At 39.2% G+C, this 257,148-nt stretch overlaps 1 protein-coding gene across 1 annotated transcript; it reads left to right on the plus strand.

Moving 5' to 3' along the window:
* The first annotated feature begins 60,330 nt into the window (after positions 1 to 60,330).
* MAN1A1 (mannosidase alpha class 1A member 1) lies at positions 60,331 to 202,493 on the plus strand. The gene is given in 14 exon segments (XM_039569082.1): positions 60,331 to 61,058; positions 61,060 to 61,135; positions 61,138 to 61,187; positions 96,938 to 97,034; positions 106,262 to 106,377; positions 116,765 to 116,845; positions 141,629 to 141,723; positions 173,340 to 173,463; positions 175,754 to 175,847; positions 179,388 to 179,503; positions 190,991 to 191,210; positions 192,046 to 192,218; positions 197,571 to 197,686; positions 198,328 to 202,493. Coding segments are annotated over 14 exon segments (1,947 nt in total). The 5' UTR covers positions 60,331 to 60,596; the 3' UTR covers positions 198,455 to 202,493.
* The last annotated feature ends 54,655 nt before the right edge of the window (positions 202,494 to 257,148 follow it).

Here is a 257,148-nt window from a genome sequence, read left to right on the forward strand (position 1 = left end):
GTTATAAAAGCAAACCTTTCTGCAGTGTTGGGTGAGACCTCACTTGGAAATCACAGAACAGAGAAATCTTACTTATTTGCCAAAGAAAGGGCAGAGAAAATACTTCAGTTGATCCCTACTTTTAGGAAATGTTTAGCCTTTGTGCTATGTACATGAGTTACAACTGCAATCATTCTTTACCTATGTTAACACACAGCCTCTGCCATTTTTCCTGTAGCCATATTCTCTAAAATCAAGGATAATCCTATAACCATGCAGATACCAAGGCCCAGGTGGCACAGCTCATATTTTTACATGGTATGCTATAGCCTTATCCTGGAGAAGAATCTGGTAATGTTACAGGTGTCCCTAATTTGCATACACAAAAAAAGGTTAAAACTTATTAACTGTTGGGCAATGCCAAGGCAGCTGAGCTGGCCATGTGGGTGTCTGTCTGCTCTGGGCATGGTGCTGTAGGCATGAGGGTCTGCTGTGAAACCCTGTCACAAAACTACAGACTGGAATGTCCTTCTGCTTCATGTTCACCAAGTCCTCTGATGATTGACATTTCCTGCAGCAGGCAGCATGGAAGGACTTGATACCATGTCTAAATCACAATCAGCTACTTATTTTTCTAAATTATATCGTCCCCTGTACTTTTACCGAAAAATATTATCTAAACAGAAATAAGGGTCTTGCATAATCAGTACTTGGTTATTTCCAAACAAGCATATAATGATCATGAAAATCATGACTATACATTGTTTCTTATAATTTCTTTCCTAGAGAATTTACCCATATCCACTACTATCACTTTCTAATTGCTATCAGAAACGGTGCTTCCACCCTCCACCTCCTCAGTTCTCCTCAATTTTTCTCACCATGTGAGAAAATGTTTCCTAGTCATAAAACCCACGAACTACTTCCTTATAAATCTTCCCTAATTTCAAAATGACAGCAATACAGTGTGACAGCATAGGAAAGGGAGATAGAAACAGAGCATGCAAAATGCCAAGCTAAAGTTTTCATTCAAAACTGAAAAAGAGCTTTGGGTTTCAGTTCCACTATTCAAAAAGCTCCTGCCTTCAGCTATCAATTTCCATTTGATTTCCAGTATTTTCTGGTGTTGGAAAAATACACAAGATCAGAGCCAAAATAAAGGAAAAGCTGGTCCTAATGGTATGCTCACCACTCTTGAAAACAGAAATTCACAAGAATTTGGATCAACTAAGGTGGCTGGAAAATATTCATATTCTTTAAGTGTTTTTCCAAAGTGAACTTTCAATGTTTTTGACATGTAAGTTTTACCAAAATAGATACCTGCATATTTGACTGGAACCCTACTCAACTCCTAAGCAGCTTTTTTCATTGTTGCACAGTGTTGTGGTATTCACACCACTTCTGACTTTAGAGATACACATTTCTCCTACATATCCATGACAGAGATTGATGCAAGTATAAAATTAAATGCCCAATTCTACTATTTTAATACACATCCCATGTAACAAACTGTTGGGCTTCAGTCCCACAAACTTTTTCACACCTAAGAAAACCATTTTCCTTGAATTATATGGAAGAAATTAGGAACTTAAAATCTTTCCCTGCTTGTTTTCAGAACCAGGTTGTTAACCACACACTAACATGTGCTCTTTATAGATTTTATAGGTAAAGAGATGGCCACTTATCACTGACTTTTGAAGTTACAGGATGTCATTCATAGTAGTTCTTTCACAGTAATATCTTTTTTCATGACCTGCCTTCCTTAGGGAGACTTGTTTGGAATCATTATTTTTAAACTAAAGCTCGTCTGTTTTAAACAACATATTCCACTGCATTTCTAGGTCCTCCTTGACATGTCCCACAGAAGGGCACGAAGGAGCCCAATGCCTTCCCTTCTGGCTGCAACTGAGCTTGACCAGTGTAAATTTGTCTCTCCTGGGATGCAAACAGTGACAGTCTGGTACTACCACATATCCATCCTGTCAGTTGGCTACTGCTGAGAGCAGGCCTTAGAGAGAGCCAGACCTCTAGTCAAACACAGAGCAACTGTTTTTACCTAGATTTGGTGGTCCTACGCCTCAGACGGGTGAGGAACAGTTCTCAGAGTGAAGGGCTTGGCTACAGTGATGTCTTAAACCAGTGTAATTAGGTCTGTCCCAGACAAACTGTCATGGCATTGAGCTCCCAGTTCGACATAATATTGCTGTTGAACAGTAAAATAAAAGAAAGCCATACAAACCAAACAATTAGAGCTAAAATTTTCATATCTGCATGAATCTTAAAGCAACATCTGTCAGGGATTATTAGTGCCACAGTGAAGAACTTAAAACCTTGCTCCTATGATTTCTGCTTCACTGTTGTCCTGCTTCCTTCTATCACCCTGTCCTAATACTCAGTTGTGCAATTACAAAGCCTTGCCTCGTTAACCCATCCCACCTATCAAACCATTTTACCTTCCTAGGGCAGTATTTCATCATCCAAATCTTACTGTCCTGTGTTATATTGCTTACCACCTTGTATCAGATTTGATGGTTTTAATCCTAGGTCCTTCCCTTTCATTTCTATTACATCACACTGTTTATGCATTGCACTTGTGTTTGCATTGTCCTCTGTAGACTGTCTTTTATACACAGAATATTTAAATGAGAAAAAATTCAAGGACAAATGGAGTTTACACATAGTTACTCTACGGATTCAATCATTTTTTTGCTGAGCTAACTGAACAGTTGTTAATAGATTGAAGCACCAATGCAATTCCCATACCAAACCCAAAGGAAGACTGGTTCCTTTCCCTGGAAAGTTTTCTTTTAAATTATTAATCAACAATGTAGTTAGGACATACTAAGGATAAGTTAAAATGACATATAGTAAAAACAATGCACTTAAATCAGGTAGTTTCTTAGGAGACTCTTACCCATTCTTGCTTTTCATATTTAATTCTTAAGTTTTTGGTTTATATTTTTTTGATTATTAGCAAGAGGATGATTCTTTCTGGACACGTCTAAGATATTTCCGTACCACAATTAAATTACCTGAGTTTAAATTATTTTCTAAACTAATTTGTTGATGTTGTGGTACAGACCACGTAATCATAAAGAATTAGTAGATGATTACTTCTGCAGGGTACTGGAAGAAATCTCACTCTCACAGGCCTTTGTCCTCATAGGGCACTTGAACCACCCCAACATCTGCTGCAAGGATGGTAGAGCAGGAAGAAAACCCAGGAGGTTTCTGGAGTTTATCAATGATAACTGCCTGGACTGTGTGCACCAGTACATGCTGGGCACCAACTGACTGGAAGGCAGCTTTGCAGAGAAGGACCTTAAGGTCCTGGTGAACAAACTGAACATGAGCTAGCAAAGTGCCCTTACAATAAAAAAGGCTAACAGCCTCACAAGGCTGCATGAGGAAGAGCACCACCAGCTGATTGAGGAAGGTGATCCTTTCCCTTTACTCAGCACTGCTGAGACACATCTGGAGTGCTGGGCCCCCTTCTGGGCTTCCCAGCACAAGAAAGACATGGACACACTGGAGTGCATCCAGTGAAGGGCAACAGAAGTGACTAAACCACTGGAGCATCTGTAATACAAGGAGAAACTGAGAGAACTGGGACTGTTCGGCCTGGAGAAGAGAAGGCTCAGAAGTATCTTATGGATTAAGTCTATAAGCACCTGATGGGGAGAAGTAAAGGAAACAATGCCAGACTCTTTTCAGTAGTGTCCCATAAAAAGACATGAGTCAGTGGGCACACAATGAAAAACAAGAAAGTCTATGTAAAAATTGAAAAGACTTCTTAATTGTAAGAGTGATTGAACCAGATTATCCATAGAGGTCGCAGAGTCACAATCCTGGAAATATTCAAAACCTGAGTGTACACAGCATGACCTGCTCTAGGTGACCCTGCCCTGAGCAGCAGTTTTGGACTGAACAGTCTTGAGATGCCTTCCCAAAGTCAGCCTTCCTCCATTTCTGAAAGCTATCTTTATTTGAATGCTGTGTGAGTAGGCTCCAATCTCCCAGCCTTAGGCACCCAGCTTGCCCTTCCTTCAGTGCTCTAGATGTGGAAGTCAAAGGTCTTACTCTAATCAATAGAGTGACAGTAATGTTTCCAGTGGCAAATTTTACCTGCCTAAGCATGAGGGACTTTTTAGTTAAAGCACAAGGCTGTTAGCAGAATTACAAAGACTGGATTTCATCCATTGATTTTTCTGCTGACTGAAAACTACAACTCCAAAAAACCTACTGAACAAGGGAATTTAACTAAGGTCCAAGTGTTGTGTTTATCAGAGAGTTATTATTCAAATAACTGGAGCTAGTACAAAAGTCTCATCCATGGCTGAGTTTATTGTACCTTACCACCATTCAGCTGGTGCGCTCTAATGTCTTACCCTTAGGTAAATTGTGCGTGTGCCTGAATCAGTTCTGAGTTTGGAATTATGTGATGCAGATAATATTTTCTGTTATCAGAAAGCAAGTTCAAGTCCCCATGCAAACACACATTCCTGCCTACATCATTTTTCCTGCCCCCACAATCCTACCTCTAGAGCACACCTTATACAAACAATAACCAACTCACTAACACAGCAGAAAAGAAATGCTTTTTCTCACTAGATTGATTTTCTACTAGTTGAGCAAGTTTGGCCTGGCTTGGAGCAAGATCATAGGAAGCACATAGTCTGCTCAACAGAGAGGTCAGGATTGCAAAGCAAAGAATTGTAGGTAAAAGGGAGGGAAATGAGACAGAGAGTGATGGGGTCAAACTGCCGTGGAGGCATCACTGAACCTCCAAACTGTCTCAAGCTGTATCATGTAGCTTTACCCTTAGCAACCAATCATAATTCATAACACCCCCAGGCATAAACAAGTGACAGAAACAAGACTCCCAGTCACAGACGAAGGAGAATGTGGAGTTGGAAAAATGAAACCACAATGTGGATTTTCTTCTTTAAGCACACAGTGCAACACAATGTACACAGGCGTCCTCATCCACGTGGATGCAGGAGAGTGGATGAGCAAGGCTAACATTACTAGCAGAACAATGCAGGCCCCCATGTCACACTGGAAGGAGAAAAAGCTGAACAGGGCCAAACCGAAGTGAACTTTTTTGATCTACAGGAGCAGGTTGGCTTGATATACCACAAGAGAAAGAACCAAAGCAGGGAAAGAAGTTATTGTAATAGCTAGTGCTTCATTTCAGGCTTGCACTCATTTCCATCAATACTGTTGGACTTCAAACAAAGTTCCACGTAATCGAAACAGCTGCTAAGAACAGAAAACTGCACCAGGTAATGTATAGTATTAGTTCATATCTTCCATGAACTCCTGCATTAAAAAAATTGCCCTTCCTAGTGGTGTCACGGCAAAAACATGCTTTTTTTCAAACTAAAGGAATGAAATCCTAAATAAGTGTGTAAAAAAATCCAGAAAAATACCATGTCTGTTCATGTAATTCTACACATAAACTTTTATGTCACAAATCTGAGACTAGGATCACTGAGGTTTAAGAGCTAAAAATGCAAAATCTAATATGTCATGTTTTGTTTCACTGCCCTGAATATGCAGAACCACATATTTTTTCGTATTTATTACTGCTGATTTAAAGCGTTTTCTGGGAAGAAGCTGACAGCTCTCCTCAGTTTTTTCTTGATATTCAGGTGTTGTTCTAAACATAAATGTACTTTGAACAGTTATTTTTTCAATGTGATGAAATAAACAGTTGTTACTGTTTAATTTTATTACAAAAATAGAGACTTGTCATTAAATTATTCACTCGTTTAGGAGAGTCATTGTCTTGCAATTATGTTAGGTAAAACTTTTGGAAAACTGGATCTTTGAAAGTTATTTAAAATTAAGTTTTCATATATAGCAATGATAGCAGCTTTTCCATTCAGCAAGGATGTCACTGAATAACTAACAGCATCTTGATGAGGTACCTTTTCTTGGATTTGTACATGTGAACGAACCAGTGAGTATAGAATTAGTTTCCCTGACCATATATCTGTTTTGTTAAACTATTTGAGTGCCTGTTGGGGAAGATGAAACAGGAAAGCCTTATAAATATGATTGCCTGACAAAAGATTTTGAGAATATGAAAACTATAAGCGACATCAAAATGAAAGCCACTTTTGAAATACCAAGTCTTAGTTACTGAACAACTGGAAAACAATGGTATGACCGACTGAAGGTAATCCCCTCTTGATGGAACAATACCCTCTGCTTGCAGGCAGGTCCAAGGGTCAGAGCAGACCCTACTAGCTCAGCAGAAGGGGTCCAAAGAGTAGTTTTTAGAAGTTAAGATGTAACACTCTATGGTAATATAAGAACTCTTATAGGCTGTATGTAAATGCTATAGGATTTGTATCTTGTATTAGATTGGTTAGTGACAATTAGAATATTCAGTACAGAAGATGATTTATTGTATTGTAACCAAGACTTCACCATTCCATTCTATTCTCATCACTTCTTCTTCACTCTCATTCCTCTCGCTCTCTCTCTCTCTTACCCGCTTACTCTCTTGCTCTCTTGGGCCTGCTCAGAGCTGCCAGCTGCAGCTCTAAGCAGTGCCCCTATACCCACGCCCTTTGCAATAAACCGCATGTTCCTAGATCTGACTATAGAGATCTCTCGTCTCCGTCCGTCCCGACCATCCGAACCACCCAAAGCTCCCTACAAGTGCCCTTGGCATCACTCTGTCTCATACCAGTCACTACTCTCCTAGGTAACACACAGATGTGATTTGGAGGATGGCACACACTTGGGACTTGTCCACATAGATACTTGGAGCAGAATGAACTCATTGTGGAGCAGAAGTAAGATTAATTATAAGAACCACACTGTGAGATACTGAGAACAGTCCTCTGTCTGATTAAATACATTAGAAGTAGCCATAGGGTCCCTGGGAAGTATTTTGAAAAACAGCCTGCTGATTGACCATTATTTTAAACATACATAAAACCATCAACTTCACTGTAGTGGCCCTTACAGATGAGAAAATGCCTGTACCCTGCGGCAGATAATGCAGACATACAACATAAATATAGTGCCCTGCTAAAAATCATGGGGGTATTGGCTTGATCTTCCCGTTGCTATAATTTGTTTGTTTCAAGCATTTAGTCTAGTACATGTTGGGAAGAGGGGGTTCTAGCCTTTCTCTGAATTTATGATTAGCAAACAAGAAAACAATTTCACTTGCCTGAATTTATGATTAGCAAACAAGAAAACAATCAAGGCAAAGACAGATAAGACAACTGCAAGTAAGAAAACACCAGATAGCTATAATTATATTTGCTTGATTAGATTGCAAATAGGTATCTTTCTCTCATCCAGTAATTCTGTGAAATGAGCAAATTGATAAAAATAAATAAATGATGGTATGGTAGAAAGGCATTATCTGCAGCATGAGCACAGGAGGGGTGAAATCAACTTATTCAGAGATGATATTAAACAAGTGCTGAACAAAACTTTTAATACTTCTCCTGGCTTTTTAACTATTAGTAATTATGTGTTACCTGACAAAAAAGTCTCATAATTTAAAAAAATATTATAAAAGACCAGGCTGGATGAAACTCTGAGCAACCTGGTCTAGTTGAAGGTGCCCCTGCTGATTGCGGGGGAGGTTGGACGATGAGCTTTAAAGGTCCCTTCCAACCCAAACAATTAAATGATTCTAAGTACAGCTTCCACATATATGCACAGGAAGAAAGAGCAGTAGATGTTACCTTGCATTTGAAATGCAAACTGGATGACAGCATATACAAAATGTAAGATAAGCAGAACTCTCCACCTAATTAAGGACAACAAACTTGAACAGGGAAAATGTTAAGAAATTCTGAAAACTGGTAGCTAATACCCAATAAATCTAGAATTCCTTAAAGAAAACTATCTTAATGCAGAAAAATAGAATAAACTGAAAAAGGATAGGTGGGTAAATGGTCAGTCCTTCAGTGGTCTAAAGATCAAAGCACATAGAAACTGTAAATTAGGCAGAACTGATACAACAGAGTTTGAAAGACCTTGCACAGACAAAGGGAAAAGAGTGTAAAGACCATGGCTGAAAATTAGATATCACAAACAAGAGAAAACATGCACATTGAAATGGAAACCCTGGGAAAGGTCTCCTGCTCTGTAGCATGTATGCACTTGTAGTCCCACGTTGCCAAGAAAGAAAGAAATGCCACTCCCATATCAGGTAGTTAGTATAACGAAAGGAATAAATGAAGCAGTTAATGAGAAGGGAATAAGAAGTCAGATGCAGCGGGGGAAGACCAGACTAGAAAATACTTTTATAAATTAGTTGTTTTCACATTGGTTTGTCCTAATGAGTTTCACTCTCATGTTTAAAAAGCAAGTACCTGGGCAACCTCAGAAGCATTGGCAGTTGTCACTGAGAGTTCATGAAGGATGGACAGATATTCCAGGAAACAAGGCAAATGTAATGCTGGCATTCTTCTTTCTTAGGAAAAAAACTGAAGAAAATAATCAGTGTGTAAGCCCCTAGAAAATGACAATTAAATAAGTAGCAGTCAAGAACAAATCAAGGCAAGGAAATCTCATCTCTACCTGTGATGGAGCAATGGATCTCACAGATGGGGGAGAAGCACTACCTTTGAAATACTTTGATTTCAGTACAGCTTTGGGCACTGCCTCGCATGACTTTCACAAGCAAGTGCAGATTAGAAGGTGCACTACCACACACAGCGGCGTGTCTGCTGGATTGCCTAGGAGTCTGCCCCAAGTCTTATCTTTGCACAGCTCATTGCGTCCACCAACGGTTTGGGTCAAACAATACATACTGGGCATGCTGCAGGAAGGGCTGTGAACACCAGGGGACAGGATTAGAATTGTAATCTAAAGCCTCTTACCAAATATGAAAAATGGTCATGAAGAAAAAAGATGCACTGTAGTCAGGACAAATAAATAAAAGTCTGTGCTTGAGTAGGAATAATCCACTACACAAATACAGAGTGTACAATAACCACTTCAGCAGTCAACATGGAGAAAAGGATTTGGCATTATGAATTACATTCTGAAATTGCATCAGCAATGTCACGAAGTCACAAATAAAGGCAAGCAACATGTAAAAACTCAAGGCAAATATGACCTGTAGGCATGACCACCCACTGTGTGCACAGATTAATGCTTCTTTTAAGACATGGTGTACAGTAAAACACAAGAACAGAATAAGGGAGGACCATATGATATATTCCCACTGGGGGCTATAAGCATTAGTTAGACAAGCTCCTGTACAGCCGTGGCTAATCCTGCCTTTGGGCATGTGATTGGACTCGGTGGCCTTTCAAGGTACTCAGCCTTACCACTTACAAGTTCTGTCATCAGTGAAACCTTCCAGCACAGCCTAAAATTGCAGTGGCAGGACTGCCCTCACCAATACCACTCTGGTATTCAGAGAGCAGCAGTGATGCTGGGAGCTGTCCTCTGAAAAACACACACAGTGAAATGATCCTTCTTCACCTCTCTCTATGCGTTCTGGCTTTAGAAGGGAGCTCCACTCAAGTACTGAACCTATGGTGTTGTGCTTTGACACCTTGAAACTGAGGGAGAGTCACACATATCCTGATTTCCTTAGACAAAAAAAACCAAACAAACAAACAAAAACAACAACAAAAAGAAGAAATCAAAGAAGCTCACAAATTTTCTTGCATTTTGTCTCAGGATTTAGGAGCAAGGAGAGAGTGAAGCAGAGCAACCTGGATCCATTCAAAGACACCAATGAAACACCTGCACAGATAAGGTGGTTAAACTAGCAGAGTAAAATCAGAACTTGAAGGCTGTATGTCCAAATTTGACTCCCATCCTCCAAAGAAAGTGATAGAAGTAATTAAAAGTTCAATTCAACAGTGTCAGAATGAGTTGGGCGAATTAGCTGGGTAGATAAGAGATTTTAAAGACTCTGAAAAAAACAGGTCATGATAATTGTGGGAAGTCTCGGGGACTGCAGGTGAAGACTGTTCTTTCTCTCTCTCTGCCTTTCCCACTTCCCAATTCACTTCAATAGACCTTCCTCTTCCTTCCTCAGGAGGGACTTGCCCAGCCACTGAAATCCAGTCATGTCTAAATGACTCTCCATCTTCCTTCTCCCACAAAATCTTCCCTCCTACTCTCGCTAATAGTTGCTCATCTACCTCCCCCTTTACGCTTTTGAATGGGTGCCCCCTTGCACCTTTCCATGGGGGTCTGGGCAGGAGTTGCCATGTCCCCTGTTGGAAGCAAGAGGCAGGGAAGGGAGTGATGCAGCAGGACAATCTGCAGGAACCTCTCCCTCCCACCATCCCAGCAGCACCAGAAACGACAGCAGCTGAAGTCTTGTAAGGCAAGGAAAGAAACGAGGACAGAATTTCTGCCTTCAGAACTCTGCTCCTGCAGGCAGCTGCCGAGGTTGGATTTTGGGAAAGCCCACCCTGGCTTGCCTGTGGGGGCAACATACAGCAGTGCCTGCTGCCTAAGTAATCCCCAGTCTTAGAAATTTGCACCCTTCCCTTTTCCTTGGGCAGCAGCTTATCCTTCTTCTCTTTAAACCTCCTGGTTTGGGTTTGTTAGATTTTTTTATCATAGCAGAGTTTCAGTCTGTAGCAAAAACTGTATAATGGATGTCCTGATGTCACAGACATCTTCATCATACGAAGTAAAACAAACCAAAAGAATATGAACAAAACCATCAAAAAGTATATGGTATGTCTTTGAAATTATTACTGGAGAAAATAACAAGGAAAATAAATTAAAACTTCCAAAATTTCTGTTCAAATAAATTGCATAAATAGTACCTGAATCAACAGATAGTGGAACAGAGCTGTTACAGCTAAAACAAACAGCATACATACATTTTACAGATATCTAGAAATTAGAATTCTTTCCGTCAGTGTGTTTTTGAGTCTTATGCACTAATTTAGCTACAATGCAGCAGAGCTCACACTGCAGTAATAGAATATTGATTGTACAAAGTTCAGAGACAAAGAAGTCATGTTGCTGAACTTTATACACACGCATGTTGTTGCGGTGAGAAATCCACATCAATATTCTTTGCCAAATGTATCCACTCACCACTGGGCCTGCTGATGATTTAATGACAAAATATAGAATTTTGGTGCGACAAAGTTCTCATTAAGCTAAAATTCCAGTAATGGAAATGACCTTGCATAAAGGAAAAGATTAAATGTTCAAACTCAGGAAAGTGTGGTGCTCATTTAGTTCTACTCCTTTGCTGTTTATTAATATATAGCAATATACTTCAGAGTTGCCAGGGACTTCTCTGAAGATGAATAATATACCTGTAGTGCAAATTTCACATCCTAATTAAAAGTAACCTGCATTTTTGTAGGTCTTCATGGGTTTGAAACCCAGTGTCAAACGAGTGATAATGAACCAGTGGTCACCATGCGAGCATTATTCCTCAGAACAGCTTTCCAAAACACTTCTTCAAAACAAATCAATCATAATACAGGAGTAATTTGAGAGTAATGCAGGCTGCTTGCCCCACATTCCTTGCTCCAACCTCTCCTACGTGCCACACATCCCACTCCACAGCTGGGAGGCACCTCCAGCATCCACTGCTGCTCTGTTCCTTGCTTCTGTTTCACCACTGAATCTAATCACCCTCCAAAAGATCATCTCTTAACTCCTCCACAGGATATCCTGACAGTGGCATGAATATAACACCAATATTATATGTATTTTGAGGCAATTTCTATGTAATGGCAGTTATACAAAAATGGATGCAGAGTCAAGTTTTTTCTTTGAGGTTTTGTTTCATTGGTGGTAGTGGAGGGAGGATTAGGCATTTAATCAACTACCACTGACAACTTCTAGACAAAATACTGTACTGATGGTCTGATCCCCTAAGGCAATTTCCATATTTCCGTTTTCTCATTTGGAAGGGAATAACATTACTCTATTTTGTTCACTGAGCAATATCCTATCAATGAAGTATTATGAACATGCATATCCATTGAGCATGCTCTGGGATTGCAAGTATCTTTTAAAAAATCACTGGAAATAACTTTGAGACACTCAGAATACTTGCAGTAATTTTTTACTATGCAACGCACAGAACTTTATAAGCAAACAAGTTTTGAATTCTCACATTTTTGACTCCAGATGTATTTCAGTAGCCCATGTAATAGCTTTTACTGTAAAAATAATAGCATAGAAATAGTGTGAGATCCTGCCCCCATCCATTTGCTTCTCCTCTCCCATTATGCTTTTACTGTCCTTTCACCCTGCAGGGACAAATGTTGATTACTCCCCACCAATTACCACTTCCCACTACAATATACAGCACAGGAATAAAAAAATATTACAACCTGTGTTTTTGTCATCTTCTCTGAGTTCCCATTAACTGTTAACTACAACATTTGACTTCAGAAGCAAATCTCCTTTAGAGGAGGAGAGATTGGTACCATTAGAAATTCAACCTTCCACCAGTAACAAATACTTCCTTTAAAATGCTTACAGTTATTTAGAAGCTAAACATGTCTTAATTTGACCTAAGAATAAAAACATAGTATCTGTCTTTTTGATTAGTATTCCTTATGCTCTTCTATGTAATTACCTTAAAAGTGTTTACAGAAGATACTGCTTGCAACCAGCTTTTGTATCCCTTTGTATTGTCCCTTCAAGGCATTAGTTTCATATACTATAAAGCACAAGAAAGATGCCTTTATTACCACAATTCATTAGAATGTGCTAAAGAGTGCCAAATGGAGAAGCATTTTTTACAATTATTGTTATTACCTAGTGTAATTTACATTTTGCTGACTAGAAAAAAAATGTTATCTTTTAAAATTAAGCTTTCTTGAAAAAGAGGTGTCATTATAAACCCTCATGCAGAAAAAGCCTGAAGGCTCTTTAAATTTGCTACTTTGTGTTTGAAATCCATTAACCTGCACCAGCACCAGCTTAACTAATTTTGAACATTTTTGCAGGAAAAGTGCTCTAATCCTATCAACCGTCTAAGACACCTGCATGGAAAAAAAAAAAAGGAATTCTGCTGGAGGAGCTAATTTCAGAAAAATAGTCTTCCCACAACTGGAAATATTTTTTTAGTGGATGGACACAGTACACTAAGAGTTTTAATTTTGCATTCCACATTTTAATAGTTGTCAGGATTCAAAACACAAATGGATGAAGCCCCTCTGAAATTGTTGTGGAGCAGCTTCTGAGGGAAGAAAAATCTATAGAAGAGCCTATCTGGAGTAGTTCCCGTCAGATTTTGGCTAGTGGAAGAGAAAGTCCTGCTGCAACACAGAGCTAAGGAAGCTTCGTGTTAGACAGTGTTCTTCAACCCACAGAGTCAGATCCCCCAGCAGCTGGTTAAATGGGAGGATACCTCCTTTCATGGGTCTGAAAACTTGTACCTAAGAAAAATTACATCTGCTAAACAGCAGGCTACCTCTTTTTGTGTCTTCAGGGGGAAGAAGTTGCAGGACGAGAGACTTGGTCCCAAATACCCAGCATGGCCAACGTTTTGAGCCATTTCCTCCACATGTTAAGAGTCTGCTGAGACTAGAATTTGTTGCTGGGTGTCTTCTCCAGCACAGAGAAGAGGTCTGTCTGAAAGACTCTGCATTTGCTTGGGCAGAATTTAGGGCTGAAAGATGAGTATCATAAGACTTCAATAAAAGGAACAGCATATTGCATGTAAAATCAATAAGCTTTGTCCCAGTAATGATGACAAAAGCTGAAGAAGGCTCTGAGGAGGCTCAGAGTGAAGAAGTTTTACAAAAAATATAAAATAAATTATGAAAATAGATTTCTGTGTCTCAGAAACAATGTCTGCAGTACAGAGGGTGGAAAAACCAGAGAGATCAAACTTCCTCAGGTTCAATGAACAGCAACAATTCACAAATGAAAATAGTACATGCCCAAGGAGTTGAGATGCTGTGATAAGATGCTTCTTGAGGACTTCCAAAGCAGAGAGACTTCATTCCCACTAGGAATCAGTCAGTTGTTTTTACCTGTAGTTTAAACTATATAAATTTAAATTATGAATCTGCAGTGCTAAATATCAGCAGTCAGCTATGATGTCATTATCAGAACTGGTGGATCAGTGAGTTGTAACACTGACAATATCCTTTGACATATAAAAGTTTTAAGGGTCTTTTATCGAAAGCCTGAGACCAAAACCATGGAAATTATCATGCTCAGAGAGCTCTGGCTTGTCCCTACAAGTGCTCTCCCTGCACTAAGGTATCTGAGAAGTTGCTAATATTTTCTGGTGTGGGTTCCCCCAGAGCCACATAGATCCTCTGTGTGACACCTATAGATGGACATCTATATCATCTCCAGAAGGTCAGAGAAAAGAGAAACTTGGACACTAGAGGAGACCAGCAATTATCATAGAATCATGAATTTGCTTGGGTTGGAAGAGGCCTTAAAGATCATCAGTTCCAACACCCCTGCCTTGTGCAGGAATACTTTCCTGTAGACCAGGTTGACCCATTCAGCCTGGCCTTGGCCACAACAGGGCAACCTGTTGCATTGTCCCACAGTGAAGAATTTTTTCCTAATATCCAATTAAACCTACTGTCTTTCAGTTTAAAGCCATTCCCCCTTGTCCTATCACTACATTTACTACATGAGGGAAGACAGAAAAAGAAGACCAAAGAAACACTCATTAAGGGATGCCCATGTTTGGTGAGGTATTACTTTTGTTTCAGTGACAAACAAAGCCTTTTGCAGTTAGTTCATGAATAGAACAAAGTAATTGAGGCAAACTTAAGAGAAGAGCAGACTGGCTTTAGACCCAAAAGATGATGTGCGAAACACATTCTTGTTCTAAAAATACAGAAAAGGCTGTCCAATAGCAAAAACCACATGCCACAAATGTCAAAGATTTTTAAAAGTATTTGGCAGCCTGTGCTGCAATTGACTCTGGACCATTTTAAAGTAAAATTGCTTGCCAATAAAAACTATTACCATCATCAGGGTTTTATGTTAAGGTACACATTGTGTGGTCAAAGAAAATGCAGACCTGATCATTTTTTTAAATGGTGTCAAGTGAGGGTGCAGTTCTCTTTAGCACTGGCACCAGCTGCACATTTAGAACAAGCACGTACACAGGGCAGACAGACACAACACTGGCACTGCCTGTCTTGACTGCACATCAGAAGAATTAGGTTTTAAATAAAGACATTGCTCTTCTCAGTAACAGAGTAGCCGATTTGGAAGCTATGGCCTAAAAAATAGGGTTAAAGCTATGACGAAATTTAACTTAAAAGGTCCACAAATATTCATGAGAATGTGTTTTCCCCTCTCCTCTTCCCTTGAGTGGACATTTTGACAGGGCCTTGATAGTTTAATCTGAATAAACCTCCTCTCTCCTCATGGCCCAGAACACAGTGGCTCCCTCACCCTCTGAAAAGATGCCCCAGTTGTCACCCAGCTCTTCTGCATCGACGTCTCTCTAGATTAAGTGCTCCTTTAAGGAAAACCCACGTAACAGAAATCAGATTACATACTTTGAAAGAGACAGGATTTTTTCCCAGAAGGGAAAAACATTACTAATTGGTAAGGCCAGACTACAGGCTCTCAATCCTGCTTCCAATTTAAAATACTGATGTGAAGCCTGGATATCTACCCGCGCACAAGAAGGCATCAAAATGCCTTCAAAAGAACATAAATCAGGAAAATACCAGGCAAGTAGGAAATTAATTTTTAATGAATGTTATAGCTGGCCACAGAGTTCAACAGCACTCTATTTCGAAAGGTACCTAGAAGGAAACCTGGGCCATGTTAAAAACAAACTTAGAGTCTGTCAATGTCAATATATCATTGGGCAAATAAAGGGATGTTGAGGAACTGGATGGGCAGTCATCTGTTAAACAGCATGTTGAGAGGAAACACAACTGTTTTAACAACAAATAACAGCAAAGGGATACAAGTGAACCAGCCCAGACAATGTAGGCAGAGCTCTGCCTGTGCTTAAAGAAGTGTTCGGCCATGCAGGAAAGATTCAGAGCTGCCTATTGGCTTTTAGAATAAATGAAGATTTAATTCATCACACTGCAGTAATTGATGCGATACGCTGACTTGTAGTCAATTCTAGGAAGCTTCTGGGTGTAGTTTGTAATGAAACCAATGAAAAATGGAATTCAGGTGCAGTCGAAGGGGGAATACTTGAGCAGACAGCCTACTCTTGCAGTCTAGTCTGAGGAGATTGGAGCAAATTCCAGCCTCTTGAGATGTAATAGAAGTTCCATTAATTTCAAAAGCATCCAATTGTCTTACAATTGCAAAAGGTTCCTTAAGGACAGATGCAGGAATACGGCTGAACAAAATACTCAAGATGATTTTTTCCTATTTTAAAAATTTTAATCACCAACTCCTTTAGTCATGCAAAAATACCACTTGCAATAACACAATTCTGAACTAAGGAAAGCAGTCCTTTCTCTTTAAATATTTACAAAATACAGCATTATAAAAATAATCACTATTAACTTTTGAAGCAGAATGCTAATGTGAATTATATTGCAATTCTTAATTATTTGAAAATTCTACCAAAGTTTTCAGTGTGATTCAACACCTGATACTTTTGTGTGCCTTTTCCATAGGTCTCATTAAACAAGGACTGTAAATAGGACATTGAACTGACATCTTTACTAAACAATTCTTTTCATGTGTTCTTAAGAATTCTGTATGTGTATATTTTTCTTATGGATTTCAGTAGGTTTTTATCTCTTTTCATTAGCAACTTATCTGAATGGCACATTCATTAAAAAAAGGACTTCTTCTGTTTTTGCAGATTGTGTAAATTTAAAGATAATGTATTCTGTACCAGCTCCCCAATAAGATAAAACATATAATGACATTATCCAGTAATTTGAGTATTTTATTGACTTTATATTCTGGCAGTATGTTTCATGCCTCATTTGGTAGAAAACTCATTAGACTAGTGCAAACCATGTTTTAATGCAATAGGTTGAGACTTCTTTCCCAACTAACTTGAGTTAGTTATTTTCTGTACTTTCATGCTCAAGTTAATAAATTGTAAACTTTCAGCTCTTCAGTTTGCTCTGATCTGCTTTACATACCATTTATTGGTAGCTCTATATTTTGAGAGAGAAGAAAGAGATGAAAGTCAAATTATCCCCTTGGGTTCATGGAATAAATGTTGCCATCATATAATCTGTATTCTTATGGGGCATTAGATTTTATTGAGCTCTCAACTTGTGACAAGAGCATTCACTGAAACACAGAAATGTCAATAGGAAAGAACATTGAAGAGCAAATAGCTGAGAAATTTCAAAGCCAGTTTCATGAGTTTTAGTCATGATTTTGGATTCAATAGCTGAAATCAATTGGAAGATCCACTTCTAGGATCTAGTGTATTCTACCAGCAGACATAAGTAGATTGCTAAAATGCTTATTAATTACAGCTGCTGCATATGCATGCATACAGGTATGCACATGCAGTAGGTTTGTTGGTTAACTGAGTGACTATCCAACTAATGGAAACTCAGGAGTGGATCCTTCAGCAATTCTGTGTTGCAAGCTTCAAGACACCTGAGATCAGAGTGTGTCATGGCCTTAGCTTCAATATTCAAGGAACTGACTGAGTCTAGACCTGAAAGTACACAGAGTAACTGGCAGAAAAGCACTGAATTCTTATTAAGGTCATCCAACAAGAGTGCAGTTGGCAACGTATTATTTCTGATTATAAAGCAAGAGCTGACAGGGTTGTGGTTTCATCATGCACATAATATTGGGGTGGAAAACACTAGTCCTAGTCTTACAGTGTAGTTACTCAGGAACAAATGTGGAAATTTTTGGAAGACAAATTTACAGTTTCAAGGACCTGGCTGTGTTACAGAATCTAGAACACAAAGAATAAATGCCTCTCTAATATTACACTTTTTTCCTAAAATTGCATCCCTAGATGGGATCATAGGATTGGAGAATCAGAGAATACTTGAGATTGGAAGGGTCATCTGGTTCAATCTTCTGCTAAAGCAGGGTTTCCCTGAGCAGTTGCCCAGATCCATGTCCAGATGCCTTTAGAATATCTCCAAGGATGGAGGCTCCACAACCTCTCTGAGCAACCTGTGCCAGTGCTTAGTCAGTTATCCTGAGATAACTCAGGCTGGATGGGGAGTCACCCTGCTGACCAGTGGGGAAAAGGCTTATATCCCATTTGAACCTCTCTTTCTTTTTCTTTGTTCCTTTTCTTGTTCCCTCTTCTCAATCATATTCCCATAGGTATTGGGGAACTGTTGTTCGACCCCCAAAGAATTTTCCCTGAAGCCAAATCAGACCATTTCCCTCAGCCTCTCCTCACGGGGCAATCAATTCCAGGTGTTAGTAACTATGCATTTGTCCCCACTGAACTTCCCTCTGTTTGTTTCCCTAGCTATGGGAATTTACGCAAATAGAGTTAAGGAGGCGTCCCTCTGCATAAATTCTGGAGCAGCCACTGGACCACCACAGCCACTGACATCTCTTTTATTGGAATTCTTTGGCAAAGGTGCATCAAGTAATCCACATTTTAATCCATTCCACTGCAGTACTGAGAAATCTTCATGAGAAAAAGTGTATGTAATTATCTCCACTGATTTTACCAGGGTTTGACTTCATCACTTCTGATGCAGGTCACACATTCACTTCAGGTCCACACTGTACACATTGCTGTCAGCTATTAGTGAGATTATTGTAGCCCAAAGGTGCTGTCACAACAGCACAACTAAAGGAACAAAATTAAAGGAGTAATTTATAGGCCAATAAATATCACAGCTGAGGGAAAACGAAAATGAACTTGTAGTTACTTAGGATTGCCTACAGAAATTAGGGTTTGAACAATAATGTAAGCATGCATAGAAATGACAGACAGAAGATAATTTCACTTTTCACCTTTGATAACACCTGCACTCTTCTTGTTAATCATTTCAGGGCAAAAGTCCTGAGTATGTTAAAACAGCTACATTTAAAAAAAATACAAATAAATAAATAAATAAATAAATAAAACTCCTGGCAATTAAATGCTTTATTATGCTTATGATTATGATTATTATTCCTCAAAGAGGTAATACATGTCTTCCAGACAGAATCACTCAGTTCTGGATCAGTCACAAATTTCTGAGATATATAGATATTCACTTAGCCAAAAATCAAGTGATTCTGCTAGGCATTGTCTTCCCACCTCACTCCTGGTGAACCCTCTTGTCTCCTTTGGCTTTGAATTCCAATGTTCTGGTTCTCCCACATCATGGCATGTGATTTATTTGGATCTACATCATTGTTTATGTGGATCTAGAGATAAACCTTATTACAAATAAAATATCAACATTTATATACAAGTAAAAGCAGAAAGTCACAATAATAAATATAAACAATTTTTGTGTATGACATAACAAGTGACAGTCTCCGCATAGGGTTTATTTGGTACTTGTTGGGATGACCTACATAATTTAGCTTTGGCTTTTGCTTCTCTTGAGTAATGCAGGATCTCATACTCCTGTTAATAAATTCTTTATATTACACCACCATGTCTCCTCTTTACATAATTCATCATGCATGGTTTGGGGTTTTTTTTCGTCCTGTGTTTCATATCCAGTCCAATGCACTTCTGTTTTCCTGAGGGAGATGGATTGGAGAAAAATACGCAAACAGAAAAGAGAGAGTGTTGGCACAGCACAGAGCTTACTTATGCAGGCACACACAGCACATGTTCTCTTTAACTGAAGCTGCACAATAGTTGACTAATTCTGACCCAGCACAGCTGGTTTAAAGCATTGGAACCACTTAAAAAGTTATACATAAAGCAGGAGAAAGAGAAAAGAAAACAATATTAACTCCAGGGTCTTCAAACGCTGCACCTTTTTTTTTTTTTTTTTTTGAGACATAAGTGTCCTGCCAACTTGATTCTCCTTTGCTTATTCAAATTCAAAAGTTACAGATGAAGGTCACATCTGAAACACCCTATTAGGATTTTTGAGTGAAAACTCGTTAAAAAGAAATTGTCTCCCCAGAATACAGCAATGTGAAAAGCCATGTTTATTTGCTTTTCACAGTGTCCCTCCTGTATACTCACTTTGCATCCCTATCACGCATAATATTTTTCAAGAGCCTTTAAGGTACTGTGAACAAACTGCAGTATTCTGAAACTAATTAATCTGTGGCACATTTGCAAGAAGCAACTGCATCTCATTATAGATATATATTGCCGTAGTGAAAGAACAGCTTAATCTTCCTAATATCTAGTCTTACAGGGTTTATTACATGGCTTCTGGCATGCTAATTCTTCGGTTTTTTGACTATTTCTCTAATGATTGATAAACATTCTCACACAGATGTTCAGGTGAGCTCATTACTCAGTTTTAAGGTATTTAAATTGTGATTATTAATGCCTGTGAAGTGTAACAAAAGCTAATGTGCCGGTGTGAGGCCCAGGTCAGAATCAGAGGATGTGGCATTATCCAGTGTCCTGCCTTAGTGCCTCACAGTTTTCTGGGCGCTCAGCAGCTACACTGAAACCTTGCAGGCAAGCACACCAAAAATAATAAGAAAGGGAGAGAGAGATAGGACTGTGGTAATAACGTTATGTGACTGCAATAAATATTAAAACAGTATCACAAATTACTCTGATTTAAGATAAAACAACCAGCCATTTGTGAGTGTTGCACAGATCAAGTATTAAAATCTGGGGTTACAGAACAATAAAATGGTGCTGAGTTGTACTCCATTAATCTCACTGAAGATAAATTCTTCTCCTTCCCATATCCTCTCTTCCATGCAGTACTATTTTTTTAGTGATACACAATAGTAGCTACAGAAGGTCTTTGCAGATGAAGTGGAAATATTAATTTTAAAAAGTGAGAGTCTACATCTCTGAAATCTCATTTTTAAAAAAAAAGTGTTCACCTTTCAGTATTGGTGTGAAAACAGAAAGCTGTAGTTCTTTAGTCCAAGCACCACCTGGATAATACAGATTTTATATTTTTCTTCATCTCTTCATCATTTAAACAGTTTTTATAGGTGACTCATGCTACCTATGGTATCATTTTCATTTAAAAAATCTAAAAATAATTCTCAGATGACTTGAATTTTTGCTAAGTGGCTGATTTACACACAAATACCTACAACATTCTGTACTCAAGACTATTAGTGTATGAACAATATTTGTTTTGCACTTCTTATAATTTTGTTGGGTTTTGGTTTTTTTCCCCCTCTGTTTACTTTGTTTCAGCTGCCCTATTAAAGGCCCGATCCAATCAATATCATATGATAGAAGCTTTTGCACATCATAAATATTCATTGCTAGAAACTGCAAACAACCATTGCACCTAACAGCTATCCAACTCAGTTGGTAACTATAACTAGCAAGTACTTGAACAGAAATGAATGCACAAATGAGGACCAGTTTTAGCCATAACATATTTGCAAGGAGTGCAATACCCAGCTCAAATCCTTACACAAATATTTGCCCCAGATAGAGTTCCCCCAAGATAGTTCTGCCTTTTTTTCCCTGAAGTTATTTTTGTTTTGCTCTCAGCAATAGCAGTGTTCACAGTGCATAGCAGGAAAAAAGCTAATTTAGAAGAATGAATCACCAAACTGTTTCACAGCCTGTCAATATACTATCAATACTTCTAATTGCTATTGTTTATGTCATTAACAACCCATTCATATAAAGCTATTTAACGAAGATATGTTATCAGGTGTGATATGTTGCCATGACAGATTCATTGTGGATTCCAGGAGAGATACAGGCTTCAGAGGGAAATCTCTTACTTATCAAGCAGAGCTGTTGAAACCTTGACACTTCCAATTTGCAAAGATCTATGCAAACCTTTCCCTTGGCATGGATTCAAGCCTCCTGAATTTCACTGTGAGCCTTAGGTTTGAATTAGTCCAAACCCCATAGTAATGCTCAGCCAAAATTGTTAATTTATGCCAAATTCACAGAGCTTTGAATGGTTTCCATTTCTTGTTAAATCAGTGCTGTACAGCTGGCTTAAAATTTGGTTCAGGTTTGGCAGTAAACTCGCAAATTAAATCTGACTCAGTTCTGTACCCACACTAAGTCATGCCTGGTAAGTGCAAACCCACGCGGAGAGGGGGCATCAGGGCTCCCACTGCAGGAACACCTGGAGGAGCAGCCCCGGGGCAGATATGGAGAGCACGCAGCCCCTTCCAGCCTGATCCATACTGAAATGACTTACTTACCAATGCACTCATTGGTATAAGCATACCCTACTATCTGCCATGGAGATTCCTCCTCTCCAGGCACTGTCACATTTTCCTTCCTTACATTTCATCTAGCTGTTCTGTCACCATTATGATAGCAATTAATATATCCCTATCACCTACCACTGACTAAATTTCAAGGACAAGGACCTCCAGATACCATTTTTCTTCTGGATTAGAGCTGCCTGAGGCAGATCGTAGCTGTGCCATCTCCCTGGGATTAGTGTATTGACCAACAAATGAGGACTGTCCACCTTGGGAAAATGGTGGCAGTTCCCCACTTTCAGCTTTCTGCTCCCCTTCTCTTCCCGTATGGGTAACAGAGACCCTCACGTGGAGGCACTGTGCCACATAACGAGGTGAGCTGGCACTCATTCCCCATTGCTTCAGTACAACAGGATAGGGAGCCAAGCAACAGCTGAGCCATTCAACAGGAGGGGCGAGAAGCTCTGAAAAAGAGTGGGCTGAGCAGACAGTCAGGAATGACTGTGGCTTCCCCCTGTTGTAAATCTGCATAATTTCTGAAGGCAGCAAGTCAAGTGTCAGAAACATTAAATCACCTCTGCTAGATCTAGATTTTTTTTCCGCAAAATTAAAGATGGGATTTGCTAAAACTCAGACACAATTTTGAAAAATGAAGACTTACCAATTTTTCAATAACATTCTCCAATATAAAACAAGCCATGAAGATAAAAGATGTTTTCAAATCTTTGCTTGTCAAGACTGGAATCCAAAAATCACTTCAAAAGCAACCTAGCTATAATTTTTATTTACATTTTATTACAAAAAGCACATTGAGATAAATGTCCCCTATTTTACCCAAACTATTTTGTAAAGTATTCACTTATTTTTCTGCGTTCACAACACCTAAAAGAAAAAGGATATTTAGCTCTATCATAAAGTTGTCTGTTTCAGAAAGTGCCGGCTGATGCCTAAATCCAGTGTCTGTGGCAGCCAGTGTGCACTCATATCAAAGCTGTAAAATCATTTGACTTAAATCAGCAGCAAAGTAATATAAAAGAAAAATAAACATAAACAAAAAACCTTCAAACTTTGAGTTTTCTTTTCATGATTGCCTGGGCAAAGCACACAGCTCCCGTTTGCAGATGTGCTTACAGTAAGCAGTGCAGCTGCTCTTTGTTTCAGAGCAATGCAATGCAGATGAACATCAGCAAGTGGTCTGAAAACAGAGGGTCATAATTTATTCTTTGTTATTTAAAAAAAAAAAGAAAGAAAAAAAAAGACAGAAAAACCACCACCACCACCAAATATTTTCCTCACAATGCATGCCTTTGCTAGAAGTCTTCATTAGCAAATCAGTGAGGAAATGGCCCTAGAAGGAGACATGCTTCCCACCCCAGGAGGGGTGAGCTCTGTCTCTCAGGGCAGATGCCCAGAGCAAGGCTGGCAGTGGCACCTGCTTCATGTGGTCTCCACATGGCAGTAGTGTCGTAGCAGCTGGCCAAGCACCCATGTCACTCACAGGACAATGCTCTGAAAGGCCCCTACTTGGAGAGCTGAGTTAGTCGGGCAAAAAATAAGACACCTGGTGTTTTCAGCTCTTCATACTACGATATTAATCTCTATGCTTTCCTCACCCTGTTCTGGTTCTCCCTCTCCTCCCATCCACCTCAGCTGCCTTTCTGCCTCAGGCAGGTATCAGATAACTTTTTTTGCAGGAGACCTCAACCAGTGTAGGGCTGCTTAGTGCCACCTTGGTCGATAGAGATATTGCTGATAATGCTAAGAGTCATGAGGAGAATGACAGATTTTATAACAGAAAATGTAGACTAAATTTAGCCCCAGCTTCTCAGATTTGCAGAAGTTAGGGCAAAACAGTGATTTGTGGCACTGTGATGAAAGTAAATGTAGATGCTGTGATGGACCCTGAAACCAGTCCACTTTCCTGGTTGTTAGAAATAATGTGTTCTCCTTTGCAGTGTCTCCAGGCACATTCCAGCAGGGATGGTACCAAAGGAGCTTCGCAGAGAGAGCCCAGCAGGGCAGCATGGAATACACAGGAATGTGCACCAAGAAGGAAAAGTGTGATGGTTTCTAAAGGGACTCTGTGTGCCTCAGTCTGCCCGCCCTTTGCTGCTTATAAGAAAATACTCCCTATTTAAATGCTTCTATCAAACAAATTCAAATAATCCTAATGGGAAAGTATTGTGTTTAATATGTTCTTGGTATGCTAGAATGATTTCTGTTAATCCTTCACATAGTGTTAAGATTTCAGCCAACAGTTATTCATTGTATTAACTCATTCTGGATTTTTTAGTCATTTCTTTATCTCCTACTGTTTAACACACCACCAAGAATTTTTCATTTCCTGCTTCATGCTAAACTTAAATCTTTTTCACATTCATTTTATAATGAATTTATTTCATCTACAGACTTATTATGTTAATTCTAAGTGAATTTATGATCATTTTAGGATGTAATTGTGATAGCATAATGAAGTATTACTGTTTTCACTGAGTTGTAGCATTTCCAAAATCACTGTTTTTATAAGAGATAAACACTTCCAAATTTATGAAGGCTATTACATGTTTAATGACAAAATTAAATGGTGGCAAGGAGAGGTAGAAATTGATACATTCAGACCAGGAGTAGAAAAAATCTGAAATAATTGGGATGGTCCTTTTGACAGAAAGAAACTCATTTTCTACAGTGTTGCATAAGCTCTACACAAGGATAAGCAATGCATGTCACCTGACAGAGACATTACTAAGTTTCCCTGTCATTAAACCAGAAACAAATTGCTGGAAATCCAGCCAAAGGATTCCTTCAAGATTTGAGTGTGTAGCTTTGGAAAAAGCACAATTATTCTGTAAATTATCCTCTGGAAGGCTGTTCATGCAAGAAGTTGTTGCAGAATGGCTTGATTTACTGTGCACTCACGTTGGTCAGTTTGTACATGTTGACAGTCCCTTGAAAACAGGGTGGGAAAAAAAGGGGGAAGAGGGACATGTATCTGAGAAACTGGAAGGTTTTGAAGTGAGGAGAGCAAATTTGACATTAAAAATGATGATCAAAATGATCTGATGCTGGAGAGATTATGACCATCTGTGCATATGTGCAAAGTGAGGTGCCATTCTATTTATGCTGCAATACGGAAAATCATGGAAAGGGGAAGGCTGTAATGTCCTCTAGCAACTTATGGAAGAAATGAGCTAACGCATTTCTCTTCGCACAGTCAATAATACCGGTATGTTCCCAGCAGGAAAAAGGAAAGGGACCAGTTGAGCAAGACTTGGGTTATAAGTAAAAATTAACTCAAAAACTCGAGGGGAGCAGCAAGACCCTGCCACTCACACAGATGATGCCTTTTTTGCAGAGGGACTGGGAGCAGTCCCTGAGCTCTGAGCATGGCCAAGGTGCGGAGCCCTAGGTGCACAGGTGCCAGGCCAAGAAGCGGGACACTGAAGGGCTTTTTGCCACAAGCCCTGAGGCTCCAGCGCTCAAAAAGAGCAGAGCAAGGAGGATGTTCTATCCCCAGGGAGCTCTTGGAGGCAGTCAAAGAGGAGTTTCCTTTCTTCCAAATGGGCAAGTGAGACCATCCTACAGAAAGCAAAGGATTTAGTGATTTTTCATTCTTCAGCAAGATAAAGTGTGGTTTGCTTTCCCTCCAGCATTAGGTGTTTGAGCTATCCCAACAGAAACACACTTTCTTCTCTTCCCTTTCTTCCTTCTGTTTTGCTTACTCTGCTCACTGAAAGGTAAATTAGTATGCAGGGTAGTAGGCAGAGGGGAATGAGACAGTCATTGCAGACTTATAAGAGCAGACTTTGGCATCTTGGATAACGTGATGCAAACAAGAATTCTGAAGCACTGGAAGAAACTAGAGACCTACCTTGCCCAAGATAAGTCAAAGGGGAAAATTATTTTCCTTAACATGAATGGGGATATGGACAAAAAGGCCTTTCTTTACATCTTCTTACAGATGGTACTATGAGTGTACAGTTGAGAATCATCATCATTAGACCGTAAGATATAAAGGTCACTTATCTAAATTTCCATCCAACCCTAAGCAATGTAGACGCTAATATACACTCATTACTTTGAAAACTGTGATGAATCATAAAATGGGAACTAAAATCTTCCATTTCCCGGCATTATTGTGGCATTTTATTAGGTAAGACTATAATACGGACCAAATTCTCCCCATCATAAAAATTTTTTTTCATACTGTTTAAGAAATGAGGAGTTTGCAACAAAAGCTCCATTTCAATATTGTTAATTTTTTTTTCTAACCTTCCATGTTTTTATGCTGCCCCATCATTAGACTTCTCAATTTCTATTAGTGTATTAACAAAGAACTCTACAACTACAGCTGCTTTCTAAAATATCACAACTGTTACTTCACACTTTTAATAACCCCAAGGATCAGGCTTTGATTACTTTGTGTCAGAGCTGAAGAGGCTGGACTAACTTGATCTTCTCCGACAAAGTGACTTACTCAGTGGGTGAGGGAAAGTCTGTGGGTGTGGTTACGCACTTCAGTAAAGCCTTTGACACTGTTTCCCACAGCATTCTCCTGAAGAAACTGGCTGCTCGTGGCTTGGCCGGGGCTTTACCCAGCTCACTGGGTAAAAAGCTGGCTGCATGGCCGGGCCCAGAGAGTGGTGGTGAATGGGGTGACACCCAGTGGGCAGCGGTCACAAGTGCTGTCCCCCAAGGCTCAGTACTGGGGCCAGTCCTGTTAATATTTTAATCAATACTCTGGATGAGGGGATCAAGTGTTCCCTCAGTCAGTTTGCAGGCAACACCAATCTGGGCAGGAGCGTTGATCTGCCTGAGGGCAGGAAGGCTCTGTGGAGGGACCTGGATGGGCTGGATTGATGGGCCAAGGCCAATGGGATGAGGTTCAACAAGGCAAAGTGTCAGGTCCTGCACTTGGGTTACAACAACCCCACGTAGTCTGGGGGAAGAGTGGCTGGAAAACTGTCCAGAGGAAAAGAACCTGGTCAACAGCCAGCTGAACATGAGCCAGCATGTGCCCATGTGGCCAAGAAGGCTGATGGCATCCTGGCCTGTATCAGCAATAGTGCGGCCAGCAGAACCAGGGCAATGATAGTTGCCTTGTCCTCGGCACTGGTGAGGCCGCACCTCAAATCCTGCACTCAGTTTTAGGCCCCTCACTACAAGAAAGACATTTTGGTACTGGAGCATGACCAGAGAAGGGCAACAAAGCTGGTGAAGGGTCTGGAGCACAAGTCTTGTAAGGGGTGGCTTGGAGGAGCCTGGAGAAACGGAGGGTCAGGGGTGACCTTATGATTCCCCACAATCACTTGAAAGGAGGCTGTAGTGAGGTGGGGGTCAGCCTCTTCTCCCAGGTAACAAGTGACAGAATTAGAAGAAATGGATTTAAGTTGTGCCAGGGTAGGTTTAGATGGGATATTGGGAACAACTTCTTTAGGGAAAGAGTTATCAAGCATTGGAACAGGTTGTCCAGAGAAGTGGTTCAGTCACCATTCCTAGAGGTATTTAAAAAATGCGTAGATGTGTCACTTAGGGATATGGTTTAGTGGTGGACATGGCAGTGCTGAGTTAATGGCTGGACTCAATGATCTTAAAGGTCTTTTGCAACCTATATTATTCCATAATTATATGACTTGTCTCCAGATTAAGACACCTACATGTAATACTTTATCCACCAAGTTCATGTGTTGACATATTCAGTTAGGTATCTTACTCTGGAGATGAATCCCACTCGAAACCCTTAGTAATGGGATTGCATGGGATTCTGTTAGTATTTCAGTGTATGGCAATTGCAGCATTTTTTTTTGTTTGTTTTAGAAGACAGCTGCACAGAAATTCATGTGACAGTTCACATGTTGTCTGTGCACAAGTACATATGCACTGTAGAAGGTAGCAGTTCTTTTCCCTGGGGTGATGGAACTTAAAGAGTTCATACAATTGTTTCTCTAATTTCCGCTCATGAGGGCAAATGTTAATAATAGATAATTTTTCCTATGGTGTTGCTGCTTTTTCCCTTCACCACAGTCTGTCTAGGCTGTTTTATACTTGTCACGGGTGTCTCTTGCAAAAAGCCACTGACACTGCTAGAACCAAGGTTGTAACAGGTTGATTTATCACTGTTAGAGTTATTTCATCTCATCTCGTCTAAAATGACTGTTATTATTAAAGCACTTTTCTAATCATGAGCTATTTACTTGTTCAATATTTGATAGTTTTGAAGATAAAATCTTGCAATCTGCTCCCACATCAAAGGCCATGGTTTTCATATAGATTTTTCATTTTCTGTGGACCCATTATCTCAGTGATTTGTAACTTCTGTGATTCTTTTAATGTGACCCAACAAAGCAGGTAACCTTTCCATTCAAGGTGCCTTTTGACTGAAAATCCACCAGCGCACCTCCATTTTCTGACACTGAACACTCAGTTTTCACACAGGACATGTCAGTCAAATCAGTCTGGCTTTCACTGAGATCTTACTCTCAGGCTTTTATATCCTCAGGGCATTCCTGTACTTCCATTTCCCTCTATATAACAAAACCTTACCTGCATGCAGATCTTTGTGGCTATTTCACTTCCTTAGTATCCCGCCTCATTGTGAAATATACTAAGTAGGGATATATGATGTATACCAGAGTTCTCCATGGAGATTGGATTAAACAAAAAGACAAAATAAATAATTCAGCCACATTATGAGATCATATTTTACCTCCTCATTCAATGAAACTGATGGCCAAATGATGCTTGTCTGGCTTTGAATGTGAAGTCCTTTAAATGAAGGGGGTCTTTGTGAATAAGTTAGACTTTGTCTTGGCAGCAAAGAGAGAAAGAAATTTATTCTGTACTACTGAGATTACAGCTGCATAAACCAAACATTCAGCCCTCTTGGAGAGCAAATTAACTAACAAAACCTAACCCCCAGGGCTTTCCACCAAACTGACTTGTTCCTGATGTGCTAGGGGAAAGCTTCCCTCAGCCCCCTCCCTGCCTAGGCACCCTGCACAAGATGAAAGTGATGGGAGCACCAACACAACCACAGCGAACACTGGGGTAGTCAGAGCTCAGCACTCCCTCCCATTTCCCCCCATGCCCCAGCAGAGTGCTACCAAGGTCCATAAATTTGAGTCTGGTCCTGACAGTTTTATTGGGCCAGAACTACGGTGCTGAATCCACACTGGATTCAGCTGCAAGCCTGGATGATCTTCCTGGCTTGGCTCTCACCTTGAGCAAGGATGCCTCCGGGAAGTTTCAGCTCCAGTTCACAGTCATGCCAAGGAAATGGGCTGCACATCTCAGCTGAATTATTTTGCCTCTATCAATCACCTTCTGACTACAATGCACTTTGGTGATGTTCTTCCTTTTCAGATTTGACCTCCCCCTCAAAAGTAGTCTTCTTCCAGTATATAACCTTGTGCCTGCTGACAAGACAACAGTTAAAGCTGGCTCAGTACTGTCATTAAACTGTCATCTAGTACAGCCATATTTGAGGATATACTCTTTGCATCTACAATGCTTTGGCTTATCTGTACCAACCAGAGGCTCCTAAAATACTTTATTCTTCATGTCATGCCTCAGGTGGCAACCCCCTTGCCCTCTCCTTCCAACCTGCAAACACACTCTACACAGCTTGTGTCAGAACAGGGGAACAGGGGTTCTGAATTTCTTGTTAAGCTTTTTTTTTTTTGTTAAGCAAAGCCTACACAGGCCTATCACAAGTAATTTGCAATCTAAGAAATTATAAGGCATATAAGCATTCTTGGACTAGACCTGCAAATAAAAGTATTCCCTTGAGTCATATCTGCCTACAGTGGCAGGTGACAGGAACATTGCACTTCACTTGGCACATGTAATTATAGTGACTAAATCAGTCTCTCAGTGCAGAGGTGGTCTCTCAAGTCCAGGAACTGTGGAGCAATATTTACACACAGATACACACATATACGAAAAAAAAAATCCCCAAATCAAAAGAAACATTAAAGTGATGAATAATGAAAAAAACCAACAAAACCTAAAAGGTAAACATCGTGATTGCCATTCCTTGATGTCTTCTGGGAGTTGAGCATTAATCAAAGATCTGGCTGTGACTAAAGACATGGAGAAACACCTTAACTACCATAAGACATGAAACTCAGTGAGTTACTGGTCTACGTCTGGCCTTAAAATCTCTTACCTGTCCATCTAAAGCCTTGTACAAGATCAAATAGATATTGAGGGCTTTTTGTATGTAAAGATAAAAAAAAAAAGCAAAAAAGTAAACTTTTTAACCTGCCCTTCTGTTCTGTAACTCAGTTGCTCAGTCTGCAAGTAAAAGTGGAAGCACAGAGCAGACGGGCTTCCTGCCTGCCAGCCTAGCACAATTTTGTCCTTTCCGTCACACACAGGGGTAGTAATGCAAAGGTTAGCAGGCCGAAGTGTGCACATACAGGAAAAAACAAGATCTGGTCCTTTTGCCAGGTGTCCTATCACAGCAGGGGGAACAGATGGGAAAATCAGCAAAATTTGGATGCTCAAAAAAGCTGCTCCATTGGGCAGCATGCTACCTCTGACAATATGACCTTCCAAAGAGAGCTTCCCCCTAAAATGACCAGCTTAACACTGCCTTACATCGAAAGTAAATGTCAATAAAAGAATTTGAGATAAGCAATAAGTCTGATTCTTCTGGTTTTGTTCTTGAAAAGGTAAATTTACAACTGAATTAGTCATTAGAAAGTCAATTTGCAGCTGTGACAAACAAGCGAAGATCTATTCAAGTCACAGTATCACCAATAGTATTAATGATCTTGGTAATGAAAAGCTGATGAGTCTCAACAAGTGTTATCTGACACACAAGATAAATACTATTAAATATGAAAAGTCTCTTTAATTATATACAGGGTTTAGAGGCTTATAAAAACCGAGCTCGTTGGTATGCCGCCGGCTCCTTCACCTGTCACTGGGCAGGATAATGCCGTCACTCAGTCACTGCCAGCACCACCTGAGCCCTGGCTTTCCACAGCATGCAGAGGCACAGGACTCCTGTTCTGGATCTTTCCATAAGACATAGGCTCAAGGCAGTTAAAAAACCAGTGCTGCTTTAGTTCTGTATGAGTGGGTGGCAGAGCTGCTGCGGGCTCCCAGCAAAAAAATTGTTACCACATTTAAATGGATTTAACTGTGTGTTTGTTTTTCACATGCAAGGACATTACAGAGCTGCCTATGTCATGTTTTTCTCTGACACTAGTAGTCACACAGGTGTATCATAGCTCTTGAAGGAGATTTAAAAAGGAACAGTCCAACAGTCAATTCCTGACCAGGTTTGTAATTTAGAATTCAGCAGGCTTTTGTTTCAGTGTCCGTGACAAACACTTTGCTCAAATGCATGTAGAGGCCTGTCCTGCTTTTCAGTAAGATGCCAAGTGTCTGTTTAAGAAAAAAAACATCTTTCCCAAACTTCACCCTTCTTTACACCTGTATTTTTATACCAAAATTTAAAACAGCAGATAAAAGAAGAGTCTTTTTCATTTTAATAGGCATCATGCTTTCTTAATACTTGCAGTGATTCAATTAAGTTATTTTGGTGAATGAAATTTAGCCTGCCCTCATGAATAACAGAACCACTTCCTACTACTTCTACTCTATGGCAGGAGCACAAGAGAGAAATACAGTTTTATAAAATTGCACCTCTGGCTATACTGTCCCATCCACAAACCTATTTAAATATCCTCATATTTAACCTAAAAAAGGCTGAGTCATGCTCACACTAGTTTGGAGGGTAGGCCTGGAGTCCTGGGCCTCTCTTGCAGGGAATGGAATAATGAACCATCCAGACATGGAGGGATTAAAATCTCAGATGAATGATTTTCTGTGCAGTATTTTCTTAAATAAATCAAGTTTTAGTTTTTATTAAATTGGACTATCGGTTCATTTATGTCTTAAAGACACATATCTCGATATAATTTGTCAAAAATATTATATATATAAATTAAATTTCAATAATAATTTTCCAGTTATAATTAACGTACTAAAAAATCACAGTTTCATTTAACACAGAACTAAAGTAAAAATACTCCTAAGGCAAGGTCTTCTTTTTTCTTTTCTGAGGAGGAAATCTCACTTTTTTTCTTTTCTAAGGAGGAAGAACAGCTCCTAACAGGTATGTATATAAGACACATATAAAAATATTTGGGGTGAGTTTCTATGTATGTCCTCCCAAATTTCCTGGATCTGCTCAGATAGGAAATGATATGTCCTATTTTTTTTTCATTTATTTAATATTTATTAAGAGTAGTTAATACTTCATTGAAAACAAGTTCTCGCCATGGTAGAAAACAAATTGGGAGCAAGCCCTAGAAGAAGGAAGAAAAGGGAGACCGTGGGGTAGAGAAGGAATTAATGAAGTAGCTTCACTTCACTTACCAGTTGTTTAAAAACAGAAGTAAAATCCACTTCTCCCTGGCTTGCTGAGGGACACTTTAGCTATAAGTCTTATCCTGCTCGTTTTCACTGTTTGCCACCAGCACTGGAATGCATTTGTGGGGATTAGTGGTGCTTTCAGTGCTTTCAGTCACACAGGTAAGCACCTATGCTGACAAGCACTAAGTGTGCAAACTCCAGTAGGAACCGAGACCCTGTTGTGCCTCACAGGATGGGTTTTTTACATTTGGTGCTGTCACTTGCTGTGGAGTCACTTCTGGCTGCTTTTAACAGGGTTATGCAACAGACTCCACTCCTAATTGGCAAAAGTTGCAAGACCTTACCCTGTAAAATGCAATGTTTTTCCTTTGATGTGTTCCACTCTATTGCTGCCAGAAGCCAAGGACCCTCAGCCCTCCCAGGAGTCGCTCAGATCACCTCAGGATCCAGTCTGCTCCAGCCTGTTAACATTCCCTGTGCATTATATTATTATCACCATAGAAACAGATATTAAGTGCATTTGACTTAAGGAATAAGCACAATTAATATTTTATAGCTCAAATTTAAAATGTTTTTAACCTTTTATAATCAGAAACAGATACTCTCAAATTTTGAAATGATACAGCATTTTTTTTAAAGTTTTAAAGCTGCCTCCATTTAAATCACTGGAGGTGTTAAAGACCTTCCTTTGACTTTTAATGTGAATGAGGTAAACTCTTAAGCATCTGATCTAACCACAGGAATTTTTTATGAATGATGGGATATGATACCCCCATGAGAACATGGTAAAAGTTTCACATCTTTACAATACCAAAGAGTCTTGATGTATTTATTACTTACTTTGTACTGCCCTAAGCATTCAAGAGGCCAAAAGAGAATCCTGAAAGGAGGGAGATCAGAAAAATAATGCAGCATGAAAAGGATGTGAGATTTTTCAGATTATCAAAAGTCGATGAAAAGTTTAACATATTTAATTATGGAATTTCTGTGGAATTATAGTTTAAACCATTGAACTGAATGCTGTAGGTCATTATACCTCTGGGACCAACCACACTGCAGAAACATGTTAAAAGCACAGCATGTAACCGTGTGTTAAAACTGGCCAACCATAGGGACAACCTTGTCTGGAGATACCCACCTAGGTCTACCTGAGAAAGCAACTCACTGCATTAACAAAACTCTCTTTGCACAATGTTTCTGGGTGGCAACATGCATTAAACTTTTCTTGTCACTCTGCAGCTCACGGGGCAGCTCAGTGGCACTGTGGGAAGGAGACAAGCCACCACACTGCACAATAAGCAGGTCAGCATCTCATTCTGAGCTCACTGTCTTCCTCGGGGAAAATCACAGGGTAAAAGCAATATGCTTTGTGGCATGTTACTGTGCACCAGATCTCTGGGTGCCTTCAGCTTAAATCACCAACACAAACATGCGTGCACACACGAGATACACAACATGTGATCTGTCCCATGCAGCGGATAAGCTGACATCCTTGATGCAGTAAAGCCCGGGAAAACGTGTGTGTCCCATCATCTCAGTTCCCTTCACCTGTTGTAAGGCTACACCCAGTGAGTTTAAGAGGCTCTTGCTTTGCCCAGGAGGCACAGTCAGAGGACCAGTGGAGCACAGTCTGTGTTTGCTGCCAGCTCCATGCCTCCTTTTCTCCAAAAGCAAAACTCCTGCTGGCGCCAATGTTGCAATATCAGCGGGAAGGTGTTCTTCACTGTCATCTGGGGATCTGGCCATCCTCATCAAGTGAAATACCACAGATGAGGCAAAGACTCCTGAGAATAAAACATTTTCTCTCTCAGGAAATGGAATTGTAGAAAGAAAGAATTAATGTTTCATCTGGTAAAAGTTTACAATGTGTTTGATCACACAGCAGTCAGAAACTGCCTTGACTTTCTTTCTGCTTTTAGTACAAAGTACAACACAAAGCCTCTAAAGGCAACAAAACCCAATGACCAGAGAAATACATCACATGTAGATACATTGTAATTCACACAGACTTTGTTATGGTCTACTCTTTTTTTCAACCCTGCCTTAAAAGTGATCCCTTAAAATCACATATAGATTTGTAAGTACAAGCAAATGACACAAATATCTGTAAGCTGTGTGGCAAACACAGTGAGAAAAATCAACCAAAACTTAGTACTTAGAGTTGTAAACTGCAGAAATACTAAGAACTTACGTTGTAACAGCTTCACAGCGTGCCACCTGAGATATAAACACAGATGACCGGGAGGGTTTATTTTTCCCATTCTAAAATAAACCCTCGTGCTTTTTTGTTTGGTTGGCTTGGTTTTAGGTTTTTTGTAAAAAAACCCAAACAAACAAACAAACAAAAAAACAACAAAAACAAACTGTTGAAAAAACACTGCAAGAAGACATAAAAAGTTTAACATATTCCCAAACACAAAAGTGTGCATCTATCTATCTATCTATCTGATAAATGTTGTAGTATTATCATCTTTATTCCACTATAGAAAGCAAAGTCACAAGAAGCAATAAATACCTACTTACTTAAAATGGAATTAAATTCAGCTAAGAACCTGTTGGCATGTTTATAGCTGTACCCTGCATTCTTCCATTTATTTACAACTTTACATCAAAACGCAGCTATTACAATAATTGTAAAGCATTTCAAGGAAAGTGGGGATATTTTACCCTTGTTTTATCAACAGTTGGGCAGCAGAGACAGAAATGTATCAAGAAACAGTCCAAAGGTACAAGGCGAACCAGTATCAGAGACAGAAACCAAACTCAGAGACCTGACTAGGGGAGAAAATAAAGCATAAAACTTGAGTAAAAATATGCATAATTGTTGTAGAAACTCATTGGGAAAGATCCCCCAGTGTCTCCCATGGGAGAAGTTTGGGAGTTTGTTGCCAAATTTAGAGACACAAGACAGCTCAGCTCTACTGCAGCTGAACAGTTCTGTACTTGTATCAGATGTGGGTAGGAAAAAGTCTTGTCCCTGGGCTAAAGTGGATTATGAGGATTTCCATTCAGTTTGAATGCTCCCAATACTCAGCTACTACTCGCTGCTAGGGCTTTCACTCCAAATAAATAAATAAACAAAATTAACACAAAAAGAACTCTTTTTATTTTTTTTTCCCCTCAGTATAAACCAGGAAAAGAGAAGAAATCTCAAAAAAATTTCATGGGAAGTAAAATATCCAGGGTGTTGTGTCTGGGAGGTGTAAACTCCCCAAAAGGTATTTCTTTCTCCAGACCATGTTACTTCTGTATGCTATTACTTCTACATCTTTCTGTCAGAGAAACATAGAATCAGTAGGACTGGGAGATGCAGCCAAGCACAGCCACCTGCAGATACTAGGAAAACCACAAAATATTTGCTGGAGCAACAGATGCCAATGTTTAGCTTGCTACAGCTATTGAGGAGAAACAGGAAAGGAAAAAAACATGAGGAAAGCTCCTGTGCTTAACTCACTGAAGGTTGGAGAGATTAAATTAAAAGATGGCTAAATAAAAATGCAAATCTGTGTTCATATGTCTTTTCTGGGAGGTATAAAATGTGCAGAATAAGCAGGAACATATAGATTGTTGTTTTCCCTTGACTCAAGCCACAGTAATATTTCTGGTCTCAGAAATCTTCACTCTCATTGAAAACGAGGTGTTCCTGACAGAAGTTTCACATTTTAGAAGTTTTCAGCCGGAGGGTCAGAGCTGGAGTGCGTCTGAGTCAATAATGTGAAGTGAAACAATGTAAATAATTAAATCAATGGGTAAACTCCCACAGAATCTAGCTCCTTGTGGACCATGCCATAAGACTGTGAGAATACATCCAACAGAACTGAAATCCTGGGAGGAAAATGTATTTAGGAAAATATGTTTCTACATTTCTTAATGTAAAAAGAGCTGTGGAAAGAATTCAACTATTTGCCACTGCAGTGCCCCTCGTGCAGATGCAATGATCCACCTCTCCAAGGGCCCAGGCTAGTAGCAAGGTGTGACATTTGTACAGGAGAGCAAATTGTTACTGGGGAGAAAAGCTATATTCCTTGATTGATTGGCATATTGACAATAAACCCATCTCTTCTGACAGTGTAGACTTTTTAATTCAGCTTTCAAGGTAAAAGGAAAAGAAAACATTGGGCATGAGAAATACACTAGCAAGAATGAACAGATGGTACTGTAAATAGGAATAGGTCAGAGCTTTCTTCTTCTTGCTAAATTCTTCTCAAAGGTTTCATTAGATCAATGCCTAAAAAAGCTGAGCAAATTGTAAAGGCTGAGTAAAAAGCAATATGGAGTCATTTGAGAAAAGTTAGATTATATTGTGACCACAGGAAATAAAACAAAATGTACTAGGAGTGTAAAAATATTTCTGCCTGTCATGTAAAGAAATGCATCTGCTTACCTTCTTTTTTGTCATTTGCCTTTTCCTGTGTTCCAGTTTAGTGGAATTAATTTGAGTTTAGGGGATCCCTTCAACTCCACTGTTTAGTCACAGCTTTTGGGGCATTCAAAATTGCTGGGTATTTTCTGGACAAGAACTATGAGCTGGGGGCTCCTTACCATTCAGCTTTATTAGGCAAAGAAATAAAGCACAGATTTTAGTGATTTCCACAAGGCAACAGTGGAAGTCTGGAGCAAAGCTGAGAAGGAAACTCATGTCTTCCCAGGCAGGATTCAGCACCACAACACATAGATCACTCTTTTGTCACTACCTCAGTGTTATCATAAAAACAGAGTAGGAATTAAATTTTGACAGATAATCAATTATGTAAGAAAGGCAATCTGTCCTGGGGAAGGTATGTTTTAATAACCATTTTCCCCTCAGTCTTCCTCCAAAGCCTGATGATTATGGTATTGCAAATCAGGAGTTCAGATCTGGCAGAATAAAGCAGAAAAGGATGCAAGTTCTTTAGTGTTATGACTTTAGTGCACTTCATTGAGGTTAAAAAAATGCAGTAATTGTCCTCTGCATAACTGAAAGGCTAAGGCTCATTGGAAATTCATGGGATGATTTCTGATTTCTAACTGCTTATGGCTTCTCAGTTCCTGGTATCCTGTTAAGGACAGGAGAAACACTGCTGCTAGTCACTCTTTTGAAATTATAATGAAAAAGTTAATTCTCTTGGAACTAATCAGATATTATACATCCTTCTACAATTATTCTATTAAACAAAAGTCTCTCTAAAGAAAAATTAATCTAACACCTCTAAATGATGCATTCACATCTGTTTTCAATTGTCACAAATAAGAGATCTATTCACCCTCTTAGCATCAGTTTTTGCTGCATGGTTTTGTGGAAATAGTTCTCTTCAAAATTCATAAGATTTCTGTGTTCATTTAATTTCAGCTGTTCTGAAAAAAGATATTAGTACCTTGCCAAAGATATGGACCTCTTTGTTTGTAATGAGGACTGCCCAACAGTTGGATGAATTCAAAGGATCCCTGCCTTTTTTAATTCAAGACTGAATAGCATTGTATCTTCTTTTGAATGCTGGAACTATAAAACCATCTGCCCGTACAGTTGTTCTAAATTTCCCATTATTTTAGGCTATACAGTATGTGTTTGCTATTTTAAATTACAGTGCTGCAATTCACATCCACGGGCATAAAAGATGGAAACTGAAAAATCTTAATGCCTACTAAAAGCTGCTGTGCTTGAGAGAGAGCAAGAAGCCTAACAAGTTGGCATTAATGCCCTTGTCAATGATTTTTTTTACAGCAGGTGGGCTGAAACTTGTGCTTGCTGATGATAGATATATTAAATCATATATCTAGAAGCCTTGACTCAACACCTCCCAGTTGGGCTCTGCTGGCCCATCTTGTGGTTCCAACACACTGAGCAGAGTACTTGCACTGCGCTGTAATGCCTCCAAAGACGAATGAGCTGCTCCAGGAATTCTCCTGGTGATGGACACCAGCGTAGGAATCGTGCAAATTGAGCCCCCAGAATTTTTCAGACTGACCAAAATAGTGCAACAACTGATATACATAGAAAAAGGCTGACATCCTGTGATGTTCCTGTTGACATATCCTTAAGGAAATCCCACTGCATTCATGAACTAGTGTAAAATGATCTAGGAAGGAAAGGAAATCCATATTTTAAGACAAACTCCTTGCTGGGAATCCTAGAAGTCTAGATCTGGTATAGTGATTCTCTCTGAGATTTCCAGCACAGGTGGTAGGCCACTGTGTTTTTCTTTCTCACCTCCATCCTACTCGAGATCCAAGGAAACAACTGCCTACAACCGTGCCACTTGTTGCTAAGAATTTTCCATAAATCAAGTGAATTAAAATTTCCTGCAGAAAAAGCCCGGTGGCCTACTTCAACTTTCGGTTATCCCTTCTCACAAATAGTGTTTTTTGTCCACACAGGGCATTTAGCTTATAATGTAATAGCTATTACATCTTTTAAGGTGGAGCCTATATTGTTCTATATGTATTTCCTAATTCTAACTGAAGAACGTTTATACGGCCTCTTTAAATAATTGTCACCTAACTAACTTAAAAATTCTACTTCTGACAAGCGACTAAGAAGCCACTGCGGTTAGCAGTATAAATTTTCTCAAAAAAAGATAAGAATGACTTACATCTATGCATCATGCCACCACAGTCAATCAACAGTATGTTCTGCTTTAAATGTAAGAACTATATGTCAGAACTCAACTGAAAATTGAGCATTGATGTTCTCTCCCACTGACCACAAAAGCATATTTGTCTCAGCACTTTGACAGCCAAACAAGCAGGAATGAATGAATGATGCTTAGGATGGCACTTGTGAATATAGTACTTCCCAAAACCTGTCCAAGGACACATCATCCTTGGAACATGAAATTCCTAATTCTGTCAAGTTTGGTGTCTCCACAGGTTGTCTCTCAAGTCACTGTCATTTGTTTAACCTACTAATGCCTTGGGACAACTTCACAGGTTAACTGGAACATGAAGATGTTTTGGCTTTCTACCTCTGTGCACATTCACTTTCCTTCAGCTGCAGGTTTTTCCCATGTCACACCCTGCTTTCACACTTCTGTGTCCACATCAAGCAGTGATCCAGACATACTGTGGAGCAGAATAGGACAGACCTGAGCTGGCTTACAGTAAGCACTGCTCAGTTAAGCTGACCCTGTAAAAAAAAATGTTTGAGAGCATTCCTGGCCTTCATCCCAGTCACCTCCACACTCCTGCAGCCGTGTCACACTTCTACTAGTGCTCTCACTTCTGGTTGCAAATTATCTGCCTGCACACACTCCTGCTCAGCCTCCCCCATCCTGCTTTGCTTGGAGGGTTCCTGGCTTCACCCATTGTTTCGCTCAGTGCAGGGGAGGGCAATGGCAAAAAATGGGGACCCAAGATTTCGCTGACAGCCATAACCTGACCCATTGTTGTGGTTTAGGAATGGTATTCTCCAGTTTAGTCCCCCGCCCATCCTGCAGCAGAACAGAGAGGAGAATTGGAGGCACAAAAGGTAAAGATTGCCAGTTGAGATAAGAACAATTTACTGGAAATGGCAGTGAGATTAGAAAACAAACAGTAACAGCAACAGTATTAATAACAAAAGTGTGCAAAAGAGAGAGTGATTCACATGCAAAATGCTCACCATGGACCCCAAAGCCCAACCATCCAACCGAAGCCACCCCCACCAGAAGAGAGCCCTTCTCCTGAGCCATGACACCTCCTGGCTACTGCAAAAACTAACCCTGTCCTGGCCAGAACCAGGACACCCGTGTACACATATCATCAGCAGGGTCAGGAGTGAATGTGCTCACCAGCAGTGAGCAAATGTGCTCCATCCACTTTTCAGTCCAGAAAGGGCTGACACTCATCTCAGAGGTATCCGCAGCCCTTCTCCTTGGACTGGCTGTCTCAGAGTACAGCAGGGTGAAGGTGATCTGCATGGAGGAATAAAGAGGCAGCTAAGCCTATCAGCACAGCAAGGAACAGAATGGTTTGGGTTGGAAGAGATGTTAAAGATCATCTAGTTCCAACTCTCTTGCCATATGCAGGGACATCTTCTACCAGACCAGGCTGCTCAAAGCCCCATCCTATCTGGACTAGGTTGGGCTATCCACAATTTCTCTGGGCAACCTGTTGCAGTGTCTCACCACCCTCACATTTCTTCCTAATATTTTGTCTAAATTTACCCTCTTTCAGCTTGACAGTATTCCCCCTTGTCCTATCACTACATGCCCTTGTGAAAAGTCCTTCTCCAGCTACCCTTTAGGTACTGGAAGGTTGATCTAAGGAATCCTAAGTCTTCTCCATGATAAACAACCCCAACTCTCTCAGCCTGTCCTCATAAGAGAAGTGCTCCAGCCTGCCGATCATCTTTGTGGCCCTCCTCTGGACCTGGTCCAGCAGGTTCACATCCCTCTTGTTCTGGGAACCCCAGAGCTGGACACAGCACTCCAGGTGAGGTGAGAATGGAGCAGGTGAAGCATTTGGGTGAGATTTTACACTCTAAATTCAGCCGTAACTTCTCAAGCGCTCACACAGTACATTGTCAGCTCACCTCTAGTTATCTGCTTCCCTCTCCTCAGCCCTGCATTGAAAACGCAGACAGAGGTAAAAATGCCTTGCCTTAACTGTAGCCTTAGAGTGTTCAAACAGACTGTCATTTTTCTTACGGCAGACAAGTGAAAATGACAAACCTTATGCTTGTTGTAAAAAATAGTATGCCATAAAATGTTATTAAATGCATCTCCACCCAAATACCATTTCATCTAAGTCTCCCTCTCCTCAAAAGAAACTGAGCTAGTTTACTGGAAAGTGATAAAATAGCATGTTTTTTGCTCAGTAAAAATTATAGGTAATCTCCGAAATTTTTTGTTAAGACTAGTCTCCATGTACTATGCTTGCAATCTGTCATTTTTACCCTGTAACTATCCCAGCTATCTGCTAAAGATGCAAAAAAATTCCCTTTACACAGACAGAAAAGATCTACTTTTCACAGTCCCGGTCCTGCTTCACTCTCAGCATGGGACAAGAAGGGGAATATCATCCTGATGATGGAATTCAGGCAATCTGCTGCCAACTTCTGCATCAGCCTTTCAACAAGGAGGCTGCAGGACCAAATGACACAAAGCTTTGCCTGCCTCTGGTCCTTTGGGCAAAGGGGACCTGCTCCTGCTGTACTTTCCCATTTGCTCCTGTGGCCTGCAAGGACACAGACTAACCCACAGCACTGCCTGCAAGCCATGTAGGGCAAACCATGGGGTGCTTTATACTGTCTATCCTGCAATCTGGTATGTGATAAGGTGGGAATGGAGAGAGGAAGGAGCCCACTGACACCAGGGTGCAGCTGTGCCAAAATGCACTGACCCGTGTGCTCACTAACACAGTGTTGCTGACCTGTGGGCGGTCAGGAATTAGGATGTGGCCTTCTGCCTCATTTTCTGATCTGTAGCTAACAGTCTAGTAAAGGAGATTCTGCTCTTCCTGCTGGTGCTGCTGGAAATAAAGCATTTACTGGAAAGTAGACTTACATCACATAGTTAAAAGCATGTGTTTTTCAGGGTTTTTTACAACACAAAGGCATAGCGGTTCTTCAACCTGCAAAAATAAAACAGAATTACTTTATGGTCTCTATTATTAAGACTTTCTTATAACAAAACCTTGTGAATCAGGAGGAAGGAACATGACTACACTTTGTACGGAAGCTACCCATACTGGATACAAGCATAGCATCTACAAAGCCCTCCAGATCGTGTCCCTTCATGCACTGGAGTCAGCCTAACATGCAGGAGATCTCAGAATGAAAATCTCTCCTAAATTGATCCAAATCTTGTGATAAAATGTGCATCAAAAATTCAGAGGAAATTACACAATCTCACTAAAATTTCTTAATAAATGCTATGTATTTCAATATCTATCTCCTTTCAAGAAACATATAAAGTCATTCTGCCATCTCCCATCATTCGCTAGGACTTTTACCTTTATATTTATGGCAGATTGAAATGGTTGAAAAATTAATCTGGCAACAAATTTTGCTTTCATAATAATAAAATTATATTCCAAACAAGTTAGGAGAACAGGAAATGTGCATGGGGGAGGAGGGGGGTGTCCGTACATCAGTGTTTTCTGACTTGAGGGGTGTTATATTACTATTGGGGGGTTTTGTCCAGTGCCAACACAGTAAACAAAATCCATGAAGCACAGGCGAAAAAATCTGTAGCTGGGACTAGAATTGTGGTGTCAGATAAAAGGTGCTGACTAACAAAAAGATGAATTGTCATGTGACATTCAGAGAAATACTTTTGCTTATTCCTTTTCTAGAAATATATGAATGCAGACCTCTATTTCACCTGTGTGAAAGGCAGAAAAAAATTCCACTCTATTTCTAGACCAGCAAGTGCCTTGTCCTTTCACTTTTGGTGCCATCTTCTTTCCATTGGGCTCTGCTAATTTGAAGTATGTCTTTTTTAACCACATGGACAAACATATTTTTCCTGGTTAAGGAGCTCATGTGAAAAATAAAAGAATGCCCGCTGGTTTTAAGCTCAGCAAATGAGGTATCCATGGTTTTATTTTCTGGGTGTTCTGTATATGCTGACACAAAGTCAACTCTTGTAGAATGTAAGTTATTCATGAGGACAGTCATTTGCCCTAAACAATGTTCTGCTTTTAATTACATTGCCACAGAACAGTTAAACAACTCTCAGGAGTCTGAAAATCTGAAAATAAAAATTACTTAGCTTAGACAGGACTTCTGTTTACTGCAAGGTTGTATTTAAACTATATATTTCTCTGTACAGATATGTATGTAGTTAAAAGATACAGATAATAGCTCTGGTAGGGCTGCAGCTTCTTGTTTGGTGTTGCATCAAAGATGCCTCTATGACTCCTTCTTGGAAAACAGAAGTACAGGAACACAGTACAGCTGAACAAAAAATCCTCAAAACGTAGACCTTGCTCCTTCCCATGAATTTCAATCCCAAATCCTATTCACTTGGGCCATATAAGCCCCACTGCTATAAAAAGTGCTCAAATCTTTTGCTTCACTTTGTGTCAGTTTATTTTCTCCCAGATCTCTACTTACATATGTAAATTTTGTACTTTCATGATCCTTCCTGGAGGTACCTGTATAACGTAGCACAGGTGTTTGCCCTGTGCTCCATAGTCCTGTTTCCCTGATAATGCACGTATGTTAGAGCTGTGATTGCCTAGGAAATTAAAACATAGAAAAGAGGGGTGAGGTGTGCTCACAAATATCATATACCCACAGCTCGTACCTGAATTAATGAGCTGGAAAGTGTTCCTGGATGGTACATGGGCTTGCTCTTTCCACAAGTTTCACAGATATTTAGGATAACAAGGAAAAATAAACAACAATTTAGTAGGCAAAGCTTTTTTAACCTCGATGGGACTGTGATGTTGTTTAGGCTACATTAAGCCTGTCAGTGAAAAATCTGGTCCCTGTAATTGTAAATATGTAAACTGTAAAAGATATAACTTAAATCCCCCAGCTAAGTGCTGTGACCTAAGTTTTACCCGAATATTTTAATGACAATAGTCTTCCTGTTCATTCAGAATAGTAATGTAACACATGGTAAATTAAAACAAATGCAAGTCTGAGCTGTTGGAGTCTTAAACACCCATCAAAAGCCTTTCTAAGAAAAGTTTATTTTCTTCCCACAAATTTATAATGCAAGACGAAAAACAGACTGACTTACTAGATACAAATTTAAAACCTGACATTGAAATTGCCTTTAGGTTTTGTTCCTGGTGCATCAGCTCTGCAGCAGAATCAACTCTGCAAAGCTGTTTTCTGGTTAGAACCTGCCAGGATGAAATTAAGTTACTTTTCATAAACGTGGTACCCAGAAACTTCACACAAGGCCTGACTTTTACTCCTAAAACTTTCTGAGTTTTAAAAAACTTATTTTTAAATCATGTTTTTAAATACATTGCTTCACAAGCAGTTCATTCATTATAATACAAAAGAATAAATAATACATTACAAAAAATACTTTGTTAAAGAGCACAACTGTGCTAAACTTTGCAAACGAAATGTTTACATGGGATTCTAATTCAGACCTTAGAGATTTAGCTGTCTGGTTCTTCCAGTCAGTGTTGAACAAGAAAAGAAGAAATTGAATGGTTCTAGTATTCTACTTTTAGCCTCCAAATAGTATTTTCTTACTCCACTGACATTCAGATGCCTGAGATTACTTATTATGCTATAGGTGTGTTATTTACTTTTAAATGCAATTTTCAGCCCGTATCTCTTTATTTTTCACTTGTTTCTACTAGAACAGTGTCAGATATTCTCACAACTAGCAGCTTCCTGCAGCCTGAGTATCTCATGTACTAGAAAAAGAATGTGCCCAACTGAAAATTATGCTTTGTGTTTCATATAAAGCTGTTGTAATTACACATAAGCAAAGACATATTTTACTAATAACTATTCTACATTTTCATATCCTGTGAAAGACCAGCATATAGCACTTTCCCAATGGAAAGCTAGGGAAGTAATGCTTATCCTGATAAATTCCTGCCTCCCAAGACTAATGTTTATCATGGCTAAATGATAAATAAGCACACTAAACTCACTCTGCAATAAAAGGTAGCTTCTAAATCACAAAAGACGTGAAAATCACCTTTGTGAAATGAAAGAAGAAAATGTCCAGGTACTAAAGTGCAGGTACTAAATAATAAAACCATCAGGGATTCAAATGACTCTCTTAATAAGTAACAGAGTCTGAAATTTTAATCTCTAGGTCACCTACTCAAATCCAGCTAAATTCAATAATAAAAGGTTATTGCTGTTTAATGACAGCTTCCTGAACAAGAAAAAAGAATGCATCTAAAAGTAGCCTTAAAGGAAGCCCAAGGACAGAGGGAGTCCTTCAATTGCAAATTCACTGATTTAAAATAAGACCCTTGTGTTAATTCCAGCCAAAACAGATCACTATTTTTCCCTGCCCTAATGGAAAAACTACTACCATGTTATATTTGAGTAAGCTGGGAAGTTTTTCTCTTGGAGCATGTTAAACTATCTCTGTTCTTCCCAGTGATGCATCATAAGGAAGGAGATTCCCCACATACAAAACTTCTGTCTGCCTGAGCCACTGCTCAGGGGGGGCTTTACATGAAGATGCCTTTTATGAGAGAGAAATAATTTTGTAAGGATACTATAACAAGCAGTGGCTTAAGGGAAAAGGAAAACCTCCAAGGTGTTGGGGGGCTGACACTATCCTTGCTTATATCAGTTTAAAAACAGCTGAACAGCGCAGGCTATCAGTGCCCAGCATGAACTTTCCAGAGTGCATGGGCACTGCCGGACCAAGCTGTGGATACTGTATTACCTGTTGTTGGGGTTTTAGGAGCTCCACTGTTTGGGTTTTTTTCCTGTTAAAGGAATTTTCCCCATATGTGTTGCTAGGGGGACAAATTGCTGGGTAATTAAGAAAAACAAAAGAGCTAGCCAGTGAAGGAGGGGTGCATCTGGCTACTCTTTTGTTTCACCTGGGTGTGCGGACAGTCAGCCCCCAGCATTTGGAAGGAGAGGGAGGCTGCTTTCTTCGGCTGCTTTTCCTTCTGCCAGAGAAGCCCCTGGATCCCAAGCCCGCCTTCCCTGCCCCGCTGGAGGCTGGGCCGCGGTCGCCCTGCCCCACTGCTGCTTCGAGCCTTCGCTCGTCCCTGCCGTTCCAGCCTGCTGTTCCAGTCTGCTGTTCCCGAGGGTCCGGCCGGACACCGGGATCGGCTGCCCAGGGGTTTGTGAAGCATTTTTGTTCCATCCCTTCCCGGGATCCCAGGGCACCGGTGCCGCGTGCTCCCCGAGCTCGCTCCGGAGCGCCCCCTGCAGCCGCGGGGGAACCATCGCACCTGCCCTGCTCACCGGGAGCCGCCAGCGCCCCTGCCGGCTGCGAGCGGAACTGCACCCGAGGGGAAAGGGCCTGACAGCCGAGAAGGCTGGGACTGGGTTTGTGTTTGTTTGCTGTTACTGCCATAGTTATTGGTGTTTGTTTGACTGGTTATACACATACAGATATATAATAGTACAGAACTGTTATTCCTATTTCCCACATCTTTGCCTAAAAGCCCTTGATTTCAAAATTATAATAACTCGGAGGGAAGGGGGTTGCATCTGCCATTCCAAGGGAGGCTTCTGCCTTCCTTAGCAGACACCTGTCTTTCAAACCAAGACATCTGTTCACAGGATAAAAAATTCCTTGCAAAGCTGAAAGGCAAAGGATGGTCAGGGCTGTAGGATCCATCCACAGTAAGGGATGGATGTAAATCATTGGGTTTAGAAAAAGATCACTTAGCACTACAGTCAAGAAAACTGATAATGCACTGCAGCTCAGTACATCTCACCACCGCTTCTGAGCTGTGTGACGGGAACCTTTCAGAGTGCAATTCAGTTCTTTTTCATTAATGCAGTGACTGGAAACTGCATACATGTCCTAATGTTTTACTCAGTGCTTCTGAGAGGACTGTAGGAGAGAAAAGCCTGTTTTCACTAATAGTTCATGCTTTATGAGCAAGGATACAGAGGTACAAGCACACACTGCTGTCAGGCAAGAGTCATCTTTCTCTTGATATTATATACCAGTTAATTCACTTGCCTGCTTCCCCATCTGATTCAAAAAATAAAATCTCCAGAGCTTTCCTACACCTCTGGAAGAAACTACTGGTGCTTGTCTGCTGCTCCTGGGCAATGATTCTATGATTACTCTATAAGCTCCAGGAATTTTCTCTATTGCAGATGGAGAGAGATCATCTCTTCCAGAAAAGATTCAGAACAAAAGCTCAAAGCAGCTATAATTTATTAAATCTGAAAGGGCTTACCTTTTTCCACTGACTACACAGGAGTCCATGGAAATGACACTTACCAGAGTAAGGGTAGCCTTCCTCCAGAGTTCACCCTTTCCCTTTATTTTCAGCTGTCTTTACAGGGACTTTACTTGACTTCAATCTATCTTGTTTTGTAGGCATTTTCTGTAATATTTATTAGCAAAAAATTATGCTTACATATATTTTTTAACATATACTGGACTATTTAGTGCCTTAACTTCCTAATTTATGGGCAAGAAGAATGACAAATGACGACAAATGACAACAAAAGAAAAAAGCATCAGCTGATTCTAATGTCCATATTAAAAACTATAATATCACCTTAGAGACAAATTTTTCTAAAACATCAAGACCATTTATGGAATCAGGAGTTCCATACCAAGAGTTTATATCTAACATTAAAATAGCTAGAACCTATCCTAGATTATGGACTACTGTAGAATACTTTCTGATACCTTGATTTGACTGCATCCAATACTGGGTTCTCGTAACCATTTTAGTCCAACAAGAAAACAATTAAGGTAAAAGAAAGAGGGGAGCAGTGGTCTTGACTACCCACATACCTGGGTATATGTACAAGGAACAACCTGGAGATTTAGTGGGATGACAGGACTTGGTTAAAAACCCTCAGAAGGGGGTTAAGCATAAACTTTCCTCTTCTTGGTTTGTTTCTTCACTTATCAACACTATTTCAGTCCTATATTGCACTACATTCTGAAAATTCATCTTCATCAAGGCCCAAGCAGAGCCACACCCCTCTGACTCAGTGCTTGAGACTAAGAAAAACTGAAATACATTTTAACAGTTTACAGAGCACTAGAGGTCGACCTTGAGATCCCTTTTTTTTACCATAATCAACCTAAGTATAATTGATTGCAGGATTAGGTTTATGTTTACAAACGCCTGAGTTCTGTACTTAGAAAAGTAGAAAAACAAACAAAAAAAAAAAAAGAAAGCAGCAAGAATCAGTGGTTTGTGTTGGAAGGGAACTTAAAGATCACCTAGTTCCAGCCCATCTGCCATGGGCAGGGACACCTTCATGTAGATCAGGATGTTCAAAGTTCCATCCACCTGGCACAACTGCAGCTGGAGAGCAGTTGTGAGCATGTGTGAGAGGAAGAGCTCTGCAGACATCAAACTCAGTGAAGAAGGAGATGCTGCAGGCTCTGGAGCAGAGACTCCCCTGCAGCCCCTGGTGCAGACCATGGTGAGGCAGCTGTGCCCCTGCAGTCCATGGAGGCCCATGGTGGAGCAGAGATCCACCTGCAGCCTCTGAGGGACCCGATCCTGGAACAGGTGAATGCCCAAAGGAGGCTGTGACCCCATGGGAAACCCACACTAGAGGAGAGTCCTGGCAGGACCAACGGGCCTGTGGAGAGGAGCACCTGTGCTGGAGAAGGCTTCTGGCAGGACTTGTGACTCCATGGGGCACCCAGGCTGGAGAAGTCTGAACCTGAAGGACTGCACTCCATGGAAGGGACACATGCTGGAGCAGATTGTGAGGAACTGCATCCTGTGGGAAATACTCACGTTGGAGAAGTTCACAGAAGACTGTCTCCCATGAGAGGGACTCAACACTCAGCCAGGGAAAGTGTGTGAGGAGTCCTTCCACTGAGGAGAAAGGGACATGAGGAATAACATGTGGTGAACTGACTGCAACCTTCCTTCTCCATCCTCCTGAACCACTGTAGGGGAGTAGACAAAATTCAGGAGAAAAGTTGGGCCCAAGAAAAGAGGAGGGGTGGGGGGAAGATGTTTTTAAGATTTGGTTTTATTTCTCTTTAGGCTACTCTGATCTGATTGGTAATTATTAAAATTGATTTCCCCAGTTTGGATCTGTTTAGCCCACGATGGTAACTGGTGAGTGATCTCTCCCAGTTCTAATCTCAACTCAGAAGACTTCCATTATATTCTTTCTCCCCTGTCCAGACAAAGAGAACAGTGATAGAGCAGCTTTGGTGGATACCTAGCATCCAGACAGGGTCACCTCAAACCAATGTATGATTTTATTACTATTGTAAAAATATCTGGCTGGTATTTTTAATTTTAAAGCTGGTTACTTCCCAGATTCCCAAATGCTTAGACTCCCTTCACTCTATTTCTCCATCTCAATGACAAGCAGCTCAGATTAAATCTCCACAGCTAAAAATTGAAGGAGTAAAGGATAAGGAGCACTAGACAGGCCTGACACAGGACACAACTCAGCAACTTCTATTTATGGATCTGCTTTCCATAACCACCCATCCTGTTTTGGGAAGGACAGTAGAGTAACTCACTTTATGTTAATGTGTTAACCTAAAGCAGCACATTCACATTTCCTTGTTCTTAGTAGTATGTCTGCCTTACTTACGTGTTGAGGCATTAATCTCAGTATTTAGTTCACTGCATTAACCATTCACAAGCCACAGACCAGCGTGGTAGCAACAGTGCTGCCCTTGTGGCTCAACCTCCAGCAATGCTTATAAACAGATTCAGCTGCAGGGAACTACTCTGCTCCTGCTCAGAATTTGTTAGTCAAGGGTTCAGAGCACACAGCTGACACTCCATCACATAGATTATTTCTATATCCCAGCAAGAAATCCAATTGACTAAATAGGATGATATTAGGCAGAGTCTAACAGCAGTAACAGTCACAAAACTGGCTCTAAGAAAGACCAAACCCATAATTTTGAAAGGTTTACACCATTTCTGCATTTTCCCTGGTTACTGTGCACCATCCTGGTCAAATCTGGATGATCACAGGTCAGTAAGGCTGAGAAATGCTGGTGTGTAGAGGATGTGAGGGATAGCTGGCTCAGGTCTCCTTCTTGCCTCTGGCTAGTGCAAGAGACAGCTATAAAGACATCCTGTCCAGCTATGGGTTGTGACTCTAGCTGACAATAAATAATGTGACGACATCTGGTTTCCTGACATGGTGCCTCAGGGATAGATTTTTGTTCCCAATCATCCTGCTTTATAGTTATTCCCTCCTTTCCTTCCACAAAAACAAGGAGTTCCTAAGAAGTTCTCTCTTCTGTCATTTTTCCAGCAGTCCATATTCCATGATGGTCCATATTCCATGAACAAATATTGGATTCCATTCCAATATGGTCCATATTCCATGAACAAATCACTGTATTTGTGTTGTCAATCTTGAACTATGGTTTGTGTCCTGGGTTGCAGTGTATTCTATTACCATCCTCAGGAGGCGTTGAAATCAGGTGGGGCAGTGTTTCCTTGCCTCCTCCCCCCAGACTATCTTTCTGTTAATGGCCCATCATTGTCCTGCCGCCTGACTCAGAGATAACTCCCTCCGGACTATCTTCTGCTAATGAGCCTAATCAACACTTGGCCTCATGATTCATTACCCCATTGTGAGATGCTCCACCCAGAGGGAGGAACCAAGCATCCCATCGTGGATATAATCTGGGACTCTGACCACCAGAGGCAACGCCTTTCCACTGGATTTCCAGAGGACAGGAGCTACACAGCTACCACTGGACCTTCTGAGGAGGAGCAGACCCTTTGTTTCTACAGGATCACCACTTCGGGAGGACTGCAGCCACCATTCTACCAGACTGCCACCACCACCCTGACTAACAGGGTGCCAGGTTGTATCCTAACTCTGTCAGTTTAACCCAGTGTTATCCGCTTTTATTGTTTTTTTTTTTTTTTTCTTTCCCCCTCTTTTTATTTCCCTATTAAATTGTTATTCTGACTTGGTGTCTCCCACTAGTTTGTTTTCAAACTAGCACAGTTTGTCAGGCCTTAGTTTCTCCTCACAGAAGAAAATTACCGGACCAATGACCCTTGCAGAATATACCAGTGGGGCCATCTCCCGGCTAGGAAGAGATGTTTTCTTCTGTGCAGGTTACAAAAGGATGGGATAGTGTGCATTGTCCTTCAGGACAACTGGATACAGGGACACACTGTAGGCAAGCCTGTAGCCTGAGAGTCTGGCACCAGCCCATGTTCCTAATCTCCCAATTTTGTGGTGAGATGCTGATGAGCAACGACTTAAATAAAGCTACTGCCTGTCTGCGAGACCAGAGGATAGCTACATGTGGCACAAACACATCAGTGATGGAGTGAACAGCCAGAGGTGCAAAAAGACCTTGATGGTAAAAGTGTGGTTGCTGAGGTGCCTTGTGGAGGCCCCTCTGCAGCCCCAGTAGATGTCTTAATAGGACAGGACTGGTGAGAGGACAAGCCAGCACGGGCTTTCCCCACTGCAACAGCCCTTTTCAGAAAGAGAACAAAGCAGCCTATGTTGGTCATTCTGAGGAAAACACTTGACTATTAATTTTTCTGTGCACCTGAGTTCAGCACTATCAAATGTCACTATGAACCGAAACAGAGGAGTAAGTTTGGGGCAACACAAGACTGAAAACCTTTCTTTGAAGAGATATGGCAAGACTGTAGTAAAAGCATGACAGCAAACCACCTCTGATAAAGATTTTTAAAGACCACTCTGTCTGCTTTTTCAAAACCACTCTGTTCCAGCTCTCACAGAGGCATAGGATAGGTCATGCCAGCCCAAACCATTAGAGAAACATGACTTTACCCTGCTTCTAGCTAGGATGGATTTATTCTTTCTTCCACTGCAACTAGAGAGAGGAATAAATTACTTGCAGCTGCTTAAATGCTATGTGGTAAACTTTGTTTTCCATCAGGAAATACTCCCCACTGGTAAAGACAAATTTTCTAATTTTAAAGATCTGTTTTCAGGGCAGTTTGCAAATTAATGTCTTCCTAATATAGGTCAACAATAGGGTGTATGCCCATGAAAATAAATTGCCTCTATGCTAACCTGTGGGGGAAAAAGGTGGAACAAGGTAAACCTGTATTAAATGGGTGATTGTAGGAGCATGACGACCTTACCCAGATGCCTCATTCTGCTCTGTCTGGAATTTGTCCTCTGTGTTCATGTACATATGTTAACAATTACCTAATTTTGCTGTCTCTCATGTGTTGATTTGAATATATAAGGGGAAAGAAGAGCCAAATTATTTTCATTTAAGCAAATTAGCTAGTGTCAATGATGAGTCAAAAATAAGGAACAGACCATGCCTATTTTTTAAATGTAGCCAGTCACTGGTTAACTTGAGAAAATAGCAGATATTACTTCTGTAATATAGTGTTTAGATACTATATCTACCTCTTATGGTAGATGTAGTACCTAAATATATTGTCGTTCATCCACTGTTAGATTGTTACTTTCCACATTTGCAACTGTGCCGAAGGCAGGTTCCGACCCTGCTGGCAGGGACATTAAAGGAACAGACTGTATAGAAGAGAACTAGAGAAACATGCAGAGGCATGAAACTACTAAAATCTTAGAAGACCCTGTACCACTTGTCCCCACTTTGTAGATTTGACTCACATACAAAAATTTACCCTTTTCTCAAGAAAATACTTGGCATGCATGGAGACCTTTATGCCACAGATACCAGTCTGAAAATCAAAAATACATTCTTCAGTCTTCTGCATCTTCTTTGAGAGAGAAGGATTTCCTTAAGAAACATTTGCTTTTGACTCAATAATTATCTTTCCTTTTCATCCTTAAATATTTTCCTGAGTCTCATCTTAAATTGAAATCTGCCTGTCTAAAAGCTACTTCAGTCTTGTCATTCTTGTGTTTGGGATCTCATACTGCCTGGTGCTTTTGAGGGACATAATGCACTCAAAGATGTCCTGTATTCAGCAAAGCATTATACCCTGCAAGCTCAGGGTTGCAGCAATGAACCAGAGCATCAGATGACATTGAAGCACTACAGTTGTCAATAAAGCAGAAGGCTCAGGGACAGTTGGACACATGTCAGGGAGAAAGGAGACCTGTGCTTCAGGAAGACAGCCAAAAAAGTGAAATGAACTAGAACTGGCCTAGGATAGATTGTCAGTGGTATACTACAAGTCCTTGGATAAGAAAACGAGCATTGAAAACGAGGAAGAATTTAATTTCTAAGGAAAACAAAGCAGAACTTTGTACCCCAAAACAATATTTTACCTAAAGATATCAAAGTGAACTCCATACATTAGGTCTCACTGTGAAATAAATTAGCTCTTACTTTACAGCTGAGGAAACTAAGGTTCAGCATCACACAGACAAAAAATGGCAAAAATATTTTTCTTATCTAGGTTTTAAGTAAGATATTGGTCTAGCCAAACAGCAAGAGCAAAGGTCAGATTAGCACCGATTTTACTGCCCAAGCAGTAAATCAAACAAAAGCATTTTAGCAGGATAAAGGATCAGTTTTGAACTGAGGCTGAAACTTCTGGATTTAATTTAGGGAAGACAAATAATTTACAACTGTGTAAGATCTGAGCAGTCACGTGTTTGCTGTGCACACAGGCACCCTCTGCCAATTTGCAGCTGACAGCCATTACTTGGGGAGGGATTTTGCAAAGCAAAAATTCACACAGCCCATCAGGCGGTAGCTGGCCACTTCTGACGAAATATCAGTATGTGTCAAAGTGAGTCAGAACACACATGGTACAGACAGGAAAGCAAAAAAAGATTAACCCTTTGTCACCAAAAGTCTTCTGTTGCTTGGAGTAAGAGAATCCACCAAGGGCCGATGGAACTGGCTGCACTTTCAAGCAAAAGTCTGTGAAAACAAAACTGCATCCTAATTAGAACCATTGGGAAAAAGTGTACCACTGTATTCCAGATGATGAAGCCAGTAAGCAGTGGAGTATTTTCAACAGGAAAGATTAACTTAAAAAAATCTAAATACATAAACTCTACTGCTTATAACCCCCAAGCCATAACAAATTTACAGCAAGAGAAAGAACTTTTAAAATAGAATCAAAAACTAAGTATATTCATAGTAATTCTGCAGTCAAACAGGGCCCAGTCAGTAAACCATATCTGTACTTGTTCTATTATATGTGCTGTTGAGCAGAATTAACTCATCTGGTTAGGGAAATACATTGGGAAGAGAGGCACAAGGACACCACTTCAACTATTACATGAGGGCAATTTACATAATCCATGTGTCATCACATGTGGTCAGAGTGAAAAAAGCTCAGGAACATTGGTTTTATGAAATAGTAAGGGAGCCATTGAAAAGGGAATTAAATTTTGTACAAATTAAGCACAGCTAATATTAAGAAATAAATAATTCACAGTGTCCTTTGTTGTTAGGATCTCTTGTTAATACTTTTAGTCATCTATTATAGCCTATTTTTACTCCTTAGAAGGTTTATCAGCTTGGATATCTCTGCTCTAACCACTTTTCCTTGAGGCTACACACTAACAGAGCCAGATCTGTTTTGCAGCCAAGATGTCTGGTTATTCCAATCATGTGGTTGCTAAACAGCTGTTGAATGGCTACAAACACCAACTCCAATGGCCAGTTCTTGTTTTCTGCCAACACATCTCCCCTCTGGTTAAGAAAAATGAAACCACCTTGGAAAGGACAGTAAGTCTGTTTTCTAGGGACCCTCTTAAAAAATTTTGCCTTGTCTTGATTTAATCTTGTCAGAATCTACTAAACTTATACCTGCAAATGTGATATACAAACTTAATGGCAGTGAAAAAAGAGCTCCTGGAAGTTCCTTTAGTTGCTACAGTCATGGTGCTGGAACAAGGTATTTTAGTGATATTGGAGATAATTATGTCCAAAGGAAACCACAGCAGTGAACTGCTTTAAGTCACTCTTGGTCCATTGAGCTCTGTCCCTTAAATATATGCCCAATCTGGTGGCGTTTTAACATTCCTGGCAATTGTGGGTACAAAATAGGAGGCAGGAAGAAAAAGAACAGCAGTCTCACTCTAGGTAACAGCACTTCTGAGCGACAACTGAAGAGAATGAGTACCTGCCGTGACTTTTAATCTCTTAAACATCTAAGAGTCAGATGGAATTTCATGGGATGTCCCCAAACAACTTCATCCTTAATTGATATGCAAATAATTACATGAGATTTTGATTCTTAAATGCTAAAACACCATAAGGTCTAGCTTCCATTTCTTAGCTCCATGGCTAAAATCTTCTTCAGTGATGTGAGCATTGATAAACTTCTGGAAAGAGATATGAAGTTTGTAGTTCTTTTCCTTTCCATTATTTTTGTTTACCTCTATATTTCTCTCCCTTGCACATTGAAAACCAAATGTTTGCTTGCTTCAAGGGAGTGCAGAAGTCTCTGACTAAAACAATTATAAAATGATAAAAAGCAAGAATCTAAGTGAGATACTCTCAAAGATGCCATCTGAAGCTGAGTATGACATACCTCATGTTACTACTGAATACAATACTGCAAGCAGTTACAGTTCAAGTTCTAGATTCAGGTTTCCTGCAATGTTGAAGACAATTATTTTAATCTTTCATGTTTTAATAGAACATGAGTCAAATATTTTCTTCAGACAGCGTTTCTTCCAGTTCATTTTCTTTGCCTTCTGAAATCTTGGGGAGGAGAGAAAGGGCAGAGCTCTTCTGCCCTTAGCTGGATGCTTATCTGAGTGCTTCCAGTGAAGCCTCCCAAAAAACACTGAAAGCTGCATACACTACAGAGATTTCATTTGGAGAAATGAATGATCCTCTCCCTCAGGTAGGGATGGAAGATATTTCCAATGATACTGGTAGAAAAGAGACCTCTTGTAGAATTGACAGCCATGCCAGCAAAGAGTTGAAAAAGTGTTAAGGAGGTTTGTGAGCCTACAGCTTCATATTCCTGATACATTCAGTTCTACAGTATTTAAAAAGTTTGGTTGTTAGCCACATTCATCACATGTATTAGGCTAGAGGAAATGTTTGAGAAAGGATGCAAAAATATTTTATTTTCTTTCTTCTGTTTTTCATCCTCAGATAGGAGAGCAATCTTCAACACCCATTGCACTGGGCAGGAGATAATCTGGGGTCTTCCATCTCTCAGACTAGTGCCCTAGCTCTGAGGCTGTAGGCTTCTCTGGGAGTGAAGCATTCTTACTTCAGGGTTGTTAAGCAACACTCAGTGGAAAACTTTTCTCCTCTTTGCCTTCAAAGTCCTGCACTCCTCTCTGAGTCATAGCACTACTTCAAAAGGAATGGTGGTGGGGGATGAACATGTTCTACTGCAAAAGAAGATAATTTGAATCCCCCAGGAGTACAAAACATGTCAAACACAGATCTCTAACTTCCTGAGCAAGTGCTCTAACCACAGGACTCCTAAATAAGTGGTCAACACTTCTCTCTTCTGAGCTCTTAAAGAAAAGCATCAGGAGGTCCTGTATTCTCAAAACACTGAAGATTGAACAAAGTTTTTGTGGCTGTGAATCACACTTTCCTCACAGACTGAATTGAGAACTGCAGCCAGCTGCCAAAATCAGAGAGATAGAGAGCATTTCATACACATCTGGTCCTCAAATGGTCGAAGCCTCCTTCCAAAACAGCACATTGGGTGTTATGAATCCAGCTTGTGTGCTCTATGAACCCTAAGTCTTTGTTACATTATTTAATCTATGAAGACCTGGATGTCTAAATTGGGTTTATGAGTCACATTTCCAAAGGCAAACATGTTAAAAGTACCTCTGAAAGCTGGGTAAAAGTATTGCATTTTGAAAGGAAGCTGTCAAGTATTTTTTTACAGTAGTTTTAACTGGAACCTAACACTGGGAACCCCTTGCAAGGGAGTGGCACTGTTACAAACTCACTATCCAAAAAGATGTATCAATCAGTATCTCTGCCTCAGCTGAATGGGCCTAAAATCGGGCCAACTGTTAATTCTCTTTTTATCTGTTGCATGTATCTTTCAGACCAAGCGGGCTAATTCCTTATCACTAGATAAGATCTAAGGCTGGAACCATGACAAATTGGGTATAAGTTGATTTAAAAAAAAAAAAAAGACTATAATAAGAGTTTTTTCAGGCCTTTCAGTCAATATGTAACAAATTTCCCCATTCAGAACATTTATTACAGAAAAGAGCCTTATCCCTTATTATGCAACTCTCCCTCTCACCACCTCTCATTGTATCAGTTCTACCTTTCTGTAAGTGCCTGAGCTGTGAATGATTGCTGGAAAATTATTCCTGATTCTGCAGCTGAATCCACAGGAGCAGTATTTCCCTCCATGGCAGGGATGCAGTCCAGTGTTTTGTTGGTATAACCAAACTGGGTAGGACTCAGACTCACCCAGCATAGCAAAACAACTGCCCAGAGACTTGGGTTTTTTCCTGTTTTAGCTGATGTCATCCAGGAAGTGATGCAGCTCGATTAGTGAAAAAACCCTGACCCAAAGTAGCAGGCAGTTCAATATCCACTAGGTGGATATGCTGACAGACTTGTGTTCAAAGAGGCTCTTCTAGTGTAAGTCCTGGTGCAGGCAGGTGGGCTTTCCACTCCTGTCTCTAGATTAATGCAAACACCAAGCTTCTCCTGTTTGTATTTCATTTGGATTTGTGACACTATTTAAGTGATTTAACTTTATAGCTGAATGGCCTGTTGGACACAGCCAGTTGAAAATAAGCATTGTACAGCCCTTCAGTTTACTACTTGGAATCAGAGGTATTTTACTCTTAGCTACTCCTTGTATTTTTGTGGTCCTTGGAATACCTTGTGCCTGAAGCAAATTAGTGACAAAAATCCCAAGGAACTTGTATATCACTGTTGAGTTGAAGCAGTTTTTTTGTCTTTCAGCCTCCATTGCCCTCACGTAGTCAACAGCTCTGTATGCCAGTAACTTTACATGCGTCAATAGTCCCACTGAATAGCTCCCACATGACCTTACCGGTAACTATAACATTAAGTGCTAACAACAGGAACACTCTGCATACAAAATTTTGTGTCCTGCTCAGAGAAGGAGGAATGATCATCTTATCACAAAGGCTTGAGAATGTAACAATTTCTGTATTTGCATAGAAAATCCTCATTGTTGCTCCCTCATGCTCAGGATATCCCAAAGACAGCGATGAGTGCGGCAATGAAACCCCTGGCATGAGTCCACATTTAGCCCCTAGCCCTTGGGATGAACACCAAAAGAAAGCAAAAGGCTGGTGAGTTCCAAGAGCCTCATTTTAGGAGACACAGGAGCAGAACCCCATGCGATGGTATTTTTTATTCTTGCATCCGTTCATGAAGTGCTATAGAAATATGGCAACCTAAGGAATGACTTCAGAATACTGAAGAAAGGCATTTCTTCCAGCAATAACTTCTGCCTCCAAATATTATCACATAAGTAGTGATGAGCTTTGAGGGCAATCTGTGAAAAATATTGCACGCCCACATACACAGTGATAGAAGCAGAATATGCTTGCTGAAGATGAGAGTGGTATTTCACCATTTAGGAAGCTTTTTCATTAGTCAACTGTCTTTCAACAGCTAGACCCCATATTTCCTACCTTAAATTTTGCTTTAAAAAAACCCCAAAACTACCATGGATTCTTATCTCCTTTTCCAAGCAGTCTGATTTCTTCAACCCTAAACAATTTTGTCTTGGCACAGCTGTTAGGCTACGTTAAACATTTCTGGGAAATGTGTGTCAAAGTCAGAGTGCTTATTGTTTAGTTTGAGCAATAGTTTCACATCTAAATGTGGGGAAATGCAACTCAGGAAAAAAGTAGGATATAAAAGAAAACTAGAATAAAAACTAAATTAAATTACTGATCTCACTGGATATGAAGTTGGGCCCCTGATCCTTCAGTTTCATATATAATCCTGAAATTTTACAGAAGCATTTGCTTATATACTTAGGGGAGTTTTGCAGGACTCACTCTGATATTTCTGTGTAACTGTCTTCTGTAAACCTGTTTTTAATTAATCTATTACATATTCTAACTTCTAGAGAAAGGGATTTAGAAAAGCACTGGGCAGCAGCCTCGCTTTATTCCTATTAAGTCAATGGTAAAACTCCCCTTAATTCCACTGGGAGCAGAATTAGATCCATGCCAAGCCCATTTTCAAAATCATGTCTTTAAGGCTTACACAATGCCTTCTCCCTGCCCTTGCTTAAAGCACAGACTTCCCTCTACCGTCGTTTTTTTTTTTTTTCCCTTGCAAAATAAAGCCATGCAAATACGCAAACAAACCGACATCAGCATCCTAACTTCTGGGAACAACATATCTCACTGTTTTCTTTCTGACTGTGTGGTTAACATTTGGGGGGAAATGTTTAAGATTACAGTGCTGAACTGCTGTGAAACTCTAGGTAGACTCTGAGCATGTTCCAAAAAAGTTGGAGATAAACCCCTGGGTGTTGGCTGGGTTCCCTTTTTCTGTTAAAGTGACACAACATTTTATTGTGTTTCCCCTTCTCACACGCCTGCTGTTTATTGCATTGCTCTGTAACACGGGCAAAAATAATAAATCGGTATCTTATTATTTTTGGAAACTTTCCCTCTCACTGAATGCTTGGGGAGCTTGATGCAGCAATTCGATCCACTATCAAACACGGCATTTCCTTGTGCCAGCACACGATGGTCTTTTCATTTGCACTATAGTAGATGAAAAGTCGGATTTTCACACTCCCATCGATACATACCCCTACTTCCTTGGAAAAGATGCACATTTTACCTACAGAAAAAAACTAAAATAAAATTAAGCCCTGTTTTTCTTACAAGGAATGGATTAGGGCTCGTCCTGACCGGTGGGTCGGGAGTCGTTCCGGCCCCGCCGTGCCCCGGCTCCCCTCGCACCGCTCCCGGCCCAGCCCCAGTGAGTGTGTGCACGCGTGTGCACGCGCGCCCGTGAGCGCGCCAAGCCCCGCCGCGCGCCCGTGCGGGGGCACACGCGCGTGTGTGTGCGCGCAGCAGCGTGCACGTGGGTGCGCGAGGGCGCGCTGCCGGCATGTGCCGGTGCCGCGCACCCGCCCGCCCCGGGCCGCCGCCGCCGCCGCCCACGGGGCCGAAGCGAGCAGACCCCGCCGCCGCCGCCGCGCCCCTCCAGCCGCGGGGGTCCGGCAGCTCCCACGGAAGCGCATCCCGCGGCTGAGCCCCGGGAGCCGCGGTCCGGCAGCGCCCGCACCCCGCCCCCCTCGCCATTGGGCCGGCGGCGGCCCCGCCCCGCCCCGCCCCGCCCCCGGCTGCCTGGCAGTTCCGCGCGGGCGGAGCGGGGAGCGGCACCCGCGGCGGCGGCGGCCCGGCGGCAGCATGGGCTGGAGCTGACAGCGCCCGCCCCGCAGACGCTGCCGAGCGCTGCCGGCGGGGGAGCAGCGGGAGCGCAGCGGGAGCGCGGCCGCAGGGAAGGGAAAAGTTGCCGCGTCCGCCCGGGGAAACTTTGTGCCGCCGAGGCGGGGAGAGGGCGGCGGAGCCGAGCCGTCCGGTGCGGTGCGGTCCCTGCGCGGCGGCGGCGGGGCGCGCAGCGCGGCACTGAGGCGGCGCGGGGGTCATGCCCGCCGCCAGCCTGCTGCCGCTCTTCGGTAGCGCGGCGGGGCCGGGGACGCTGGGCGGCCCCGCGGGCAGCGGCGCGGGCGGCGGGGGCAGGAAGGCAGCGGGCCCCGGCGCGTTCCGGCTGACGGAGAAGTTCGTGCTGCTGCTGGTGTTCAGCGCCTTCATCACCCTCTGCTTCGGGGCCATCTTTTTCCTGCCCGACTCCTCCAAGCTCCTTAGCGGCGTCTTTTTCCACTCGGCCGCCCTGCAGCCGCCGCCGCCGCCGCCCGGCGGGCAGCCCCGCGCCCCTCCGCAGCCCGGAGACGGCGCGGCGGCGGCGGCGGCCGCGGGCGGGGCGGGCAGCCTGGAGCGGATCCGCGCGGACCACGAGCGGGCTCTGCGGGAGGCCAAGGAGACGCTGCAGAAGCTGCCCGAGGAGATCCGCAGAGACATCCGCCAGGACAAGGAGAAACTTCTGCAGGGACGCCCGCGGCAGGAAGGAGGCGGGCGCCCCCGGGCTACCCCAGCGCCTCTTCCGCCAGCCCATCGGCGCTGTGGGCAGGAGCCCGCCGACCCCGACGTCCGGCAGAAGAGGGAGAAAATCAAAGAGGTGGGTGGTGTCGGCTGTCGGTACCGCTCCGGGGGATGCGCCTCGACACCCCCGCGCGGGGCAACAGGTCGCTGCCGGGGCTGGCGGCGGTGTTGGGGGACCTCTGACCCCTCCTGCCGCCTCCTCCCTGCGGGAAGGGGGTCTTTCTGGCCGGCTGTCGCTCGGCAGCCGCCGCGCAGGTCGGCGGCGTCGCCCGCGGTTGCATCCTCGCAGCCCCGCGGTGCGTTCCCGCTTGCGGGCCCGCGCTGCCGGCTCCGTGCCGGCTGCGCCTCCTCCCTCCCGACGTTGTCGGGTTGCCCCAGCTGTTGCACCGAAACCCGGGGAGGAAGCAAAGCCCGGCGAGGGTTGGCGGGCTATGGGTCGCCTCGCGGGGCGCCGAGGGCTGGGGGACAGCGACGCCGGGGAGGCAGAGCGGCGCGGGTCTGCCTGCGCTCCCCGTGGGACATCCCGGGCTCGGCCGGTGAGCGTCGGGTACCACCGCGGGTTGCGGGAGCCAGCGGGGCACGGCGCCCTGCCCGTGCCGCACTGTTGGCAGAGGAGCTGCCCAGGGCTGTCCGGCGCCGGGCGAGTGCGGGGTGCAGGTGCGGTGCAGCGCTCCAGAGGTGTCGCGGTCTGTCTCGGGTTCATGCGGTTCGCTGTTCAGCGATACCGGCTGTCGGAAGAGTTGAGGCCGTTTGGCGAAATGCAGTCAATTTAGGGTACAGCGGTAAAACGTCAGAGCTGTGTGTGCTTTGACAAATTCCTTCAACCGCCGTTTTTCGGTCCTGCTGCTTGGTTGGTTCAGGTACCTGTTTAAATCTTTCCGTAAAGAAATTCTCCAAACTGTGTCTAGGTAATGCTGTCGTGGGCAGAGCTTGACAGGGTCCTCTAGCAGAAGAAGAATTTCCTTGATAATACAGTTCAGCTTCCCATCAGTGCTGGGTGGTTTATTTATCGAACTGACAATTTCAGCTGCCTGCAGAGATTAGGGTTTATGAATTAATTAGTAGTATATATTTCACGTTCTGTGATGATGGAAATGAGATAGGAGTGAGATTTACTACAGAGTATTTCAGTGTTAGTGAAACCTGGTTAGGCTTATTTAAAATCACTTATTTTTATTGTCTGTTTGTACAGAGTGCTCTGAAAAGTGAGCTGTAATATCACACGGAGCATCAGATAAAAAGCTCTCACAATTATCAAGTTGTGTTCTGTGCTCTGGAGTCCTTGTGTCACTAACTATTTCAGCAAATTGTGTAGCATAGTTATAAGTCATAAGCAGTATGTACCAAGTGAAGGTATTTCGAAGGGAGAAAGTCTCAGAAGTGCGCGGTACAGAACACATCTTGAAGGGTGCAGAGACTATGTTGCCTTCTGGTTTAGTCACACAGCCTCCCTGAGGCATGCGGAAAGTTAGAAATACCAGAAAACTCTTTTTCCAGCTGTGTGGAACTGCCATGAAGAAGTATTTAGAAGTAATGAGATTCCAGGCCTGATGTACGTGGTTCTGTAGTATAGAAGACTGCAACAAGTAAATAAACAGGAGGAAGAAGATAACACTTCAGTATACTGCTGTCTTGCTGGTCCCACTGCGTGCCAGCTAGTCCGAGTTACCTTTTATTATGTGTGGATATGTATGTGCACGTGTGCATTGTTTGTGTATCTATGTATGTGTATATACGCACATACAGCCAGTATCTCTTCAATTTCGTCCTCCCTTTCCTTTCCACTGTCTTTCTCCTCCACTTCTTCACAGAGCACCAGTTTCACAGTAGCCCCCTAAACCACAGTTTTGTCTGTTTAAGCATAGATGACACTGAGACTGCACTTAGTTTCCAGATATTTATTTTCCTTTATATCCCAGTTTAAGTCCTCAGTACTATGTGTCATTTCTGGGAGTTTCTTTTCCTCCTAATTGAGTATGTGACCTTAACATCTTGGTTACTTACTTGCTTTAGCCTTTTTGCGGTACTTTGCAGTATTTTGCCTGGTTTGATGTTTGTGTTTTTAAAAGAATACATTTTTTCCACTGACAGTAAAACACTGTAAAAAAAAGTTCTGTGCTAACCTGCTTCACATTGTTTCATGTGTTGGCCTTTTTTTTTGCCTTTCTCTCTGTCTTTTTGCAAGCTTTAGTCCACTTTTTTTATATTGTTACCTGAGTATCAAGATGGATTTCTCATCTGCAGTCTTTTTAGTTTAGTTTTAAAACTTAAAGTAGTTTTAAATTGTATCTTTAAAAAGTTTGTACTCTGCTGTACATGCACAGAAACCAGAATTTTCCCTTAAAGTTCCTCTCTTTGTGCCTAGTGGTTGCATGCTAGAGATGCAAACATAAAGAATCTTTCTGCTTTCATACTCTTTTGAGCCTGGAATTTGCATCTGCATTGTATGATTTGTCATATACCTAGAACTCAAAACTTAAAACTATTCCTGTGGATATTTTTGACAGAAGGAAGCAAGTTACTTTAAAGGAAAAGAATGCCAAAAAAAAAGGTTGTTCTTCCTTGCATTTCTGTTCTGGAAGAGCTCTGTCCCGTCAACATGCTGAGATAAAGCTAAGAGGGGAGATACCTTAGAGATGTTTTGTCCATTTACTGTTTTAAATTTTAAGTTGGCGCATGTGTTTAGAAGTCCAGCCAGTACAGTATCATTTGCAATCACAAAGCAATGAAATGCCATGACTTTACAGCATTTCTTAGCCAAGTTTTGCTCTAGAAATTTTAACCACTTTTTCTACAGGTTGCTCTTTTATATTAAAAAAAAAAAAAAAGGGGGAAAAAACTTAAACAAGAGGGAAATATAAAGGTTCTTGAACCTCTCTTAGTGTTTAAACCAACATAATATTACCAGAAAGGAAAAGAAATGGTAGATGCTTATTGAGCAAGAAAAATTCTTGTGGGAACATGAAGAAGTGGAGAACCTGCTATTATCACTGCTTTTCGCTCTGTCAGAACGATATGGTTGCTCTCAAGGTCTGTGTGTGGGAACTGCCCCACTGTGTTACACCTGTGGGGTCTGGCTGTGTGTAGGTGTATCCATGCAGGTAAGGGACGTGAGCCAGAGACCAGAGATACTAGTGGGTGCTGTGATAGTCCTCTGTTTCTCTTCTGTTGGTGTGTTACAGGCAAACTCAGAAGAAAGAGCAGTACTGCCAGTAGTGGGGCTTTCCTCAGTACTTTCTGTTGTTCAACTGCTGTCAGTAGCTTGTGGCTGCTGATTTTTTACTGTATTGCCTAATGTTGCCTACCCTGAGCGTCATCCTCATGCTGGATGCTGGGAGGTTTGAGCAGAGGGACACTTTGAGCATACCAGCACACTTGCATTTGCCAGAACTTGAATTCTTCAGGCAGTTCCACTGGTGCTCCCATGACTTGGGGCAAGGTCTGGGACGTGGTATACCTCACACTGGTCTCTGTTTCCGTGTCCTGACAGGAGCCCCAGACTGTGAATGAGGAGTTTGTGGTTTGTATTCTTGCTCTTCTGCTCACTGGTGTGAGAAGTGGCCCCTCTTTTGAGCAAGTATCTCCTGTGGTATCTGTTCCCTACCTGGAAAGAAGGAGGCGTGGAAGGCAATGATGATTGCATTCCACTCAAGTGCAATGTCTTCCAGTCTCTGTTCTTGTCACTGTTGGTTGTGGCTGGACATCATTATTTCTGATGTCAAGGGAAGACTTGTGGGTGCATAGATAGTTGGTACAAGCAAAAGAAGTGATTAGAAGAGGATGGTAGTAGTGGAGAGAGGCTATGAAGGCTGGAGATGCATTCTTTTAATTAGGAAAATCTGATTTTGAGTCTTCTCCAAGTCTCATTCCCCTCTCTTCCAAGAAAAAAAGATGCTGGAATTGTTGAGGTGTTAAGAAAATAGCAAAATCTAAGCTCTTTTTATTTCAGAGCAAAGGAATAGAAACGATGAATGATCTAGCTCAGGTACTAGAAACTGTATAATCACATTAGTGCGGTGCTCTGCCCAGACTAATTAATCCTGCTGAACAGCAAGCTCTTGGTGTTGGTGGAGCACCATACTAATGCAGCTGTGCTGTTCTTGTACAAGGCAACTAGCTTGGAAACCGTTCACATTATTGATCAGAGCGGTTTGGACATTTTTTCAGGATAAAAGCCTCCTCGGTAAACTGGAATCAATGTCTGAAGAGCATGGTCATGCAGTGCTCCAGATACCTGCACAGCTCTCAGCTGTTGCAGTCATCTAGTACAAGTCTGGCAAAGGGGATTTTGAGCACCAGTCCTTTGAGCTCAAGGCAGTGGCTGCAAGACAGCAAAACAGACTCTTCAGCTTCCCCCTTTCTTTCTCTAAAGAACTGAATTGAGGTGGCGTTGGCAGTGTGAATTCTGAAGCTTCCTAAGTCCTCAGTTTTCATTTTGTTTAACTCTTTTCTGTGGTGACTTTTATGCAGTTTAGTTGGAAGTCTTAGTAATGTTGCAGGGATGTTCAGCAATATCTTGAGGGGAAAAAAGCTTGTGAGCATCAAAATGAAGCACTAATCAGAGATCTAATACATGCTTGACATGAAATACTTGGACATAATCAGATCTCTTTATTAGCAAGAAGGAGTGATGGCAAAATTATGGATGGTCACTCACTGCTGTAGAAGGGCAGTTGGCCACTTATGTCTTCCTGCATGTGTCCACCACTTGCTTTCCCACTGCCTGGCATCCTGGTGCTGCTGGTTGAGAAGGTCAGTGCCAGGCTGGATGGAGTTTCATTTCCTTATGAGGATGTTTACATGACAAGGTGAGCTCACTAATACCTCTTCTGTTGGAAGAGGAGGAGAAGTCTCTTCAACCCACTTTTGACTGCCTTCTCCCGCTATCTACTTGGTGTGACTTCCACTGTGTCCCTCCATAAGCTGCTTCAGCTCAGTAAGTCAGCAGAAAACTGTCAGAGCAAAAAAAAACTGGGTGGATTTCTGCTAAACTTTGTCAGGTTGGTGAGTCAAAGGCTTTGATGTAAGGGTTGGCTTGGTGCTAGTTTTGGCTGTGGTGAGGGAGCAGGTGGATGAAAGGTATGAAATCTCTTTGAGTAGCCACGTCTTAGCAGCTGGTACCTGATCTTGCCTAAGTTCTCCATTAAAACTGAATCTCTGCAATGAGACTTTTGCAGAGCAAAGGTTCTATCTACTGTAATAACCTTCTTTAGCAGAATGAAGCATTCCCCTTCAGGACATTTACCTCCCAACCCCTTTTCTCATAACAGAAAAGGAGGAAGGAAACACAGAAGCAGGGATTACTGAAGCCCCAGGTGCTGTAGACAAAAATTCAGAGTGCTTTTACTGAGAGGAAGGTTGTGAGGACCTTCATAGGAGAGGGAACAGTTAAAATGCAGCAGTTTAAGTATTGGGTTGTTTGGGTTTCAAACAGAAAAAAACATGTTCCCTGATGGTACATTTCTTTAAGAACATGATTCAGTGAAGGGAAGAGAGTTGACATGTAATGAGTAAGCAGTGTGGTGATTCCTGCCAATGCTGATGATGCAATCAATGCATTTTGAAAGTTTTCCTGAAGTATCTTGTGACCTTAATGCTGACATCTTACAGTTGTCATTAAGTTTAAAATTAATCTTGTTTTTTTTCTCACCCAGAGCTTTATTTATCTACTTGTAATCTTCAGTATTTTTGTATTCGCTAGTTCTTTTTGAGTGTTTGGTAGTGCTTTCCTTCCTGATAAATGCTGTTTACTGTGGTTCTTTTTTTATTTTTAAATGGTTTTATAAAAGTCACTGAGGAAGTGAATAAAGTGCCTAAAGATGGGAATCACACATGATGATGGTAAGCTGGAAGTGGCCAGGGTTGTTTTATGATACCCAAAATGTCACAAAACAGTAAGTTAAAAGTCCTTGCTTAGGGTTCATGGCACTATGAGATGCAGAGAAGCTTCAGTTGAGTTACGGAGTATGATTCAGTGACTCTATTAAGCATGGTCTTTTATCACTCGGCAGAACCTATGGAGAGCCAGCTCAACCTGCCAAGGAGACATGAAGCTACCCCTGTTTTGGTTGGGTTTGTGGCCTGGCGGGGTGGGGAGCCAAAGTGGTTTAGTGGAGGTCTGAGTACAGTGGAAGCAGTGGACCCCCACTAAGCCACTGCATTTAAAAGGAGAGGAAAGTGGAGGACAATGGACTGAGGCACCTTTATGTCCCCAAGACGTGAAATAAGGTGTATGTTTGCCAAATTAATGTTCTTTCTGCTGAGAGTCCCAGAGGTCTTTTTAGGGAAGGACATGGTTTCAGGTGAGCTGTTTCAGCTTTTTTTATTTTTTTTTTTTTTTTTTTTTAGAACCTCATAGCCTCCCTTCAGCCAAATGACTTGCAGGCAAGTGCCTGTCTCATTTGATCTTTGATCATGAGTTGGAGGGGTGTTTCAGTGTGTGATTGTATGCATATCCGACTGGAATAGGGTGTTTTCCCAATTGCTAATTCATGTTTTTCAGCCATGCACCTGTTTTCTGTGTGCTAAGAAGAATATTTAATTTTCCTATCTTCAGACTTGGTCTGTATTATCAACAAGTAAATTTGTCGAAAGTAACTGAATGTCCTTTGTAACCAGATCCTCAGAATTGTGAGGAAAATGAAAAGGCTTTAAATGTTCGGTGGGAAACACCTGGCTTTCACAAAAAAAACCCCAAAAAAACCCCACAAACAAAAAACCAAAAACACATGATTAATTCTTTATCTTTCTGTGAAGGCAAAATGTGAGTTCCAGACACACAGGACTCTTTTCCTGAGAACTAAATAAAGTAATGTAAAGATGTGAGGTAAAGCTTAAAATGGAATTTCTCCTGTACTTTGGCAAAAGTTATAGTCTCATGGTGATGATTTTGTATTTAATGCTAGTATGGCAGCCAATTAATATCAAGAAATGGAGTAAATCATAATGTTGGTGAGTACAGTTGCTTAAGGCTGTAGTTCTGTGCTGTGGGCAAAATGAAGCAGAAAAAATTCCACCTGCTTATTAAAATCTACTGTTAAGACCAAAAAATGTCTTATCTCATTCAGGGAGCAAATAAGAGTGGTAGACAGCCAGGCTTTGATACCTTCTTTGAATGTTAATGAAAGCACAGGCTTTATGAAAAGGAAGTCATGGAGAGACAGAAGACAGCTCTTCTTGTGGAAAATAGTTCTTGTCCTTGCAGAAGGACCTGTGTGACTGTTGGATGGACAGACCCTTTCTTAAAGTTGTCCAAAAATACTGCTCTAAGGATTGCAGAGTGTGTTAACTTCCTCTTTGGTTAGGTTGGGGTGTTTTTTTCTAGCTTGGTGTGCCAGCATAAGAGGAAATTTCTGTGGTTTTCATCTTAAAGATAGTATCTTGGTATTTTCTTTATTTACAAGTAACAAATTTGTCTTCCTAACTCATTTGGCACAGTAAGAGTAATAATTCAGGAGAGTGGCTTTGATTCAGTGTTTGCTCTGTCTTGACAGTGCAGCACTTACTCTGGCAATAAATTGCCACCTGAGGTGGTACGAAGGTGATGAGACACTCTGGTTGTGTGTCTTTCTGGTAGCAAACGCAACTATTCAGATGCGTCTCTGTGTAAAGTGTGTTTTAGACTTTCAGTTTTGAAGGATGTTGTGGTCTCTTTCTAAGTTATTTATAGAACTGTCATTTTACAAGTGAGGAAAATAATTGGGGGGGGATGAGGTACTGTAAATTAAGCAATATGGGCAACGCACCAGATGCTCAATATACTGGTTCCTTTTGTGTGAAAATCTTCTTTATCCACAGCATTTTTTAGTTGTTTGTCTTTTGGGTTGTTTTTTTTTTGCACTGAGTTGTTTGGGCTTTTTAAAGCATGTGATATAGAGAGTGTATGCACATTTCTGAGAGGCATCTTCTCTTTTTCTGTTTTCCATGACTCTTTTTAATCGTGTCTGCAAGTCTGTTATGAAAACATAATTGGTGAGTAATGATGCGCATGCTTCCCCGAACCAGATTAAATGAAACCTTTTACAGACTTGTGGTTAAGCCGCAGTTGTATCGCAGTGCTTGGCAGCCTCGCCTGCAGAGTCCAGAAGGCTTTGCTGTTGAGAGGAAGCAGTTGGGTTTTCTAGGGCTGAGAGCAGCCCTAAAAATTGCATTGATTTGCACAGCATTGCACAGTGTGACAGGTTTCAGAGCCGAACCTGAGTACCTGGTTCCTGTTTGGTTGTTCCCCTCTAAAGCAGGGGCTGTTGCTGTGTGCTGGGTGAAGGCTGTCTTCTCTCCCACCTGTGATGCAGGTCTCCAGCCTGGGCATGTCAGCTTATTAGGGTCAGTTTAAACCTAGGTTTTGGAGTGTGATTCATGATTGCACATGAGCAGCTCTGCTTTACCACTAAACTGCTGCTAAATGCATTGTTTTGTTGTGGGGGAGGTTAAACCTGAGACTCCCTGTTTCTATGCTTAGGTCACTAGCTGTAAGCTTTTGAAGCAACACTTAAGTGCTGTGTTCCAATGCTGTTATGAAGGAAGGCTTGTAGGGTAGTAAAATTCCTAGTTTGCCTTTCTTGCGTCTTGAAATCTTCTGTTTGAACTCTGTTGTAACCAGGAAAGGCTTGCATGAAATAATATGACAACTTGCTGTAACTCTCCATGGTAAGCTGGTTGGATTTTATAGCTGGTGTTTATGAAGATACAGGTATTGCTCATTCTGATGCCTCTGATTTTAAAAGCTTTTCAAACAGATTGGATGAGCACATAACCTGCTGTTACATTCTTATAACTGTTAAACATTCACAGCCCTTGTGGGAACACTGAGATATGTAGTCACTTAGGCAAGGGTAACTACAAGCGTAAAGTCTATTTTCATTTGTCTTCCTACACCTTCTTGGAAGCTATATGTACCTCGGCTTTTAAATTGTTATACAGTAAGTGAGTAGACTCTGACTTACCTGAAACTTGGGCCCTTTCTTTTAAGGGCAAATCTCTAATCAGGTAGGAAAATAGGTAAAAATCAGAAGAGATGGTAGGCAATACTGTGCAAAGGACCAAAATGATTCTGTGCAAGGAATGAGCTGATGACTGTGGAACATCTGGCTGTTATAAGACTTTGTGTGCCTCTCAAAAATACTTCTAGAAGAATCAGCTTCTTTCTGTGATGCTGGGTAGAAACAGAAATTGCAGTTTTAATGTAAAAGCATGTAGCTTTGCACTTCTCATGTGAAGATATATAATGGCATTTAGGGTAGAGGCATGTATTTTTCATATGAATAAAGTAGAAAGAAAAGAATGCCTGATACTTTCTTTCCAGAATTTTACATAATCTCACTTTTGTAGGGGTGATCTTACTGCTTGGCAACATAAACCCTCTTTTTCAATTATTTATTAAAAGTCATTATCTGCTTTTAAAATATTGCAATAAAATTGCATTAGAACAGTGTGGCTTGCTTTAATTAGTATTCAGACCACTGTGAGGCTATTTTTTTGAAAGTATCTGCATACTTTTCTTTCACTTAGTTCACTGCTTAATATAAATCTCTGCCTTTTGAAATTTCTTTTGTTCAGAGACTGCTTTCTTCCAAGGAAATAGGAAGTAGCTCATGTGAAAGAATACCAAGCTAAAAAAAGCCATTTTGCTTTCAAAGTGTAGTGCTTAAGGAGATAGTAATTTTACTATTCACTGGTAGAGACATGCAGATGCAGACCCAGTCTTTTAACTCCGCTGTCACTTTTCTCACTGCCTTTGAGCAGTGACATCTGTTGGTGCAGTGAATGGTGGTACTGCTGATAAAGCTTTGCCCATACTGCTGTCTGTGGGGAAATGTTGCTTGCTACTGTGGTTGTAGTTCTCCACCCATCTGTGATTTTAAGAATTGCACTTTAAATTCTGTGTTGGACCTAGGTAGTAATACTAAATTCTTTAGAGCTTAGAAAAGAGAAATAGATGTTAATCATTTGCAGTGATGGATTTCTGCATCCCCTGGCCCCCTCATGCAACAGAAAACCTAATTATCATTTAGAGTAGAAGAGTTATACATGTTACTTATTTAAAAAGTCATACTACTTCAAAACTGCATGCTGCTTTCTTTGTTCTGGTGAGATCATCTGAAGAATCACCATGGGAAAAACTATGCCATGTAAAGACAAACTGCAAATTGACTGATATTTTTATGTCTTACTCTGTAAAGCTCTAGAGTAAGCAAGGCACTGAACCCAAACTGACTGAAATTGAAAGGTGTGTGATCTTGTCAAGGGCTGAAGTGACATCACAGATCAAGAAGGGCACTTCAAAGAAATTATCTTTCTGAAGAAAAACCTGTATGTCTCTTCATGCAGTTTCTTAAAAAAATTGTATTCATATATTGACAACGATGTATTAATATCTTTCTCCATAGGTATGTTTTACATAAGAGTGAAATATGTTGTACAACTGGTCTGTTGTCTGTAGCTGAGGATGCAGTTTTTTGGGGGCAAGCCCTAGCCTGAAAAAACACCTTGAAAAAAGTTAAAGCCATAATGGTTTTTTTTTTTTTGCAAATCACCATCTAAATTGAAAATATAATTACACGTATGCTACAAGCAAACTCCAGAACATTAGGATGAAGCAAAGAAATCCTTATATTGCTCACTCTTTTTTTTTTATTATATAGATTTAAATATTGCAGAAAGTAGATGCTCTCTGAGAAAGTTTTCAGGCTTCATGGAAACAGTTTTCACATGCAGCTTTGTAATCTGGAGGCGTTATAGAGACTGTTGGTCTGCATTTATGCACACTGTACATTTGTTCTTGTTCCCAGCCTTCTGCTTACTATAGAATCTTGTTGTTGAGAAGGAGAGAGTTTCAGACTCGCCACTGGACCTCTGGAGGCCTGGTCTCTTGCTTAGAGCAGGGCTGACTTCAAAATAAAATTGAGTTGCTCAGTCTTGTGCACTCAACTGTGGAAGATCTCGGCAGAGGGAGATTCTGCAGCCCCTCTGGACAAACGTATTCCAATGTCTGAAGACCCTTATTGTAGGGTTTTTGAATTATTATTGTGTTTAGATAGAATATCTCTTGCAGCAACTGACGACACTGCCTTTACTCCTTTCATTGTGCCCCACTGAGATGATCTTGGCTACCTTTTCTTCATGAGCACTCCTTAAGTCATTAAGAAGCCTCTCATTTCTAGTCCCAACAAACCCAGCTTCATCTACCTCTTCTCATATGCCACTGTGTTCTCCATCATTTAAAAAAAAAATAATTGTTGCAGGGGAGCCAAAAATCAGGAACAGGCCTTCCATTTGAGGCGTCAGGAACATCACATAGAAAGCGTTGATTCCTTCCCATCACTAGCATGCACTCATGCTAACACAGCCTTACAGTTCACCTTCATACAGCTCCCCTTCATCATTGCAAGGATGCCTTGCTTATTTGTGTTCAACCAGTTGCTCACCAGGACCCCCAGAACATGTGTTCCAAAGCTGGTTTTTAGCCTGTAAGTTCCCGTTATATACTTAGGCATAAGATTTTTGCATTTGGTTTTATTTGGTTTCAAGAGGTTTGGCAGCTCATGGGGTCACTCAGGTGGGAGCCCTCCTGTCCAGCTTCTTGATTGCTGGAGTTTGGGTTACATGTGAAGTTGGTTAGGGTATGTTTGCTCTGTTGTTCAGTTTAACCCCCGAGATGCATCACTCACTTGTAGCTAGCTGCTAGTTAGACTTTGACCTCTTTACTGCTGTCTTGAGACTATCAAACCAGCCACTTTTTCATGAGTCTTTTCCGTGCCTTTTTGACTGCCATAGTGCTATGGCAGAACTGTGTCAAAAAGACTGCTAAAGTCAGGGAAATGGTGTCTGCTGCACTGCCCTCATCCACAGAGCCGGTGGCTTCATCAGAAGTAAGTGGGTTGATTTGGCACATTTTGCCTTTGGGGAATTTTCCTTGCCATTTGCAAAGTTGTTTTTGTCCTCCACGTTCTGGAAATAGAGTCAAGGAGGTTCTGCTCCATTTTCTTCCCAAGGTTTGGAATAAAGCTGTCCTGTAATTGTCCAGAATTTCCTTCTTGGTTTTTTTCCTCAGTTACTAGTGCCTGTTTGGTTTGGTCCTTAATTTGTTGTTGATGTAAAGGCACCTCCTGTCCCGTGGCAGCTTCCAGCTGAGTTTTGGCCTCCTCTCTCCCCTGGGGCCCGGGCAGTGTTTCTGTGTTGCTGTTGGACATCTCCCCACCTCCTCCTCCCTGCTCTTCCCTGAGGGCTTGTGCTCCACCTGATGCTCCTTATGCAGCCACCCTACTCTCCTGATGTGGCACATTGAAGATCAGTGAGGTCTCCTGGGCACCTTAGCCCTACAGGGGACTCTGCCATGGGATCCTGCAGATCAGGTCCCTGAAGAAACTGAGTTCATTCCCCTGAAGTTCAGGGTCTTATGTTGTCTTTTGCAGTTCTTTTGGGATTGTAATCTCTCCTGTGTAGCAGTTAAATAGACTTGGTGGTTTAGACATTTTTCATTCATGCATCAGTTGCTTTGAAGCAAGCTTTTATCACGGAGGTGGGGTGGTGGAGGAAAAAGCCAATGCAGCCTCTCCTGGCTGTTTTGCCACCTCTCTCAGTTTCCTTGGAGAAGCCCAGCAGGCAACTGTATGCTAGCTCAGCAGATTTTTTTTAATTTAAAAATAATGAGGAAATGTTTACTGGACAAACAGATTTGGTTAATACAGGGAATTTCCATTAGAATTTTTGAAATACAAGCTATTGATGGGAAAAAAAGCTCTTAGTTGCAGCTTTTGCCGCTTTTGTGGCTGTAGATGGGTGACTAGCACACTGACACGGGCTGGGTTCTATCCACTGAAGAATTGTGTGCTGTTTTGAAGCATCTTTCCTCTGCATACCTCTGATCAAAATATCAGTCACCTGATGTTTATACATTGCAAATATGAAACTAAGGACAGGAAAGCTAATAGAGTGTAATTTCAAAGTTGTCAGTTTTGGAGTTTGTATTGAAACTTGCATGGGTGCCATTAAAGTAGATTGAAAGCACAGTTCTGTCTGATTTCTTTAAGGGTCTAACTGCTAGCTTATAAACATGTATTTTTCAATTAAATTTCCGTCTGTTTTGTGTGACTTGTTACGAGGTTTACAGGAGGAACTGTAAATATTTTTACAGTGGGGTTGTACTATTGAACTATGCACTGATTCAGGAGAGTCCATCTCATCAGCATTTGATTTTCTGTCACTTTTGACATCACAAAGAGGCTTTACAGAAGCTTGGTTTTGAAAATGAAGTCTTTCTTTACGCTTCCTCATGCTCAGTGTTCAGACCCACTGCTCACTTCAAAAAGGGCTGTTTTCCAGCATTATAGAAATACATGAGCATCCTTTCAGCTTGACATACCTATTCTGATTTTGTGATGTGAGAAGCAAAGCTCCTTCCATTTATAGCAGGGACTGTATAACCTTCCTTTTGACCACATTTATGGTCCTTTGTTATGGGAACAGTGACCACCCATAGTTTTTGTTTGGCCCTATAAGTGTGGAAAGGTAGCTGTTTAAAACCTATAATGAGTACTTTTGGTAGGAACTGAGTTTGAGGAAAGGGCTTTGAGGCTATAGAAAGGATTTAAGCTTCTTTTAACTTTCATTAGACCTTTTTTTCTTTAAGTTTTCTACTGTACCTGAGTATTGAGGTTTCATTCCATCGAGAAAGTAAGTTATTTTGGATGCTGTTCAGCAATCCAAAGCATGACCAGTGGCTGCACATGTCCACTTCTACATTTTTGATCCGTGACTTGAATCAAATATTCAACATTTTCCTACATAAGGCTGATCCTGTAGTCTAAGCCATTTAAGTCACACCGTTTGGATTTCTTGCACGTTAAAAGAAACTTTTAGATGAACGGTTGTCTGGTGGGCACTGAGAATATTTTTTTTGTCAGCTCTAGTCTTGATCCTAAGAACCTAGGAGGACACAGATATCAATGGAGCTATTTTAAACACATAGTAGTGCACTGCAAGGTATAATGTGTTCATTTAAGAGTACCTTTGCAGTAGCTTCATGGTGTGCTAATTACCCATTACTGTGTTCTCTGATGGGGGGATTATGTGTAGTCTTTTCTTACCTTTTGTTTGAGCATAGTATTTTTGTGATGCCAGTTTTATTCCTTATTTTTCATGAGGAGTCTTTCTCACCTCAGATTCGTGCCTCTGTTTGAAAAAGGTGTGTGTTTTCTGAGGAAGGAACAGGACCAGTGGCTGGTGCCAAAGACAGGTATCAAAACCAGCTTTAAGAGGCCCTTGTGTTCATGTGAACACGCAGCGTAAATAAATGCGGATGTGATCAGTTGCCTCAACGCCAAACACACTCAAATGTCTGTTTTACCAGCCCTACCTGGTGTCCACATAGAGAAACATTCCTTGAGAACTTTGTGGCTGATTTTATTGCAGTATCACCAATAATGATTCTCTTGTGCCTGGTAACTTCATGTTGCCCTTAGTCCTGTGTTATGTGGGGAACTTCTGCAGGCTGTGAATGTACTATTACCTAGAAGAGAATAACTGATTCATAATTTCTTTTGGATATTCCTGCTATGCTGTAACATCTGGTTTCAAATCTGCTGTTTCTAGGAAGCATCCTGAGTGGCATTGTGCATGCTATAATAAAAACGAGAGGGAATTTTTTACATGCTGTATTTTCTTCTCCCCACCCCCTCAACCCCACTCAAATTTCAACTTCAGCCTTTTCCTTGGACTTGACTAAATTCCCCAAAGATGTTGTATATAAGGAGGAGAGAAACTTTTTTATTGGGATAAGGAAAACTTGCTCATCTTTCGTTTGAAAATTACTAACTGGGAACATTGTGAATGTGACACATTTTACCAAAGAAACCAGCATTTAAGAGCGTTTGGAGTGAAGGAAGATTTGTATGCATATGGATATATAAATCTGTATGTGTGTTAATGAAAAAAGACTAAAGAAAAACCTCACACCCTGATATGTGGAATTATTGCCAAGGAAGTAAACCCAAACTGTAGTTTTTACACAGCATGCTTTTCTATAGTGTGAGTATTTTACAGCTGTTCTTGCTTGTATGTGAGACTGAAACCTGGGAAAGGCCCTTATTTTGGCTGGTGAGCAGGGAGGAAGTGTTTGACAGCTTAGATGATGAAAGGTAGTTCTTGAAACTTAGTGTATAGTTGGATATGAAAGTAGACTAGTTACTATTATATGAACACTGATTAAATGTTGTATTATTCATATATTTTGTCTTTTGCCCTTTGGACTGCTGGGGATAAAGAACATTTTTTGGTCTTCAGAAGGGCTATTACTAACTAAATATAGACCTCTTCGGGCAAGAGCAGTATTGGCTTGCAAGTCACAGTGTGCTGAAAAATAAATTTTATTCACTACTTTACAGCTTACTGAGGTGAGGTATTGAGCTCTCCCCCTGTCTACCTTGTAAGGTAACTGTGACATGATGGGATGGAACTGGCATTTCCTAATGCTTTCTTTAAGCATTCTAATGTCCCTTCATTAGTATTAAGAATGAAGACAGAGAATTGGAGAATTTGCAGTGAAAGTGTTTTCCTTTTCTTTATGGCTGTATCTGTAACTTTCAAACATGGCAAATAATGCTCTACGTGGACTGCCGTTCCTCAGAAAGAAAGCAGTAAACAATTTCTCTTTAAATCAATGAAAAAGGCACCAGACTGCAAATATTAAACAAGTTTTTCAGGGCATGTGTTTTGGAAGACTGTAATTTTTGAATTTGAGTTTATTTCATACTGTCAGGAAACTTCAAATACAGATATATTTCTGATGTGCTGCCTCTCTTGCAGACCCTTCATTTTACATTCTGCTTGACACTGCCTTGGGTTTAGTCTGCAGTCTGATTGCAGCACTCGCTTGCACCAGGCATTATTGCCTTTTGATGCTGACTTTAAAACTTCCTTGAAAAATGTGAAATACTTGCTCAATTTTTAAACCCAATAGTTTCTTGCTCTGGCATCTGGTTATTACCTATTATTAGCAAGTAGCAGTCATATATAAGCATCATATATAACGTAGGCATGAAGTCAGCTAGAGAAATGGAAAGTCTGAGCTGCTGCATATTTTAGTTACAGCAGTGTGTTTGTGGGACCAGCTCTCTGGCTTTCAATCTTTGGCCAGAAGTCCTGATATGAGACCAGTTCCAGCAGCACCACACACCAGAGCAAAGTCTTCTCTCCTGTGTTACACAGCCCAAAGGCTTTCCTGCCACATCTCACTGCTCTTGAATGGGACATGAAAAGCTCCAGGCTTCAGCACTCCAGCTGTGGGCCACGACTGGTGGGGTCTGCTTTGATTTCACTTAAGCAATGGTTAGTGACCTATTCCAGAGTCAGTAGCACATGAACACACTGCCTAGCAGCTCTTGTCAAAGCTGCTACACTAGTACGTGTAAAAGGACTAAGGTCAAAGCTGATTTCTCCTCAAAGAAATGACAGCCTTAAAAGAATATAGGCTATTAATGGGTACAAGTAGAATACAAGGAAATGAGTTTCTTCTGTTCATCAGGGTAAGGCACTGGTAGAGTTGGCCTGTTTGTTTTTACGGCTGACAGATGGGATAATAAGATTTCCACTTCAATATTCACATCAGCACTTCATTGCCTTCCTTAGCTAGTGGAGGTAAATTTTTAACTCTCAGTTAAACATGTCAGCTAGAAGTTTGCAAATATGCTTAACTGAGTGTGTTGGGTTGACCCTGGCTGGAAGTCAGGTACCCACAAAAGCTGCTCTATCTATCCCCTCCTCAGCTGAACAGGTGAGAGAGACTAGAACGAAAAGCTTGTGGGTAGGGATAAGGACAGGGAGAGATCACTCCCTAGTCATTGTCGTGGGCAAAACAGATTCAACAGGGGGAGATCAAATCTGATCAGGGTAATGAAAAATAAACCTAAATCTTAGAATACCTTTCCTTCACCCTTCCTTTCTTCCTGGGATTAGCTTCACTCCTAATTTTCTCTGCCTCCTCCCCCTCCAGCTGTGCAGGGGACAGTGAGTGGGGTCTGTGGCTGCTGTCTCTGCTTTCTCCTCAGGAGCAGACTACTCTTCCTCAGCCTGGGGTTCCTCCAGCAGGAGACAGTCTTTCCCAAACTTCCCCAACATGAGTCCTTCTCACAGGCTGCAGTTCTTCATGAACTGCTCTAGCATGGGTCCCTTCCACAGGGTGCAGTCCTTCAGGAACAGACTGCTCTAGTTTATATACAGAGAATGATGTTCCATGGTATGGAATATCCCTTTGCCCAGTTCGGTAAGCTTTCCTGGCCATGCTCCCTCACGGCTTCTTGTGCACCTGCTGTCAGAGCTTGGGAAACTTGAAAAGTCCTTGATTTGGATAAGCACCACTTAGCAACGTTGAAAACATTGGTGTGTTACCAACATTATTCTCATACTGAATCCAAAACTCAGCACTGTATCAGCTTCTGAGGAGAAAATTAACTCCATCCCAGCCAAAATCAGGACACCAAAACATAGTGGTTTGTTATTCCATGTATTTGGCAACCCTAAATCACTGGACACAGGGGATGATGAATTGTTATGATTAACAGGAAACAACTAGGATACATTGTGTCCTACTCTAAACAAGCGATGTCAGAACCTTCCAATATGTCCCGGTTTTAAGACAAACAAACTAAAAACGTTGCTAATTACAGATCCAAGTCACGATGTTCAGATGAGATCTCTGTGTGTGGTCAGTCATCCCTTTTGCAAGTGGAGAAAATATGATTCTGCATTTTGTTAAAGTGAGCAGACAAAAGAGACTTACAGATGTGTTGGGAGGGGTTTTTTCCTGATAGTCTTCTTTCAAGTGGTCATTACAGGATGGAAACCTTGGAATGAAAAACCTATGTAGTTTTAATGTGTTAGTCCCAAACAGCATCAGAAGAGCATTGAAAGAACTGAAAAGTCTTTCTCAGATTCTTTGGTGTCAGAGTAAAACATTTCACATTTTTGTTAAAAGGTAGTATCAGACCAACAACTATTTCTTCCTCTTTCATTTTTGAACAGAGATATTGTGAAAGAATAAGTTGTAGGAATGAAACATTGCAGTTTTGAGAAGATTGTAAGAAGCTGTCTAAATAGCTCATGTATTCAACTTCTGTGCTCAAAAAAGGAACTTTGTTTAGTTCTGGTGAAATATTATATCCCTAGAAGGACTGAAACCTTGGTTGTCCTAAACTGTCATCTCTGCAGCATGTTAATTTAACATGCTAAGTGTTATATTTGAATCCTTGAGAGTTAAAAGTGCTGGATTTCTGTAATTTGATTCTGAAATCAGTAAATGTATGGAGACTGAGATCATAGGCAGGTAACCTGCCCATCACTGTGAGACAAAAATTGCTGCTCATGAACATGGTGTGGAAATTGGATGCCATGATAACACATGGCAATTTTATATGAGGTTTTTACAGATGGATCTAATGAAGTATTTCAGAGATCACAATTGCTTCCCCATTTTGGAATGCAGGCACTAGGATTTAAAGCACAATAACTTCTAATACAAAAATAGTAGGTAATTTAGAAGGAAGTATATCCCACATTTCAGTTAAGTCTATTCTCCACTACAACGATCTTTACCAAAATGCATAATAAAAGCATACTTTGTTTCAAAATTTTAAGATTAAATAGAGTCAGTGTTTTTTAGGAAAGTGCTGTAATTGGGACAAAGATGCAATAGTAAGACATCGGTTTTTATGGTGTACTGAGTGCTGTTACTTACATCTGTTCTGAGAACTATTCCTGTTTGTCAAATATAAGGCACATCAAATGAAACTACTAGGTGATAAAATCAGAACAAACCTGTTCTTTGCACATTTTGTTGCAGAGCTGTAGAGATCTTTCTGCAGGATGTTAGGAATATAAAAAATTCAAACAAGTTCAGAAAACAGTTGAGTAATTTCATGGAAGAAAACTCTACTGGGCATTATTAATCATGCAGGCATCACATCTGGCTCTGAAAGTCTCCCACTCTCAAGCTCTGAACACTCCTATTACTCATAGGAAGTGTTTGTTTGCTTGTACTATTCATAAGTATTTGTTAGAGGTAGGAAACTGTAGTAGATAACGCCTTTTAGACTCTAATCTAGCAGTCATTTTTTGTGTTGAGTATCTTTGGAGAGCTGGCCTGCCTTGTACTGGGAGAAATCTATTTTTGAGACAGGAACAAGAACCAAAAAAAGGTCCTGAGGAAAGATATTTGTGTTGTTTCAGAATGGCACAAACAGAATTCATGACTTTAATGAACAGAGTTACATTAGTATTACCCAAATGCTCAGTTAATGAGCTATAAACATGGGGAAAGGTCTGCTCCATCCAGTATATTTTAAGATATCAGGAGGTCCTCTTTAGCTGTTCCCTTGCCTGCAGGAGGGAGAGCACCCAGGTTCCCCCTCACTGCATTGATAATGTGCCCTCAAACACCTGATTGCATTCCCTTCTCCTATTCTCTGCTTTCCAAGTTCTTTCCATTTATCATGCTCGTCGCTTCCCAATTAAACATCTCAGCCTGGTTTTGCTTTTCTCACTGGCCTCAATTCTGTTAAAAGCTAACAGCCTGTTATCTCTAGCACCTGCCTGCCCTTTGTCCTGTTGCTGTCTTGTCAGTGGTGCCACAGGACAGGGTGAGCCATCTGTGTGTAGGCTGCTCCCCCGCTGTTATCTGCAGCATCTTGCACTTGGTGGTGGTGTTATCTCGGCAGAGGCACCTCCAGCCTGGCAGTGCCTTTCTCATGCTGCCCTGGCACACAGAGAGTCTGGCAGTCTGTAATTCTTTGCACCTGCACCCCCAAAAAAGGTTGCAGAATAATACTGTTCACACATACCTCAATGTTTATGTAACTGTAGATGTATCTGGCGGTTTCCTAAAGTCTTTCTATAGGGATAACCACAGCTGTTTGCATTGGAGTTCAGGGGACTTGGTAGCTGGAAAAGGATAAACTTGGAAAAGGGGTTGAGCCCAGAGCTGGATAGAGACCATTCCTGGTGGAAAAATTTGAGATTTAGGGAAGAAATGTGAGACTAAAGAACAATATATTTATTTTCAAAAAATGCTTCATCCAAAAGTAGAATCTTCAAAATTTACAAAAGTTGCTCGTGGGCAGGCAGTAAGCCAGAAATGAAAACTGACAGGACCTGTCAAGTAGGCTGCTGGGGAAGCTCAGTCCCTGCCTGCTGTGCTCCTCAGCCATCAACCTGCCTGGAAGGGGCTTGTCAAATTCATCTTTCTATCCACAGCAAGTGAAGTTGATGTGTTTTTTGCTTGTATATGTTTGTTTGGTTGGTTGTTTTTCGTGGGTTGAGGGAGACCTGTTTTTAAACATGGACAGTTGGATTTTCAACAGTGAACTTCATCCTTGGCTCCACTCTACCAGACACTTTGTAGCTTGGTGACTTGACATAGGTATTTTTTTTTAATTATTATGATGATTTGGATGCTTTGTTTTCACTTTTGCCATATAATTGTGCTTATCTTTGAAGTATGTCTTAGAAACAGCTGCAGCAAACTCCCTAGATTATTTTCATAGGATGATTTGGGTTGGAAGGAACCTTAAAGATCAACTAGTTCCAAGCCCCTAAAGTTTCAGCTTTGGCTGAATTGTCCAAAACAGTTTGAGGGAGAGCAAGGACTTTGTCTCTTCTGTTCTGTACTGTAGTTTACATTAAGTACTCCGACTGATCTTAAGGAATCTTGAAATACAGGTGAGGAATCAACAGAGGTTCTGGGAGACTTGTGTGGTTTTACATACCTGCCTGCAAAAAGCAAGAGAACTAAAAGAAAGGAGTAGCTGGAAAGCAAGTCACATCCACAGGTTTTTTTTTTTTCTCTTAGTAGACAGCTTTCCTGTTCCTGCGGAGGAAGGGGCAGAAACTACAGGTAGTTGTTGAATGCACTGTATGATGGAGAAGCATCACACTTCCTATATGTTTTTATGATGGCTTATCTATTTCTGTGAGGCACCATATATGCTGAGAAGCTGTAAGTTTAGATGGCAGTAAAATGCTAAAATTTTTGCCCATTGTGGAGATGAGGTTGTTTAGCCTGGAGAAAAGGAGGCTCAGGGGGGACCTTATGGATCTCTACAACTACGTGAAATGAGGTTGTAGCGAGGTGAGGTTATTCTTCCCCAGGTAACAAGCAATAGGACAAGGGGGAATGGCCTCAAGTTGTTCCAGTGGAGGTTTAGATTGGATATTAGGAAAAACTTTGTCACAAAAAGGGTTGTCAAGCATTGAAACAGGCTGCCCAGGGAAGCCCCATTCCTGGAGGTATTTAAAAGATACGTGGTTGTGATGCTTAGGGACATATTTTATTGGTGGCCTTAGTAGATCTGGGTTAATGGTTGGAGTTGGTGGCCTTAGAGGTCTTTCTCCAACCTTAAGGATTCTATGATTCTATAATAAGTCTCTACGGAGTGTGTGGGGTGGATGGTATCTCCTAATAACACTACAGTGCTTGAAAGTCATCCTGCCATTATCTGTGTTATAGATAGTGCAAACTAAAATTATGCTCCATTTGTGCTGTGAAAACTGCGTTTGACGCACTTTTTGTTAACAGCTTAGGAAATGCAGTATGAAGTTTGGGCCTCTCTGACCATCTGCTCTCTCAAATACTTCAGTATCCTGTTAGGTTGTCACTGTTTGTATCTTCTGGCAATGATTCTTGAGTGTTTGCCTTTTCAGTAACAAACCTAATGTTTGTGTGTTTCATTTTTTCCTTTTGTCTTTTACAAAGTCTTTCAGGAGCAGTCCTTACTTTTTGCATGTATTTATTTTTGTCTTGTTGCCCAGTTTTCAGCCTTTCCATTGAGGAAAATATCTTCATGCCTCTTAATTGAATCCTTTCTTTTTTTTCTGTATCCCCTACTGCCAGGTGGTGTTTGGAACAGACCACTAGTATCCCTCATGGCTGTTTTTATCTCATAATGGTTTTATGGTTTTGCATTAATTTTTCTTGTACAACTGAGCATCTGATTTCTTTTGACTGTCATGAAGACATGATCACAGGCATTCTCCATAAGCCTGTGAGAGTTCTCAAATTCACATGGAGCTGATGAAAAATTAACAATACTATGATTTGCTATATCATTTATATCTGCTTATTGCTGAGGAAGATTTGGATATGTAAGAAAAATACTGTATGAAGCACTAATATGCTATGAATAGCGTTGGAAGAGATACTACCAAAGGGTTAAATTAATTTTAGTTATAATAAAAGCAGATTTGTTTAGATTTTTAAGTTTGTTCTTAACCAGTATCCTTCCACAAAAGGATTCATGGCATAGTTGTACCTTACAGTATAAAGGCATCATTTCCAAGGTGTTACCATTATTCCAGGCTGACTGAAGGAAATATAGATACCAGTAGGTACATTTCACCTGTTGGGTATGGGGAAAGTGTCTTAATACTTTTTTTGCAGATGTGTTTACGTGAACTGGAGCGTTAATTTACCAATCCGGCCACTGTTTTGTATCATGTATATACTGCAGTAGTGGAATTAAGCAAAAGGCGTAAGGTCTGAGTGTCTTGTATTTGGGGAACTTAACCAGCACTGGTTGTGTCAGGATCCACAGGCCATGTAATCAAATAAATGTTTCAAGAGGAAAAAAAATGCCATGCAATGAATGGTAATGTTTAGGCAGCTTACAATATCCATTCCGAATACTGTGATAAAACTGCTGAAGGATAATAGCTGGTACACATTTCCTGTTTTGGTGGTTATTTCATTGTTTGCATAGCTAGATGTGATGATTAATTTACAGCAAGAAATTTTCACCTTAGAAAATTTGCTACTATGCAGCCCATGTTTCCTGGAGATAGTTTGAGGGCTGCAGAAATAAATATTTCTTAAAATGATATTTTTTCTGAAATCAAATGCAGCCCTAGAAAAGCTGTTTGATCAATCCTGACCAAAATAAGTAGATGTAAATATGAAATGGGCAGAAACCATGACTTTGTAGATGACAGTGGATCTTCACCACGTTTTGCCAAGGTTTGACTATCTTAACTGTTCTTCTTGAATCTTTCTATACTGATCCCATAAGTAGATAGCTCTTACTTCCTATCAGAAATGAGCTGGTAGTGTTTTGCATAGCTGATGTGTTTTATTCAATATAGAAAATACCTTGAAATATTTCTGAAGGCTGGGAAAAGGCTTTAACAATTCATGATTTTCATCTGGAATATTTTAAACAGCCACAATCTTGGGCTGAAATTTGAGTTGTGCCTTTGTTGATCGGGAAAAGCAAGTCAATTTACTTGCCCTGTAAAATGTATGTAAATATGTGCAGCCTATACTGAATTTGTTGGGATTGCAGGATAACTTGGTGTGGAGGTGTGAGAAGGTCCTTCGTCCAAGGTCAGACAGGGCTGCTTAGGTCTGTGCCTCCACAGTGCTGGAACACAGCAGGACAGAGCTGGAACAGCCACCCTGGGCAGCCCACACCTCTCCCTTCCTGGCTTCTTGTCCTTGTCCACCATCTGAACCCCGCTAAATTTCATTAAGTTCTTGCTGACCTGTTCTCCTACCTGTTTTGACCTCTGCCAACAGCAGCCCTGGCTCCCAGATTGGATTTCCTTCCCCCACCCCAAACTGGTCACTTGGTAAGGTTGCATTGCATCACATTCTGCAAGTATCACCTGCTTTTGACCCACCTGCGACTGGTTTTCAGCTTCTGGGAAACAGTCCCATCCTTTTGCCCTAATTCCAGGATATTAGGCTGGAGAGACTTCACTGACCATAGTGGTAATGATGCAGACTTAGCCCTTGATCCATGCAGCAGCTGCATATCTGATTAATCTATGTAAATACTCTTCAGTGAACAGGCTCTCTGACTTCTGAAAGTGCAGTTTCATCGTGGCCACGATAATGAGCTGTAGCAGTGAAGTACTTCAGCTTCTCTAACTGGATGCTGGAGAGAGGAGAGGGGAGTGGAAAGGAAGAGCTGCCCTTTTTTCAAAGCTGATGGCCTGAGGATGGGTGAAGTATTTATTGGCAGTACCCAGCATTTCTGAAAACTCAAAGTGCCCTGCACTTCATGAAGTCAGGGACCACATCAAGCTCTAGTAAGTTTCTCATTAACTGAGAAACTCTAGTGGTTTTTATGGCTTGTTTGTGTTTTTACTTACTGTTATTAGCCATTTAACTTAAGTTGGTAATGGCCACAAATCTACTAATAGTAATGCATGGCTCACTGTTTAATTTTTCTTCTTAAGAAAAATACGACAATTAAAAAAACATTAAGAAATACTTGCTTCAATCAAATACAATTAAATAAAAGAAAATACAATTAAAGAAACATTCCTCTTAAAAGATACATCTGAAATTTTGCCTTTCAATGCCAGTCTGGCATTCCTCTCACAAGTAAAATTTCTTACCATCAAGGATACTGTCTTGTCACTTCCGATTCCCTCGTAGGGAAGCAGGATTGGGGGATGAATGTAGACTCATTTTGCAAGGGGGGGAAACTTCAGGAAGATTGCTGTTGCTTTATTTAGTTGTTGTTCCTGTCTTAAAAGACATGCTGGATAGACCTGGGTATACTGACAGTTTCCATTTAACAAGGTGGCCAAAAGTTTGTTACTGACTTTAGTGGCAGAATAAAACTTGGAAGCATGTTAAGGGGAGATTGAGGTTCAAAATGTGTGAAGATACCTTACTTCATTTTTGTGTATGTTAATCATGCTCTGAAACAGCAACTTGAACCACCTTGATGTTAATCACTTCATGTGGCTGTGTTCTATTGCATAGCACTGCTTATTATTGTATTGCTTATATTTTTATTTGCATTGCCCCTGCTGAGATTGGGAACTTCACTAGCAGCGTGGCTATGGAGTGCCAGGTACCTCACAACAAGTAGGACATGCAGTCCATGCCATGAATAATTTAAATTCTAATTAGAAGCAAACCTTACCAAATAATTTCTTAAAGAACAGTAGGAAAAAGAGAACAAAAGCATAATTGTATCATGCAGGTGCAGGAGCTGAACTGTTCACACTGTTCAGCTTGGGAGTTCTTGGAAACTGTAGCAAGTCATAAGTAGATACAGAAAAAAAAATGACACTGAGTGGGATGAGTCTATGTATACCACTATTCTTCATAAGAGTAGTATTTCCACAAATTGCTTTCTTTTTTCCTTACCTTTTATGACATTAATCAAATTGCACGTGAACTTCAGAGGCTGCTACTAATTCTGCATTTTTTTATACAACTCTTCGATGCTTATCTGTTTTAAGTGAAAATGTTTGAGCTTTCTTTCTGGTTATTGTCAGTAATGAACAATGACCTGAGTTCTTCCACATTACCTTGTGATGTGATATGTTTCTCTTTTAATGGGTGTTTCATTAACACAAAACATCTGTGTGATCTGGTTCTTTAAAAAAATAGCTAACAGTGAGTCTCTTAGACAAAAACCCGGAACATTAGAGCATCACTGATTTATCCACCATAGAGATTTAAGAAAAAAATAGATATCCAAACTGTGAAAAAATAGGTTCTGTGTATCTGTTAAAGAGCCCATCTGACTTTTTAGGTTAAGTGTTTGAAGAAGACAGCCTTGGAGAAATGCAGTGGTTTTGAGTGACAGTCTGTAGGCTTAATTTTTTTTCTGAAATGCAGATCTTGGTAACAGTTGCTAAGTTGTAAGGTAGAGGCTGTATGGCTTGTTCTTTGGACTGCTCTTTTGTTTGGAACTGGATGACTTGGACAGTTCACGATTTCTGTCTCATGTGTGCATGTGTTCAGACATAAATGGCAAGTGGAATAAGTTGAAAAAGAATATTTTCAGTTATTAATTTAAATTGTGCTTAATTTCATAATACTACACCTCAGTACTATATTTTCTTTTCTTTTTCCACTAACTTGTGTAGTTAGTGGGAATGTGTAGTTGGTTCACCCACTAGTAACTGAGAGCTGGAGGATGAAGCAGTTCAACAATATCTTAATTAATGCTTTCAAGGCAGATACTTTCAGGAAAAACTATTTAAATGCCTACAGAACATACTCAAATTCTAGCTTACTTGGGAGATGAAATAAAAAATAATAATAAAAATAAGATTATTCAAACCCCTCAGTTTGATAAGGAAGTAGCATTTTCTTGCATATCTATTTCGTTTTCTATACTTCTGGTGGAAGACAGCTGGACTAAAGTGAATGAATCTAAAACTGAGCTAAAACTGGTCTACTCTGGATGGTTCAAGGTAGGAAGAATGCTGTTATGTTAGATTTGGGTAACTATATAGGCAAACTTTTTGAACCACACTTTCTTCTATTTCCCTGAAATAGATGATTTCATTTGGCTAAAATTAGACAGACTTTTGGTTACAGAAAGTGCAAGGACAGTGCTCTTTGTGGGAAGGTTTGTACATTGTTCTTGCCTTCTTAGTTTTTGATTAGTCAAGGGAAGGGTCTCAGGATGTTTCTGTGCTGCTTTTCTTGTATCTTTCCTGGTGAGATGGCCAGGTAAGAAGCAGACTTACTGGCTTGTACTAAATGATATTAATATATGAAGTACGCAGGTGAACTTCCTTCAAGTTTCTCTGCCTTATCACCCTGTGACTTCTACTAAAATGAACCATTCAATAGTTAAAGCACTATAGCCCAGCTTCGTAATTTTAGCAGTATGTTACTGCTAACAAAGAGAGGTATGCCTGGCAAATGAGTAGAATGTGGCTTGTTATCTTGGAGTAATTTCATATGTCATACCATAATTTTCAAAAGAACTAATTTATCTTTTTTTTTTTGGTGCAGACATAGCAAAGTATAAGGGCTGCTGTTCTTATTAGTTATTTCTTACATGAAATAGTTTCTTTTTTCTTGTGTACTTGTGCATTAAATAAAATATGCAGTAATAAAATAAGTGTAGAAAATACCTTACCTGCAAATTTCCTGTTCTCTTTAGTTACCTTTTAATTAGAATTCTTGTTACAGAATTAATAGGATAATTGATTCCTTTTAGAATGAGTAACAGAATGAAGCACTGTGCAATGTCTGTCCCTGGTTAATAAATGATGCCCAGAACGGCATATGATGAGTATTAGTTAGATAGTTTAATATGGTCCTAAGGAGGCTTACAAGCTACTGTGAGGAATAGAAAATACAAGAATAGAAGCTTATCTGTAACTTAACACATGAGGGAATAATACTTAGCATTTCTGTCAGGCTTTCAATTTGAGGAGTTTGAAGTGCTTTGCAATACAAATGACAAATTAATCCTCAGAATAGGCCTTAATATTTTTATTTTTTCTCTTACTTCCTTTTTTTTCTGTGCAAATGCTAGATTTTTTTATTTTAATTTGTCTTTGTGGGCAAGAAATTAATTATTTGTAAGATACTGAAGTGCTGAGGAGTGGTAGGATTTTGCTTGCATATCCCTTTAATGCAGATCATTACATACGGAGCCATATAAAGGATTTAATGATATGATATGCATGTTTAATATTAATGGAAAATCCTGTAAATCAGTTTGGCTACCTTAGTTCTATTCTCATGGCAAGAGTTACAGGTATTTCCCCCACTTTGTGTCTGGCAGTGCCCTACACTGTGGGCAGCACTGCTGGATGAACCTGTGAGTTGTTAAGAATTCTTCATTCCTATCACAATGCACAAGGAAGCTGTGAGCACCTTAATGTTCTCCAAACCCTTGTCTTCTGCTTAGTGGAAAACAGTGACTGGGAATCCTTTTTACTGGCCCATTAACTAATACTAAAGTCTCCTTTCTGGCTTTACTTGGCTACGTGGAAGTCCCATCAGGAAGCACTCACAGGAACACCTCCAGCCAGCCAGGGCTTTGGAGCATGGTTGTCATCCACCTGCTAAATTAGAAATGGTGACACTTTGGCAGTGACTGTTAAACAAACATTGACACTGTGTGGTTTGCTTTTAACTCAGGATGATGCCATTAGGAAATGAGGTTATAAACACCAAAAATCTGTCAAGCTCCTGATTTGCAATAATCATCCTGCTGACAGATAAGAAGTGATTATTTATATGAAGGTTCATGGTGACAGGATTTATTTTACGTGTCTTGAAGGAGAAAAACAGATTTCTGCTGCCAATAGAGAAAAGGAGTCTGTCATTTGTATCTTCTGTCAGATTCAAGAGAAAAAAAATAAACAGTATCAACTGAGGTGAACCTTTATACATTTGAGATTTTTTTTTTTCCAGCTTTGTTTCTGGAGTAAGAAATAGTAACAGAAAATAAAGAGCTTAAAATTCAGACAACTATAATGGCTAATGTTTAGTTCGAAAATAAACTCGAGACACAATTCTACCTCCAGAAGACATGATCTGAATATAAACCAGTTTTAACTAGTTTTCTTGTGAATCTTGGTGTTCAGCTAAAAAGTTAACTTTTAGTTTTTGCTTTATGAAAAGTTGCTTATAATGAATGCTGTCAGCAGTCCAGCATAACAGTAGACAGAGTAACTGAAAGAGCCAAAAGGAGACGTGTATCACTCTTAGTCATAGCTGCATGTCTGCTTCGATAGGGTTATGAACTGATCAGTGAAGGAGTAACTGCAGTAGAACACCTTCTATCTTTACCTAGAATTTCCACTATAGAGCAAGTCTGAACATACTGTGAATACTGATAAAAATTACTTAAAAAAAAGTCAAGGTAGTTATTAGTGATCATAACATTTCCAGATGGAAAAGACATTGGAATGTGTTAGGATTGCGTGCAAAACTGCAAAAAAAAAAAGACTGAAATAAGAGGTTTAAGGTGCTACTAAAGCAGTAATGTGAATATTGACAAAGATAACAAAGATCATGCTCAGAAACAAGGAAACTGACAAATGATTTCTCAATGTAGTTGTGCTTACTAATCCTAGAAAAAGTGTTATGTATGGAGATACAGAGGAAATTCACATATAACTTCATGTTTTCAAGATGCTTATTATTCAAGAGAAGCTCAAAAAACTCAGTTAATAACTTGTATTTCTTTAAAGTGCAATGTTATGCTAAATACCATTGTGAAGATGATGAAACACAAATGTAATCCTTTGATAACTAAAGAAACAAAGGCTGTGTATTTCCAAAAATTACTCACTGTGGTAATCAGTAGATTCAGTAAGAGCATATTAAACAAAGCTTTCATACATACAGCATAGCTTTATGAAAGTGATAGTGAATCAGCTGAAGGGGGATCATACAGCTTTTCACAGAGAAAGCCTAATTGGTGGCAATAATTTCAAAGGTAATATTACATTTGCTAATAATAAATTCGTAGAATGATTTTTTTAGCTGTGCTGCAATTTGCTTGGTACTCAGGGGCTGTGAAAACAGTTGAGAAAAGGTCTTTCACTGGGCTTTGGGCAAAATTACTATTAGAGAGTCCCTTCCAACCTCAACCCTACTGTGATTCTGATTCACCAAGTCTTAGTTAGCTTGTTGGTTAACAGTAATAGGAACAGAAAGTAACAATATAAACTTGAGTTTTTGCTAATGTTTGATGTAATATTTCATCAGAACAAAGAAACCTGCTGGGGGTTTGCGTTGGGGGTCACAAACTTCCCGCACTGAAGATGCCATGAGACACCATGGTGAGTTCACCAGGGCCAGCAGCCGAGCATCCACACACCTGCTGGCTCAGGTGGGCTGCAGGAGGAAACAGCAAGAATGAAAGCCAGAGAACGCCTGGAACAAGATAAAGCCCATTTATTAGGTGAAAGAAGGAGGGGGCAGGGACAAATGATGCAAAGGCAATCACTCATATCCTCCCACAATCAGACTGATGCTGAGCAGCAGCTACCTTGGAGAACTGGTCTTCCTTCCTGTACCCCAGTTTTTGTTGCTGAACATGATGTTAATGTGGTAGGAAATATAACCCTTTGACCAACTGGAGTCAGCTTTCCCAGCTGTGTCCCCTCTCAACCTTATAGGCACCTCCTCCATTCTGCCTCTCAGGGGGAGCGGAAAAGGGGCAGGACCTGGAAGAAGAGAAAGCCTTGCTGTTTTACAAGCACTGTTCAGCAACAGCCAGAGAGTGTTGCTTCGTTATCAGCATTATTTCAGGCACCAATTCAAAACACCATATGTGCTGCAGTGATGGATGCTAACTCCATCCCAACCAGACCCAGAACAGTCATCAGCCATCCAAGTTAATTTGTACATGAGGAAAGTTCAAGTGGAATGCCTGTTGAGGTTTCTTACTAATCTTACTAATTCTAGGGACTTCCTTCATCTCCCTTGCTGATACTGTGGAAAAATGCTGTTTTAGTTACAGCATCAAGGAGAGAAGGTGCAGGGAGACTAGGCTGAGTGAACATGCAGTTCTAGTAAGGAGTTTAAAAGGTGAGAATAATTTAAATGTGTAGAAAGGTCAATGTAAACGGAGATAGAGAAGATTATTTAAGGTAGGGGTGGGAGTTAATGGAGACTAGATAAACTGTTGCATTTTCTTCAGAGGTTTGTTGGGGGAAGGTTTGATTTGAGAGGGAGCTGTTGGGGTTTTTTTGTCTCTTCATTTCTTGAACTTTCAGTATCTTAGTTTTCCACCTTCCTCCTCTGTTTTGGCAAGATTTAAATGGTTAAAAAGGTCAAGATAGTACTGTTTCATGCAATTAATCCTTTTTTTCCTTTAATATGCCCGTTCTTTTCCTGACATCCTCTTTGGCATCTCCCCCACTTATATGTAACTGCTAAAAATAAACCTTATTAAGTTATTATTTTCACTCCACCTGGTACTGCAGTAGTTTCCATCTAAATACGACTACTACTGTGCTGATTCAGCATCGCTGTTTTCTGTCAGTGCGCTCCTGTTTGAATAGAGCGTATTTTGTAAATTACAAGTGACTTATATATCCTCTCTAGGTGTTGTGTTAGAGTGCTTTGAAAGATGGCAGTAACTAAAATACCAACAACTGGGAGTGCATTATCATAATCTTTTAGTTGGCCAATATTATGGCTGTAGGAAAGGTTGTTGTTTCTGCTTTCACAGAACAAATTGCTGGGGTTTGTATTTTACTTTTTTTTTTACTTATTTGAGTGGGTTGAGAAGGGTTTTAAAATTGTATTTAAAAATGCTGCTTTTAAAGAAATGCACAGGTTCTTTTGTGCATAATGTCAGATATTCACTTTTTTCTTCTAAGTGGCTTTGCTGGTAGCAATTACAGTAGCACACTTCATTATTCTCCAAGACAAGTGGGAGGTAATGCTTTGGCATTTTATGACTTCATACGTAAAAATCTGTGCCCCATTTTTTTCTGAAGATGGAAAAGCAGCAAGCTTACTAGTGAAACAATCCTAGCTGGTCAAACCTTCAGCTGTTCATCTGACTGTGAGGGACGTGAGGTGGGACTCCATCACAAACAGACTTTGCTAACATAGGCATGGGCTTCACCAGGAGCTGTCAGGCTCTTCTAGAGTTTGAGGTTCAGTGAACTGTGTCCAGTAATGGGCTCCCCGGTTCAAGAAAGACAAGGAGTTACTGGAGAGTGCCTAGCAAAGGGCTATGAAGATGATGAGGGGACTGGAGCATCTCTGACTTTTGAGGAAAGGCTGAAGGAGCTGGGCCTGTTTAACCTGAAGAAGAGACAACTGAGATGGGATTTTATCAAGGCATACAAATATCTTAAGGGCAGGACAGGACTAGATTCTTCAGTGGTCCCCAGCAGCAAGATAAGTGGCACTGGGTACAAACTGAAACACAAGAAGTTCTGTTTGAATGTGAGGAAAAACATCTCTACTGCAAGATGTTCTCCTCCTCTAGAGATATTCAAAACTGCCTGGATGAAAGTCCTGTGCAACCTGCTGTGGGTGAGCCTGCTTTAGCACAGGGACTGGAAGTGGTTGATCTCCAGATCATCTCTCCTTTCCAATCCCAACCATTCTGTGATTTTTTTTAACATATAGTAAAACTAGAAGGACTGAGGGATGCTTCTATGCAAGTGTAATGCTGCCTATTAACATTCTGGAAGGGTAATAAGGAATTATTTGAAATATAATTTTATTAGTTATACTGTAGAGACTCTCCCTCATTGTGAATTTCTCTTTTTAACAGCATCAGTAATGTTGTGTTGATATACCGGATGTTCTCAGTAACTGTGATCTTTAGAAATTTCAAGTGATCAACAGCACTTGTACAAGTAGTCAGAGACATGATCAAAAGACCCTTTGTGAATTACCAAGAAAAAAATCAGGAGATAATGATTTGGTGATATCCCATGCAAACAGAAGGGTGAAGACTGCAAAGATAGATGGATTTCTCAAAAAAACCTGTTAAAATTCATTCCCAAAGTACCGGTGCTAGGAGTTTTGCCTAAGCAAAGAACTACCTGTGAGCTGGGTCTATTAAAATTGTTCCTTAATATTTTAGAACCTTTTCATTCTTACATAGAAAATTAAGCTATTAACAAATAGGAAGTTAGTGTAGTGGGAAACTTAGTATAGTTTTGTAATTTCCACAGTGGGGGAAGGAATGTAGAGTATTTCTGATGTATTGAATGCTAGAAATTGAGACCTCTTGACAGGTTAGATGCCCAAACTCGATTGTGTAGCACGGCAGTATTGATTTACGGAGGGTTCTTTGGCTGCTGTATCTGCGGGCTCTTTGCCCAGTAACACAGTAACACTAAGTGCTAGTAACTTTTTTTCTAAACAGCCATTCACGTTTGTGTCTAATTGGAATGACTCATTTCTTGTGAAACACTAGAGGGCTCACTGACTGCTTTTGGAGCTGCCTTTTGCTTTCAATGTATGTTCATAAATTCCCAAATGTGTAAAGCAAGAATGTTCTAAAGGTACACTTTCTTAGGAATAAATTTACTCACTAACCTCAGTGGTTTTGACTAAATCTAGGCTTTCTGGAAGAGGCCTAAAGAACGCTTTGATTAGCCAAAAGAGATGAATCTGCTCAGGTCTCCTGTTCAGTAAATTCTGGTAGGGTTTTTACTACTGGAATATTTCTTAAAGTTTAGGGGGAGGAATGCTTTTTGGTTTATTGTTTGTTTGTTCAGGGGTTTGTTGGGTTTTTTTTTGTTTCAGTTTGTATTTTTTTCTGTCTTCTTGGCTTGTTGGATCCACGCATTGTAATTTCCTAGGAAGCAATTAGGCAAATGTACCTGAGTAGTTAGCAGAATGAGAGGAAATTTTGCAAAAAAACCCCCAACAACCTATTTGCTGTTCATTAGCACACAATAATAAATATTATTAGAAGATAGCATCTACTGTCTGGGTTATCTTCCTGTCTTACTAGCTACGGGTTGATGAGCAATAGGGTAATCAGAGTGGGTTCTGCTACCAAATCACACATACAGTTATGGTACAATATGATTGAAGTGTCAGTCCATGGGGAAAAACTAAAGGCAAGGGATTGCATATAAAACATCTTGTGGCATCACACACTTTGTGACTGTTGTGGCCAGACTGAACTGGTCTGGAGTTGTTCCTGCCTTTCCCTCTTGGTAACTCTGATACTCATGGCAATCTGACTTGGGGAATCAGGCAAGACAAAAAGGATCCTGAAAAAAAGAATCTCACTTGCAAAAGTTTCTGTTTCATGAATTGACTTGGTTTAGGAATGCATGACCACTGCATTTCTTACGCAAGAGAAGGAGCACAGTTGTGCTAGGAGAAAAAGGATGGAGAAATGAGAGGACAATGGTGCTACTGATTTGAGCAATTTTAATGTTGTTGTAATATGGCATCTTTAGACCCTTTGATTCAGACCACTTAATTACAAGTTTAATGTATATAAAAACAAAAGCCCTTTTGTGTGGCGTTCCCTGATTATGATTAAGCAAATGAAAAGATTCTGATGTGATTACATGAGAAAATAAGCTTTGAGAAAGCATAGGATTTAGCCTCCAGAAATCTCTGGGAATTCGTACGTCAATATCTAAAACTGAACTTGCAGGTCTGGGCTATGATGACAGGGCAGAATAAGTCCTCCTTGTACAATAGACAAAATTACCAGAAAATTTCAATTGGTAAATTAGTAAATATGCTGTGGACAAACGATTGGTTTCATGTAGTCTTGATCCTTGTAGCCATGGATTGGGAATGCCCCATAATCATAAAGCCTGCCAGTTGGCTGCCTATTACCAGTTCTGCTTTGGGACAAAAAGCCCTATCCTGGGAGAGCTCCTAAGCCATTCTGCAATGAAGTCAAGCAATGGGCACAGCTCCTGTCATCCGGCATATCATTGCCATCCGTGTCCTGAGACCATTTCCACAAGGCCTCTGACTTGCTGCCTTTCAGCTGAGGTCTGACAGCAGGCTAATCTTTTGGTTGAAGATGCTTATATATTAACTGCAGGTGCCAATTTTTGTATTTGTAAAGCTGTACCTGTAGTGTAGATAAACATCCATGAATTTTCCTGCAGGATAAACATGGATTTTTTTCTCCCATTAATAGCGGAGAAATGTTTATTCTCACAAGTATAGCAGTATTCTAGAAAATTTGTTGTCATTTATTATAGTATGGCTTAATGCAGATTTTTAATTGACATAATTTATTTGTGGTTTGAGCAAAGGAAAGAGGAAGGGAGAAAGTGCAGGATTACTATTATCAGCATGTCCCAAGGCTGCTGCTTTTAAATTTAGAATTATAACTGTTATTTAACAGAATTATCCTTGACACACATGGCCTCAAGAAGAGGTCTGAAAGCAAGGGCAGAGCAGTGTTGTCATCTGACAGCCTGAAGCAGTATCTTTGAAAAGGTCTGAAATTGTCACTTTTTGTCTAGAAGATGACCTCTGGCATTCCCAGCACTACTCTGCCTTGTGGAAGAGGGGAATAGGGACAGCAAGGAGGCAATATCTTTCTTTCTGTTACATAAAGTCATGCTGTTTGTGGTGGCCTTTAAAGAAGACTCTTCTTGAGCAGGTGTTAAAAGTGGTGGATGGTAAAGGGAGGTGTTGGACCTGCTGGAGTGCCAGTGGTTCATCATCAGGCCTGCAGAGCTGTGTGCTTTCTTCTCACGTCATTTTTGGGGAGGGGCATGTGAGCTCCTGGCCATGCACCTGGACCACCTTGAAAAAGGACAGTTCAGACCAATTGTGTCTGGTGATGGTGGTGGAGAGTGTGAGCTGTTCTTGAGTCAACCCACTCCCCTGGCTTCTGGTGTGGATGCCCCCTGCTCTTAGCACAGCACTGCTGTGCTGGGCTCTGCAAGGCTGTTTTCCAAAGCAGTATTTATCTGTGCTGCACCTCTTCTTGTGCAGAACATGATTTGGTAGTGATATGTTTAGTTGTAAAGGTTTTCGTCTCTTTGTGCAAAATGGCATGTGAAAGTAGCTACCGGTGGAATTATAGTCACAAAAGATTGTATTGTAAAACACTCAAAACATTTTCTAGGTGTTCTGCCTGCCCACTTTGCCATCCTTCTACTGTTACTACCTGTGCTGGGTTTGAACCAGTTAATTTTATGCAAGCAAGTCTCTGCCAGAATCTGAAAACAACTGTGAGCTTTTTTTTCACCTTAAAGAATCCTGTTCTAGGGGAAAAACCTTCTTTAAAACTGTTACTTCTCTCAGTTTCAGAGGTATATGCTTAAGGGAAATAAAATCTTAATTGAATTGATATATGACACAATGAATTCCCTTCCTAAAAATTAATCATTTTTGAGTGTGTCTTGGCCATAAATTTGCAGATAAGAGTAGAAGTAGAGAGAAACAGTAACTATTACAGCAACCATCCCACTGCCACCTGAAAACAGTGCCACTGTTATTCTTTATTGAATATTTCATAGTTTCAATGCATGCAACAGGATTTTGGTTAACAATTGAATTAATATGTTTAATATTGAGAATATTCTCAAGTTGGTATTTTCTGTGGCTTCTTCCTAAATCAACATTATAATCCTGCTTTCGTTTCCCTACAGATGATGAAGCATGCCTGGGATAATTATAAGCGTTACGCATGGGGATTAAATGAACTGAAACCCATATCTAAGCAAGGACATTCAAGCAATTTATTTGGTGAGTAGAGTGTATTTTTGTGCTTAGTGACGTTAGCATAAAACAGTAAATCAGCTGAAAAGCTTATAGGTGATAAACATGTTTCCTTTCTGCTCCCTGTCATGCAGCGTGATGTTTCTTGCTTCTGTTATGTATAAAAAGTAACAGTAAATGAAGGTGCTTTCTGTGACTTTTATAGATTAGTGTCTGAATGAGAATAAATGGAGCATGGCATTGCTGCATGATAAAAATATAGTTTTGTTGCATTAAATACTCTCCTGTCTTAAACTTTTACTATAGAAATCATTGATGCCACATTAAATAAGCAGGGAACTAAGGGGGAGGGGGGAGAGAAGAGGAGAAATCCTATCCAAGGAACAAACAATACTCTCTACAGTCATGAAGGTAGCTGAAGCTGTTTATTTCCATTTCTTATAAAAATGTGTTGATCTGTATCAGACTCCCTTATCAGGCTTTCTCTTTCATTAATATAACTGTTCACACCTCTAAATGTTGTACAGAAGATGCTAAATATAGCCCAAGTTGTTATGAGTGCAGAACAAACATGGGATTGAAAGGTTCTAGTAGGAGAGGCACACTGTAGAAATGCAGTGTAATGAGGCAAGACTTTCTCAGTGTCCAAGTGGGGCTTACGGCTGGATAAATAGTAGCTGAAGAGAAACAGCATTCTGAGGAAGCCTAAGAAAACAGTCCTATGAACTGCCATTATCTTCAGTTTTGCGGAAAAATGAAGAATTAAACTGTTTGACGTCATTTTTTTCTATTCAAATAGCTTGTTTTCCAAACAGAAAGCTGAAAAATTGACTAATTTCTATAGCTGAGACAAAATCAATACATTATTTTGATTTTAACAGGAACTTTGTTGGATGCTTGCAAAAGATAGTTTGAAGTGGAAACATTTCCTAAAACAGCCTAAATAGAGCACTTATCAAATCCCCAACTATATTTGGAGGTTGCTTAGAGACAGCAGTTGTGATTACAAAAATAATTTGGAAAATACAACATCTACATTGATCTTGCTGCACTGCTTGTCTACCCCGAGGTAACATCGAAAATGTTAATAAGTAATTATTATCTAATTAGTTATTGGACTCTGAGTTCTTGAAACCAGAGTAGTTTGAGTTAACTTCAAGCTTAAGTCATGTTTCTATTTCATTCTCTTCTCTAAAAATGTCTTCAGGAGAATGATAGTTGTGCAATTTAGTATATTTGAGGAACTGTTTAATGGAATTCTGTTTTCTTACAATACAACAAAATGGCATATAATTTCTTGAAAATTAAAATACTTAATGTAGTTTCATTTGAAATCAGAAGTGGTATAAAAATTACTAAGGTTTGAGTTTGTAATAATATTGCATGGATTTGCAGAAAAAGCTGTAGAAGTATTGACTTGTGAAATTCTTAAGCAGGAGTTCTGTGGATGTTGCATAAGTTTAAATCACTTCAGGCACAATTCTGTGTTGAATTGAAAGTGTTGAATTGAAAAATAAAACTGCATTTAAAGGAGTAAGAGCCAGAGTCAGTCTAAATGCAGATCAGTTCCTCCTCGTGGTCATCTAGTATAAGATCTTATTGCTGAGATGTTTTCCTTAGAATTGTCTTCAGTCTTATTGATCTTGGTGCAAATCAAAATAAGCATTAGGTCTCTTTCTGCTGAACTGCTTTCCAGAATACCAAAGAGCAGCATATCTGCAAGCAGGTCTGTCTCATAAGTTACCCTTGCCCGAATCCATAATTTCCTTTTGTTCTTTACAAACAAAACCTTGTTTCTGTAAGTGTCCTCAGATGATTAGATTGATCTGTACCTTCATGTTCGAATTCAACAAATGCCTCCTTTTTCATAAGACAATAAAAGGGAAAAGGGTGATCTGTTTGTGTCTTGGGTTTCTTTTCTTCATGAAAAGACAGACAAGTTTCCTTATCTTCCTTGTTTCTTGTTTAAAAAAAGAAGAAAAGGTTGTGAATGGTTGACTACTTTAAGGTAATTTTGAATTGTATTAGTGGAGAATAGGTTACCTTCAGCTCTGTGTCCTGTGAATTTCCTCCCAACCTTCAGAAATCAAGTAAGATCTTCAGTTCACTGTCATCCATCATAACTATCTCCAATTTGCCAAGATTATCTTTTCTTCTTGCTACCAGGTCTCAATTTTTCGAAAATGCAAGTTTCGGATTGTCTTAGTATCAGTAAAATATAGCACATTTCATTAGGCACTGTTTGATTTTAAACACTTCTCCTCCCTTGAATTAATTGCTGCACTTAGGTTGCTTTGCATATATTGGGAGTGGCAGTTATGGGATAAAGACTTTCAGTATCTCACTGTGAGGAACAGCAGATTCCAGTGCTGTGGGATGCTTTATATTGTATAAGTTACAGTATAGCTCTCCTGACATGGAAGGGGAGGGTTGTTTTCAAATGATACTGCTTTTAAGCTTATTTTTGAAAGTATAAATGCACGGCTCCTTTCTATCTCCATTTTGTAGGTAGATTATAATGACTGTTGTGTCTTGAAGGCAAGTCATAACTGTCATGATGTGTTTCTCAGAAGTACAAAAATAAGATGGCTTTTAAGAGGTGTAATTACACATAGATGTGGCTTAGGAAATATTATCATGAAATACTAACACTATACCTAGGCTAGGGGAAGAGGAAAGTGGCCAGTGGCGTGTTGATGGGAGAAAGGATAGGGACAACTGGTGGTTCTAATTTTGGAGGAAGGAAAAGAACCCTGCTTTAGCACCTTGTACAGATTAATAGTAGTAGAGCTATTCTGTAGCTGAGGACTTCTTGCTGAACTTGGAAATAACTTTTTTTTTGGTCCTAAATTCAGGCTGTGAAAACAAATTGTGAAGTCAAGGAGCTGCCTTGATCTTGCTGGCATTCTGCGGGGCATGTGTGTGGAAGAGTGTTTGTAATAAGTTGAGAAAGTCTTTAGACTGGCAGACTGTAGATATGTTCGTGTTACGAGCAGAAGTTGCTTTCTCTCACATGTGCACATTAATAATAATATACTTTTAGAGAAACACTGAAACATACGGGAACTGAAACATTTCTCCTTGAAGCCAGTGCCACATATGTACCTCTGACCATTGGAAATGTCTTTTCAGCACATCCATGCTATGTTTTTGTTTCCTTTGTATTTGCCATGTTAGGTTTGACCATGTTGTAGCAACTATTTGAAAAGACAGAAATATTCTTTTTAGTTTAATTCCATGAAGTGTACAACTGTTCTAGATTAATCAAATAAATTGGAATAGCTCAGCATCTGTTTGCACCATGTCTGTCCATTAGAAAAACAGGGCATATCTCCTGGTATGACTTCTTCTATGAGTACTGGTTCTTTGACTATTCCTAGTAGAAAGTAGGCCCTGAGTAAGTGCTGTTAGTTTTTAATACTTTAACCTTTATGTTTCAGGTTACTGTTAACAATGTTTGCTGAAGCAGAGATTTATTAATCTACCTTCCTATTGTGAATGTGACAAAATCACAATTTTGCCATTTTTTTATCATAGCACTCCACCACCAATCCCTCAACCCAGGAGCTATTCCTCTCTAAGCCTTCTGAACTAATTTAAAAACTAATGAGTGTTGCTGCACTAGCAGAGAACTCTTTCTAGAAGTGTTTTCTGCACTTAAGTGACTGTCACTAAAGGGCTTTTTTAATTATCTGAAACCGTGTTTCATGTGCAGTATTGCCAGTTTGATATTGTAACTTGTGAGCATAGTATAATTAATCTCTGCAAGTGAAAAAGGACCTTTTCTGGAGGCGAAAAGGGAGGCATTTAATAAATATTCACAATCTGCAAACCCCAAAGTACTATAATTTAGTAAGATCCTGCTCCTCCCCCTTTAAACTGGTTTTTGTCATTTCTTTTATGGAGTGTTGAGGTGTATGAATATTTTTAAAGCCTGCCAAAATTTATATTCAAAACCGTGTTGGCAGTGTATAGCAATCTGTATTTTTAAACTCTTAAGTTTATTAATATAGCCTAGACAACTAATTGTGCATGTATTTAAACAATATATTAATTCAAATTGAGAGGATTCAAAATCTTGCCCCCACCCCAGTTTGTCTTCATTCTTCCTGCTGTATTCCTTAAAATTTTGTATTTTGGAATGTGGTTTTAATTTTGGAAGTAAGCCTGACATCTGTCTCAACTAATTAACTTGTGTAAAGAATGACATAACAGATATGTGGATGAATGACTCAACACAGCATTTGTGAGAGGAGGTCACGTTGCACAACAAAGACAAGTCTATTGTCTTTTCAGATTTCCAAAAAACATTTTTCAGGCTTATTACTGGCCTCTCACAGGAATCTGTTTCTGCTGAGGCCACACTCTCAAATTACTCATCCCAACGCTGAAAAATCAAATTACTAGAGTGAAGTTTGGCAGTCCAAATAAGTTACCTGGGTGGGGGGGGTAGCTTTGACAATGGCAAACTGCAAATAGTTCCACAAACCCAGAAGGATTCCCCAAAAGGCAATAATTGCACTTAGAAATAGCAAATGTTCCTAATTTAAACTAGCACTTGGCGAAATGGGACATATAATTCTGAGTTAATACAGAACGGGCAGACTTGAGCTCATAGTGAGTAGTAAAGGTTGGCAACTTCCCAGAAAAATATATGGAGGTCCATAAAAAGTGGCATGGATGGGATGCACAAGGATTTATTGTTCCCTGTGGGGAGTGATATCCTTTGTAAGGAGGGGGTGGAGATAGCAAATTACTAGGCAGCATGTTCAAACAAAAGAAGGTGGTTCATAACAAAACATGTAGCTGAGCTGCACGGGTGCCAGAAATGTGGTGGATGCCAAAGGCTTCCACAGGAAGCACAGAGATAGATAAGAAATGAAGGAAAAATTATTTGAGCTTTATCAAATTAAAAGACACCAGTGCTGGCTGTAAAATGCACAGATGTATAAAATACTGGAGATTTAGAAGAACATTCTAGAAATATCACTATATTGTTTCATGTTACACATACAAAAAGCTAGATTTGTTAAAAATTGAATTAATTTTTCTTTCCCCACTCTTAGCACAGGTGCTAATAGTCACTGAAATTAAAAGTGTTAATATTGCTGAGGGTTTGCCAGTACTTGAGTCAAGAGTTTCATGTTTTGGCATAGCACACTTTAATAATTAATCACTCTTGACACTTTAAATTGCTAATGATATTGGATAGGAACCTTTTCAGTGAACTTTAAATAAAGGAAAACACTGTTCTAAGACATGAGTCAGCTTTTGAAGCAATGCTCCAAGAAACCTACAGCTCAAATCAGAATGTTACTTTAGTCAAACCTATATGTATTCTCAAATGCCAAGCTTGGTATGCAAGGGATGGGGGGAAATTGTAAAAACTATTAAGTGCACCAACAAGCATTGATTCTGAAGTATCCATTTCGGACTCTTCTGGCCAGCATATAAGCCATGTCTAAAAGCCTGGGCTAGACAAGTGAGAACTTATTTTGGCACACACTGCAAAGGGTTTGGCCGTAAGCCAGTTGTGGTTCTTAAACCATATGGCCACATAAGCTCAGTCATAGAGCTGTGCTAATAAGGTTGTCATTCACATCCACAGCAGTTCTCCCTGCAGTGGCATGCATCCTGGAAACTCATACAAAGTTATTCATCCTCTGATCACTCTTCTCATTCTGCTCTTGCTGCCCAGCCCCGAGATGCTACTCCATTCTCTAATGTAATCTCTTTTCCTTTTATTTGTGTGCACATCCATTGGCATTGTTAGATATTAAAAAGCATGCAGTTTAAATGGGCCAACTGTGCATTACACAGAGGAGATACAGGCTGCCTGTGCTTTATATCATACTATTCTGAAATGATGGGTAATAAGCCATTGTGGTTAATAGTCCACAAATCTTATTAGCAGTATGTTCTTTTTTGTTTTCTTCCAGATCATTGCATAAGATTTTAAGTGTTGAACTGGAAAGGAAGCTCTGTAGATGTAGATAGTCTACTGGAAATTTCATGTTGACTGATTTCTTTTGCATTCTTTTCAGTTAATAGTAGGCTATTTTATGTGTTCTCTATTAATCCTGTGGAGTAAATGATGCCGTGAGTAAAGACGAGAGAGAAAAGTAAAGGGTTAACAACAGAAGTAAAATGGAGCATAGATTAGTACTTGCTCTGGAGGTTTTGGTAGAGACTAATAATTCTTCATTTTGGTAGGCTTGTACATCTGCTTATCTCTTTTATCATCAAAATTACTCCCTTTGAGCTTATGATTTATGAGTTTCAAGTTAATTTTCTCTTGAGTATATATATATTTTTTTTTTTTTTAATTATCTGCAAAATATATCTATATTTACCTGAGGTGTATGAATTTGCTCCAAGTATTTTTTGTGATGTCTTCCTCCTGCCTAGGGCAACTATGAAACTCTACCATGGTGACTGCAACTCTTCTGGCACTCTTTGTAACACAGTGCTCACTGTTAGTCAGATTTATAGCAGTACTGTAGGTGTATAAGAAAACAGTTCTCTTGTCCAAATATTCTGTGTCATGAGTGTGTACTGTAATTGCCTGGCAATCGTCTTTGCTTCTTGTAGACCATGACTACTGTGTAATTCCTTGGGAATGTCATGTAGGAATGAACAAGAAGGATAACTGTATTTAATAATTTATTGGCTGTGCTTTGAGAAGCATAGCTTATATAGGCTTGTGAAATGTTTGGTCTTATCCCATAATAAGAAATGTTCTTTTAATTTCTTTGCCTTCCTTCCCCCCCCCCCACCACCACTGTCTGACTGGTTATTAATGAACTGTTCAGTGTCACAATTTCCATACTACTCTCAAGTTTAAGTTATCCTGTTGGCTGACTTAGTGTAAACTGCAGTTGTTCACAAGTTGTTATTCTGACCTCTAAACTGAGTCTTTCTCTGTTCTTTTGTCTTTTATCAAGAACTTTGAAGTACAGCTGTTTGAGACAAACTTGACTAATTGTCACATTAATTGTTTTATTCTGTTTTCTGGAGCCTTCAGAATAATAGCAAAAGTTATTTCAAATAAATTAAGATCTACTTGAGATTCTAGCATTTTTTTCTGTCTGTCTACAAGAAGTCTGTGCTTTAAGCAGACCCCATAGGCCAGACTCAGGAAAAAAATCATAGTACGTGACTCCAAGGGCGATTCCTCAATAAGGTTTCTCTGTATTTTCTCCGTTTTCTTCTGACTTAGCAGTGAGTTGCAGCTCAAGTACTAATCCTTAAAATTGAAAGCTCAACTGTTTAGTGGTGGTGTTAGTTGTATTACAAGAGGATTATCACAAAGAATGTCTTTGCATGGTGAGCCTATGACAATCCACTGAAGCAAATCAGGTCATAGATGATTTTCTGTAAGTAGAGCTCAGTTGTAAAGGTTCACTAGGAACTGCTTTTGTTGTATGGAGTTACCAGACATCTCCAGAGCTTTTGCAATAGTGTTCTTGAGCAGATGTCCTCCAGCAGTTTTCCACTCTCCCTTTCTCATAAACTCAGGAAAAATGTAAGTCGCTTAGCCAAGTTTAAAGGAATACTTTTCCTTTAATATTAGAGAAAGACAGCCAAGTTCCAAATAAGCTCTGGGAGGATATGATGTTGTTTTTACCAAAGTATGCTGCAGTTTTATTAGCGGAATATCTGGGGGAAAATTTAGAGATTACTTCCTTCAGAGTAGGAAAGTGACATTCCAAAAATGGGTGGTATAAGCAACTGCTAAAATAGAGAAAGCATCTGATTCTGTAAAATGTACTAAGTAATTGTTGTAATAACCTAAAATATTATTTTGTTTAAGATGGTGGAAATGGAAAATTATTTTCTACCTGGAAGCTTAATTTAAGACAGTGGTGTCAATCCTGCTATGTAGAGCTCTCCAATCACCTCTGTGTTTCATGTGGAAGCGGCAACCCATGATGGCAGTGAACACAGGAATTGACTGATACAGTAGATTTCTTTCTTAAATATGAAAAATTGAGTTCTGATATTTGATAACTTTATAAAATAAAATTTACTTTTTGTCAGGTATTTCAGAGACAAGATGATAATCAAGTTCTTTAATTAATTGTAGCTACTATCTTGTTATTCCCCTGGTGCAATCAATTCCTGAATGAGTAGTCAGCTATTCACCTGACTCATTAGCCCTTCTGAGGGAGACAGGGATTGGATTGAATGACTTTCTCTGTTGATTGCAACCTAAATTATTTTGTAATTCTAAATGTTTACTTCTGTATCAGAGTCTTCTCTAAAATATAACAGTGTTTTTCCATTCATTATGAAAACTGTGGGAGCCGAGTTTGGAAACATAAATTTTAGTAGCGCGGTCAAAATTGAATTTTTGACATTATTCAGTAAATAGGAATTGAAACTTTTCCTAGACAAAAGTGGTGTTTTGAAAAGGTCAAGGTAAATTTGAAGTAAGCATGGGAAAGTATTTTGAGTGACTGTGTTTTCTTGAACTCCACTCTCCACATTAACCTTTCGGTACAGAGTGATGAACATTTAATCCATTCAAAAGCGAACATACTGATGATATTTCACCTTGCAGTGTTAGGTCAAGGCTAGCTCTTACTTATCTCTATAACAGAGGTAGAAGGGTGCTGCTTCTGCAGACCACCAGAATTTGCTCTAAAAACCAGTGCCTTGCAAGCACCTCCTGAGCTGACAACCCCATGTGTGCAGGTTTGCCTTTGCCTCCCCCAGTGCTGTCTTGTGCAGGTTACACGGTGGTGCACAGTATCAGAAAAATTGTTTTCTACAGACTGTACTTCTTAAAGGGCTTTCCTAACTGAAATGGGATCAGTACATCCCAGCTTCTTAAAGCTTTATGTATATTACTGAGTATAAAAACAAAAAAGCAACTGATGGTTTTCATTCCAAACTGGAAGAAACAGGAATTTCTCAGTTACTGAGATTTACTGCGTTTTATGTCATTTTACAGTGAACTGTTTTATCAGTGTTTTAAAATGCAAAATTATGGCTGAAAATACAGTGCATCAGAACAGCTCTTCAAAAGTTCATTACTGGAAGAAATACTTAAATGTTATGATGCTGGGTTGTGGCATGGGAATCAAAGTAAAGGCTGTGAATTACTAGTTACCACTTGAATGCTTATGCACCCAGTTTTTAATTGGATTAATTGTAATTGGATTTTGAAATTAAAATTAATTTAAATTAATTAGATCTAATGGAAGAGTCTTCTGTTGGAAAGTAAATCACTGGCTTTTCATGTATTTCAGGTAACATACAAGGAGCAACAATCGTGGATGCCCTTGATACTCTCTATATCATGGAAATGAAAGAGGAGTTCAAAGAAGCCAAGGAGTGGGTTGAAAAAAACTTGGATTTCAATGTGGTAAGGAGTGTTGCTGATTAACATTTAATGCTCTGTTTAGTCTCCAGAGGCCAACTGAGGACTGGGTTCTAGTATTACAGGCATGATGCAAGGCTAAAGAATTTAGATCATTGATAGATAAAACAAGGCAGGAAGCTGGAAAGGAGGAAATTTACTGCTCTGCTTATATGCTCTTTTTCAATCAGAGAGATTTAGGTAGATGGAAGGCATTAAGCTGGACTGAAGGAAGGGAAAAGGAAATAGAGTATTTGCCATTATAAAGTAAAAAACAGCCTTTTCAGCTTTTCTGGATAGAAGAACTGGGACCCTTCAAGTATTAACTTTTTCATTATGTAAACCCTTTACACTTCCCCTTTGTGAAATCTTCCACAAGTTTTACTTGTGTTTAGAGAAAGGTACATGCCATACATACTACTTAGGTTCGTTGGCTATTCCAGTAAAGTTGAATATCACGAGTTAGGCTGAACTATTGGCACAGCTGAATTGCTTTAGTCTTATGGAGCATCAGGTCACATCATTCTCAAGTGCATGCACAAATCACCCTATTAAGTGGCAAATATGCAGTTGGGGGAAAAGTTCATTACTGAAGCTTTTATTCTGGAAAGGCCCTGAACTGGCAGGAACCTCTTCAATTAAATTGAGAAGTCCTGGGTTTGGTCTTTTTTTCTTTTTTTTTTTTTTTTTTCTTTTTGTTTTTGGGCCAGAGGATTGATTGTTGGGTATGGAGAGCTGATGAAGCACCTCTGAACAGTGTAGTAAAGTAGGCACAGTACACTGAGCACTTAAAAGCTCTTGTAGTTGACATGCTTAATGTTAGAAACACTTTCTGAAAACAAAGTACTCTTTCTAATAAGTTATGCAAAAGTCACGTTTAATTAGGTTCTCTTCCATGCTTGAGAATTAATTATCCTTTCAAGAAGGAGTTAATGAGTGGATATTACATAGTTTATATAAGCAGTAATTTAGTATGCATTTATATTTACATTTACAATGTAAATAGAGCATATTAAACAGTGCTTCTGCATAGTGTCAGAAGCCTGAATGAATACTAACTTCATTTTGTGCATAAGGATTTTTTTTCCTACAGGTGTTTTCATAATACTAAATTCCTGTCTTATTAGCTTGGTATTATCAAGATGTTTAAAAAACAAGGATAAAACAACAGAAAATAACCCGCTCCACTTAAAAGGATGATCTGAGCTCTGCTTGGAGGAGTGTTGTAAAGTATTGTAGAGTGATTTACATTATTAACACGAAAATCTTTGGGTTTACATAAATCTTGCTATATCTGATACTGGAAACTTATACATGGTATTGCCTACATTTCCTCTTTTTAATGCACCTATTTTTTTCTCACTAATGCTTATAAGCTAAGAAAATGTCAGAAATTTTGTATTCCATCAGTTGATCAATGCAGCAGTCGATCAGATTTACCAAAGCTAGTTTACAGATAACGCTGACCTGTGGCAGTAACAGTATATTGTTACTGATATTTCTGTAAATAGCAGCCTGGAGTTCAACACCTCACAAAATTATTTTCATAATACTTCATAATCATATGTAATCGAATTTTACATTGGCATCAGCAGCAGGTAGATGGATTTTCCCAAACTGGAACAAGGAAATTAAAATAAATAACTGCAACACCAAATTTAATAATGAATGTCCATTTGTTTAATGGCAGGATTGTTGAAAGCTACTCAACTTGCACTTTTGTTTAGTTTTCCACTTTAAGTATAGGTTTTACATTCAAATGCTGTTTTGTATTTGTATTACAGTTTAAAGAACAGCAGTTCTCTTTTGTGTTTAAGCGTTTATCATGTAGCAGGCTTTACATGATGTTTTCTGCAATAATGTTATGTTTATGTACACTATTACTTGCTCCTGTCTCAGAAACCTTTGTCCCATGAAAGTGATTTATTAAGAATAACTGACACACTGACATATCCTTATGAGTTATTTCTTATGAGTAGTATAAACTTGTGTTTGATGTTTCTGGTCATTTCCTGGGCAGCAACTGCCTAATCAGCATATTTGGCCTTTATTTGCACAAATAGAATTAGTTTTTCTCTCCATTTATTCTTAGAACAATGTCTTTCAAATTTTCAATTTTCTTTAAGATGTTCTTTACAAAAATAGCTGTGACTGTATTCTGTAGCAGAATCTTTTCTCCTTATGTTCTATGTCAATGCAGCTAGGTATAGGAAAATTTTACAAACTCTAGAAGATACTCATCAAACTATTTGGCCAGCACTCACACCATTCTCAACACCTGATCATAAAAGGTTCCTAATGTCACTTTGTAAAGTAGGCACTAGTTCATCCACATGAAAGGATTTATGGAGTAAAGATGACTTAACGGGAAATGGCAGCATCTCTTCATGCAGTCCCACAGTTCAATGAATTAGATGTCAGGGTTGCTCTTCTTTACTTTTCCAAAGATAGATTTTGATTTTGAAGGAAAATTCTAGTTAAGTCAGCAGCACCTTTCTTGGCAAACTTGTGCATTTTAGCGAGCTTGTCAGTGGATATGTTTAGATGCTTCCCCTTTTAGAGTATAACACAGGCTGTGTTCATTACAGCTGTAGCTGGTAGCCCTGTGATTTTATAACTGAGATATCCACGTTACAATGCTGACATTTTTTGTATTTGAAACCTTGCTGAAGTTTCAGCTAAACTGAGCCATTCCTTCAGGAATTAAGTTGCATTTTCTGATTCTGTCAATATTTTAAGAGATGTAGACTTAACTTGTACCTTTGGAAAGAGCTGGCATTTGCAGTGGCTAAATCCATGGTCTTTGCACCATGGATATATGCTCTGTACTCTGTTAAGTCACTTCATCTCTCTTCATGCTCTTCTAATTAATATAGCCGAGGCTTTGGTCTGACCTCCCCACACATACTGCTGCCCACATGCCCCTTCACAGTGCACAACCCACGGCTGCAACAGCTGGGCTGGGCTGTGTATCAGCAGGTTACAAGGGAGGAAAAGGGAACCAGTCTTTCATGGGATCTTTAGGGAGCTTGGCTGTTTCCGAGCTACAACTATGCACTGCTGCCTGCTTCTCTGCTCTTATTTTTTATTATTTGTTTCAGGAGCTGCACACACACAGAGAGCTTTCTGAAAGAGTTTCTGTACCATCACCCCACTTCTGCTTCACACTAGGGAGGAAAAAGCTATCGGTCTCTGCAGTGCAAGAGCCAAATCACACTGAATACATGCTTGGGAAGAGAGAGGGGAAACGTGATCTTAATGAGGCAAATGAAGGGATCAGGTATAGGGGAGTAGTGGTGCAGGAGCTGAGCCACATAGCTCAGCAGTGAAAGTTTGGGAGTTGTTAAGTATTGGAATTGATGGTGCTTTGCTTCTCTGCCCAGACACACCCCAGTATGTTTAGGATGAATGACCAAGTGATCCATCCCCCTGTTCTTCAGCCCGGCTAAACTCCTTCCCTGCAAAAGGGCAGTCTTGCTCCTATTGCCTACTGGGAGCATTCTTTGGCCTTCATGGTGTCCTAAGACATGTCTGGACATTGACTGGAACAACAGGGGCTCACACCAAGACCAGAAGGTGCTAATAGTCAAATTGTACATTGAACAGGGCCTGAGTTCATACCCTGACCCACTGATCAGCTGTCTGATGTAAGTGTAGCCAGACAGGATCAGAATGGGAATGAGATATGGAGCAGAAATCCACGCACTTGATGGGATAAGAGGGAAACTGGGAAAGTATGAAGAGCATGTCATTATTTGCTCCTGAAGACAGGTACTAATGAGTTGAGGAACTGCATAAAGAGAAGGGAATGAGTAAGAAGGTGAGTGTACCTGCGGTCTTGTGTCCTACCAATGCTCTTAAGCAAAGCTGTTTCAGAGGTCAGTCAGTCACTGTATCTGATTTTATAAGCCAGTTTGGAAGCTTGAAGGCTAACTTACCAGTTCTGATATTCATCTTTGTGCTTAGCTCACCAAATCTGAGTATCCTTTAAAGATGTTTTGTCAGTAGCTTCATGCAATGTAGAAGTTTTGTGAGTGATACTTCTACTATTTGGGAAGAGAACTGGAAAAAGCAGAGAAACTTGAAGTTATGTTTTTTTCTCTGCTGTCATGTATAGACTAACATACCCCCTTCCCAAGATCCCAGAGTAGCAAATATTATTTGCAGCTGTAATTAATAAGGCTTCCAGCATTTATCATTGGCTCAGCTCTGTCTGTGGTGTAGCAGTCAGTAACAGGACAGACTTTCAGACTTCAGTTTGCTTATTTCAAACTTCAGCAATTTCAAATCTAACTCCTACAACTCTCAAACTGTAGGAATTATGATTGACTTGTAATTGTATTTAGCGGTCCACAATCTAATGTTCTCACTTGGAACATTATGGTTTTTTGGCTCTTTATTCTTCATGTTTTTTCCTCTTCAAGTGAGAAAATCAGAAAGTTTCCTAACACAACGATTTGGAACAACTTTCCCATTAAAAAAAAAAAAAAAAAAAAGTCGTGGGAGGTGTGAGTAAACGTATAATGGGTTGGAGAAAAATCTTAAGAAAGCCAGCAGCTGAAAATGGTTCTTTAGTTTGTGGGACTATTTGATTACTAGTTTGCCACATAACTTATTAGTACACTCTAAATGCCAGACTTCAAAGTGACTTGATTTTGTTTTGATTATGTGTAAGAACCTATTTTGATGGGCTAAAAGGATGTCCTGCAAATTCATTACTAAATGCAGTTCTTTTGCTGCTAGAGTTCGTTAATGCCTTCAGTAGCACTTTATTTTTGTGCCTGTTGAAGATCTTGCAGTTTACCATGTGGGGACTTCAGCAAGGTTAAATAACATGTTATGCAATAACCAGCCTTTGACACTTGTGATAAAAAGGTTGCTAAGATTGTTTTCCATGTCTTTGGGAACTGAATATTTTAGCAAACTTGTCAGTAAGCTTATTTGTGGAATATGAATGAAACTTTTTGCCCACAATGGCAAGTAATTAAAATCTTGTTTAATTACAATAGTTGAAAGTAAGCTACTGTAGTACTATCCATGGCTCTATCATACTTCCTGGGCTGCTTGAAAATGCTAGGATTTGTTGCTGTTCCCAGCCTTTGTGCTTCAATGGGGAACGTTATTATTTAATAGTAATAATAATTGCAAGTTCATCTCATTTCACAGGAAATGTGGGCCCTTTGTGTCCACTTTTTAGTGTAGAATTATGTACGTTATTCAGCATTGTTCAATATAGGGTCCCTGGTGTCTCCTTATTAAACTGCAGGATATGGGCTGCTTGCCATGGTGTGTGTGCGTGGGGGGAGCCTCTATATTCCTGGTACATAGGAGCAATAGATGGAAATGCAGATGAGGTGACTGAAGTTCTATACACTCTTGATGATACAAGAACAGGAGAACCAAAGGGAAGGAATCTTTGTGATAGAGAAAACTGAAACAAATTATTTGATAGGATTTGTGGCATTATTTTTTGTTATCTTTATAAAAACTGAGAGAGTAAGCTCTTTATCAAGTATCAGTTAGGGTGACTTGATTATTGGGAATACATTCATCTGTGTAAAGAGCTCACAGTACTTTCTCCAGTTGAATTTTGAATGGCAGAACATGTTACCAGTGCTGCTGGTGAGTGTCAGGTGGAACCTTATACTGGATAAATAAAATAGTGTTGTATTTCAAATGTTGTGTTAATCAGCGAGGATGACTTCCCATGGGAAAATACAGATGGAAATTGTTTTGGCCTTTGTCTGTGAATTGTGGAGAGGAAGATTATCAGGAACGAGATGCATTAAGGAAATGATCCAGAAGTATATGAATACTGATTTTTGGGAAGCTGGAGGGGTTCAGTAGGGAAAGGCCTCCAGGAGAGCTCAGCTGACTGTAGTTTCTTGTCTGAACAGTGCTTTCAATATTAAATTCAATAACAGCTGTTTGAAGCTGCAGTAGTTTACCAGTTGTAGTCTTAATCCTCCGGTTTATGGAAGGTTGAGGGAAGTCGAGTGGTGAGATGCAGCTGAGATCAGATTGGCCCTGTCATAGGTTTGTAAATAAAATAGAAATGCAGAGTGATACAGGCTAACTCATATAAGTCTTATATTTATTCTTTATTCTGCCTGCCCCCTCCCTATTTGGTTATATTTGTTGCTTTTTGAAGATGGGTCTTGCTAAGGCATTGTCACTCTCCCTTTCTTTAAAAGGCGTTAGGGTAATAGGTTTTCCAGTATATCTGCAATGTTCTCTAGCATCTTGAGTGTTTCTGAGCTATGGTTTTAGTACTGCTTAAAAAGCAATTTTAACATTACTTTGGTGTTATGTGTCTAGCCAGCAATGTAAAGGATGTTGTATGTCTTTAATTTCATCTTTAGAAGCTAATCAAGGAAACCAGATGAAATTCCTGAAACCTGTCACAGCTTTTCTCTTGCGCCACATATTGGATTAATATGTTGCTTTTTGTTTTCTATTTTTTCACAAGTACAGTGAGCAGAAGTCACAATTCCTCTGAATCTTGTATAGTACTTGGACTATTCCATTTATGGTTCAAATAGTGAATGATAAATTACTGAATAAATATAAAGTGAAAGACCTAATTACTCACATTCAGCAATTAACATAAAAGCCCTGGAATTAAAACAAAAACATGTTGTTCCCAATACACATAACGCTTTTCCAAGTATCTACAGACTTTCGGAATTATTTCTAAAAGGGAGGCCTGCAAATATCAGATCAAACTGATGTTTGGATGTTAGCACAGATGTGTACTAATAAAGGTGTTTCAGATATTCTCATAAACAGTATTTGGGGTACTAACTGGGGTACTATTTCAGGTACTACAGTAAAGATCATAAAATTAGAAATTGTATTTATCCAGGTGTTCAGAGCCATCTTTTACACTTGGTACCTTAAAAAAGGAACATCATAGTTGTTTTGAAATATACACATCCAGTCACTTTGCCTTACAGGATTTCTATTAGATATAATGAAATTAATTCAACCACTTCTCAGACTTGCTATGTAAATGATACAATGCCTATTTGAAGGAGAAGGGTAAATTTGAAATAAATAATAATTCTCACCTCTACAGATGGCGAAGTAGACATTTTTGGAAGTTCAGATGAAAGTTTTTCTGGTAGTTTTTGGTGCTGTTAAATGGATCATAAGGTATTTATGTACAGCTTGAACAGAGAGCAAAATAAAAAAAATTCTGCTTACTTAGGATTTGACTGCTGAGTAGAAATATACAGACTTATTTGTGCAAACTGTATGTGGATGATTTAAAATATGAAAAGAGGGTAATGATCAGGGTGTGGCATCTTCAATGTGTCATACACAAATTTTAAAAATCAGAACAGAAAGAAGGGTGAAGTTGGTGTAGCAGAAATCTTCTACTTTTAGGACAAGTTCATTTTTCTTAACAGACTACTCCTTCACACAAACTTCCCATATAGAGATGTTTTTTTACATAAAATTATAAAACTTTGTTTTGCCCATTACTGTTATTTGTGTGCTGAGAATAATACTAACCTGGTACAAGTTTAAGAGTAACTATGTATTAGCCATACAGCTTTCAAATCTACCATTAATGAAATGTCTGTCACGGTGTTTGTCTGCTTCGGTGGCTTGCACTGAGATCTTGGTAAGAGGCAAGGATTTCAAATGAAGGTTAAGAGGTTCAAGTGACCTGTTGGGAAATTGAAAGCATTAGAACAATGGTTGCCTTCAAGAAATGTCCTGAACGATCACCCCTTCAACACATGTTCAGTATTACAATTAATCCTTGTGGCTCAACAGTAAAACTGTTACTCACATTGCTTCCGAGTAGTCTTCTTGTCTGTAACTGATTTCCAGAAGCAGATGTCAGTGCACACATACTGAGTCTTCCTGAGAGAGCCTCTGCACTTCTTGAAAGATAGCAATGGCTTTGTGAGTTAAGTGGTCATATAAATCCAGAAAGGCAAAATGTGAGGTTCTGGAGGTGAAATATTCAAGTCATATGCCACTCAATTTACTTCGAGCAATTGAAAATCAAAAAGTAATTTAATTCAGTTCTCAAAGGAAACACAAGTGTCTGGGATATCTGATGAACACATTTCCTCACCTGACACCTACCTCTTTATGGCTTCAACATTCCCACATCAAAGAAAAGTACTGGACATGTGCTGAGGCTCAGGAATGAAAGGGAAAGAACTTTTGAAGAAGGTTCACATATTCATATTCTCATACTATTCATAGGAGTTTCCTATGAATAGCTAGCTCAATCAAGCTAGGGAAGAGAAGCTGCCCCTTTCACTCACTTAATCATCCTTTCTTCAGTCAGGAACAGGTCAGATCAGCCTTTCTTTAGTCAAATCAGTTCTCTACTAGTTGTCTTATATGTTGGATTTTAAGGTAGACTTCTGTATTTAATATACAGGTACTGTAGCGTTCCTGCACCTGTAGCCTGCTTAGCAGGCAAACAGATGCAGCCTCTGGTTAGTTCAGCATTCTAGAGGATTTAAATGTTTTTATATCCACCTCCCCATGTTTAACGTGGATCATGGCATAATAAAAAAGCATGTACAGCAATATTAAAGTTGAGGTAAATACCTGTTTCCATTTGCCTTATTAGCTGCATTCAGTGAGACAATGATTGAACACTTGGGAAGAGAAATATCAGATTCTGAAAAAAAAAAAGAAATCTTTGGAAACAGAAATTAAGCTGCAGAAATTAAACTTCGTTGTTTCTTTTAGAAAGAATAAGAGGACCAGTGGGGGAGAGCAGTGACAGGGAGAAACTGCAGATTTCTAGAATACTCAAAGTAAACTTGAGAAAGTGTTATGTTCTGAATACTGCAAGACATCAAGATTACTTTGCAGTCTTAACCCATGATGCCAATCTGAGTTTTCAAGAGACAGATGTGTGTGATGGCTTTACTTTGTCAGCCCCTTTGAATTGTGCTCACATGTGTTAAAAAACTATACAGGCACACACATATATACTATATGAATTAGATATTGATCAGAGTAATTCTGAGCAAAATAATCTCTTTTTTAGAGGGGGAAGTGCCGAATACATGTTAAAGGAGAAAAGTTAAATTCCTCAATGTAAACCAACTAGCACTGTAGCAAGTCTGAGAGTGTTTTGAAGCCTGTACCTTTAAAATTTACAAAAAATGCACCAATTCTGCAATGTGTCTAGATACCTTTTCTTAATCAGAGCACTTTGCAAACTGAAAAGCATGAGGTAGTATTTCTAATAAGTAGCCTAGTGCTGGTCTGTTTGTTTTTTCTCTAAAGCCAGTTTACTACAATTCAAAATCCATAGAAAACAGGGAGCAACTTCTTCCCTCCTATGTAAACTGACATCTGAATGTTTTAGCTGGAAAAGCACAAAACCTGGCTGAATGAAAAAAGCCTGCAAGTCTTTCAGAAGAAAATCCATCAACTCCACCATGCATTGATTTATATTAAATATAGCTGTAGTGTACTTCAGCAAATATAAAATGAAAAAGTGACTCAGTAGAAGCAAGAGCAACCCAGAACATGTGAAAGTCAAACTCCTTATGTATGTGCCCAAAATTTCGGGACACTGATTGTTACAATTTTTCTGCAGAAATACAAAAATATAAAAGGTAGTATTACATAAAAATGTAAAAATTAAGAAACTTCACTAGATCAGCTTTTTAACTGAATGCCTCAAGTGGACTAAATGCTATGTGTTGGGGTAAAATTGGAATTGACTTAATAAAGAACAAAACCATGTGAGACTCAGATTCCTCATTTATGCCTGAATTTCAAAAGGCAGGGAAGAATGTACTTCGAGTTTTGGGATAGATACCACCTGGACCTAGTCTTTATCATTGGTAAAAGATTTATCTGCACCAGCTTGGGACGGGCTGTCACTGTAATAGTGAAAGATTATCTGCTTCCTTGTGAATACACATAATGATTGCATTTTTGTCATGAGCAGAATGAGTAATTAACTTATTCTAATGTTACCTTATTTTTTGCAATAAGCTGCATTTAGACTGAAGTAGAAAACATTTGATAGGACATTCTGATCAATTCTGATCTGTCTGAGATTGCGTGAGGGGAGGTAGTGATTCAAGACCACTTTTTGGGCAAATGCTAAATCATTTGCAAGAAAGTACTTACATATGTGGATTTAGAGAAAGCCCTGTATCCAAACAGAAGAGATGAAAAGTTGACCAGGGTGAGGATAATGGAGAGGATATTTTATTAAAGTGAGGAAGAGAAAGAAATGCTTTAAATTCTTATGTTGGCCTTCCCAACTTCTTCTGTGCTTTGCTATTTACAGCTGTTGTGCGTTAATACCTGTATGTGTGTGTGTGTATATATATATAAATAAAAACAAACCAAACAAACCTCTATAGAAATAAATCTATGTTTGTTTCAACAGAATGCTGAAATTTCCGTATTTGAAGTGAACATTCGTTTCGTCGGTGGACTGCTTTCAGCGTACTATCTTTCAGGAGAGGAAGTAAGATATTTCCACATGGTTTATCTGACATATCGTCATCTAGATAAGACATTAAATTTAAGTTTAAGAATTTTATTTATCCTAATTAAACCTGCTTAAAACTTTGAAAATGGCTTGTACAGCGGAGACCAGTCCAATGGGTCTTCTTGCTTCTGTTGCTTTGTATAAGTCCTAAAGCTATTATTTCATTTAAGTGTTAAATGATATTTGGGTTTTTTTACCGGAGTTGGAACCACACCCAGTACATCTTACTGGGCTTCATGCTAGAGTTATTATAGAATTATAGAGTTCCTCCTGTATGGTAGTGGTAGATTTGGTGCATCAGCTTCCTGCTTCCCAGATGTGTTTCAAGTATATCCTTGAACTCGTTTAAACTCTTGCTTCTGTTTGTCTACCTGAACCTTCAACTCACATGGAAAAGACATGTTAAGAATGAAAAGACAACTGTAAACCTATACTTGTGAATGTCTTTAAAGCATTAATAACCCATTAATCTCTATTACCTGTCATGCTTTCTGTAGAGAACAAAGATGCAGTCTTGTCTTAGATCTTTGTCTAAATGCAATTACTTCTGTAATATTTTTGGAGAAGGCCACAAGAGTCACAGGTACCATTTTTAGTTACACACATTGCGATATTTTAAAGTTTTAGCTTGGTACTTGAAAAGTCTTTAATCTTACTAGTTTAAATTCTTGTTTCTGTTTCTAGATTATAGTAGTATTTTATTATAGGATTACACAAGTTAATACTCTTCAACCGTAAATTGAATTTATCATTCCTTAAATCCAAAGCAATTACTGGTGGAAACTCCACAAACCAAGGAAATTAATTTTTTTCATAAATAAATTTCCCAAATACTAGGTAGAGCTCTGTTTTGAACCTGTCAGTTTAAATTACTTAAATTCTATGGCTGTGCATTATGATTTTTGTTAAAATTTTTCATTATGTTAAAGCTGTCTTAGCAGGTGCTGTTGGGTCATGTACCTGACAAAGCAGTTGTAAGGAGATGATGTTCCTCTGACACTTTTCTGTCTTAACTAGACTTACCTGCTTATTTCCCATGGTCCTGTGCTAAGTGTAGATGGCACTGAAGAGACATTAATGTCTTAAAATACAAAGGTTTTAGTATTTTAATTGTCTTGTAATTTTTGGGGAGGAAAATGCTATTGGACAACAGTAATGAAAAAAACAGAGAGGTGCTTGGGACCTGGCTTCTTGGTCTTTGCTAAATGTTGTTTTACTTTTATTTCATCTCTTTTCACTGGAGATCTACTTGGCGAACAGGTGTGGAGTTTTTCAGCATAACCTATTGGTACACTTTAATTAACCAGTTCTGACAGAAGCAGAGGATATTTCTTGGCAGACAGCGAGCTGGTAGATGAATGCTCATGGGCCTTTACATCAAGTGGCAGTTTGTCTGCCAACAAATGCCTGAACCATTTGTCATCAGTGCTGGTGATTCCATATGTATGTTGATGGTTTATGTCCTGTGTCTGTTAATGTGCAGTCTCACTTTCAATCAGCGTGTATAGTTTCACCTAAATAACACCGAGTCATTGCTTCTCGACCATTCCTTCATCCTCAGAGAGGCAGTTTTACCACTATCTCTTCAGCTAGATTGAAAGCACCACTCATGTTCCAGTAAAACTCTTGCACAAATGAAATGAGGAGACATCTGAAGCAAAAGAAAGTGTTCCACACAACAGATGATTAAGTGGAACTCTTTGCAGTGGAATATTGGTGATAATGGATGCTAGTGCCCATTCTAAAATTGACGGATTCAGTAATGAAAGTAAAATGGACACTTACACACAGAGGAGGTGTATTATTAAGGAGGGTGCCAAGCTCTTGCAAGCCAGGAAGGACATCATCTATGCTTGCCACTGCTTCTTACACTCTCTGTTAGACATCTGCTCTCCAAGAATCATGTCCCTAAACAATGGCCCCGGTGGCTTAGGGAGTGCAATTCAGCATGCTCTGCCTTAATCAGATTTAGGGAAACTTCATGATTTGTCTCCCAAATCCAATATGCTGAGGCAATAGCCAACCTCTGCCTATGGAAACAGTGGGATGCAGCAGGATGAGGTTTTCTTGTGTTATGTGGGTCTGTACTTTCCCTGCTGCTGCTGAGAGGTGTGGAAAGGGCTAAGGGCCCCAGAGGCTGGCTGCCACTGTAGAAAATATATCTTTAATAATCTGTTAGTCCATTACATTAGTGGGTATTACTAAAAAGGTGGCACAATCTTTATGCACACTGCTTGGAGGATTAAACTTCCTTATTTAAAAGCTCAATTAATTCTTTATCAGGTTAACTATTAAAAAAATCTTATATTTGCTGTGCTCACTTATCAATAGTCTAATTAAAGAAGGCTATGTTTCAGTAGAAGGAGTGATGGAAATAATTATTGTTTGTACTTCTGAATTACATTTCCATGGGTAATGATCCAAAGCTGCAACACATTGTGTGTTCCATAATCATTTGTAAGTCTAACTAATCACGATTAAAGAATATGCTGTCATACTGAGTAGTTCCTAAAACATCCTGCTCACATAATAGTTCATTTAGATAAAGTCTCCAATGTGAATCATTCAAAAAATGAAAAAAATTGAATACCTTACCTCTTGATAACTATATGTGCTGCTCACTTGCAAAGAGAGCTATGAGAAGCTTTCTATTAAAATTCCTGCAGTTTCTACCTTACTAGAATTAATGTGAAATACCTGAAAGTGCTAGAAATGTCATATGCTTTTTTTTTTGCTTTTTTTTTTTTTTTTTCATTTTGGTAACTGTCTAAACCCAAGCCAGAAAGTTTCAGTCAAATATCAATTTCATTTGTAAAACAGCTACAAATACCAGAAAACTTGATTTTAAGAGGAGTAACTGCTTAAGTGCTGCTCTTTTTTTTTTGTTGGTTGTTTTTTGGTTTCTTTTGGATTTTTAAGTCCCTAATAATAATATTGCATGTGAATATCATTCCTTGGTATTTTTTCCATAAATCAAGTGGCTGTAAATGATTATTAAAAATAAGCCTGCCTTCTTGAAAGCAGTGCTAGTATTGAATTTTTTTTTGTTTGCATTAAAGTATCTCTGGGAGACTAATATGATAGATTTATCCCATAGGACTGGGACAGGTTTGGGTTTTTTTTCAAACTTTCTTGATCATTTTGTTCAAATTAAACCTTGATTAAGTACTAGACATGTCTTAGAAGATTCCTCATCTAAGTAATTTTTTTGTTTTGAAATGAAAAATAAAATGTAAGGGAGAAATTTGTTTTACAGCTGTTTTGCTGTACTTACTAGTTTGATGTTAAATTCTGGTATACCAAGGGTCAGGAGTATTGCATGCAACAAGATCCTCTATTCTGCAGACCCAGATATTTACACTTCCAAATGTAGTCATATAAGGAAATAACTTGTTAACTTTTGGAGGAGGACAACACTGAATCCTCTAACAGCAACTAAGATCTTTCTTGGAATTCATAGAGATTACACAGATTAGTTCTGAGCACTGTAATTTTTACTGCTGGGAATAGCTGTGATACTGGTGCTGAAATTCATGGTAAATGTATGGCCCTGCTCTTAGTCCAGTCAGGTTTGCATGTTCTCCAGGTCTTCTGCTTTACTCATAACTGGTTCTTAAAGGCACTGCTAAAGCTAAGTAATAAGGGGAGACTGTATTACTTGAAGGTTGGTTCCACAGCCAGGGAATACATTGCATAGGCAGAAATAGAAGGAGTTTTTAATTTGCTGTTTGCATGAGTAGCAAAAAAGTAAATCCAAAATACTCTGAAGTGAATAAGGAGCACATGAGTTTCAGATTCAGCTGGTAAGTTCCCAGATTCCTTTGAAGTTTTTCTGGTTTTTGAATGGGATAAGTAACTATTTTTTTCCCCAGAGTTAAAATATTTTGGATGCAGCAGCTGTTCTTCCTGCATAATATGCTCATATTGCCATTCTTCTCCATGGCATGAAGCAGGAATAAAATAGACTTGGACTTTTTTTACTGTGGTAGTATAACCTGTTTGAAGGAACACTAATTTATTTTGATCAGGGTGAAGGAATAACAAAACCAAACCAACCAAACAAATGAACTCCAAAAACTCCAAAACCAAAAACCCAAACTGTTTTTCATGATGGTAAGTGTTGGATTTAGAGTTTAATCTGTTACTCTCCACCAGATGTTAATTAGAAATATTTTTAATAAAGGGAAAAAGGTTATGACATAATTAGTTTTCATCTCCATTTAGAGTTAGAGTCACAGTGCCACTGTTCAACCTTACTTGATGATCTTGGCTTCCTGTCTTGACTTCAGACAGACCTAATCACTGCTCAGTGTAAACCACCATCCCTCAGTGATTGTTGTGGTGTCTTACTAATGAGAAGCAGGCATAAAATAATGATGCAGATGCTATTGATCTAGAACTGCCTTTGCCAGGCTGACCATAGAAAATTGCTGACTTCATATAGTGCTGAGACATTCTGCAGAATTTAGCTGTAGCTATTCTTTCTGTCTCTCCCTCTTGTAGAGGTGCCCCTTCAGAGAGAATATTTAAATTCCATGACTATAAAAAAAAAAAAAATCTCTTATTTAGCAGTCTTGAATAGTAGGAGAATGAAGTTTGTCACCTATACAAAGGTATTGGCCTTTTCTGCAAATCGGGATTAAGTTCCAGTGTATGTGCCTTGGGGATCTTAGCTCACCAGCGTGAGAATTGACCGCTTGTTTTATCTCCTGCTTCCTCTCACTTAACTTGACACTAGTTAACAAGAGGACTTTTCCTTTTATGTCTTGGAAGCTTGATTTCTAATGCTGTTTGAAACCAGGCATACTGTATCAGCTTGATCACTTCTCTGTGAATGCCACTTAACTCCTCCTTAATCATCTTCACAGACTGGCAGTAGAATTCCCTGTGTGCTACAAACTAGAAGACTTCAATTGCCTGTGGTTTTCTGCAGCCCTGTTTTCAGATTTGGGTCCTGTTTCCCACCTACCATCCATCTGCTGCCACTTTGAAGCAATACATCAGTATTTCAGTGGTGTCATGTTTTAGTTCCTGTACAGCTCTGAAATGATCTTTATGCTCTCTTTCATTTTTATAGATTTATGATTTTTTAACTTAGTATTTCATTGAATCCTGGAGCCATTCAACTTGTAAGTAACCTCAAGAGATCATCTAGTCCAGCCTCAATATTGCAACAGTCCATTAGGCTTGTTCTTTGAAGAGCGTTCCTGTATGGGAATGTGCCTAGGCTCTTCAAGACCAAATGCAGGGGCAAGTTTATATTTTTGGCAATGGCTTTGGTTCATGCACTATGCTCTTTTAAACAGACATCTTACTGTTTTTCCTGGCTCTCTACCAGGCCTCATGTTTCTCTTTTTTTTTTTTTTTTAAACTTTAAACTTGTTCTTCAAAAACTACATTTAGCCTGACTTAAGAGTTTTCATTTAACTTGTCAATCATTATCAGTTTCTGTATTCTTTGCTTGGACTCAATGTATTTTTACTTTTAATTACTTTCTTTACAGCCATACCAAAAGAAAGAAGTCATCTGAGCCTTTTGATTTGAGAATTTTGGACTCTGAACCTCACCTTTTATTCTCCAAATCATCTCCAAGCAATTTAACCATCTGGCTGTTTCTTTCTAAGTGTATTTCAGTTGGTCATCTTGATTCTCTTTCCAAACTTAAACGTTAGCTAAGTGAACCTTTGTTTAAAACAGCGTGTTGAATTGGGGCATGTGGCCCCTGTTAGACAGTAGTATGTCAAACTAAGTTAAGAGCTATTCTTTCTCCTGTAGAGTCTGAGTTTCTGCAGAAAGCTGTCATTACGGTGTATAAAAGCAAGGTTTATATCCGCTCTAATGTAGCACTTAACAGCCTACTCAGGGACAGAGAAGGATTTAAAATCTCCTCTGTTTCCCCCTATCACAGTCTGTAATCTCCATTACTATTTCAGTCTCTTCACCACCTTTAATAAATCTAATGCTGTTCACTTTCTGTGCTAGCTGCATCAAAATGTACTGCAGAATCCCTATGGATTCACATTCTGGAGATAACCTTGACTCCTAAGATTTTCTTTTATGTAGACTGTTCTGCTGTTGCAAGCAGACTGCCCTTCAGTCTTCTATTTCTGTCTCTTAAGTTCCTGCAGTGCAATTACATTGTCACTGTTGATGAAACCCATCTCTCTCAAAAAGGTTCCCTTCACTCCAAAAGTTTTCTCATTCCTAATACTTCTGTCCCCTTTCTCCCAGTGCTACTTGCTCAGCTGCTCTGTGCAACTGTGCTGCTCAAGCCGGCCCCACACTTAATTCTGAGGAAAATTGGAAGAACAGTAACAGAGATGTGGATTTCCAGTCTTGCACTTAATTAAGATGTTGCTTCTCGATTTCCTTCTCTTCCCTCTCTGCTGTGGAGTTACTGATACCAGGTGTACATTGACAGGGAACTGCTTCCCAGGTCTTAAGTACCTGAAGCCTGATGGAGGCTCTGCCCTGTACCGCAATCAGACACCACCACCAGGCACACAATCAGCTGCCATCACCAACAGCTTTTGTGCCTCAGAATAAGGGCCCTCAGGCTACTCTGCTAATGTAAAGTGGGAATAGTGGCAATTTGCCTTATTTCAGTGAATTGCTGTCTGCTGGAGTCCAGCAGTGGGTATGTTTTGCTTTTGTTTGTCTGTCATCAGGGTGAATATCCGCAGCAGGGGACTGAGAAGCTGTGGTGACAGCCTGCTGTAGCTGCCATAACTAAGCCTACTATGAAACCAGGAGTCAGAGCCCTGATTTTGGTCTGAGAAACATCATTTTAGAACTCCAACCTGTACATAACCATTTAAAGTGGTTTCCTTTCTGTGTAACTGAAAAGAGTTTGTTTGGGGAGTTTTCTCCAAACAACAAAAAAATTTGCTTTGGTTCATGGTAAACTTATTTGACATGCTTTTGCATTCATATGTTGACGTTGGAAATAACCAAAAAGTTCACTGCTCATCACATTAATTTTAGCTAAAATCCCTGCTCACCTCCACACTACTGTAGGCTGATGGTCAATTGCTAGAAAAGAGAATGGATGATAATGAGACCTAAGAAATACCAGATTGTGATTGTAACAGCTGGTATATTTGACATGAGCTCATGAGCTATGTTATTAAGTAGAATTCAAGCAGCTGAGAGGGAGCTGTTTGTTTCTTCTGAGGATTTGGGTTTCAACTAACTCCTGCAGTTTCACTTCATTCTGGTTCTACAGAACAGTTGGAGGGAGAATATCTATCAGAAATAGTAGTATGAGTGCTTTCCTTGTGAGCAGCAGCAGCTCTAGATAGACTTTAACAAGAATTCTTTGCATCTGGGTTAATATACTGTACAGAAGAGATTACATGCTATTAACAGTCTGTCCAGAATCGCCAGGCACCTGCAAAGACATTTTTCTCTTTTCTTTATCTCAGTCTTCTGTCCCTTTGCAGCACAAAATGCAATTGCAGTAATAATGAGTAAAAGGAGGGTAAAAACATGCTGCCTGAAGAGGTGGTGGAGTTCCTCTGCAGATCAAATAGAAAATGTACAACATATGGTTAGGTACAGGGTTCTGTGGAGCCATTTGCAAGCAGCATTTAGATTGCTGCAAATATACTATTCATATCTCAATAACAATTCTTATGTATAATATTACAGCCAAGAATTTTATTTCTTTCTGCAAATGAAAGCAACATAAAACTATCTCAATTGGTGCTGAAAGTGGGAATACATCAGCATTAATTTATCCTGCTTAAATTCTGGGCTGTGTAAAATATTTGGGAAGTATATTCTCACTGTGAATGTCTTATAAAATTTCAATTAGGTGATAAGTAATAGATGTTATTGAATCATCGTACTGATTTTTTCCCCAGAAAAGTACATATGAAAATACTATTTTACTCTGGGTGTGGTGTAACTCTTCATTTCTTAATCTAAATATTTCACAATGTATAACTAGTTGTCATGGTTTGACACTGGCTCAGCGACAGGCACCCATGAGAGCCTCTCGCTCACCCTCCCCTGCCACAGCTGGGCAGAGGAGGGAAAAGGAAAAAAAAAAATTAATGAACGCTTCAAGAGTGAGATAAGGACCGGGAGAAACACTTCAAGGGTGGAACAGGCTCAACTTAAATTGTGAAGTGAATTTATTACTAACAGAATCAGAGGAGGATAATGAGAAGTAAAATAATCCCTTAGAACACCTTCCCCCTCCAGCCCCTCCCTCTTTCCCACTGACAGCACAGGAGACAGGGCATGGGGCTTTGGTCAGTCCTCACCAAGATTTCCTTCTGCTGCTCCAGGAGAGGAGTCCTTTCCCTGTGAGGCCGTGGGGTCCCTCCCACGGGAGACAGTTCTCTGTGAACTTCCCTGGTGTGGCTCCACTCTCACGAGCGCAGCCACACCGCCCCTGCTGCAGCGAGTCCCTCCCACGGGCACACAGCCCTCCCAAAACTGCTGCACCGTGGCTCTCTCTTTCCACGGGGTGCAGTGCTCCAAGGACAGGCTGCTCCGCCTGGAGCAAGGGCCCTCTCTCTCCACTGGTCTCCACTGGATCACAGCCTCCTCCAGCATCCACCCTCTCCGGCATGGGCACCTCCCATGGGCTGCGGGTGGATCTCTGCATCCCCCGTGGATCCCCATGGGCAGGGGACAACCTGCTCACCATGGTCTGCACCACGGCCTGCAGAGGAACCTCGGCTCCGGCACCTGGAGCACCTCCCCCCCTCCTTCTCCACTGACCTTGGTGTCACCTGTTGTTTTCCCTCACATGTTCTCACCTCCTCCTCTTCTCTGGCTAGAATCCAAAATCTTGTGACTTTGTTTTGATTTTCTTATTAAATATGTCATCACAGAGGCATTACCAAGCTCTCTCACAGGCCCAGTTTTGGCCAGCAGCATGTCCTTCTTCAGAGCCATCAGCCATTGGCTCTGCTGGACATGGTGGGAAGCTTCCAGCAGCTGCCTCACAGGAGCCACCTCTGTGGCCCTCCCTGCTACTAAAAACCAGGCCGTGCCAAACCAATACACTATTGTATGTGAGATTTCTTTCTGTGCTTTGTCTCCATAGACTGAGTCTGAGGTTATTTTTCATTAAGTTGGGAGTTAAGTAGGTGATAACATACTCCTCTTATTAGCTTAGAGAAGATAAAAGCATAAACCATCCAGTAGAAGATTACCATATTTTTGATTCTGTTGGCAGCTATGAAGGCATTCCGTCAGATTCCCAAAGCTGACTTTAGCAAAGAGTATTTTTGCTTTCGTATCTCTTTTCAAAAACTTAAATTACTTCTAGTAAAAAATATGTAGGCTTTAATTAATTCTTAGTATTTTAAATACAATTTGAGTGAACAGAAATGTATGATGAAATTTGGGAAGTTTCTTATCCAATTTGCGCTTTGAAGGATCAGATTAGAAATTCATTAGAAAACACCACTTTGTGACACCTGCCAGTTCTGCTGCTTCAAGCTAACTGAAAATCATTGAGAAAACTGAATGCCTGAAATCAGAAGCAGAAAAGACATCACTGCTGCTCTTGCATGCTCTTCATGTCTCCAGCAAGAGGTAGAGATAATGGCATCCTTGCTGCAGAAGAAACAGATGTTCTTTTAAAAATCTCCTTTGCACTTGCAACGCATCTTGCTCAGCAGATCAAACATGAAACAGATACAAACAAGGTTCATTGGCTTTAAGTTAGAACCAACTCTTGGGATCAATTTATGGTGAGTGCCAATTGGCCAGTGGATTTTTTTTGGCAGGATCAATTGTTTGTTATTTTCAGGCAACAGAAATCTGAAAGATTTGTAAGATAAGTAGGGAGCTTTCTCCCACGTCTTTCAAAAACTGCAGGAATCCACATGCTTCGTTTGCCATTTGTTTGTAAAAATGCAACAGTTTAATAATGTTGATAAATGTTGTGGTTGATAAATGAGTCCAGTTCCTGTATCATCTGTGCCAAAAGCTTGCCTCTGTGATACGCAGACTGTATTTGCACCCTGTGTGCAAATGATTGAGAAGGAATTTGGAAAAGATGTTCACATGAAAAATCCTGTGCCACTTCCAGCATGACACATGCCAATGGGAATTTGTGGTTTTGGCGGGTGTTTGCCCCTAAACAGAGATGTCATGAAGCATTTGAAAGACAAATCTTTGTTTTCCTCCAGTCAGTAAATGTAAGAGCTCATTTTGCCCAGGTGCCAAGTGCACAGAACTGAGCAAACTGCAAACTTTTTTTTAAGTGAAAAACTGAGAAGAGGATGAACATGAAGATTTGAAAGCTGAAAAAGAGGAGTGGTATGTAGTGCCAGTGTCCCATACAAATCTTGCTTGGTTTCCTCAAGAAAAAGTGATTTAGGATGTAGTTAAACAGCAGATTCAGTTTCTTAACTCACTGTTTACACTGCAAGTCTTTTGTCAACACGTATACAAGCTTTGGTATTCCCATAGGTGTTAGCTGGTCAGCCATCTGACTGCTTAATTTCCTAGTAAAGCGTAAGATACAAGAGAGAGAGGTCAGGAAGTGGTAAAATATTCTGAAGAACTAGGATTTTATTTGATGTGTTTAGCTCTGATATTCTTTACTCAACACCTTTAATTGCTTACATTAACCCACCCAACCCTGATGAACTCCTTCAAATAGTAGCTAATTAAAACAGTACAGTATGAGGGGAACTCTTGTCATTCAGCTACATGAAGGCTCAAAAGCTTGTTTTAACATCCAAACTTTGTGTAAACTGACATAACTCTAAAGTAAACTAGGAAGATCACTCCAGCAGCAGTGTTACTGGAGCAGAGTCAACCTTCAATTAACAGAGAGCTGTCTTTCTGGCATAAAGGGCCAGTTCCATTGTTTCTGATGTTTCAAATGCATTGAACTACCAGAAAGACTCTGTAACTAGTTCGTCTGAAGAACTAGATGTGTCTGGTTTGTTTCTTTTCTTTCCTCTTTAGGCAATCATCTGCTTTTGCAGGCTAAGCAAAACAACCATACTAGTTGTTTTTGGAAGCTGGTTCAGTCCTGTTCCTGCTTTAAAGTTGTGTTGTCCCTTGGGGGCCAAGTTGTCCTTAATTTTTGCATGCATGACTAGATAATTTTGCAGTCCAATAGATCCTAAGGATCATCATGTGAAAAGGATATTCTGTGAACTTCACTCCCTTCCATTTTCCTTTAAAAACTCTTTTTTGTTGTTTTCTTAAAACTAACAGCTGCAGAACAAAGTCAGCAGCTTACAATGCTGTTTCTTAAAGGATGCTATTTTCCCCAACTTGTTCTTAAAAACACTATTCATAGTATACAGACAATTTCAATCTTTTTCCTTTTATCATGCAAAACTAGTGAATAACTGAAACCTTCTCATCAGCATTTGCTGCTTGCAGGGTATCTCTTACAAACATGGTTCAGTCTGTGCTCAGCCTTTTCTTTCCAGAGTTGCTTTTATTTCCATTTATATTCTAGAGGGAAGAATAAATAATCTTCCTGATTCCAGGCAAGATTTACAACTGCTGTAATGCTTTGGGCCATCATTGCCACACTGCTGCAGAAAACTACAGTGGTGGTTCTCAGCACGCCTGAGCAGAATTACTTCAGTGTTAAATGCCATCAGCTCTTCTGATTTGCTTGAAGGTTCTGTCTTGAGTTAATATGGTTATTAACTGACCCAAGGTCAAAAGTAAAGATTTACTGAGATAACAAGAAGAACTTAATCAGCCTTTTTTTTTCTTGATAGACTGTGACAGTTGGTAATAGAATTAATGAGTGGAGCTGGTGACTAAGATGCCCTTTTTCTAAATCATACATTGAAGACTTTTCTTCTATCTAACTCGAAATTACAGTTAAGGTACTCTAATGTTTTAGCTTACATGCTGTTGAATATAGAAATAATTTAGTGAAGCCTGAAAGGCCTTCTCTCTAGAATTGGCTATGTGAGGTGTTCAGTTAAAGAATAAAATAAAACACTACAGCCATGTAATGAGTTTTGTTAAAAATGGAGAGTTTACATGGTTGTTAAGCCTTTTTTATTTCTCTTGCTTCAAGTGGGGGCATGGAAAGCAATGTACACATGCTAATATGTGTACTTGAAGTCTTTATGAATACTTCCAACCATTATTTCCTTCAAATATGTGCGGCATTCGAAAATAGGGTTAATCTTTAGAGAGTACAACTTATGGTTGTTTAATTACAGGAAGGGTTTTGAGGTTTAGTTGTATAAAAGTTTTAACTGCAGGAAATTCAGAGAAGCAACTGAATTGCTCATAAACTTGACATGCTGCCAGCTCTGCTGCTCAGTCAGAGGACTTGTTTCTGAGTCTTTAAGAATTGGAAATGTCTGCTTGCCTCCTTATATTTTAGTCACTTGAATTTTATGGCTTGTCCAGTAAGAGAAATAGTCTTACAGTAAACAGAAAGGAATTGAATTAGTCTACCTGATGATTTAACTTACAACATAAAAGTAGCTTCTTAAATCATAGTTCTTCTCTCTTGAAGCCTCCTGTATGGCTTGCTTAAAAAGAACTACAAGAGTTCACATGTCTTATATTCAATTTAAGGAAAATATACAAGCGCTTTATTCAGGCTCATTTTGATTCTGTCCATTCATCAGACAATTCCATGACTATTGTCTGTCAGAGAAATCTCAGCAATAAGAAGGAAAGCACTGAGTTAAGAAACCATCATCTTTTTGTCCTGCTGTATAGAGAAAAATTCTTTCTTGTTACATTACTTATATAAAAAGGCATCTAGATGGTGTGTCAGAGGTGTTGTGGGGAAAGGAACCTGCAGAGTACGCTAAATTTTAACCTATTCTTCCCCTTGAAAAATAACTTAAGAATGCGTCAATGCAACTGCTGGTGTTACCAAACTCACCATGGGGTCAGGCTCAGCTGTTCACATGGTTGGGAATCCAAGCTGCACTTACCTAAATGGCACGTTCTCGATCCCATTGTTTTTAATGGAATTTACCAAAACAAATTTACTTGTAATCTGAGAATCCACTGAAACCTGAGGGCTGAAACAGCTAAAATAGTTGATTTCTTTCCCGTCTATCTATACAACTGAGACAGAAGTAGTTTGTAGCTGCTGGTGGTAGAGAAAGCTCCGTGAAAGAGTTTTATGATCCAATGGCTTGATCATAAGCGATCCATGCTGTGGATCTAACAGAGTGACTGTTGGCACTGTCTTTGTGCTTGTGGTCATTTTAGTTGTTTGCAGTATCTGGGATCACAAAATCTGGAAATTCCTGTGTTGACTTCAATCCTCATATAAGGATTAAAAAAAGAACTTTACTGTTTAAACATGGAACAGCCTTAAATATACAGCACTAACTTGCAGTGTATACTCATTATATTTTATATATGTGTAAATAGTATAAGAGACACTCTAAAATAGCAGTCTTTAATTTATTCTCTTTGTATCCGTGAACACATCAAACTAATGGGCAGTGGAATGTGGAATTGCCTGTGCATGAAGAAAAGCATAGGGTCTCTGGCAAAGGACGTTAGAGTAATGCAAATTAACTCCTTAGGCTTTTTGTGTTTAATGAAGACTGTGTAAAGCCTGGAACTCTGTAATTCTGTGCCTAAAATCATGGCTTGTTTTTAAAGCTTCAGTATTCCAACTTGTCAGTTTGGATTCTCATAGTATTTTCTTCCTTTTGCTAATATTTTCATAACCTGCATTACATATCGTTCACTAGTTATTAGTTGTTCTTATTATTGTTGCTATTATTACAAGTTTGCTACTACTTGCTTCATTCTAAATCAAGCCACTAATAACAAGACAAGACTCTTGGTAAATACCTTGTTGCAGTGTCTACTAAGATACAGCTTGGACAATAGTCACTTAGGCCTGTACTATGACACTGCCCTGTCCATGTCCTAATGCTGTGCCAAAATACACATATGACATTTATATAGAACTTTGAGCAGAAACTGAAACACAAGAAGTTCCCTTTGAGCATCAGGAAACACGTTTTTACTTTGAGGATGACTGGGCACTGCAGTGATTTGCAGTGATTGCCCAGAGGGATTGTGGAGTCCTTGTCCTTGGAGATACTGGAAAGCTATCTCTACATGTTCTTATTCCTGGGCAATGAGCACTGGGTGGCCCTGCTTGAGCAGGACAGTTGGACCAGATGACCTTCAGAGCTCCCTCCACACAGGTCTCTTCCAACCTCAACCATCCTTCTGTGAACTTTGACTCACAGCTTCATAAAAACGCAGCCCTTGGTTATCTGGAGCACTTTGCATGAAAACAACAGGGAAAAGGGAAGCTTTTTTCCCTTACTGCTACTGCACTACCACTGCAGTCCCAGCACAATTGCTGTAGAGTAATGGGAGTAACTCCAGAAAGAACAAACTCTGAGCTGGCTGGAGAACTGCTACACTGTGCTACCTGGTCTGAGGACACTGTCAGTGTAAAGTTTAACCATTTGAGGACCAGCCTCTGAATGATACAAGTAAATGACTTAAAATAGTTGATCTGAACATGTCAGATTAAGACTATGTAGTGATTGAGGAAGACCATCTTTTTGAGGGGAAGCAGAGCAAAAAGGAGTAGTTACTTTTTTCCATTTGCTCAGTGAGTTGGTCAGGTTTGCTAGTGGTTCGTTCAAGGGAGATGGCAGAATATGGGAGATCCTGAGTCTTGGGCCCTTTTGTCTATGGACTTTTTCAATTCAAACTGATGAGAGTAATTTAATTAAGCTGTTGTTCTGGTGTTGGAGTAAAATATTAAAGTGAGTAAATGAAGTTAGAAAAAAAATTAATGGAAGAACAATTAAAGTAGGCACCCTTGGTATCCTGTTCAGATTGTTATACTTGTATATTTGATAACTATCATTTAAAACTCTTGCCATTAATGCCTGAAAGAAACTTGCAAGTGCCACATAACATTGGTTGAAACAAACAGTTCCCCATTTGCTGCTGAGTTATCATTAAAAAAAATTGAATTCTCTTTATGTACACAGAGTGATTTTAGCCTTTTCTGCACCTGCCACCATGGTCTAGGAGTGTAGTTTAGAGTGAAGGCATCACTCTAAATCACTTAATGGTATTGGAATTAAAGTATACAGTCAAATTTACAAGCCTAGGAATGAATCTTCTGAAAGCACTTTATGCTTACATTGAGGATGTAATTATTGATTCCCCGTGCAGTTTATTAGGCTCCTCCACCCCACTCCCCGCTTTCACACAGATGGTGTTGCAAATCACCTCTCAATGGTCACCTGCTTGAAAGGCAAGTTTCAAATGCAAAGTGCTATTCTTTGTTTAGTCATGATAGCTTGCAAGATATAAAATGAGGCAGCTATTTAAATTTGTTGTTACAGCACCTGGGCTGGGTACACAAGATTAAATAAAAAGAAAATTAGGAAGCAGATGCTTGTGGCTTAACAGAAGAATTGAGCTAAAAGATACTCTTCGTTACTGCTGGATATGAGTAATTTTACTAAGGCAGCTGTTTCCTTTATCAGGAAAAACACCAACCTCTTAAGATGACATCCAGATGTTTTCTGTATCACTTCACAATATATTGAGTTTCCATTGTATATGCCATATTTTTAATTTCAGTCGCATTCACTTACATCCAATATAGTTTCAAATACATGTATCATCTTCCTGAACTGTAGAAGACCTGACTACTAAATACATGGCATATTCTGTACTCTTGACATCCTTGCCTGGTGTTAGTCTACAAGTTGCTCCTAGGGCTGACAGTGCCTCTCACCAGCATCCAAACATACGAATATTGGACTTCCACAGGTTGGAGAGGGCTTATTTTTCTGGGGACAGAGGGGCCTTGGGGAAGAGTTTTTTAGTGCTAGTGTCTGTCCATGCTTTAGTTGTACAGGTGTATGGTGTCTCTTACAGTGCTGCCTGTTGTTCAAAGCAGGACATACCATAGTGTTATTTCATAAAGAGCAGGTTAAAATCCTGTTCCTGTTACGTGGATATTGTGTAAAAACAGAGATTTAAAACTTCCACTAGCTCTTAGGTGTGGGATCAGTCCTCCATTGTAGCTGCTGATACTTTTAATACATGCTAGCTTGCCATCTGTCCTTGCTTGAAACAAATGCTTTCTTTGACTGGAGCCCTGAAGTTCCAGGCTTTCTATTTCTGATAGGACACAATGCTGGCATCCCAAATCTTTGACACTGATTTGCTGACACTGAGCTGTTTCATAATTTATGTATTTGGGGTGGTATGGTATTTCAGAGTCTTAAGATTTGAGCACAGTTTTTGCAGGTGTGAGACTTGTTACCTGTATTTTGGGCCTCAGGAACCAGTTGCCCATGCTCAGTTAATCTGTACATGTGCAGTAAATCCAACTCGTTACTCTTTGTGCATGCTGCTTATTGCACCTCTTGAAAAATTAAAGCTGCCCTGAGTTTGGGGTGAGGAATTCTCAAAGGCTTTTGTAAGTAACAAATTCCTTTTGTTATTACAGGCAATCATTGCAGTTTGTTTACTGCATTCTTCACAACCTTTTCTTGAATTATTGCAGTAGAGATATTATTAAATGGTTGGTTCATAAGCTTTCCAGTACTAGGGGGTTGTAGCTAAGCTTCTAATTGTTCAAGTATACATAGGCTTTAAAAAAACTTATGCTTTTTTGACATTAGTCGATAAACAAGCAGTTGCTTTTTCTCCTGTGGTCTAAAAGTTCTTCATCTTAAACAGTTCTTGGAATTTGTCTGTGTAAGCAATCCTAAATACATATGAATAGCACAAAAGGAAATAACCAGATATAACAGGAAGGAAGTCTTCCTTTATGATTTTTTTTTAATTCTGCAGTTATCCAGCAATTCCTTCCTTCATTTTAAAGTTTTAAAGTGCAAGTCAGATATGGAAAAGTTACTTTACATAAATATTTCTTTGGTTTATGCCTTGCACTTTCTGACAGTTTGTACCATTTATTACTGGCCTTCCTAAAACAAGATTTTCAAAACAGTATATCTATTTAGAGATTCTTTAGTTAAAAAATAACTGAAGTAATTACATACTTTAGCTACTGCTGATAACTTGAGGGGGTTTGTGCTTTTTTGCTGTGTGCATTTGAATGAAATCTGGAAATCTTTCACTAATCCAGTTATTTCCATTCGATTAAGTCCTCTACAATCTTTTCTGCAGAGGGGATACTCTTCATGCTACTATGTGACTTCTTTGGTACAGTAGTCAGCTAGAAAAGAAAATTAATTTTCTTGCCATCAGTGAAACCATAACAAAAAAAATCTGATTGAATAAAAGAAGGGGTTTTTATTTTTTTTTTTTTTTTTAATCTAAGCTAATTTATGCAAGAAGCAGTTTTTTTTTAAAGTGAACTTTCTTCTGCAAGCTGGTGACCAGCATACTGGAGTATTCTGGAAAGGGCAGTACAAATCTAAAAGCCTACTCATGTTTGTTACTTCCTGAAGCTGTGAAAAAGACACGTACTGTTCTAGCAGTTTGCAGGTGAGCTGTTGCTCACAGATAGCACAAGCTGCCTGAATCTCTCCAGTAAGTCATTTGCATATTTCTACAGTCACTGTTTTCGAATGCTGGAAATTTATGTACACCTTCCTGAATTGCCATATTTTCTTGGTTTCCAAGAGCTTTCACAAGGTTTAGGTGCTCTGATGCCTGCTCTGATGCTGCCACAGATGTGTCAAATAGAAGCTTTAGATTCCTGTACCGAAGGTCTCATTATAAATACTACCCCATGGTTCTTTCAGCCTTAGATTGGGATAGGAAGCCCTGCTTTACCACAGGATCCATATTTTCCAGGCTGTCTCCTCTGAAAACCATTTGTCTTTTAACACTTTCCAGCCCAGCACTGTATGATGGCAGATGCTGGGAAGGATTGTGGGAATGGCTGCTTATTGTCTTTATTTTTAAATGAGAGTTTGTCCTGCTTTATTCAGCTGTGATGCTGTTCATATGTGTGAAGGAGGGATCTGTATGAAAACTAGTGCTACTCTGAGAATTTTAATGAGAGGGAAACCTCAGAAATCATTCCCCAAATTGTTTGAGTGTAAGGATGTGCCTGAGGGTGGACTTGGCTTAGCCTGTACAGGAAATGGGGGTAGCCTTAGGGTGTGAAGTGCACTACATTGCCTCTGTAGTGAAACTTCTCACATCCAGCCAAGCTCCAGGGCTCCAGCTTGGTGCAATCCCACAAGAGCCAGGTCTATGCCGCTCAGCCATCAGCAACCCTTTGGTCTTGGGGACTGAGGGGAGGCTTATCAGCTTTGAGCAAAGTTGCGTAGATGGGCAAAGGTGCTTTGGGTTTGACGTTACGCTTGCAAACTGGAAAGCCTTCCCAAAACTCAGAATGGTGAAGCGTGTGATGCTGACTGCTGTCGGTGTGTGCCATTGGGTTGATCAGCTCTGACTGATCTTTGACTGCTACAGGTGTAGCCTCAAGTGGAGCAACTTGTTTTGAATGCACTGTCCTCCTCTTCTGTATCCTGGTAGGAAGACTTGAGATTGGGTGCAGTCCTGTGCTTGAGAAGGGCTTGTGTTGGTGTAGCATTTCACATGCTCAAGTCCAGCAGGACCAGGGCTGGCCCAGAGCTAGGGAGCTGGTCTTGAACACAGTCTGTTTCCTGGGGGAAATGCTCAAAACACACTCTTGACACTTCTGGCTCTAGATGTACAAAAATACTTCTACAGCTGTGAAGGTCCTCACTGAAGGCCATTTGGCTTCTTTTCTTGGCACTGATGATCAGACTGATGTGACTCATTACAGTGCTTGTTTCCAGAAATGTTATTAATTGTCTCCTCACCTTTTAGCACAGAATATTCATAACTGACTTGAACTCAGCTGGGAGTGAGGACTGAATAAAATGAAACTCACAGCCACCTGCTAGTGTCAAGATGACAGTAACTGTAAAAGCACTACTTGCTGATGGATTAATGCCAGCATCTGGGCAATTTATCCAGGTGTCATAAACACTGAAAATGTGTTATAGGAGATGGTTTCAAATAATATGGCACTTTGGTGTGGTATCACTTGGTATTGCAGATAGTGGCAGAATTCAGCTTACTCTATTTCAAGTATTTTGTTACCTCAGGTGGAGTGCCACAATTTTTGTAGCATTTTTAGTTTTCATTGTAAAAATAAAACAAATGTAAATATAGCAAAAATCCTGGATTGTCTTTCAGTAAAGAAGGTATTGGAAGTTGTTCTGAGAGAGTTCTTTTTTATTAGCAGATCATTTTGAACCCAAATCAACATTTGTTATGCTGAGAGGATTTCTATTCAGTGGTCTGAAGAGCAGGAAAGTGGCCTGTCCCTGTTCATTTTTCTGCTCTCGTTTTCTGCTTTTGCACTGAAATATTCATTCCTTACCCTACTGGGAAAGGCAGTCAGGTACAGGAAAAAAAGCAATAAATCTTACTTAGTGACTTGTCAGTTTTTATCCGTAAATATAAAAACAAAAATGAGAAATGCTTAATTTGATAGAATTAGAAATGTTGAGAAAATGTCTTTGTTAATTGAAAAAAAGATTAAAATATAGTATTGCTTCCTTTGGTGTTAAATTTTAACTTCTGGTTTCCTTCATATGGAGGACTTCTTAAGACAGAATTCTGGCTGTTCTTTAATTTATGATGCTGTACCATGTTATGCTTTTTTTAAAATTAGACCTCCCTCATACGCAATTCTAAGATTTTTGTTTCCTGTGCTTTCTTTTTTTCCTGATTAGCAGTAGCAATTAAAACTACAATGAGGTAATCTGACATTTTCAAAGGGATTTGTAATTCCAGCCAGAGGAAACATTTTTGTTTATCCAGAGGAGATAACATTCTTGCACTATAATGAAAGCCAGTGCTCACCAGATGACAAGTCTGGTCTTTGCCTTGCGGTTGCATCCTTGCAGGCAGATCCTTGTTTCTCTGTGGGAACACTCTTTTCCCTAATAAGATTTGTTAATGGACAGAAGAATCTGCAAGATTTGATTGATTGTGGCATTGGGTGTTCTAACATGAGCATCACAGTTCTGGATGTATGACCTCTTCGTTCGTTCACTTGTTCTCTCTTTTGAAGACCAAAAATACTTACATGTATTTAAGAAATATTTAAGGCTATCTGATGAGAGAGAAAATAATGTCTTGTTCCCTGGCTTGGTATGTGTGTTGCCTATGGAATGAACAGGCAGCAATAGGAAAGACGAGTGTGTGCAGCAGTGAGGTGGTTTTCTTGTTTACGTACCAGTGCTTACTCAAAATGTTGTTCAAAGAATTGCTGGCTTGGAGTAATGGTTGGTGGTTTGACATGACTTTTGTGTTTGTAAGGCACTCAAGATTGGTAACTCAAAGGACAATGAAAGGGCTGCTTCATTAGCCCTGAGCTTATTTTAACAACTCACAGCCTACTAATATAAACAGAGATTAAAATAGAAAGTGTAGTAACTCCGTCTTCTATATAATCTATTGTATGATTATAGTAAGTACCTAATTTGCTTTAGTGGTAATTTTGAGTAGGACTGCAGTGCGTGAAGGAATCTCTACTTTCAGGGAGGAGTCCATCTTACACGGGACCGTCACACAGTGAGAATCAGTATTATATTTTTAAAAAATGTTAGTAACGCCTTAGAGTTTAAAAAGAGAATTATCTCGCATCCTGACTACTAGCAAAAATGCTTGAGAAAACATTCCATATCCTGCCCAACTTTATATATTTACATACTGATAATGTGTTTCTGACTGGTTTAAGTTTTCATTTTCTTTCCTGAACCACAGTGCTTCACATAGAATAATTTTCTTTGTTGTAGTATGGTGTTTAGCTGAGTTAAATATCAGTCCAATTTTTAGTGGCTTTATTGCTCTTTAAAGGTAGTCATGGTACTTTGCTGTGAATCCTCAGTTTAAAAGACAGGATTGATGACACAGAGTGTGGCTTACTCTGTGCACCACCTGGTAAAAGGACTACCAATATGCCAGGTAAAATAACTCCACAGTCCCCCTTCTTTAAAAAGTATGCTGTCTAGGTATCATAGAGCATTGGAGAAAGTGATGGGGGCCTTGGGAGTGGTTTGTAGACTTTTAGATTTGTAGATAAATATTTAACTAAGCGTGGGTTGAAGGGTGGGTGCAGGTATGGGATGGTGACAGCTTCTGCCAGGTCTGATCCAGTTGGAGTACTTCAAGTAATCTTTCATTACTGCTGGATGAGCATTCATGAGAAAAAGCCAGGAAAGGTCCTTGAAGCTCTAAGGATAACCACTGGGATAGGAAATTTTGCAGTAGATATTTTCCTTTATTATATATAATGTCTCTCATTTTTGTGCTCTGTCATTTCTGCCTTTACTTTGTGCTTCTCAGTAATGGCTGTCATAATTTGTGCTTACCAAACAATCACTTTACTGGGTGATAGCGGGGAAGGATCAGGGCTTGCCAAAAGCTGAAATTCATGTTAGAAGTAGAGATAATAAGTAGAAGTTCCTATTGTTTATTTACTTTCATTGCCCCCCAAAAAATCTTACCCAGCACAGTAATTATTTCTTGTCCAATACTATAAGTTTCTGCAAAAGAAAAATACAGTGAACATTGTGGATGATGTGCAATAATTGCGGCACCTGCTTTTTCTGTTATCTTTTTTTTTTTTAACTGGTAAAGTTGCAAATTGAGAAATAAAGTGGTTCCTTGATTTTTCTTCACCCTTTTACCCTTGCTGATGGAGTATAATTTTACTGCATGAGGCTACAATTTATTGTGCTCAGTCTTTCAGTGTTGTTGTATTCTTGTCATTCTTGTCTCTGCTGTTCTCCTTCATAGATAGTGATTTAGCAGTCAGTTGTTCAGCCATGTTAAATTAGACCTAGAGATAACATTAGGCAACGTCCATAGTTGATTTTTATTTTTAACTTTGGAAGAGGAAGGAAAATCTCTAGCATGTATTAGTAATAACCTGTTGAAATTCTCATGTAAACAAGTGCATCTTCACCTCAGCACTTGTTTAGAAATTGTACAATGGTTTAAAAATATTTTTTTAATTCTTTTTTCCTAATTGCCTACTATGAAAATTATTTACTGCATTGACAGAGGTGCATTTTGGACAATGAAGAAGTTAGACTGCCTGGCTTCACTGTATATTCTAATGTTGGTGTTTAGGGCACTATTTTTGTCAGGACTGAATTACATTTTCCTTCTACATCCATATGTGGAACAATACTTCCTTACTGTTTTATATCTCATGTGTTTATTTTTTGATAGCCATTGTTTGTGACATTTCCATAACATAGACAGTTTTTATTTTGAAAGAATTTGGTTTGTTTATTTATGAAATAAATACAGTAGAATTTTAAAAATATGTTAGAGTTGGTAGAAATATTTGAAAGTAAAGCATTATTGCTCTACATCAAATTAAGATGCTAAAGTGTCACATTTCTTTCCAGAAGCAATTATTGTAAAAGATCTCATTCTGAGCTTACATGTAATCTTTTTAATGATGAAGGATTAATACAGCCTGCAAGGTACAACAGGTTCTGAGCCTTGCTGCCTCTGCTGTGGTTAAGTGTGCGTGCGTGTGTGTGTGTGTGTGTGTTCTGAAGTGGAGATCTCTTCTTGTCCTTACATAAACATCTAAAAAGAATACATATGGCACCTTTAACAACATTCCATAAGATATCTATCTAGCCCTTTTACATTTAGCTAAAGGTAAGGGTTTATGCTGTGCAGCAGATGCTTCTACAGAAACTCTGGGTCCTGGTGTGCCCATCGCTTAGGAGGATGATTGTAGCTGCTCTCCTGTCAGTACTTCAGTGTCTCACGGCAGAGAAGCTGATGAGTTGATCACACCATATGCTGTGAAAGGCTGAGGGAGGCCTCTCTTGTGCTAAAAGAGCAAAGGATATGTTTGGCTTCAGCAGACCAAGATGAAAAAGGTGGCTTTGAAATGAGAGCTTGTGCGCTCCGGGTGGGTTACTGTCCCTTGCTTCTCCCAAGGCAATCTGCTAAGAGGTGATTATGTGCTGCACCAACTGTTTCTGGTTGTTCACCAAGGCTTTAACCCTTGGGAAGACTGAATTATGTGCTGGATAAAGATCAGAAATCCATAGCTAATTCTCATCAGAATCCACATAATTGGTAAACTTGGAAGTCATAAATATCATGGATTATGAAGGGATTTCCAAGCAAATTGTTTCCCCTGCTGCTTTGCTTCAAGTTTCTCCCAGCACTGTGATGCAATCCACTCAAGAAAGTGTTCTGACTCCAGACATAATTTGGCTTGAAATTACTTAACCTCCCTCAAAATATCTTTTACTGTAATTTTAAATCTTGGACTATTGCCACAGAAGTCTTGAGATCTGTATCATATGGCGAGACCGTGGGATGGGATAGTCTGGAGCTTCTTTATGGTAACATGATTGTTCCAGAGTTTTATATTCACTCCTGCTCACATATTTTTCAATAATAAAAACCTTCCTTCGATATGGCTTTTAGAAAGTAGTAATTTTACAAACTATATTTTATTTTTGTGGAAAGAAATTTCTTCATTACCTTGTTTTGCCCAGCAAATGTCTTTATATATTCACATAAACATATAGGCATGGCTGCACCACAAGATGCATCAGATGTACAAACTGATTTCTAATATAAATAAATATAAGTCCATCATAAATATGTCTGAGGAGAAAAAATGCGTTGAAAGGAACCATTATTAGAAAGAGAGAACAATGAAGGTGACTTTGCTATTTTGACTACTACACCTGGGATAATCCCTTTCAGTGTTGCACAAGATCCCAGTGTAATTCCAAGCAAATAGGCCTTGAACATCCACATATTGAAATCACTAAATAGGTTTCTATATTTAAGTTGGAACAATATTGCTACTAATTAAAAACTCTCTTAAATAGAGCACTCAGTGCACAAACAGTAAAGTTACTGTAACCTGAGCTAAGTTGGCAGTTGAAGGAAAGCAAAAGCCTCTTTGTTCCAGCTTTTTAACTATTTACCTGGACATAAAAGTTCCTCTTGTTAAATTGTCCGTCATTCTTGTGGGCGTATGGTAAGCATTTGGGGTCTTTCTGCTTCATGTTTTTGAAGTGAAAGCTGAAACTCTTTAGATGCTGCATATCAGTTAAGTCTCAGTTGTCCGCAGGGGTATATTCCAATTTTTTGATTAATGGTGGCACTGACACTCTCTGGATATAAGCCAGATGAGTCCATAAAGACTGTAGCGCTACAAAATGTGTGGGGTTTATTTTTTCGGTGCTGTGTGGGGGTGTTTTTGTCACAGACTGCCCGTGCAGCAGATTGGCAGTACAGCAGGTGCGTGGCGATGCAGCCCAGGCTCCCACAGCATGCTGAACCCCTGTTAATAAACCTCAGAGAGAGCAAAGGTGGCCTTCCTGCGCCTGCATCCCCACGCTCCAGGAGGACGTGGTGCTAGGGGCAGGGATCTGCCGGCCAGCCAGGCAGGATGCAGCAGCATCCTTGGCTCATGGCCCCTTCCCTGAGCACAGGGCACCTGGCAGGGGCAGCCAGGAGTGTGTAACCTGCTCGGCAGTATCGGGTCTGGCTGTACTGGTGGCTCTGGTTTGATGGTGGTCATGCCAGGAGCAGGTCGTCTGGGCATTGTCACTGTGTGATCCTGCTGTGTGAGTTCTCTCCTTACCAGGTGCAATGAAACAGGCTGTGCTGCTTCGTCCCTTTGATGTCACTCTAAAGGAGCAGGGATGCTTCATTGTGCTTAGATGGATTGTACCATATGCTCAATAATGATATTAGCTAAAGTAATTTACTTGGAGCAACAATGCATTTTCCAATACTTGGTTTCTTCTTAACTTTCAGGTTTTCCGAAAAAAGGCAGTGGAGCTTGGAGAGAAATTGCTACCAGCTTTCAACACTCCCACTGGGATACCTTGGGCATTGCTTAATATCAAGAGGTAAAACAGCTGCTTTTTGGTGACTAGAACACATAAAAGTTATGTTGAATCTATCTTTGCCACGCAACTATTACAATTGCTGCACAGTTTTTGTCTTTCTGGTTCTACATTTTAAATTAGGAATTTTAAGTGGATATATGTTGCACACAGAAGAATGCATACAGAAATATATTTATTCATCTCAGAACAGGCTGTGGTTTTGTCAGTTAGTATGTTGCTCATCACTCTTCCTGAAGTCCTTTTAGTGTTGTTTTAGGTAGACTAAGAGCAGTAGGACATGTGCTACTCTGAAAGTTTTCTAGCCACTTTGTACTCTTATTTTAACCTGTTCACAAATGTGGTATCAGCATGTCCTTCATGTCAAGAAACAAGAGAATTGCCTGCTACCAGAGACTCACTGTTTTGTACCCTGTCCCAAGTGGTTTTGCTTTGGGCAGTCGTGGTTTGAAGGCTGCTCTGTGTTTGCTGTAGGAGATGCTTGATTTCCTGAAGTCACTCTTGCCTCCACTATCTGGCTCCAGACATGTCAGCAATTCCTTGGTCCAACTCAGGACTGCTACCTATGTTATGGTGCTGGTGAAGAAAATGGTTTCTTTGCACTGCTCGGCAAAGAATGTCGAAAATGACACCTGTGGGGGTGTATTTGTGTATTTGTAAGGACACATCAGCTTTCTTTGTACTGATAATAAGCCCCAGTGTCACTCATCACAAGAAAGTGAATCAAAAAGAATTTCACACGTGCATGTGTTGGTGATGTGTTTTTTTGAGTGACTGCCTCCTTGACAGTCAGCATCTTCCACTGTTCCCTGCTTGCTCTGTATTTATGAGTGCACCTTTTCCCCACAGTAGGATGGACATTGACGTTTTGCTTGATTGGCTGTGTTTGCTTCAGGCTTCAGAGTAAACTGCTCAGGGCCAATCCTACAGAAATCCCTGGCATGTCACTTCAGACAGGCTTATCTTCCACCTTCCTTTCAAACAGCAGTGAGGGAGAAAGCCAGAAAAAGCACATCTGTGTGCATGAGGAGGAGGGAGTTAGTGACTCCTCAACTTGTTCATCATTGAAGGGGCTGATTAACTGCTGCCTGGTGATGATCCTTGGACTTTGGCTGGTCACTTACGTGCATTTTAATAATTTCTTCACAACAGGCTTCAGTCAGTTCTGCACAAGTTCAGTAGAACAGCAGCTTTAGGTGTGTTACTTGGTTTTAAGCAGTTAGAGAAACTTCTGAATACAAAACCCTAACATGTTTGTAATTGCAACACAAGAATACCTTGCTCTACATAGTATATTTAAGCATGCTTAAGGTATTCAGGCTAAAAATGTGTCTTTTATATAACCCATATCTAAATCCCTCCTTAACTGTCCTCTTTGCATATAGTTCAAATTATGTGATAGATCTTTATAGTTTGTTCCTACCTTCTCACAACAACTGCTGTGGGCCACCACAGATGTCAGCTGCAAACAATGCAAAAGGGATTCTTTTCCTACCTGGCACAAAAGTGAAAGAGGATCTCTGCCGAGATAATTCCCTTTGCTGTGGCAGAAAAAATGACATTAAATGCTGGGTTCTTGGTTATTCATTCTGAATCCTTGCACATCTGCCTAGCTTTGACCTTCAGTAGATGACTCTTCCATAATACTGTGAGTAAACAAATACGCTGTCATCCAGGCTTAGGAAATGCTAAGCCTCTGAAGCCTGCATACATTGTGTATCTAATATGCCTCATTTCTCATTAGTATTTTATTTGATTTTATTTTGATTTATGCTTCAAACTGGAAAACACAATAGATTATGGGTGTCAGTGGTTATTTTTAAATTACTATTTCTGGATTAAGAGATGAGCTGGGTATTTGTTTAACTTTGCAAATGTTCTTCACAAAATAGTTGGTTTTTTCTGCTTGTCCTGTATCATCACAGCAGACTTGCTCTCTCCTTGCATGCCTCTGTGTATAAACATACAGATGTGCTTTTGTCTCCTCACATACCAAAGACATCCACCTGAAGTATTATTCTTTTTGTCTTTTCCATTGTTTTAGTTCATCCTGCTTCTTTCCTTACTACTTAGTGATCATGGGACAGTTACTGCCTTGTTTGTGGAACTCTTATTATCAAATATGATAAAAAGTTCATTGTACTATTCTTCAGCTAAAAATACTTGCCAATTCATGAGTATGTTTGCTTGTAGAACTTCCTTTGGCCTCTAAAGTACAATTTAAGTAATTAGATCAGTGGTTTGTAGTGGGATTTCCTTTTCTTTCTTTCTAAAGTTTCAGTTGCACTTCCATATTTCTGATGTTGCCCTGTATTTTCAGTTCATCTTCAGCATCTGTTTTTCACTTCTGCTTGTGCTGCAGAATTTGAAATTCCTTTTATGGCTCACTTGCTTATTTAAGTAAATAGCATGGTATAGCACTTGTGGACTTTTCTGGCTGAAAACAGGGGTGCAAAGAGGGGGTGCAGAGGAAGAAGTGTATAAAGCAGAGGTGGGTTGACATACAGGTTTGAGTTTTATTTTTGGGCATAAGAAGCACAAACTGGCAAAGCCACTTTCATTTCTCTATTTGCTTACTTACTTATTTTCCTCCCTCACACAAATCCTTTGTTTAGATATTTCCTCTTCAGTACTTCTAAAACGCCAGCTATAACAGTTTCTTAAAATACTTCTAGTTCATGATCCTTTTCTTCTTCTTCCTAGTAAGCTGTGACAATCTGGCTTCTCCATGCTAAAGCTGTCATTTCTCTTTCTCTCTATAAACTCTAAGTAGTTTATGTGACTGATCAATCAGATTGCTTCTGTATTTCTGTAATTTACCTCTCAGATCTATAAAAAGAAAAAAATATGAAATTATAACTTGCTTAGTGAGTTAAGTAATCTTAACAAATACCCAGACTTGCATCAAGTTTGCAGTATCAAGTAATTTTTTTAATATATCTATTTATTTTTACCCCTGTAACTATTAAAGGGGAAGCTGTATGGAGCTTGTATTTATGGGATGATGCCCAGCTGTCAAATACAGAGAAGGACCCAGATTGTTGTTATTCTGTTGAATCAATCAGGAATAAACATCTGAGTATAAAATTCTGTGCTTTTTTTTTTTTCTTTCAGATGGAAATTTTGTTTTTATGTCACTTTTTTCCCCCTTTCAAAGCAGACCGGTATCTGGTTTTTAGTCACGATTTCCAATATGAACACATTACTACTTGCCAATAAGCAACCCAGGAGCATTCTTACATGAAAGAATATATTTTCCATGAAATGTTTTCTCTCTACACATTGACCAGTTGCGTAGTTTTAAGGTTATTTATTGTGCCTCATGTGCTGTGATATAGCAATACTGTTAGGCATTAAGGTGCCTGCCTTTTTATGAAGAATCAATGTAGCATATAAACTTTAAGTGCATCTGAAACTTTGAAAAATAGTTATGCCTTGCCTTAATGAAAAAGTTTCAACTGGAGTAAATAATATTTTTATTTCTGGAAACATAACAAACTGGAAATGGGGGGGTTTTTTATGTCCAGCCTGTTCATAAGTGTTGTTGTGGCTAAGGGTGATACTGAGCCTGTTTCTCTGGCTCACTGACAAACCTAAATTATGTAAAAGCATTTATGGCTTTAGGGACCATGGAAAGTGTTGTATAGAAGGAAAAGCTGTGAGGTGTAGCTGGAGTGGGTCAGGGCAGGGAAGCCTAACAGAAGTTAAAAAAGAGGAGTTTGAAATACATGTGATTAATTTGTATTGAAATCAAACCACAGGGAGTGGTAAGATTTACTTGACATAAATGTAGAATGTTTACTGTGTCTGATGTCAGCTCAGGTTTCTTTGCCTTTTACACTTTAATATTGATTGTACATTAAGAGTGGATCTGAGTTGTATTCAATATAACATACTTTATGAAGTGAGATAGCAGGGGCCTTGCTAAATTGTTTGCACAATGTAGTTACTCATTCGTAAGTAACCAAGTATGGAAGTGGCAGAGCTGCAATATTTATGCCGTTGGGATGTTGTCAGCATGGTTTTAAAGCAAGGTCCTCCTTTGACTTTTAAAATTACTATTATTTTTTAAATTGCTACATTTTATACAGCATAGTTAAGTTATGCCACAGGTCTTTCCAGGTCTCAAAGTGTTCAGTTTGAACAAGAGTTTCTGGGAGCTGCTGAGCCCTTGCAGCCACTATGTGTATTTAGAGCGAGAAGATACACCCATAGCACAGCTTCAAAAACAGTTTTTTACCTCACTTGGAAAAAATTTAAAAAGCAATAAGAAATTCACCCATAGTTTTTTTTTATTTTTAACAACTTTTTACCACCAGCTAAGATACCTGTTCTGTGACAGTAGTGCTAAATAGGATGGTTCTCCCCACCATTGCAGCTTGCCCAGCAGAACCTGGCTGCTTCGGAGAGGGGTTTTATGCTAAAATGCTACAGTGATTGGAAGGATGACTCACACACAGGTGGTGTTCCCTTATGGGACACTCATTCTGGTATTTCAGACTACTGGTGGCAGTGTTCAAGGTTGCAGGCATTTAAAGGAGCTTCTCTCTCAGCACTTTCCACCTACATGGAAATGTGGCCAATAAACCAATCACTTTGGAGGTATGAAGTGTTGGTCTGTAAACAACAGAACTTGCTTGAAAATACTTCAAAGTTTCAAAATAATTTCCAATTTCAAAACATGTTTGAGTTCCTATGGTCTTCAAAATGTCTTTAGTGTGTGGTACCTCACTGGAAAAACTCCAGTACTCTTAAAGAAAGAATTCAGCAGATAATAGAATTGGTTCTATTTGTGCTCTGTGACATCTTCCAAAAAACATCATAATCAATGCACTTACGAGTACATACCTTTAAATTTTGTAAAGGAATCTTAATGCATTCAGAAAGCTTGAAAATACAATGAAGAAGGGATCCAGACATGTAAATTCAGTAAACCTTTTTGACAGTTTGATTCTCCGTCTTACACTGTAAGAAATGCCTGAAATGTGATTGTTTGACTGATGCATTATTTTGCAATATTTGTTGCAAGTTGTTTGTATGATACTATATTTTTTTACAGAATTAGCAGTTCATGCTTTTACTTGTCCAAGTGATACAAGGAGCACTTTCTTGCAGAGATTTAACCAGGATGGATAATTTAATTTTTCTGGTTTGCACTATTAATTCTAGTGTATAAATTAAATTTTAGATGTTTTTTAAAAAAGACTGCAGAGTTAAATAAAGCTTATTCTTCAAATTTGACTGTATTTGGCAAAAATAAACCTATTTTTAAAGGGAGTTTAGAGAGAAAAAACTTACACTGTCTGCACAGTTTGTTATTGTAGGATCATACAGAAGCTGTGTTTAGATGAAATCTTTAATTATATCCTTTCTGTCTAATTTTGGCATAATTTTAGAGGAAGAAATCAAAATTACCTAAGAAAAAAAGCTAAAAGAAGCAGACATCCTTTATAACGGCTTTGCATGTGTGGTTTTGGCAAATGGCTCCACTGATGTAATAAAGTGGTAGTAATAACAAAAAAGGATTTGGATATTGAATTAAACACTGAGATTTCCCCTGTAGCAAAACAGACCAGTGGAAAGCAGACTTTTGCCTTCAGGCATTTGGGTCACAGTGTGGATTTGTATTAGCACTGGATGCAATGAGGTAATCCTAGCTGAACTTTACCTCTCTAAAAATTATTTGGTTTGTGTTAAACATATGTTTTGGCTAAAATGATCTGCTGTCTGGACATACTGATCTCTTTCCATGGACTAATGAAGACCTTGCACAATTATTTGAAAGCACTAACATCTTGAGATGAAGAAATTAATTCCATCCTAATTTATAAGTAACTAGTGACAAGGATGATTTCAGCAAAGGGTACATTTTTTCAGCACAGCCATTTCAGTTCATTGCATGATTCATAAACAAGTTTACATTTCTTGAGTCAGTATTGAATGCAAAGCAACCAGGAAAAATAGTTATGCATGTAAAATAACAGAAGATTAGAAATTTCCATGTTTTAGGACATGTTAGAACACCACAGGAAACAAACTCCTTGCCATGTCTTTACCTCATATGAAATTCCTTGCTGTGTCATCACCTCACCTGAAATGAGTAGCTAGTTCTGCATTGTATGACTAGTGCTTTATGTTCAATATTCAGTATATTTGACCTGTGGTGATGTCTGATTTACCATTAAGCAATGTAAAAAAATCTCATTTATAATAATATCACAAAAATTTCATGAGATAGTTCAAGGAATGTGGCTCTTTGTCGAGAAAGAAAAAGAACCAAGAAAAATATTATTTTGGTGATAGTCCATAATGATAGGCTGTATTACTCAAATAGCAGCTTCAATTCAATATTGTAATGCAGAATTTGTGTGGGAGGCTGCCCTCTGGCAATAACACAGGAAGAATTTGGGACCTATTATTATTACTGAAAAATATCCTTCTCAGTTTAAGTGCTTTCTTTATAGCCAAAAGAAAGATTCTAGTCCCAGATTCTAAGTTTAAACACTCTTTCCCCACAGTTTATTAGTTCAATGTAAAATGAGTATAGATACTTGCAAGTTCATAATTATCATATTATTTATCTCCGTAAAAGCTTGTGTGAGTATTAGTAATGGTATTCCTCAGCACAAAATGTACGATTACAAACACTTTATAGATCTCTGTGGTGCTAGCAATAGCTAATGTTGTTTTACAAAACAAAACAAACCTTCTGCCAGACAGTCCCACAGAAACCAACTTGTTACTGGAGGCTCTACTTCGTGGGCCTTTTGTCTTGAAGGCTTGAAAAAATGGGAAATTGCTTTTTTTGGTATGTTATTTATAAAGAAGATATAAAGGTTTTCTGTGCTGGAAAGGGGGAGGATAAGACGGTTGAACTATTTTGTGTTTTGCCCTAGAAGAAATCAGGACTAGGAAGTTCACTCCAGTCACCTATGGCATATGCCAATAGGTGGCATGTACCAAGCAGGGACATCAAATTTCCTACCAGTCTGGTTGTGAGCAGTCCTTCACTGAAATGCAGTGACATAGGGTGGGAAAGTTGCATCAGATCCTCAGTTTGCTTCCTGAGAGTTAAAACCGTTCTTGCTCCCCTGCAAGTTTTTGAAATCTCATTTATTGAAAATAGGATTTTATAAATTAGCATATGGCTAAGGTTGTTGCTCATGCTCTTGCTTTAGCTGGATAAGTGCTATCAGCGCCTTGATATTGGCAGGTAATCAGGAGTTATTTGTATACCATACCTTTCCGTTGCCTAGGAGCTGCAAGGGAACCCTTAGTGTTGAATTGCCAGACATATTTGAGAGTTGGAGTTGTTTGTGAACATGTGCAGGATGAGGCTCAGTGCCAGATGAGACACGTTGGTATGTACACAGGCACAAGCTCCCACTGGAGTGGGACACTGCAAAGGCACTGTGAAGCAGCTTGAGGAGCAGTTATCCTGCCTGAAATCAAGTGCCCAGGGCCTGGCCCGCTGGGCTGCTTTTCCTTGGTCTATACTGCTTGTGCTGGGAACGCTGACACCTGAGTGTAGGCACATTAATCTTTCCACTTGGTTAAAGATCATTACCCTTTTAATTGCTTGTATCGTGTATGACCTAATTTTCATCTGCGTATATTAAATCCTACACTAGACAAAATGTTACTGTCGAAAGAGGCTTCCTTCAGAGGGAAGGGAATCAGTTCCTAGAGACTTCAGGTTTCATTAAATAAATAAAATGAGCACAAGTACTTCTCAGTCGCTTCCACCACAGTTCAAGTCACCTCAGAAAAAACAGATCATCTAAAAATGATAGTTGTGTTGGGATTGTTCCACCTAAGAATTTTCCGACAGGCAAATTATAAAACCACTTATGAGTTGTTTACTTTATGTATTTGTTATAACCTATGTACATTTGCAGGATTTTGCCTGCAAAATCTATGACTCATTTCTCATTAGGGTAATCCTGAAATGACCATGAGAAGGGGAGAGCAGGCATTTGCAAAGTGCTTTGCTTGTGTATTTTAGCTGGAATTACTTTGATACTTCTACCTGGTTAAATTCTCGGCTGTGTGGGGTTGTTTGGGCGTTTTTCCTACAGTGGTTTAAGCATCTGTATGATGTGGTAGATAATAAGGATTGAGGTTGACCAAGCAAATAGCTGACTGCAGTTACTCTGTATTCTTACCATCCTAAAATGGTGAGCATGAACAGGAGTTGTTAACTGCATTTTTTCAGATATCGTTTCTGAGAACAGATTCTGCTGTTATCTTCAAAGAATACTGTATTTTTTTTTCCTGCTGAAAAAGGGATACTTCTTGAAGTACATCTTTTGTTTCAGATAAACACATAGATAGATGTATGTATTGGTAAATCTGTATTCATTGTTTTATGTTTTCTTACTGCTGCTGATACAAGAGGCTCTCTCCTTAACCTCCACCAAACTGTGTCCTCTCAGCTGGACAGCCGAAACCCTGCTGGCAACTGACACAGGTCCAGTGCATCATGGGTATCACAAATAACAGTTTTACTTATCTGAATTTTTAACTTCTCTTTTTAGCACTCCATAATCTTATTAATACTGTGAAACTAGAATTTTGTGGTTTTCAGTTTCATTATACCAGTGCTGAGGGGTGTGTGTTATGCCATCTTTATAAGCATGCTTAATTTTAAGATGACTTCATAATTGCTTATGACATCTTCTGTTATTCTGAAATTCACAGCATATGTGTTTTCATGGATATGTCAGATACTCTTGCAGTACAATTTTCCATTTAGTCTTTTAGATTGACATTAAAATAAGAAATCAGAATAAAATAGGTTATCTTTTTTCCCCTAGAAATCAGTCTGTTATTTCAGAATAATAAGAACATTCATGCAGATTCATTTTTTGCTTTAGCTTTTAACAGAAACAAAAGTTTATTATTTGTTAATAGTTCAATTGTGCTTAAAATTTGGTGAGAATTGAAGAGTTTTCTGTCTTTTCAGGAATCCTAAATGATGGAAGTATTAATTTCTTCTCTGCTTGCATAATTACTGATCATTACTTGGATTTTCTCAGCTTTTTGACCAGCTTCATACACCCAGCTGAATACAGAACACCTAATTGTTTTTAAACTGTAATCTCAGCATTAAAAACAGACGCCTGTAATGCTGTGTTTGTTACTTTTAGTTATCTAGATGTAACAGCACAGGTTTTGGTTGGAAAACAGCTATGTTGTTTCTCATAGTGTCTCTTAAACATCCATATCTTTAATCTAAGTTGCAAGGTTTTAGTACAAGGTTCTGAGATCATCCAGTGCCTTTTTGTAGTATGTTTTCTGTAAATCAAAACTCTTGCAATCTGTCTTTGATCCTGCTCTACTTTGTGTGTTTTCTAACCCTGCTACTCCTCTTCCATGCTTGCTCCCCTCTTCTAATCCATTTTTATTTTGGAGGAGAAGCACACCAGTGATCATTTTCAGCTCTAATAATTTTTTCTACTGAACTGTGATTCTGTCCTTGCCTGCTCATCTTCCACAAGAGGAATCTGAATCCTGGATGTATCATGTTTTCCAGATCTATGGGTTGCTTCTCTGAGTCTTTTTCCAGATGTTTCTATTTGATAGCATGGGAAAATTAGTATTTGGGAATTGTACCAAATATTGTTCCACATATGTCTTCTGAGACTTCTGGGCAGACTGTTACTCATTTCCTTCCCTTCCTCTCTTCCATTCCCCCTTCCATCCCTCCTTCTTTACCTCCTTGCTTCCTACATCCCTAATGTTCTTGAGGTCACCTAGTTGATTGGTTCTCTGCAGTCCCCCAAAAGGACATATACTAAAGTTACTGCTTTAAGGTATGATGCTTTATGGAAGAGTTGATCCATAAATCCTGTTTGTTCTAGTGTATAATCTAATACATTGTTCCTTAACGTCTTAAATATATTGAAGCACTTCAATATTCTGGAAAGAGTGATAATCAAGCCTATGTGTATTTTGGTGTACGTTGTGGGTGGAGGAGGGTGTGTATGTATACCTTAACACAAACTTAGAGATGTTTTACAGATATATATATATTAAAAAAATGTTTATAACATTTAGCAGTGTAAGGCAAATTGGGCTCCTCTAGGGAAGTTTGGGAGAAAAAAATTTATAACACAAAGCCTGTATCTGCTTTTGCTGCTGAAGGCTATACATTCTCTTAAAATCCCTTTTCTTATCTCTAGTCTTTCACAAATACAAAATTACTTGTTCTTTACCATTCCCCAGGAGACTTTAGAAACATTAAAAATCACAAACATTGTGAAATAAATAAAATAAATAAATAAAAAATATTTTCAACCATCATTTGTTGCTGACATTTGCTCTTCCCTTTATGATGCTGAAGCTGACCATGTGAAGACTTCTATTAGATCAAAATAGAATAGTCTAAAACACTTTGGATGCCACAAGGTCATAATTCTCATATTTCGACACTCATCTTTTACAAAGGAAGGGAAGTTAAGAGAAAAAAAAAATATACACTTTAAGCAGTAATGAGGCTGGAGAAATAAACCACCTTTTGGGCCTAATGGAAAATGAAAAAACGGCGCAGTGATTTTACATGAATAATCCTTTCCATCTTATAAAAACAACTCTTGCTACTAATGCAGATATGCGCACAGGAGAATAAATGCTGTTTGAATGCTGCTTTAATTATCTTTGCTGTATTTATAACTGAAGGCTCTTGATGAGAACTTTGGTGAACTTTACTCTGTATCTCTATAAAGTTGTTTTCCTTTACTAGTTCTCAAAATTTCTTGCAATGTGTGCAAAGGTCTGGAGCACTTTTGATGGTTTCTAATGACAGTCAGTTGATGAAGAAATTTTAAAAGTCTCAGCAGTTATTTTCAGCCATGCAACTATGAGTAAACCCTCTTTTCCAGTTCAAAATATGTTGGAACACAGTATCCACTTCTAAATTTTGTCATTAAGAAGATTCTTTAATAATTCCTTTTTAAGCTTGTGTAGTTTTTCTACTAACTATACTAAGTCAAATTATAATTTATTTGCCTTATTACAAGACTTCATTAAAATGTCAGAAGATTCAGCTTCTAGGCAGGGTATTACTGCAAGAACTGTGCATGCAGTGTTCTTCACATATGGAAACAGCTACAGCAGTTATGTTCTGCAGCTTGAATTAACAAAGATTGATTGCAATCTGTTTTTAGTAACTCAAGGAAGAAAAGCAGTGTAGTGATATTAAGAAAATTAATTACAACTTTCTAATCTAGTAATTAATGTGCAGCTGGTCATGAGTGCAGTTAGTGCATTTCAGTAATTTGGCAGTCCTGACAAATAATCATCATCTGTTTTAAGGTAGACAACTGTTCACTAATCTTTGCTCAGATTTTTATAATCTTTAGCATTTCAGGATGGTTTTAACAGCATAGAGATGGTCTTTTACCATAATAACCTGAGCTGAAGTTCAGCTTTATCTTTCAGAACTGAGGCTCAGTTGTAATTTTTAGAACCATCTTTTATTCTTTTCCAGTGTTGTACTGAAATTTCTTCTGAAGCAGTTGCGTGAAATGGTGATTACTGGTAATTGACCTGCATATGTTGAATCGTCTTAAAATGCTACTGAGAATTTAATGTATCCTGTAAATTGAGATGCTTCCAATTAAATAGAGTTCTTATGATAATCACTTTCAAAACTAATCAAGTAATATAATGGTGTTACTAAAAATCTTATTGACTTAATTTTGAAAAATTAATAAAGGTAACCAATGCAATTACTGTAATGGTCATACTAGTTGGCATTTTTCATAACCTATCCCTAAATGTTTTTCAGAAATGCAAGGAGAAAATAGAAATTACCTAGGTGTGTTGAATTAGCATGACAAGGTGACTTGAAGGGGAGAGTATTTGTGTCCTTCTTGCTTTCTTTATGAGGCGTGAAGGTTATTGTGGGTCACCCCATGCTCAGAGCCTCTTGTCTGTTAGGAAATCAAATGATACTGAACAAAAATTACAACTAGAATCCTAGCAGCAGAATTGATAAGAGAAAATGCTCTTAAGCAGACTGCCTGGTTTTGCTGCTATCAAATCTGATCTACTAAAATCTACAAAGAATTGTAATCTTCTCAATATGGTTTATATTTAGTCTTATTTTTAACAAGTGATTGGGAAAAAGCACAAAGCATCTCTGTAGAGCAGAAACTGGAAATGGTGTAAAACTATTCAGTATCCTCACACTGTCACACAATGAACAGATAGTTAAAGCCACCTGATTTATTTGCGTAAGACTTCTGGGGAATTTTCTTGTCTTGTTTTAGGAATTTTGTTGTTGCTTAAGTTTTCATTAGGAATGCATTAGAGAAGGTGTTCTGGGAGACCAAAAGCCAGGAGTTTTCAGTCCAGTGAATCTTGCCCTTTCGCTTGTTTTGTGACACAATTTCAACAGAAGATGGACAGCATTTAATGCCAGAAGAGCTTTTTTTGTAGTACTTGAGACATTCTCCAGGAATTTAGCAGGCTTGGGTTTTTCACTTCTCAGACATACGCTTTTGTTCCCTAGGTTATTGATTCCTTTAAAAGAAAGCATTAGCTGGAGAGTCCAAACCAGATACTACTGATAGGTAAATGGTGGGCAGGTTATGCCTAAGGGCTTGTGAATAATTAAATCAGGGAGTCAATGTGGGTGTCTTCATTAAGTAGGTTAGGTCAGCTCAGGAGTTGAACTTCTTCAGTATCTCTTCCAGTCTTCCCTACTTGCTGGGCTGTGTTTTGTGGGTAACTGCAAAAGTGCCTAGAAGTGGATATTTGCTTGGCACCATTGACCTGCTTGTTCTCAGGCCATGTGGGGATCAAAACCTGGTTTTGGATAACTAAGTGAAGCAAAGCCATCTATGTCTTTTGTTTGATCCAGCTCAATCTGAGCAGAGAGCCAGCCAAATCAAATCTTTTAAGCAGAAATGAGGAGATTTGACTGCTCTATAATGACAATAAAATATATAAGGGATTGGGAGGGGGGGTGGGGGGTGAGTTACTGAGGCTCTAGTCAAATAACAGCCTTGGGACCTACCAGGAAATTCTGTTGGTTTAATGGAAGAGAGCAAGATTCATGCAGATCTCATATTGGTTTTGCTTTATGCATAGCTCTCAGATACACAAAAAAACCCAAACAAACAAACAAAACAATCACAAAAAATCAAACACTAAGTATGGAACTTGAAAATTATCTTGAGGTTTGTGGTTGACATTAATGACAGTGAATAATGCATGGTGGTGGTCACCATCTCATGCTGGCTATTGATTTGTGTTTTGCAGCCAGGGGCATATCAGTGGTTTTGCAACCCTGAAATATTCTGTTTTGTTCTTCATATCAAAAAAAAAAAAAAATTCATTGAATAAACTAGCTTGCATTTCAAAATTAACAATTAGGCAGTACTGTAGTTTATTGCATTAGTTATATTGAACAAATTACTTCGGAACAAATGAAATTAATAAAGAATATAGTGAATTTGGCTTTCTTTCTGTTTAGACACATGGTTGAAAATAACTCATATTTGAATTGTTCGAATAATTGAATGGTTTGAATCTGCTTCAAACCATTTTGTCGGTATCCTAAGTTTCTAAATTGTTTTATTTTCAAATTTGCTGATTTTTTCCATTGAAGTCACCAATGTAACACAATTTTCATGAGCATTTGCAGTAATAAAGCTCAGTTTGCACATGGCAAAATAAGAGTAGTTATATGACATGCAGCTGTTTGGAGAAAGAGCTGGAGATTTTTTTAAGTGTCTTATGTATTCTTTGTAGTCATTCTGTGGTGGATTAGGCAGTCCGGTACTCTAAATCAGTTTGATCACACTAACTTTCAGTTAGATCAGCTGCACTATTTTTGTGTGCTTTCATGTACTACAAGATATTACAACTGACAAAGAGTACACATTAAAGTATTAATTTGTAGATATGTAGGGTAAAATATAACCCTAAATGATATCCAGTGCTGTAACTCATTCAGCTGTGCTGACAAAATGGGTGGTTGCAGAACTGACATGGGTACTAATGTCCAAAAGCTCCTCCAAATTCAGTCATGTGTATGAATGCCTCAAGGCTTTTTGCAGCTATCTGCGGTTTTTCCTCACAGCATTAAAAGGTATGGAATATTAACTGCAAAACTTTAATTCTTCTGTCAGGCCATTCCCTCGGGCCCTGTCACTGGTCACCACAGAGAAGAGATCAGTGTCTGCCTCCTCCTCTTCCCCTCACAAGGAAGCTGTAGAATGTGGTGAGGTCTCCCCTCAGTCTCCTCAAGGCTGACAGGCCAAGTGACCTCAGCCATTCTTCATGTGGCTTCCTCTCAAGTCCCTTCATCATCCTCGTTGCCCTCCTTTGGACACTCTCTTTTTGCTCAATGTCTATTTTATATTGTGGCACCCAGAACTGCCCCCAGCACTCGAGGTGAGGCCACTCCAGTGCAGAGCAGAGCAGGACAATCCCCTCCCTTGCCCGGCTGGTGATGCTGTGCCTGATGCACCCCCACACAGGGCTGGCCCTCCTGGCTTCCAGGGCACAATGACTCATGTACAACTTGCTGTCAACCAGGAGCCCCAGGTCCCTTCCTGAGGCACTGCTTTCCAGCCTCTCATTCCTCAGTATGTCCATACATCCAATGTTGCCCCATCCCAGGTTCAGAATCCGTCACTTTCCCTTCTTGAACTTCATATGGTCACTGATTGTCCAGTCCTCTGATATGTTGAGGTCTCTCTGCAGGGCCTCCCTGCCTTTGAGGGAGTCAGCACTTCCTCCCAGTTTTGTATCATCTGCAAACGTGCTTAGCATCCCTTCCAGACCTGTGTCCAAGTCATTTATGAGGATATTGAAGAGCACAGGGCCAATTTGACGTTGTTATTGAAGAGTACAGGGCCAATTTGACGTTGTGTAGGCTGACTCTGCTGCACTTTTTCCCTACTATTGCCATATAATTTTGGAATGATTATCATAGAGTAAGTAGTAAAGAGAGTAGAGACATAATGCCTGGCAAGTCAACCTTAAGAATGAATAACCCAATGAGCAATGCTTTCATTATTGTGTTCTGCTCTGACTGACTTTTAGCTCACTACAGGCAGACTCTTGTAAGGACAGGGAGAAGAGTAGGAGCTCACTAACATGTCTTTATGTTGGGGAAAACATTCAGTGTGACTTCTTATCCAATTGGCAGATGTGGGCTCTCTTGTAAGTGTTGAGTTTGGTGGATGCACCTAGCCAACATCCAAAATATGTGGTGTTCTCGCTCTAATCTCACATTAAAACTGAATGTCCTTGTGTTTCCTTCTTTTTAATGAGCAGACCTTGACGCTGTAGCACACCATAACCTAATTGAGTAGACCTGGCTTGAAGGATGTGGTATAACCGAATATAATTTTAAAAGACTTACTAGAGTAGTCTGTTGTTTTATATTAAACAAGCAGTAATAAAACCCCAGCAGTAAATGCCGTAGATACATGCGTGTTGCTGTAGGAATCCATATAGCAGAGAGTAAAGACAAAATGAGACTTGTATGTGATGGGCTAGTGTGAGACCTATTGAGAAGGAAATAAAAAGAGGTTAGCAAGACAGCTAAGTAGTTTGTTCCAGCAGTTTGCCTTCACTGGTTTAAACTTCATGTTAAAATGACATTTTTATTGTTATAACACTGGCACATCTTTAGGAGGAAATTAGTTAATAGGAGGGAACAATCTTTCAGCAAATTAAATGAAAGGCTACTATTTCCACTTGACATCTGTGAAACTGCTGCTACATTCCTTGCAGTAGTGCTTAGAGAAATAAATGAGCAAGTATTGCTTATAATTGAGCTTTAATGGTATCCATATGCTATATATCTTGTAATGGTGTTCATGTTGTGCAGTTTCTGTGTAGTATAAGAAAATTGAGTATTAGTATGTCAAAAGCCCATTAATGCAAGTGTCTTGATTCAATTCTTAGTCTTGACAGGCTCATGTGTTTTAAATACATCCTAGCAAATTGTGGTTGGTGCAGCAACTCTGGCAGTCTTTTCAGTTGACCTTTCAGGTTGCCCATTTCATGTCATACAGCCACCTCTCTAGGTAATGAAATCTATTGGAACAAAGAAGATTTAAAAAATTTATCATTTTGATTTTCATTCTTTTCAAAGGAACATTTTCTAACAGGCATTAGAACAGTCTTTCAGCAATGTTGTTTCACATCATGTCTTAGTGTTCTACTGAGGCCACAAATTAACTGTTTTCTCTTTTACCCAGAATTCCTTTCATAAATTAATTGAGTTTTGCTTGACTAACTTTGCCAGCATTGTTTTAATGGCTAATAGCTTTTGGGCTTGTCTTTGAAGGCTTAAATATGTCATTTGAATATTCAGCCTGTTTTACGATTAAGGTTTACTGGCATCTGAGATTTTCATGAGTAGTACAAAGTTCACAAGCCTACTTTTGAGGAAGTAAACTTTGTTTGTGAGGCAGATTGGTACGTTGTTAATTGGTCATGAATTGCCTAAACATGTCTTAGGTACTTCAGATGATTAGAAAAAGACGTGTTGCTGTCCATGGAGACCACAGCTGTAGCAGAGGTGGTTCTTCATGCTTGCCTGCTAGGGAGGAGGAGGGAGCCTGGCCTTCTATATTCCATCCCTGCATTCACCCACACATCAAAGAAATTTGGACTCTGGTTGCTGGCCCTTGAAGACACCCTTTGGGAATCTGCCTTCCTGAAAGAGGCAGGAGTGAGAAAGGGGAGTCATCTCAGTTTTTTTATTTACTCGGATCACTTTGACTTGGGCCGGTGTGTTGCTCTCATACTCCCAAATATGTAATATAATGAGTCAAGAAGTTACTCATAATAGACCTAAAGGTCGTTTATTTTGGTGGCTTTTGAGTTCAAGGTCTCTCTGGTACTGAAGACAATTGTGCGCATTACCAAAAGTACTTTTTTTGAGTGACATTATCTTTCAGAAGTGTCAAAAAGACTAAACAATATGCCATATTTATCCAGAATATATTGCATTCCAGACGTGATCTTCTTTGTACTGGAAAAACAAATATGGTACTTCTTTCATGACAGTTCTTGCAAGATATTCCATGGCATAATATTCCAGTCTACAGCTAGAAATACAGAAAGGAAAAAAGGAAAAAAAGGGCAGGGGGAAAAAAAAAACCCCTTAAAATACTGATTCTTTCACTAAAGCCATCAAGAGCAGTGAGAGATTACAAAAAACATTTAAAACCTTTGACCAAATGTTTTGCTGTTTTGCTGGAATTGGGACAGAAACACAATTTTATTAAATGCTTTATGAAACTGTATCATCATTGTTCTCATTGATAATTTATAAAAGAAAAATAGCAATTTACTTTCCCTCTGTATGTTGTTAATATGCAGAAGCTTTTTCAAGGTGATTGGTGAAACATGGTGTGCAGGAACAAAAAGTACACATATTGTCTCCAGCAGGGTTCCAGAAGTGTGGGGTTTTTTTCTGAGCATTTTTGTTGTTCTATTACTTTAAATAGTAATCTCTTCATGCTTATTTCACTTCATCCTTTATTATATTATTTTCATTGTATTGATTAAAATCCCACTACTTTTAAGAAAAGCTTGTTTGACTACTTGATGCCAGGTCCTTTATTATCTGATAATCTGGTTTACAAAATCCTCCAAGGAATATCTTAAATGTGGCCATGAGTAGTAGTGCATGGATTGTGATTGCATTTTTAAGTACTTTTAGAAAAATGTTTGGTACTTCTCATTTTCTGCTCTACCAGGGTATCAAACATCTTTCAGCCTTTTTCAGCTCTATTGGATTGTTAAGTAATTGGATGGAAAACTCTTTTCCTTCTTCAGGATATTTACTGTAGTGAAATAATATTGTAATTTAATACTGCAAAAAGGTTATGAAACAAGATTAATTTTTCTTTAAAAATACAAGTCTTGACTAATCTGGCTTTCCTGAGTTTTTGAGGTAATGTTTGTCCTTTTTAATTTCTTCGTCTTTTCTTTATGGTGTATTCAGATCATCCTGGTACAGAATTTTTAGTACATATGTGAGAATTAAGATGTGCCTTGTCAACTGAGATAGTCAGCATCATTGGTTTCTTGTAAGTAGCTCATCTATAAGATGAGCAGCAGCTGTGTAAAGGTATTTGTTGCTTGAAGTAATAATAAGTAGACTACTGATGAAGTTCAGGGTTAGGTGGAACACAGTTGAATAACTGATAATAGAAACTCTTATCACAGGAAAAATTGAATAGGGTTATTTCCTCAGGTGAAAATCAGGTGTGTATTAGATTTATATGGGTTTTGTTGGTTTGTTTGTGGCTTTTTTTTTCATTTGCCTGCTATACAGTAGAAAATTTTCTTGATCATACCTTAATTAATGAATTTGATCATATTTTAGCCATTGGTTGATTTTCTGTGAAGATACGAACAGTGATGGTCTTGATTCACTTATAAACATGTGATCCAATAAAATAAAATTTAGTGTTTATTAAACATGGAGCAAAAGCATAACATTCGGAATCAGAACCTGATAAATACCATGTATAACTTCCTCTAGCCTAGTGATGTGCCTGAAACGAATGTCATTTGAGAAAAATAGGGATGGCTCTTTATTGTTAAATTGCCTGGATTATACTGAAAAAATGTATTTTCTATAAATGTATAAAGTTGGGGAAAAGGATGTAAATTGCATGTAAGTACTTCCTAAAAGTATTGACTTAAATTTTATTTTTATATGGTTAGTAGGCATTCAAGGACAAAACTGCATAAGCAAATGTGTCATTTGCTGGGAAAAGAAAGGGTTTTTTACATTGTATTACTGATTTTTAGAAAGAGAACCAGCTCTCAGTCCCCAAATCTGAATGGCATTAATGGGAAGGATTTATACAGTGATACTGGTATTTCGGTCTGGCTGCAGGGATTCCCTGCATTCGTATTAACTTACTGTCTCTGCAACAGTTTTAATGACAGCTACAGGATTTTAATGCTTGATCAGTGCCTGTTACAGCGACCACTGGTCTTTCTGTTGGCTATGAGTAAGGATCAAGGCCTTAGTGACTGGCACTGAGAAAAACAAATGTTTATCTGATCCCAGAACAAATGGATTTATATGACACAGCAATGTGTGGGTAAAGAGAAACAAGAAGATTGAAGCAGACTGGAAGAAGAGGACATTTATACTTTTCTTAAAGCATTTGTCAAAACAGATTATGTCTTTCAAAACACTAGTCTGAAAAAGACTACTTCAGTTTTTTTAATCTGGGGAAGCTGTCCCTTTCAGTGAACCAGAATGCCATTTCAGAAGAGTTTCATACAGCTGTCACAGCATCTGTGACAGCAGATACTGAAGAGAGGTTTCCCTCAACAACAGTGGTGTCTCTGTATTGTACATGTTTAGATTGATACACATATCCGCAAATGCATATGCAAGTGTAATTTACAGCATTTGTTAAGTTAATGTTAATATCCGATGAATATCACAGCTGCAAGTCCTGTGACAAGCTGTCCAGTATCTGAAACCACTGTTGATCCAGCAGCTGTATTAGAAGGAGAAATAATTGACTGTCAGTCAGCAAGCCTTTGACGTAGGCTCCTTGCAATGACTGGTAGCTACAAAGCGGCTTGAAACAGACCTTTGCAACTTGTCAGCCCATTATTTTTAATAACGGAGTCATGCAGTTAGTGTAATGATTTTGATTCTATGATTCAAGCATTTAATGGCTCCACAGGCGGCATCAAGCACAATAAATGTGACTAGATCCTTTGAAAGACTTTTTAACCTGAATGACTGTGAACCCACATAAAATATTTTCATGACATGAGAAGCTAATACGAGCTAATTGAGTTCAGAGAAGCAAAAGATTAAATCCACTTTTTAGATTTACTACCTGATGATAAGGAATGCATATGAACTGTATAGACAACAATGATACAGATATATTTAAAATGACTGAGATTGAGATTATATTATTTTGGGTACTTAAAAATTAGTACCAGAAAGTGGGAAAGTGGAAATTAGTGGCAGAGAAATTACATATAGCTGTCACTTGCCATCTATGCTTTGGTGCTTTGAATCTTTACCTGTCCTTTTAAGTCCTCATCAGACTGAAAAGACCAAATACTGGGATTTTGTCCTGTCCAGAAGATCATCAGTGGTTTTTTTTTTAAAAACTAACTACAGCCCTTCTGATAGAGAAAGCATTGTTTTCACAATGTTTCAGTACAGTGATACCCTTGATTGGGTTATGAGTGTCCTTAGCCTGAACTGGAGGGGACCGCTGTTGCAGGATCTCCATCAGACACGTCTCTGCCTTCCATTTGAGGATGTGTGGAGACAGCTTGATCTCTAGTGACTGTCAGTAAAAGAAAGGATATTTCATAACAAGGAGGTTGACTAGGAGAGCAAGAGGAGAGTTGTGGAGCCAGAAAAGAAGAGAGCAGCCAAAAAAAAAGGCCCAACAAACACTTGAGAAGAAAAAAGAAGAAAGGGGGAGTTTCTGGGTTTTAACACCAATCCTCCACCCTATTTCTGTTACCTAGTCACCTCCAAATGCAAACTGCTCAACACTCATCCTCATAACAAATTATTTTACAGACAAAGGAAGTTAATGACATTTCTTTGCACTTGGGCAATGCAATTGATATAGCAAAAGAACAATTTAGTGAAACTTGAACATCAGTTACTAGTAAAGGAATTCTGATGTGGGATAGAAACTAACTGAAGTCAGAAGTTAATGAACTGATCAGGTGAGAGGTTTTATAGCAAATCCTCAGGAGAAAAGAAAGGATAACCTAGAAGTTGAATGCTGGAAAAGTGATACAGAACAGGGAGCAGAGTCTTACAGAGGGATGTACTGACTAAAGTATATCAAGAGTGCCAAATGCCATGGCTACAGTGGTTTTAAGGCAGCAAGCAGTCTTAATGTGAGATGTGAAGTTCTGAAATAAGCTTTATAATTAAGCAGTTAGTTTGTCTTTTAGTGTTATAAGGCTTGGTAGAGAGGACAAAAGCAGAGATAAATGGTGTTTCTCATAGACTCTTCGAAATTCTTAATTATCTTCCTGCCCAGTGAATCTGCTTCTGAGAAGCAGAAGTTAGTTTTTTCTTGCTTTGCTTAGGATGTTTTTTTTTCTTTGGGTTTGGCTTTGTAAGGTTTTTGACTGTCAGTAACACTGAGCTACACCACTTGCTACAGCAGGGAATTTCATTCTAATACCACCTTATTTTATTCTGTCTTAACTTATCACATGGATGGCAGAACTGTGAAACTCCATTCATTACTTTTATTTCCTGTATTTTCACTTCTCTCTGGGGACCTGATTAAAAGTAGTCCATGCTAGTACTTATTATCTCTAGTGTTGCTCTGTTGTGTTCTATTCCCTCTTGCTTTTTTAGCCTTTGGAATTGATTAATTAAACCTTAGTATATAAAGTAATTGGAAGCATGAATTGTTTCGTTTATTCATTAGTGTGTTGTGGGAGACATGTAGGTCTGTGCTGTGCTCAGATAACTTTTATCAGAAATAACAGTTCTGATCTATTTATCAGAAATAACTATAACAAGTACAGTTTTAGTACAGTTTTAGATGGTGATACTGAAAATTACCTCTAAACACTTGACATGTGTCGTAGTGATATTTCAGATCATGTAATGCCTGACTACTAATTGTCTCTCCCTTTCTCATACTCCTCCATGTGGGCATGTAGATGTAAGCTTAGTGCTCTGTTGGTTTGCCACAGAGTGCCAGTTCCACAAGCTTTGATGCCCCTTTAGAGCACTGGTAATGTGAGAAGTGTCACAGGGCAGACAGCCATAAGGAAAGGGTTGTACAAACCCTGCCTATAAAATCCTAAAGAAATTCAGTCTTTTTCCACAGAGAAATGTTACAGGAATTTGATGTAAACAAAGCAGCCCAACAGTCTGAATGAACTGTTTTGTAAAAATAAGATACTCTGATTATTTTAAACATCAATAGACACAGTATCACTAGATCCAGATGTCCAAAACCCATGTATCAGACTACAAAAGAAGTATACGATGGTGTCTGGTGGCTTTTGGAGCCCATGGAGGAGGTGATTTATTTTTACTCTCAGCAGCTGTCAGACTTCAATGCATACAGTAAAGCATGGTCTTCCCACAGGCAATTTCACTGGCCTCTGCTTATTCTCTGCTGCTCTCCAGAGGCAGATGAGATTGTTTCCTCTTCATCTTTGTTCTCTCTGGCATTTTGGTCTCCATCTGGGTCTTGGCTCCTCCTGCTCCCTGTCTGCTGTTTCCATTCACTGTAATGTTCTCTCACTTCAGTGTTCCCCAGGAGCCATCACTACTCTGACCGAATCAAGAGCAGATACATTTCACCATGGAGAATATTTAGTGGGCTCTCATGTAGAATGACTTGGACATGGAGCAGACAGAACTCTCTTGCCTCCCCTGTGTCTTCCATGGCTGACTGGTCCTTCTGGGAGGTGGGGAACTGTCCTGGCAGAGGCCATAGCACAGGCTGGTACTGGAAATTCTGTACTCCATGTACCTCCTCACTTTCTGCTTTTACATTAATAGTGCTCTTCAGTCTCTGTTCTGTCCAGTTTCAAGAGAAATTGACTGTTGAGTCGTCACCTTGGTGAAGATCAGTCCACTGGATAACATTTGAACATTTTACCCTTTTGCCTGAAAATACAGTAAAGAGCCGATGACCATTCTAGGACAGCTCTAGAGGTCTCTGGGTATGTTTCCTTATAAAGATAAAAGGCAAAAATGCTGGGAGGAGGGTAGCTTTTTTTCTTGAAAAATGTAACAAACATTGCCTTTGAAGGACCTGATGAACTTCATGGAGAAAAGCAGGGATCTTGTTTTAAAATCAGTTTCATGTTAGCATCTTTTTGGGGCTGTGCTGGTAGTTTCTCAAATGATGAACAGTTAGCCACAGCAATCTGATTTTTCTACTCTCATTTCCAGACAGATGATGATGTGCATGTGTCTCCAGTATGAATGTGTGCATCTCCTGCACTGACATAGCTGAAGTGGCCAGGAGATCAGCATCTATTAATGATAACTTTATATGAATAGAAAAATAGACAGAATTAATGTTCTCAAACTAAATAGCTTTTGAGGCTATACCTCTTCATTATCTCACTCGTTGCAGTAAAAAACGTTCATGTTTTGTGTGACGTTGCGGACATATGTAGAAATTTTTTTATTTCCTGTCATCCCATAAAATTGAGTAACCACTTGTGTTAGTATTCTTCCTGGTCTTGCTGATGTCACTAATTCAGTGTCTGCCTCCTCCTGCTACATCAGCATCCCTAGAGATCACCTCGCCAGGTAATGGCTAATATCAGCCAGTCTTCAGAGAGGGCAGCTGGGCTGAGCAGGAAGCTGCCAGCTGGGCAGTGGTTAGGCAAGGGCAGTAGTTAACACATTTATTGTCACAGCTGAAAAACTAACCAGCTGTAAAAATTTGCCTACATGATCCTTCTTAAAATGAGGAATAAAACAGATGTCAAAAACTACCCTGTAGGCTTGCTAGCTGATTTTCAGTTTCTTTTTCAGCTGTCTCCAGCTGTCGAGACAGTGAATGAGAGGTGCTTGACCAGATTGTAATTGTAATCATTTTCCTCTCTCAGAGAAGGGATACCGTGGAAAAGTCAGAGCTCCAGCAGGAGTCTGGATGCCTTGGGTGATTCTGGGACCACTTAAGCCTGCAAAAAGTTAATTGTCCTTTACTGGAAGTTGGATAAGAAGATATTCACACTTGCTACTGGGTCTAGAAATACGCAGTTACTGTGCAAGTCCTGTCACAGATTCCTCAGTTTGACCCTGCCTTGGTGGCTCCCACCCCAAGACTTGGTGGAAGACTTGAGTGCCAGTGGTGTGTGCAAACATGGGATTTCTGTACCTTTCTTTCTGCTCTCAAACAAGTGTAAGGATGATTTTCCAGTTATGGGGAAAACAAAAACACATTAAATATTTTTGAAGCATTAAATAAATCATCAGTTTCAGTGCTTGTCAAAACAAGTCCTTAAACCAAGATCCTATATATTGTACTTTTGGTGGTGGGGGAGAAAGAAGTAAATTAAAAAAAAAAAAATCTTTAGAGCATGTAATTTATCAAATAGAGCAGTTGAAACTTTAGCAAGCATTGCCTGTGTGTTCCATAGTTGGGTTTGTTTTTTAATTTTGCTTTAAAATACGAACCTCTAATTAAGAATTTTCTTAACAGCTTCTTAATAAATCAAATCATACAGCATAATTTATTAGCATTCTTAGCTGCAGTACTAAAAGGAGAAAGATGTAGCACAGGAGTTTGAAGGGAATCTCTTCTAAAAAGTATTAACAGCAAATCATCCTTTAACTCCCCCAGTGTGGTCTGTAAAATTGGATTTAGCCTCTCAGCAAGTTGTTAGGAAGGAATGTGTGTCTAATGATCATCATTGGTTTCTGGGAAGAGAAGAAGCCACTCTTCATTTTTTTTTTTTTGTGACACATTGACAAATGGTTCCATTCAGGGCAATCCAAAAAATTATTCTTATGAAAGTATTCTCAGATGTGGCAATCCTAAATAATGCATGAAACATTAGATACTCTATGAAAATGGCCTCTCAGAATCATCCTTTTGGCTGCCATTTGTCTCCCTTTGCTAGGTGATCACATATCATAGGATGGATCAGGTTGGAAGGGACCAGAGTGGTTCATCTGGCCCAACCTTCCTGCTCAAGCAGGGTTATCCTAGAGTACTCTCCCAGAGGATACCACTGTAGTATCCATAAAGTATTTTTTCCCCAGTATTTGCTTATTTTTTTGTTAAGTGTGTTTGTATATTTAGAACATATTAATTGTGGGGTTTGAGTTGAATCATTTGCCTAGGAAGTTCCGAAAGCAATTAAGTTTTATTTAGCATTTTTATGTATTTTGTGTCATCTATGGCTCTATAGCAACTTCATCTTTTAAATATATTTTGTTTAAAATCACAAATAGATACTGAGTATGTCAATGAAAAACCTGATGGCTTACTGACCTCTCTTCATTTGTTCTAAGGAGACTTAGTTGATTTAATTAAATTAAAATATTATGAAAGACTGGTAGTGACAGAAAAGAAATAGACTGAAGTCTTTTGCAATATATAAACACTTCATTAGAAATGCTGTGACTGGACACTATGTATTCATACTGACTTTTTATAAAATGAAGACATGGGAATAATGAGCAATTCTGCCAAAATGGATTGTGCCCTTGGAGATTGTTCTTACTGGATTGAAATACAGAATCATAGAATGGTTTGGATTGGAACAGGCCTTAAAAATTATCTAGTTCCTAAAAAAATCATTAAAGATCAATTGTGAGCTAGGAAAAAACTTATTTATGTAATTAAAGATTTTAAAATATAACATTACAGAGTGTTTATCTCCTGTCCTCCCTTTTGTTATGTGTATTAGCCTGTAGAGAGTTAAAAATCCCATCTGGTACCTGTGAAGCTAATTGAAATTTTGAGGTTTGGGCACTTGGCAAGGGGTAACTGTAGGAGACTGGTCTCCCTGGGTTTACTCTCTAACAGGAAAGACTCCATCTTCAGTTTAATCTCCTCTGTGAAGTGATTTAATTCTGTTATCTCCCTGTACTGATTATCAGGGAAGCCCCAAAGAGATTAATTTCTGTGAGTACCTTTGGTGGAGTTGCAGTGCTCTCACATTTCCCCACCTTCTCTCGTGGTCAGACCTGTAGCTGACCCACAGCGTCTGTCTGCTGAATTACAGTGTGGGATTTCATCTGTGCAGCCAAGCGGCATGTGGTCATAATTTTAAGACTAAAACATGGAAAAGCAATCATACTATGCTTCCAAAATTGTCTGGGGACCACAGACTTCTTTTGGGGAAAAAGGCAGGTGATAATTTGTGGTTTTCTTTGACAGGAAAACCTTGATAATTCCACATTACTTCAGTTTTCAAGGCACGTTTGCTTGGGGGTTGAGACTCAAGGAGAAACATTAAGTGCATCCTGGGGTGCTGGGAGGGGAAGGCTGCAGGAAAGTTTGTGTGTCCAGTGCAACACTCTCTGCCTATTTCTCAACCTCCATTTGGGAAGGTTCCTCTCTCTCCTGGATGTCTGAGGGGCAGCTGGTGGTGTGGGGTGACATAAGCCAGATTCTGCAGACTGGGCTGGGCAGCACTCTGCTCCTGCAGAAATCCTCTTAAAACAGGATTGAGCCTAACCAATTCCAGTCACAAGCTGTATTTTACAGGCAGATCCTCCTTCGCCCCTCAGCGTTGCTGGTAGTAGGAGGCACAACCTGCATGCTCCAGCTCTGGTGAATTTCAATGGACCCTTCTCAGTGCCATCTTCTCATTTCTCTCTCATAGCATTTTGCATTTTCACCTACAATCATAGGGTAGTTTCTTACAGAAAAAAATCAACATTAGTAAAGTCCAAAGGGGCTGTTGGGAGTTATTTTCATATTTAATTCTAAAACCTCTCTCAACAACAATACTTGGACACTTCACATTGTTGCTGCTGGGTCTCTTTTATTCTGGCCTTTCACCTTTTTACTGGCTAAGTCTGCAGGAGGATACTGACTATTCTGCTGTGCTGGTGCATTTTGCATTAAATATTGAAATTCTGACTTCTTGCTCTGCCTCCAGATTGCTGTCCTGGCAATCCTCCAGGAAAGGTTGGGGTATAATAAGTTGTCTGCAGAGACAAACAGTTCTGCTCACTGATGACAAGAATTTTGATAAGTGTTTTGACCCTTTGAAGTATTTGTGCAGTTTCCCTGAGGATTTGCTTTTCCTTTCAGTTGAAAATTTTCTGCTGTTTTATATATATTGGGGATATAGTGTAATTTTTTAAAACTCTTTTAAATATTGTTGTGCCTCTGAATTGCAGTAATTTTTAAAAAAGCAACCTTTGAATACTTCCTCTGTGGTTCCCTCTCTTGGTACACTCTGTACATGTTAAAAGACTTAGTGATCTTGTACTTTCTGTTCTTATGTACAGATGGACCTACAATGGCCTGCTGGAAAAATACTGAGTTGAGTTACCAGCAGCCCAGGTCATTCAGGCTCATGTTTCCCAAGAATGAATGACAGCAGAATTACAAACACTGGTTTTCAGATTCTGTGGCACTCAGTGTCCAGAAACAAAATTTATAAAATCAGTGAGAAATATTATAAACCAGTGCTGATCCTGCTTCTCTGATCCAGATCCTCACTTCAAATTTGTCTTACTTACATACTACCAGTTATAAGTCCTAAAGTTCTATGAGTATGTTACAGAAATTTTGTGTGTGTTTTATGCAGTGTAAAATAAACAATTTTAGACACAGTGATTTGAGATAGGTTAAAATCGTGCCCTGTAAACTGAAATTATTTTAGTACTCATCTGGATCTTCAAAGTAGTTTGAGTAGTGTGTCTCCTTCCCCCTTTCCTTCCTGAAGTGTATAGTAGGAGTTTTGTTTCTAACTCTGGTGTCAGTAGATGACTGAAACTTAGTACAGGTTGTAGTGAGTATCAACATAAGAAAAATTGAAAAAATCGGGGGCAAAGTAAATTACAAAAAGAAAACAAGATAAAGGAGTGCAACTAATATAAAGAGTATCATACCTGGCCCCCTTTGCTGTCCTCCATCTCTTTCAGAAAAGTGCATTTGTGAGCTTACAAGACACTTCTGACATTAAACTATTAAACTGAGTAAAAATAAGATGCAAAAAGTTTTCAGTGCTTTACAGGTTTTGCTTTGATTGGGAGGAGTGATCTGCACATAAGTTTGGCACAGAGTCATAAACCACCCTTTGAGGATCCTCCAGTTGCCCTGATCATTCTTTGGGTTCAGATTGCTGCTGTAGTTTCTTGACTTAAGTAGTGGTCATCCCCAGAAAAAAAACCATGTAGGAACTTGCAACATCACATAGGTTTGCTAAAACTTAAGAGTAGAAATAAAACCTTTCACCAAAGACTCATGTTTGCATCTCAAGGCTTCAGGAAGCCAGTGCATAACTTCATAACCGAAGAGTAATGAGATACCCAGCGTTGACGTTACGGCTGAAGAGTAAATAGGTACTTAGCATTGCTTTTTGTAACTTTTGAGAAGTTTCTGCTCACCCTAGTAACAGTAATGGTGAAGAGCTTGAAAAATGTCTGGGTTGGGAGCACTGGTTATGTTGTCTCATGCATGGGCAGAAATCAGTATTTTACTATGCTTAGTTATTAAGATTTACTGAGCTGTTAATTTATTGCATGTTATTTTCTAGGGCACCTCAAGTAATTTATAAATGTACTTATTGGTTATAATCCCTGACAAAGATGTTGTTTTCCATTTACTTTGTTCTGTTCAGGTCCTCTCTTTTTAAAGTTCTATTCTGTTTAAAAGTATACAATATTTAGGATTTGGATGGTGGGGAGGGCAGGGCTGAAAAAAGAGCACCCTTTTCATTTCCTTGGGGTTTTTTTAAGCCAAGATACTGTTAAACAAAAGTCAAATGATCCGAGTGTGAAATCTCTCACATTCTGTATGCTGAAAGCTCTGTTGAGTATTTCCTGGTCTCTAGTAATGTCTCTTGAGGAGCTGACTGTCTGCATAGTGCACACTGGACTATCATCTTAAAATAAGGATGGAGTAAATGGAATCAGAAGCACTACTGTGAGTGTTCCAATCAGTGTGAGGGAATATGGAAAACTTACCTGTTCTGTTGCTCCCAAAGATGAAAGATATGCTATGAAGATGATCAGAGGGCCGGAGCACCCATCCAATGAAGACAGGCTGAGAGAATTGGGCTGTTCAACCTGGAGAAGTCTTTGGAGAGACCTCACAGTAGCCTTCCCGTACCTAAAGGAGTCTGCAAGAGAGCTGAGGGGGACTTTTGAAAAGGGCAGTTAGTAATAGGACATGGGGGAATGGCTTTAAACTGAAAGAGATTAGGTTCAGATTAGATACTGAGAGGAAATTTTTTAATGTGAGAGTGGGCAGACACTGGAATCAGTTGCCCAGAGAAGCTGTGACATGAAGCAGTCAAGGCCAGGTGGGACAGGGCTTTGAGCAACTTCGTCTAGTGAAAGGTGTCCTTGCCTGTGGCAGGGAGGTTGGAACCAGATGATTTTTGCTGTGCCTTCCAACCCAAACCATTCTATGATATGAGAGAATACCAGACATCCGCAGGTGAAGGTTGCATGAAAAATAGTTGAGGGACTGAAGTGCAAATCCTGGGTTCTACCACTTACTGAATGAGCTTGTCAGTTTTGACAGGGCTCATGTCTGACACTAAACCAACACATAAACTTGTTATTTTGCAGATTTACCAGAAATATGTTGATGCCTTATTTTTCTAACCAGCTGAGCCAACTGAAAAAAATGAAAGCTACATTAAATAGTACGTAAGATGTAACACAGATGTTTATTTCTACTTTTTTTTACATTAAGAGTAAAGAATGCAAGTTTGTAATTTTCAAACCATCTTAAACAAGAAGAATCTTCCACTCATGGCAAAACACATTGCTGCATGCAGAAATCCTTTTGACAGCTGTGTCTGGAAATTCTCCTTGTTAACAAAACACACTACATCAAAGCGTTCTGGCAGGTTGTATTGATATCACCAGACACTGGGGTGGGGTGCAAGTAGGGACTCTATTACATTTTCTGTCAATTTTGGTTGATGCCTTGCTGCAGGAACAGCTCGATGTTTTCACTTTGAGATTGATTGAGAAACTTGATAGAAAAAAGCATGTGTGCTTTTTCCATTTGCACCATAACATGGTAACTTTTCAAAATTCCGAGGGTTTTTTTTTTCTTACTGCGAGCTTTATGTGTCAGCTCTTTTAATCTGAGTTATTTGGAAACAAGATGTTTTCATCTAGAAGTCAGCAGTTAGAACTTGAGGTGGTGTGTACCAGAGATGGCGTCTGTTCTTGGGTGAATAACCAGTCTGTAAGTTCTTCAGACCGTACAGAAGAGGCTTCCAGACATGTTGTCTGCAGTACTCGCCTTGATCCTATTTTCTGTAATATCTGATGCTTTCATGTTACCGTTCAAAAAAATTCCAAGCCACAGTAGATTGAAGTGCAGACTTGTAAAACAGGTGTGGGGTTTCTCTTCATTATGTAAAAAGTATACTAATCTTTGTAATACAGCTCTTAAAATTAGATACTAAGATCCCATGAAACTTGTGTTCTGTTTCAGTCACACAAGTACCATATCAAATTGGGATTGTGTGCATCTTTGCAGTACCCTGATTTCATTGTGTCATTGATTTTGGTCTGCAGCTATGAAGATTAGAAACACTTTTTGGGCAATTATTTACATCAGAGGACTTCCGTGTGTCCCAGCCTCTTGCTCCTTTACGGTCAACCAGGGGAGCCTCATCAGATCTCTTTCCTTTGTGCTCTCTATGCCTTTTCTCTGCTTTTAAAGTTTAATGACTTGGTTTTATTGTGTGTGTCTGGCAGAAGTCTCAGAACACCGTGTTAATATAGTTAATGGGGAAATTGATTTAATGGAGTCTTAATTTCCCTGTATTGGTTAAACTTCAGTTATAGATGATCTTTTGAAGATGAGCTCTTAACATATCTGAGAACTTCCATCATAATTTTTTGGGTTTTTTGCTGGTTTTGGGTTTTTTGAGTCACATGTTAACTCAGGAAGAATGCCCTATTATCAACTGCTAATTGATGACTGTAGTGGCTGCTTATGTGTAAAAGTAAAATTAAAATTTTATTTATATATGGATGCATTTGTGTTTAATGCTGTTTACAACTTGGAAATGAGGAATACATTCCGTACCTAATAAGTGTATTTATATGTAATACTTATCCTAATAATATTCCCATCCAATATGTCATTATTCCCCTAGATGCTCTGGAATATTGGCTGGCTTTTCTTTAATTTCAGGGTTTTTTTCTGAATATTGCTGCTGGAAATTTCAAGGGGAAAAACAAAGCCACCTTTTTGTAATGAAACTTTAGTAGACTTGTGGTCCCGAGTCTCAACTAGCATTAGTTTCTAGTGGGGATTTTGCAATAAATGTGCTTTTCTCTATTCTCAACACAAATCCTAAGATTAATTTTGCTGTGAAGTATCTTTAGGTCGTAATTAAAACTGAAGTTACTCATCCTGGTAAGAGTGCCCAGACAGACAATACATACTTATCCTACCCTATTAAATTCTCATGTATTAGGAAGGATATGCTGCATGCAGTACTTGTAACTCAAAGCCTCTTCTGTAGATATGCATTATTTTAAGTTAATAAACAGTTACACTGTAGAAATTAGAGTTAGAATTGGAGAGTGCTGTGTTAAGTACAGGGGAAAACAAGCAAAGTATGAGAATGTTTTCTCATAGTCAGTGGTTTTTCGTCGTGTCTTTAAACATGATATTCTGCAATGAAATGATACAGTGATAAGTGAATTGGAGACATTTGTGAGCTAAAAGACTTGTGTTGTTGCAAGAAGCAGCTTTACAGCCTAAGCAGAGCTGGACTGACGTAATTCAAGGTCCTGTGGTGAAATCATGGAAGGCTGCTGAAGCATGGTTCCTTACATGTATATAAAGTACATTGTAGATTAATTATCTTCTCATGATAATGGTATAGCTACTGCCTATTACATTTCATTAGCATTGCCTTATAGATGCTCATGATTATTTTCTGTCTTTCTCTTCGCCCCGTTTTAGTGGAATCGGTCGAAATTGGCCGTGGGCCTCTGGCGGGAGCAGCATTTTGGCAGAATTTGGGACTTTGCATCTGGAGTTTGTACATTTGAGCCACCTGTCTGGAAACCCTGTCTTTGCTGAAAAGGTTAGACTGCTCTGTCAAAATCATGTTGTAAAAGAAAATCGCATATTCATAATATGAATGGGGAAAGATTTGGATTTTCCTCAGTTGTAAGCATTTGTCACATTTTCTGTAATCACCTTGGCATGTTTTTGTATTAAAAAGTCAAAAATCTCCTCCGAAATTATTCTGATGTATATTCTTCTATATGGCCCCATAAAACATTTAATTTCTGTTTATGTTCTAAATTAGTATCACATGAAACAATCAGACTGTAGAGCTTTCTTCAGTTCTTTACTTAATGGGATGTAAGCAAAACCTGACATTATATTTAGGACAATAACTGATGTCTAGAGAAAGCAAAGCACCATGATGATTTCAACAAGTTTATTCTTCATACTGCTGTATAATATCAATTCTGTCAGTGAGGTTAGAAAGCCCTTCCGTTGCACTGACCTATCAGAAATATACTTTGAATTCTCTTTGGGGAAGGAAAAAAAGTCACATGCTTAGACAAAACCGTTGTTATGCATACTAACTCTTCCAAAATTTGATAACATTGTCTTCTGGATACTTTCTATTTACATGAGCCATGGAAAGAACTCCTCCTTCCCTCAATTCCCACCTAAACAATTTTGCATTGCTTTTTGATGTACTAGTAGCCAGCAAGTCCCGTTCTTCATACTACACTTTAGCATTTATCTTCTTTTTATTTCCTAATTAAAACTTAGACTTGTTTTGATTTTGTATTCTTACTGCAGCTGCCCCATTGTATCAACTTATTAAGTTGATATTATCAACTTATTAATCTAATTATTGATGAGACTCCAAATGTTTAGCAGTAGGTCTAAAAGCAATAGTCACATCTAAAATTATTATTAGGAAAGGACTGAGTGGCTTTGCAGGAGTAGCATTGTCAGCATTGGAATAAATTTTGTGAAGCAAACTCCTATCAATTTGCATGTATTTAGGGGTAAATTTAAGGACAGTTTCTCTTAAATTTGAACTGAGGAGGGGGAGTGGATGGGGAGGGGGTGGCAGCACTGAGGAATAGCCAGAAACAAATTGACAACATAAGTTAATTTTCTTTTGACTTTTATGGTAATTTAATGCATAACATCTGTTCTACTATGAGACAATGAAAGTGTGTATCTTAAAAATCCTAGCCCATGGTTCTCCTACACATGCTCTAGCATCATACTCTAGCTGCAAGTTGCTGAAAATCTGTTTATGTAAGCTGTTCTTAAAACCCCCAAGAGATTGCAATTCCAAAGACCTCTAAGGCAAATCATTCCAGGGCTGGTACACTTGATAAAGAAGACGAAGCACTGGAATAAGCTTTGCCTGGAAGTATTCATAGAAAAACTTATTAATTGAGGTCTAGGACTCGTTGCAGCCTGCATTTGGGCAATGAGTAGTGTCAAGATGCAAGAGGCAGTTTGTGTACCACAACAGAAATCCTCCTGCAGCTTGGAATAAGTTAATTTATCTTCTCTTTCAGTAGCTACTTCACTGGGTCTCTAGGCACTTGGGTTTATAATGAAGCTGTCAGTACCCTTTTGTTACAGTTTCTGGCCCGCAGTACTCAGGATCCTCATTCTCCCAAGTTGCTACGTTTGCTTTTTCTGTGAATTCTAAAATTCAGTATAACTCATTTCATGTGCTCTGCAGTGGATTGTGCTGCTGGATGGCTCCAGCTGCTGAGCATCTGGACTGTAGTTGTTTCCCCAGGCATCTCATTTGTAGTGAGCTCCTTAGCAGTGCCGGCAGAGTGCTCAGGGCTGCCTGGGTCCCTGCTGCTGGGCTAGCTGGTTGTATAAAGCTCAGTCAGTTCCAGCCATGCTCTCCTTTCCAGGCAAAATTCCTTTACAGTTCACTTCCACACCTGCACTAGGTGATAAACTTAATATTTTTAAATTATTATTTAAAATTATTGTTATTAAGCTTAATAGCAATTCTGATTTAGGTATACAAGGAATATAATGCTGACGCAGCTGAGCTTAGTTAAGGCAAATAGCCTCAGTGAATTTCAGTATCCTGTGGAGAAGGGAGATACTCTTCATGGCAAGTCGTGAACTTTGGAGCTTGCTCCTGTTTTGTAGTTTCACTGCTGACAGTTGACACAGAAACTCCAGAGGTTTTCAGGAACTTGTCTGCATGATGATACCAGCTTCTTCAATAGTGATATGATTGCGCAGAGGTGTTTGGGTGTATGTGTTGAATAAGATCAGGAGGGCTATTTTTAGGCATATTTACACTCTTGTATTTTGTGGGGAAAATGGATCAGTGCTCAGTGCTTTGTACCTTCCGCTAGGTAATGAATATCCGAAAAGTTCTAAATCGACTGGATAAGCCAGAGGGCCTTTACCCCAACTACCTGAATCCGAGCAGTGGCCAGTGGGGCCAGCGTAAGTAGCTGAAGTCTTTGGTACTATGACCTGTCTATCAAAGTGCTCTTTGCAGTTGTTAACTTCTTTCAGTCACTGTTACATGTTTTACATATATATATATATATATATATATGTGTGTGTGTGTGTATATTTATAAAGAACTTATATAACATATAGAAACTCACTTTGTATCTGAGGTTCTATAAAATGTAAAAAATACTACAAATATACAAATAATAATCTTACTTGCTGTATTTTAATACAGTTTTTCTGAGCTTTCAGTATGGCTTGTGGAAGCAGGAAAATGTATGAATATGTATGACTTTGGAAAGGAATTTGTGGACTACAGAAGTCTCTTATTCAAAAAGCTAAAGTGCTCTCTGAACTAGCTGTGTAAGGAAACATTATCAGCTTGTCTGAATCAAATTCCACATTTTCAGAGTTGTGTGCCTCCACTGAAGGAAAAAAAAAGTAGTAAGACAAGTCTTTCCAGTTAATACCAGCTGTGATGTCTGTTGAAGTTCAATGCCACCAACTGAGGAAGAAAACTAAACAGAAATGTGTCATGGCAATAATCCCCTTGGAATCAGTACTAAAGATACCAAAATTAGAAGGAAAAGTATATAAAATACTTGAATTACTTGAATTCCTTAGCCCCTTCCTGATGACTGAGCCTTTTCTCGTTGTTCATTGCTTTCTCTGATCGCCATGTCAAAAGCCTGCACAGTGTGCAGGATCATGATTCTAGAGACTTTACTGCTTTTTCTACTTTTCTGTTTAGGTTCAGTCTGCCACCATCCTATTCATGCAAGTCCATGTCTTTCTATTATTTTCTTCCTTACATTTTCCAGTGGAAATGTTGATCCTACAGCCATAGGCACTGGGTTTGGTTAGAGACAATCTCAGCACCTGTGAGCCAGGTCCAGTTAACTCATTTCTTGGCTTCTGTTAACCACAGAAGCAGCTTTTTGATGCTTCATGAGAGCAGATCTTTCTAGTGGCTGAGGCAGTTAGTGGCTCTGTCTTATATATTTTAAAGCAGTCAAAACACTTACTCTGCCTTATGGCCTCTGTTATTTCCATATTTCTAATATAATTGCATCTTAAGCACTCCTCATTCACACGAAATGCCAGTTTTTGTTGGTGCGCACAGAAAAATTTATAGCGTACATGAGCTTTGCTGTCCAACAGCATGCAGTGTTGACAAATAAATAGCTTCCTGTGCCTGTGAATGATGAGCACTGATGTTGATGCAGGTCTATCCCTGGCATGCTGAAGCAGCAGAGACAAGTTCCATCTTGTTGCATCTCTTCCATATCAGTTGCCTCCATTCACCAACACTGATCAACTAATTTTTTCCCCCACAGAGAAGATCAGAATGTGAGACTTGAAAGATGTGTTATTTGGGATTGCTTTTCTAGGCTGTTTTCAGCTGATTACAACAGAAGGGACAAACCAAACAACCAAGACCCTTAACTGGTACAAGACAGAAATATTTTCTCTCAAACATCAAGTGGGGAGGGAGGAATGGTTTCTGTACATTTCTTCTCCAGAAGTGCTGTAGCTGTGAAGGCCAGTGCTGGATGTCTGCCATTGTTCCTGTAAATTCATTTAGCCCTTGTTATTTTGACAGTAAACTGACAGTGATTTGCTGCAGCATGCGTCAATTGGATTTGTCTACTGCAATAATGTATATAATAACAGGGCTTATTATTGATGAAACTCTGCTTGTGCTATTTAGTTTGCAAATGTCAGAGGTTTCTATGGTAATTTATTTAGGAAACCGTAAAGGTCATTTAAATGCTGCTGTTCAAAGATCAGCCTTTGATCATAGGAAATGTTCTCATTGTTTTAAGAAACCTCTTTTCCTTTTGGATCATGAACATTTAATTAAAAAATGGTGTGGTCTTCCCAGAATTTCAATATGTCTCATTCAAAAGAGGATGGAGGGGAAAAGAAAGCCATTTGAAACCCAGGTTTGGTAGTAGAATATATTTGGTAGGCAAAGGGAAAGGATACATTCAGAAAACTAAATTATTTTTTGCATGTCACAGGCTAGTGGAGGAAAAGGACACTGTTAATATAGTTTGAACAGACAAATATGTATCTTCTACATTTGCATGTCTTTGCAACCTTTCTGGAAGGTGCGAGGAGGCCTTCCAGGGAGAGAAGATACAAAGGAGTATAAAAATAAATTCTCTGTGTTCTTTTGAATTCCACCAACAGGGGCATAACTTTGAAGCTAAGATCAGAGTTAGGTGTCAGGAAGTGTGAGCTCAGTACCACTAAACCTTCTGCATTTCGCTTTATAAGTCTGGATCATCCCATGCAGGTTTTTTTTTTGCTTTTTTCATAGCCAGAATTTTGTGATATGACTCAGGGACTTCCTGTGTGATCTCTGTAATGACATTTCCATCCTGGATTTTTTGAGTGGAATTAGTAGATCCTTCCTTTGCTGTAATATTGACAGTTATAAATGAGTAGTCCTGGTAAAGCACATTGAAAAATTTTCACTGAAGACTCAATAAATGCCAAATCACTTAATTTTACCAGGCAGCACGAAGTTTCAAAAGCAAACCTCTAGCTACTGTTCTTAACTTAATGGAGCTTAGAAAAACACTTCACATGTATGTATAGTTGTAGTATTTCATGTATTATGGGGATCTAGGCTGAAATCATGAGAACCCATCAAAAATTTTGCCAAGAATCTTTTAGGTTCCTGGACAGCAAGTGGGTGCAATCTTGTACAAGCAGCTGAGAGCATCACTAAATTTCCTATCAGTGGTGCAACTGATGTCGAATGACTGGCTTGTGTGGTGTTAGTGTTTACAGAGTCATGTCCTAAATTGTGCAACTGAATAATCACAGCATCTGTAGTACCAGATCGTTTCACATACTAAGCATAGGGCAGAATAAAGCAGCATCACAGGAACCATCCTCTGTAGATGTGGTGAAGTCCTTTTTTTTTTTCCTTCCAAACCACTGCTGAGTTCTGAGAGCAGTCAGATGTTCAGAAATGCAGTATTATTTTTAAACTTATTGCTCAGCATTTTGAAATACCACTAAATAACATGAAATTCAACTCTGTAGTAAGGAGCTAAAAGCATTTTTTAATGACGTGACTTAAATGAAAAGTTAGTGACTAAAAGACCAATGCCTGCACATTAAGAAGGGAAAGCCTTTATCAAATCAGAGAGCACTTCCTACTTTTTTCCCTTTTTAGAATAAAGAAAAGAACTTAGTTTGACATGGTTTTGTATGGAATAGACTGCATGAATTAGAATTAACATGTATAAATTGCTTTTTTCTTTGCCGTGATCTCCTGTAGCACATTGTGGATATTAAATAACTATGGTGCTTTAGCTAGATTAATAATATAGCAATAAAAGAAATAATTCTCTGTATATACCAGTAAAGTTTTTCCTGAGGTTCCAGCCTTATCTTTATTAAAGATGATGTAGAAATAGATCATTAAATACACTGTTTCAAACTGTAATTGTATTTTATTGTCCTGGCTGAAGATGAAATTGCTGTTCAATCTCTTTCTTCTCTGTTAAGATCATGTCTCCATTGGAGGGCTTGGGGATAGCTTTTATGAATATCTGCTCAAGGCATGGCTGATGTCAGACAAGACAGATGAAGATGGCAAGAAAATGTATTATGATGCTGTTCAGGTAAATAAGACATTTAAATCTTCCCTTCTATAATAATCTAATCTGTAATAATCCTAAAGAGACAGGCTCTGAGCACAATATGAGAGATTTATGTATTTGCCACCACAGGATGTTTTTTAAAGAATCAGTTTCTGTTTTAAAGAAAACTTCTTCAAATGGAAGTGCTAGAAGAATACAGATACTATGGGAAAGGGGAGAATTTTGAAGTATAACTATTTTTTTAACTGCAATATAGTCATCTGTCTCTGGATGAGACAAGTATAAAATAAGCAACAAAAAATGCATCTACAAGTAGCTCTCAGATAGACGTTCAACTCTTTTTCCTGAGTCTTCTCTAGGTATTTATTAGTCTTGTCCTTTTCCTTTATATCCAGGAGGGAATTCCTCTCTTGTGTTTCAATTCTCTCATGTGTGTCAGCCATGAAAAGTGTTTTGGCTGTGGTCCACACGTGGATCAATGTATTATGGCAGATAATTAGAAATTAAAATGGGGGGTTGTTTCACAATGACTTTTTGGTACAAGAGCATATATTTGCCAGCTTCTGCGAAACAGCCAAATTGGACACAAGAGAAAGTTTTATAAAATCAGAACTGTTCACACTTACATTTCTATATGGTATTTTATTTATGATCTTCCTGGTCTGCACTTCGTTTTGTTATTTATGGTATTTCTTTAATGTGCTGTTTTGGGAGAAATAATGGGTTTGTGACACCAGATTGAGACTTGGGAGGTATTCAGTTTAAATTCTTATTTACAGGCTTTCCTTCCAGTCCTGGGCAAATGACCTGTTTTCTCAGTTCTTTGCTTTCACATATATATAGATATATATTAAAAAAGAGAATAATATTCCTTCTTTTTTCCCCCATCCTTTCATCTGTTTTGACTGGAAGCTGTCTACAGCCAGGAATTTTATCTCTTATTAACTGTATCTACAGTGCCTCTGTAGACAAGGCTTTGAGATGCTAAGCAACATCTGCTTATTCTTTCATATATCTGGAAACACACTATCCCTAGGGAAGTCATAACTCTCCTTTTACTTCCCGTACACAAAAAGTGGTGGCATTAAAAAATACAACCATGGTTGCTTATTGCAACCATCTTTGTTTTCATTAGAGAGGAAAGTCAAGTGTGAAGGTTTGAGGGAGGGTGTGATCCCTGGTGGTTATAAATTTGACAACCAAGATATCCTCTGCTAAGGAAATCTTGCCTTTAATTTTGTAAGTGCAGATTTGGATGCAGTCAGCCTCATTTTCACTGCTAGCGTGGTTTCAACTTCAGAGCAAAAGGTGGATCTTAAATTAGGTTTGAGTGCATTTGAGGCTGTAACATAAGAACAGTGCTGTTGTAACAGCTCAGCCATTGGGTTGGCAGCCAAACTGAGAGAACAAAGTGTGTGAAATTATCAATTCGTCTTACCATGGAAGACATTTTGAAGCACCTCAAAGCTGCTTCTAGCCTTCTATTTCCACTGGTTTAAAAACATCAGGTTTTTATTGAGGTCCCAGCAGGGAGCAGAAGTGGTGACAGCCCCCACACTACAGGACCAGCTCTCCCTGCTCAGGTTTCAGTTGGAGGAGCAGAATTGCCTGTTCAGCAGTGTTACCGAATGTGACAATATCAGTGACAGGGTCTGAGCTCTGCTGCATATGACTGTTTTAAAGTATCTATTTTCTTAATATTTTTTAGTAGTACTAGCTCTGAAGCAGTCCAGTCATCATGTCTGACGAGAGTGTTAGTGTTTGGGAGGACCTGACTAAAACAGATTTCCTTATGCTGCTGGCTGAATGCTATTTCCAGTGTTTTCTGATTGATGGCATTCCTGTTGTCTGTTTTCTGTACTGAGGTACATCTCTACCAAAGCTGGAAGTGTATGTGCAGCATTAGGGATTGCAGCTTGATGTTGTAAAGTAGCTTGTTCAGGAAGCAGCAGCAAAGTTTCAGCCTCACAGAAACTGCAGGATGGTTGGGCCTCACTGAGATGCCAGGTTTTTCATTGGAGTAACTATCCTGATTTGAAATCCATCCTGATACTGGCTTGATTGCTATCGATCCATTACTTATCTAAATTAAAGCTGATTTAAGTGTCTGCACAAGCTGCAGTCTTTCTTTATGACTAAGGCTGCACGGTTTGGGCATTCTGAGTCTGCTTTGTATTTTCTTAGAGAAATTTTCCCCAGTGCTCTCAGAATCTTTTTCAGACTTTGCCAAAGGGAACATTATGATTATTCCTGGCCATTCAGTCCAGCACATACCCACCAAATTCTGAAAGAGTGATGTGAAGGTTTGATGCCTAATTCAATATCTTCTGCTATCCAAAAACCACAAATGAAAATATATAGTGAGTTATATAGTTCACTGTGAAAAGCTGAAATCTATTTAGATAGAGCTTAGGGGTTATTTTTCACATTGTTCTGTAAATCATATTAAAAAAAAGGAATGCTTTCCTTTAGAATTTTTGTATCACCTATAGATTATATAATGGCTTAAGTTAAAAGCAATAACTAAGATGTCAGACTAGATTTAAAAACTGCTTCTGCTTGCCATGAGGATGCATATATGACTGAAGCCATTTGAAGAGTTTATTTCTAATGGGAAAAAGGACCAACATAGTCTTGTTTTGAATACCAAAGCATAGTATGAATGTATAAGGCCATCAGAGGGATTCATAAACTGTAGAATTCACACAAAAAGACGAGTGAATATATTTTTAATGTAAGTTATTTTTTCTCTTTTGAAAAGTAATACAAATCATGTCCTGCTTGACATAGTACATGAAGTAAGAGATCTTCTTAAACTGTTTTCAATGGTGGATAGCATGCAACATTTAGTAACAGAACAAATGTGTATTCAGGTTTTATCTATATTTTGAGGATATAACTTCAATAGAATAATCTATCTCTCTTTGCCTGTATCCAGGACAGGAATCATCCCACTCTTCTCAGTTAACGAGCTGATCTCTGAGACACAATTGAGTAGGTTTAGAAGAGAACATGATAATTTAGAGCAAAAATGGACTTGTGGGTTCACTTATATCTAGTCTAGCAACAGCACTGTCACAAGCAACTACATCAAATCCTCCCCTCTTAAATGTGTCAGCCCTCATTTTCTAAGCTGAAAGGCAATTTTCCCTCTATTGCTATAAATAGGTAGTCTCACACTTGGTGTCTGATGGTCAGGTATCTTTTCCAATTTTTCCCATTACATTTATTTACGGCCATTTCTGCAATCTTTCTGCATATTATATATACTTATTCTCTCTCTCTGATGCTGCCTTCATCCCTTCCTCAGTGTATTTCTAGAGAAGTAGCATATCAAGAGGCTGTAAAGAGAATGGTAACTCATCCCAGAAGAACTTCACAGGAAGAGGGAAGCACTTCCCAAGCAGCTCAGTTCAGTGTAGCCTTTGGTGGCGCTTTGGTTTTAGTGAGGTAAAGCAGCTGCTCTCTGCAGGTTTACCTGGAGTCAGGGTAACTAGTTCACTTTTAGACATTTAGATTGTTTACTCTTTCTTACTGGGTAACAGCTGCTCCCAAGATCCTAACAAAAAGACAAGTGATTTCTGCAGAACATAGCACATGGAAGTAGAAACAATGGAAGTGGCCAAAAGAAGAACACGTGTTGAGAAGCAGTGCCACAGCCACTCTGCCAGATTTCAACAGCATTCCACAAATTGCTGCTAGGCTGGGTTGCACAATTAAGCAATGCTGTAAATGCAGTAAAATTCTGTGGGTATCAAAATGGGAAAAAGTAATTTTTTGCCTCAGGATTTTGAGTATTCAGACAGAAAATATATAAAATTACTTTTTTGAGGATTTAATTTTTTTTTTTTGGCACATTGCTAACTTTGTAGCCTAGCTTTGATATATACTCAGTTTGCACACTGCCACGGGAAGCTTTGATTTTGACTGGGGTATTTGGGGTATATTTAACTGTCAGCATTAAGTAGTGAATATTTTTCAGAGCACGTGCTTTCAGCCTTTCAGATAAATTAAACAAATCCATGGAGACTCCTTTCTCATTGAAAGGAGAAGGAAAACAAAGTGTTGTTAGCAAACTGAAAACATGATAAGCCTTTTTCATCTCTGGAGTTTCGTGAGGATCTGTTTAACTGAGGTGATAGTCTGCTGGCTGGTCTGTGCTGACTGCAGTCTCCATTAAGCTGCTTGAAGTGGTTTGCTTTGTGATCGTAGTGATCTTAAAAACTGCATAACTGATGTGGACAATGAGAGAACTGCAACAACTCAAATATAATGGTTTGTCATACTGGGTAAAGCTAAAAATGATTAATGACTTGAACGTTCAATACTTGAGCACTTCTTGGCATTGAAGAAAATACATGAAGGGGCAGGCAGGATGCTGCAATAGCAGCCCAGCTTAGAATGAAACAGTTGGTACTCAGCATTCCCACTGCATACTTTGTTTTGGGTTTTTTTTTGGTGTAGGAGGCAGGAGGCAACTTAACTGAATGTAACTTAAATGTGCTCAATAAAGAGGCCATTTTGTCAGCTGTCATGTTTAAAATATTTATCATCCAGCTGCACTGGTGTTCTGCACATAGTGATAGTATGGCTGCATTATGTAGGAACACAAGATTCATTACACTTACCAGATGAGAACGTCCAGAGGACTCGCTGCTCCTTGTTAGTCTCTTCACTGTATTTCCCCTTTAGCAAGAATTTTAAAACTCTCTACAAGTGCTTACATAAAGAAAGCATAAAGGCTAAAGACAGGCTTCTGCAGATTTTTTTAATTGTTAATAATTTACTAATAACTGCACAATGTCTTAAGTTTTGGACCAGAGAAAGTATTTATTCAAATTTTAGTGTATTTATGGACTGTCAGGAGAAGCAGCAAGCTATAAGGTTGTTAGAAGTTTTTAAGGAGGATTTTAACTAGAAAAGTCTAGAGAAAAATTGTATGGTTTTTGCTCATGGCTTTGCTCTTGTCAGAGCAGCCATGTCCTTACTAGTCATGCTATTTTTCCTTCCTTTTCCGATAACAAAAAAAAATTGTCAGGACCAACAGATACTTATCCTAGAGTATTCAAAACATGCACAATGTAACATTTTGAGAGTGACTTGATTTGATTAATGCCACCACCATTAATACTGTTTTAAAAATATGGATAAATTTATCCTTCTGGTAACACACAGCATTTAGTACATTTAATGCTAGAGCACTGGTGTTTTGAGAGACACTAATAGATCTATAGAGGGGAAAAAATAGTGGTTTTTCAGACAAAAGTAAATTGTCAGCTTTCCCGTAGAACTTATCTTTTTAGTGATCAGATGAATAGGTATCACAGTAGTTAAATGTTTGCCAATGATTCCATTTTAAAAATTTAGGTACCTCCATTATAAGCACTCATATTTCATTGCACATGTAAGCTTGTCTACATAACATGTCTAAAGTCCAAAAGCAGTAAGTGCTTTGGTGCTTTCAAAATGTTTCTTATATACTGTGTTTAAACAAATGAAAGTTCTTCTGTGTTCAGATTCCAGTTTTGATTTTTAAAGCTCAGTTTAGTCAGCAGTGGGGACCTCAGGATAAGACGCCAGTTTTCTTTGGCAGAAGTATTTAAATTATTTGTAACAAGGGCTTGAACTTCCTATTCCAGCAATAAACTTTTTGTAGTAAACTCATTGGAATTTTCAGTAAAGGATAAATTTGATTACTTGCAAAGGTTGAGAAAGAAAAGTATCTATTGCGTTAGATCAACTCAACAGAGAAAATGTAAGGGAAGCAACAAAGTCACAAGAAAACAGACAATTTACTTAGAAACTCACAGAATGTAAACCCACAATAATCCTGACCTGCTGCTGTGTGCTGTTTCAAAGCAATAAAATGTACTGGTGCAAGCTGTAAATATGAAAATAAATAAATAAGCAATTGACATTATACATCTTTGAATTATTGGAAATACTACATGGTAGAATTCTCTTTCATCCTCACTGTTGCTTCAAATCATCAAAATACTGTTTATGAAAATTCCTAGGGGAAGAAAAATATATTAAAAGTTTGAACTGAGATAATTTATGGTGCTTTGTTACGAAGATGCCTGAAGAGTTGTAATTATCCCCAAAACTGACATTATAAACCCTTGAAATTTAGAAATAGAATCATATTTTTGAAGTTTCAAATTTATTAAGGTATGGAAATATGGAACTGTCTTGCAGGGCAGTTTTATCTCCAGCTACAGTGACATCTTGAGGTGGGAAATGAAACCACCTGGGTTTTGTTAAAAAAGCAGTAATCATTGAAATTCATTAATCATAATTAAGAAGATACTGTAAAAGGAGGGGTAAAATGCCTAAGAGCTAGAGGTAGCAGAACTGTGGGATCACATTGCAGTTTGAGGTTTGTAATTTGTTATCTCAGCTCCTTCAGCGGAGTTAACACTTCTGTGGCACATGTTTGTTTAGAATTGAGCAGCCTTGAGGAGCAGATCATTTTTCCTGAGAAGCCTCCACCTGTGCTCTGCAGGCAGCTCAGTTAGTGTTTTTGTTACCTGTCAGTGTAATCCACCAAGAGAACACCTGTAAAAATAAGCTTACTGATTAGTTTTTAACTCATTTGAACAGTGAGATGATTCAGTTCTGGGTCTTCTGTGTTTCCCTATAAACAATACATTTTAAACAACTCAAAGGGTAAACGAAGGATTTTGCAATCACAAAATCAAGTCAGGGATGGATGGAGGGGGTGGCGAAGACATCATTTAAGCTGTGTGAAAAGCTTAAAGAAGTGAAGAACTGAATGGAGGAGAATGTTTTTTTATTAGGAGGGTCCAGTTCTGCTTAGTTTAGCAAGGGTAAGAACTGGCAGTATAATGTATAGGTTAAGGAACAGGCTAAGAAGCAGAGAACACAAAACATATTGCCTTAACAAAGAGGGAGAGGGGGAGGAGATCAGGTTGGGAAAACTGAAGAGTTTCTCCTTTATGCTGTCAATAACAGAGATTACACAAATGTGTGTCTTGGGGTGACTTTATGATTTGTATCCCATATCGCTGCCCTATGCTCAGAAATTAATTTGTGCTTTTCTATGCCTTTAAACTGAGCCTGAGAGGGGAGAGAGACAAAAAACCGAGCAAAACTTTCAAAGCAGTTTGTTTCCATGTTTCAAGGGCACAGGTAAAACTCTCTCTGCGTTCAGCAGAGGCAGGAGCGGGAGGAAGCACCCTGCTTGCTTGCTTTCCAGCCAGCTTTCAGCTTTCCTTTTCTCCGGAGGGAGACAGAGAGTTGAACTTTTGTTTTCCTGGGACTTCGGTTTTTTTCCCTTCTTCTTTTTTGGACTGTTTCAACATCAGAACACATCGGGACTTTTTCCACCGAGGTGGAGGCCCTGGAGGAGGGGGCCCCACCCCGTCCCAGCTCTGAGGAGGAGGAGAGAGGCTACCTACAGAAGGATTCTAAAATTTTCCCAGGTTTTTCTCTCCACAGAGAGAGGTTCTATTATTTAGCATTATTATCCTTTTTCTGTGTGTTTGTTAAATAAATAGTTTTATCTCTTTCACTTTCCTTCGAGGAAAATTCATTTTTTCCCAAACCTGGTGGGGGAGGGGTGGTTGTAACCTGCTTTCTATCAGGGGATATTTTCCTCCAAATTTGTCCAAACCGGCACAACGTGCAGTTTGCAATCCTGTAGTTGAAACAATTCCTAATGTCTCATTCACTGTGACAGATAGGCAAGGGCATAATTTTAACATGCAAACTCATGAGAAAGATGCCAGTAGTAATACAAGGAGCACTTGAGTAACAATTCAAACTGTAAAAGGGACTGTTAGCATTTCTAATTGAGTGCTCAAGCATTTATACAGTTGTTGCATCAAAGGAATAATTTCCCACAAGATGGAGAAAAAAGTAATTTGGCTGAAGGCTTTACTGCAGTGAGATCTGTAAGCAGAGCCTTAGGTAAAAGCTTAAAAAGAAAAATTGCCAGGAACTGTATCAGCCGTAAAAAGTTACTGTGGCTCTGAGAGTTTATGGGTACATGACATATTGTGTGCCATACCGGCTTTACATGTAGTAAATTTATTTCTTTAAATATCTGTAAAATGTTTATTTACCTTTAGTTTCCCTCTCCTTTTTTGTCCACTACAGCCTCAAATCAGGTTGCCTCAAATTTTTTTGTTTCAGTTTTTTTTTTCCCACTCCCAGGTAGCATCTTCTATTGCTCCCTTTGGTAACATATATTTGTAGCCACTTTTTCTCTTTCCAGCCTTTTCTTTTGCACTGTCTCTCCACTCTACCTGATGGAAAGAAATAAATTACTATTTGAATTGCAGAAATACATTCTGGAATGAAATGAAATGAAATTTCCATTTATTTAAAAGAAAAAGTGTACCAGCTCCAAACAATTATGCCTCAGTGATGTATTTTCAACTAATCAAAGACCACATTCTTCTAGCTTTTTTGATTGTTTTCAGATACTGTATATTGGCTTATATTGAGGATATTAATTACAGTAAGAAGAAATAATAATCTCCATAGTGATAAATATCACAGACTTATAGAATGATTTGGGTTGGAAGGGATCTAAAAGATCATCTCATTCCATCCCCCTGCCATGGACAGGGAAAGCTTTCACTTGCTCAGAGCCCCATCCAATCTGACCTTGAACACTTCCAGGGATGGGGCATCCACAACTTCTCTGGGCTATGAATTCCAGTGACTCACCATCCTCACAGGAAGGAACTTTTTTCTAATATCTCATCTAAACCTATCCTCTTCCAGTTTGAAGCCATTCTCCCTTGTTCTGTCACTACATGCCGTTGTAGAAAGTCCCTCTCCATCTTTCTTGTAGTCTCCCTTTGGGTACTGGAAGGCCACAACTAGGTCACCCCAAAGCCTTCTCTTCTCCAGGATGAATCATCCCAATTCTGTCAGCCTTTCCTCATGGGAGAAGTGCTACCTCCCTCTACCTGATCTGAAAACAGTGCAGGAAGGAATTATTTGTAGTTGGGGAGCAAGTTGCAGTAGACCTGCAATTCAAATAAACGTGTCCCTTGAAATGAGTATGTAATTATATCAAAATAAAAATAAATTGATTTTAAGTACGAAATTCAGAATCAATTGTACCAGACAGAGCTTTTCACTTGGGTGGATCTTTGTCACCGTACTACATATTCTGTTTTACTCACTTGATTTCCCTGCCAGAACTACACCCAAAGCACTGCAGACAGCAAGTAGCATTTCCCTATGGGGACGTAACCCTTCCTTCCCATCTTGCTCTTAAACTTCAGGTTTCATGTCTAGGTACAAATGCTTAGTGACCTAGCATGCCATTAATAAAGACATACACATTGGTATAGGTATTATCTAGCACTCAGGGACCCAGGACTGTACAAAGCATGGCAAGGCAATCTGAGAGGCTGTAATATATCTAATAACTGCCTCATAAAAGTAGGTTTAAATAAGGTGGTTACATAATAAAATAACTTTTAATAGACATATGTACTAGTTCTTAATAGACCTCATTTATAAAACCGAGATGATTTGCTTTACTAAACACAAATACTTAAATTGGAAATATATTTTTATTTTGTGACGTTCTTGGTATCAATCAGCATCAATTTGTTAGTTTCTTAACACCAGTTTGTTAGAATAATTTTAAAACTCTTGGAAGTCATCTTTTTTTAGCCTGAACTCTAATCTTGAGCCAAAAGAGGGGGAAAAAACCTCACAAATACTAATTGATATCACAAAATCCATTTTTATACTACAAGAGTCAACTCTGATCTAGTTCAGATAGTTCAAAAGTGCATCATTGCTGTTATGTCTGTCAGATACAGTAATATTTGATTCTGTTTTTCAGCCATTACTTTCTAAAAAAAATGCAATATAGGTAAATTTAGTTATCAATCTATTTTTATAGTTGTTTATTTTTTAAATAAATTCTGACCCAACAGCTAAGTGACCAGTAGAGTTATTGCCTATTTTCAGAACCGTTGTTTTGGTGAGATGGGAGATACCATGCTGAAAGGTTACATGAAATGTCATTAAAGTTTTTGCTTTCTGAACTTGGTTTTAGGTGGCTTGCTGTTAGAATGCCCAAACAGGTCTGAAAGCTATTTCCCACAGAACTATTGTGTCTTTTCTCACCTTTCCCCTTTCACATCTAATTCCTCTTTTTATAGGTTAAATTATGCAGGATTTTTAAAGCAGAATTTGTTTAAAGCACAGGAATTTTCATTATTTACTTCTGCTCTAAAATTTAAGTATGTTTTCCAGTAGATACGTAGTGCTAAAAACATACAATCAAGGAGGAAACAAGGGGTGGAGGAGTTTTCTGAGCTAATAGTGGCTCTGGATCTGGGCAGAAAACACCCTTACTAAGTGCTTTGCACTAATATTACTGGAAAACAAAGTATAGTTTTCAATGTAATGTTCTTGGCAGAAAAAAAATACTCATGTAAAAATTGTACAGTTATTCAGCTGATGCTTCTAATTTAGAGAGGATTTTTCATGCTTATAGGAACAACCTTTACAAATGCTTAAGTGGGGAGAAGTAACTACAATCACTACTTTCTCTGTATAAAACTTGTTTAAAAATCCTGGCATTTTTATTAATAGTTGTCTCTAGTGGTATTTTTTAATGGTTCTTCTCTTGCATAATGCATGTTGAGTACTGGTTTTGGATCTTACAATTTTAGCAGAAGGACCAGAGCACTGATGGATAACTGAATGTATGACAGAGTTATTTATCTCCTCTCCGTTACCCTTACTTTCTCTGTGGGCTTCTAATTAATGTGCTCTTCTGCATCTCCTCTGTTGTTTGAATTCTGTTCCTCCCACAAGGGAAGGCTGCCTTCCTGGATTTTGTAATTAGTGACCATACAGTGATAACATCACCAACTTCCAGTTCTCTCTGGATTTGTGTATTTTTATTCTGCTTAGGGGTTTTTTTACAGAGATCTCAGTGAGACCTTGCTCTTGATTGATAAGTAGAGGATTTCAGTCTGGGAGGGGAAACCCACTGGACTTTGGGAATGCCATCTAGACTCAGACGCCTCACATCATTCACTGCACGCACTGAGTCAAATGTTTTGAATATGAGTTATGACTGCATATAATTTACGTGAAGTTATATCAATAACCACCTCCTTTAAGTCAGAATTCAAATGGGAAATACAGAATCTGAAGTGATGGCTAATCACCATTGAAAGTTAAATTACCTGAAACTGCTCAATGTAGAAAGGGGAAAAACTAAAATAATTCAAAATTTGAAGTGTATTTTGTAGGTCTTTCCAACATTTTTGTAAAATGTACCCTGTAAACTGCTCAAAGTTGAAGCAAAATCAGTCATCTTTACTGATGTATGTTAATCTGCCTTGTTTTGGCTTCACTTTGAAGTTATGCTGACTCATATTATCCATTGCATTTTATGAGCAAAGGCAAGACAGAGCAAAAACAACCAACATAAAAGACAGCTTTGTCCTTTGCACTTAACCAAATGGACCTTTGGTTTGAAATCACGTCCCTTTGCAGGCCATAGAGACCCACCTCATCCGAAAGTCAAGCGGGGGCCTGACGTACATCGCCGAGTGGAAGGGCGGATTGCTGGAACACAAGATGGGACACCTCACTTGTTTTGCTGGAGGCATGTTTGCTCTGGGAGCAGACGGAGCACCCAGTGACAAGACAGGCCATCACATCGAGCTGGGTGCTGAAATTGCCAGGACTTGCCATGAATCCTATGATCGTACACGTGAGTTCCATATTGCAGACTTTGGCTGCGCAGCTTGCCTTCGCAAAGGCAGTCACTGGTACTTTTGCATAAAGCTGAATGAAAATTGTTGCATGGTGAGAGCTGTTCATCCTTTCTGAGCAAATGCTGCCTTGCTTTAAGAGTAACTTTTTAAATGGCTGCTCTGTTTTGTAGATAATTTCTGTGCACCTGTAGTAATTAACATGAAAGTTACATAATAGTAATTAACAAGCTTTTTTCACTATGCCAATTTCTGCATAGCTGAATACAAGTAAGAGTTGGAATCTGTTCATTTATGCATCAATATAGCTGTTGTTCGTGTTTTATGCACAAAAGAATATTTTACACTCAGTTCTGTTCATACAATGCTGCAAACAATAGAATTGCATGAAGAAAGTGGATTTCTGTGCAGGAGATTTCTTTAGATTTTATTGTCGTCTTATAGAAATAACCCTGGCAGCATTTCAGGTGCCAGCGTGTATTTTCCAGTTTGATATAGAAAAGTAAATATCCTCATCTTTTTAGCAAAATTTCACTTGTTGCTAGTTACATGAAGTCTTCCAGAATGGAAATGCTAGCATTGCCATTCAAACTGTAGCTGCCATTTAAAGCATTGGTGAAGAACAGCTCTCTCCTACTCCAAATTATTTATAAAATATTAAAAACAGGAGGTGCTGCAGGATCTTTCATAAATTACACGGTTTTGGGTATACGACTTTGTGCCTCATAGAAGGCTAGTGTGATTTGGTAATTTTGTGGGTTTGATTTGGTATGTTACATGATTTGAAACCTTTTTTAATGCCTTTATTTTAGTCAGTGCTTTTATATTGTCTAGGCATGAAACTGGGACCAGAAGCCTTCAGATTTGATGGTGGTGTTGAGGCCATTGCTACAAGGCAAAATGAAAAATACTACATCCTACGACCAGAAGTCATAGAGACCTACATGTACATGTGGCGGCTCACTCACGATCCAAAGTACAGGCAGTGGGGATGGGAAGCTGTTGAGGTAATGTTCTATTGGACTTCTTGTTGTTAAATCCTAGTAATCTTGTTAAGTGAGCTATTGAATGATACCTGGATATTGTTCAGCAGTTGCAGAGTAAATATTTGTTTTAAATCAGTGATATCAATTCAGATTTCCGGGGATTCTTTTGCTAAATAGATGAACTAACATCATTTTGACAAAATCAAATACTGCTGATATTGTATAATAGAAAAGTACCTTGTGATTTCTCCTTAAATACTTCTAGGATTAGGGGTCACATTTGGGTGTACTGTCCAAGATGTTGAGTGTTGCTGCATGTGAATGGAAAGTGCAAACGTGTGTCAGATTTGAGCCTTGGATATGGAAATAAGTTTTATGAAATGTATTTTCAGTAATTGTATGAAGGTGATTTTAATTAAGGTAACAAAGGCCAGGATGAAAGACTAGATAGTACCAAACGTTTAAAAACCATGTCACTTTTAAGAAGCATAGGTTGTTTGGACAAAACTCCCTAAATGATAGCAATCTCTTCTAGATCTGAATTTTTTTGTCCTGCTGGCCTTTCAGCTTCAACCAGTCATGCTGAACCGAGCTATTTGTGTTTGTCTGGCACAAGCCTTCCAAAAGGGCAGCTAGTCTACACTGCGAAAAATTGGCTTGCCAAATCCATTGTTTCCCTTATTTCAGCAGTTAATCTACTCTTACTGTTAAGGTAGAGAGCCTTTAGATTTACCATGTTTCATCCTCCAGGTATGGGTCCTTATTACACTCCTCTGGAGTTCACTTGTGTCCTCCTCACACTGATGTTGCTCTTGCTAAATTATCTGGGATCTGATAGGAAGTACAGCAAGCTGAAGAACATTATTTTTCTGGCTCTGCATACTTAAGAAAAATGAAAAAAAAAAATCCAAACTCTCTGCAATATTTTGTTCACAGTGACCTCTCCTGTGCAGGGGTATTGCTTTCCAGGATTTCAAAAATGTCCTGTATGTCACTTTACCCAACACCTCTTGCTTCTAGAAGTGTATGATTACAACCTTCTTGAAGGGGCTTACACCAGTAGTTACAGAAGGCTGCTCTACTCTAAGGGTAGAACATGTAGACTTGGCGTCCTACAATTTCTCATCCCTAAGGGACCCTACTAGAGAGCTGTTACCCCATAAATGCAAATCCCTCCACGGCAACCAAGATCTGTAAATGTATTCAGTATTCACTGTGTAGATACTGATCGTATCAGAAATGTGCAAATGCTGTTGAGCATTGTGGAAAAAAGGGTGTTTCAAGTTTTGTAATTAGATATCCTTGAGGAATTAAATTTAAAGCAAAATCTGCTTTCCAAAAAAGAATAGTAGTATTAACTATACTTATACTCTCAAACTTTTTGTCTGAATATTCATGATTGTTCCATACCTACAGTGAGCACTGTATTCATCTAGGTAGAGTGTAGTTATTTAGGGCATTGTATTTCCCTCCCTCAAGTGTTGGCTCTGTGGTCCTGAAACAATGTGCTTCTGAGTTAATAATTCCAAAGCAATTGGGGTTTTAAAACCTCTAATTTAGAGAGCTGTTCCCTTACTTTCTTCTTTGCTAACACCACCCATAGGCACACATTTTACTACTGGAATCTTCCCAGGCAGATTATAATTGGCATATTTACAATGGCTGTTTATGGAAGTCATCCCATCAGGCTTCAGCAATGCCAACTGTTCCTTCTCCAGGAGGTGTTTTTCCTGACTCATTGTTACTGCCCACACTGATAACATTGTTATAAACAATTGAAATGTTTTCCTTATTATTATTCTTTACCCTGTTGGTTCAGTTTGTTTGTTTCTTTCAAGTTGGTACACTTGTTTACCTTCTTCTCACTCCCCGCGTGTTCCTTGTTTACCATTCTTGTGGTTATTCTCAATCTGGCTCTAACACAGCCTGTTTGTGGGAGATGCAGCTCGTCCCATTCTGCCCAGGATTCTTCCACTGTCCTAATGTGCAGTTGGGTGCACTTACAGCTTTCCAGAAGTTATGCAGTCAATTGTAGCTTTAAAATAATTTTTCTTCCTGTTCTCTCCTGGTGTTTATAGCCATACAGCTCTACCTGATATAGTATTTTTTGTTACAGCACATATCATGCTACCTTACCATAACTATTTCATAAATTCTGTTCCCTCTTGCTCCTTGATGTTGCCCCAAAGAGCACATCACCCTTTCTGTCCTTGGGGAAGTTCCCAGCCACTGAAGGTTGTTGGTTTAATTACCAGCACCTGTTGCACAAAAGGGAACCTGAGACTGAAACAAGAAAAAAGAGGAAACGAACAATCAGACCATTTGGGTTTTGTCCAAAAAAAGTTGTTCTTCAGGTGTTTTGTGTCCATTTGCAACTCATTACTCTGGCAATACGAACTCATTAGGTTTGTTTCCCAGTAGCCTTGTAGTAGAAAAGGAGGCTGTTTTAGAGTCATGACTTCTAAGCTCTCTGACAAGTCTCTTAAGTCTTTCTCTAACTTTATAGGCCAAAAATATGCTATAGCCTGTCCTTTTTTGCTTTGTGAATTTGCTTTGCTGCTTTGAGTCCAAGATAATTTTGTATGTACTTCAGCAGCTGGAGAAAATGCAGTTATGACCACCAGCAATATCCACTGTTACTGAGTCAGAAAGGTTTTATCAGCTTAGCTCATGAAAGCCTCCCTTTCTGCATTATAAATGTGGCACATATTTTAAATTCGTAACACTTCCTTTGTTTTTCCCCTTTATGATAGTTTGAGTCTGTCAGCCAGTTTTCACTGTGCTTGATGTTTTCCATTACTGTAGCATAACTGATCCTAGCCACCCTCCTTTTCCAAGAACTACTAATTTAAAATGTGTTTGATTGTTTCTTCCTACCCACCACTACCCCCTGTCACTGTAAACATCACTGTACTCTGAAACTGCAGGAAAGGGCACAAAAGCCCATCACTGCCAGGATGGTTGACAACCTAGAGCCTTTTTATCTTACTAATCCTGCAGGTGGATGTCCTCTTACTTTAGTTAGGTGGAAAGTAGCTTTGAGGGATGAGATGCTTCATATTTGCATCGATACCACCAGAAAGCCAACATGGGGCAAGTTAACCCCTTAGTTTACATCATAGCAATGCCTTCAGGTACCTTTATGATGCCTCTGAACTCAAAGAAGGCTCTAAATACATTAGAGAATAGAAATGCAATTTGCTTTTATTTTACCTCACCCTGTTTAGAAAGCAGATATTTCCTTGCATAGCAGCCTTATCCTTCAAGTTCTGCTGTGCCTTGAAAAACATCATCTTTTGTTTGACATTGAAAATCCAGACACAGATGCATCATTTTGAATTCATTGCAGTAGACAAGAGGGAAGGAATACCAGCCAGAAGAAATTACTTCTTTAAACTTAAGTATATTTGTCATTTAGTAAAAGTGTCCAGGAAAATTAAAGAACCTAAAGACACATAAGAAAAGATAAATAGGCTATTATATTTTAAAGGATCTCTTCTGGAGAAAAATCCCTTTTAAATATACAATAGGCAGCTTACTCTCTAGTGAAAACTAAGGAGAGCCTAACATGCAAGCCAAATGTGTGCAGACAGCTACAGGGACTCCAGGAATATCAAGGACGTTTAGCATATCTACTCACAGCAAAACACAGATCTTAAAGAGTCTTTAGAGCAGGGGAAGGTGATGAATACCTCAGTAATTATTAGTGACTTTGCGTCCCATCTGCCATCAGAAAATACTTACTCTGCCTGGTTTAGATATATCCTCTGCCATGTTTTTCCTTGTGTGTTTTGAAATGCAGCATCTTTCCCTAAATAAAATCTACATACCTGTACTCACTTCAGTGGTATTTGTAGTAACTTCAGGAAGGGAGGAACTAGTTATCTCCTGGCTCTGTTGCAGGTTGGATAAAGCCCCAGGTATTTCTGCCTTAAAGTTGTTGCTCCAATACCATCTCCACAGCAAACACCCTGTTTCAAAGTAGTGTGGTCCTGAGTGAATGTAGTAATCCACCATCCTTACTGTCATTTTCATTGCCAGAAGTTATTTAGGGTTAAGTAGCATTTTCTGGATTTGTTTTTGAATAAAGAGTTGTTCTAAATATAATCATCTTAAATTCTCTCTACTCCTTCATTATACTGCATGATACCAGAGAGTTATTAGAAAACAGAATAAGAAAAATTAAGAGAGTAACAATACTTGTAGCCTTGTTAAATAGGTCAGTTATAAAGAAAAAAAGATTAATTAGTATTTTTAAATATAGTAGTGATAAGATATCCAGTACCAAGGTATTGGATAGCAGTGTATTTAAAGAAGTTATGGCTCATATATAGGCATGTGGGTACCACCTTTCTAATACAAACACCTGTCTAAGGTAAAGAAAAGCTACAAAGTTTATTGAATAGTCTCACTGTATATATCTTCTCCAGTTCCAGCATCTTTTTTACCCTTTTATATACACTCTTCATTGGATCTTTTTTCTCCTTCAAAAATATGTCTCCTTCAAAATATAGGACATTCCTGCGGGCAGAAAAGAAATTGTATTTTTAGGTGGCCCGTGTACTCCTTTTTATTGTGAAATAGGAATCAGTCATCTGTTTTACACCTTTTAACTGAATACAGAGTTTGGAAACTAGCTACAGAAAAACACATTGTTATTGTTACAGCTAAATTATGGCATGTTAAGTCCTGGCTTTCTGTCTACTCCTGTGTAACAGACAAAGCTTTTTCAGAGAGGTAGCAAAGAAAAATATGACTGCTGCAAAAAAGAAATTCAGTCAGAGCCCAATTTCAGTGGTTTCCCATTGGAAAATTAAATAATTGCAAAGAGAAGCCATACAACTTACACAGAAAATGGAGAGTTGCCTTTCCTTTTTTTGAGGGGACTTGCAGGAGGTAAGAAAAAGACTGATCTTTAGTATGGTGTACAATTATGTCACAATCATTTTAAGTACCAAAATATGACCAGGAAAGGTATAGGTAATACAATTTCCAAAGGCTGAGAGGTTGGGAGAGAAAGGCTATTGTTACTCCTATTAAAAAGAGGAAAAAGAGTATAAGTTAAAGTCCATATCTTTAAATGTCTTTAAATCCATGTCTTTAAATCCTTATAGCTTTCCTTCTGAAAGCTGGTTTGTGTTCACTTTTTATTCACTTATTATTTTTCTTCGCTTCCTAAATGTAAAATTAGACAGGTGTGCCCATGTCTTTTTTTAAAGAGTTTTCTATCTAGAGCTTTACCAAGTTTTCATCTCTTTATCAAAAAAATTGTGGCAATTGTTTTTGGCTAATTTTATTATCAAAAAAAGAAAAACTGTCAAATTATTAATTTTATTAATCCCACTTGTTTGGGTGTTTTCTTCCCTGCTTCAGGCACTGGAAAAACACTGCAGAGTAGATGGTGGCTATTCTGGCATTAGAGATGTTTATAACAATCACGAAAGCCATGACGATGTGCAGCAAAGTTTCTTCCTTTCAGAGACACTCAAGTAAGTTAAGAAAGTTGACTTTCATTAATGTGAAGTAGTTCTATGTATCATCCTTACAGATAAGTATTTATCATTACTACCCTTAGCACTCACATAACAAAATCTGAGTGAAATAGCAGAGCTCTTCTTAGGTGACAGGAGGCCAAATTGCCTTTTATTTTCTCCCAATCTGTGTCAATAAATTAAATTCCCTGACTTCTGGAAATTATCTTTATTTCTTATAAAGGTACTTGATAGTTTTTGCCAAATTGCATCTCATATCTTTGATAGGATCTAATTATATGTGCCAGCACTAATCAAATTGACTAGACAGAGAACTTACCAGACTTATATTGCATACTTTTCATTTTAAAACTATAGAAAAAAAAGAAAAAAAATCAACTTCCATGGAAAGCTTGCAGGGTCTGTTAAGAGAGAAAACCAAAAGCTTTCATTATCTATCATCATCTTCATTAACGAGGTCAAAGTTTTGTCTTGATCTCTTCAGTTCTGGGTTGGTTTTTTTTTTTGCTGTGCAAGAAAAAATCAGTCATGCCATCTCAACAGGAAGTTTAATACTCAGGTAAATGAAATATGAATTATGTTTTCCTGAAAATAACTTCCCTGATGTGGTCTCATTTCCTGCTTTTTTTTCTTGCCAGGTACCTGTACTTGCTGTTTTCTGAAGATGATCTTCTTCCATTTGAGCACTGGGTCTTCAACACAGAGGCTCATCCTTTCCCTGTTCTTCGCAAAGATGATGGGAATAAAGAAGAAAACCAGAAATAGATGAAGATTAATTTATACTTTTTTCATTCCTTTTGTTTCCAGGACTTGGGCACATGATTTGGTTTTAAATTCCTGAGTTAAATTTTTAAATCAAGTGTTTTGCAGTCTATTTTCTTTAACAGTAAATATTTATGAATGGACCCAGTTAATTATGATAAAACCTCAATCTTCTAATTCAGATTAATAACTTCTTAGAAGTGAAATAGGATATCTTCCCAGATTCTGTTAGGCTGCAGTGTCATTTTGGCCTAAAAGAGCAGAGGGTCTGCATGTTACTAGTTTCCTGTTATGCTTTTAATTTGACTGCAAAATTCTTTTCTCCTCTGTGAGGAGATGTATGCTTTAAGCTGTAATATTTTGCCATGTTGCAAAAAGCCATATTGAATTAAGTATAAAGAGCTTTTTCCTTCTATTTTTTTCTTTTGTTTGTTTGTTTGTTGGTTTTTTGTTGTTCTATGTTAAGTTGTTTTGTGTGTCATCCAGGACAAATCTTGTGACTGTGACAGCCTCTTCTTATGCGGGTCTATCATTACTTGGTAAAGTATCTGATGTATTTCATTGTCAATGAAGTCTACATAGGGGTATTCTCATCTCATGCAGACACACCTCTGAAACTGCAGTATAAGTTGAAGTTAGATTAAGCTAGTTTCTATGGATTTAGCACATTAGTTAGCAGACCTTAGTTTTCAGGTTTTGATTAGAATATTGTAATAGAAGAAATTGTTTCCTCCCTTTTCTAAGTGGTGTTATTCCTATGTAAACTTTAGTCAAGCTACTATGGAATAAAATAAGGTAGCCATTTCATATTAAGAAAGGGACTATTAACCTTCTTTATATATCTAGTCCAGTAGTTTTCATTTGGTTGGTTGGCAAAAAAATAATGACATTTTCCTGGAAGCTGAGAATTATATCAGATACAATTTGTTGGTTTTTCTGTTACTTTCGTAAAGATTTAGGTGGGTTCAGACTTGACACCAGGCTTGATAGCTAATTGTCACAAAGCAGTTTAATGTATCTGTATGAATAAAGGTAGACGTTCAGATGCCTTGAAGAAAACCTGCCTCCTCAAAAAAGATAAGTCATTCAGAGAGGAAGTTATCCTGAATTGAACTAAAACTTTCTGACAACACTGTCTTGTTTAAAGTAACGGAAATGCAATGTGCTTAAAAAATATTCCCTAGAGTAGAGGCCTGGCTTACTAAGAAAGGTAAGAGCTTTGCCAAAAATGTTTTGCTCTGTGGCATCGCCAAAGGGAAAAAGAAATGAGGCATGATTAATTCCTGTTTCTACTTGGTTTGAAGTGGTTTACATGATTTTTGAGTCTACCTGTGTTTTTATTTAGTGATGGGATGACTTCCATACATTTCAGGTAGGAAACACCTGGCTTCCCATTCTGAGAAAGAACATATTCATTGATTGGACTGCAGTGAAACAAATCTGGTTCTGAATAGTGACCATCTTGAATGGTATTTAGTAAGATAGCTCACATGTCCAGCATTGCTAATCACAGCTGAGGGAACACATTTGTTTAGGCTTTACAGAGTTACCTTTTTTTTTTTTTAAATCTTCACTTTTTTTTCTATACTGATAGAAATATGAAGTGGACATTTTCTTAAGTAGAAGCCAAAAATAACTAATTACATTTTTATATATAGCAGCTGGAAGCTGACCCATAGAGTTTGCCCTTGAGTCAGTGAAGACAGCTCAGCCTGTCTGCCTCCCCTGCTGACAGAGGAGATGGCACATGCCACAGGAGCTGCCAAAGACGTTGGTGTAGGGGGCAAGGCAAGGACCTGCTGATGCTCCAGCACAGGCTTGGCAGAGCTGAGCATTCCTAGATGGGATTTACTGGGGCAGCCTGGTGAGCCTGGGCCACCCAGCACTGGGAGAATGGATAGAAATGGACTGGCAGGTAAAAGCCTGCTTACACAGAGCCAGCACAGCAGCTCACAACTTTTTGCTTTACTGGGGTTTTTTTATTATTTTCTTTTTTTAAATATGGATTCCCTTATGTTACAGCAGGTTTCTGAAATAAACCAAGCAAGGATGAAGTCTTGGCTCTCTCCTCTTTTCTAAACAGAAATTCTGCTGATTTTGATTCTCCAGAATTTGTAACATTGGAGGACTATACTTCCTTGTATTTCTTTATAAAAAGTATTTATAAGGGAGATTTTTTTTCCACCACAAAGAAGTTATAGCTGTGAATAAAACCAAAATTTTGCTTCTTTTTAACATGTAACAATAATTACTTTTCTCTCAGTTATGTTTATTGGGTCACCTGCTGCTGCTGCCTCCCACCTGCATGTGCTGTTCAGACCTCATAACTGCAAAAACTCAGAAACAGTCTTTGAGAAGTGTGTTTTCTAAGCCACTTTCTACATGGTTTTCTTAAGCAAGGTTTGCTTACCCCCAGCTGTCTGTAGTGATCTTGCTGGGACATAGTGAGTTGAAGGGAAGAGTAGAGAACCAGACAGCTCTTCTCCATGTTTCAGAAAGCAGGCTCCAATCACACAGCTCTGTGTGTATTGGGTCTTATGGACTTAAATATGAGCATCATGGCTGTTTCCTTGTAATACAGACATTTCATATGAGTTTTTCTTAGTGTGGGAGTTAGGGTGATTTGAAAGAGCACAAATTTGATGTGACTGGTATTGGTATTCAGGTTGTATGTACAAACTGCACTATACTGTACTTTTTGTAAACTAATGTAAGTAGACAAGAAGATTGTACAACATGTAGATCTGCCAACTGTAAGAAAAAACTTTTCATAAACTGAGAATATATCAATTTTTCTTTTTTTTTTTTAAATAACCCCAAAACACCAAAGTTAGAGCAATCATTTTGGAACAGTCCATATTTACCACTGCTCATTAGATCAGCAAGATAACATGCATTTTAATTCCCATTCACTTAACTAACTTCACGGAAGTGGCTAGTGATGGTGACTTTGTGTTCCCAGTCATTTGTAAGTGCAAAAGAAATTGCTTATTTTTGGGGGGGGAGGGGAGAAGACAGGGATATGGACAGATTATCTTATTGCATAAAGACTGCCCACACTTCTTCCATTTACTTGCAGCATAATAATGCATTTAAATCTGCATATGTTGAGTCCCACTTTAACTGGCACCAACATTGTTTCACAAGGAAAAAAAGTTTTTGATTGTGAGATAAGTATTGCATATGTGTTAGTTATACACAAATTTTTGCAATGCCCAATGGCTCACTGTTTCTATGGTGACTTCATACATATCCATTTTTATCATGTATTTAAATTGGTTTTGATTTGTACATATTCCGTTTAGTCTTTTCATCTTTATATAAATTGAAATTATGGAATACATAATAGATCAAGATGCTTAATTTTTAAGAACTTATATTTGTAAAAATTTCTCTATTGTGAATAAAGTCTTTTAATATATCTGTTCAACTGGTTATAGTTTTTCTTATATGTGTTGGAGAAGTAACTACAGGATTCTGCTGCATATTCTGGTTTGGCTGCTATACTCACAAATTTTTGTCAGTACTCTGTGTACTTGTTAAGATGCTGTTCTTAATTAATGTCAGTGTATAGAATTTCTACCACTGAAATAAGTTTCTAGGAATTTTTGTCAACAAAATTCAGCATATTAAATGTATTTTGGTAGAAAGTGAGCCTGCTAATGAAAAGAGAGAAGCTGGGAATTGGGAGGTGGCAGGCAATAAACAGTGAAGGTCGGTCACTACAATTCATGTTCTGCACAATACAAGTGGGCAAAGCTGAATGGCATTTAGGAGCAAACAGCTCAGTGGCGATGACAAGGCTGTCACAGTGTCCAGTGTTACATGACCATGTAATGAAATCCTGTTGTTAGCCCATGCTCCAGAGGAGAGGGAAACAGTTGTCATAGGAACTGTAACTATATTTTGTTTCAGAAGGACATTAAGATTTCCAATCTCAATATTGAAATAACAGCTACACCTCCTGGATAACCTTGTTTTCTCTGTTTAGTAGAAAGCCTCCTCCCAAGACGATACTGAAATAAACTGCTGTGGTTTTACAGAACAGTCTCAGTAGTATCAATTTCTGTCAAAGGACTTACTCATTAGACCTGCTTAAATAATTTTTGAGGGTAGCTCTGACATTTTGTCAGCAGTTGGGGTTGTGCAGCTGCACAGTACAGTCCTTGGGGCAGTCAGCAGACAGTGCCCTCCTGCACTGGCTCCAGGACTGGACAAAGTGCTACATACAAGGCAAACTTGAACTAATGCAAACCTTCCTGGAGACTGTGATGCAGAAGAGATGTAAATGCAAGCCTGGATTAGAATTTCAACCAATTCAGTCTCCTTAATTGGATGCTTGGTGTGGTTTGTTTTCTGCAGGGAAAAAGGGGACTAGGACTGAGTTGACAATTAGTCAAGACAAACAGGATTTACCCCATTTGCATTGCCCTATGGCCTTGCTCTATCACAAGAGGAACTCAGCACTCACGTGACAGCATCTGCTATGGAAACAGCCCTTCATCTGATCCGCCTTAATCTTGGGATTAGTCTGTCCTGGTTGATCTCAAATGCAGGAGGAGAGATTATACATCAAAAAGCAAACTGCCAAACCCAGGAAATGGTCACTGAGACTCAGAGTTCCACTCTGCATACTGCAAGAAGAGATAAATCATGAGGTTTTGCTCTCTCCTGGGTTTATGCATTCATACATGCAGAGAGCGGTGGATGGAAAAAGTCCCCCATCTGCAGAATCCAGCTAGAGCCCAGCAGGCTCTTAGCATTCAGCATTATTCAAAACCCTCATGTCTCAGGTATCTGCTCCTCTATCTGCACCAGCTCTCACTCACCTTGTAAATTCACCATAATAAACCCTCCCACTGGGAACCCCCCTAAAACTTTCACACTCTCTCCAAACTCAGTGCACATTTTGTGGCCAAGGTGTGGAAGGTTGTTTGCCTTCTACCTTCCCACACTGGCATTTTACAGGCCCCCTCTCATTATTAATATTTTATCCCTTCATTCCAATTGTGTGTTGCTTTCACATCAAAGTAGTACAGAGCTATTATTAGTCTTGAGCACCTCCAGTTAAAGAAAAACCACCAGTTGGCAGTGTGGTTTTAATGTACTGTAACATTCCTCTCCAAAAAAAAATACTATTGTCCATGTCTTACTTTAATCCCAAACCTGAACATTTGTCACTAAAATAGAAAAAGTGAGAGAACATGCAAACTCTATTTGTGTTTATATATTTACAGATCTAAGCAAACCTTACAACTATCCACTTCTGCCATAGGATTTGATAGACTGTAATATAGTTCTCAGTATCTAATTCTCACCTCTCTGTGTTCCAAAGCAAAAAATGAGGAGGCAACAGGGTCACACTGAAGTATATGAATATTTTCCATTAAAGCATTAATTGGCTGGTCACAGTTGCAATTTGCTTGGGCAATCTTCCATCTTTATGTGCAGGGTATCACCAAAATGGGCTAACAGAGAAAAATTTCTTGCATCAATGAACATTTTTCTTTCTAAAAATAACTTCTATACCAAGAAAACCAGCTCCATTTTAAGTTAGTGGCAAAATTGTTCACTTTAGCAAAGTCAATTTTTCACTCAGAGAAAATGATTTAATAGAATTTTACATGGAGACTTATGGAGTGGATACAGCTTAAGGAAGGCTTGAGGAAAAGGCAGCAGACATGCTACGTTTCTCTTTTCCTTCTTTTATTTTTTAATATCCTACAGATTATCTGTTTCTGAAGTATGGTTTAGACAATAAACACCATGTCTGAATTTATTCTCACTAAGCAAACTCTCCATCTTCTTATCAGAGCTGTTTTTCCCAGTGACAACAAATCAGTGACTGATTCAACTGATGCCTGGCTTCTTTAATTAAAGTGTGCATGTCCTGACATGAATAGCTTCAACAATATTTGAAGCTTTCTTTATCATTCTAAAATGTTTTAATATATTACATATATACCACTCTGTTTCCAACACTGGCTTCCAATACACACAAAGCCAAATCTCCAGCTTTCATAATTTGCATACAAAATCCTGCAGCCTCTTTCCATTTCTCAGCAAAAATTTGGCAGCCAGACACAGTAGCGAGTTCCCATTTTGTGGGACTCCATTAATTTTATGAAATATTCTGATGACTACTTACAAGCATGACATGAATATTATGTTAAAATAGAGGTACACTTGTCAAACAAGAGACCATTTTGAGATGCATTATTAATAACGACCAGTTATACTCTATAGTGCCATAAAGGCAAAGCAAGTTATGTAGACACATTCTCTTCGTGAAAGATTTACCTTTATTGTAAAAATTAAGTCACTGGGCAATTATTCAAACATGAAAAGGGCATAGAGAGATCAGTGGTGAAAAGAGTAGGGCAAAATGGGTCACTGAAAGCATTGGGTTGAAAGGAAGATGGTGAAGAGACAATGACATAACTTATAAACAGGAACTGCTACACCAGGCAAGATGATCCATGAGAACAGTAAGGTACTTCAGAATGGAGGAAGAAAAGGAATCAGAGATAATGGGCATGTTTCACAAACTGGGCACTTCAAAAGAATCATCTTCAGACAGGCCAAGAATTGAAAAACAGCACTTCCTTTCAAGGACTGAGGCTCACAGAACAGACATGCTACAGAGGGAAGCTGTAGTGTGCCTGTTCTGCATCTGCAGGGGCACTAGCTTTGAAAACCATACATTGAAATCAGTCACTGGAAACATTTACTACAGCCAGAAATGAAAAAATTAAAAAACCATTCCCCAAGTATTGCCCTGCACTGCAGGATGGCCTCCTGTCCTCTCACAACTCCAAAATTCCCCTGCCTCATCATGGTGTATTTATGTATCTCTATGCTTCCCCATGGTACAGGAGGCTAGAGGATGGCTGAACACCTGCCTGCCCATGGGCAGCAGTGAATTAATTCCTTGTTTTGCTTTGCTTGTGTGCACAGCTTCTGCTTTCCCTATTAAAGGGTCTTTATCTCAACCCACAAGTTTTCTGGCTTTCACTCTTCAATTCTCTCCTTGATCCTGCTGGTGGGGGAATGAGGGAGCAGCTGCCTGGGGTAAACCACAACACCAGGAAAAGTTGCAATTACTTGTGCATAGCTTTCCTTTCCTGGCTTATTAACACTCTGTCCTTAGCTTCTACACTTCACATTCACTTGAACCCCTCACTGGATTTACCCTTTTGCTGGGAGGTAGGAATCTAAAGGCATTCTTCAAGTAAATCACCTAGAGATGCACACAGACCTTTAAAGGTTAGGAGAGATGGAGATTTTCCTGAACTCACACAGCTCGTCCCTGCCTACCCAGACCTCAAGCATTTGTACATCTTCCTAAATTTGAATCGGCTTTTTTAAAATCCTGGTGGCAAATCCCAGCCCAGGCTGCAAAGCACAAGGATTAGCACTCAGGCTCGAGCGATCACTGGGGACTTCAGCAAGTCCCAGGCTGAAGTTGTTTGTAATGTTTAGCCAAGAGCCCCAAATTGCTGTAAACAACAGTATTCACAGATCTGCAGCATGATGAGCCCATTAAAAGCCCAGAAGTAGCATGTGTGGTAGTACTGACACAACGGAGTAATTTAGGGGAATGTTATAAAGAGGCACAAAGTATCTTACTGTCTCCAGTTACCAGCCATAATGTGTAAATAATTCATTAGGAAAGGGCAGCCTGCACATCATCACCACTCAGAGGAACCAGAAAGCCCACAAAAATGAAAAGAGAAACATAATCATTATATTAATTACTGATAATGTAAGGTTTAGCAGCTCCATTTCATATTATAATAGCCCAGCTTCAAAAGGACTGATGCAAACACTTCTTAGGAAACAAAACGCCAGCAGAAATAAGCCAGTCTCCTTGCTTAGCTTTCCTAAGAGCCTAAAAATGCTGAAAGTCACTAGGTTAGGCAAAAATAGACATTTTGTGGGGTTTAATCCATTCACACCAATAAACAAACATTACCCACACTGCGGAACCAGTGCACTTTCACTAGTCCCATAGATTTTTATAAAGCATGCACTTGAACTTTTGAAAGCCAGAGGCCATCTCAGAGCCAATCCAGAACTCCTCTCTTGCTCCACCTTCAAAAATAAAACCCACACCACCACTCCTGTCTTTCTTCTCCACAGTGGCAGAACAAGGTGCTCCTCCAAAATTAGCTGTGCAACATCTTCAGCTCTTTTCATGCCTTTTTTTTTTTTTTCCTAACATCTTCCTTGCCCAAGTCTTTCATTTCAGGCCATCTCCAGACTTTGAGAGGGAGGTGCTGTTCAGCCCACACCACAGAGCAGAGCCCTGACCATCCCTTTACTCAGGGACTTTCACAACATTTTCACTAGTAACAAGGGGAAATTTTTTCTTGCCTGTTTTACTCAATCTCCTTTTTGCTTTGCATTTTCAATAAGGAAGCCATGGAAGGAAGTTCCCAGGCACATTTCATTTGTGCCTTCAGTCTAGCTTACTTGTCCAACGGGGTAGATACCTTAGAAGATAATGTACTTCATCCGAGTCTCATAATGCCTGCTCCCACAGGCCCTAATCTTTTTATCTTATTATTATATAACTTTAAAACCAAAGGATATTTGCTTTTCTTTCAGGATTACTTTCCACTCTGTCCCCAGGAAAGATGTGAAGACTGAAATGCACTTATGGAGCAAATCTATCAGCCACACAAGAAGGAGAGGAGGAAATGCTCTTATTCAAACATGGCAATAGAGCAGCACCACACCAGAGTCCTATTTTCTGGTGCCTCACTTGGGGAGAACAAATCCCTCTACAAACTAGCCAAGAATTAGATCTGTATTTACAGGAGGCAGCATGTACACCAGGCACACTAAATGACTCACCCGAGGTTACAGAGCCAGGCAGTCAAACCCCCTCAGCACAGCTGCCAATTCTCAACTCCACTCAGCTTTCCAGCTGCTAAACAATAATCTTTTTCCCATCCCCATGTAAGACATGAGCCAATTTTACTTTTATGAGACTAAATTACCTCTATTCATCTCCTGTCACGGTAAATGAGTTACCAGTGAACTCTCTCATTTTTCAAAATTTTATTCACAAATGTCTTTATAATTCCGTTTACCTGTACGTGAAGAGATACACGCTGTTTATACAAGCATAAATCAGGTATGATTTACTTTGCATTAAGTTGCTGTTTCTTCTACTGCTGGAGAAGGGACAAGTGCAAGTAGTAAAAGCAAACAAAAAATTTTTAAAAATTAGCGGTGGAGAGATAATGGCTAATATGCCTTAAATGGGAAAAGGTTTCAGGAGTCAGACTCAAAGAGACCTCACCATGAAGCAACAAGCACAGCACACGTCTCTCAACACGTGGGAACTGACTCAGGACACCCCCTGCATCCTTTCTTTGCATTCCCTGTGAGGGAAGGAGGAAAAGGCACTCACCATACAGATTGCTCCATCAGCAGTAGGGTGCAATCAGGAGTCTGTAACACAAGAGTGTAAGAATATCTATAAATAAATAGGTGCAAAGATATACTCAAAGGGGTACTGGGAGATACTGGTCTTCATCTTTCACTATGCATAACAAGACAGGGCAGCAGGTAAGTGGTCATGGTCTGACAACACTCCTGGAAAAACAGTAGACTTCTAACCATAATCCATTTCTAAATAGTGATTTAATAGTCTGGCCATGTTGGTTTGTACCTCTCTAAGGGCTTTCTAACCTCTCAGGTTGATTTCAGACAATTTTTTATCCAGAGATAAAGTACTCCAGTTCCAGTAATAATTGCACACAGTAAAAATACATCATCAAGAAAAAGGAGAGGGGATTTATGACAGCTTTTGATCCCATCAGATGTGGTGGTGGTGGTGGTAAATCAGCTAGGAATATGGAGCTGCTCATTTTAGGAAAAATAGGAACCACACAGTCAGATTTCAGTAACTCATGGCTGCACTGCTGGCTGCTCTCAGCAAGAGGGACATCAAGGAGGAATGGGGAGGCAGGAGCATTTGGAGGTAGCAGGGAGGGAACTTAGCAGGTTGTGCTCTGCAAGGTCAGGTCTGTAAGGAAGAACCTTCAAGGAAAACTCTGCTTTAAGCCAAAGAGAACAAGGAGATCCTTAGCATCTACACCTGCAACCAAGTTATTTTTCCCCCGTGAGAAGGCCCAAAATGTGCCAGGTCCTGCTCCCAGCCTGAGGAGACTCCCTCCATTGACAGTTTATAATTTAACAAAATGAAATCTTAATTACCAAATAAGCATCTCTTATGCCTATGAGATTGTTGTTGTTGTTTACCTAGTCTTGTGACCTTTTTCTGGCTGTTTCTTACCTTTTTTGATAACTTGGAAACTATAGTCACATCAGCATTTCTGTAGCCAAAAGTTTAAAAAAATCCTCATAAGAGCCCTATAAAGAAGAGAAATACTTAACAACTTTTTTTCCTTCACTAAGCAGAAACAAGCAAGGCCCTGGGAGTTGTTTGGCTTTGAGTTTCATTTAAGGGCAGGTAAGAAAGGAAAAAAAGGATCTTTTACTAAAAAGTAAGTCTATTACAGTTCAATGGATTTAGAATTCCCAAGTTTTTAATTAAAACCTGGATCAAAGTAACAATGAATGCCAGTTGGAAAGCCTGCATTCATCTGAAAACAGAAACTAGTAAGTCCAGAGCTTTCCAAACCCATCACATTCAGCAGCCCCACAAGGGATGGAGAGGAACAGCACAGACCTGCTCAGCCAGCTGGGCTGTAAAGTGGCTTTTATTTCCCTGTGCGAGAGAGCAGGAAAGGTGTTGAGCAGACAGATGATGAAAAGATGGGGGGAGGAGGGCAGAACATCAGAGAAAACAAATTCATAACAATAATTTAATTTAGAACATAAAATTAATCCAACAAAATAGAGGAACAGATGCAAAGGGATTTGAAACTCCTTCTTGGATCATATCCCCTTAACTTTACTATACTCACAATCTGAATGTGATGTTACTTATTCATAATATTGAAACCATATTAATTAAGCAATAAAATACTCCAGACAGCTTATTGTTAGGATTATTTACATACTGTGTGTGTTAAAGGAGGAGGAGGAGAAATTAGTGGCTCCATCCTGAGAGGTGAGTAAACGCTAGAGGAAACAATTCCAGGCTTTTTATAGCATGAAGGATTCCTCTTTGCTGTTGGAACACTTGCCACAGAGAGTGTTTCAAAGGACTGTGCTAATTAAGATATGTACTCATACAAGCAAATATTTGGCTGTCTCAGTGCTGCTGTTATCTCCCCTGTGAAGCCAAGAAAACCTAGGAAAACAGAGGAATAAGGAGAATTGAAACATTTTCCCTCTCCGACCATACTAAGGAGACTAAGCCAGGCATCTGCACTAATCACAAAGTGATTAGTACAGTGAGGACAAACAGATACAAATCTAGATGAGCCCTCTGGGGAGCCTGCCAAGGACCATGCTGCCTTCCCAAGCAGAAGATGTGGCACTCGTCACACTGCCATGTAACTGATGTGCCACCTTGGGCAGCAAACTACAGATCCTGAGGACATTAAGTTTGCCTCCAAGGTAGCAAACAGAGGTCACATCACTGACTCGCTCAGCTGGCCAGGCCTGCCCATTATTACAGAGCTGTGGTGTGCAGGACACGGATGAATTTTGTCTATACAAACAAACTTCACAAACAGAAATAAGGAGCAGGAAAGAGAGGAGGGAGATCATCAACAGATACTTGCCTGAATACTTAGGGTAACAGAGGCAATATTAAAGTCATTTTCTCTCTCCACATAAAGAGCTCTCTTTACAACCCTTGCACTACCTTCAAGTTTAGCAGAGATGATTCCACAATCTCTTCCAGAAGGAAAGAAATGAGCTCCGTTTTAATTGAAGTTTGGCTTCACATCTAAGAGACACCTCAGATCTTCCAGGTACTTAACAAACACCGGTCAGGCCCTCATGCCTGTGCAATTTACTGAGGCAGCTGCATCTGTGCTCCAGGTGCTTTCACTATTTCCTAATTGCTTTCCTTTGGAGAAGGATGAACCATTACCACCTGAGCTTTTCTTCATAGTTTTAGACTTCCTAATCCTGTGTGGCAGCCAGTCCCTGCAGAGCAGTGAGGAACTGATGCCTGAGAGAGGAAGCTGGAACCTAAAGTCTCTCACGGCCAGGGCTCAGTGTCCATGACCAGCATGAGCAGAATGATGCTTGAGAGGGCAGATGATAGATAAAAGCAGCTTGTATGAGGAAGACCCAGTCATGTTGGGAGCCCTTCACATATACTATGGTAGTTAAGAGCGTAGACTTCATGACTGCTGTGGATAAACTTACTTTCTCTGTTGTAAAGTTTATACACATCTTTGCTCTTGGAAGACAATACTGTTTTATTGATTTCCCTGCAGAGACTACTTGGAGGTAGCAGACTTCGAAGCATTGGTAAAAAAAAATTTTCAGCTACCAGGGTGACAATATGGTAGGGTGCTGCAGCTACTCTGTCTAACCTTGGATACAGCTGCTCAAAAAGATCTTCCTCCCCTGAATCACTTTCAAGGATGTTGTTTTTCTCCCCCAACCAAAATATTTATATTGAAAACTATATTCTACCTTGCCATCAAATAAGCATCTTGTCTATATGTACAGTCATAGAGGGAAGTCTGATAGATTGCTGTACTGAAACCCACGAAGCCTGTGTTCAGTCAGTCACAAAAAGAGACAACACTAAGAAATGAGTAGAAGAATTTCCATCAGAGCAGGAGATTACTGATCTAACCCAGTTACCTGGGAGGCCCACGTCTGAAATGCTATTTTAAATTGTGTCATTACACAGTAAGGAATTAGAATTATTCATCATGTCTAACCTAACCTCATTACAGCTTCCACTGGGAATAATTATTTCAAAACATTTCTTGCTCTTCAGAACCTAAGGGCACAGTTATTGAGTCTTCCTGAACTTGGCTCAATGACTTCTCTAAATTCTAGGGGAGCTGCTCTGTCTCCCAGCAGAAACTGAACCTACCGAGGAACTAATCTTATTTGCAGCAAAGGAATACAGACGGCTGCTGGATACATTCACCTACCTGCCTGGCCATCATCATCATATCACACCCTGTGGCTGTGTCCCTCACATCCCTTTCCATCCCAAAAATGCATTTCCCCGGGGTGGAGGATCCCACCTTTCAAGTCAGGACAATGTTACTGCTACCAAACAGTTCCAAAGCAAACCTGCCCAAAATCAGGGGCTTCCCTGCTTTGTGCAGCCCTTGCCTGCAGAAATGGAAGGGCAATTAAATGTGTATCATCATATACAATTTGCAACTTGTGTATATTTTGGAGAAACCCCTCCCACACCCTGGATCCAGCTTCTGGCAGACAAAGCTTTTCTAAAACAAAGCTTGTAGGCAGGACAATACAGACAATACTTTATTTGCAGAAAATGGGTCATTGTAAATATTTCTTTCAACATCTTGTCTGATTTGTGAGGATCAGAGTGTACTTATTAAGAAATGTGAGGTCAGCAAAAAAACTGCATAAATTTCTGGCAATAGTGTTAGCACAGCTGCCTGAGATTATAAAAGTGCTGTTTAAAGGTGTAATTAGAAATGATCTCTCAGTAATATTTCATGTTCTTTTCACAAAGATAAAGAACTGTCCCAATGAAAATGTGTGCTGTGACTTCTATCAATCAGGTCTTGACTTGCCTAATACCATTTTCTCTTTTATATATAAATTAGCCTGTTCAGATCTGACCTTTGTCCTTTCAAGGATTTTTAATGTCTTTTAAAATAGATCTAGAGCGCTGACATCCAAAAAGACTTGAGGTGGAAGATGTTCTCCTCTGGTGTTTTAAAGTCAGATGCTCTATCTGCTGAAAAAAGGCGCATTATATCTTCAGCTCAGGAATATTCTTTTGCATTGTTCTGATCTAAAATTATGACCAGTACAAAATAGGTATAAACATTGGTCCTGTTTCCCAGTAAGCTACTTAAGACTTCTGGAGACAATTCAGAATTTAAATAGCCTCTCCTGAAATTAGCAGACATAAAATTATTTCATCTGCACAAATAAACAGATTGTGATGCATTTCCTGATTAGCCAAAAGAGCCCAGCAAGACAAGATTAAGTAAACTAACAGATGTAAAATCAAGACATAATATCTCATCTAAGTGAAATGTTGAAGAGCTAAACAAAATGAATGAGGACAAAGGCATTTGTAAAAGTGGCCCAGTGTTTGTCTGTTTGCTTCTTCATTTTCAAAGAAGCTCTTAATATAGCACAAGTCATAAATAAATTATATTTTGCTTTCATAGGGTTCCAGTAACCATCATTTTGTAGTTAGGTTTGTTATCTCAGATTTACAGGGATTTCAAGCTACAACATTAATGTATTACACAGGTCCAAATCACTTCACCACTTTGTAACAGTATGAATAAGCACAATACAAGCACTAAAAAACATACAATCACACCACTAATTTTCAACAATACAAAACTTTTGTGTTTGAGCTTTGACCAGTGTGCCCCAGAAACTTTGGTCTGCTGTTTGAAAATTGACCTCTCATTCAAAACATGTGAGACAAAGACTATTCCTGTTAATGAAGGAAATGGGCAAGGCTTCCTTTCAATGCTCTGCTAACTTCTTTTAAGAAAAGATAATTTTTGACATTCATTCAGGAAACCTTTTATTAAGAACTCTGAATGATCCTTCAGTAACCCTACTTGTTTTCATCAAAGAACAAAGAGGGTTCAAGAATAATGTTTTCAATATATGCATATTCTTATTTATATATATTTATATCAACAGCCCAGCACCTTCATCGCACTTAATTGGGAATGTGCGAAAGGAATGAAGACTGTATCAGTTTTTCAGTGAGGTACATAGATCTGGCTTGAGGAGGCTTAGGGGCTGGTGAGTTTGGGGTTGGTTTAGCCCTGCACTCAACACTGTAAAATTCCAACCTGGTCCAGCAGCATATTAGGCACTTTGTTATCTCAGTTTTTCCAATGAGAGAAAATTCAAAATGAAGATTTTTAGGGCTCCTGGAAGCATGCCTCCTTCTACAAATGTGGTTCATTCCTCACTGCTATGATTTGTACCAAAATTCTTCACTCTGCCCCCAAGCTAGATCTGGTTATAGCCTCAGTACCATGATTTTTTGCTTTTCTTTCTTACACTAAGAAATGGCCTTTTAGTTGCTGTCAGGACAATCAGCAAGAGTGTCAGTTAGGGCATTTAATAAGTTAAAGATCAGTGGGTGATCTCTGAGGCAAGGTTTTCCCTGCATGCATACACTAGACAGACAACTTGTGGCTCTAAACTTCATCATATAAGCTTAAATCAAACAATAAGATACAGCTTAAAACACACCAGAACACACTGAGAAAACAGAAGTTACTTTTGCCCTGTTGTGAAGCAAACCAAAAAAAAATGTACATTTAATTAGAAGCAATTGTGTGTGAAATGTTTTACACCCACTCAGCACTGCCACAGCCTCCACAGTGTGTGTGGGTGAGCTCTGACAGGGCTGTGCTGCCACCCTCTGTCCTCAGCCCTCCTAAGTATCAGCAACTCATATTGGGGTGGTATATACTAACTTCTCTTCAACCTGGGAATCTGGGAAGGTTAAAATCTACATCATACAAGCAGCTCATGAGTTATCAGAGAATGAGAGAGAGCTTGTTTCATTTCCCAAGCATATTAAGGCTCGCTGAGCATTCTGTGCTATCCATAACACTGTGTTTACAGAACCATTTGGGAGGTCTGTGGTAAAAAGTCCCAGCTCAGAGGAAGAGCCTTGATGAAACAGCTTGTGAGTACCTGCAGCTGCACTCAGCATGTCAAAAAAGGAGCAAAACCCAAAGCTGACCCCACACTCCTAAGGACCCAACCAATTCTGCTCTGGTGATTTTGTTTAGGTCTTTAAGGTCACCAGGTCTGCTTTATCAGTCCATATTTACTCTGTGATAGCCTTTAGAAAAAAATAAACGTAGGTATTGTTACATTCATATGTTTCCTGGATATCAGGGTGTGTTCATCCAGTATGACTCATGTTTGAAACAACTGGAGAAAGGCGCTTTCCCTTGCACGTCCCAAAATGTCCCAAAGGACCACCACTTTGCAAGGCTTGTCACTGCAAAGAGAAGCTTAGGATCTCCCCTTCCACACTGACAGGCCCTGGGTATTTTCTATGAAATTGAGAGATAGGGTATTTTGTCCACAGGATCGTCTCCCAGGCTGGACTTTTTGAAGGATTTCAACTGCACGTTTGTCACTTTGTAAGGGAGGGTGGAGCTCTTAATGTAGATGGAGAATTGCAAAACAACACAGACCCTAAACCATAAAGGAATGGGGAAATATCTTAACCAAGAGGAATGGCAAAGCTACTTCCACCTTCCTGCCTAGAGAGTGCCTGGCTTTGACCCTTCAACTCAATGCCAAATAACTCTTCCCGTTCCATGTTTAAGCAGATTTCTTCAAGAAATCAAGAACCCTGACAAGAAATACCAGATTAATAAACTCTGAGTAGTAACTAGGTCAAATACACACCTTTCTAGCCTAGCTATGTAACAGCAAGAAAAAGAGCCCTGTGGCTGGTGGCATGGGAGACCTGAGCAGAATACAAACAGCCCAATAGCATCCTCATTCTGTTAAACTCACTTTTCCATAAGAACTGCCAATGCTGCTTTTGAGGATTCTGTCTGCTCTGAAAGGAGTGCATAAAGCTGATCATTAAGCTGAAAAGAAATGCCAATAGGACTTTCTCTTCTGTGTTCTTTTTCCACAGGAAGGGGAAAATACAGACCGTAACCTACAACAATGAGCTGGAGTCCAGAGAAAGCTGGCTATTTCTTAAAAGGTCATCAAGCATTAACATTGTTCTACCACAGAGCAGCAAGCTTACATGGAGATGATTTTACACGGTGTTAGCAATGCCTCAATACTTTGTAAAGCCTGACTCTAGGCACACTTGAAACATCTAGGCAGAGCTTCGCAAACTACAGGGAAGAGGGGGAAAGTGAGACCTTCAGGGTAGAACAAAGTCATTCCAGGGTATGTAGTTATTTCTAGATGGCTTTGCAGTATCCTGCTTGCCCTTCAGTGTTTTGCTGTTATTGCTCATTTTTAGATTGTCTCCCCCACAGCACTATTATGCCTTGCAAAGTTTGGAAGTCATAAGTGCCCTTTTGCACTCATTAGGTTCTCAGCAGAAAGTGGCTGTAAGTGTGAAAATAAGTCATGGTGTCAAAGTGTCTGGCAAGAAAACAAAGCAGAAAGAATTCAAGGAAAACACAAGGGAGTGTGTCAGCCTCTCCCTCCCAGGGCAGGGGAGATGTCATAAATTGGCCAGGGGTCACTACACAATTGCTAAAGCCAGCCTCCCATCATCAGGCTGCTGAGCTCTGTTTGAGTGGGAAGTGGAAGGGAAGGACAGAAAAGCAGACATTCCCCTTTCACAGCTACAGCTCCCAGTCACGCCAAGCAGAATGACAAAACCACTGTCATCTTAAATTTAGGAAGGTCACTTTTGCTGGTGCTTGTGGCTTTATCACAAGCTGTAAGGGCCATACCAAGCAGTGGACAGGTGTGTGCACACATGCACACACCCACATACAGGTAAAGGTGAGATCTAAAGACATTCCAGCTATGTATGGACTTGTGAGGTTAAAGACATGTTGTAAAAACTGTAAGAGGTGTGACTCCACTTTGAGACCTTAAAATCACAGTCCTTAGAAAGCCCCATGAGATGTGAGTAATGCATGTGTTCTCTTGCATCCCCACTAGTACATAAAATTTTCTGCAGAAGGGAGTCAACATTTTCACTTACAGCAATGACAGCCTCTCTCCTAGAGGAAAATAAAAAGCCTTGTATAAAAATACCCTGTATTCATTGACCCTAAGAAAGAAGAAAACATTGCTTTTCTTCTCCTGTTGCTCAACAGCAGCTTCAAAATAACTCTTAGAAGACAAAAAAGAAGACAAAAACTTTCCTGGCCCTCTGACACAGAACAGCTCCTTCGGTTTTTCTCCTTGCAAATATATTGGTTTTCCAAATCAAACCACAAAGTACAGCATGAGCATGAAGACAGTGCCCTGATTTTATACTCCTTCCTCTCTGGCTCTCAACACAAACCTGAGGCTCCACTGGTCTTACCAGTTATCTGCAACTACTCTCTCAATGCCATTTCTCTATCATGCTTATTATCTAATTCTTTGCAGTTCAGCTTTCCGCCTTCTCAGCACCAAAATCCCTCCTGAAATTCCAGATGGCATCTTCCTTACTGAAGTTTGTATTGGTCTGGTTTAACTTATTTTACCTTGTCTCAATTTGTTTGCTCAATCACATCCTTATTCAGAAATGTGCACAGACATGGTCATGACAGTTGAGTACATTGCTCCCTGTGGGTCAAAAACCTGTTCTCAACCTTCTATCTTCCATGAACATATTGAAAAAAGGAAACAAAAGTTCACACATCCATGCAAAATTATTTGTACTTTGAGCTTCAACAACATCTGCAGCAGTGAGGCCTCCATCTTCATCATATTTTGTGTGAAAGACTACTGTCTCCTCTGCTCTAAAGCTACTGCCTGAGTTTTATGGTGTGTCTCTTCTCTTACTCCTGGTGAGAGGGACAAAAAGGCACATGAGTAGCAGTTCACTACAGGAGATATGTATGCAACCCACAGATGCTGAAATAAAAAGGATGTTGGTCTTTCCCACCAACTTTGGCGTGAGAACTCTTTAATCCCCATTATTTAAAGGGCTAACCAAGCACCCCAATTGCTCAAATAGAGTAAGGTGAGTCTCCCTCCCTCCCAATCTGCCACCCCATTGTTTATCATTGTTAGGAGGCAATCTGCCAGTGGCTGTAGCTTCTAAGGCCGGACTTTTTTTCCATCGGTCAGAGTCAGCTGGCAGGGAAGGTGACAGCCTGACAGCCTCCTGTTAGTACTAAGGCACTGCCTAATGCTCCTGCTATCAGAGGTAATTTTACAGAGAAGTCTAGAGATAATTTTTCAATTTGCTGTCTAGTAAATCAATTGCAGCTCAGTAATCAAGACAATGGCTGTAAAATGAAATGTGTGCAGTGTGTAAGTGGAGTGAAGGTCTCACGCTGCAAATCTGAATCAGAGCAGAGTAATAGTATTTTCCCTTAAGCCTATGGAAACCCCAGAAGGGCCTCTGAATGTGAATGGGTAGAAGCAAATTACAGCTGCTGATACTCTTAAAGATTCTCCTTGTTTCTGATGAAACTCCCAGTGAAATCAGTGTAGACAGGCTTCAGAAAGAGAGTGAGTTGTGGAAAGGCATAGTTGAGATCATAGAAGGGCTGAAGGAAAATTTAGGGCTGTTGTAAATTGGGCAACAATTCGCAGACATCCCTGTTGCTCTTCTCTTAAAAGATCTTTGATTCAAACACAGCATCCTAAAGGTAGCTATGTCATTGCCATGTCAGTAATTCTTAGGTGAATAGTTTGGAACAAGGTTCTGTCTGGGTTTTTGGAAGGAGGAGAACAGCAGAAAAAGAAATAAAATCTAAGTACCTGATGCTGTGACCCTAAAGTGTAACAAAAACTTTGTGCAAAGTCTTCTGCGGTAGAAAGGGATTTCAATTATAAGCAAAGCAAGTCCTTCCTGTTTCCTCTGCTTCACAAGAAATTGGGTTTCCTCTAAGGCTGTCAAACTTCTAAGAGATCATTTGCAAGGCCCCAAAGTTTCACTGACAAAAAGAAGGTTTCAATTTTACACAAAACTAGAAGGAAGGTTCTACACACTGCATTTCTAGAGATATAGAGTCCCCTTGTATGCCATCATTTTCAATTCATTAATCATTTTTATTTCTAAGTTTACATTCAAAAGATTTACAACCAAAAATTTGAGGATGTCATAGCAAATTTCCTTTACTCTGAATTACATGAGTAGGCTGGAAAATTACATGTCTTTCTAAAGTAGAGAGATGAAGAAAAATAAAAAAGGAATAGATAACCAATTTCCACACTAATCTCAAGGTGCAGGTAACTGAAAAGAGCTATGCCAGTGAATATAACTTCTCCTAGAGGCAAAGGCCAGCCCATATAGAAAAGAAAAAAAAGGAAAAAACTGACATGTTTTTTTCACAGTTTACACACTTATGTTCCTCAGGGTTGGATAAAGCAACTCCTCACTAAAAAGGGAACAAAATTCCAACAGGCTATACCATGTTCATATGTTCAAAAGGAACTTTAAATCCTGCGCAGTTAAAACATACCAGAAAAGGAACAGCAGCAGAAACAAGCTAGTTTGTCGCCTGCTTAGAAGTTGGCATCAGTGTATCTTGTATGGACCCTATAACAGATGGTCTCTGTCTCAAACAAGTTATAGTCTGCACAGGGAAGAGGGAAGACAGAAAAGTAACTATATTAGAGAAATCCCAACAGAAAAAAAAATTAATTTGCCCACAGTAACTCAGGAAGGCTACAGCCAAGTGAAAAATTCTCTGACCAGTGCTTTACCCACAAGCCTATCCTTCTTTCTAGATCCTAAAGGAGGTTAAATATCAAAAGAGGGCTTAAATATTTTTCTTTTCTGCTGCTGAAATGAAGCCAAAGAACTATCTGTGATTTCTTTTGGAATAGTGTAAAAATTAGCAAACCAGGATGGATGAAGGTAATACTACAGTTTATACACACCTTATTTTGCCCATGAAAATTTGGGAAAAAAAAGAAATTAGGTGTTTCACAGCTTTGGACAGATGCACCATTTTTAGAGGCAATAATTTAAATTCATTGTCAGAATAAGCATACTTGCACTTTAGCCTGGTAATTTATGTGTCTGTGAAACCTGCTTTTGCATAGCAAGCACTGCCTACATTGTTATCGAATACTTAATAGAACTGGCACTGCAGTCTGCTAAAGTCCAGTTCATGAACACACAAGATCCAGAAAGATAGTTTGGAGACTCTTCTAGTTTTATTAGGACATTGATTTATAGGACAGCTTTTAAAAATCAGATCTCTATTCTAAGAGACAAATTAAGAACACTCAATCTGCACTCACCTATTGGATTTCTGGAGCTATCTCAGTACTAGATATTCACATCAGATACATAAACCAGAAAAAAAGGTGTGCATCCAGTTTAAACATTTTGATGTGTTTGTCAACCATTTGTAAACAAGCATGTGGCCAGATATGCCTCTATTTCTGTAAGTTCCATGCCCAAATATATGTCTCTGGCAAGTTATCAATGGCAAAATGTTTCACCAAATTAAGGAAAGCATTTCAAGGCCCACAAAGTCCGTTTCATGCATCTCCCATGACCTCTGTTTTCTCACAGTCATCGCCTGCTCCATGACAAGTGCCACTTTAGGGACTTGTATGAGAGAGTAGAAATGGCAGACTCAAGCTGGGAATAATAAGAAGCACCTAAAATGCTCCCAACCACTAAAACACAGCAAGACTATGTGGCACTGCAATTTAGACCAGAGCATGAGACATGGTTTAACCACAGCCAGCAGCAACTCAGCCCCACACAGCCACTTACTCCCAGTGGGTGGCAGACAGTTGGCAGAGTAAAAGTGAGAAAACTCATGGGTTGAGATAAAGGCTGTTTAATTGTTAAAGCAAAAGCCTCAAACACAATCAAAGCCAGAGAAGGAATTCATTCACCACTTCCCCTGGGCAGGCAGTTGTTCAGCCATCCCCAGGAAAGGATGCCTCCATCACACTAATGGTGACTTGGGAAGACAAATGCCATCCCTCTGAACAACCCCTCTTCCTCTTTCTTTCCCTGGCTTTATATGCTGAATACAATGCCCTACAGTATGGAAAATTCCCTTAAGTTTGTCAGGGCCAACTGTCCTGGCTGTGTCCCCTCCCAACTCCTTGTGCACCTCCAGCCTATTTGCTGACAGTGTGAGAGGCAGAAAAGGCCTTGACACTGTGCAACCACTGCTCAGCAGCAACTAAAACATCCCTGAATTATCAACACTGTTTCCAGCACAAATCCAAAACACAGCACCAGGCCAGCTACTATGAAGAAAATTAACTCTATCCCACTGAAACCCAGCACAGACATCATGAGTCAGTGTGGGTTTTCTAGTATCTCAGTATTTTCTCTCCAAGCCAGTCTAACCTATGTTTGCTCACATATAATACTAAAAAACCTGAGGTCAGAGCTTCTCTCTTCAGTGGAGATACAAACCTTAGTCTCTTACATCACAGGGGAAGTCTCCCTGTTCCTTCAGTATAATTCTCTAATTTTCTAACTTTATATGGACTGAGCAATATATTTGCTTCTATTGTCCAGCATTTCTGACATGTTGGATGAGACAAAAAAACCCCCAAAACAAGTAACCAAAAAAAAAAAAGGCGGGGGGAGCAGGAAGGGAAGAAAGAGAGTCACTTCATTTATACAAATCCATAAATCCTGAAGACAGAGCAGTCATCTGGTGCGAGATTTCACAGTATTTAGAAAATTCCTCTGGCAGGTTTTCTATACCACAGAGTAAAGATTTGACTATTGCCCAATTCACTGCAATGAATGCAGTATGCTTTTGCCATGCTATGAGAGAGACAAGCCAGCCTTCTTTCCAAGAGAGTGTGCAACTGTGAGTTACATGTGGAAGTAGGTACCTATTTGTCTTAGTTAGGTACCTATTTATCCTTGGCATTTTTAGATACCTTGCTTCTCTGATTCCACTGGTGCCCAACAATATCTTTCTTAAGCACCATGCATCACCTGAAAGGCCTAGGAACCTAGGTCCAAGTCAAATATTCCCTTTTTTTTTTTTTTGCCAGTAGGTGACCAATGCAACAGCAGCTCCTGGACATGTTGGATTATTTCAGGCAGTCTTATTAGCTTATCAATAACAATCTGACGGTTTACCAAGGGGGATTTTTTTTTAACTCCTGGAAAATAATTGAAACCAGGCGAGTTAGAAAACTAAGCTGGAACACCACACATAGAAGATCCTGTTAAAAATTAATCCATGTGAGGCACAGTGACTGACCTGTGCAGTATTCATGCAGCAGTTCTAGACTTTTAGGTAGATTACATTTCACCTTGGAGGAGTTATTAACATTTTATCAGACCATGTGTCAAGTTCTAAGAGAAAAATGAAAATAGAATGTTTTGTTCTCCAGCAGGTCAGAAAGTATCACCACTTCTTCACTCTATATTTTAAACAGAACTTCAAGATGTTCCACATTTAAAAAAACAATTCATGTTATTTCCCATTTTGCCTGATTAAGGCAAGAATGTCTATAACAAGAATTTTCAGGCACTTTTGCAACTTCCATGCCGTAAGTTAATAGTTTTCACACTGAAGGCCAAGTTCTCTTCTCTGCCAAGATCTCTTTCAGGCAATAATTTGGACTTTAGGGACATTAATAGACTCTCTGCTTTCTGCAGAATTTCCACAGATCACTGAAGATTATCTCCCTCACTGACAGAACAGCAGGAGCAAGTTTCATGGTTAAAACTGAAAGATTCCATTTCAATGCAAGAGAAATTATAGCAAACAGTGTCTCAGAATATAGATATGTTATCGTCAAAGAGATCTCCTAAGAGAAAGACTGCACAAATTCTAAGAAATATTTTCATCTTTCTTTTTAGTTTTTTAACGAGAGAGGAATTCAAGATAAAGTCATTCAGCACTGCCCTCCTCACCCCCAGAAGAGGGCAAGAACACAAAACAAAGCACAACACTGAGTAAGTTGGACAAGTTCCTAGGCAGCAGCACCCACAAAACCTCCTTTAGCAGGTTTCAAAGTTAGGGTGATTATTTAGGAGATAGGATAGATGAGAAATCACAGCAACACAGAGTCACAGCTTTGCATATGGAAAGCTCAAGGAGGGTACACAGATGGGGCAAGAAGGGAAACCTTCTCCCTTGGTACCCATATTATTCCAAGAACTGTTTACTTGGAGTATTTGATGCCTGTAGGAAAGGCAGTAGCCATTAACAATCATTTCTCAATAGATAAGACAGAAAACGTCCACCAGTGCCACACCAGAAGTGGGATTTGCCATAACCACTGGCATTCACAGTATGCTTGCTTATACAAATAACTCACTTTCCATAGGCCTCCTGTATCAAGCTTTCTGTCCTACATTGGATCACAGAATAGTGAACTTTAAACTGATCAATACAATCACGGCCTAAAAATCCAGTAATTTCAGCTTCATCCTTCATCTTACCCCTTGAGGCAATTTGTCAGAGTTAGATGCACGAACATGAATAAATTATAAATCCTTGTTTCACACAAGTGCCCTAATCACCAGTATAGGAGGATGTCTGTAAGTAAAGACTCAGTCCATTATTCCTGGTCAAGTCACTCAGCATAAAATAAGTGCAAATCAAGATTAAATGACCCAGAAGAAGAGCATAAAAGACTGCAACTCTACATTGACTGTAAGCTACAGTTACAGTCTGTTGGGGGAAAGGATTCATTCTCTTCACCTTCTCCATTAATCGTTTAATTTCAATACAGAAAATTTTCAAAGCAAAGACCAGAACTTAAAGCATCACCTTGCAAGTGAGTGACCTCATCACTACACACATTAGACAACAGTTGAAAGAGTTTGTTATTTTGGTCAGCTTCAGCTTGTCTCCTATTTCCTAGAAGAGATGATGGCTGCTCCTACACAGAAAACTAAATAATGCCAGAGCCTATTCTCTGTGATAATAGCTGTTTCAGACCAGCCACAGCTAGAGCAAAAGATTACAGCCAAAAATTGTAAACCCATACATTTCTAGCTGAACCTGTTTATATTATAGCCCTTTAGTCACAAAATGTTGAATAAATCTCAGACTAAGCCTGAGAACTGAGCCACACTTAGACTTCCCCAAAATTTGAGGAAGCGAGGGTGTCTCTCTGAAGCTCATGACTCAACAGGAGGGACCATGAATGGATTATACTAAAATCCACGTAACGGACAATAGAGCTGTTATTGAGATACACCATTTGCAATACTTGAATAGTGTTATTATCTGCAAATCTAATCTTAATCATCCTCATAATCACTGTGTCCTACTTCTTGTGCCTGGCCAAGAGCCTTTTCTCAGCTACTCTGCTACTGCTGGTATAGGCACAATTTATGATTCCCGTCCACTCATTTCTCTGCCAGTCATATACGCAGCAATACAGAGCAGTGTAGCAGACACAACCTTCAGAGCTGCTGGAAGACTGAATTTTAGGAAGGTGCTGACATTGCAAAGGTTCTTTACTGACTCATTTCTGGTATTCATGTCTTTTTTTGGAGTGATTAGGAGAAATACACCTGGTTTGTCTACTATCATCAACGTAATTACTTAGTTTTGCTTTGCATCTCTTGGCACTTTTTTTTTTCCTGGTCAGTTAGCTGTTCTGAGCCTACTGATACAAGAAAAAGATTAAAGGAAAACATTAAATATATAAATGTACTTGTTGGGAAATAAGTGAAGAAGGCAGGGCAGGCTCTGAAAATAGGATTCCCTGACACCTAAGTGAAGAAGGCAGGGCAGGCTCTGAAAATAGGATTCCCTGACATCTGTAACTAAGTATTTTGAAACCCTCACTACATGAAAGCTCATCAAAGGGGATTCAGGAGCAGTGTCCCAGGTGGCACACTCTCAACCCACATGTTATTTGCTATTTTGCATCACTCCTTACAACTGGGCTTCAACATTGAAAGACAAATATCTGGGAGAGAAGATTGCTGTGGTGGAATTCACTCTCCGTCCAAGGATCTAGCATGCACATTTTCAATGACAATGATTCCCCTCTCTGCACTCTTCCACTCTCCTCTGCCCACAAGGAAACAGCTGGCCAAGGATCACAGGAGCAAACCTCTGCATCAATGTCCCATAGGGAGCACGAACCTTGCAGCAGTGTGTGTATGTGCTTGTGGTCATCACCAATTCTTACCAACACCAGTGAGGCACATTTGGACTTTCTACAGTGGTGCTATTTAGCTTCGATATTGAGCCAAAAAAAAAAAAAAAAAAAAAAAAAAAAAAAAAAAAGATGAGGAAAACATATTGTCTTTAAAACTTCTACCTCAGGGAGCCATTTTCAATTTTCTCAGGTCGTTCACCTCCCTCAATTAGCTATCATAAATTCCCACCACCAATCTTTTATTTGATTTTGATGAAGATGCAAACAATTTTTAAAAAAATAAAGTCAGGGAGCAGACAAAATGGTTGGATGCTACCTCATCCTTAACCAAAAGAAAGGGAGAGCCTCTTCATAAAACAAAGCAGTCGGCCTCCATGTTATTACAACCTGTTCTGGCACTTCCAAGTACACCCTCTCTGCAAGGTGCCAGCTCACTGCAGTCACTTCCCTATCGATCTGTCTGCCGCATCTCTGGAAAGGTCAAGTAGGATGAGGGCCTTTTCCAGTGCTCTTTCAAATCACTTCATTCCTTTCCAGAAAGGGCGAAAGCTCTCAGGTGATGCACTAATTAATTCAGTCTTTTCAGCTGTGAAGATCTGTGACATTTATAATTTATTCCGAAAGAAAAATAAATATAATATAATCCTTTTGAAAACATCACCACATCCCTCACCAAAATCTTGTCTTACACTGTTTCATTCAGACAACACAGCAAATGTGTCTTTGAACATACTTGTATTCTATTCTTGCCTCTTTAAAGGTGGCTTCAGTGCTACTGCATACAAATAACATGCATTTATATGAAATAAAATAAGTTACAGTACTTCACAACAGTGTCTGCAAACCCTTAAACAGAGATGTTGCAAACTACTAATTTAGGACTACTATTGTAGCCATTTCCAAAAAGCAAGGGTTTTGATTTCTGCTGCTTCAAAAACAGTACAGTTACATGTTTCAGTCAGCCATGGTGTAAGTTCAGGTTTTTTATATTAAAAAAAAATTGGTGTTCAGATAGAAAAGTGAAATTTTCCTTCGGGAAATGTGAAGGCGATCCTTGCAAACAAGATAAGTATATAAGAACATGAGCACTGCAGACCAATGAAATTTAGGGAAACTTTCTAAGTACTAAATAATTAGAATAATTTCTGATAGATGCTCAGATCTTAGACTAGATGAAAACAAGCCAAATGCAGATTATCTTTTGTTGTGTTCAAAAGTGCTTTCGGCTTTCCTTAGATGCACTCAACAGGTGTCACTATCCCTGTGGCAGGACAGGATGCTTGTAATGGCTTTAAATGGACAAGGCTGAGCCAACTATTAAAACAGATCTAGTTCAGATGCAGTCTGTCCTTCAGGCAAAGGGATTTCTGTACACAGTCTGCCTCTGTCAACACCAGCAAGCAGAGCAATACTTCAGGAACCTTACCCCTGGGCCAAGGCTGAACAGAACCATTTACCATGCAGCTTCTCAGAGTGGAGGGCCATGACAGCTGTATGGATGCTGGTGCAGGCAGCTCTTGAGTCTAAGTCTCCTTGGTAATAAATATCTCTTACATTTTCAGTGGCTGGGAATGTCCTAGATCCTTTGGAGAAATAACAACCCTTTAATACTAATGACATTTAAGAACCAGAGTGATTTACTGTGGCTTTTCATCAAACTGCTCTGCTTATATTTCTAGAAAGACTATGTCCTTTCCAGTCTTATGTTTCAAAGTCATCAACTCTTGTCCTTTGCTGTCGCCCACAGCCATATCAAATAATTTATTTTAACAACAGATCAAGCATGAGCCAAGGCCCTATTAGTTCTTCTTGAAAGTTATTTCAGAACTTGGATGCTGTGGTGGTTTGTAACTTTCTTCAATGTTTACTAATCTTATCTCAAGCGGTTCTGAGCCCAGCATCTTATCCTGTAGCTTAAACAGGCTTTCTTCTATCATAAAGATTACGACTTTGATGTACTTCAAATTGTTAAACATTTTGGTTTTCAGTCTAATCTTCCTAAACTAAGTCAAGTCCTTTAAAGAATAGCTCTCCAATTCCTAAATGCCTGATTAATTTATTTAGGTTTGAACTCATATTTCTTGATAATGGCCACTGGAAGTGCCTGTCTGTCATCTTAGAACTATATCTGCCTTTCCCATGACTGTATCAGTGCTGGTGGCCTAGTCAGGTGACAATCACCTAATACATCCTCATTTGATCAGTTTCGTCCCTTAAAAAGTTTTATTGTTCCCAGCTTTTTACATAGCATTGCATAAAATAGGTTCACTGTTATAACTACAGTTTTAGTTTTTTCTGATCTATATACTAATCTTCCTATACTAGGCAGTATTTCCCAAATTTTCTCAGAAAATTTTCTCAAATTTTCTACAGCTGGAATAAGTGAAAACACTTTTAAGAGTCCCAAAAATCCAGGCTTGCAAAAATACACTGATAGCATCTTTTCATTCATAAATTTTGCCTTGGAAAAGGATCTTTCAAAGAACTGTAGAATAATTTAATTTAAGAGGGATATCTAGACATCATTTGATCCCATCTCTCACTCAGAGCAGGGTCAACTTGGACATTAGACCTGAGGATCAGGCTCATCTCCATCAGAATTCTGACCTTCTTCAAGAGTGGAATTTTATCTCCAGACAACTTGATCCAGTGTTTGACACTGCTCACTTTGAAAGAAACACTTAATAGCATCTTATTAGAATTTCTCTTGTTGCAGTACGTGTCCTTCACCTACCCCCCTACCACTGTGCACTTCTAGGTGTGGTCTTCCTTCCGCTAGTTCCACATTTTTCTATTAATCTGTCTTCTCACATAATTATTTTCACCTTAGACTTGTATCAAGTGATACAATCAAATTGAGGACTAATAAAAAACAGCATGTCAGCCTGACACAAGGTACTTCTAGTAAACACATACATCATATTTCATCTTGTTTTCTATTTATGTGCAAGTTCACACATATTCTTACTTCAAAGTTGGTTTAAAAGGCTTCTATATTTTGGCAGTCAAACAGGCCTGTAGCAATATGGATTACATTTCTTTGATTAGTAGCATATGTACTATTTTCCTATTATTTTAGGATAGCATCAAAGCTGATTAAATCAGATTAACTTCTTTTTCCAAACAGTCTCATAGAAAATTTTGATTTTAGCCTCATTTGACTATGTTCTAACTGTACTTTATTGCATTACTTAACTAAAAACTAAGGCAAATTGCTCTCTCTGTGCTGGTGCCATGCTAACACCAATTTCTAGCCCATTTCTACTGCACAGTACCAGTACATCACCCCTCCTTCTCTTTATTTACTGTATCTTCAAAGCACACCAGCTACAGCAACTTTTGTCCACCTGCCAGTCCACTTAATAGGCCACATTAGTTATTTACACCTTAGATTTAATTACTTTTACCTGGTTCAGCTCTTCCCCTTCTTTTTACTCATCAGGTCCTGCCATTATTGCCAAAGATAAAATGCCTCCAAATGCCTCAGCTGCAAAGGCTCCACCTTTACATCAGCACCCAGCTCTCAAACAGTGTGTGAATTATCACCAAACCAAGCAAAACCCCACACAGATAAAATAGTGTACCCTCAGAAAAGGTAATTACCTCTTCAGCAAGAACAAATTTCATCTACACATCCTTATTTACTGCTTTCTATTCCTCAGTCATCTCAGTAATTGCCAGCTATTTGGCTTTCTAAAGCTTTTCCCTCAGCTGGCTCTGCCCCATTTACCCTCAGCATCTAGCTCTATCAGCAAAAGTAGGGAGTCCCATCAAGTCAGCTGCAAGGTTATTAGTTTATTCATAACACATAACTCCCAAAAGGAAAATATATCTTTATCAAACCCACTATCACACAACAAACCAGCAAATTTTCTTCACCCAGGAGCAAAGCAGGGGACAGGGGACCAGGAAAAAGGAGGATGCAACATCCTGATCATGAGCCTGCTGCTGTATGGGGGTACCTGTCAGGCATCCCTACACTTGATCATCCCAGCTGGAGCAGGACAATAAACAAAACACCCTGTGCTGATTACACAGCAAGGGTCAGGAATGCTGAGGATGCTCTCCCTGCCAATGCAGAGTGTAACCAGAGAGGTGGACCAAGCGCCCTGCTCTCACCACATGGGTGCTCAGTCCAGGCCCGCAGGCATCAACAGTGCCCACCACTTTACAACATTATTCCTGTAATTCTTGTTGACATACCTCTGCACAATTATGCCCATCAATGTTCCACAGCCAGATAAATGCTTCCAAAGGCTGGTGGACATGGTGACCATGCACTGCAGAGTCTTCCATTGCCTGCAGCACATGTGCAGGACGTGCACTGGCTCTGAGGGGTGTCAGACTAGGTGAGCACATGCTGCAGAGCTACATGCCCAAGAAATGCTTCTGGTTATCCCATCACATGGTCAGAGCTGCTGTTCCAGAGACTTGCTAGTTCCCAAGAGGCCTGGGCTACATGTAGAGTCTTCAGACTTCATGTGGACACAGTTTCTAGTGACTTTCTATCAGCTTTCTGGGCCCTGAAAACATGGCACTGCAAAACTAAATTTTGGTTACATTTTGGTTCTCTTGCTTTTTGAACTCCCTTTGCTCCTTAGCTCCATGACAAAGCCTGTTTATATTCCCAAGGACATTAAACCAAGTGCCTTGACTCTCAATACAAAAGTCTCACCATTACGTATGTTACAGGATTTCACAGTTGCCTTTAAGTTCCAACATTCTCCAATACTGTTCCCAACTCCTGCTTCTAACTGTTTACTCAAACTTATGTTCTCTCACTGGGACAATTTTAAGAGCTCATGCTACTTTTCCCTCCTAATCTTCCAAGTCAGAGGATGCTTAAGAACTTTTTGTTGTTGTTTTTATTTCCCTCCCCTCCTCCCTTCTTTACCTTGGTTAAGTGTTGGAGGAAAGGGAGCAACCTCACCACTTTCTGAAATGAGCTGGTAATATTTCATTCCCTAGTTCTCTCCCTTGTCATGTACATTGTCAACTGCACCTGATCACAAAAGAAGTAAAGGAGATTTTTGCTTGATTTATGTGAAATAAGAGTTACTGACCTCTTCTTAAGGCAGGAATTCTTCCCCATTCAACAATCAGAACACATGGCCAAAACTTAAAGCTTAAATCTAAGTGCAGCTGAAGTTCTAAAACACATATACTGAGCTTATGGCAGATACCACATCTTGAACCAAGTTACAAATTAAACCTTTATGGTCTCTCAGAAAGTTTGCAAATTAAACTTTGTATTACAGAACTAGACAAAACAACATCAGTTTTAGTCACTAAGAAGTGCGATACAGAATGAAAGGTACTGCCTCCTGGGATTTTTTTTATTGATAGGTTGTTGCAGAGCACTCTGAAGTATACCAGTAATTTAAGAAATAGGCAAGCTAAAGTTGCTTTCGTTATTTGTTGTGGTTATACTCTTCACTAATGCAAGCTGGCAAAAATGTTTTGCACCATTCTTTTTTCAAGATACAGTCTGAATGCATTACAATATAAAATTTAACTTATTATCATAGTTTTACAGAAGATAATTTTTATATCTATGAATTCTGAACGTCCTCATCAATAGACAAATTATGTACTCTGTAGTAAGGGCTTTTAAGGGACATTAAGTCAAAATCCTTAAAACATTTTCATCAACGAAATAATCAACCTTGTAATACATTTGTCACCCTGGTATTACTGACTTTCTAGTGAAAAAATTAATACCTAAATTTAAACACTAAAAAGAAGATAAGTGATGTGCTCAAAGTCCAACAGTAGATAATAATAATAGATAGCCCAGACCTGATCCCATGATTCCCAGATGCTGAATAAGAAACCTGAGCACTTCTGCACATCTGAGGATTGTGAAATCTTCCCATGAGCAGGAAGTGGAGAAAATAAATCCAAAGAAGATGAAGTCCATTTCCCTAGTGAACAGAAACACTCCCAGATCCCTTAAAATGCTTTACTTACAAAGCCTCAACCATACAGACAATTTGTTGAAACTGGATTGACAGTGGTTACAATTCCTGACCCAGATGTCAGCACAGAAATGGTTTTTTATTATGTGAACTTTAGGATTGCTCTGTTAAGCATTCTTTTGGAAAAGATACGCTGGCAAAATTTGAGCACTCATGTTTCATCTACTCACCATCTGCATAAGTAACAATATCCATTTGTCAGAAGAGATTAAGACATTGCTTTTTTTGTGACTGCAAAAACAAGCTGGCAGTTCACTCAATGATTTAACTATAGTAATTTGAGGTACTTCATGCTGTTCAGTGTTATATTGTACTTTATTATATTTGTTGATACTTTAGGTACTGCAAATTGGACAAAAGAACATAAACTATAATATGCAGAAGGCAAACTATCATTTGAATCATCATTCATATCTCTCAGTTTAAGTGTTTATGAAACACTTAAAATCTAGGGCTAGATCTTCTGTTTCTACAAATCCATGCTGCTCCATTGGCTTCAAGGAGATACAGTGATTTATGGTCCTTGAGGATCAGGTATAATACTTCCTAATTTTGCTATGGTTTGTAGAGACAGGAAAATCAGAAGAGATTGTCTTATTACATCCTTATGAGTAAAGAGATTTTTAGTTGGTAAATGTGCTGTAATAGAGGAGTTAGAACTAATACCTGTAAAATGGGATGCAGTTCCTTTAGTGGAGTGCAGGAAGGACTTTTAAACATTATAGAAATTAATACTTTGCTTTCTTATGCAGAGAGTCAAAAATAATTTCTTACACTAAGACCTCAATAAAGTTGCCTGACTAGATTAATTTGAAAAAAAAAATACAAAACTGTTAATGAAACAACAATTTAATACATCTACTCACTCCCCTTGTGCCATTCCCGTTCTTTTATGTAATTATTTACATGTTTTTGTAATTATTTGCAGGATGTGTGAAGAACTTCATGAGTTACTCTCCTACTATTTTATATGCATTATTTACCAAATCATTAAATATTTAGAAATATTAAGTCATGTTGGGGTGTTTTAGGGTTTTTTTGTTGGTTTGTGGTTGGTTTGTTTGTTTTTTGGGGGGTATTTGCTTAGGTTTTTTCTAATTTTCTCAAACATTTAAATTTTTCAGGATATTTTGGTGCCTAGAATGATTTCAGTACTGTAGAGGTAAATTTTGTTGAAGTTACTTTTCTTATTTTGTTCTACACAGCAAGCTTTAATGCCTTTCTCTTCTATACTACAATCCACCATATATCTCAATGATAAACTCCAATACAGTCGTGTGGGAAGAGATATCTTACATCAGCAGCTGTCTTTCTTTTAGAGATGAAACAAGAAGATAATCCAGTTCAGAAGATGCAGATGGTCAACTCACTCCCAAACCAGTCAAGTTCTGTGTTAAGGCTGAAAGGTTTCTGAAAAGTTCTCTCTCAAAGTTTAAACAGTGGGATTGTGTCTTGAGTGTGTACAGACTAGAAACTGAACAAATTGACCAAAAGGAGAGCTGAAGAGATGACTACCAGAGTTTACTCTCTATCCAGATTGTCAGTGAACTTTACAGCCAGAAGGAGTTAAATAAATTTAACTTCTCCTTCCTTCTGCCGGAGTAGGAACTCAGTAGTCAAAACCGAATGATAGTTCATCCTTGTATGTTTTGTTGCTTGCTGAGATTTTGAAGTCTTTGAAGACAGGGAAGATTCACTCATGTAAACTGGTATTAATATTAGATTTCAACTGCAGATGGCAGCAAACCCTCAAATATATCTGTAGCCTCACCCTGGTAATATTTGATCCATATGCAAAGAAGAAAAAACATTTTCTAGCATATTAGAAATAAAACTATTTTAAAAGAAGAGCACATTTGCTAAATTAGAAGGTGACACAGCTCACAGAAACATGCAGAATTTTTTAGAAACATCCAAATGTCAGAGGATGATGAGAGTTGACAGCTCTCCCAGTGAAGGTGCCAATCACTTGCGTAAAGTCACAGAAAAAATGACAGAGAGCATGGGCTGTAGATTCTCCCTGCCTTCTGCCAGGCCCTCTAGCAGTCCCTGCAGCTCTGCAGTCAGCAGCAGAAGGAAGAAAGTCTGGTAGAACAGGACACTTATGTGTCCTTGCCTCATTATTTAATTCAAAACAATTGGGGGACATCTACTGAGGACAGTGTTACTGAGATAAATAATAATCAAAATGGAGCCAGCAAAATTTCTGGCCAGAAGACTGGCCTCAACATCTGCACACTGGGAGCAGACCAAGGGAGACAATCCACATCTGGCCTCACAGGGGAAACAGATGGTGTGACAGAATGCACGGACCACAGCAAGGGATGGGCTTGTACAGAAATCACTGAGCTGGGGAGGTGCTACATGTACCACTGGCAGGACCCTTGGAACAGAGCACGAGGATGATCTGAATGTGTCTAAACCCAGCAGCTCAGTGGGTACATTAGTGAAAAGGTGTTTTTGAAGAACAAGGAGACGTTTCACCCCAGTATACAGCCTAAACTGTGCTTTCCTAGACTATATATGAGTGAATATATGAAATTGGTTCATGGCCTTGGGCTATGAGGACATGCTTGTCTCATCATTTCAACATCTGCCTTTTTGTTTCTGTACTTTTCTGAGACAACTTATGGTAGTAGAGATGCAACATTCAGTCCATCACTGAAACAAAGGAGAAGTGAGACAATGTAGCTGTAAACACTAATCAAATCAGGTCTCATATTTTAACCCACGACGGAAATTTAAGACTCTTTTTTGTTATCCTCTCATAAAGGGGGAGCCCTGAGTTCATGTATCACTGAAAGGCAGGCCAACTTCTATTTGTCAATGCTGTTGAATATAGGTTTTTTTCATATTCAGACAGGCCTATACAGATTTAAGACATATATCCACTCTCTCCTAAACCATTAGGTACTAGTTAAAGGTAACTATTAGCAAAGTTAATTGTTGTAGGTTATTTGATCACGTTTCTTTATTTTTTTTTCCATTCCCTTTTACCTCAGCTCCTTCCTTTCCCGCTTATGTACACACCTATAATTTTCCCTAGCACAATGAGTATTTCTATTTAAACTTCCTTTAGGTTTATTGTCTTTTCTTTCTTGATGGCCAAGAGATCACAGGAGCCTTAGTGTGCCTTACCCATGATGCAAAGCATTATAAAAATGCAATTTGTGCATTGAAAATCCAGTTTGATTTCAGAAATCATTTAACAGAGCTTTAAACCCATCATCTGAGAAACAGGCCTATGGGCTGATTCTCAGCACTTATGCATGGTTTCTTTGCAGCTTCCTCAGCACCAAATACATCCTGTTAAGTATAAGAAGATAACAGGTGGAAAAAAATATTCAAGTCAATCTCAGAACTGCTGCTGAAGTTAGTGCAGTGAGGATTTCATACTAAATCTGAAACCCAGTGACTCTCTGAAAATTGGTGCAACAGCCTATTTTTCTCTTCCCAAATGAAAAGAAAGCATGCTGGTAGAAACACAGCAGGACTTTGGGGTTGCTGCTTCCCAAATAAGCTTTCTGCTTTTAATCCCATTTTTCTTGGTATCTTGCCTCAGCATAACTTCTGAGGATAGAGTCCATCAGGAACCGAGACTTGGGAGCTCTGTCTGACCATGTCAGTGCTGCTTCTGTAACAGGAGAAGGGTGAAAGACAAGAGCAGCCATGTCTTTTGGGTGGCTACTGAGAGTGATGGGAAGAACAATTCAAGAAGATTTCCTTTGGAAATACCAGGGTCCTGTGGGAACCCATAAGTTATAATGGACCTGAGGTCTTTCTCCACTCCTGCCCATGGGCCCAGAAGCCCCATTTCAGCCTGGCGTGGGGGCTGGCAATCCCTGCCTGGGTGTTGTGGAAGCAGTGCCAATCTCCCACCTCTGTCTCTGGCCCTGCCACCTGGATGCCCATGGACCCATTTCTTCCTGGATGGCCTCTGTGGTCATATGCTGCAGCTTGTTTCCAGTCTCCAGCCCTGTCTCTTGGGATGAACTTTGGACCCTTCGTCACAGCCTTGTCTCAGGTCCTGCCCCCAGCCCACTATTCTTTAGCTCCTGACAGGAGCTCTTGGACTGACCCAGGCCCTGGTTCCTCACTTTCCATCTCAGGGGCTGCCACTGAACCCTGTTAATTCCCCCAGCTCTGCCTACAGTGGTCAAACACACCTGCCCATGAGGGCACGGCTAGCACTGGGGTAACCCTCAGGACCCAGCTCACCTTCCCATAGGGAGCAAGCAGCTCTCACTGAGCCTAGAAAAGAAAAAAAAACCAGGAAAAGTATTTATATTTGATTATGAAGAGCTTCCATATGAGCTCTCCAAAGAAAGGCAAGGAGGCCATACTCCTCCCATTAGAGCTGTGGCAGTGCTGTAGGAAGGACTCATAGTGAGTAGATAATGAGAAATAAGAAGCTCTGAAGTTTCATTAGCATCTTTGCAGGTAGTGTAGACTTCTGTCATCGCTGTGTGATATGGCACATTCAAGGAAAAACCCAATCTGCATCTTGAACATCTTTAAGGTTCATTTGGGGAAATCTGATTTTATTTCCATCTGTGTGAAGTTGAACAAATTGATAGAACTACAAAACGGACAACTCTTTTTACTCACTGGACAGTACTATGAGACTGCAGTTTCTTGAAGATCATTAACAATAATGTCTCTACACTGAACTTGCACTGTCTTGTTTTACATCCTATAATAATCCTGCAAATTACAGACTTGAGCTTTTTCAGTAAACACCAGGGCTCTGGTAAGGAATGAAAAGCACAACTTTTGTCAAACCTTCCCACTGAATGCTGACAATCTTCAGATATGTACCTTTCCCTCAGTATATAAGGGCAACTTTTTTTTTTTTAATCCCTTTCCTGGTATGTTTTTTAGCACCAGTGACCTTTTTAGTTCCTCTAAATACTGCCTTCCAACTGCTAGGCACCAGTGTATGTGGCTTTTTGCGTGCAGGACTCTTCCAGAGGCTATTCATTAGGCTGATATGCTTCACATTTTGAAAAGCAACTCTAAAATGTATTCTGCTTAGAATACCTTTCCCTAAACTGAATAAGGTGAGCAGATGCAATGCAAACACACATCACAACTTTCCCTGGGAAAACTAAACAAAACCAGAATAAAATCTATATTAAAACTGCGTAGAGCTGATGCAAGGTTTTTTGCTGCCCTAGGCAGATAAAAATTGCTGTCCTCTTTCCTTATCAGTACTCGCTCTCTTTCAAAATTTTCCACCCTGCCCTGTGCAGCTGTTACCTCTTTGGGCTCTGACAGATGGCCTCTGGCAAATCTTGCAGGGACATCCAAAGCCTCTGCACTGCACTGTCCCTGTGCCAGGCTATGCTGCTCCAGTAGCAGCAGTGGGAAAAGAGAATGTGTGTCTGTGTTTGTAGTGCCCTGACCAAGAGCCCAAGCGACTAGGACAAACCCAAGCAGTGGGCACCCTAAGTGGAATTAATGATAAAGGAAAAAATATGCCTCAAAAATTATAATAAATCCATTAAAAACCTGTTAAAAACTACAGTCTTGTTCTTACTGGGTCAGTCCTCCGTCCCTTTTTGTCTTTGACCCTCGGTCACCTCATTTGCAGCATGCGCACCCCTGACACGGCAGTTGAGAAATGCCAACCTAAAAATGGTGGAAGGAAAGGTATCATGACACACACAGCATACACACAGACCTGTGCCACAGTTGTCACACATAACAGATTATGGGTAGACAAAACAGGTTCCTGCTTACATATTTGCAGATGCAAAAATGCAATTACTTTTTTTCTGGGTCGACACAGACTTCTGAGAAAATTTCCTTGAAAACAAAACAACTGGTTCCTTCTGAGGCCCCCAGGCTCTTCATCAGAGCCTCATTACGACACCAATTAATGGGTTTAAGCACAGGTATCCCTGGCTGTGAAGAGCAGCAGAAGGGCAGCACACGCCTTCCCCAGGGAATATGTTTTGAAAAAAGATAAAGTCTGATACTCCCACATTTGTAATTTCAGTGTTATTTATATTCTGAATACAGTCTGTGAGACTGGGTAGCTTATAAGGCAATTGCAGGTATTATTTCACTGTATTTCCTGTAAAAATTACTGTATTTTTATTTAATTATTCTTACTGTGTCTTGTAATTTTTTCAGAGTAACTCGATGGAAATTATAACTATGAATTTATAAATAAAACAGCCTCAGGGGAAGCTGTGGTTTAGTATGTATGAGGCAGTAAATACAAAGAAAATATTTTCTCTTAAAATTCGGTATATCTTACATGCTTTTCCAGCAAAATGCTTAGATCCCTTAGAAACACATAAACATATCAGATTCACTCCCCAACATTATTTCATGCCAGAAAGACACATTTTCCCTTTTCATTTCTTTCTGTTTTGTGCTTATTTACAGTTAACTTACTGTATATGCAATTTATTCATGTATGTTTAGCATAAGCATGTTTATGCATGTCCATTGGCACTTTTTAAAAGGAAGCCTTACAGTACCTGGAAGCCACACTGCTCACAAGACAGATTTTTTGGAAAAAAGTGCCTTGTTTGTAGCTGTCAGCACTTGTATGTTCAAGGGTGCGCCTAATTTTTTTGCCTACAGACAGTGAGTCAGAAACACAGCCAGGCCTGCAGTCTGCAGGAAGGTACACAGGTCACAGAACACTTTCCCTCCCAGGACAACAAAACCTCCCCTCTTCCTGTCACGTTGCTCGGTGGATGACAGCATTAATGTCCCAGAGACTGGGGTGAGAGCTTGGAAAGGCAGGAACACGCTGGGAGGTATTGCTGTGAACGGTGACTTGTGTTGTATTTTTTTCATTAAAAATTATGGCCTCCACAGCAAGAACTCTGTGAGTAGAGTTCATCAGAAAGCTACATATTGAAGTAGTACCCTACTGTCATATGCAAGGAATATATTTTGAATATTTTTTAACATCCATTGTCTAAAATTTAAAAGCACCAAAAAGTCCATTTTAGCTTCTACATTAAAATGCAGTTTTAGAAGATATGGCTGCATGGCATTTGTAAAATAATGCAGCTATGCATTTGTTATAACTGTAAGCATGCTTGAGGCATTTTATACTGATTACTTAATCCTGTATACCTATACTGACTTCACTGCGTTAATGGTCCAGTGTACTTCTTGTTACTTAGCTGTATTACTCTCAATTTCATTCCTCAAGAATATATTTAAATAACATTAACAGAGCCTAAGTACCACATATTCATTTTGGGTTAGCTATACAACACTCCTTAGGTAAAAAAGCAAGAGCTTAGGCAGTGAACTGTGAAACTAACTTGCACAAATAGGTGACTTAATGGAATGTGCATAAATCAAAGGGTGCATGATTATACATACTGACAACAGGATGTGTTTTTCTTGATATCTGTGTAAACATACAATATATCCTTCCATGTAAAGATGCAAAGGACTTTCTAGTAAAAACTTTTTCCCCTGTTGCCAAAGGCAGCTCTGAGGTGTAGGTCTGTACACTTCAAACTTACACACATGAACTCAGGCTGGCTGGAGCTACCTGTGGCTTGCAGGAATTGGATTCACCCCAACGCAGCTGACAAGTGAGCACAGTGTCAGGGACACCTCCTTATTCTGCCCAGAGGCAGCCCCCAAGCAAGGCACAAGCTGGTGGTCAGGCAGCTGTGTGGAGAGATGGAGGCACAGCTCGCTTTATCCTCAGCCATGTCAGCTGAATATAGAACACAGAAGTAGTCCATGTTGATATAGGTAGACATTAAAATATATAACTCCATCATTCTGGAGCTTCATTTTGACATTCTTTCTCTCAATTCCTCAGATTTTTAATTTGCTTTGCAAAAGTCACTAGGTACTTCCCGAAGTTCCCAGAAACTTCTCCCAAGCCTCCGAACCCCTGTGATTTATAGTTCTGTTTGTTTCTCCCTTCTTTCTCTAAGCATCTGAATTCCAAATGCTTGAACAAGTCTCTTTTTTGTAACTGTGTGCTTCATTAGTTTGATGAACAGATAAAAATGCATAAGTAACACATAATTTTTGAAGTCTTATACTATTACCAAATAGAAACTAATGTTCCTTTTAACAAGAAAATACATTTGTTAAGGTTATTTCATGCCGCATTTTATTTTGCAGTTTGGGCTTCTTAACTGCATCTCTACAGTCTGACATGCTTTTTAACTTTTAGTTTTAAACAAGTTGCAAGTTACTTACAGGCAAAATCATTATGCCTGTGACTGCTTATCTATGTCCATTTGATGGCATTTCAGTCACTCATTAACTCAGAACATTACTGACTCTACTGAATAGTGCAATTGAAGCTTTCAATTTGCTTTTTTATTGTCCAGGCAAAATGTATGCACACACTAACTAAAGCCATTGCCCCTTTATTTCAGCAGTATGTCAGAAATCAAGTTGAAGCCCTTATCTATTGTTGTCTTCTCTCCATGCATCAGATGTACAATTATCAGAAGATACAAATTATGTGCATCAGTGGGCAAGGACACTATTTTCTATAAGAATGGCTGTAAGTGGGTGGATGGCTTTAGCAATGACTGAACAAACTAAATTGTAGTGTACTACAGCAATGAGCAATCAAAGAACAAATTTTGGAAGCCTTCAATTGTTTGTGCTAAAACTGTGTGGGATGCCTCAGTTCAGAGGGAGATACAGTCCTGAATTCATAAAAATTTCCTTTCTCTTCTTTTCACTGTCTTGCCACTTCTTTCTGATTTCAGATGGACCTGGTGGTTACTGTTTAGAAACAAGAGGTGCTGGAAAGGATTTTGCTGGAGTAAGCAAGTCATGACTGGACAGGGACTTCGTTTCAGCCCTTATGGCCATCACATTTGGGAAGTGTTATCCATAGCACACAGGCATTTGCAGGATTCCCACTGTAGTGGGATGACCCTGGCTGGATGCCAGGCACGCACCAAAGCCACCCTATCACTCCCCTCCACAGCTGGACAGGGGAGAGAAAATACAACAAAGGGTTCACGTGTTGAGATAAGGATGGAGCAAGTTCACTCACTGAATACTGTCATGGGCAAAACAGACTTGAATTAGAGACATGAATTGAATGTATTACTAACAAAATCAGAGCAGGATAATGAGAAGTAAAATAAGACCTCAAAAACATCTGCACCCCAACCCTCACTCCTTCCCAGTTCTACCGCCCCCGTCAGTCACACAGGGAGACAGGGAATGGGGGTTATGGTCAGCTCCCCACAGGTTGCTACTCCCACTGCCCAGGGTGAGGAGTCCTTCCCCATGGGTCTCCTCCCACAGGAGACCGTTCTCCATGGACTACTCCAGTGTGAGTCCATGCCACAGGCACAGCCCTCCACACACTGCTGTAACATGGGTCACTCTTCCATGGGGTGCAGTCCTTCAAGGACAGGCTGCTCCAGCATGGGTCTCCCATGGGGTAACAAGTCCTAATCAGGAAACCAGCTTCAGCATGGGCACCTCTCTCCACAGGTCTGCAAGTCCCTGCCAGAAGCACGGGCCTCCCATGGGAGGCTGGAGGGAGCACTAAGCTTTAGCCATGGCACTAAACAAAGTCTCTTGCAGTTTTATTTTAAATCTGGCTGAGAACTTTCATAGCCACAAGCATCTTATGAATGTAAGCAGTTTGAAAATAAGCACTGAAACCCTAATGTGGGGCTTCATGAAGGAAACCAGTGTCAAGAATAGCGAAAGGTTACTTTTGCTAATAGTAGTCACTGTCATCGATAAGTGTTACAGATTAGGCTGTTTCCTAAACTGCTGGCTTCAGGTACAATCCAGTGCTGAAGTCCTGTGGGGACACAATATAATTGTTTTCTAGATGAAGTCAGTTCTGTAACCCAGGGTGCCATCATTTCTTCTATGCAGAATATAAAATATTGTTCATGGGTGTCACGGGCAAAGAGCTCATTGTGGCTAAAAATTTATTCAATTTCCTTCCTTTTGCCTTCCTGATGGCTGTCATATCACTGTTCATTGTCAGGAGAGATGAACCCCAGTGTTATCTCCACCTCTGTGGCACCTGGGTTCAAGATCTGTCTACTTCTGCTCACATAAAAATGATACAAATGTAGAGCAAAGATTGACCTTTCTGGGGCTCTCCCATGTAGTCTTCACTGAGCAATGCCCACTGTATTCTGCTCCAGTCTTCAAAGCCTTGGTGGTCTACATATTAATATATAACCAGTCTAAAATGGGCATAAAATTTCCTAAAATAATTTCTTCTCTTGTCAGTCAAGGAAAGAAATAATTCATTCACCATGGACCAACAATGCTCACTGAGACAGAGCAAAGACAGCCCCAGGTTACTGAAGTGACCTAGTTTCATCCTATATATTCACCACAGAGCAGCAGTAAAAATTCTCTGACAAGTCATAAGAAAGACTGAAATTTGAAAGTGGTAAATAAGTTTTATAGCAGGAAGAGACAGCCAAATGACACAATTACTTTAGAAAAATATTGTAATATTACCTTGAAAAAACTTGAGGGGTTTTTATCACTGCAAATGTTTGAAGTGGACACTTTGTTAGTCAACAACAGTTCTTCACATCCCTAAGTGAATCAATTCTTGCTTCTATGGGAATTAGCAACATGAGGCTGACAAGGTGTCTCAGCCAAAGCTATCAGAGAGATCCCAGCTACTTTGTGGTGATATTGCTACTATGAATTTCCTGTGCCAAAACCTTATAAAAATAAGGGAGAAAGTTTACATCACGCTGTAACTGGTTTCATAGTGCACCAATACAATATTTAATATGTTAGAAAAACATTATTAGCTTTGTCCTGCACTTTTCTGTTGCCAAGAGAGTGCAGAGCAGGTGACTCTTCCAGTATCTCTGTTGTGGAGGATTGTTTATGACAATACTTTCTTGATGAGAAAGATTTTATTTTGGTAACCTTATTTTAGAGGCCTAATTTAATCCTGTGGATTCTGGGCTATCTAGCAATTATACAGGGCTATGAAGCAACAGCTCTACAGAAAGTGGCATCAAGCACCTTACATGATGACTTTATATGAAAGCTTTTCTGCTGTCCTGGTCAGGCTCCACTTTGGTATCATCCTGCACATCTGGGAAGGAAGCACTTCTTTTGGTTGTATAACATTCTTCTGTGTTACACATACAGGATATCTGTCTGAGAAAGAACTCTTCCCATCATCTTTCCAGATCTTTCCATCTTCCACACAGACAGAATTAAAGGAAAAAAGCTTTCCATAAGACTTGATACAATTGAAAACAATCCATCTTTTGATTTTTGCTCTCCTTGTCCTCTCATTCCTCACACCCTAGCAATGGAATTACCTCAGTTCTTAAATTAAGAGAAGCAAAGTCACAGACAATAGCTGTGTTTTATTAAACTATTATTTTATTAATTTTATTATTTTAAGACTATCATCTGTTGTTTTAGATATTGTCCTTTGCTAGGAAGAGAGAATCACTTAGGATGATGAGTCAGCTAGTATGAGATGTACTAAAGATTGCAGGATAAATGCTGGAGCAGTATATAATGCTGGTTAACCCAATAGCCACATGCCAAAAGTAGAGTTCTACCAGTCCTAGCAAAAGCAAGGAACCGGAGGGAGGGACATGTCAGATAACCCTTAAATAAAACCAAAACCAAAACCATAAATAATGCAAGCTAGTGCCTGTTCCTAATGCTTTCTTTTGAAGCTAGTCAGAATGGATTTGCAAATGCATTGTTGGCACTTGTTCAGCCTGGAGATGAGAGGGCTTTGGGGGGATCCAACAGCAATGTGCTAATACCTACAAGGGAGTTATCAAGAAGATGGAGCCTTGTAGTGGTGCATGGCAGAAAGATTTCTGACAGTGGCATAGATGGAAACAAGAGAGGTTCAAACTGGATGTAAGGAAAAACTTTCTCCATGAGGACAGTCAGGCAGTGTAGCAGCAGGCTGCCAGGGGAAGCTGTGCTGCCTCCATCACTGGAGGTTTTCCAGCCCTGACCAGACAAAGCCTGGCCTCACAGCTGAGCCTTTTAAAGGCAGAAAGTTGGTCCAGAGACCCTCTAAGGTCCCTCCTAACCTCAATTACTCTAGCAATGCTTAGAATTACAAACCTCTCTGGATGTGATTACTTTGTGTTGTAACTACTTAGCCGAAAAATATTTGAAGTAAATTTTCTTTTGGTTTAATAAAGAGATTTTTCGATGATGTGGTATATTGACTTCATGTCTAATATTAAGATTCCACAAGACATTCTAAGAGCTAGCAGAGAATGGAATTGTCATCAGTAAAAAACGGTTTGCTCTAACACCTGGCCTTCCATGCGTAACCCTTTCTTTTCCTTGTGTTCCGGTTTGGCCAAATTTAGAAATATATATATACTCTGAGAGAAGGCACAACCACCCCTCCCCCCACCAGGTTCGGGAAAAAAAATAAATTTTCCTCGAAGGAAAGTGAAGAAGATAAAACTATTTATTTAACAAGCACACGGGAAAGGAAAATAATGTTAAATGGTAAAATCTTTCGCTGTAGAGGAAAAACCTGGGAAAGTGTTCGAGTCCTCCCTTTGGTCTCCTCGGAGCTGGGGCTTGGCCCAGGGCCAGGCCCTCTGTGCCCGGTGGAAAGTCCTCCCGATGTGCTCTGATGTTACAGCAATCAGGCAGTCCAGTAGAAAAGGGAGAAAATCCGAAATTCCAGAGAAGGAAAAGTTCAGCTCTCAGCCTCTCTCCAGAGAACAAGGAACTGGAAAAAAACTGGCCAAAAGCTGACTGGAAAAGCTGCCAGCCGGGTGCTTCCTCGCTCCCCCCTGCCCCAGCTGGAAAAAAAACCTGCTATCTTTATGTGACCTTGAACAAGTTTCAAACTGCTTTGAGAAAGTTTTGCTCAGTTTTTTCTTCCCCCTCTCAGGCTCAGTTCAGAGGCATAGAAAGGCCAATAATTAATTTCTGGGCATAGGCAGCGATATGGGATACACATCATAAGGTCACCCCAAGACACCTTGCAAGTAGTGTGGAGAAGTAAAATGCATGAAATTAGTTTTGCATATAATAATGCATGAAATTCCTTTCCTTATTAGACACATCTATTGCCTTGGAACTACGAGGAGTAAGTCATGCTAAAATGGATTAACATAGACATATATCAATTACTTCTATGATATGTAATCCTGCTTTTTAGCAGTCATTTTACCAGAAAACATTACAAGTATAATTTCTCAAATGATTTGAAATATAACTTTCTGTGCATTTCTTTAAAGCTGATCCATGAATTTTAAGTTTAAATTTGTAGGTTTTGTGTGAAAATATCTTAGTTCTCAAGTGGAGACAGAGTCACTAAATGCTGCAGAGGAGAAAAATGAAAGGAAATATTAATGAAAGAAATATCTTAGAAGTAAATCATGGATGACTGCTTCGTTACCACTGTGGTTTGTTTTTGGTTTTGTTTTTTTAATATATGCATGCAAGACTGAAAAGTAACATTCTGCAGTCCAAAGGCACTGCTGTACAGAGTACAGAGGCACTGTTCCTATCTGAAGTGTTTGGGATGTATAGAAAATGTCACAACGAATTTGAAAGGATCCAAGAAAAGAGAGAGATCTTTGATTCACTATATAATAGCGATGGAGCGATACTTGGTGGACAAGTTATGTAAAATTATTAAGGTGGATTTTTCACTTGTTAGGATGTCAAATCTTGATTACATTAGTATTATGTAATTTCTCGTAATTAGTATTATGTTCTTCTTCTGTACACTTGTCTTGGGATCATAACATGATCCCATGAAACATAACACGAAATTGGTATCAGTAAGAAGTTCTAACAGCATTGTAAAACAGTTTTATCTAGGTGATTCAGGTTGAACTGGAGATCTGAAACTGCCTTTCAAAAAGAAGGATGTTCAGTCTCACTAATGTTCTGATATCGTGCCAAACCAAAAAATAACCATGTCATCTATATTCTAAATTAGATCTATACTATTAGACTTACTGATTCTTTGAAGTGCTGGGGCTCAGTTAAAGAGGTTTCTCAGTAGGATTCTGTATCATCTCTCTATCAAACTCAATGCTGGTAGTTTATTTTGGTCCTTTCCTAGAATGAAATTTTGTTTGGCTTACTCCTCTAGTCCAGGACTAGTATCTGGTGAAGGCAACTTCAGGACTGTGCTCATTGAGAAGGAATAAAATGCAGAAGCTGAAGGAATTCAAACAGAGGTTAGTATTTTTCTCTTCAGCCATGTCAAACCCGTTATATTTTTCATACTTAGTTTCTCAAATATGGAAATACTTGGAGATGCAGAACTAATCTCTCATGAATAAAAATGCATCTTTTTTGCATATGGCTTTCTTTTCTCTCTTTTATTTTTATAAAAATTATGTGAGAGAAGAACATGTTTTCAATGGCACATTCCATAAAATATTTAAAGTAATTTAGTATAAATTGGTTTTTAAATTACTTGGTGTTTGGCATAGCATTTGTTTCTTTGGCACGGGTACCTGATACTGAGGAAGACAGAAATGGGCTACGTAGCACATTATAGAAATTCTAAGATATACACATAGAAGTGAATTTTTATTTATACACGGGTGCAGAGGTATAATCACCTGTAAACCTTGTTAATAAAAAAGAAATACATTTAAAACATCTCATAAATGAAGGCATTGATAGCCTACTGATGGTGTAATATGTAGTCCCTCATATTTTCATAAGAAAAGCCATTGAAAATAAGCATCTTAATATTCTTTTTAGTGTATGTTCACTGATATTTTTTTCCTAAATACTACTATCTGACAAGGCTAAGCAAGTTCTCTCAGGTTCAGCTTGGAATTATATTTTTCTTTCTCCAAGGGGAGGTCTAGCATAGAAGTAAATACCATTATGCACTCCCATTGAAATGAATTTTTCTTTTTCCCACCACAGAGGGCATGAACCTGCACACTGATTTGAACTCTCCAGCTGTTGGCAACAAAGTATTTACAAAAAACCCAACAAGAAATATTCAGTCAATTTAACTACATATTTATGGACTAGCTAAAGTAATTGAGGACTAGAATCACAAATAGGCAGTAGTATAGTTTCCTTAATTCTTCATGACTGCAAAGGAAAATAAATGGAAGGCAATTTACAAACCAAACACAAAGAGAAGTGCATGATAATCCTGTAAGGCTGACTGATAATTCTGAAAGAACTGTTTTGTGATGAAAAATGAGTTTAAGTGGTGGGCAGTATTTCTGAATCAGGCACTTTTATCCCTGAGTGATGTTAGATGAGAGTTGAGCAGCTGAATTATGTATTATTATCAAATAAATATTAATTTCTTGCATGAAGAATTAAAATACTCTTTTAACGGAAAAACGGTTGTGTACAGATTTTCCAGTAGTTTCCATACTTTGAGCATCTACCAGATGACAGCAAAGTCTCTATATTCTTTCCCTAAATATCACATACATCTTTTACTAGACTTAGATGTTCTGGTTTCTCAAAAATAGAGGAAGAATTGTGCCACAGTCTTTTTACTCCAAGAATTTTATTTTAGAGCACAAGTATCATATTCTTGTGCATGTCAAGTAGGTTATAATTTAAACTGGAAGTCTGCATTTATCTGTGAATTTAAATAGCATAGTTATGAGCAATAATAGAAATCACTGTTTCATTAGAGTGGCTTTCCACCCAGGCAAGCACAAGTTAGTATTCTTCCCCTTTACATATATGGGTTACATGTGATCCTGAAGGTGTTCTTTAACATTAGTATATTATAGAGATTTATCTTTGAGCATCAAGGCTTTTTCCACTGTATCTGCAGGACATGATCTGAGCCTATTTTTATTACAATTCCTGCTCTGGCAAATTTGACATCTCTCCAGAGAATACACTGTATGACAGCTACATGGGGTAGAATCAGTCACTTACTTCTCAATATCTAGTTGGCCTCGCACTCTGTTTTTGGTGCATGCCAAATTGAGAGCTGCTTGCAACTATGATGGACCCATTTGTGCTGCAGCAGAAGCTCTGGCTTAGAAAAAAAGGTTCAGAAAGGCAAATTATTTTACCCTGAAATAAATCAAGTGTTCGAGGTTTAAGATATCTTTATGAGGGCTGATATGATTTAGAAAATAAAAGTGTGGAACTAGCATATGACCTCTTTCCCCAGGAAATTTCCCAAGATAGTCTGTAGGTAGTCATTAAGTAGTTACATGTAGTCCAGCATCAAAAAGCTTCTGTGGCAAACAGTGCAGAAACCAGCTGCACAGCCTATAGGAAGACAGAGATGGGGTTTATTAATTACGGGAGATCTTTAAAACAGTGCTCTGGTTTTAGAAAAGGAAAGGTTATCCTCAAGTTACTATGCAGAAACCTGGAACTAGAAATGGCACAGGTATACTTCCTAAAGTACTTTAGAAGAAATGAGGGTGCTTTAAAGATAAACTGGACTTTTCATAAATATTATAATTACTTTATTATTTTAGAATTTTTCGAATTATTTTATTTGAAGTTTGTTTTGAAAACTAAGTTTCAAGGGCTCACAGGTTTTTAGATTCCAAAAGATTAAGGTGTTATTATTCCTAGAAACTTTATTGTGTTTTTCGGATTTTCAGTCCCAAATAATTCAACTGGTTCTGATAAGCTTGGCAAGAAAAAAAAAACCCAACCAAATAACTTTAGACTAAGATTAAGCCCTAAGAATATCATACCTGAATGATGTTAGAGAATGGCATGGATAATTTAACTGTGGAGAAATGATACTCCTGATTAAAACAAAATCAAAAAGCTTTTATCCTCCTGTGAAATACTGACAAACTGTTTGACTAAACATAGGCTGGGAAGCGGGCCCCTAAAAGATTTAATTCTTTTTATTTCTCTGACTGATTTTCATTCTAAAATTCCCTGAACATTATGGTATGCACAAAAAACTAGATAGCAAAAATTCCTCATGGAAGTTGTTTCTGTATTTGGCTGGTAGAGTGTGTGGCAAGACTGATCAAGGGAAAGCTGATCTCAAAGACAGGGCTCGAATATTCAAAGCCAAGAACGCACCTGCTGGACTGAGGCTCTAATCACCAAGCTCAGTCTAAGTGGACGAAGACTTGAAGGGAATTCCTTTTCTTGCCCTTCAGGTTTTCTGCTCCAGAGACAGCACATTGCTTTGTCACACTCTTTGACTCTAAAAAATTCTTTGTGGAGTAACTCTTGATATTAAAATGACTTGTTTTATTACTTTCCTTTCTAAGTGTTGGAAATATTTATTTAGCTTTATGTAGTTCTAGTCCTACAAATCGTGAAACTTTTAATGTTCAAAACATGGATTTATGTGAAAGCGGATAAACTGTTGTGAGTAACTAGCTCAGCATACAAAGAGTTGTAATAATTATTTCAGAATTATTTTCTTAATATCTAACAGGATATGTTTACAAGCAAGTAAAGTAGATTTTATTATAGTAATTAGGGGCACTTGTAACTAAGATGTAAAGTAAAAATGAATAATGATGTGAAAAAATACTATCAGTGATATATAATCTTTACAATTTTGCCCTAGTGTTTATAAATTTCAAAAGATGCTCATGAGCATTTTTTGAGGAAAAATATAGTTCTTATTTGTTTTTTCTAAAATGCCTGTTCTTAAACTTCATAAGCAATAGTATGTAAATTTAAGTACTATTCTGTCATGGAAATTATCTGTATCTTTTATTCTTAAGAATATTTTTCAGTAAGTTAACAACCTTTTCCCATAATAATCAAAAATACTGATATTTCTATGTTTATAAACCAGCTTGATTATGCACTAAACAGGATATGATGCACTTTATGAAATGCATATACATGACATACTGAAACACAAGTTTATGCTGATTTGAGGTAGAATGGATTTTAGCTTTCAAGGGAAGCCCTTTCTCAAAGTAAATCTCTTACAGAACCAAGCATGTGCAACACTAATCCTGATCCCTTCCAAATTTTTAAATATTGTTGAGGGAGTTAGGTTCCTGTCAAGAACAGGGAACCCTACATTCTGCTGAATGCAAGCTGTGTTGGTGTTGATTTGAGTTAGAGCCTAATGGGACATATTCAGGCCTGATGCACTTTAATCCAGATAGTTGACAATTCTTCACCCTTCAATTCAAATCTGGATGTCTGGCGAGCAGGTCTCAAATCACCACCACTGTGAATAATAATGGAACAGTCACCAGATAATAAGCATGGGCACTAGAACTTAGAGTAATTGCAGCTTATCTGATTTGGGGCAGATAACTTTGCTCTGTTTCCCCTACCCCTGATGGTTCTAGTTACTGTATCAGTTTCATTAGACTACACTACAATCAAGAGCCATGCTTCTTGATTTTGAAAGCTTAATTGAAGACCAGCAATAATCTATAAGAACTCTTCTTTATCCTTCCTTAACCACAATTTCTACGGAACACTTCTGTAAAACTGGACTTTCAGTCAGCAACCTGCATATGCAAATAAATCTTAAAATATTGCAGTTTTCAATACATTTAATTTCAAAAGAAGCCTTTGCCTATTTGAGGGTAACAAAACCTTTACAAAAGCCTTTTTACTTGAATATTGTGCACAGCTTCTGGGTCTTCAACACAGTTTTAGCACAACTGTCAATTTTCTGGAACTACGCCAGTCTTTCTTCCTTCTTGAAGCATAACCAAAATCCTCTCTAGTCTCCAAATCTGTATGCTCAAATCCCCCAAAATACATTGGCAAGATACAGCAATATGAATTCCTATGTGTCAAGGAATAGACCAGAGATAAGTATGTGGAACAGAAAATCCTGAACCAATGTTGGAGATTAATTAGCCAGATTCAAAGTAAAACCCTTCAAGCAACTAATCTCCATTTCCAATAACAACACAGTGAGAAATACAGATGACAAATGTTGTCTGCGTTGCTCTGCAGAATGACCCTGAGGGCAGGATCAGAGCTACACCAGCCATCTGTTTGAACTTTCCTACTGGAGTATTTCTGTGGCTGCTTCCAAGTGATCCCATTGGTACTAAAGGAGAAGGAAAACCTGAGCAGTCCTGGTGCTTTTGGTGCCTTTACGTGCACTGTAGTTAAACTATGCCACTCAATGTGGCTTTCAGCTGTCCCATCCAATCTTCCACTGATGACCTCAAGAAGAAAAAAATCTACATTTCATCCATTATGCCTGCTGCAAGACCACATGAATTTTATAGGCATCCTGAAGTCTGAATGAATACATGCACGGGACAATATGAATGCCAGCATAAAAAGCAGGGAACTAAATCCTTGCCCTGCTTAACTCTGCACCTGTGCTCCTATCAAGACAGAATCACAGCATGGCCTGGGTTGAAAAAGACGTTAAAGACCATTTAGTTCCAACCCTCCTGCCATGGGCAGGGACATTTTTCACCAAATCAGGCTTCTCAGAGCCCCATCCAGCCTGACCTTGAACACTGTCAGGGATGGGGCATCCACAGCTTCTCAGGACAACCAGTTTTCAAGTGCCTCACCACCCTCACAGTAAAGAGTTTCTTCCTGATAGCTAATCTAAACCTAATCTCAGTTTGAAGCCATGCCCTCTTGTCCTGTCACTACATGCCCTTGTAAAAAGCCCCTCTCATCTTTCCTGTAGGTTCCCTTAAGGTACTGCAAGGCCACAATTAGGCCACCCCTATGCTATCTCTTCTCCAGGCTGAACTAACCCAATTCTCTCAGCCTTTCCTCATAGGTGAGGTGCTCCATCCCTCTAATCATCTTTGCTGGCCACACTGCTTTGGATGCAGCCCAGGATACAATTGGCTCTCTGGGCTGGGAACGCACATTGCTGGGTCATGTCCAGCACCTCATTCACCCACGGACAGGTATGTGATGTTAGATCAAGCTGCTGAGAGCAGCAAAATTCAGCAGCTGGGGACAGTCTCTCTAGCTGCTTTTTCCTACTGAGGATTTTTTCCTCAAAATGCACAATAGACACCAACTGGTGATAAACACCAACTGGCAATAATCATGCCAAAATCAAACAAACATCATCAGCCAGCCAGATTTTCCCAGGGAGGTCAGTGTCTTATTCTCAATCACAGTTGTTTAGGATTTTTTATCACATATTTTTAATCCATAATATTTTTATTGGTCAGAATGACTTTTATATTTTAACCTATAAAGCTGCTCTTCCTCCAGAGAGTAAGTGCATTACATTTCTGTACAACAAATCTGGCACATTAAAGGCATGTCAGGATTGAGCTGAGCAAGTTACATTAATATGTAATAAGTAATCTTTACCAGTTGCTACTAAAAGTCCATGCATATTTCCTTGTATTTGTCTCCTTTCTGAGCTCATTGCAGCACTTGCATCAGAAACAAGACAGCCCCACTCACGGCACTCCCTTCCATTTAATTAAATACTTAGAGGAACATTACAGAAGTTAGCAAGATTACTTAATGCATCCTTGGGAGAAACTCCAATAGTCCACCAAAGGTCACTGCTCCTTTCAATAGGAATGCTCTCATTGTAACAAAGATTAATATGACTGTATTAATTGACTTAAGTGAAATGTATTCGTTTTTTAATCTGAACAGTCTTCTTAATGAGTTATTATCAGAGGAGCATAAGAATGTAAAAGACTAACAGTCAGACTAATGACTAAGACTTTCAAATTCAACTTTACTTAATACATCAAATTTTGTTCTATCTGCTATTTTGTCCATGAGCAAAACCAAAAATGCTTTCTAACCTACTTGAATAAAAGTGTCTTAGGCAGATGATTAGATTTATATTCCAATATGGAATGCAAGACAGGACATCTCCTCTGCAGTAGATAATTCCACATAATAGAAAGCATGCTAGATTTAACATATATTGATAAATTTGCATTTTCATGTGCAGAAATGTGCCTACAACTTTAGTTTTAACAGACAAATTAAATGAAGCTTTCTCTGCATCCCTAAATTTATTTGTAGTATTAATCTAGAAATATTGATTTGAAACATTAAGGTCAGTATTTGGTTTGACATATTTCAGGGCGTGAAATCAACCAGGCTGATTTACACAAGTTGTGCAGAAAAGGGTGATAGTTCTTCTAATGTCTGCTAAATTCGCTGTGAGAGTCCTGCTGAGCAGGCCTGATTTGAAAATCAAGTTCTTTGGCCTCTTATTCCTTGTCATAAAGGCCAACCCTCCCTAGAGGCCCCAAACTTAGACAATAAGACCCCTCTGTTCCTTTCCTCCCATCCATCTACCATTCCTCTGAGGTACTTGCCCTTGGCTGACCTTCAGCTTCCCTGTTTTAGGTCTAATTTTTAATACTTGAAAAACACCCAAAAGTTATAAAAGGAGAACAACAAAAAATGAAAAAACTTGTTAAGAAGAAGCTTGAAGCAGTAGCTTAAATGTTAACTCTTTGCAGGTGGCATAGAAGACTAACAAGGACCATCATGTCCTATTGAAGGACTTCATCGACAACTTAAACCAAATGTGCACCATATCTTAAAAAACAAACCCAAAAACCTTCAGAAAAGGCAAAATGAAACATTATTTAGAGTCAGAAGTCTTAATTCAAAAAGTATATTTTGTCAGCCAAAATACTGCCTCTAAGCCAGAAATGAAGTGACTCATTACTAAAAGCCTGTTACTGAGACGTTCCATCGGGCTACATGCTGCATCTTGGTGCACATGGATGGCACAAAATATTCTGTACATGTACTATTAACATTTACATGAATTTTCTGGCTTAGTAAGGACCAGCTGTCACATTAATTTTCTGTCCAGTGCTGAGCACTGGTAGGTTTAGTTGTGTATTTTAATGGGAAAAGCAAGAGAGTTGGTTTTTTATGTGTGTGGCTGCTTTCTTGATGTTGGCAAATGCTTTCCTGCTCTGATAAACTAGAAAGCAACTAGACTGAAATAGTACATGACAAAGAAAAAGTTATGAGAACTAACAGAAACAGTAGGATTCATACTTAACCGAGGAATCATCCAGTCTTCCCCATCTGTGCAGCTGAAGACAACACAAATGTGTGAGATCTTTCCTGAAACAAGAGAAAAAATATTTTACACTAGATAGACTCTTGAAGTGTCTTTTACTCAGCTGTATCTCAGCAACTTCCAGAAAAGCATTGAAGGATTCAACCAACACTTCCTTTATGTGACTTCTCTCTCTAAAGGACAGTCAGGTGTAAGCAGTGAGATATTTTTCCCAAAGCATCAGTTTTGTTCCTGCTTCTTCTCCCGCTTTGGGGTTTTTTTTGCTTTTTCTATTAAAAAATCTGTGTTTTCTCTGTAATTTTTGTTTATTTTCATTAAAATAAAACTTCTTTGCTGAAAAAAATGTGGGCATGAGCTTAAAAACAAAGTTAACTTATGAGTGAAGTATTTGAAAAGAGACCTGTATCAGAAGGAAGATAGAGCCTTATACTTTTCTTATTGGTCTTCTTCAACTTTTCCATCCTTAACTATTCTTTTCTGCTTGAAATTAAAATAATATAAATGTCTTTACTGATTAAAACCAGTTGATGCAAAAGAGTGGATTATTGTTAATTTTTCTAATAAAAAGCCATATGCCTCCAACTACGTGTGAGGATATATCCTCCATGTGAGGATAAAAATACTGTGCAAGAAAAGATATAAGTGGACTTAAAGAAAGAGAGAAATATCTGGAGATAGTTGCTCATGGGAATCTTTCTGTGTTCCAGTGCACATCTTTACAGTATATGGAATTTTTTTTCCCAAAGAATCAGCAAAAAACCCCAATCTTTCAAATATGTTTGTTCTCAAGTTGCAGGCAAAATACCCTCTCCTTCATCATATCTTGACAGTAGTTCCAGTTTGGACACATCCATGAGGTGACATCATTCCTTTTAGGATTTGGTAACCTAAATTATTTTCCTCACACTAATAATTTCCTAGATGACCAAAATAATCAAGACAACAACTTTATCTGTATCAGATATGTGTTCGCCATTCTCTGCTTTCTTATCTGAAGAATTCAATTTATGCCAGGTTTCATATATTTATTAGTTCAAATTTGCAGGGGTCTAGTCTTCTAAGCTTTGAAGGCCAAGTCAGTGTAGAGCCATAAAATTACAAAACCAAAAAGATGTAAAAACCAAAGATCTACCAGGTAGTCATAAACCTGTGTTTGTCACCCTGTATCACTGGGTCACATTGACTGAAAGCTTACCTGCATACACAGAGGCAAGAACGTAATGACTGCACTACTCAGATGAAGTATCCTGAAATGTTGATCTGATTGTTTACCTTTCATAAATCACAGTCTTGCTAGCCCACAAATTAAAAGGTCATGAGATTATTTCAAAGCTATTAGAATATTTAGTTTTTATTTTTGTTTGGTTCTTCTCCTCCCCAAGTGTATCCTATATGACTGTATATGCGACCATAGTGAGACAATTTTGGGTACTCTGATCCTTTACGGACGTGGAAATATGCCCCTGTATATAATCATCTATAGCTAACAGAATAAGCCTTTGTTACTTGTACACTTTCAAAACAAAATGGTTTTGCATGATTTCTTACACAGAAACCTCAGCATCCTAGATTAACCTCAGCCTTAGCAATGAGGTTTTTATGTTAAAGTAGGACATCATGGGCTTATTCAGTTATTATATTCCACCAGGTTTGTTTGGATGAGAAAATTAAAGCAGGAATGACAGATATCTTTAAGCTGTGTTGTTATTTTGAATCGTTTATAGTATCTTTTAAATGGTGAAGTCTTACTATATGAAACTAATTAAACCTGCATATAAACTTAAGGTATGTATATAATAAATGATTAGTTAGAATTCTGGTAGAAACAAAGAGAGTTTTTTAAGAATTTCAGTATTTTAGGTACCTAGTTCCTATATTTAAGTATTTTTAAGTATTTAGTTACTTTGTTCATACACATGTGCAAAAAAATGAAAATTCTGTCCAGAGTTGTAGCTGCAGGCTTACAAATTAAATAGCACAAACCTGCAAAGACTAGTAGGTCAAATTTCTCATTAGCTGTCCTTTCAGAAAAAGCTGCCGACTTCCTGACATCTTCAGAGTTGTCAAAAGACATTATCACAATGCAAGCTTAGCCCTTGTAACACTTTCTGCCTATGAAGGATCAGAGAGGGAGTTTTGTGCCTATGGCTTGGAAACAAGGCATGCAGTGATTGCACACATTTATCTTAGTCAGAGCTGTGATGAGGTAAATAAAGGAGGGTTTGTGCACATAGAAATCTGTAATCCATAATATTTCCAGCAGATTGAATGTAAATGAAGTGTTTTCCTGGTTTTGCAAACCTCAGTGATGGTATTCCATAATTTTAGAAAACATTACACACATACCAGAACATTTGAACTGAAAATATGCATACAAATAGGTAGGCAATAGAATACAAAAAAAAAAAAAGGCACAGGTAGAGTTCCACATAGGCAGTGTTGTTGATTTTACATCAGAGAAAGCAAAAGTAAGAAATCCTGCCCACATGCTGCTATATACCAATAGCAAATGTATAAAAAATTGCATTCTTAAAGCATATATTTACTGACCATATTTTTAAATTCATAAAAAATGTTCCACATACATATACCAAGAGCACTGCTACATAGCGCTCAAAATCCCATGGAGACACTGGATAGATACAAATTGTATCTCACTTATGTAACCCCCTGGTGACAGAGACACCACAGGTTTCACCGTGCAGCTTTCGGAGCAATGATCCGCATCAGGAGCCCTGCCTTGTTCCATCACTTTTTGCACCCTTCAGCAAACCCTGAGTGCCATCTCCTCATTTGCCTCTGCCCAAGCCCTGGCAGACCTTCAGACCTACAGATCCTACTGTACTGATGAGACATGAAGTCCCACCAAGGAAAAACCCACTAGGATCCTGACTGTGCTGCTGCATTAAGTTCCTTTTCAGCAGCAACCTTAAAGAAAACAGGCTCTATCCTACATGTGCAGACCTGAAAGGAAAAGAGCTTAGCAGTCACCATCTGAGCTCTAAGGGTACAAAATCTGTAAAGAGAAGTTTGAAAAAATCTGAATAAGTTAACTACTACTAAATGGCACATGAAATATTAACAACGAATATTTAATCACTGTGGTTTTTTAATTTAATAGCACCTAGACAAAACTTAGTGTTTTGCATCTCAGTAGAAGAAGAAAACAAAAATTGAATGCATTTGACTGTTCTCTCAAACATATATAAGCATGGCATATATAAGTCACTTCAAAATGCTTCAAAACAATGATTTGGGGCCAATATGAGCCACAGCAAAAGTGGTTTCTTAGAAGAAACTGGAAAATAAAACAGTAAGGCTTTTTGTCTCAGAGGAAATGTTAATAAATCCAAAGTGCTCTAATTTATTTGAAAAATAAATCTATCCCAAATATTTAAAATGTGGAGATTAAAATTAAAATATTCTGTAACTCTTGAGATTTCTAGGAGCACTAATAAATTGAGCCAGCCATTCCTTCATATTGGGGCATTTTTAGGTACATTAAAGAATGTGTCTTTTTACATGAGAATTAAGAAGTTTGCTTAATGTCATACACTCAGACAGACACAGCTATTACCTGTAACCAAGCCTCTGCAATCAGTCTACTGCTTTAATTTGTAGTTTCACCTTCCTAGACATGAAAAATCACAGTCTCTTCTGGCACTGAATTATTTTTTAATTTGATAAAACTGAATTAACAGTATGTGCTATTCATGGATGTAATCTATGGACACAGATTTGAAACAGATGCTCCTAATATTCTTTCTTCCCCTTGTATTTCATCTGTATGAATCACTGCCTGGGTAGGCACCATCTGTCCTTTGTTCTCTGTTGCCAGAATGGGCCACTTCAGAAGGGAAAAAAAGTAAAAATCAGTGTCATTATTTCCTGGACAATGCAAATTCTGAGTTTGAGCTGAGTGACACAGCTACTTAAAACTGGGATTAAATTATTTCTTAGTCTCCTTGTTATTCAAAATAGTTTGGGTTAATTATTTCTTTCATTATACGAGACTTTTCCCAGAACCTCTGACCTTTTTGAACCCCTTTCTAGTGTGTTGATGCATTTAAATTGCAGAACTCGATGCAAGTATTTCTCTTGTACTCTCACAATCAATCTGTACAAAAGTAGCAACATCTAATTGTGCCTTCTGGACAGTGACCAGTGTATGCATCAAAGAACCTCATTTGCCCAATGACCTCAGGTTTGCACTGGCAGTTCAGGTTTAGTTGGTTATTTATCATACAATATAAGCATGAATCTCTATTAGCAAGTGAGGCACATTGCTCTGTAATTTGGATCTCTTCTTATACGTTACTATTCCACCTACTTCTATGATTTGTAAAGTTTAAGTGATGCTTTCCTCCATAACATTGCTGAAAACCACAGCTGTGTGTTTCTGTGGTTTGCCTCTGATACCTCTGAATGCAGGCAAAGAGATTTTTAGAGCAGAAAAATAGCAATGAAAAGATAAACTACTCAACAGAGAGTACCAAGGACTCTGTAAAAGAAGAGTGCAGAGGCTGTTAATCAGGGAATCAGATGTGTCCAACCACATTAATACATACATATATATATATTCTCACAAGGCCAGAGCCTAGCAAGGAGATGTTAAATTCTTAAAGAGGGTGGCAGTTCTCAGGAGTTGCACAGGATGGGAACTGAAAAAGAGAGCAGTCAAACCCACCCTAAGGGTCACGCTAAGTCCAGCCGTGAATCCCCTCTGGCGGGGACGCTCGTTCCATGCCCCTCAGCCCGCGGCTGTGCGCTGCAGAGGCAGCGACTGTGGCACAGGGGAGACCGGCCGGATCAGCTGGATGCCTCCCAACTCGTTGGCCGGGTCACCCCAGCATTTGTGAGCGTTTCATCACAGAATCAATTTAGTTGGAAAAAAAACCCCTTTGAGATCATCGGGTCCAACCTATGAGTGAACACCACCTTGTCAACCAGACCATGGCACTCAGTGCCAAACACTTCCAGGGATGGTGACTCCT

Source organism: Corvus cornix, chromosome 3, assembly GCF_000738735.6.
Source record: "Corvus cornix cornix isolate S_Up_H32 chromosome 3, ASM73873v5, whole genome shotgun sequence".
NCBI classification, from domain to species: domain Eukaryota; kingdom Metazoa; phylum Chordata; class Aves; order Passeriformes; family Corvidae; genus Corvus; species Corvus cornix.